This window comes from Bactrocera neohumeralis, chromosome 5 (assembly GCF_024586455.1).
Source record: "Bactrocera neohumeralis isolate Rockhampton chromosome 5, APGP_CSIRO_Bneo_wtdbg2-racon-allhic-juicebox.fasta_v2, whole genome shotgun sequence".
NCBI lineage: Eukaryota > Metazoa > Arthropoda > Insecta > Diptera > Tephritidae > Bactrocera > Bactrocera neohumeralis.
Genome location: NC_065922.1, coordinates 56,886,776 through 57,144,737, shown reverse-complemented (window position 1 = coordinate 57,144,737; position 257,962 = coordinate 56,886,776). Strand labels below are relative to the sequence as shown.

Below are 257,962 nucleotides of genomic sequence, written 5' to 3'. Positions count from 1 at the left end.
TTTGGTTTTGCTCAACGTCAGCTTACACAGCCGTATCAGTTTTGCGGGGATACCAAATTCAGACATCGCGGCATAAAGGCAGCTCCTTTTCGTGCTGTCGAAGCAGCTTTGAAATCGACGAAGAGGTGGCGTGTGTTGGTCTTTTCCAAGATTTGGCGCATATTGAATATCTGGTCGGTTGTTGATTTTCCAGGTCTGAAGCCACACTGATAAGGTCCAATCAGTTTGTTGACGGTGGACTTTAATCTTTCATACAATACGCTCGATAAAACCTTATATGCGATGTTGAGGAGACTAATCTCACGGTAGTTCGCGCAGATTGTGGGGTCACCTTTCTTATGGATTGGGCATAGCACACTTAAATTCCAATCGTTGGGCATGCTTTCGTCCGACCATATTTTACAAAGAAGCTGATGCATGCTCCTTATCAGTTCTTCGCCGCCGTGTTTGAATAACTCGGCCGGCAATCCGTCGGCCCCTGCCGCTTTGTTGTTCTTCAGGCGGGCAATTGCTATTCGAACTTCTTCATGGTCGGGTAATGGAACGTCTTTTCCATCGTCATCGATTGGGGAATCGGTTTCTCCTTCTCCTGGTGTTGTGCGTTCACTGCCATTCAGCAGGCTGGAGAAGTGTTCCCTCCATAATTTAAGTATGCTCTGGGCATCAGTGACTAGATTACCTTTTGGAGTTCTACAAGTGTATGCTCCGATCTTGAAACCTTCTGGAAACCGCCACATTTTTTCGTAGAATTTTCGAGCATTACCCCTGTCGGCCAGCTTATCAAGCTCTTCGTACTCACGCATTTCGGCCTCTTTCTTCTTCTGTCTACAAATGCGTCTTGCTTCCCTCTTCAACTCTCGGTATCTATCCCATCCCGCACGTGTAGTGGTCAATTGTAACGTTGCGAGGTAGGCAGCCTGTTTTCTCTCCGCTGCGACACGGCACTCCTCGTCGTACCAGCTGTTCTTTTGCACTTTCCGAAAACCAATGGTTTCGGTTGCAGCTGTACGTAAGGAGTTTGAAATGCCGTCCCAAAGTTCCCTTATAGCGAGTTGCATGCAGATTATTAAGATGATTTCTAAAATTTTCATTTTGACGAAGGAAGAACGAATGAAGTAACACGTCTTAGATATAGCACGATTTCAAGCAGTTCATGTGCAGTCTTATATACCAAATTATCCCTTAGCAATGATTCGCTAAGGGTGCCTCTACTCCATGTTAAACCGCAAGTTAAAATCTGTTGGAAATTTTAACAGAAAACTTTTTCGCAAATAAATTTCCCAACCATTGTGATTGGATTATGACGCAAATCTTCAACAATGTAAAAAAAAAACAAAACGATTGAAGTTTGAGTGGTTTACTGCTTAATTGTGAATGAAATATATAAACAAACAATATCTGTTATAGGGCGACAGTTTCTACTGATCCAAATTTGTAAAATCAAGTATTTTAGTGATCAATGAAAATACGTCAAGCAATTTCAGTTAAGCATTTAGCATATTAGAAAAGATATATCGAACATATGGTAGATATGATTTTGAAGAGTTTATCATTATTGTACAGATCACAGTTACAGATCGACCTCACGGTGTGTATATGAAGAATCTCACAATGTCGGCATAACAATACAACATACATTGATAACCGTTTTATCAGTTTCCAAATCCAAAGATGCAGAGCAATATAAAAAGAGCACACTAACAACATGGGGAGGTGAACTTCTTAATCAAGAACAATTAATTTATAAGCATTGTTCGCAATTGGAACGTTCCTGCTATATTAGCTGATATACATATACATTTTTGAATAAAGTTAATTTTATTTAATAATGCGTATATTAGATGAACGACTTCCAAAATTGTATTCAAAATGTTTCGGTCATTATATTGACTTTGCTGTTCGAACTAAAATGTTTTTCAAACACTTCAAATCTCTGTGGCGTATTGGATTGGCCACATTCTCCAACTCTAACAACAAACTGGAGTCCAATTGATTCTAATCTGGACTTAAAGACGACCAATCATATGCCGCTATGAAACCAGGTACATTACTTTTATTTTTTTTGTCTTGTGTGTATAGTATATGCAACTGAAATTGTGGAGGGAATACTTTTGCAATCTGCTGAATACAGTGAAATCATAATACCAGTAGATGGTGAACCCTATTACCCAATCGATGACGATAGAGCAGTCGCCCCATTGCCCGACCAAAATTTCGAAAAGCAATTATCGTCTGTAGAACAACAACGCGGCGGGGGCCTATGAATTGCCGCCGAACTATTGAAATACGGCAGCTAAGAACTGATAAGGAGCATGCATCAGCTTCTTTGTAGAATATGGTTAGACGAAAGCATGCCCGACGATTGGAATTTAAGGGCAAAACGAAATATCTCCTGTCATCAAACAAATAGTCGTCGCACTCGCGACTAGGGTCTTACGTCAATTGAATATATTTTTGACAGTCATAACTTCAAAGTCGTAGATAATTTCGTCTTTCTTGGAGTTAGTATTAACACCGACAAAAATCTCAGCTTCGAAATCCAACGCAGAATAACTCTTGCCAGCAGGTGCTACTTCGAACTGAGTAGGTAATTGAGAAGCAAAGTCCTCTCTCCACGAACAAAAACCAAACTCTATAAGTCACTCATAATTCCTGTCCTGCTATAAAGTCCAGAGGTCTGGACGATGACAACATCTGATGAGTTGACATTACGAGTTTTCTAGAGAAAAGTTCTGCGAAAGATTTATGGTTCTTTCCTCTCTTAAGCATTGTAAACTTTGTAACAGGCCTGACCTTATGGCCAGACTATGTTTATTCTAAAATGTTCATGATTGTTTACAAGTCGTTTCAAAAGAGCATTTGTGCATTTTACTAAGAGTTAGCAACCCTCAGTTTTGTTCGGTTTTACTAAAATTGATTTAAAAATTGTGATTTTTTGCTTAACATAGTCTAATTTCTTTTCAATGGACCAACCAACTTCATTAGTACAACTAGGCCGTGGAGATGTAATAGATAATTAATAGGAAAATTGTGGCCTTGCACTATGACCTATGGTCTATTGTACCCTCCCCTATTCCATATATGATCACAAAGGTCCAGCATCTTGAACAATTCCAGGAGCTTGCTTGGCGCGACTGAAGTGATGTGATCCCTATCCAAGTAGATGAAACCTAGGGCCTTGAGCCTGGTTCTACAAATTGCTGGGCAATCCAGGGGTTCTTGAGTTTCCTGCTCCATGTCGGCATATAGGGGAGGTTTATCATTTCACTAAACTTTGGAAGGTTGTACCCTCTCTGCTGCCTACTGCCAATGCTGTTCTCTCCCCACTCTCTCCTCCGTGCAGAGCAGCTCCTTTATAGTGTTGGACCCCACTGCAATACATGGTTCTGGCGCCATCATCTTGGACGCTGCCGCAGAGCGAGCAAGTTCGTCGGCCAGCTTATTGCCGACTACCCCTTTATTCTCCGGTACCCAGATTAGGTGTACCCGGTTGCACACTTCTCCACTAAAAGCGATTTAACTTCATACGCTGAGATCGCATTTTGTGCCTCTTTACTATCGCTTAGTATAGCGATACGTTGGTTGCGATAGTTGCGGTGGAGATTGATTTCTGCACACTGACTTATAGCAAAGACTTCTGTTTGAAAGATGCTCGGAAAACGTCCCTTTGGTATGGAGGCATGAAACCGGTGCATTGCCATAGTGAAGGGACAAATTTTCCTTTCTTAAATGGGTCATTTTGTCTGCAATTCGGCGTCAAATCCTCCGAATAATTCGGCCTAATAGTGTTGTGACTGTTTTGCTCTTCTCCAGGTAGCCGATGTGGTCTTGTGAATTTCACAAAAGGTTATGTTATCCTCTATGATAACTAACTATTTTGGGGCTACTTGGACGTGCCTCATCATCACCAAAAAATCGACGTGAGAGCACTTTGAAGTTCGTCAGACCAATTCTTGACGGTCACTATCGAAGTAGAAGTATATACTTATATGTATACTGTAGAGCAGTGGTTCCCAAACTTATTTTGTCTACCGCCCACTTTGAGAATAAATATTTTTTTAGCGCCCCCATTTTTCACATATTTAAAAGCCACTATAACTTCAAATTAATTATTGTGACCTATATATGTATATTAACGGAGAATTCTAAACGAAACTTTTACTATAACCAGCAACTTGAAACCTAATCGCAGTAGGTAACATACAACGGCGCTTAGGTCTCAAGTCCACCTGCCAATAAGAATGATTATTGAAATGCAACTTTATTAAAACAGAGAATATTTTATTAAAAATAAAACTAAAATAATCGATCCATATATAAAAACTAATGTGAAGAATTAATCTGATGCTGTTTAATAATTTTGTTAATATCAGGTTCCAATTTACTCAAGAACAGTCGCAAGTCGCCACGTTCGGTAACAAGCAAAAGATTTCTAGTTTTAGTAAGCAGTGTTGTCACAGCACTAAATCCACGTTCACACAAATATGACGTAGGGAATGCTATCCAGAATCGTTGAACGATTGACCACAATCCAGAGTACAATTGCGTGATCGGTTTTTGTAGCCAGAATTCTTGGTAACCATTTTTGAACTTGATTTTTATTTCCTCGTTTGTTGTGAATTCTATAAGTTCTCCTTCCAGCTGAGGTGACATTGCTTGTTGACATTTGAAAACGGATCCAACACCCAGTCTGGTATTTCCAAGTTCAAAATGTCCTGGTATCGTTCGGTGAAATCAATGTGGAGGTTTTCCAAATGTTGGCGGTAGGCAAACAATTCGTCGTTACTGCATGATATTGATAAATTCGGAAAATTGTGAAACTCACGTCTGCCCAGATTCTTTTTGGGTAGAAGCAGTTTGGCTGCCATCTTTTAGTGTACAGCTGCTGGCGTACGCCGACGATATTGATATCATCGGCCTTAACATCCGCGCCGTTAGTTCTGCTTTCTCCAGGCTGGACAAGGAAGCACAGAAAATGGGTCTGGTAGTGAACGAGGGCAAGACGAAATATCTCCTGTCATCAAACAAACAGTCGTCGCACTTGGCGCGACTTCAAATATGACTTGGCTCACGTCACTGTTGACAGTCATAACTTTGAAGTCGTAGATAATTTCGTCTATCTTGGAACCAGCGTGAACACCACCAACAATGTCAGCCTAGAAATCCAACGCAGGATAACTCTTGCCAACAGGTGCTACTTCAGACTGAGTAGGCAATTGAAAAGTAAAGTCCTCTCTCGACGAACAAAAACCAAACTCTATAAGTCGCTCATAATTCCCGTCCTGCTATATGGTGCAGAGGCTTGGACGTTGTCAACAACTGATGAGTCGACGTTGCGAGTTTTCGAGAGAAAAGTTCTGCGAAAGATTTATGGTCCTTTGCGCGTTGGCCACGGCGAATATCGCATTCGATGGAACGATGAGCTGTACGAGATATACGACGACATTGACATAGTTCAGCGAATTAAAAGACAGCGGCTACGCTGGCTAGGTCATGTTGTCCGAATGGACGAAAACACGCCAGCTCTGAAAGTATTCGACGCTGTACCCGCCGGGGGAAGCAGAGGAAGAGGAAGACCTCCACTCCGTTGGAAGGACCAAGTGGAGAAGGACCTGGCTACGCTTGGAATATCCAATTGGCGCCACGTAGCGAAAAGGAGAAACGACTGGCGCGCTGTTGTTAGCTCGGCTATAATCGCGTAAGCGGTGTCTACGCCAATTAAGAAGAAGAAGAAGTTTGGCTGCGAAAGCAGCAACGACGTTTTTGTTTTAATTAAATTTAGTTTATTGCCTTGCAGTTGGAGATTCATGTTGTTGAACAATTTATACAGGTCTGTCATGTAAGCTATATCATTCTTTGATGTTATGAGCTTGTCTTGAAATTCCCTATTTTTAGTTTCCAAGAACTCTATAACAGAGTCAAACAGGTCGTAGAATCGAGTCAGACAATTGCCTCTTGATAGCCAACGAACTTCAGTATGAAACAATAAACGATTGAAATCCTCGTCAATAGTTATACAAAGCTGATGAAATAATCTATCATTCAAAGAGCTCTTGCGGATTTCATTGACTGCTTTGATGACATATTGCAGTGATTGAAATAGTTTTTCACTTAAGTTTCTAGCAACTTAATGTTGTCTATGAATAACGCAATGTACACCGAGGACATCTGGAATTTTATTTTTGAAGCACGCTATGAAGCCTTTATGGCACCCTGTCATAGCCGGAGCGCCATCCGTAGCAACTGAAATAATATTTTTCAAAGGAATTTTTTCTCATCGCAAAACTTTTCCAATATATTGAATATGGTTTCGCCTTTTGTATCGGTCTCTAAATTTCTATCAAATAATAGTTCTTCACATATTTTCTCATCTTTAATAAAGCTCACGTAAGACAACAACAATGCTTCATTAGTTGGTAAAGTGGACTTATCCAGCTGAATTGAAAATTGACTTGACCTCAGGTGATCGTACAATGATTCTTCAATGTTTTTAGCCATTTCATTAATTCGTCTTTGCACAGAATTATTACTCAAAGGAATTATTACTCAAAGGATAATATCCGCGGCCGGTTTATGAAGCACGGTAGTTATTACTTCATTTATTGCTGGCAATATTAACTCTTCTCCGATGTTATGTGGTTTGCCTTTTTGAGCAATTAACAAAGAGATATTGTACGAAGCTCGAAGTCCGTCGTCATCTTGCTTGATGTTCACAAATTGTTGTTGAGAGTCGAGAGCTCATGTAGTCGTTGTCTAAGAGGCCTCCTAGCTAAACAAAATTTCAAATAACCCCCTCAGGCCTCTACACAATGCCCCCATTTTCTTTCTGGGTCTCTTACCGCCCCCCCTTAATACCTGCAGCGCCCGCGCCAACTTTGGGAAACACTGCTGTAGAGCTACGTGATTTGCCTCCCTTAAACAATAACCGAGCCACCCATTTACAATATGTGACCTAGTCTACGAAAAGGGAAAAGGGAGCTAACGTGCGAAAACTAGTCTTCTGGGAAACAGCTGTTAAAAATCTCATCTTCCATCCGAATCAACGAAAAAGTGAAAATTGATTTTTTGACACCTAAGCCCCCTTTCCGTAGACCAGGTCACATACCTTGTCTTTTTCCGAAACTGAGCAACTCGTCAGTAATTTTTTTGCGGTGTGGCACAATCTGTGTGAGGCTAAGTTTTTCCGACCATAATATTAGTGATCTTTATACACAACACTTTAGCAGATGATATGTAAGACTATTAATAGATATTGGAAATTCCATTTTTTTTAGTTATTTCTTGTTAAGTATATTATAACGGCTTTGCTGCATAATTAGTCTTCCGGAAGTGAGTGGTATCATGTGAGTCAAACCGCATTACGAAAACATTCGTCAAATATCATTGCAACTGCGCTTTACATAGCTTGCAGAAAATTGGTTCTGTGGTAAAACAATGTTGTTGGGGCAATAAAAAAAATTGGCGGATAAATATTTACCTAAAAGGATACAACCTCCTGTGATTTTATATGCAAAAGAGTAGAATTTCCATTAAGGTTTCTTTCGAAACGCACACAAAATCGACTGCATTATATACAGTCAAGCTCCCAAAATGCATACTGTCCATTATAAACTCTTTAAGAAAAAAAGTATGGAGATTTAAAAATGACTAAGACACGGTTTTCAGCTGAGAAGTGGCCAGTGTTTACGATTTACGTCATGCCATGCAAAAGCTATATTTTATTGTACTTAAGTTATATATAATTCTATTATAATTTTGCGGAACCGCAAAGGCATAATAACTTAACTCATGTTATAAATACGGGCACATTTATGCCAACATTTTAATAACGAACGAAAAACGATTAAACGAACAACCTTAAAATTAAATACGAATTTATTCAAATCAAAAATGAAGTTTTTAAACAAATCGAATATCAAGCTTCTGACGATAATCCTTCTCATAACAGTAGCTCAAGTCCAGAGCTTCACTGCGGCAAGAAAACACCTAATGAAACGAGTAGTGGCAGATCCCCTTGAAGGGTCCTTAAGAGCAGCAGTCCAGGGATTGAGACAAAACCCGCAAAAACTTCCTGCTATAATAGAGGAGATATTTAATAACGCTAATTTTTTCATGAAAAATTGAAAAGAATCTAAACGAAAATAAACGAAAGTATTGTGTATTTGTTATGTGAATGTGATAAATAAAATATTTGTAAAAAAATCAGAATTCGTTTTAAATTACATATGTTAACGTTCTTGATTGAAAGATTTTTTTAGTGATCTCGGTGAGTTTATTTCGGTACAAGCCTGACATTGAGGCGCCAAATATTGGTGATTGAGTCAAAACAGGTATGTAACATCTTCAACAATGCCGTGGACCAACAAAGAATGCATTGTCATAAAATTTTGCTAAGTTCCTCAAAGGTTTGCCTTCTCATGACTAAAAAATGTCAAAATCTGACTATAAATGTTTAAACCCTCATACACCGAATATGTCGGTGCAGAGTGTGCGGCTAACTTTTTATCGAAAATATCGGTAAATCTATGAAATATATAACTGAAACTCGAAAACAAGAAAAAACGTTAACTTCGGTTGCACCGAAGCTAAATACCCTTCATAGGTGCATTTCTGTTAGTAACTATGTGTTCAGGTTGTATAGAAGCTATATGCTATAGTCAACCGATCTGAACATTTTCTTCGGAGATTACATTGTTGCTTTAGAAAATAATATATACCAAATTTCGTGAATATATCTTGTCAAATGTGAAAGTTGTCCATACAAGAACTTGATACTGATCGTTGCTTTAGGAAATAATATATACCAAAATTTCACAACAATGTCTTAAAAACTGAGGGACTAGTTCGTATATATACAGACAGACGGACGGACAGACAGACGGACATGGCTAAATCGACTCAGCTCGACATACTGATCATTTATATATATACTTTATAGGGTCTCCGCCGATTCCTTCTGGGTGTTACAAACTTCGTGACAAACTTAATATACCCTGTTCAGGGTATAATAATAGTTTTTGATAACTAGTATGCCTGTTTCTCCAAATTGAGTACTACAAGGTCAATAATCCGAAGAACATTTCCGTTTTCCGATTTTTCGGCATTTTGGTCGACTCGCTTTAATGTATAGTAGTATATACACATTTATTTGACTAAACTTAATAGTCAAACTGGAAAAATTGAATAATGTAATGGAGAAAAAGAAGCTTGTTAGCATTTTTTCCAGAGAAATTAAAAAACCAAAGAACAGAATCAGGGAAAGGCACTCGCAAAAAGTACAAAGAAGAAGGCTAAGGTTCGGCCAAAAATGGTCAATGCCGATTTCTATTTTCTTAATTCGTCGAACCCTAGCATCAACATCAGAAATATTTTCCCGTCTCTGATCACAATAATGCTAAAGTGTGTCACGTCTTATCTTAAAGTTGTGAAAATCCACTAATATCTTTCCAAACACTCAGATATCGAATATGAATCTTTGAAAATGGATGGTTTCGGTTTCGACGGCAATCAGAGAAGATAGGTAAGATGCTACGAGCCTCAGTATATTAATAAGATGCAAAAACTTATTATTGAGTTGACAATCTTCTAAATTGAGAGATTATAAACTGTTTTGCGGCACCGAGTTTAGAATTTCCTTACGAGATTTATAATTTTTTCTCACCAAAAGACGCCTATCTTTGTACCAGCTTTTGATGGGAATAAAGAAGTTTTATTATTATATACATTTTTATTTATTTGTATTTGTACTCATATTATTAAATTTTATGATAAAAATCGCAAATTACAAACAATCAAATATTTTTACAAAAGTCACTTAATAACAGCAAATGACACCGGATATTTCCAGCTCTCAAACCCAGATATTATTTCTGAACCTAATTAGGTCTTTCAGTGCTCGAACGGCAGTTACATTCGGTCTTCTATACATGTCTGATTTAAAGGAGTCTCTCAGTGATGCCTCTTAGAACGAAAATCCCATTTCAACATTGAAGCATTAAAGGAACACCAGCAACGCTATCACAACAAGCTGTATTTCGGAAATTTTTAAGTATTTCATTTTAATGTGCTTCGAGACCACAATATAATCGGGATAGAAATACGCAAGAGTAGTGAGCTCAGTTGCTTTTCGATGTTAACTGAACATTTGCCGTTTTAAACCGCGTTTAAATACCCATGGGTTTCTTATCTCGACCGGCAAAAAATTGTTCTCTTGTTTGGATGGCGGGCATATAAGTTTATTTTCGCAAATATGGAGAGCATTCTAAAATTCTTGTTCTCAATGTTTTTTTTTGTGTTTTCAGCGATATGACTTGAACTATTATATGTCAGATATAATTAGTGTCATTACCATATTATAAATTATTGTCATTACACCAACTTCTACATTGTAAGTATATCCTGTCCAAAGTTGAAAATCCTAACATTTTCGTGCAGTGGGTTGATTCTGACGGATTTTTTTATATTGAGGTATTATTAAATAGGCAATTGCGTTTTTTGAATGCACTTATTGAACTTTATATTAATAACATCCATTTAAAACATCGTTTCTATAAGAACTTCTTTTAGTCTCCCAGTAACGATTCTAAATTGAATAAGCCCAGCCCGCAGCTAAATATAAAGGCATGCATAAGATTCTGGTAAAAATTGCAATTTTAAGAATACGCAACTGAGTCAGTAAGAGAAAATATGTATACGAGTGAGTAAACGTTTTTACTGCTAATTTGGTCCGCAGTTTGTATAATCGACAGAGAACCTTTATATATCCTTTATATTCCCATAAGACTTTGTAGTGCAAAACAGTTGGTCAAAATTGTAAAGTATTTCTTTTCAGAATATATCTGTTTTTTTGTAACCGATTGATAAAATAACGTTTCTATGAAAAAATAATAATTGGGTCTTTTCAATAGGGATGCTATAAAAGTAGACCGATAGGAACAGCAAACGACACCATATTTTTCCCCGACCTTTAAACATTAGAAACATTTGAATCCACAGGCACAGTAAAATATGTTTCTATGGCAGTGAGACAAAAAAATTCCCGTAATGTCGAGAGCATTGCTGCTGCTAGCGCATCAATTGAGGAAGACACAAGTCAGTCTCTCACACGTCGGTCACCAGCGTTGGGCATCTCTGTGATGTCATTGTGGTGAATTTTGCGAAAAGATTATGTCTTACAAAACTTACAAGATCGAATTGGCGTAAGAACTGATCTGATCTGGATTTTCATCGAAAATCATCTTAAGCGATGAGGCTCATTTCTGGCTGAAGGGCTTCGTCAATAAGCAAAATATGCGTTATTGAGCAGGCAGCAATCCACACGTGCTCCCTAAGTCACCATTGCATCCTGGAAAAAAATTTCGGTTTGGTACGGTTTATGGGCCGGCGGCGTCGTTGGACCGTACTTCTTCCGTGATGATCAGGACCGGCACGTGAATGCGAATCGCTTCCGCTCAATGGTAATCGAATTTTTTTTTAACCGAATTGGATGATATGGACTTGGACAAAATGTGATTCCAGCAGGACGGCGCCACAAGCCACACAGCGAATGTCACAATCTATTTATCGAAAACATGAAATGTTATCTCACGAGGTCTATTGGCCGCCTCGGTCGTGCCAGCCACGATTGATGTAATTCGGCCGATTTATGCTTGAAAACCTTCAAAAATTGAGTTCAATGTCTAAACTTCTGCAAGCGTGCCCGTAGTGGCCATGCTCCACGAGTTCTATACATAATGGCATGAAATGTACTTTCACAGGAATAAAGAATTTCATTGATATCTATAACAAATGACACAAGAACCTACTCGTCTCCGTTCTTGTCCCGTCCATCGCATTTCTTGGACGGCGGACATCAATGAGCTAGGTTTCGGCACCTTTCCAATTTAGAAATCAGACATTCCAGGTACATCTCTTTATAACGTTGCTGCGGTGGTCATCAAATGTGCAGTATTTCATTCGTAGCTGCTGATTCTTTTTCAACTGGGAACCCGTAAACCGAATATATCACAGTGGCTTCGCTGAAGCTTTCTCTCATTTAGCCGTGATCGCAGGCTCCACACGGCTACCGCATTCTACACAATGGTTGCTTACGTTTCCTGTGTGTGCGGCGAGAACGCAAGAGTATGAATTGCGTATAACTCTACGACTGTAACTGCTTACTTACTTGCTTTCGATTATTGCAGACAATCGCCAATATACTTGAAATATCAATGAAAGAATTTTTCTTCGTTCGTAATTTATTGGACAATTACTGTATATGCAACATGATTTATTAATATAAGTATCTCAATTTCGTTTTCACTGGCAGATATACATTCGTAATTTAACTCCTCTTATAATTTTAATCAATACGATATGTATTATACAAGCTACATACATATATTTTGTACGCTTTTAATTTAATCTCTCGAGTTGCGCTAAGTCGTTTCATACGTCAATCCGAGTTGCTGCGTACGGCGCCGAATCGTCTTTCCATGTTGAAATGTCAAACAATACTGAACAAAAATAGCGTGACAGCTTGACACTACTCACGCATGATATGTCTAAACAGTCTAGTTCATCTACTTGGATCACCCGTTATAACCACATATACAAATATACTTCGGAGAGTAGCGCACAAGTATAGTGAGCAGAGAAATGGAATCCGAATGTGATAGCTCTCTCATGCTCTCTTATCCACATGCGCAATTGCAAATCCATTTTGCGTTCGTTCTTCACACAGTTAACAGGAATATTGGGATGCCCAACTCTCCTGTCACTGGAAATGTGAGAGCCGCTCACCTACCGAACTTTGACAGTTGACTGGATTGGGTAGGTTTTGACGTTTTGCAATTGGAATGACTGGAACGGCCAGATTGAAATTATACCAAAAATATATGTGAACGGAGAAATTTGTTGCCGCCGTTCAAGATCGTTAATAAAAATTTAAAACAATGAAAATCAAAGAAAATGCGAAATTTAAACATATTTCATGAAACGTTTTGTAATTTGATGCATAATAGAAATCATTTTCTATTACAAATGATTAAAAACATTCATTAATTGACATCTAACAGGCTTAATTCACCTTATTAAGTATTGAAAGATCGAAAGTCAGTTGTTTTAATATATAATAAAATCATAAAAAAGGATTTAAGTGGTTTCGCCATATATTAAAAGTCCAATATATAATAATTTGCAATCGTAATAAACGTTGGGCGTTTTAATTTAAATGCCCAAAAATTCTTATTTCGTTCGATGTGGCCACAATGGAAAATGTTATAAAAAACGCTTATTTTGAAGCGCTCTCACACTGGAATAAGTTGGGCATCCCATTATTCCTGCAGTTAATATGTGCGACAGGCAAGCGGAACATTTCTTAGAAGTTATTTCTAATGCAATTTTATCTATTTTTCTTTGAATTTCGTTAATAAATTATTCCAACTATTGTTTTTCTCAATTTTATTTTTACATTTATCACCTTTCGTTTGACAAATGGCCAATTCATTTTTTATAAGATCAATAACTTCTGATTCGAAATTTTTAGAAGCTTTAAACAACCGATTTTTTTTGTTTGCTTAAATGTCTTTAAAAATTTTCTAAGAATATATCCCCAAAGTTATAGATGTTAGTTCGAAATATTATCGAAGCTAGAAGGGAAATAGTGACCGAGCGTCTAGCAGATATGTATGAGCGCTTGGGCGAAAAGCGAAAACTTTGAAACGCGATTTCTCGGTTTTTCATTTTTACGATTAATTGGCGGGCAGGATAGAAAAAAAAAACAAATTTTATTAACTTTGGCAGTAAATTATCTTCTATTTAAACTAAAACAAACTAAGAAAAGTCAAGTTTGAACATATTTTTAAACAACATAAAGTAAATTTTTTTTGGTCAAAAACCACTTTTTTCAATTTTAAAAAAATTTGTAAAATTTTACCCTTTTTTGGAATTTTCTTAGTTTAACTGAAGATAAATTATTAAAAAATATGAATAGCTTTGAATTTTTTGTTTCCGATAGAAATTGCGACCTGCATACTGCCCGCCGTCCGACACATGCGAGATGCATCGGGCAATTGCTTCCCAAAGGCAGAATATCGAAGATGTCGTATCCAAAAAATTTGTGAAAGGTATTCAAATATATAACTATAAAGCCTAGAAATTTCGCTTGAATCAACTATTTCTTTCCCTCCCAAAAAAATCCTCAAAAAATTGATTTTTTGAAGCCTCTAAAGCAGGCTCCCCCTTAACACTTGCCATTGTTCTTCCGCGATCTTCACTGTTCGGTGACACGAGAGAAATGAGATTTAATGCGCACACAACGCCATACACGACACACATGCGCGCACACCGATCGTAAAAAATTAAACATTGTCGTGTATGCCCACTTTAAATGAGATTCTGAGATATGTTGGTAGACTATGTGATGGTTTACTCTTCACTTACAAGTGAAATGGGGTACACCCGTAGTAACACATAACACACAGGGCTAGCTTGGGCTACTGTGGGGTCAGCAGGAGGCGGATAGTTGAACGGCCTCCAGATATGAAGGTTAGCTGCGAATATTCAATAAGCAGTCCCCGACCAAAGCAGCAGAGGTGGAGGGTGTAGCCTAAAAAGCTACGTCTGCCCGACGAAGTCTCTGTGATGGGGCGAATCGACACCGCCCATAAATAAGTGCCAAACCAACAAAAATCCCGGAAGCGTCTGGCTCAGAGTGAGCGGCTTACTGGGCAGCGTCTGTCTCCAGGTTAGGAGCGGCTGAGCAAATCACCTCCCAGTAGGTATAAATTGGTACGGGTAGAATCCCGGAACAACAAAGCATGTCTGCGCGTACTAAATTGAGTAAAGTTACGGTGCAGGGTGTAAAAAGCCCAGTGCCGGCGATTGTAGGGGTGAGCAAGCAGGCTCCCGGCCGTCAATATCCAACGACTGCAATGATACGGTGATGGCCCACTTGGCCAGCGTATCAGATAATGCTACAAGTATGGTTGATAGCGCAATAATAGACCCCTTTAAGCGAGGATCAAAGTTAGCCCGAACGCCAGAAAAGATTCTTTCCATGGAAAGGCCTATACGGGCACGATCGTCGCCGCCCTCGCTACAAATAGGTAGTACGCCTCCAGTAAAAACAGTGCAAGCGGGTAGGGACTATATGGCAGAGCTAGGGGACAGCATCAATAAACTCATAAGTTTGATGCGTCCACCTCAACGTTCCATAAATAATGGCATGCGGGAGCTTATAAGTGCCATTTCGAGGCTACTTCACGTGCACAAGAGCAAAATGCAAGCTCTAGAAAAGCAGATCGAGCAGCTAACCTTGCTAAAAGCGTGACAGAAGCAACACCCAAAAGATTGCGGGAAGAAAATAATGCCAATCGAAGAATGCCACCAAAAAAGAGCAAGACATCCGATCAATTGGAGACGGTGAAAAACGGAATGGAAGGCAAAATAGAGGTTGGCCCCTCCGTTGAAAAGAGAAAAGAAACGCCAAAGGATGGAAGCTGGATGACAGTAAAAAAAAGGGAGGAAAGTCATCAAAGAGCAGAAAAGAAAGAAGAAAAAGAAAGAAAGTTTATCGCAGGCCCCTTCCCAAACCGGATGCGCTGGTGATCACGAAAACTGGGGACATGTCTTATAGCGAGATATTACAAGCGGTTAAAAAAGAAGAAACTCTCCAAAATTTGGGCGAAAACGTGTCGCGTATCCAAATAACAACCAAAGGAGAGATCTTCTTGCTCAAAGAGGAAACAGCAATGATACAAGGAAGAAATTTGCAAAGTTCTAGGCAACAAGGTGAAATTAGACTTTTAACGCACGAGAAACTGATAGAAATTCGGGGCAATTCGGCCACAGCTAAAAGAACTCAATGTGGAGAAGAGTTCTATAAGAAATATTAGAAAAGCGTATGCAGGAACACAAACAGCAGTCTTAAGCCTCCCAGAGAAAGAGGCAAGGCGTCTACTGGACGCAGGAAAAATCAAGATTGGCTGGGTCGTGTGCGGAATACGGGAAACTGCGAAACTTAAAAAATGCTACAGATGCCTCGAATATGGCCACATAGCAGGCAAGTGCACAAACCCAGAAGACAGAAGCAAATGCTGCATGAAGTGTGGAGAAAAGGGACATTTTGCTAAAGCATGTGTGAAGGAACCATTTTGTGTATCCTGCAAAATCAATGGAAGGCCGAATACCAACCATCAAATCGGTAGTAAAAAATGCCCAGTTTACCTAGCAGCAAGCAGCAATAGGAAATGAGAATCCTCCAAGTAAATTTAAACCATTGCGAAGCAGCGCAGGAACTGCTAAAACAAACAGTGTACGAAAAGAAATTAGATGTTGCAATAATATGTGAGCAATACAAAAGTCTAAAGGCAGGAACATGGGTCTCAGATTGAACAGGTAAAGTGGCAATATGGGTCTGCGGCGATTAGGCGGTGCAAGAAAGAACACTGACAAGCCGATCGTGGTTGTGAACCGATTTCACCCATATTTCGTACATGTCATCAGGGTGTTAAGAAAATATTATATACCGAATTTCATTGAAATCGTTTTAGTAGTTCCTGAGATATGGTTTTTGGTCCATAAGTGGGCGAGGCCACGCCCATTTTCAATTTTCAAAAAAGCCTTTTCAAAAAAATGCAGCTTCCCTCTGCTATTTCTTCCGTAAAATTTAGTGTTTTTTTAGTGTTGACGTTTTTTGTTAGTCGGTTAACGCACTTTTGGTGATTTTCAACATAACCTTTGTATGGGAGGTGGGCGTGGTTACTATCCAGTTTCTTCCATTTTTGAATTGTATATGGAAACGCCTGAAGGAAACGACTCTGTAGAGTGTGGTTGACGTAGCTATAGTTTTTTTTTTTTTTTTTTTTTTTTTTTTTTTTTTTTTTTTTTTTGTGCCGGAGGGGGAATCTTACATAGATACTGCTACTTTGCAGTAGCAGTATGCACGATTCGTACTGCCCGCTATAGGTGCACCTCATTCGGGACCACGCCCAGTCAGTATTACCTACTGTTCTGGACTTGCGAAACGGTACGCCTACGTACTAAACCCTAACTCCGTCTGCTGTAGCTTTACTGAGGCCCTGTGGGACCGCCGTTAGGCATTTCATCGCAGGGCAAGCTTAGCCTATGGGCTCACGTCATTACAGCGATATTCTTCTCCACTAAATTCCACACATTCCTCGAGTGCAGCATATACGTCACTATATTCTCTGGTGTTATTCGGTTGGATACTTCCTTTTCCAAAGATAGTCGCTCATTTGTATATTTCCGACAGTGGAAAAATATGTGTTCTGCGTTCTCGTTATTGTTACCACAGAAAGAGCAAGCTACTCCTTCCTCGTGGCCGTACTTATGTAGGTACTCCCTGAAGCATCCATGCCCTGTTAGGAACTGCGTCATGTAATGATCTACTTCCCCGTGTTTTCGTTCCATCCATGCTTGTATGTTACCGATTAAGCGGTATGTCCATCTCCCCTTGTTTGATGTATCCCAGCGTGTTTGCCATTCGTTTAAGCTGGCTTGTCTTTCTACTCTCCGCTCTGCCACCGTTAGTTTCCGGCCTGCGCTTTTACTTTTATCATAGATTCGCTTAAGTTCGAGAGCCATTATGTCTGGAGGCATAATTCCTGCTAGAACCCCGACAGCTTCCTTAGAAACCGTGCGAAACGCACTGACTATTCTGATAGCGCTCAACCGGAACACTGATTGTACCACTCCAGCATATGTCTTATGTATTAATGTCGGTCCCCATACAGGCGCCGCATACATTACAATTGATTGGCTGACCTTGGCCAGAAGAGCTCTCCTGCTCTGTTTCGGACCTCCAATGTTTGCCATTATCCTTGATAAGGCCATGTTTACTCGCGCCGCTTTTTCACACGCTTTTTCAATATGCATTTTATAGTTGAGCATCAATCGTTACACCAAGGTATTTCACCGAGGATTGTGTTGTAACGTTGTGCCCGTCTATATTAAGCGAAATGGTTTCCAGTTTTTTTCTGCTAGTTATAAGAACTACTTCCGTTTTGTGGCCGGCAAGTTCGAGTTTTGCACCCGTTAACCATTGCTTTATCTTCATTACCGTATCACTACAAATACTTTGTATTTGATGGAGCTCCTTAGCTACTATTGTCACAGCAATATCATCTGCGTATCCAATTATTTGCACTTCTTTCGGTAGAGGGAGGCGCAATATTCCATCGTATAGTGCATGCCACAGAAGTGGGCCTAGCACAGATCCTTGTGGCACACCACCCGTTACCCTATACTTTTTTGGTCCTTCGTCAGTGTCATAGAGCAGGATCCTATCGGCCAAATAACTTTGTATGACGTACAACAAATAGCTCGGTGTTTTTTTGAGCACTAATGCACGCATTATATGGGGCCAATGGGCCGAGTTAAACGCGTTTCTAACATCAAATGTGACGACCGCACAATATTCTTTGCTCCCGTACATCCACCTGTCTCCTTCAATAGCCTTTTCTGCTATACCTGCAACTTTCTTGATTGCATCAAGAGTTGAACGCTTTCTACGAAAACCATATTGGTTATCAGAGAGACCTCCATCTCCTTCTAAATGATTTTCTAGACGGGTACAGATTATCCGCTCCAGAATTTTGCCCATCGTATCGATCATACAGAGCGGTCGATAGGAACTTGGTTCTCCTGCCGGTTTGTTTGGCTTCTGTAGTAGTACCAGCCGTTGTACTTTCCAGACCTTTGGAAATACTCCTTCACGAAGGCAGCGTGTGTATAAATCCGAAAATGGCTGAGGATGATAGCTGATCGCCATTTTAAAAGCCCTATTCGGGATACCATCTAATCCTGGTGCTTTGCTATTTTCAAAGCGCTCAGCAGCTTGAACAACTTCCTGCTCCGTGATTTCTGGCGCATCTGAGACTTCTTCGCGATAATAATTTCCTTCTTCTTCTTGATTTTGTTGTGGGAATAGAGTTTCTACAACATTTTTGAGTAATGAAGGGCATGTAGGCGCTTGATATTTGCCACCTTTAATCTTTGACATTACAATTCTATACGCTGCTCCCCACGGATTTTCGTCCACTTTTTCGCATAATTCTTTGAAACATGTCATTTTGCTCTTTTTAATCGCCTTTTTTAGGTCGTTTCGTTTCTTTTTGAATGCTTCTCGCAGGCTGTCACAATCTAAGCTGCCTATGTTTCGTTGAAAACGGCGCCTCGCTTTGTGACTTTCACTTCTCAGAGATTCAATTTCTCGATTCCACCAATAAGCAGGCTTTCTCTGTGCGGCTGACCTCTTTTTATTCATAGCGGCATCACAGGCTTTGCTAATGTGTTGTACCAACAATTTAGCCTGTTGGTCTATGTCATCAATTCCGTTTACGTTTTCATCCAGCATTAACTTATAAAGCTCCTCATCTAGGGTTTCAATTCTCCACCCCTTGGACTGCACCTTTTGGTGCCAAGCATTTCGCTGTTGAATCTTCTTGCTGATACTTAACATTATGGCTAAATGGTCACTTTGGGTATATATGTCGCATATCCGCCAGTCTATATATCGATATAGCACCCTGCTGGCAAATGATATATCTATAATAGAGCCACGCCCATTCTTCTCGAAGGTGTTTTGTCTTCCTGTGTTAAGCAGTACTACGTCTAGAACACCAAATGCTTTAAGTAATGCGCTACCTCTCAGATTTGTATTTTTGCTGCCCCATTCTAGCGCCCAGGCATTAAAGTCACCTGCAATTATATTAGGTGTAGTTGTCATCGCATCCTTTACCAAGTCGTCAAGTATTTTTTCATATTCAGCACGTGGTATACTTGGCGGTATATAGCAGCTGTAGAAATAAATCCCCCATATTTTGGCTCTTGTATAATATGCCTTGTCAATTAGTGGTTTGTCTTGCATCGTCTTATCTCCGCATGCCCATATTGCAGCCTTCTTTGTGGTGTCGGAAATCCACTTGTCGGAGTCTTTATTTTTATACTGTTCACAGATTAATGCAACGTCTATTTTATTTTCGTATATGTTTTGCGTCAAGAGATCTTGGGCCGCTTCGCAGTGGTTCAGGTTTATTTGTAATATTTTCATCTTTTAGGTTTTTTGAGCGCTGCTGTATATATGGGACATTTCCGGCTTCCTATCTGATGGTCGATGTTTGTGCTTCCACTGTGTTTACATGCCTTGCAGGAAGGATTGTTAACACAATCTTTGGCGAAATGACCCTCCTCACCGCATTTAATACAGCACTTGCTCCTGTCTTCTGGGTTGCTGCATGCTTTCGCCACATGTCCATACTCTAAACATCTGAAGCATTTCTTCAGCTGCGCTTTTTCCCTGATTCTGCAGATTGACCAGCCTATTTTTATCTTTTGTGCTGTCAGTAGGTGCTTTGCTTCCTGTGCATGAAGGCTTATGATAGCTTTTTGCGTGCCTGCATATGCATGTCTGATGCTTTTAATGCATTCTACACTAAATAGACGCAGCTCTTCAAATTCTGAACGAATTGCCTGTGCTATATCCTCTTTCGTCGTTATATCGTCCAAGTCTCGCACTTCCACTGTAATTTCTTGTGTTAGAGATCTTATTTGTGCCTGATCTCCTAGTATCTTCACTATCTCCTCTCTATATTCCTTAGTACTTCCTGTCTGCGCTTTCTTTAGCTCCAAAAGTATCTCACCTTTAGCTGTCTTTTTAATTCGTGAGACATTTTCCCCAAGCACTTGCAGGTTTTCATTCTGCTTAACCGCCCGAAGCATGTCTGCGTAAGACATGTCACCGGTTTTTGCGATAACTATTGCTTCTGGTCGAAGGCGTGGTACGGCGTTTTCCTTCTTCTTGTTTTTATTTTTTTGGGCTTTACTTGGTATCGTGATCCAGGTTTCTTCCCTTGCCGCGTCCTTTTCTCCTCCCCCGAGATTTCTGCTTTCTCCTGCTTTCACACTTGGTTCGTCATGCGTTGTTTTAGTCCTTTTTGGAGGGGTTCGTCGCTTTATCTGCTTGTAACGTGGTCTTTTCGGTGTGACTTCAGCAGTCGTCTGTTCCATAGCTACTCTTCTTCCTAAGTTAGCTTCCCTTTGTCGAACATGGTCGTCTTGTGCACGGGTGTAGAGCTTCGATATTTCGGTAAGCAGTTCCCTCATGGGATTGTTGATAGTGCGCTGTGGCGGATGCATCATATCCGTTAGCTTTTGTATCATATCTCCAAGTTTAACGTAGCTATAGTAGTTTCCGAGATATGTACAAAAAACTTAGTAGGGGGCGGGGCCACGCCCACTTTTCCCTAATGCAATCCTTTGTGCCAAATTTCACTATAATATCTTTATTTATGGCTAAGTTATGACACTTTGTAAGTTTTCGGTTTTCGCCATTTTGTGGGCGTGGCAGTTGGCTGATTTTGGCCATCTTCGAACTTAATGGAGCCAAGAAATACGTGTATCAAGTTTCATCATGATATCTCAATTTTTACTCAAGTTACAGCTTGCACGGACGGACGGACGGACAAACAGACATCCGGATTTCAACTCTACTAGTCATCCTGATCACTTTGGTATATATAACCCTATATCTGACTCTTTTAGTTTTAGGACTTACAAACAACCGTTATGTGAACAAAACTATTATACTCTCCTTGGCAACTTTGTTGCGAGAGTATAAAAAAAAAACACCCGTAGTGAAAATTAAACACTGATTTTATAAAACTAAACCTATGAATGTCGGAAGGTGCTTGGCTGCGATATTGTTTATTGTAATATGGCATTATGGGATAAAATTCAATCCTCTCGCCAATCAAAAAAAAGTTAGTTTTGATCGAATAACATTTTAGCCGCCTTCGTTTGGCCATTTCTCTGATCGCTCTCTTGCGCACTGCGCTCTTGTCAAACAAATTATTTACTCACCATATTATAAGTAAACATAATGGTTCATTTTCATTTTGTTAAAGAATTAAAAAAAATGCTGTATTTTTGTTGATTTTGTTTTTGAGTTTCTTTGAACTGATTAAATAAATTGCATTTAAATTTAATATTGCGAAATAATATTTTTCGACATTAGAAATAAGGCATGTTGAGCCTGTGTGCGTTGAATGCGCAGCTTCTAGTCGAAGGTGTGTGGCTTATAATCTCGGTCAAAGCAATAGTTCTTAACATTTGAAAATAAATAAGTACATTAATTATAAGAAAGCATTTCGAAACACATTAAAAAGCTGTTCAGTATTCTTTTAGATCACGAGGCTTTTCATAAAAGCAGACCGAAGATGGGAAAATTCCTTTAGGCCCCGAGAGCAGATCGGCCAATCCTCTAGCAAAGAAGAATTTTATTAATATGTATATATGTAAGATATATGTACATACATACTTATATGACAGAAAAGTTGAATGATTTCTACATGTGTTACGTATGTAAACAAAATGAACAGATTAACTAAAATAAATGAAAAAAAAAAAAATAAAACCAAATTTTCGTATTTACATATGTATATAAAGTTAGCACGCTTATCAGCGCCGGCTTTGAGAGTGGTATGAAGTACCATATACATGTGTGTATGTGTGCATATTGTACTATATATAATATTTAATTTAAGTGCCGCGATTGCTAAGCAAATAATTATTTACAGATGTTTGCAAGTAAGCGTGTATAGAACACTTTAAATCGACGAGAGTTCAAGCGCTTTGCACTGATAAGGTTGGCGAGTAGTCAGTTTGAAGAAGGTAAGATCCACACTTTAGTCATTGTTAATATACTAAAGAATAAACAACACAAAAGCACGCGAATATTTAGAATATAAATAAAAGTGTAATAAAAAATTAGACGGAAGAAAAATGAAATTGCTTCATTACATCCTCGTGTTGCTACTGATTGGTATTGGCGGCGTAGTGCAATTTCAATCAAATCTCGTTGCCAGCAAAGTGATTTTCTACACAAGCAAAAATAAGACTGAGGAAAGCAGCATATTTGCAATACATCGACGCAAATGTCGATACGCAATGGATCATCTTGGACGTTGTCGCAACGTAAGCTAATGCTCCAACACTGTTAGTATACGGTTTACAGTTGAGTTTAACTAGTTGCTATTTACAGTTTGCATAAGCGGCGCTGTAGACGAAATCGGAAGTTGTCAGCGGAAAGCTTCAAATGCTGCCATACAAACACACAACTACTAAAGTGGCAAATTACAGTGTTTTAATCAGATTGGAAATGTATTTTGTAACTATTTTTGAATGTGTGTGGCACTAATCGCTTTGGTGCCACTGATGAAATAGTAAACTAATGAAATAAATATATTGAATAATGCATGTAGTGTTTTGTGAAATTCCTCATTTTCTAAATAAACGTCACAACCAAACAAACTGATAAGCTCGTGAAGACAATTAGCATGTGCTCGCCGTAGTGCAAACAAAACAAATTGTATACAACCTTTGGACAGTTGCAAAGCGGCGACGAAAATCGCGTACAATGAATGACTCAATTCTCTAGACAGAATTTCACCGCAGTGCGAAATATGTAGTAATGCCTGAGAATAAAAATAGCCTACTTCTACGTAAAAAGAATTTATGTTTGCATTGCAAATACTATGTGGCGTCGAACGGCTGCTCAACGCTAACACGGTGTGCTTAATGATGTTAATTGAGAGTTATACAAAGTAACCCAACTCATGATTATGCTTGTCTTCGAAGTAACAATTTATTTAGAAATTGTTCACATTAGATTGGAGGGAACAAAGTGGTGATTCCATCATATTTAATCATGCAAGAGGTTCTGACAAATCAGTGCCGACGTATTTCATTTATTTATAGGTTCATTATTAAAGCAGAATATTGAAAATTTTAACATGAATAAGGGTTTAATCGGCCAAAGTGATCTGTTATGAATAGTGATCTGTTATGATTTTATAGCCGAATATGAAAGAAAAGTACTTGGTTAGATTGTTTTAATTACTATAACATAATTCCGACAAAATAGTACCGTACCGGGAAAGTGTATATATAAAGCAAAATATTTAATTATTCATCAATATTTATTTTGTTGTCTTCAAAGTAATCCCCAACAGATGAAATACACTTATGCTAACGATTTTTCAGTCCTCGAAACATTTTTCGTAAGCACTTTTGGGATGGCCTTCAGCTTCTTCAGCGAATTTTATTTTATCTTTTCGATCAACTGAAAAGGTATTTCACGGAGTAGCAATTTCAGTTTGGAGAATAAAAAAAATTACACAGACCCAAATCTGGTGAACACAATGGTTGATCGATGGTATTCATGGCTTTTTTGGCTTTAAATTCGGTCCCAATCGTGGCACGATGTCATGGTGCAAAATCATCGTGTAAAATCCATGAATTTTTCTTTCACAATTCTGACAGTTTTCGACGGATTTTCTCACGCAAACGCCTCAATAAGGCCAAATAAAACACCTTATTGACCCAACGGAATAAATTCATGATACACCAAACCACGAATATCGAAAAAAACAATGAACATAACCTTAATCTTTTAGCGGCTTTGACGTAGTTTTTTGGTTTCGGCTCGCTTTTTTCCCTCCATTCCGATGATTCTTGACTTGTTTGCATGCGTAAATCATAAACCCATGTCTCATCGGCAGTTATATTGCTTTCCATGAATGTGCGATCAGAAATCGCACTATCAAACATGTCCAAAGAGACCTGTTTAAGGCACTCTTTTTGAAAAAAATGGAGATTAATCGGGACGAGTCGAGCAAGAGAGCATTTCATACCCAAAATATTCACCAAAATCATTGGACCGGACTCGCGAGAGATGTAGAGTCCTTGTTATCTCCTTAAGACTCTTTAATAATTTGTGAGCACCATAATTTAAATTACAATTTCGTGGTACTTTTTGGTCACAATGTATATAGAATATATACATGAGTAAAATTATAACTGGATTAAGAAACGTGAAAAAAAAATTCATTGTTGTAATGCTTACTGGGTTCACCTGGCTTTAGATATTAAATGCTATTTCATGCTGACATCACGATGAAATTACAAAAATGACGAAATTTAAGTCATTTTATTATTCTCCAAAAAATGATACTGAATTTTTGTGTTTTTATAGCAAATTATTGTAATGTGTTAACCCAAGTACATCATACATATCAGACACCAAATTTATACAAACAAGTTACTATCTAAGGGTACCACCAGTTCTAACAACACAAAATAATGCTCTGAGAGACGAATAATTATTGAAAAAGTCATTAATCAATTTGTTTAAATTTGGGTTTTCCATATTGATCATACAAATAATATTTTCCTACCACTGTGCGTTAATGCCGCCGATTTTTAATGGTCTGTGATTGATCATCAATACTTAGCAATAATATAGGCTATAGAGGGGATGAAGAGAGTTGCAGAAACGTTCACCAGTGGCCACCAAATTGTGACATGAATATATAGCAAAGGAAATTGTAGTATATTGCCACTTTCCTGGGGTCCTCAGGGCGGGTGCAGAGCAATCTCGTGTAGTCGCCAAAGTGTGAAAACCATTGAAAAGGCTTTCCCAAATCAATCATAACAATAATATTCATCTAAGTGTGAGTTAATCTAGCGTGTTAATTCCCTTTCTTTTTTATGGTCTGTGATTCATCATCAATATTTAGTAATATTAAAATCATGTGCTACGTAGCATGACCGATGGTTTTTTCGATTATTGTGCGTCCATATGTATCAGTATATAAGAATAAGTGTGCTATTGGCCTGAGGTTCAACCTCACCACCCTCAGAGTGTGCTCGCTATCGAGAAATCGTTATCTATAAAGTGAGTGCTGTTTTGAGAACATACTATTACGATATACTATATAGTATAAATTTTTTATGTTCTTCATTCTTATTTTGTTGCAATTGAAGGTGGATATACTGTATGCCCTTACTAAAAGCAAACACTAATTAAAAAAGTAAGGAAGGGATAAGTTCTTGTGTAACCGAATAATTCACACGCTTGCAACTTGCAAGGATCAAATGGTTTGGAATAAATTTACATTTGACCATTTAGAAATTTAAAATTGTTGGTCCACATTTGCCTCTCACTACTGTAATTCCCTGTACCAAACTATAATTTTGTATCATATTTTAAGATTTCGTTTAACAGCGTTTTGTGGGCGTAATAGTGCCCGTTTATACCCATCTTCGAACTTGTACTCACTGTTTTGTCAAGGAACATGAGTTCCAAGTTCCATTACGATATCTCAATTATGAATGAAATGCACAGACATACAGACAGATGGATAGACGGACGTCCCGATTTCAACTCGTCTCGTCATGCTGTGCATTTATACATATATACATATACAGCCCTATATCTATTTCGATTAGTTTTAAGTGATACAAACAACCGTTAGTTGAACAAAACAATTATACTCTATAGCAACATGTTACAATAGTATAAAAACAATTTGCATCTTCTGACACTACAAACGACTGATACTAAGAGATAGATATACACCCTTTTGGATAGCAGGAAACTGTCTTGCATAGGGTATTTAAATAAAGTATTCTAAGTTACACTTTTTTCAACCTAAAGTCCACGAAACGTTGAATATGAGTCATTTTGGTTTTGTGTGTATAAAAGATCATAGAAATGTTTTGTCTTAGTTAGAGGGCGATGTTAATGACCAGCTTTGGTGTGACTTCTGGCCTATAGTGGAAATGGCCTGGGTGGAACGCTGAAGATTGAATGCTTACCTTAGCTGGGCTAAAACTCTTTTCGGACACAATTATGAAAGTTGTATGGGCGAAGGTGAGGTCGAAACTTCCAGGCACATCTCAATAACATAGATACTTTCGGCCTACTAGCTAGGATAGCTGAAATTGATATTAGCCGCTTCAAAAAAGATTGTAAAAGGCTCAAAGCGCTTGGTCGATTTATGATGATATTTATTGTCAATACATAGAAGTTTTAGTATTCATAGCGCAGCGGAGAGAGATTCTTGTTGGCGTCTTCTCCTAACCGAACGACTAACTAACAGACGGTCTAAGTTCAAAACTTTTCGCACGCGAGTCACATTGACTGTGTTTGACGAAGTCGTTGGGTCTCCCAGCACGGTATTCATCAGCGACCTCTTCCCGGCACCCAAAAAGGCCTAGTGCCGCAGAAACACACCACTTCTTGCTAAAGCAACATCTGGGTAAGCCTGCTTGTTCTTATCAAACGTCTCTGTCGCAGATTTACTGAGTTTACACGCGCATCTTTGCTCCAACGACCGCTGCATTTTCGGTTTGCACCACTCACAGAAACACGTTGCCCGAAAATGTTTGTCCTGACTCTCCAGGTCCACGGAGACAACTGATCAGCCACTCGTTCATTTGCTAGGAACGCCCTCTACCGACTCCAGCCATTGCGCACACGCTCCGAAGTATAATTATGGCGAAAGAAAATTAGTTCTATTACTTTCCGGACAAACCCTGTATATGGAAAGCTATTTTGATTACATAATCTTTATGTACTCCTCCCTGGATAAGCAGAACTATTAGCCCTTGCTCAGAGTTGAAAGAAAAATATTTAAGAAGTTTTTACAAGGAGGATCCGGCGTTGGTGAAATAATGTCATCGCTATGTATTCATATTATTTAGAAGCAGTTAACAAACTTCAGGCGAAACATTAGGGCAAACACTACGAGTATATCGCGCTTGAAATAATTAAGACAAGTTTGGCCAAATGTTTAGCACAGCGAGTTGCTTACTATAATATATTTGTTTACTATAATAATTACGTTTATTATCATTTTTAAAAGTAATATTCACATAGTGCTTTCAGTCTCAAAATATCAATCGAACGAATGAAATAAAATTATAATTCAAATTTGAGACTCTCCCTGCTAAAGTTCACTTTTGAGCATTTAAAAAAAAATAAAAAAAAAAAAATAACAATGAGATAAAGTGATAATAATTCTTATCAATATATGTCGATACGCAAAGTCTCAGTGAGCACAGCTGCCATATAGCGTTCTCTAATTACCCACTACTGTAATGAGTGTGCCCGTCGCTAGGCGAGCAAGTCGTACGTGTGTGAGTAGGCGTATGTGTGGCGACCACACCGTATTGCAATCACCTTCGTTTTGATATCACTGCCGTTCACTCCCACAAGGGCTTCTTAAGTAGTGGCACGAGGGATCGTTTGTAATCAGTTTAAAACCGGCATTTGCAGCGAAGCATTTTGTAGAAATTACTACGGACAATCGTGAAAATCTAAACAAATATTTATTTTAATTCGAATTGTTGGCTGTTTGCGCTTATATGTAGAAACATATTTAATTAAAAAAAAACGTGAAATAAAGACTTTAAATTAAATTTACACAATTAGAAATAATTGCAATGGTTTCCAAGAAAATTACGTTATGGACATTGTTGGTGGTCGCATTGTTGGTATTAAGTAAGCCCAACGAAACGGAGTGCCGCCGGGTGATATTCTACGCACCGCAGACCATAAAGATTTATACATCACAGATTTTGTCGTCGCGTGCGAAGGAAAAGCCGTGCATAAAGTGTCATATGCGAGATCATCGTGGCGTATGCCGACGTATTCTATCATTTAACGCCAGTGAGTATCAATTTGTTGTTACAACTATTATGCAAAATCATCGCGGGTGTATAGACTTGTGCATGGTGTAGTCAACAATCTATAAATATTACTGAAGTATACACCTGGTACCTAGAAACTTACGCACTGATATACTGCATATTTGTCGTGCTGCAAAATCAAAAATATTGACCCTGTCAAAACCTATCTAATCTAGTCCCAATAACAATAAAAAACATATTAAATACTTAGTTAATAATTTTTTCCGTTTCAGATGGTATTAAATGTTGAAATATTACTGCGGCAAAATCTCTGCATGACCGGAATCTCCACTTGTTGAACAGCATTACCTTTATGCTAATGCAACTGTCTGCGTATATATGTTTAAGTGAATTAAGTTTGTTAATTTATTTTAGTTGTAGTTCAAATGCTTATGAAGTGTTTTCTGAATTATTATTTATTCAATAATAATTTATTAGTATAATATTCGAATAAAAAAAAACTGTATAAGTATAAAGTGAATTCATTCTAGATATTTAGATAGATCTATAATAATATCATTAAACAATTAACAACCTAAAACGAAAGTGGTTTTATTAATACACGCTCTTTGATCAAGTAAGGTAAACAACTTATCACAATTCACCCTTCTTTTTGAAGATCCGTCATGGTTGTTATGAACTGTGAATCAACCAGGAACGCATAGAATATCAGGTCAAACAAAAACACCTTTCTTCACCTTTACCTCCAAGAGACTTGGGAACTTTTACACTAAGTATTTGAAGCAGCTTCAATCTCTTGGAAGTGAAATTGATTCAAATTGATTCATAAATCCCTGCCTTATGTGAGGCGCTGATAGAAGAACCTTTTGAGGAGGCACCAAACCAGGTACCACTTTAATTACTATCAACTATCCAATAAACATAAAAAATAGGGTAATTTGGTAAACCCAAATTCTGAAGTACAACTGACTTAAGGTTTCTTTTTGAAGAATCAATGAAACTCCGCCACTGCACTAGGTCGTATGAAATCTTGAATGTGTCTATTAAATCTTCAATATTGTTACAATAAACCAACTCGTCCTCTTGGGCAAAACAGGAAGATAACTGCTTGTCACGATATCTAAACCAGGAGAAAGACACTCCAGATTAAAGTAAATTCTTGCTTTTTAGCCTTGATCAAAGTAACTCATCTGCTTTTTCGGAAAGATTCAAGTCTTTCATCAAATCATTTACAAATTATTTTAAAATTTTGAAATTTGTTTCGTAAGAACTTGGACCGTAGCATTGGCCTTGGACACTATAATTCGATTTATACAATTTTTTCGAAGAATGAACCGTAGACTTGGGTAATAATCTTTGCAGAACTTCGTTAGGGTACGTTGATAAATAAAAATAAATAAAATTCCATACAGGAATTTTGGACGTTCATTTTGTGTGGCAGCTTTATCCCAAAGTGGTCCTATACCAGCGGTTCAGCGGTTTCGACAATGAGCAGCTTATTGGAAGGGGTGTGTGCAAAATTTCCGATAAATATCTTAGGAGAGAGCTTGAATGTAAAAAAGAGATTTTTTACGAATTTATTTTTTATATACGGATTGAGCAATTTTAATCGGACCTTTTGTACATTATTGGGCCCACTTTTGACAACATAGGGTAATTTTTTTTTTGGCCATTTTTTGTTTATAAATTTTAGACGCGTTTTTCTCAAAACTACTTTTTCAATGTCCGTGTTCACTGTCATTTCAAAACTACTACTTTATTACAAACTTGTGCACATTGTTTGAAAAATACTGCCAACAACGTTTAGTATTTTTTATACCCTGAACAGGGTATATTAAGTTTGTCACGAAGTTTGTAACACCCAGAAGGAATCGTCGGAGACCCTATAAAGTTTAAGTATATAATATATAAATGATCAGTCCATTTAGCCAGTCCGTTTAGTCCGTCTGTCCGTCTGTCTGTATATATACGAACTAGTCTCTCAGTTTTTAAGATATCTTTCATTTCCTCTTCAAGAAGCTGCTCATTTGTCGGAACGGCCGATATCGGGCCACTATAACATATAGCTGCCATACAAACTGAACGATCGGAATCAAATGCTTGTATGGACAACTTTCACATTTGACAAGATATATTCACGAAATTTGGTATATGTTATTTTCTAAGGCAACAATATAATCTCCGAAGAAATTTTTCTCATCGGTTAACTATAGCATATAGCTGCCATACAAACTGAACGATCGGAAACAAGTTCTTGTATGGACAACTTTCACATTTGACAAGATATAATCACGAAACTTGATATGTGTTATTTTCTAAGGCAACAATGTAATCTCCGAAGAAATTGTTCAGATCGGTTAACTATAGCATATAGCTGCCATACAAACTGAACGATCGGAATCAAGTTCTTGTATGGACAACTTTCACATTTGACAAGATATATTCACGAAACTTGATATGTGTTATTTTCTAAGGCAACAATGTAATCTCAGAAGAAATTGTTCAGATCGGTTGACTATAGCATATAGCTGCCATACAAACTGAACGATCGGAAACAAGTTCTTGTATGGAAAACTTTCACGTTTGACAAGATATATTCACGAAATTTGGCATATATTATTTTCTAAAGCAACAATGTAATCTCCGAAGAAAATGTTCAGATCGGTTGACTATAGCATATAGCTTCCATACAAACTGAACACATAGTTACTAACAGAAATGCACCTGTGAAGGGTATTTAGCTTCGGTGCAACCGAAGTTAACGTATTTTCTTTTTTTTTTTACATTAAGGGCATTTTCCACCCACAAAAAGCCGAATTTTTAGTGAATTCTTTTATTTTCGGATAATTTCCAGCCAAGTTAGGGTGAATACCGCGACATTCCACGACATTGTGGGGGAAGCTCTGTTACCGGCTTATGCTTCAATATTTCTGCATGAAAAAGTTACCCAATTTATGAAAGAAAATCGCAAAAAATTCTTTTTTTTTTTTACCTCGAAACCCTAATCACTCTCTTAAAGCTATGATTGGGTAGTATTGCGATAATATAGTGATGTAAGTCATTATTTGCATGGCACCCACTTTGATCAGTCCAATGACGTTTAGGGATATAAAAACTCTTAGTAAAAATGATGAGTAAAAGTCAATTGCCTAAAATCCTGAGTTTGTGCTCTAAATTTTACAGATATGACTTCGAAGATAAGGTTTGGCTAAGGTAGCTGAATAAATAAGCTCAAAGATTTGATTTAAATTAAGATATGACGGTTGAAAATGGCATGAAACGGAATCGATACCCTGATTCATCAAAATTATCAGTATGTCTCCGATTCAAAGTTTAAACTATAACTTAAGATAAAATTGACTTGGTAGCGGTACTAATGTGCAATTGTCACGCCCACAAAATGCCGTTAATTGAAAATATATAAACGATGTATCCTACTCACAAATTACGTGTTTAACATCAGTCGATATTGCAAGAAAGTGTCTAAAATCGGACAATAACCATATCCATATTCTATACTTGGGTTCAGGTAGTTATAGATTAGTAAGCCATACATACAAGTATATCTCAATAAAATGAAGAGGTTTTTTCCAAAAATATCTTATGTTTATAATTTAATTATAGTCAAATTTGACAGCTATCGTTGACGCGACCGCTTCCTGAGCATATTTTCAGGCGTAGTTTTTATGTCCGGTAACTATGGTCTTTGTCGAACACGGCAATTTTCATATTTAATTGCGACAAGGTGCCTAGTGACACTTTGAGATAAAGATTTGATCGCAAATTTTATATACACTCTGTGCCAAAAAAGTGTAAGTGGCAATTTACATATATAGGAATTGTAAATTAACGTCAACCATGCAAAAAGGACAAAAGTCAAGATAATTAACTACTTGTTACTGAAATAAATTTCTATTGTTACATATTTAGTAATTTAATTCTTTATTTATATTTTTCTTCGTAAAAAGTCCTTGAGTTTCTATGTTCATTTATTTGTGAATTTAGTCAAGAACAGGCTCGAAGGATTGTTTTCTGTGTTGCAATATATATTTTGCCGTGTAAAGCTTGGCGACTCGTTAATTTTGAGGAATGACCCAGTCAAATGGCTGCAAAAAACTTGCGATTTAACGCCTCCAAATCTTAAACAAAAGGTTCACGCCAATCATCCAACAACGTTTAAGGAGTTCGAAGACAACAGTCAGCGTACTATAGCCAAAGTTCCAGCCGAAACGCTGTAACGGGTCATCGAAAATTGACGTAGACGGGTAAATATCTGTAAATAGAGTCGTCGTGGCCATTTGGCCGATTTTTCTCACTTCATAAATGACGCAAAATTGCATTAAGTTAGTGGCTGTTTTTTTTACTAATTATAGGTTTCTGAAACCGAAGTTGATAAGCAAAACTTTCTAACACTTATGATTTTTAGGATAACTCAGATACTTCAAAGACCTCTTAACATAAAAGGCAACCACCACAACTGTGTGAAAAAATTTAATCCACCACCTCTTAATATACTTGTAGTTGTCAAGCTCTATTTTTAGAAGGTCGGTGCAGCGTATTTATGCGGAAATGACGTTTTCCTTTATGCCTCACTACGTATATGCTACATTAGTAATCACGTAATCGACAGCTATGTCATCGATTCCACGAAATTCGTGTGGACTTTTGTCGCACTTCTCAGCAAATTATACACGGAAGTATTGCACTGTTGTGTCTACGAGGCCGTGACATTTAGAGTTTTGCGGAATGTGTGACAAGGTGTTTGGCGCCACAGTTTATCAAGCAACCGCTACCACAGTTTTCAAAATACATTGCGCTGAAGGCAAATTTATTTTTAATAATTGTTAACTAGATTTCTGTTCAGATGTTTGTAAACCAATCAATTCCTACATGTTGGTGTTCGTAAGTATGCAAACGACAGCTTTTACAATACCTTATCTAAAGAATTCGTTAGTAGTGTGGATACTGCACAGTAGCACGGTTGATTAGTATATGAGGGGATTTTTAAGGGGTTATAAACAGTTATAAATTTCAAAAAATATTTTTTTATATTTTATTTTCTTAACTTACATATGTATATTTAAAAATATTTGCTGAAAATTTCATATCGTTTCGGTAAATATTTTCGAAGTTACACGCAGATTCGGAAAGGCTTGGAAGTACAAGGCCAAATTTTAAACGGATTTTTCTCAATATGGTGTCTTCAAAGTCGGTGCACAGCATTACTCGAAAACGGCTAAGATGATTAGTCTCAAATTTTAACGCGAGTTTCTTAAATATATTTTTTAGTAACTGAACCAACTGATTTTTCTCACCGGCACATATTTATTTTTTATTACAAATTTAAGGCCGAAATTTTGTTCAAAAATTTGAGAAACGGTTATTTTCTCAAAAAAAAAATTTTTTCGGTTATTCCTTCGATCCATTACTAGATTTGACATTACTTAAACGAAATCTGTTTAATTTTTTAATTTGATGGGTTCCAGTTTAGAGATATAGTGGTCATCACAAAACATCTTTTATGAAAGGAGCTCCCGGAGATCAGATTTAGTTCCTTTCGAAATAAATGTTTTTTCTATTACTTAAAATGGAGCTAAAAGATAACACAATATGTGTACAAATTTTTGGATAAAAAATTTAAAAAAATTCTCAGTAAAAATTCTGGAAAGTTCGCTCCTTTTCGGCCTTCTAACTGTATATAAATATTTAAAGAAAGATACAAAATTCGTGAAGTGATGAGTGTAAGAGCAGGTTTTGGCTATAATGCTATGTATTTTCGACAGTTTCTGTACAAATGTTATCTAAAGTGGATCAAAATAAAGATAGCACAAAGACCTATCAATTGAGTTCTAATTTAAGGTGTTATATGGGAGGATGGGTTTCAATATTGTCCTAAATTTTCAAGTTGATCCGAGTAATTGTTTCGGAGATACATCCTTGAGAACTGTGCTTATGAAGTCGATTGGCAAGATTTCTCGAGATCTACTCAACCGATCTTCATGAAATTTTACACAGGTCCTTGAGATGCAATTCGTAAAGATTTAGACGAAAGATTCTTCTTTCGATTACAACTATTTAAAATGAAAAAAATTTCGCAAAATTTTCACTGAAATTTTCATTTCTTTGTAAAAATGTCTGCAATCCAATTTTAATTTTTTTTACAACGTCCGAGACGTGCAAACCGAATCCCCGTCTTCGGTCGATCATTTGCACTTTTATTAAGAGATAAATTCATAAATTTTATTAGCATTCCGTCACTGCCTGTTAATTTAATCTTATCTACAAATTATTTTCAGTGATAAGCCGAATAACACCCCTCCAGCCATAAGATATCCGTCGCACGACAACAATCGCTTACAAATAGTAGTAAAAATATTTCATGTCAGCAATCAATATAAGACGACGCGTGAACGATACCTGCAAGTCGCTAGAACTCAGCGCTAGCCACAAGCTATAGTAACGTTTTATCTTTTCACACCTTCGCATGTGGAAATTTTAGAACGGACGCGAAGTATACAGGACGAACGCGAAACTTACAAAAATACGGATATTAAATTGTGTAAAATTGATTTATGATATCAAATTTAACGCTTCACATAAGTTTGAGGATTAATAATTTTCAAAAATGCATATACGAGTGATTGTATCCATACTTTTTGCATTTGTGCTGATTGTTGCCAATTTTTGTGCAACTACTGAGGCGAGAAAAGTGATCTTCTATAATCAACAGCCCTCGGTAAAGAAAAGTCAGTTGCTTTCGACGCAGATAATGTCACAACCATGTCCAAGGGGCAAAATGCGAGATCATCGCAATCGGTGTAGACGTGCCGTTATATTTAGTAGAAGTGAGTATGAGTTTACAAAGAGAAAAAAATTGTGAAATAAAATGATATACTATCTTAGTTACATAAAAAAGTTGAACGAAATTGAAATTGTGTGTAAATCCTCAGTTAAAGAAGGTTTCAGACATCAAATTTATATTAAAATTCAGTGGTCATGTTTTGTGGATGTGATACAAATAATATTGCTGCGTATGCTATCGGAAGAAAAACATGTCGGAGGTCTTAAATCGTCGCGATCGTTGCATTAATAGTCGATTTAGAGTATACTCGTGCTAGTGGTTCAAAAACTAGTTATGATAAAACGATACTGATATGCCATTGAGTGAGAATTGCCTTGCTAACATTTTATTTTGATAAATTTCAACTAAACATAATACATAATACATAATATTAAAGTTTTGGCGCGAAGTTCTTTGCCTAACAAACTATCTTATTTAAACCTTTTGTTTTCTGCTGAAAAACTAATATTAAAACCTCATATTCGAGACATTTAACAAAGATATCAAGATATCAGTGGGCAACAAGCGCACCTATCGTAATTAGATTTAATTTGTGTCATATAAATATGGGATAGAGTTAGCTAGAAAACGGAAATTAATTTTATTGGTTTAGGCGTGGTTATATGCCGACTATTTTCAACATCAGTTTATTATAAATTAGAGCAACCATTTGAAATGTTTCTATTGAAATAGGATGTTGTCGCCATCGCTTGTGTGCCTAAAAGGCATTATAAAATATACATATCGTTACGTAAAATGCAAAGCAACGTATCATTAAAAAAATTAAAAATTGTTGTCAGATATAATAACCAATTCATAACCATTTTTTAACGAAAACTGTAATTTTGTTTCAATATGAGTGTATGATAATCAATTTGTAACTATTTTATAACCAAACCTCAAATTCATCATGCATTCGTTTTTCTTCACCTGAAAACTTATGAAAAGTGATGTTACGTTGTTTTGCATTTTAGGTGACTGAATGATTTTCGTTTTTTTGTGCACAGAAAATTTTTACTTTTTTGAGCATATAGCGAAAGTGTAGCTACAGAGCTTAAAGTTAGAATAATTTATCAGCTCCCGGGATAATTGGTGTGGTGTTCAACAAATATTTGCAAGAAACAGGTTTCAGAAAAAGTTAGCTATTGCTATTTCCCTTTTTATATGCAAAGCCTTAAACATATATAAATTACAACAAAGGAATCAAGAAAGATTTAGGAATGGAGAAAACTGATTCAAAAGTTAAAAGACTCTGAAATTGTCATTTGATTATTTCAGCCATTCGGGAATAAAAAACAGCGTAGCCAGATGAGTTTGAATAAAAACAATTGCGGTTGCAATTTCGTAATATAAAATACTCGCAGAATGTCTGAACTACAGCTCGCAAAGACGTGAAAATTTGCAAAGTTATTTAATTTTTCCTACATAAGGTCCTAGCAGAGGACTTTTTTGCAAAATCTCCGTAGATGTTGCAATTCTATTCGAAGAATGTTGAACAAAACATTACCATGTGATCAGACATAGCGTATGTGAGGCGCCCTCTTCTGCTATCTTCCTACGCTGTTATATCCTATAACTGTCGATAAGTTATAGATGAGGTAAGGTGCCGATTAATTTCATATTTCATAAATCACATTACAAACGATTCTCTTGTGGCAAGTCTTTGAACTTTTAAAGAAGCAAATCTGGTGAATGTTAAATATTTTTTACCATCTTTGATAGAATTCTATTATAATAGTAACATAAATAATAAACCCACATGCTACTTAAGGATATCTAAAAATCTACGCTCCTTCCAGGGTTGAAGAGGTGGACTAAAAACCATCTGAGCGGTTGACATTCATCCATAATATTTCAAGGTGAAAATTCTAAATTGAGAACAATTAAGCAGTGGGTTCCGAGGATGGTGTCATCTCCCCATTGCTGTTTAATTTCTATATTTCGAAACTCCCTCAACCACCAGAGGGAATTTCTATCACCTCGTACGCTGACGATTGCAATATGTATAATAGAACAATGGAATCGATGACATGTGTACAAAAGTAAACGGCTATCTCTCCGACCTTTCTCGCTTCCTCGCTACACGATCATATTCACAAATTGAACGAAAGAGTGTACAGACTTGACCTTAATATTGCAGTCGTTGGCGTTGAAATTCCGACTAACAATAACCCTAAGATTTTAGGTGGGACATTAGACAAAAGAGCCGCAACAAAATCCTTAAGTCGCTAGCTGGCAGTACATAGATATCTGCACGATATTTTGATTACTTCTTAAAGCAACTGTTACCTGAAATTTTATAGATTGGATCACTATAGGACATACCTGCAATACAAACTGAACGATCAGAAACATTTCTAATATGGAAATATTTCCTATTTAAATTGTCTTGTTAATTAAACTAGGCAAGAGTTAGAGAGCCAAAGAAGGGGTTTAATAACGTACATATTGATAAATTTATACATTTTAATTAAAACTTTAAAGACATTCTCTACAATTAACTGAACAAACTTGTATTTTAAACATGTTCATTAGCAGTTTTCGATTCGAAACCTGGTAGCATTCAAGATAGCGGCTATAACACCTTAATGCTGGCATCACGTACTTTATTGTAAAAACTCAATTCGTAAACTTTTTGTTGCTTTTAAATGTAATTGATAAGTGGCGAATCGAAGACAGCTTATGTTTACTTAGTTAACTTTTTTACCTACTTCATCTTTTCTTTTGAATACTAAGCGACTTAAAGCTTTAAACAATTAATCCACCATGTAAAAAATTTCCGCTTATCGTGTTATCGTTCAAATACACAAATTGCACGCATATCCCTTTTTTTGGATAATTCCTGTTGAATGACTGTAACGTTATATTTTTAGAAATTTAAAACGTAAATTTTTATCTTTATTTCTTTTATACTTCACAGAACCAAAATAAAAGGCACACGGTATACACTAATTGTCGAATAGTATGCTTGATATCATTACCAGTGGGTGTTATCATATCGAATTCATCGAATGGAACTTTTATCGCTCAAGATCCCATGCCACTCCGTTGCCTTCGGCGAAGACATAAGCCAGTGGAAGACTTTAATTTATAAGTTTATGTTTATATTTTATGTAGATGAAAATTATTAATATTAACAAAAATACTTTTTTTAAAGTCAATAAGTGTGCGTGCGTGTGTGTTAATAATTGCTGCTTGTATTTATGGTTGTGAAAGTTAATAAGTAAGAATTGTAAACAAAAATATAGAAGAAGAATTGTAACCAAACTTTGTTTGTATTTGTCAAGTAAATCCACTACAAACTTACATATGTACTTATATATAATTCGATACATATACATTTCTGTTAAAGTACAATTATTCGTTTGTTTAATTTTTGATTATTTTGTAATACGTAATAATAGAATAAGCAAGACATATGAACGATTACTTAGAACTATTTATAGTGTAATAAATTTACTACACAAGCTGGAAAGCACGTTTTATTAAGTAGTGAGAATATTTTGAAATACACTCTATACACTATATACATAATACATACATATATACTATTCACAGCTAAACTTTGCAAAAGCTTAACCCATTCGCATGATTAATATCTCTAGTCGGTTCATTTGAAACGTTAGAAAATTTATGAACCATTCATACATTTTTTTGAAGATACACTCTATACACTATATACATAATACATACATATATACTATTCACAGCTAAACTTTTCAAAAGCTTAACCCATTCGCATGTATATTATATACAATAAGATATTAATATCACTAGTTAACCAGAGTTAGAGACTTTATTCATAATAAGGTCAGTAAAATTTATGAACCATTACCCTACATATTCGAAAGATTTTTATCGAATCGGCAACGTAACCAATATACATATATAAGTTTGGATTGACCATAATCCATGAGATCGTCGTGCTTGGTATACGATCGTACAAGTTGTACAGATCAGCGATATTTTTGTATAAATAATAGCTTTTACCTTCTTGAGATTATCATCCAAATTCACCTATTCACCAATAAGACAAGGAACCGCTCGAAGTAATGAAAAAATGGCTGTCGTTCAGTCAAGTGTGACTGTAGACCGCAATTTGTCGATTCCAGAAGAAGGATTTGAGCTTGAAGCGATATAAAATTGTTCTCACTCAAGAACTAAAGTCATTAGATCACCGTAAATGTCGTGAATTTGCTCATTTTGCCTTCGAACAACTTGAAAGATAACGACTTTTTTAAGAAAATCATCTTATCCGATGAGGCTAACTTTTATCTGAGTGGTGTGGTAAGTAAACAACACTGTTGATTCTGGTTCGAAGAAAGTCCACAAATCACCTAAAAGGATAGCTTGGTGTGGTGGAATCATCGCTACGTACTTCTTTCGATCAAATTAATGCGAAATCTTTTACAATCCTAATATGGAGTTGCAATCTCAGAATTCACAATCTTAATAAAAATGTTTGGGAACTGGAAAAAGAGCTAAGTTTATTAATTTTTATTGAAATTTTTCCATTATTCATGTTATGAATTCTGAAACTGCAACTCCATATAAGCATTTTTAAGAATATTGGGCTTGGCATTCAAGTCAAAAGCATCGGATTCAAGAGTACTTCTAAATTTTACCAATTGTTTTATACATTCGTAGATAATTTCGTCTAACTTTGAACCAGTATTAGCACCAACAACAGCCTCAAAATCCAACGCAGAATAACTCTTTCCAAGAGATGCTAATGCGGACTGAGTAGGCAATTGAGAAATAAATTCCTCTCTCGACGAACAGAGACTAAACTCTACAAGTCACTCACTATTCCCGTCCTGCTATATGGTGCAGAGTCTTGGACGATGTCAACAACGGATGAGTCGACGTTGCGAGTTTTCGAGAGAAAAGTTCTGCGAAAGATTTATGGTCCTTGCGCGTTGGCCACGGCGAATACCGCATTCGATGGAACGATGAGCTGTACGAGATATCCGATGACATTGGCATAGTTCACCGAATAAAGAAACAGCGGATACGCTGGCTAGGTCATGTCATCCGATTAGATGAAAACGCTGCAGCTCTGAGAGTATTCGACGCAGTACTCGCCAGGAGAACCAGAGGAAGAGGAAGAATTCCACTCCGTTGGAGAGAGCAAGTGGAGAAGGACCTGGCTGCACATGGTATTTCGAGTTAGCGCCAAATTGCGAAAAGGAGAAACGACCAGTGCGATGTTATAAACTCGGCTATAATCGCGTAAGCGGTCCCTAGCCCAATAAAGATTAAGAAGATCAACAATACCAAACTTCTCTGAGCATCAATAATCAAGCGAACCTAGTTCAATCCCGAAATCTATATTTTGTTATTGCTTGCACCGATACCGATGGAATAACAGAAAAATATTCGAGATGAAACTTGTTTTGTCATCCTGTTTGATATACCTATATGTTCATATAGATCCCATATATGGTAAAGCTCTGAGCGACTTGTTACGAAAGCATAAAAATGGATACATACATATGAAAATATTGATTAACTCATACCCAGCAAATCAAGTTCCCATTAAGTATCGTTACGTCATTAGTTTGCAGAAAAGCGTCTCTCTACGTCGACTCTCATTATACCCTGAACAGGGTATATTAAGTTTGTCACGAAGTTTGTAGCACCCAGAAGGAATCGTCAGAGACCCAATAAAGTATATATATAAATGATCAGTATGTCGAGCTGAGTCGATTTAGCCATGTCCGTCTGTCTGTCTGTCTGTATAAATGCGAACTAGTCTCTCAGTTTTTAAGATATCTTTTTGAAATTTTGCAAACGTCATTTTCTCTTCAAGAAGCTGCTCATTTGTCGGAACGGCCGAAATCGGGCCACTATAACATATAGCTGCCATACAAACTGAACGATCGGAATCAAATGCTTGTATGGAAAACTTTCACATTTGATAAGATATATTCACGAAATTTGGTATATGTTATTTTCTAAGGCAACAATGTAATCTCCGAAGAAATTGTTCAGATCGATTAACTATAGCACATAGCTGCCATACAAACTGAACGATCGGAATCAAGTTCTTGTATGGACAACTTTCACATTTGACAAGATATATTCACGAAATTTGGTATATGTTATTTTTTAAGGCAACAATGTAATCTCTAAAATACTTGTTTAGAACGGATTACTATAGCATATAGCTTCCATACAAACTGAACACATAGTTACTAACAGAAATGCACCTGTGAAGGGTATTTAGCTTCGGTGCAACCGAAGTTAACTTTTTTTCTTGTTTATATCTAAGTATGTAATATTCAATAGTTGATATATAAATATTTTTTAGGTCTGCGATTATTTGAAGCGTGCGGTTTTAATCATAATTACGTCAACAAGGTCTTGAAACCCATTCATCTTTACTAAGACAGACAAATTAATGAAATTGTGAATGGAACGTGCTTACTTATGTGGTTTATGTAGAATATGACTAACACACACAACCACAAAAGGGAAATAATATGGTGAATGAGTAATAAAGAGTTTTCTTTTTACGACCTCAAAAGCAGTTCTTGGAGAATTGGTAATAATAATTTGGAAAATCCGTTTGAAAAACTAAAAAGAGATATATTATAGTTCCATATATGTATGTACATATATGGGTTTATTGTTCATACATGTGATGCTACGAAATTTTTGAAAACCTTTGGCTGAGTCAATATGCGAATAAGGCACGTAAATTTCAGAAATACATTTTTCTAACCGTAGCCAAATATGGTATATATTTTTATACTCAACCCAGTTTTGTTTGTGGAGTTCCATATGACGGCATTTTTTAATTAAATTATCTGCTAATACTTTAGGTAGTAACCTGACTTATCAATGAGGTTATCGAAATTACACTTTGAAGCACTGATCTATCGCCTATATTTTCCCATACGTATTTATAACTATATTGACTGTATCTTTCTTTATGCCGAAAATATTTGTAAATTTATCATATTCTTTTATGACATTAAGCGGAAACCTTAGTCGACAAATAGTCCAAATAGTCGACAAATATCCAAGAGAGTAGCCTCATATACATACGTAATAAACGTAATTAATATTATAAATGTAAATCCTTTAGTCAACGCCCAATGAAAAACAAGGAAAAAACGTTAATTTGGGTTAATGGTACCTTGAAGTAGTCTTGGACAGCAAATTGATGTAGAGGCAGAATGGAGCTGACAGATCGAGAAGGCCGCAAGAAATATCTAAATTAATTAAAATTCGGGTAAAGCGCAGTCATCCTAAAGAATGACTACTCCTCATGCACCTAGAAACTGAACTTCATCTTCATCGCAAAGGACTAAAACTGATCTATGCGTGGCTTATTGGCCTAGCAGATTAACCTAAGCTAACCTAACCTAATTATCTGATATTGACTGTAACGACAAATGGTCCGGAAAGGAAAGGACGGAATCATGGACAGTCGTCATAACTGAATTCTTTCATCAAAAACTCTTTGTGTTCACCTGATCTATCATCATGTGACTATTTTCAATTTCCAAAACCAAAAAACCAATATGAAAGGAGCATTTTATAATTATATTCCAAGCATTCAAACAGCCTTAAGGGGTTACATGGTTTTACGGGTTTCAAAAAATTTATTTTTTATTTTTTTATTAAATTCTACAACACCTCTGGAATATTGTCCTAAATTCCCGAGTAACAGTTTTGGAGATACAGCCTTGAGAACCTGTGGCTGTGCGCTGTCTTTAAAGCCGTTTTTCTCGAAACTGTGTTTTTGTAGTCGGTTGGCAAGATTTTTCGAGAACTACTCAAGCAATTTTCATGAAATTTGACACAGGTCTTTGAGATACAATTCTTAAAGACTTGGACAGATGATTTTTTTCGATTACAACTATTTGAAAAAACATTCGCGAAATTTTTACTGAAATTTTAATTTTTTTGTAAAAATGTCTGGAAAAAATTCAATTCTCAGTATGTATTTATTTTTCATTTCATTTTTTATATGAGAAAAAAACCTATTTTGAATAAATCGTTATTTTGAAGGATAACATAAAGTTGGGTTATTTTTGGACACACTTTGTATATGCATAATATATATGTACGTATACATACACATATATAACTTATCTCCAAATCTATTGGCTGATCCCTCTTCGACTTCTCACAAAAGTTGGTAATGAAAAACTTGTATATATGCTCTAATTTTTTAAGAATAAACCAGATACTTGCTATGAAATGATAATAATAACGTAACACATATCTCACTTGCGAACTGTACGAATTTCTATGCTGCACAGTCATAGCTTTATAGTAATGGGATTTACCCGCACATTAGACTTGTCTCCGAAGTAAAGCTGCACACAGCTATTTAGAGCTTGGGTTGAGCTTTAGTCTCAATGAGATGTGTTGCTCAACACCTGGCGGAGTTAATCTTTCCGCCTAAACGCACAACGCACAGGCACAACGGCGTAAATCATGCAGATAAGCCATATAAAGCGCTTCGATTCACAAGTACACACGCACACACACAGATACCTGCGTACAATTAAGTTGCAGCCAGCTCTTCACAGCTAATCACGGCGGAAAAGGAAATGCGATTACTTCGCGCTTTACCTTTGCTACCAGTCAATGCGCTTACACACCTTCAGCGAAGTAGAAGTTGTATGGATGCGAGAAGACACTCTACGTTTACGCAAACGCAAACATGCACATACACACGCAGGTGTATAAATATTTATATTATAAGCGAAAACGTTCACAGCCATAAAGCTCCCAAGATACATTTAATGTCTGCTCTGCGTGAATATCAAATCTCAAATTGATTTTATTTTGACACGCACCTACCACATACGTAAGTACCTATGTATGTACTTCTTCAGAGCGATGTGAATATGTATGAGTATGTGCACTGAACGGGGTGTTTTTGTGTCTAGCAACAATTTTACAATATTTTCTATAGAAATTGCCATACTACATTTTTTTCCACAGAAAAAACCGCACTTTTGTTCGTGAGCTGAAACTCTCGCTTTGGGTGTTACTCAGAGCGTTGCAAGTTCTATTGAAAATAAGTGCGGTGCACTTTTCCTTTCCGTATCCAATTGTTTTGTGGATGTGTGTTCATGTTATGTCATTTTTCATTTGCGAAACACTATTTAACTGGGTTTGCTCCTTATCTCAGCTTCAGTCATTAGCAACAAAGCCATCGAACAGGTTCAAATATCAATTTAAACTCGCATGAAGCGCTGTAAACAATTCTATATACAATAATAATACGTTTCGTACTTTTTACTGACTCCGAAAATGAAGTGTGGGGTAATGCTGCTGTTGTTCGCGTTATTTGCCTTTTTTGCTTGCAGTGCGTTTCCCGAGCCCGAGATCGTGATAAAAGCTGCACAAAATCAGCAACCTACATGGAGACAGCGTAAAGGTGGTGCAGCCGGAAAAACTGGCAGAGAAAAATATTGTGATCTTATGAAACAGCAGTCGAAGAAGTCGGTACTATGTGGTCTCGCGTGATTCGAAGCTGAAACAAAATGTGTCATGCGTGCAGCTCAAGAAAATTGCCAAAATCACAATTAGCATAAGATATCAAATTATTTAAGTGTATTAGTTATAATTGTGCTATTTAAAATCTATTTATATATACAAAATTTTCATAAGAACTAAAATTAATAATATAAAATACTTAATTTATTAAATTAAATACGTTGTGTGTTTTAAAGAATCATAAGGGTTTCCTTGGGTAAAAATCAGCTTTTTTCAACCCTTTTTTCTCATATAAAAAAATGAAATATTATATTGGAAACTTTTGAAAAGATATATTTTAAACTCGGCTATTGCGACACCATTTTCGGTGACCTCTCGGAAAAAAGATGCGCCCGCGTTGGAAAGAGAACTCCTTACAGGATAAAGTGAAAAAATATTTAACTTAGAACTTAGTCAAACGAAAAAAACACTGAAAATTTAATTTTTGGCAGACGTTTTTAGAAAAAAAAATAAAATTTCAGTAAATTTCTTTTTTCAAATGGTTGTAATCGAAAAAAAATCCTTCATCCAAGCCTTTAAGAATTTTATCTCAGAAGCACGTGTATAATTTCATAAAGATCGGTTGAGTAGTTCTAATCCTGCCAACCGACTTCAAAAACATAGTTTAGTGAAAAACGCGTTTAAAGACGGCGTAATTAGCCTAGCTAGTCTCGAGCGCACAAGTTCTCAAGGCTGTATCTCCGAACCTATTACTTGGATCAACTTGAAAATTTGGGAAAATATTCTAGAGAAGTTGTAGGATTTAATATGGCAATAAAAAATCGATGTTTTGAAACACGTAAACCCATGTAGCCCCTTAACAACTATTATTTTGTGTACAGCCCACTGAAAATTTTATGATGCAGCTAATTTAATGACAGATATGACAATACAAAAGCTGGTATTAATCCGTTTCAAATAACTTAAGCGAACAGAGACTCAAATAAACCGCACTAAAGCCATTCAAAATGGTTCTTTTACTCCGAAAAATATAGTAAGAAATTGATTGATAAATTTGAGGTTTTAGGTATGATTACCAATTACTTATTCGTCAATGGATCTTCTGCTCGATCTTTATTCAAATTCTAAGTACACAATTTGCGAAAACATGATGATCAAGTACAAAATAACTAAGTAATCGAACCACAGGATCTGTAGCAGTTAAACATAACTATAAAAAATTACTTCGTGGCAATTTTATAAATAATAAAAATGATTGAACTTTGCAACTTACCTAAAACTAGAGATTTTGCGGTTCAACTTAAATATTGCATAAGTTCTTTATATAGATCATATAGCACAATAGACCTTAGATCGCGGTGCAATCCTCATTTATTTATCATATAAAGACCTTTCAAGCCACAAGCTGGGAGATTTCTAAATTAGTACAAATAAAGTTTATAAAGTTAATTAATGACAAAACAGAAATTCTGGATATGAGAAAAAATCAAACCGAAATCTAACTATAAAGATATGTGAACATAGTTAAAAATTAGACGAAATTCTAGTAAACTAATGATTAATTAAAGAAAAGACAGAAAACGCTAGTGAATTAAGCAACATCTTCACAAATAACACTGTTGGTTAAAAAATACAGAAATCAATTTAAATCTTTTTATATTGAGTGGGTAATGGTTAAAATGTGATTTTTGTTCAAATAATCGGTCACAAGCGTCGAGACTGATTCTGAGTAATTTTTGGTCGTCAGTCAATTTGTTCGGTTAAAATGCGATAAATCGATGTTTTGAAGGTGTTCTATTCCATTTTCATGAATGTCAATGATGATTTCGGCTGATTTTTTATGAATTCATCTACAGTTTCGATGGAATTTCCGGTGATCACGAATTTTGTTTGGCCCACATGTGGTCGTCACTTTGAAAACGTTGAAACCACTCGTGTACTCTGCTACGGGATAGGCAATTGAAACGTTTTGGTAAAAGTTTTACCAATTTTAAAACAAAATTTAATGTTGGCTCTTTGCTCGAAGCTCAATTTCGCACCGATAACACTAACAGACTGACACTTGAAACGCAATAACTTCACTTACAATCCATGAAATGTCATGAAATTCTCACTGGACAATCAATAAAAATAGCAGATTCTAACGCACCAGTCTACATATAGATGGCCCTACCAGGGGGCGCTAGATTCAAAAAGTTCTGTTTACTTTGGAAGGCACCTAGTAGAAGAGTTAAAAACCCACACCTTTAATTAATTTCATTTATTCACTATATGTTTCCTTGTGACTACCAACTAACGAAACCAGTGGAATTAAACATTCATTGTTTGCCGAAACCGTTAAAGGACTACAATCAAATTTGTATTTTATTAAATTATAGGTATTCGAATTGTATTAAAGTTGTTCGACTAAATTAATATTATAACTGATATTAAATTTCCGTCAGCAAAAATTTTGCTCAAATAAGACATTATGACAGAAACTCAGTCAAAGAAGCTAAATTTAATATATTGCGGTTATGTGTTCAACCAGAGGTTCGGAACTTGTCATATTAAGGATATGACGTTTCATTCAGCTCTCAACCCTCAACCACACAACTTTACTTTTAAGGAAATCTTGTGCTTTTTTGGATATATGATAACTATCATCAGGATTTTCAAACATCCAGTGGGCTATACTCCTTATAGATTGGTGATGGTATGTGGAGAACCTTTTTCTGTTAATAATATGTCATCTTCTACTTTATTAGTGCAGGAACCGCTTACGCGGTCATAGCTGTTACAAAAGCGAAAGGCTTTTTTCTTCTTTTCATTGGGGGTGTTTTTTACGTGGAAGATCCCACAACCCTGGGGTTAATAATATGTACGAATATAGATAAAATCGGGTCAATACTACACCTATCTCCCATATACTTAATATAAAATTATCACACTTGTGATTGGCCTTATACCGTATATGTCAGTCAATATTACTGAACATATAATATTGGATACACATAGGTGATAATATGTGAAATTGATCCACGAATTCCGAACTTCTTATTCTTGTACTACAACAATGATACACTGACGACATAAAGGTTTGTTAGAATATCGTAACTAACAAACCTTTATGTCGTCAGTGTATTAACTACATTTTTATAAAATTACTTGAAAATATGTTCTTGAGTATGCCTGAGTAATGTCCAAAATGTTTGCAATCAACCAAAACCTTTTCTACCCTCCCATTAAAGATTAATTGAAAAGTCCCCGGTCTACCATAGCAAAGAAACATTTTTTTGCAAAATTCGTTTTTTAATTCAACATAGTTCTCTTCAAGGGTAATACAGGTACAGTGATTGTACCAACCCTCCAACCAATTTTGAAACCTATCGATTCCATTTTTCTAGTACGATTTGCCCTTTGCTCTAAAATATGCTTAGGTTTTAGCGATCATCTCTTCATTCGACGAAAATTTCTTATTAGTGAGAATTATTTTGAAATCTGATTACAGAAAATCTTCTCTTGCTGCCAGCTATGTAGAATCCGGTGGATGCGGAAGCAGTTTGAAGCCCTTTTTTTCAAATGCGGCCTTTTTTCGGCGATTTCGGCCAGTAACACTATGTAAAAGTCAATGTTAATAACATTTCCTTTTTAAGGTAGTCAATAAAAAATTTTCCAATCACATCTCTAAATACAGACTGCCATAGCCTACCCAACCGACTATAGCGTTTTTCACGCTTCATCGGGTGCAGTAAATCATACTACTGTGAGCAAAAAATACATAGAAAGACTTTTTAATTTAAATTTCGTGAGTAGACCTATTCGTCGATATAAGTTTTACTCTATTTGCTCACAGTATCATATGGGGACAATTGCCGATCCCATTCAACTCGTTTCGGCGTACAGGTATAATACTATCAGAAAATCAAATCCTATAATATTCTTCTTTCTCACAGATTGACTGATATTTTCGATAATATGTTCGCAGAACTCCCTCCGGAGCAATTTTTTGTATTCCGATTTTGACAATCTTCGGCCATCAAGTGGCAAATATTCGCGTAAAGTTTCGTTCCGATACTTTCATTGATGCTTGGAGATGATGGAATCTAAAATTTTGTTTTACTATGTAAAGTAGGGTGATTGTTATATGGCTTAGAATATTTCACAATTGATGCCAAAATTGGTTAGGAAGTATTTGCATTTAACTTATTAAAGGACGGGAACGCGATAACTTACAAAAAAAAAAATTCGAACTAAAAATAAATTGAAAATTTTAAAAATACAGCCTTGTATCTTATTGTAGAGTTTAATTATGCCACTCTATAGGTTTTCTATTAATTGGCGTGGCAATGGTCCGATTCCGTCAATCTGCAAAACCAACCCTCCTTGGATGCCAAGCAACATGTGAACCAAATCAAAGAGCATTTGAAGTATTGCATATGATTGGATACAAGCTATAATGGTGAGTAGACAGAATGCCAGTAATTTTGAGAGATTATTTTAAGACTAAAAAAATTATAGTTCTTTCAGAGTTGGCGCAAGACTTACTATTAGTATTAGTATATAATAATTTTTCTTTAACTTTTCATACAATTTTTATAGCGAAGTATAATTGGTGGCTGAAACTGTATTATACTCTTATTTTATTATAATAATAAGTTCTGAACTTCGACTTCAAAACGCTGTAAGGCGAGGTGCAAGATGAATCTTACAACCGACATTGAAAGGTATTTTGAAAACTGAAGTTTCCAATAAACAACTATTCCAAAAACACTGCAGCATTAACGTTCATATGATTTATGTACATATATGCACATCTATGCAGTGGTTGTTGTTTGCTTTTAGTAAATTCTCTATGCACCTAAAAAGTAGAGGAGAATGCATTGAAAGCAAAGCAAATACCATTTTCCTGCGCTTCAGGTGCTGTACTAATAGCGTAAAGCTAAAGCCAAGTGAAAACAGAAGAGGAAACAAACAAACAAAAAATGAAAACTGAAATAGGAAAATCGAAAATCGAAAATGCACACTGAAAATCCTGCATGCAACGCACCCCTTGAGCTAGTTGCCCACAAACCGCTTAACCGCTTTGCCCTTGCATCTGTGTGTGCGCAACTGGATACGACGGAAACGGAAGTAAATGCCCATTTTCGGGGGGATGTTTTCAGAACGTGTGCGGGTGGACGTTCTCAATGTGATTTTGTTGTGCCACATAGCTTGTTTTAGTTGCTCACGAAGTTTTGTATTTGTTTTTCTGTAACTCTGGTAACTTTACCATTTACTGTATTCGATTTTTTCATAGCCATTTAGAAATTTCGATTATGTTGTTGCTATCGTGCTTGTTGCTGGCTGTCGCTCGATACGCTGTTGGCGAGCATGCGAGGTGCGCCGCTTTGTTAACGTTACCGCAATCTTTGCTCGCCCCACTCTGACTTGTCGAACAAAAGGAAATTAAAATATTCCAGCGCGCAATCGTGCGTTTAGGATATCGAACTGGCGGGTACCGCAAACTGCATCGTAAACGGTAATGCCCTAACATTTGTACACCCACTTTTCACCAGCAATCACTAAATATATTCCCTCCCCATCTAACGGTTTGTTTGTTCTATGGAAGGCAATCGAATTTAGCCTGCGCGCGACTATATCTATACATATGTATATGTGAATATATAAATGGAAAAAAAATTATTTCTTTTCTTTGGTTTTCATGGAAATTAGGTAAACAGATAGCTACCTCCAAATTTTTAGTAATTTTTATTTAATTTATTTTTTATTTTAATTTATTTATTTTTTTTATTTAAAAGAAACAAATTAGTTTTATCAGCGTCACAACATTTAAAGTTGAATTACGGGCTTAAATGGGTTTCCTCTAGCAATAAATGGTCTATTTCCAATACACACAAATTTTTTCATATAAAAAATTTAAGATTTTACTCAAACTTTTTATTATTCGAAAGATAAAAGATAAAGATTTTACAAAAAATTGTGAAATTTTCAAAGTAAAATATTCAAAACTCAGTAACACGTCAGTTCTAGCAGTCCATCGGAAAAAGTTGCCTCCGCGGTGAAAGCAGAACTTTTTACAGAATCATATGAAGTAACAAGTAAGGGAGGGCTAAGATTCGGGTGTCACCGAACATTTTATACTCTATGATAAAGTGATAATCGAGATTTCATTATACGTCATTTACATATTTTTCAAATACCGTATTTTTGTAAAGTTATTCCGCTATCATCATTGGTTCCTAATGTATATATTATACAGAGAAGGCATCAGATGGAATTCAAAATATTGTTATATTGGAAGAAGGCGTGGTTGTGAACCGATTTCACCTATATTTTGTACATGTCATCAGGGTGTTAAGAAAATATTATATACCGAATTTCATTGAAATCGGTGAAGTAGTTCCTGAGATATGGTTTTTGGTCCATAAGTGGGCGAGGCCACGCCCATTTTCAATTTTTAAAAAAAGCCTGGGTGCAGCTTCCTTCTGCAATTTCTTCCGTAAAATTTTGTGTTTCTGACGTTTTTTGTTAGTCCGTTAACGCACTTTTAGTGATTTTCAACATAACCTTTGTATGGGAGGTGGGCGTGGTTATTATCCGATTTCTTCCATTTTTGAACTGTATATGGAAATGCCTGAAGAAAACGACTCTGTAGAGTTTGGTTAACATAGCTGTAGTAGTTTCCGAGATATGTACAAAAAACTTAGTTGGGGGCGGGGCCACGCCCACTTTTCCAAAAAAACTACGTCCAAATATGCCCCTCCCTAATGCGATCCTCTGTGCCAAATTTCACTTTAATATCTTTAGTTATGGCTTAGTTATGACACTTTATAGGTTTTCGGTTTCCGCCATTTTGTGGGCGTGGCAGTTGGCCGATTTTGCCCATCTTCGAACTTAACCTTCTTATGGAGCCAAGAAATACGTGTACCAAGTTTCATCAAGATATCTCAATTTTTACTCGAGTTACAGCTTGCACGGACGGACGGACAGACGGACGGACGGACAGACAGACATCCGGATTTCAACTCTACTCGTCACCCTGATCACTTTGGTATATATAACCCTATATCTGACTCTTTTAGTTTTAGGACTTACAAACAACCGTTATGTGAACAAAACTATAATACTCTCCTTAGCAACTTTGTTGCGAGAGTATAAAAAGGAAGCATGTAAGAAAGAGCAAAGTCAAGAAATACCTTAAGATGTAAAACGTCGAAAAGAGAATCGGAATCTAAGTACTTTTATCATATACATACTTGTACTTTATATAAATCATACATTGACCGACAAATTCGTCAAAAGAAATGGTAGCCCATTCTCACACTGTGATATAGTAGTATGACAAAAAAGCTAAGTACTTAATTTAGTCGAAATCGGTGGATCAGGTCCCCAAATATGTGATTTCTCCAAAAAATGGGCGATTCCATGCCCATCGTACAATTTTCACATAGGCTTCCGTAAAGCCCTCTCATACCATATCAGACGAAAAATTTAATGTCTTCTTCCGTAAAAGAAAATTATCATTCTTTCGTGAAAAAAATTTTTTTTTGAAAAGTTGAAAACAAAAAACCAAAAACTTTGTGTATTATTTGTTATAATAAACAAACAGATTTTATAAATATTTTTTCATAATACATAGTTCTGATATGTCTTTGGTAATCCGGATTTCCTTATATTCCGGATAGGGGCCGGTTTTAATTGATCCGGATTAACGGGCCTTTACTGTACATAGCATACAATGTAAAGACTCCATGTTAATTACAGAATAAAGTGTATGTTGGTAAACGGCAAAGAGCAGCAGAAGTAATGTGACTGCGCAGCTGATATCCCCATTTCTGAATTTACGCTCAGACAGAGAATGTTTGGCTGAGGCAGAGAACATAAAATTATGTTCTCTGGCTGAGAGCGCTTACACACTTTTAAAGCTGCGCAGTCACATTATTGCTGTTACTTTCACTGTTGATTAACATTTTATGTTACACTTTCGTGCTTAGCGTTAACATTTCTGGCAATAAAATTACTTGCCTACACGATTTAACAGTAGTGACTACGATATTAGGAAACGAAAATAAAAAGAGTAAAAATTAAAATTAAAATATGAATAAAACAAGGTGAAAAATATCAGTCTATTGTTCAAAATTCTGATATTAGTTATATAGGGGCTAGGTCAAGTTTCCGCTGAAATTTATATTTTTTAGACACAAAGATCCAGAGTTATTAGTAAAACACGCTCTATCATTGAACGATGTATGCGGTACAAAGTCACCCGCAATTTTGAAAATCTTTATATTGGCTATATGGGGGTTAAGGGAAATATTAGCCCAATTGCACCCATTTTGGACATCCAGACATACTATTGACATAGGAATATGAGAAAAAGCTGCGTACTCAATTTTGTCGAAATTGGGGAGTCGGGTCCCTAGATATGGGATTTCATCAACAAGTGTGGCCATTGTCCAATGATCTCCCAAAGCTCTCTCATATCATCTCGGAGGTAAAATTTAATGTCTCTGGCATATTTAGTTATTAATAGATTGCGCTTCTAGTAGTTTTTAACAGTACCGTTATTTGGGAAGTGAGCGGGATTAGCATCCGATATCATTCATTTTCACACTGTCAGTAGCAGTTCTTATAATATTTGTTCTGGGCGAGTTAAGTTATTCTAGCTTTATTGGTTTAGGAGATATGTAGCTATAGCATTCTTCGGTTCTGTCTGATCAATGGTCGATGGAAAGAAATCTGAAGGATAATTTGAATGGGAAGAGAATGGTAAAATGAAAAAAGGATCGATAAGTAAGAAAAGGGCTATAATTTGTATTAACTTTATATTATAGCCAAACACATTCATTGTGGTTATTCAAAATTGGAGTTAGCCATAGTCGCGATTTTATTGAAGAATATTGGTACTGGTTTTGGTATTGGTGTCTAGTGTAGCCGGAAGCAAAGTGCTCAATCATTTTCTTACTGGGAAATTAGCAATAGATTTGCTTTCCTTATTTGTGGGTTTAACTAACCATAAGCATGAGAAACCGTTAACGTCGGTTCCATCAAATCTACAATATCCTTCACAAATTTCGTTAAAACACTTTTTTATTTAAAAAAGTTTTCCACACAATAAGCTACTTGTGATCATTCAGTTTGTATGACAGCTATATGCTATAGTGGTCCGATATTGGCTGTTCCGGAAAGTAAAAGATTCTTGAGAAGAAAAGGACATGTGCAAAATTTCAGAGCAATATCTCAGAAACTGAAGAACTAGTTCACATGTATATAGACGGCGAGATAGACAAACGGACATGGCTAAGTCGATCCAGCTCGTTTATATTTATATTTTATAGGGTCACCGAAAATCAGGGTATAAAAATCGATGAACATGTTAAGAACAGTCGCCTGTATTCCCGTAATATCCACTATGTTATTTTCCGTTGGTGTTTACTTATACAAATATATATTGTACAATTATATGTTAGATATGTATGTATATGGGTAAACGTACTTGTTTATGGTTTATTTGTTCAGTTAACCAGTTATAGCTTTTACCTGGCGGAAGCATGTGCGTACAAATACATATATGGCAAATTGTTGTTATTGTAATCCCCTTGTTACACACACACGCACATAAATTTTGCCTTATTTACTTTTGTTTCGCTGCCGTGCCCGTTGTGCAAAGCGCAAAAAACGTTAAATAACACTAACCCATGCTGTGCCATGCAACAGTAGGACGATGTAAAGCGAAACATTGCTCTCTTATCTCATATTGCTGACACTTGGCGCGCACAAGCTGGCAAATGAAGGTGACTGCTGAAGTCAGTGGTGCGCTATCAGGTAGTCAGAGCGCCATCCAACTACGCCCGCCAACATAAAAATTCGTTATTCCCTATTCAATAGCTAGCCAGGTGGGCGTTTGTGGCGCCGCAAATATCCGCACGCTGTGCAGTGTCGACGTGCAGGTGAAATACGCAGATGTTTGGTGCCAACGGTGTTTCCATGATTTATGGCGCTGAAATATTAGTTTCTGCTTATTTCAAACAACCGCTTGCCAGCATACATGCTCACATACAGCTACATATGCATCTATAAGGGATTTTCAATTGACGCAGGTACATGCATATAGTTGGCCTGTGGCGCTGTTGCAATTTGGCGGCTTCTTTCTAATCTACCACTTATTATTCAGTTACCTTATAAGTATGGCGTTTCGACTGCGCGCTCTAATGATAACATATTATTTTGGGATTGAATTATTCAATTTGTTATATTTGAGTCCAATATGTAGTCCTTCTTTTTGCAAACAGTAAGTATATCTAAATTTGTAATCTTTCGTTGGAGAATGAACTAATGAACAATAAAATTAGAAAAGGCTATGTATAATACAGAGGCTTATGTGTTTATTATTTATAGTGTCGTTGGTTTCCAAATAGGTCTCGAACTCAGGCTGGGATATTATGTAATCGGCAGAAGAATTGGTAACCACTGAAAATATTTTTACTTAGAATTACAGAATTGAACTATATTATAGATTATTGTTACAACCTAAAATATTACTTTTTGAAGGGAAAAAATACAGTTGAAGCAAAAACTTAACCATCAAGGATATGTATGCTAACTTTAGACGCGGCGAAATGAGCAACGAAGACGGTTAATGCAGTGGACGTCCAAAAGAGGTGTTTATCGACGAAAACATCAAAAAAGTTCACAGTATAATTTTGGGTGACCATGAAATGAAGTTGTTCGAGAAAGCAGGGACTATGAAGAAATCTAGTGAATGTGTACATTACATCATTCACGTTTATTTGGGTATGAGAAAGCTCTGCGAAAAGTGGGTGCCGCGCGAACTCACTTTTGGCCAAAAACAACGAGTTTATGATATGGACCAGTGATATGTGATAAAAGATGAAATATGGCTGCAGCAATCCACTCCGTAGTTTAATCGACAGTCATCCGAGTGTACTGCATACGATGAATCCGCTGCAAAACGTAGAAAAACGCAACAATCGGCTCGCAAGGTTATGACGTCTGTTTTTGCGATGCTCATCGAATAATTTTTATCGACTACCTTGAAAACGGAAGGACCGTCAACAGCGACTATTATACATATAGGCTACTAGAACTGTTTGAAGGACGAATTTGCTGAAAAACGAACGCATTTGAAGAAAAAAAGTGCTTTTTACCAAGCCTTTGCACAATGTAAAAAGTCAGAGAACACGAAGATAAAAAACCATGCAATGGGCTTCGAATTTCTTCCGCATCCACAGCACCGTTTAGATGTGGCCTCCAGTGATTATTGCATGTTGTCAGATCTCAAACGTTGTAGTTGTAGAGTTGATCGCGGAAATTGAGGCCTATTGTGAAGCAAAGGGCAAATCGTCTTACTACAAGTAAAAAGGTCTACATTCGGGTAAAACCGAACATTTTGTACGCATGCAACTTACAAGGATCACAGCTGGCTAAATACTTTTAGGTATGGGCAATATTGGAAAATGCAGCGAAAGCGTTTAATTTAATTTCTCAGCGAAATCGTCCATGTATTACAGTCAAAGCGGAAATTATACCAAATTATCCTCAATCGATTTTTCTATTTTAGCCAATACTGTATACTATTAACATGCCACATTCTAATTAAAAGCTCTCTGGGTTTCATTAACTTACCATCACCAATCTATACGGAGTAAAGTCACCCGAATGTTTGAAAATTTTGGTATTAATTTCATTGTGATATTGGCTGATATACGCGGTAAAACTACTCAACCATAGGCATAGGGGATCACGTACGTATTCGATACCTAGAGTAGTTTCGGTACGGTTTGGAAAATTTTTTGTCAAAAAATGCAAACTTCATTATTCATGCATTTGGGTGGTATAGCTTTATTGGTATGGAATATATACATTATAAATGTGAGGAGGCGGGGCCAGGCCCACACTTTATAGATTTTCAAACCCCAGGTACCCCTCCTTATTGTGATTCGTTGCGCCAAATTTCAGATTTTAGCTATTAGTTATGGCACTTTACACGTTGCAGATGAATGATGTTTTGTGGGCGTGACAGTGGTTTGTTTATGCTCATCTACAATGCCAAACTTTTAATGATGCCAGGAAACATGTCTATAAAAAGATCTATTGAAAAGCCAGGATGACAAGACGAGTTGAATTTCGAGTAAACTCTATATGTCTTACAACCACGTCTGCATTTTATAGAACAATAACTGTTCAAACCCTTATATGCGGAGTAAAAACTTTAGTATCAATATCTATATGTAACTTAATGATTCTTTACTCATCTATAGTATTAATATTTTTCTTGGTTCTTAGATTTGAGATAATTCAAAGTAGAAAGAGCTTTTCAACGTCACATAATTTTCGTCGGGAACCAAAAAGCTTTCAAAACTAATTGACAATTATGAAAGCGCATTAAATTCAGAAAAGATACAACAATACATTTTTTTATTAATTGAATATGAGATTGTTTTAAATTTATCATAAATTTTAAAAAAGAAAACGTTCTTTTCTGACACGAAATTGTATAAACCCCTAACAACTCATTTCTACTTTGTTACAATTATTTGACGCGTACGATTTATCTATGATTTTCCCGATATATTTTCAGTGGTATGACTAAATTATAGCTGACAAAATGAGTCGAGTGGTTGCAGTGAATTCTACGATGACGCGCACAACATGCTTAGTCATAACTTCACTTTGTAATGTCGTAGTTTTTAGTGGGGTTTTCCCTAAACGTCATTTAATTTCATTGACCCCAGTTGCACGATTTTATATGTCGCGCGAGCACGCGTTTCATGTTAATTATTATCATCTTGTAAACAATTTTACTCAACCGATTGATGGAATGGAAATAATGTGTAATGCAAATATATATATTTTACATTCATAATATTAAATAAATAATTAAATAAATACTTGCACAGCTTTATGACACATACAAGTGTTGCAAGTCAGAACATACGTATGGTATGATGAAGTCATTGTGACATGAGCTTTCTTACTATGTATGGGAAAATGTTGACCAGATTATAAGAGTTTTGTTCATATAATATTTAATCAACTGCCGCTACGTCCATCAATTGGTATGTTAGGGTCAATTTTGGATTGGTAGGAGTTTAACAAGCTACTGTAATTGTTGCGCAAGGGTCACTTAGAATTTTCGGCACAATTAAAGTTTTTCGTCTGCAATGGATAGCAGAGGCCCAGCGAAAAAGAGCAACTGAGAGAGCAGAAGTGGCTGCTATTAAGGTGGCGGTAGAAGTGCTGCTACGCAGTGAAGTTTCTTTTACGGAGGTGAGCATTCACTCCGACGGCAGAGCGGAAACACCAGCGCTAAGCTCTTTAACTGTGCGCTCAAAGCGAGTCGAGGAGTCTCTTCGTTAAAAATATTATCAAGCTGCTTCATCATCAGCCTCGTTTTGGCGCCTGGTCATAGCGGAATCGCTGGCAACTGCGAAGCCGGCGAGGTAGCTAGATTGGTCACCCTTGCCCTGCTCACATTGGAATGGGACCGAATTGGATCTCCATTGACTATTGCGTTCTAACACTGGATCAATGGACTTCGCGAGTCTTTAACTAGGCTGGTTGAGGACCCGCCCGGGGCGACTGCAGGATCCTTTTTACTGAACTTTTATTTACAAACCGTTACCGAATAGGCCAGCTAGGCTAAAAAAGTTGACGGACGGAAGTTGTCAAACTAGTATGGAGGGTGATGAGTTGGAAACATTCAATCACTTTTTTCGCCATTTTCAAATATTTGCAAGACTGACGGTGAAATATCTTGGCAGTCTTACTTTCGGCGAACGGGGAATCATAGCCGAACCTGACATTAGCAGTCTGAATAGATTTGTGATAGCGCTTTATAGATTCGTGAAATCGCTAACCTGATCTATTTGTTTAATTTTTTAACACAACGGACCGGATTCTAGATGTTTGTAGATCCCTGTTGGAAGAGAGCCATTTGGTAAAAATATAAAACTTTAAATATGTTTTTTCGCAATCATAGAGATTTAGTCTGGTTGCCCGTTTGCAGCCGTTCCCAACAGGTCGTTTGTTTAATTTTTTTTATCCGACCAAGTCTGTCAACTCAGAACATGTTTCGTAGATTTTTTTGTAAAAGTTTTCTGCCGAACAACAACAACAATATTAGATTCGTTGATTTATAGACGATAGTTTCATATATACTTATCTTACCCAAAAATTTCACCAAAATTAAAAACAAAGTCTTCAAACTATTTGTATATATGTATATATGTATTATTATTTTATGCCATAATTTTGCTTGCTATTCATTTTGTAGTACTAGCGTTTGCCAATAGCTTCAGAAAACAGTTTACAAAGCATTTTCAGAAATGTATTATTATTATTTTTTTTAATTTTCTGCGCTATATTCATAATTTTTTCAATAATTCATTTTTGCTAAAAATAATACAATCTGCACTAATTGTCTACATTTTCATTCTTAGAGCATATTTTTTGGTTTTTAAAATACGCCAGTGCAACATGTTGCAGTCACAAGTTGTATATACAATTTCTGTCTTATATAAACTTCTGCACCTAACATTTTATTTTATACATAATGCTTACTAAAGCTTACATTCTTATTTACATTAACTTATTTTATAACATTTTTTTCTGCTTGATTACAATTGTTCACAATATTTGTATACGATTAGTGTTTCATATAAATATATACAGTATGTCAGGCTCACACTATTATTACTACCGATACGCTTATTGCAATGATTTATTATGCGCATTCTCAACCCAGCACCAACAATTTTGAAATACCACATAAATAAGTACGTACATATTATATATGTATATGCTTAAAGTCTATAGCAATATTAAGTTTTTTGCTTAATTTTTGATTGTTATACTTACATATACGAGTATTTACAGTGTACTTCAAACTGCTTTAATACGCACAATTGTCCTAAAATACAACTGTATACATATTTGTGGTTTTTGGTAAAAAAAATACTTCAATAGCATTATTTTGAAAAACTTTAAGTAACCAAATCAGTCGTCATAAGATTTAAGAGCAAAAATTAGGTCTTGTATTGGTGGTTCTATGCCGAAGCATTTAGTTCAAAGTGAAAGGTCAAATTATAGTTTGCTGAGAGCTTATCTCCAATAAAACATATTTTTACTGCAGCAAAGTAGCATGAAATCAAACTAAATTGCCTACATTTTTAGATTCAGCATCAGCTATTCCATGTGAATAAATAAAATTGAAGGAAAATCCTTAGAAAGCAAGAAAAAACGCTAACATTGGTTGCAACTTTTTACTAACACATAAACAAATAATTCCTTACAGCAACCTGATACGATATCAAGCGAGGCTACTGAAGTTCTAGCTAGTATGTCCACAATTGACATCCAGGGAGACGAATTCGAGCGATTGGGCCAGCTATAAGAGCCGTCAGTAGGCGTAAAAAAAGAAAAGAACCAAAAGCATCACAATGTGGCAGTAACGGTGGCCAACCTCAACCAAAGGACGATGGACCCACAGGCTAATCTCGGACATACATTCGGAGATAGTTCATAGATAGATAGATAACATGGGACGTGGATTTCCACCTGATCCAAATACTGACTGGACATGGATGCTTTAGAAGCTATCTATTACGATTACATCACGACCTTGGTCTGTACTGTCAGACGTATATAGAGTGTATAAATATTTCCGAGTATGTGTGCACAATTTCAGATCGTTATCTTATAAACTAAAGGACAAATATCAAGTGTGAGTGGATATCATTACACAATGTTTTTTTTAGCATTAACCAAGAGCACATTTAGTCAACAAATCGATAATTACATAAATTAATCAAAAACGTAGAAGTCAGTTGCGTCTACAAGCAGGGAGCAATAATTATAATAGCATAGTGCAAACCAAAATATACACACGCCCATATATGTACAAAATATAAAACATGCTCGGCTCTATGTCATATTAGTGACATGTTAGTGTAAGTGATTTTAAACAATTCTCGCCTACACACAACAAATATCAGGCACACATGCGATTAAATATGCTACGCCTAGCGAACGATAAGCCAACAGTTTACATTTGCGTTTACAAGCGTTAATGTGACGCCTAACCAACGTGGTCAATACGGTTGTACGAGCATTTAAGCGCTTTATGCTGTCACAGCGCAGCAGAAGTGGAAGCAGCATGCTAAGTGGTGTCGGGAAAATGTATAAGCTACGGCATTACCAAGGTGAAGGTAATGTGGCCTATGGCACGGCTAACAAATTGAATATTTATTAGCTGTGTTGTGAGGCATGCACACGACTGTTGCTAACATTGTTGTGCTGCAACATATACGCACGTATGTGGCATGTTATTGTTTTCATTCTCAGCGCTGTGGTCGTTGCTGTTATTATTGGTTTGGTATATATAGCATTGCGTTAAATATTGCATTTAAACATCAAAGCGCCATTCACTGGCTGTCAATGTTGCCAATTTCGCGTTGCAACATCCATACATGTATATACATACTTATGTGTGGGTATATTTGCGTTTTCGCAAATTAACCTCCGCATTAACCGGTGTATGTCAAAGTTGCAAGTTAATTTCGATTGTGTGCAAGTGTCGTAGCATTAATTATATTTACCGAACACATGCTACATATGCACATCCCTGGTGCAATGTAATGTACACATGCAGCGTAAATGTTTGACGCGGCTAGGTGTTACAATAATTGATTGCATTCCTTGTCATCAGTCAACCACAAATAATTTGCAACGTACATCGATTACAGCCTTAAGTTAAATCAAAATATGGAATCATTCTCAAAAGTGGTTCCCATATACATATTCATATGCTTAATTATCAGCTAGTTATAAGATTACTTAAAGGAAAGTAACAGCGAAAACTCTCAAGCAATACAATAGTTAATGATCATTTATGCAATTCAAATTAATTCTTTCTCTTAATCCAATTCAACTACGAGAAAATGTGTATGAGGAATGAATGGTTACTTTTAATCAAACTACTGATGAAACGACTGCCGGAGGACCGATGAGAGTTTAGAGTCAGCCATTTCAGGATGAGATTAATGAAGAAATGTGTCGCTTGCTTATGGCTTTAGTAATAACACTTTTAGCTGAAGTCAACTTTTTTGATTATTGTTTCAAACAACATTTTTTTCGAGCAATTAAATCATAAGTAAACCGGCTACACCGAATCCATAACACCCTTCGTAAAAAAAGTATTAAAAATGTTTGTCAATGTCAGCACAGATAGTGATCCAATCTGAACAATTAGATCGGGTATTGTAACGTTTATTGGATAACAATTTGTGACAAATTTCAAGAAGATAACTTCTCAAATAAAACAGTTTTCTATACAAAAACTGGAATTTTTTTTTGACAAAAGACGCTTGAGTTGTGTCAAGCTTTTATGTTATTTTTGTTCAGTAGTTCAGTATTGCTTGGCATTTTATCATGGAAAGAATTACGCCAGAATAACGCTTACAAACCGGTCACATTTATTAGATAAGATCACGTTCTGTAAAGAATATGTTTCGCGCGCTTCGCTTAACTTATGGTCTAAATAATTGACCTACTGAGCGTACTATTCGCAACACCATCTCCCATTTAGAGACCCTGTATTCATTATTGGATAATATTGGATCGAATAGACCACATCCAGTATGCAGTGAAGAAAATATAGCTGCCGTAGTTGAGAGCGTACAAGAAGACCGTGGAGAGTCGTTTCGGCGTCGTTCGCAGCAACTCGGACTAACGTATGGAACGACTTGGCGCATTTTACGACGAGATCTTAAATGGAAAACATATAAAATACAGCATGTGCAAGACCTGAAGCCGGTCGACCTTCCCAAGCGAAGTCGCATTGCTCTATGAACTCTTGAAATGTTCCAAGAAAATCCGACGTTTTCGAGCCAAATTATATTCAGCGGTGAGGAACTTTTCTGGCCCTTTATTGGGTATGTAAACAATCAAACGAGCCGCACTTGGAATGAAGAGCAACCTGAAGAGATTCAAGAGCTGCCATTTCATCCAAGAAAAACAACGGTTTGGTGTGGTTTTTGGACCGCTGAAAATCGATTCATATTGCTTCAAAAATGATGCAGATGAGAACGTAACCGTGAATGGCGACCGTTCTCGCGTTATGATAACCGACTATTTGATGCTTGAAATTGAAGCACGGGCCGGTGGATTAGCCAGGAAGATCTATCATGCCGTTAGACTTTTTCCTATGGAAATATGTAAAGCTTAAAGTCAATGCGAAGAATACCGCTTCAATTCAGGTCTTGGAGCAAAACATTACGCGTGCATTCGCCAGTTTACAGTGGGAGTGCTCGAACGAGTCATCGGCAAAGAATGTTCTTTCAAATGTAAATAAATATTTTTCATGAAATTCGGAATTTCTGTGTTTTTTCTTTAAAAAAAAGTTGGGAAAATCGAAATAGATCACACTTTATTTTCATTCACACTAATTTTCTTGCTTTTGGTTCTGTTTTTGTCCCACACACATGCTTGAAACTTCATGGCAAACTTAATATACAGTGTTCAGGGCATAAAAAGCCACTATAGAACTTAAACTACAAAACTATGATTTTAAGGGGTCATATAAAGTAAAAGTCCGAAAAAAGAAAATATACAGGTAAAATGAATGATAATTCTGACGTGAAAAATTATTCGGCGATAATTTTCGAGCACAGTTATAAACGATAAAAAAAGCATATTCGTTCTATTAGCTGAAGTAATATTTAAACTTTTGTTTATAAAAATATTTACTTTTAGTAGGCTAAGTCAAAATGAAATTATATTTATATATATGTATATTTCAATTATCATATACTAAATGCGATTTATACCATAAACTCAGATCATTTAATAATTTCAGGCAAATTCTGAAACTCCTCACTCATATCTGCACATAATTGGCTATCAGTATGAAAGAAGTGTGCAAAAAAACAAAAAAAAAAGATTTCAATAAATGCTTTTATTCACTATTTGCGCTGCATTGCATTTACTAATGTTAGAACATAATTAAGTCATTTATTTACTTGCTGCAATATGGCAGCTTGCTCTTTTAAATTGGTTGGTTTATTATAAAAACTGCAAAAAAGTGAAATAAATAAATTGCAAATAAAACGCGCAATCGTGTTGTGGTTTTGCTCGCTCAGTGTGCGGTTATCACTTTAATTCGTGTTTTATTGCCGAACATATTTTTCGAACAATTATTCACTCATAATAAACACTCAAATGCGCTTAATTGTGCAAACAATAACAAATCACCTCATTTTAAACAAAAAAGTGCAGCCAAAAGATGTTAAAAAAATGTTGGTAATTTTGTGAAAAAAAACATGTCAGAAAATATGTCAGAATTATGTTGCAACTACGGCGCTTAATTATTTGATGTAATTTATATCAACTTCATAACAAATATTTGTGAGCAGATTTTGTTCAATAAATTCAAATGTGAATATATTGCAACAAATTCCGTTTATGTCAGCAGTGTTAAGTAGTGTTGCAATTAAATTGTTGTGTGTCTATCATTTTTATCAGCGAAATTTTTGTTTCGTAGACATTTACATTTTTTTGTAAAGAGTTTCAAGTTTTTAGCATTAAGTATTGTTTTTAACCGTAAATAATAAAATAGGTCTAATTGAGTTTAAAGTAGAATTTCCATAATTTGCAATTCTGTTGCAGTCAAAAAAGAACCGATAAAATCAATATTCGAATTTAAGTATAGAAATTAATTTGATATTTTAATTAACTTTTGCTAATTGATTAACTTTTAAATTAATAAATTGAAAGCGTTTGAAATTTTTGGTATATGTTGGCATGGAAAAGACATCTTTAACATAGAAACATTTTTTAATTGAAGAAGTATGCTAGTTGTATAAAGTAAAGGTTAAAATAGGTGCACAAAAATAAGAATTTTTTTCTTAAAAAGATAGCCATCATCGATTCATATCCATATCTCTGCTCGCTGTCACTAAGCGCTGATCTCTTTTAAAAAGAAATTCATTTTGAAAGTTCAATAAGGTATCATAATATTGTCTCTATCATTGTTGGTATAATTCCGTTATTTAGTGCTTCTAAGTATGGTTTGTAAAGAAGGAAGATAGGAGGAAAATATTCTTTAAGTAGTTCTCCGGCAAGCTTAGCTTTAGGCTGCCGCACTACTGTGGCTGTTATTGGTGTAATAGTGCAGCGTATTGCAGGAAGGTGAACATTCACTCCGACAGCAAAACGGCCATTCTTGCTTGCAAGCTGTGTCAAATAGTCTTATTCTCACTTTATAAATGGTATATCATCAAGATATTCCATTATTAGAATCGAGTGAGAGACTGGTCACAGCGAAAGCTTGGAAACTGCAAAGACAGTGAGAAAGAGTTGGTGCCAATACCCGGCTCATATTGTAATGGGAATGAGTGGGATCTCCGTTGTCATCCTGGCTCCAGTACTGGACTACGTTCTTAGCAGGCGATGACCTAGGTAGATTGTAGGAGGACTACTGGACTACTTGCCCTTAGCAAAGTTCCTGTTGCCGCAATTGCAGGAGTTATGACTGGATATTACCTATCCCTCAGCGGGCAGGGGGTAGAATTTGCCCGCGGTAAGGTATGCCTGTCGTAAGAGGCGACTAAAATCCAATATGCACTATGTCTGTATTTTTTGGCTTCCGCAGCCATTGAGTTGGATGGGTGCTCAACTGGTAGTAGCAAAAGCTACAAGCTTTGAACGGAGACTTAAATCTGGGACCACGGGGAGCGGTTAGCACTTGAAGTTCGCTCCAATTTGTCCATTGAGTTTGGTCCCTTGGGCAGATTCGTGAAGGCCGTGGTTTAAACCTTAAAGAAGGCAGGATTGAAGAATTCAATTCAGTGTGAAGTCGCACTGTGGCTGGGGGCTGGACTCACAGCATAGCAGCGGTTTTAGGTCGACCTCAAGCCCGACCAAGATGAAAAAGGTATCCCTTCCACCAAACCAATCAGAGCTAAATAATATTTGCAAAAGGCATGGTGAAGTTCGGTTTCAACAAAACGGCACCACTTCCCACACATCGCATCAATCGATGGATTTATTGAGAGAACACTTCGGTGAGCAGATAATTTCACGTTTTGGGCCAGTCAGTTGGCTACTAAGATTGTGTGATATCACATCGTTACGCATAATAAAGTATTCTTTTGAATTGTCCAAAGCTAGACTAATAAAATGTAAAATTTTATTTGAAGAACGCAGATTACTGAAAGCAGCGAAGTGTTTGTGTTGTATGTGGCAATATTCATATGCTTCGGTGTTTATTTTGGTTTATGCGAATTGTTAATATTTGCATATATGTTTTATATAAATATATCATTATATTATACTAGTGTTTATTACTTTATTATATCATGTAGTTTTTACTAATTACTTATTCGTATTATCAGTGGGCCTGGTTACAAAAATATTTTTTATAGCAGTTGATTATTTACAAGATTATTTATAAGTATATAGGTATCTGTGCCTCTGCAGGCCATTCGCTATTTTTTGCCTATTTTTCTTCACACCAATTCTGTTCACTTCTTTTAAATGCACAGCTACTAGCTGTGGCAAATATTCTTAGTCTAATTTATTTGCTATTCTACAACTACATATGTATATATAAGTAGATTATATTTACGTAATTTTTATATGCTGCTACAACTGTATAGTTTATATGTATTTCATTGTAACTCAGCTATGCACATGCAATACTATGATTTTGTTACAATTACAATGCTAATATAAATATTTATTTGTTTATTTAAATTTATGGAAGCTCCTGTTGCACGCCGATTTACGTGTACTTACGTACATATGTCTGTATAAGTGTGTGCAAATATATGCTTATATTTAAATATTATGTAAGTTGAAGTGGCAACTGCGCTTGGCTTTGATTGCTGTTGCTAATGCTGTTATTTATTGCCGAGATACGCCTCAATGCTGTCTCCAACTTGTAGCTAAAGGAAATGAAAATGAAGCGAAAGACAAGTGTTTATTTATATACAAAATTGTATGAGATATATGCATAAAATAGATTAAAAGTAAATCTGAAACGATTATGGCTTTTTATTGTTAAACTTTTGTAAATAAATTATTCAATTATGGCAATAGATTTACGAATAACAGCAATAAAAACAAAGTATTTGCAAGCACGCGCCATAAATCTGCAATTTCGACATTATTTTCGTTGTAATTATCTTTGCTTTACTTTGTAAAGATACACATGTATTTAGTATAGGTATTTAAGCCATAGTTTTGTAGTATTTTCAAGGCATGGGGATGCAACGGGAATATTTACATTAAAAAATAAAATTTTAGAAAACACAGCAAAGTTCATTGACTGTTCCCTCAGAAATTTGTGTCAAAAATTTCTTTACGGGGTACTACCTTGGTAACTGGTTGGAAGTTGAAAATATCAGTAAAATGATTCAAAACAAATATAAAGTTCATTAAAACTATAATATCTCTTACAGGTGCATTTCTAATAGCATTAAATGTATAAAAAGATCTTCAACCTATTTTAATTGGTTATTTTGTCCGGTCGTTTTCGACGGATTTTCCCACGCAAACGCCTCAATGCGGCCAAAAAGTATCTCCTTATTGGTTTTCGGCTCATATTTTCCCCTTCATTCCGAAGACTGTTGGCTTGCTCGCATACCAAACTCATAAACCCATGTCTCATTGGCAATTATAAACCTCTCCATGACTGTGGGATCGGAATTCGCTCGATCATGCATGTCCAAAGAGACCTGTTTATGGTATACTTTTTGAAAAAGATTCATTTTTATCGGGACGAGTTGCGTAAGAACGTGTTTCATACCCAAAATATCCACCAAAATCAATCGAACGGAGCTACGATAGATGTCGTGCTCTCTTGCCATCTCTGTAACACTTGCCTGATGATTTTTAAGCACCATATCCTGCACTTTTTTTTAATATTTTCATTAGTTGAAGAGGTCGAAGGTCGTCTAGAGTGAGGCATGTCCTCAAAGATCCCTCGACCGTCTTTGAAGGCTTTTACCAGTTGTAGGCTTGCGAGTGTGATAAAGCTAAATCACAGTTGCTATAAACAGCAGGTTGACAGATCGCGCTCATATGATTTCAAATATAATTTATCCGGGGAATTTAATCCGGGTACAAATTTTGGGAAGATACTATGTTATATAGAAAAGTACAAACAAAGTCTTTGATTTCGATCAATCGGTTTATATGGCAGCTACATGCTGCTTGAGGGTAAAGATCTCAAATACTGAGAAATTAGTACCCATATATATAGACAGACGCTCAGATTGACGGAAATGACTAAATCGACTCAGCTCATCGTGCTGATCATTTGTATATAATTTTTATGAGGTCTACGATGACTATAAATATCTAGTAACTAATAACAAAAAATAAATATAAAATCAATTGGCTATATATGTATGCTGATGCGATTTTAAATAAGAATGTAATAATTAGTTGAATTTAAATGGAAAAAGGTCTCTTTTCTGTGGTCTACTTTTTTCATATTTATTGCTATTGTTCAAACTTAATGCGCTTACCTTTATAATACACTTCTCGATACATGGTGGGACACGCAGCCTTGCCATTCGCTTTTGATGTTTTGAAATCGATATTGGTTCGAATAGGCCGATGCAGTAGCGGCTGTGGTGGTCTATAATTATTGCCTAGCGGTGCTTTGGGGTGATCGGGGCTACCTTGCATTAAGCGTCTTAGGGCGTGCAACTGAAAAAAAGAGTTTTTTAAGGATGATATAAGGCCTTAGTTTGTCTATCACTCTTGTCCATATAAATGTTAAGCTGATCAACTTCCGTATAATAAAATGGAACCATTTTATTTTATTTAAGTTCATTTGTAAAAAAAAATTTTAGAGAAATGGTAACATCAATATAATCAAAAAGAAGTTTAAAGATGTTCAGGTACTTATCAATACCCCGGTTAAAACATGTTACGTATGTCATTCGCGAAAATTTTTGATTATATTTTCAATGTCAATATAAATTCGTACACAATTTACAAATTTTAGTTTTAGGTTGGCAATATTCTAGTCTGTTGCACCGCAATCCACGACAAAGTTTAATAAGTTGCTAATTGCCAGACATTAATTATCAGCCCAATCTATCGAGTTAGCACACTCAGTACCCATATGCTGTGCATGTACATACTTTACCGCTAAAGTTTTATATTGTGGTTGAAGTTTTTGCACTTCACTCAAACGCCAGACACTTGCTGATGAAACAACGTCACGTTGTCAATACGTAAAGACGGCAAACACACTCAATGCCATGTTGCAAAATAAACAAAAATCTGTAATAACTAGTAGTGTAGTTAGCTAACTTTGAGACATCCCTCCACAACGAGGGGTACTATACATAAGCATGAAAAAATACTTCACAGGGACCACAAGCTTGTACAAAATTAATCGCTTATAAGCACAAATTAACAATGCCATTTTCCTGGTCAGAGTCACATATGAGTACTCCCAAGAGTACCTTGGGAAACCCTCATTTTCTTGTGGCACTTAAAGGAAGAGAATGTTTGCTGGATGCTGAGCAGGCAAGCCACTCCCAGTCGCTCACTTTCCGAGCACTCATTCTCTTGGGTTGGTACCTCTCGGAGTTCCTGGAACGGACTGTGTTCATTCAGAAGTCTGGTAAGAGGTCAAATGTGTCAGCAAAAGATTTTAGACCAATCAGTCTTTCATTTTCTTATCGAAGAAGTTAGATCGACTGGTTTATCTGCATTTAAGGGGTAGTATTCCAAGAAAGCGGCTTTCCAGGGCACAGTATGCCTATTGTCAGTGGACTCTGCCTTGCTTCATGGCTCGAGAGAACCTTAAGGTCCCCTGAATTTATCCGAACTAGTTCCTCAGCTTTTGAGATGTCGGTTTGAAATAAAGCACACGTTCTTTTCTCCCCAAGAAGCTACCTTTTTGTGGGAATCGCCGATAACGATCCACTATAGGGTATATCTGCCATATAAATTGACCGATCAAAATCAAGCCGCTATATGGAAGAATATTTTAATTAGGCTTAAAATTTTAAGATGATAGTATAATGGAAAACCGGAAAATATAATAATTGTGAACATTTCAGGCCTTTGGTACCGCTTTCGTCAGAATGAGCTGATTTTACAGCACGAAGAGGAACTGCCTTTATGCAGCCATGACTGAATTTGGTATCTCCGCCAAACTAGTATGGCTGTGTAAACTGATTTTGAGCAATACCAAAAGCTCCATCAGGATCGGGAAGGATCTCTCTGACCCGTTCGATATCAAACGAGGTTTCAGAGAAGGCGTGTGTACAGATGCTGGCGTACGCTGACAATATTGATATTATTGGACTCAACATTTGCGCCGTTAGTTCTGCTTTCTCCAGACTGTATAAAGAAGCGAGGCAAATGGGTCTGGTAGTAGCAGTCGTCGCAATCGTCGTCGCAATAACTTGGCTCCCACGTAACTTTTGACATTTCGTCTATCTTGGAACCTGAAAAAACGTTAACAACGACGTCAACCGTTGTGCAGTCCATTGCACAATAACTCTTGTAACTCTTGGCAGGTGATACTTCGGACTGACTAGACAGTTTATAAATAAATTCCTCTCTCGATGAACAAAAACCAAACTCTACAAGTCACTCATTATTCCCGTCCTGCTATTTGGTGCAGAGTCATGGACGATGACAACATCTGATGAGTCTGACTTACAAGTTTTCGAAAGAAAAATTCTGCGGAAAATTTATGGTCCTTTGCGCATTAGCAATGGCGAGTAGCGCAATCGATGTAACGATGAGCTGTACAAGATATACGGCGATTTAAAAAAGAGCAGCTACGTTGCCTAGGTCATGACGTCCGAATGAATGAAAACATGCCAGCTTTGATAGTACTCGTCGCGGTATCCGACAGGGGAAGCAGTGGAAGAGTAAAACCTGCACTCCGTTGGATAGACTAGGCGCAAAACAGCTAAAAAGAAGAATGACCAGCGCGCTGTTTAAAACTCTGCCAAAACCGCGTAAATGGTGTCTACGCCAATAAGGAATAAGTAAGGAAGGGCTAAGTTGGGGTGTCACCGAACATTTTATACTCTCGCATGATAAAGTGATAATCGAGATTTTATTATCCGTCATTTACTTATTTTTTTATTTTGCTGTAAAATTAATTAGATTAGATCAATTTGTGTACTTTGAGTATTGAATTGTATTTTCATTTCCTAATGTACTATATATCTATGTATTATACAGAGAAGGCATCAGATGGAATTCACAATAGCGTTATAGCGATTTCACCCATATTTCGTACATGTCATCAGGTTGTTAAGAAAATATTATATACCGAATTTCATTGAAATCGGTAGAGTAGTTCCTGAGATATGGTTTTTGGTCCATAAGTGGGCGACGCCACGCCCATTTTCAATTTAAAAAAAAAAGCCTGGATGCAGCTTCCTTCTACCATTTCTTCCGGAAAATTTAGTGTTTCTGACGTTTTTTGTTAGTCGGTTAACGCACTTTTAGTGATTTTTAACATAACCTTTGTACGGGAGGTGGGCGTGATTATTATCCGATTTCTAGGTTACGCTTAGTTATGGCTTAGTTATGACATTTTATAGGTTTTCAGTTCTCGCCATTTTGTGGGCGTGGCAGTGGGCCGATTTTGCCCATCTTCGAACTTAACCTTCTCTTGGAGCCAAGAAATACGTGTACCAAGTTTCATCATGATATCTCAATTTTTACTCAAGTTACAGCTTGCACAGACGGACGGACGGACAGACGGATGGACGGACAGACAGACATCCGGATTTCAACTCTACTCGTCACCCTGATCACTTTGGTATACATAACCCTATATCTGACTCTTTTAGTTTTAGGACTTACAAACAACCGTTAAGTGAACAAAACTATAATACTCTCCTTAGCAACTTTGTTGCCAGAGTATAAAAAAAAATCAGGTACAAACGGATGAATTTAGATAGATACAAGTAGCGTGTCAAAATCCTTTGCCTTGATTAGTCTATATGACTACGGTAACTTGATGATTCAAGATTTGTACCAATAACTCAAACTCCAGTAAATGTGGAATAAGTAATATTTAAGCTTAAAATTCGACAGTAATATCCAAAATAACTTTTTAAAATCAAAGTAACAACAAGGAAAAGGAAAATACAATGTTGTCGTCTTGTAAATTAAATTCCCGACACTTTGGATTTAAGTCCAAAGGAATGCTTTAACAGTGCTTTAATGAGTGGCATATTGACTTATAGCTTTAAAAACTTTTAACTGCCTTTTTAGCTACTAGTGACATGATAACACATACGGCCTGCGCGTTATTATGCACACCGACGCGCACAAGGGCTCCGGCAAGTGCTTGAGCAAATATCTGCATACGCGCCCATGTACTCGTTTGCATATACCCATGTACATATGTAGGTATGTGTAAGTAAAGCCTCGCAGGTGTTCTGGCCGCTGTAGTGAACCTTAAATAAATGAACTACAAAACTGTAACGCAAATGTTAATTAAGCGAATGGCAGCGTGTGGTGGATACCGAAAAAACGTGAAAAATAAAACAAGAAAGCCGCGATAAAGCAAAGAATGGAGCGGGCGAGAGACGGAGAAAGCCAAACGAGGCAGGTTGTGGTCTACTGCGTTTCAATGGTGCCCCTGAGACTTGATTATGTGGCGCGTCGGGGTACCAACAACACAGCGGCGTGCGAAATGACACGAGTAAAACACACGTCCCCACACAAACTATTTAAAAGCATACTAATCTATTTATGCATGTGTGCATGTGTGTCGCCGTTTGCGCGCTCATATGCCGGTGTAAAGCGTTGTGCACACGCGCACATACATATGCAAAGCAGACAAAATGTAGACGGAAGTTAAGGCACGCGAGCGCATGCCACGTATCTGCTGCACGCGAAAGGATAATAAAGAATGCCTATATGCATATACTATATATACATATATACATATGTGTGTGGGCGATTGCAGTGATGCTGCCTGCGCATGTGTGTGTGCGTGTGTCACTGCAAATGCGGAAATATTATCTGTTGTCTTCGTTGCATTGCGCTGCTGTGCGGCATATATTTAATGCAGCAAATTAAAACGCGCCGCAGAAGCACAGAGCCCACTGCTAACGGGAAATTACTAGTAAAACAAAGAACGAAAGCATAAAATGTGTAAAATAAGTAAACGGCAAGGTGGCACGGTGGCGCGGTAAAAGTGTGTAATGTATTTGCAAATATCTGTAATGGACAAATTTTAAAGTGCTGATGGCTTGGAAGAAGAAGAGAGAAGAAGGGAGAGTAAAAAATTATGAAAAATGACAATGACATTAACAGTCAACGTATGCCGCCGCCCACGAGCAACGGAAATTGCAGTTAAATCATGTGCTTTCCTGTGTTGGAATGCGCGAGTGAAAAGCTACAAAGAAACCAAAAGCTTTATAAATCATTAAATTTTTATTATAAGCCATCAAATAAATATTTGAATATTTGAACGGCTGAAGGCCTCGTAGCCAGTGCTGCGTTTATGTATTTATATAATAAAACTCTTTTTGTTATATGAATTATTATAAATAAAATAAATAAATAAATAAATATTTGAAATTATTTGCAGTTCGTGGATTTATTGGAAAACTTTCTTTTAAGGATGTAAATGCAATTAGGGTTAACCGTTCGCCGTGAGTTCAAGATAGGTACGATTTAAGTAAGTAACTACAGTTATTTCGAGGTAATATCGGAGCAGGTATTGATAGGAAAGAAATTCCTAGCTATGTAGCTAGCGTAACTAAAAATAATTTTAAGCTCAAATCAAAGCCGTTAAACGAGAAATTTTACAATGCGCACCCGAGATGTTTATCTTCCATTTATATATACATATTTCTATCTGAAAACTGTACTCGCGTCTGTCACACCGGAAACGGAAGAGGTTACAAGCAATGCCGACTAACGGAAATGACACCGGCAATTTGCTACATATATAAATGCATAAATGCTGCGTGCAGCGCAGAGCTAAGTATGAAAAACATTTAACAGAAAGTAAGAATGCACAAGAAAAGCAGGAAAGAATTCATAAAAAGGAGAGAAAGCATTCGGGGTTGCTAGCAGGCAGGACATTACTGTCAATTACTGCAATGGTCGAACTTCAGCGAAAAGCAAAAATCCCTCCGACTTCGATGTGAAAGCCACTCGAAAAATAAGGAAACAGTGAAAAGCAAAAAGCGGGTTATAGCGAGGGCTAAAGAGTGAGTGAATGCTTACAAAAATATTCAACTTATTTAATACATATGTATGTATGTGTATACAAGGACAATAAATAAATAAATAAATATATAAAAAATAAGTAAATGAACATTGTTCGATTATTCAGGTGCGTTGTCGTGTAAGTGAGCAATAACTATGGTATGATCATATGCTATTTTTCTACTTTTTTATAACCGGGTATATGAGTTGCCTCGGTGTATTATTGCCTTATTCACTGATTTAGTTTTTACTTTCATTTTGTCATTACAATTTTTCATTCATACATGAAACTGAAAGCAAATAACTTTGGGTCTTGGGCCCTGTTTTGCTGCAGCAGTGACGTAGCAACTATACTTGGTAAAAAAAACAGTTTGTTTATTCTTTTCTATCAAGTAGCAAAATTAAATAGCAATACATGGTAATATTATCTCAAATTATACCTATCTTGAACTCACGACGAACAGCTAATCCCAATTGCATTAATAACTTTAAAAGAAAGCCCGCTGTTATTTACAGTGGTACCACCATTACATCCAAGAACTCACTTTCCTCGAATGACATCTTGCGAGTCCAAATTTCTTCTTCTTCAATGGTGTAGAAACGGCTTAAGTGGTTGTAGCCAAACTTCACTTACCAAAAAACACGTTTTCCTTAAACTTCTGATAAATTTTTATATTACGGGTGGTCCAAGAAAAAATGTTTTCTTCAACAGCCTTTTTTTGACAGATCCACACCATTAGAACTCACGTTCTGAGTTACTTGCTTAATTTATGATGAATATAATCGGTCTATTGAGCGTACTATTGCAACACCATAACCCATCTTGAGACCCAGCATTCATTATTGGATAATAATCGACCGCATGCAGCCGTAGCTGAGAGTGTGTACGAAGACAGTGGAAAATCGCGCCCTTCGCAGCAACTCAGACCTTTAAGGTAGGTTGGTATATAACAACTTGGCGAATTTTACTTCGATATCTTAAATTCAAAGCGTAAAAAATACAGCTTGTGCAAAAACTGAAACCGTTCGATCCGCCATTTTCGAGCCAAATATTGTTCAGGGATAAGGCCCATTTCTGGCTCAATGGGTATATAAACAAGCAAATATGCCACATTTGAGGCAACGTGAAGGATTCAAGAGCTGAAAGTTCATTCAAAAAAAAATCGGTTTGGTGTGGTTTGTGTGCCGGGGGAATCATCAGTCTATATTTCCTGAAAAATTATGCCGATGGGAACGTAACCGTCAATGACGACCGTTATAGCGCCATGATAACTCGTGAGCTCGGTGATATTTTAATTATCTAATATCTCTCACTCTCTCTTTGGTCCGACCCGGTTGTAGATCTTGTTTGCATAGTTTTGTTACAATTTTGTTACATATTGACCAACAGATGCGGCATAAAGTTCGAAAAATTTTGTATTATGTATATGGACGCTAAGGCAAGTATTGTCTTGAGGTTGCACATTTAGGTACAAGGAATACTGTTATCACAAAAATATCTTTCCTCATTTTCAATACCAGACCTCTCAGGTTAACCCTTTGTATTGGAGTGCACATATTTGGTGTCTGAGTCCGTAAAAAGTTAGTTAGTTCCTCTCTAGTATTCCACTTTAGTAAAGGGTATAATAACTAAATAAATATTAATATGGTATTAGAATTTCACTGAAATAACAAAAACCGTAACGTAACATAGATATCTCAGACACCAAATAATAAGATAATTTAAAAAAATCTAGACTTTTATGCTTAAAATTTGGTTGTACTCGAATTTAACCCTACGTAAAAGTGCATCTTCCCTCTTTCCACTGGCTAATGCTTTCTTTATATTTCCATCTTTCTGTTCAATCGATAATTGTACATGTAATATTCAGTCATGGTCGTTGCCGTTCATTGCAGCATTGTAGAGTATATATGTATATATACATATATATATATATAAATTTCATATATTTTAACATGCATAACTACATTTTACTGATAAGAAAGTTATTTCTCTAACACAAAGTTGTGATATGGGAGCTTTAAGGTAGCTTGGTATATATACTAATTACATATATATAAATATTTAAAGTATTTTGCGACGATATTTTTAAAGCTACCGCGTGAATCAAAATAGAACCCCTTTTTTTTGTTTTTTAAGCACTTCGAGAAATTTTTGTCACATGTGTAAATAATGTTTGCTGGAGCTTATGAAACAAAATTATTCTTTATATTTATAACTGTCATTATAAAGCACTGATTATGAGCTAAGAAAAATGTATCTCCCTTTATCCCAAGACTCCATTTTTGTATTCAATTTTAAAAATTTTCATTAAATTTTATATTTCCTATCTTAGAAGTTACGCCAAATTTTCCAACACACCCCGAGAAATACGTGTCTATGCATGTATGGCCCTTTCTTCCGGAAATACTGCAATCTACAAGCAACTAAATTAAACAATTTATATGTATTGGAAGTTTGCATGTCAACATTTAAAATAATTAGAAGTCATATTGCGACGACCGTGAAAAAAGCTGTAAATAATTAATTAAATGACATAATGAATTTGTCTAAAATTGTCTGCTACAGCAAGCAAACTCCCTTCCTTAAGCAACTAAGCCAAGAAAGAAACAGTTTCTCATGCCAAAAAGTGAGAAAAGAAGATAACAGTGAAAGAGGAATGAATGAAACACGTAAAGAAGCCTACTTATGCGCTCGAGGGCACATAAGGAGACAGCAACAAGTGCAGCAACACGCAAGTACGTACTTGCTACCAACGTGATAAGTATACAACCGATAGTCACAACAAGTGAAAAATGGAAGAAAGGGAAAATATTGTAAGAGCCTGACTCACGCTAAGGGCGGCATATCATATATGAGTACAGCGCAAGTAACCAGCAACCTAGACCGACTGCTGCGAAGCATGCTGCGTGCTACGTATGAGATGTTTGTATATAATACACGTATTTATAAGCATGTAGTCATACAAGAGTGTATATTTGCCTTGAGCATACACAAACACTCAACCGGAAACATACTTCTTCGAAACGCCAACAATTCCAGTGGCTGAATAATAAAGAGCTGTAGAAAGGTAGTAAGACAAAATGTGTCAAGCGGCTCATCAATGTCACACTGTCAGTGGTGTCAACATCAGCTTTCGTAGGTGATGTCGTTTTGGCACAGTATACCGGCAGCGATAAAATTCAAACCAAAAATATTTCTCAAAGTAATTTGCAGAAAAAGGTTTTGCCAAATTAATCAGCTTTAAATTTCGAAATAATAATGGAACTTGCCGTCTTAACAGGCTGCAAGTATAAATATTAATATGAAATTATAAATTAATGTTTAAAATTTTTTAAAGAAGTAAAATTTCATATTAAATTTATGTCGAGTTCGGAGTTCACTACTTTTATTCCAATTATTATCATTCGCTACTTTTGTCATTGCTCACGCGTACAAATGTTACTCATACGCACCACCGTCCTCTGCCTTGTGGGGATCCCAATACGATTGTTTAAATCATTTGTGGATACACAGCATTAAGGCACATCTTAAGCTTATGTATTTTTCATATATTTCTGTTGACATTCGCTCTGCAGTGCTCTTGACAGCATATAAAACATATAATTTTAGGAGAAGCACTCGAACGAAAATTGCACGAACCAACAAAAGAATAAACGAATTTAAGGATGACAAAACTCGCTTTTAGTATAATTAATATATTGAAAATGTGCCTTAAAGGTAATTTGACGCAGGGCAATCTCATGGGTGCATACTAGCGTGAGACGTGATTTCAATTTTAGTAGTTTCATACACATACATAGCAGTATAAGGGTGGAAATGTTAGTAAAGTAAATGTTAGTAAAGACCGGTATAACGATAAAAATGTTAAGAAAGCTATGCTTACCTGTTGTTTGGTTATGTAAATGGGTTTGTTTAGGACAACCCACGTCACAGTTTCATGACAGGCGGGTGCTGTTGTCGAGCCATCATAGGTCATATATTGATCCGTTTCCGATAGCAGACCGCGTATGGACAGACGTTTGACAAACGCTTCATCGCCACCGAAACGTATGCGTTCCAATTGATCGGTAAGCATACGCAATTCCGGATTGGACAGATCACCGAGCTGAAAGAGTGTTGTTTAGAAATAAAGTATAATTAGCATATATTGGCCAACATGTGAGTTATCTCTATGAAAATGAGAAAGCCTTTGTGAATTAAATGTATAACATTGGGCGAAAATTTGACCTAGCCCCCAAATAACAAAAATATAGCATCCGGCTAGAGTAACCATATGATTGGTGATGTGATGGTAAACGTATGTGAGGTACCTTAAGGGGATACATGGGTTTGCGGATTTCAAAAAATTGAATAGTTTTATTGTTTTATTAAATTCTAAAACACCTCTAGAATATTGTCCTAAATCCGACTAATAATTTCAGAGATACAGCCTTGAGAGCTTCTGCCAGGTTAAGTGCGCCGTATTTAAACGCGTTTGTCATGGAACTGTGTGTTTGTGGTCGGTTGGCAAAATTTCTCGAGAATTGCTCTATCAGTCTTCATGAAATTTCATACAGGTCTTTGAGATACAATTCTTAAAAACTTGGCCCAAATATAATTTTTTGATTGCAGCTATTTGAAAAAACAAAATGTCGCGAACGTTTCACAGAAATTTTCATTTTTTTGGTAAAAATATCTGTCAAAAATCCAATTTTAAGTGTTTTTTCCTCGACTCGATTATTGCGGTCAGTATATAGGTTGTATATTTATTATAACTGCTTGGCTTCCGAACCTCTGGTTGACGACTTGAACCTTAAGGTATTTCCTTAGATTTGATTCTGGCAAGTTGCAAGAGTATAAAATGTTGGTTGCACCCGGACTTAGCCCTTATTTTCTTGTGATTTTTTATTTATATTTTTAAGAATTCCTTGTATAGAAAGTTATATCTTACAATTTCATAGGTATAGTAACCGTTGCCAAAAATTGACTATATTTCGTCTAAGCACTTAATTCCGATCGCTCAGTTTGTATAGCTGCTAAATGCTATAGTGGACTGATATAAGCAGCCTTTTTCAAACAAAAGAAGATCTGCAAAATTTCAGCGCGATATCTCATACACTGAAGATAGATAAATAAACTGACTTTGCTAAATCGAATCAGCTAGTCATGGTGATCATTTATATATATTTTTTTGGGCCCTCCGACATTTCCTTCTGGGTGGTAGTCTGAATTAAGACTGTTGAAATGAATTGGTTAGCGCTATAAGTTAGTCGTTTGTAAATGCTGTTTAGAACTTTAAACAAGTTAAATCCTATAATAATTCTATTTATTTATTCTTCATCTTTACTGTCGTAGACACCGCTTATGTAGTTATAGTCGAGTAATGCTGTTGTTTTTTTTTTCAGCCATACTAATCGAAATCTTTTGGCACACTAAAATAACCTCCACTACGACAAAAATGTAACTTACCTGCAGTAAAATCGAGACACCAACAATGCCTTGCGCTCGGTTCAAAGCGTCCGAGAAATTTGCATAGAGTTGTGAATTGTAGCCGAATATTTGGATCTGCAAGTACACAGCGGAAAACAACAAAGAATTATGAACAAACGTACAAAGAATCAAATTGTAGGAGTGTCTGAGTTTACCAATAACTAAAGTTATATATAAAGTATACACACACGGTTATATATTTATTATTCTATACCTATAGTATAGTTGCGCAAACTCTTAACAAATCTACCACAAATATACTTATATTTGCTTTCATATAAACATTTATTTGTGCGTTTTGTAAATGCACACATGCAGTTATCCGTTTATAAGCGCACTTTATCTGAATTGCAAAGATATTGCTTTTTGTGGCGCTTGGTAGTCTCGGTTAGTGGTATCTAAGTAAATTCCTAGAATGCATGTGAGATAGTTCAAATGTTGGCTTAATTTGCTTTAACACCAATTGCTAAATACTCATACGAATAACGTTTGGGCTTAACTCCCAGTGGTGAGATATATTGATTTAATATTCTTTTACGCAAAAAATTACAGTAAACATAATTTGGTGTGAAACTTTTATAACTTGGTTATTAAAAATATTTTAAGTTTTCTTTTATATTTTCATTTTATTCGATAAAATCCGTAATATATGCTTTATAGTCTGATTATTAAATAAATAGAATATACATCTTATTACTGTTGTGGAGAGTATCTTTCGCTCCTCCACCGATATATTCTTGATTAAGCCAACCACAGGAGTGTATATAGAAGGTGAAGACCGAGTGCATCATTACTTTCAAACAAATCACATTATGTTAGGGAAAAAATTCCAGGGCTAATGAAAATCAAGCACTGATGTTTAATATTTTGGGATCACAACTACTAAAATCCACGAATATAATTTTATAACTGATATTCAATAAAAAATAATAATTTTTGGAATAAAAGGGTGGAAAAAATCTTTATTCTGATCGTGAAGGCAGCTACAGCTATAGTATTCGATATAAACACTATTATCAAAAATTTTATTTTCAATAATATTTACTTTGACATTCCAACGTTTCAGAATGAAAAATATTGAAAATGGACTGCAACCACGCATATTTCCCATATAACCCAAATTTAAATTCCATCTGATTCTTGCACTTTTCAGCATGCAAATCAAGTACCAATGAATGTATCGAGATAGAATTTCGCCCGAATAATGCGCTTAAAGTAGGCCCCCTTATCTTTTATCGAAAACATGGGTCAATCTGTGAGATATATAATAAAGGGTAACCCATTTGGGGTCGCCGTCGTCTAGTTGAAAATATTTGAAAACAAATGTCGCCAAGATCACGAGCTCCAATTTCAGGCATCAAATAGTCGGTTATCATGGGGCTATAACGGTCACTATTGACGGTTACGTTCTCACTGGCATCATTCTTGAAGAAATATGGACTGATTATCCATCGGCTCACAAACTACACCAAACTGTTGTTTTTTCTGGATGAAATGGCAGCTCTTCAATCTCTTCACGTTGCTCTTCTTCTCAAATGCGGCAATTTTGCTTGTTTACATACCCTTTGAACCAGAAATGGGTATCATCGCTGAACAAAATTTGGCTCGAAAATCTCAGATCTTTTTGGAACTTTTCAAAAGCTCGTATAGCGAAGCGATGTCGCTTTGGAAAGTCGAGCGGCTTCAGTTTTTTCAAAAGTTGTAGTTTGTACGCTTTCATACGTTAGTCCGAGTTGCTGCGAACGGCGCCGAATCGAGTCTCAACGATCTTAGTGTACACTCACAGCTACGGCTGCTATATTTTCTTCACTGCGTGTTGGACTTGGTCTATTCGGTCGAATATAACCCAATGATGAATGCTGGGTCCCAATATGGGTGATAATGTTGCAAATAGTACGCTCAGGAGGCCGATTATGTTGACCATGAGTTAAGCGAAGCGCGCGAATCACATTCTTTATAGAACGTGAATTTTTGTAGTAAAGTTGAACGATATAAAAATGTTGTACAGGTTTTCCAAGATGAAATTCCAAACAATACTGAACAAAATAACATGCCAGCTTGACACGTAATCTGTCAAAAAAGTCTATTGAAAAATATATCTCTACTTGGATCACCCGTTAGAATTTCGGAAGGATTTTTTCTCTAATAAAAATAACGATTCAATGTGGCCAATAACTTTATTTAGCTCCCATGTACCTAATAAAAAAAGTTTCGAACTTCCTGTTGACTTTATACCGAATATATCGGCAAATGTCTGATTTATTTTAATCAAATTGACGGACAAAATGGATAAAATCGAGTGAAAGCTTGCCCTAAACCCCCCACTTACAAACCTTATGAAGATGTTTCTTTGGCTTTGATCCTAGCAAGTTGCAAGAGTATGAAATGTTCTGTTACATTCGAACTTATTGATCCTTATTTATTAGAAGGAATGTCAAGCATATCTTATATCCTACTTTTTCCAGTAAGATAAAATTAAGATTAAAATTCGTATAATTATTTCGTATAATTATTTTATGGCATCAATAAATACAGGAATTGAGAAAATGGTGCCAGTACTGAACCAAAACTTTTCTCCACTTCTTCATCTTTTTCCTGCAGGTACCATTGTTTGCACTTTTCTGAGGATGGACGCAAACAAGCTGCGCATACACACACACGTTGAACAGTAGTAGTTGGTTTTCGGTTAAGTATACAAACAGTTTTATCTTCACATACCCTTGTAAGTGTTAAGTGTGATATGTTTTTACAGAAGCGCAGACCGAAATGGAATCGCTTTCCACTCATGCCCACAGACACACACACATGTACGCATTCATTTCAGTAACGCTTGAGCCATGCTTCCCTTTTGCGTTCCTTATTGTTGCTATAATGTTTCTGCAACTTGTTACTCTTGTTGCTTTCGCCTTTCGTTTTGTTATTGTTTTATGGCACCTTGTCCATTTATTCATGGGTTTGTAGCGCCATACTACAGCATACAAATACACATTGCCGAACCGAACGCTGGCGTCCTTTTACGAAGTTATAGCTGCCGCATATAAATTCCCACAAAATAATCCCAACCATCAACGGGATGCAGATAAATATACGGAGGTGGAGATCAACAAACATATTCTGCAGCAGAAGCAAGAAGAAACCAACGTAATTGTAGCAGCATACGTATGAGAGAGGTATGAGACAGGACAATACAGCAGTTACTGCAGCTCCTTGAAAAATTGCAACAGGCAATATTAACAGCAGCACTTTGAGTTGAGCACCAATAATAACGTCGAAAAATTGAATGGGTACAGCAGCGTTGGGAAAGGAAGCATTATTATAGATATATCATCGGTTTGTATGTACTTGTATATTGTATAAAATTTGTACACAATATGTCCTCATATTTGAATCATTATTGCTTGATATCTTCATCACTCTTCAAAGTGAGAAATTATACAAGCTTAACGAAACTTGAAATTGGATCGCTTGGAATATTTTCAGAAAGCTTTAGGCAGTATAAAAATGTTTAAGCATCTTACGTAGTACTATTTTTCGCTTTTCTTTGCTGTTGTTTTACTTAGCTCTACTATTTTGTTTGTCATCTTATAGTATACCTTCTTACACTCAAGTAAAGTCAAAGAAAGGTCTGCAATATTTGCCTAATAGTGGCGGCGCTGAACTACTCCGCATAAATTTATTGATCTCTCTGTGCATTATTTTCTACAAAATTACATTCGAGAGTTCAACTTTCTGGAACCAAATCCAATTTATATTTTATTTTTCATAATGTAAGAAATCTGTTTAATACTCTCAGAGCATGTTGCTACAGAGTTTTGCTCAACTATCGGTCGTTTGTATTTCCTAAAATTAATCGACATAATTATAGAGTTATATACATAAACGATCAGATACGAGACGAAATGTTTGTGCATTCTTTCGTCCAATTGTCCAAAATGTAGCTACAGTAACAACTAAGATGTCTTAAAGCAACTTGGATCGGGAGTAAGCTTTGCGCAAATGACGGCTCTATGGCATACCATCTCAAGCTTAAAATTACACTATGAGCAAAAAATAGTTAGACTTTGTTCATTGCTTTAAAATTATTAACCTATTCTCCAAAATCTATGTCGTCTCCCTCAAAGTGATCCCCTTTGGACCCCAATACCCTTGTGCCTACCTTTTTTGGAATCCTCGAACCAGTTGTTAAAGTAAAACTGCGGAAAAGCCAACAATGCGCGTAGCGATTCAAGTTTAACGTCTTCATTTAAATTTCGTTTGAATTTACTGAACAGCCAGAAGTCCCACAGAGTTAAACCTGGCGAATATGGTGGTTGCGGCACGATATTGGTTGAAAATTAGGCGTAAAACTTAAGAAGGATCAATGCAGTTTGCGATGGTATATTATTATGATGATAAAAGCAAGAGTTGTGTGAACATAATTCTGGGCTGATTTTACGAATAGCTTGCGTGAACGACGCATAACACTGAAATAGTATTCTTTGTTGCCACTTTATCCGGTCGAAAAAAATTTGGAGTACACCACACCTCGATAATCGAAGAAAACTGTGAATATAACCTTGACTTTCAACTGCCCTAACGTGGTTTTTTCTGCTTCTGATCACCATTCCAACGATATTCGGTCGACTGTTCGTCTGTTTCCGGATTTTAAGCATAGATTCTATACTCATCATTCGGAAATCATTGTTTCACAGACGTTAATGCGACGCTGATTTTCTAAAAACAAACATGGTCTCACTTTTCTTGATCCCAAATAATCTTTAAAAATGGTTTTCACTAAACCTTCTTATATTCCAAAGATGACAGTAAAATCTTTTACTGTTAATCGTCGATTCTCTAGCATCAATTCTTTTATTTTATTTAGCGGGAAAAATTCTGCCGAGTTGACAGTCCTTGGTCAAATAAAAAAACCCGGTCACGTTTCGGTTTCGTAGACCCGACGGTCGTTGGGAACGTGGTTCGTCGTCAACGTGACAAACAATTATCACCGAAGGTTGTTTTCAACGTTCTGAGTGTTTCGGCACCAGAAATCGGATTCCGCACACAAAATTTAATGAAACTTCTTTGTTGAATAAATTCATTCATAGCAAAAATCGCCGAATGCACTTTGTGTAAATCAGAAAGACAAGCGTTTACTAAACAGTACTCATTATTTTTATATGATATTTGGCGAAGAAGTCACTGGCGGTCATGCCAATCTATAAAAAAAAAAAATGTTTCAACGAATGGATTTTCACTCCGAAATTTATATTAAAAAGTCTTACTATTTTTTGCCCACAGCTGTATTTGCACCTATGTGCTATATTTTTGAAATTCAGACTTTATGCTTCATACGGAGGTTAGGGTATGTGTTATCATCATAAAATTTCGTGAAAACACGTTCCTGAATAAACTTGAGTTAGGTTAGGATAGGTTAATGTGGTAGGCTAATAAGCTACGCGTAGACTAGATTGATCCTTTGCTCTGCTTCCCAAGACACTTCTGTCCGATATCCGATAAGAGGTTACTGCCTTGATTCGTACTTGGCTGTCTACGTAGGTTTTGGCTATGGAATTGCTTGCAGGTGTATTAGAGGCCAACTGCGAGGCTTTCGCAATGGCTAAGGCCTCAGCTGGAAATATGCGGCAACTTAAAAGGTAGGCTTATGTCTAACTCTGGACCATCGTCCATTTTCGAGGCATAAACTTGAGTAATACCACATGTTAAAGCAATCAATCTAGATATTCTCCTGGCCCTTATACACATGATATAATTATTTTCGATTATCTAGCTGATTTTAAGCCGTTTATATTGACCAGTAAGAGGGAGACGAAAAGTTAGGGGTGATCTCATTGTAACTAAACTAGCCATGCTTCAAGAGATTCTTATTGACGTATCCGTATAAGCAACATGATTCCTTTCATGATCTGATAGCTATTTTGAAATTTTTTGCTAAATTCAGTGTTCAGTACAGTATTACACAACGATTTGCCTTCCATCCACAAAAATAGCATTCCTTAACACTGCGCTTAATGTCTATTTCATCTTCATTATGCAGAAACTGCTGTTAACAAGTAACATTTGCTTATACATACTTACATATATTTAATACGCTTTTAATAGTTGTACAATTTGATTTCACACTTTAAGACATTTGCTTAGCATTGTATGCTCTTTCCCTTTCATTAGCTGCGGCTCCATGCTTGCTCTAGAGTCTTGTGAAGAGGCTGACTGACCCTGACTCGCTCAAATCAATCGAATTAAGATGCAATAGTAAGTTTGCATACATACATATATTAAATGAAATCAAGCATAGTAATGTTGTTGCAGTGCACAAAGTGCAATTACTAGCCTAGTTGCCACTAACCCTGCATGCCACTACACAGCAACTAGCACGCTTTTACTTACAAACATGGACTCCAGCAAGATATTTAATACAGTAGTAGGCACATACTTACTACTGGTTGTAGTTACGTTCATGCATTTATCTAGCTTGAATAGTTTCCATTTGCGTTGAAAGCACAAGCAAGCTAATCAAATCAACTGCATGCGCTTCAATATCTGCATATAAGGCTGTCTAACAATCTGCTACACGAGTGGCAAGGGAGCAAACACATAAAGCAACAGTGGGGAATAAACTAAGTGTGGTGCAAGTATTGCAAGCCGGTCAGCCAGTTACATAAAGTGGGCACTAAAGCTTAGTAAAAACAACATCAGTGGCAACAGCTATGCTCCATTGACCCGAACAGAAGCATTGCACTTAAAACAAGCACTTATGTACAAATGCAATGTGCGTGCTCGTGTGTGTGTGTGTACACGTCTGTATTAAGCAATTACAGTAGTGTGTGCATAAGCTTACTTTCTTACATTCTAAGCTACATATATATATATACACACTAGTATCTATTTGTAAATCTATTGTCTATGTTCGTATAACCGGCAGCGACATATGCAGCCTTGTATAAGTACAGTTATTGTTTCACTACAAAAGATTACACACAACATTACCAAATACAATCACTGCTGGCATAGTAATTTGTAAATATCAAGTACATATATTATATATAGTAAATATACTAGTACGCATATCTGATCCAGTGCATTTAAGAGTAGCTCAATCTATATTTCAATCACAAAATTAAACTAATTTTAGCAACCATAGGGATCAAATAATTATTTAAATATTCCTCGAGGGATTTAATATTTTATACAAAAGTCGTTAGATATGTATAACTATTCATAATGTTCGATTTAGGTTATACTACACCCACGAAACTGAGTTAAAAACCAGGACTGTGTAATATATAGAATTGGTTATGTAAATGCTTCTAAATTTTTATGACATATGTCCATCTGGCACAGCTTTATTCTAACTACACTTAGTTATGCTACACCTAAATCGAAATAGCTCAAGCCCCAAAGCACAGCCAAACATATTTATATCCTCGAAAGAGATGGATATACTATAAAAAATACGGCTACAGAAGAGAACTCATATTTGAGAAAAATTGTAAAATACGTGTTATGTAAGTTGGGTAAATGCGGGAATAACTTAATAAAAAAAACCAAATTTAAAGGTTTGGTAGAAAACTTCTTACGGCACGGAAATAAAATTTACCAACTATATGATAATTTAACAGTTACACTATATTTTGGTGCACTAGTAAAAAGTTTTTTCATAGAGACGCTACACGAACGAACACAGACGAAATTATGAAAACTTACTATCGAAATTCGGAGTCAGTGGTCTCAACTTTAAGAGCGCTACGTTCAATTTATGTTCGTCACAATCGTCCTGTCAGATCAACAATTGAGCGTCTAGTGGAAAAATTTGAAGCCACAGGCACTGTACAATTTGTTCCCGTGTCAGTGGGCAAAGAATTGCCCGTAGTGTCGATAATATTTTGGCCGCTAGCACATCAATTGAGGAAGACCCAAATCAATCTCTCACACGTCGCTCTCAAGAGTTGGGCATCTCTGCGACGTTGTGGCGAATTTTGCGAAAAGATCTTGGCATACATCCTTACAAGATCAAATTGACACAAGAAGTGAAGCCGTTTGACCACCAGAACCGTCATATTCTCGTAAATTGAGCTGAGCAACAATTCGAAAATGATCCGGATATTCATTGAAAAATCATCTTCAGCGATGAGGCTCATTTCTGGCTGAATGGCTTCATCAATAAGCAAAATATGCACGTTACTATGAATAGGAATTACTACCGCTCAATAGTAACCGAATAGTTTTGGCCCGAATTGGATGATATGGACTTGAACAATATGTGGTTACGACAGGACGGTACCACAGCCCCACAGCGAATGTCACAAACGATTTATTGAAAACCAAGTTTGATGAACGTGTTATCTCACGAAATGACCAGTCAATTGGCCGCTTCGGTCATGCAATTTGAGGCCGTTAGACTATTTCCTGTGGAGTTACGTCGAGTCTATGGTCTAGACCAAGAAACCAGAGACGATTGATATACTTCGTGTGAATATTGAAAGTGAAATTGCGGCAGTATCGGCCGATTTATGCTTGAAAATTGTCGAAAAGTGTTTAGCGTCTGGACTTCTGCAAGCGTGCCGGTGGTAGTAATTCAATAAAATCGAGTTGCATACGTAATAAAATCGAATGTACTTTCACAGGAAAAAATAATTTTATTAATATCTCAAATTTTTGTAGCGCTCTTATTGTAAAACCCGTTATGAAGATTGAATCTAAAAGATTTCAGTAATTTTATTGTATAGTACTTGATGTAAAGCCATAAAGACTGCTCGCTATCGGAAAATTTTTTATAAAAAATTATGATAAGAAGAATAAAAATTGTAGTACGGAGGTTAAGGCGGGGAAGGTGAAAAAGTTGTAGAGTTGAACATTTTTTATAGTAAAGCTGCCACCTAATAAAAAACCTTCAACAAAAAATTTGTCAGCTTTCCACAACAAAATATAAACAGATATTTCGAAAGCTTTTTAGAAGGCTTAGGGAAGAACATATTCTTCAACAATTTTGTTAAATAAGTTGAAATATATATATATTTTTTTGTAAATAAAGACAAAGGTTGTCACCTATTTCTGTTTCAAAAATTTTATTAATTTTTGCCTGAACAGAATTTATTAAGTTTGTCAACAAGTTTGTAACATCCAGAAAGAAACGAGAAAGATACGTCGGAGACCCTATAAAATATACATATATATATAGATATATAAAGTCATGTCCGTCGGTCCGCTCGTTCTAGTCTCTTAGTCTATATGCAAACATGTCCCTCAGTTTTCGAAATATCGATATAAAATTGTATAGCCTATAGTTGTCATACAAACTAAACGATCGCAATCAAGTGGTTGTCAAACTTTTTAATGTGATGAGATATCTTCAATTCAAAATAAGACCCACCGCAAATTACAACGTCTTTTGTATGTATAGTTTAGCTACATATATATACATATATAAGTAACAACGACCACTTGGTGTCTCCTGCTGTAGGTAGGCCGAGTCGACAAATGAAGCGAATTAGCTCAACTGCACAATGGGGAGGCTTGTAAGCGTACTCAAATGACTAGTGTAAGCAATTTTGCTTGACTCTAATGGCAACATGCAAGCCTGCCCAACACAAACATATGCACACCAGTCTTAATATTACTATGTATATGCAGGAAACCGACCATTGCAGCTAAGCTTGCTGGCTTAGTTGGCTGTTTGTACATATTTACATACAGGGGAATGTACATATATTAAGCGGCATTTAGCACTATGCAGTCTATCATTTTGTGGGAAACAAATTGCTCTCTTGATTTTGTTTCTGTGCATAAATGTGTGAGTATAACCGTAGATGTGTGGAGTACATAGCTATGCACATAAATGAATGAGTAGCACTCTGTCTCCTTTGTGGCGCATTTATAGCAATTTTAACTAATTGGTGCGCAAACAGTGTGTATATACACGCTTTCACATATATAATATTTATGTACTAGCAACATACATATGTATATATGCCATACAGATATAGAAATTTATGTAACAATCTTTTTTATGAAATAGGCTACGGATTATATTTACATGTACATTAAGGTGTCCGGTATTTTTTATTATTATTTTGCTGAGGTCTTATGAAAAAAGAAAATAAATTAAATTCCTTTAAAAGTTATACGTTCTTAAAGAAATGCATCAGGTGGTGAGCCTTCATACAAGCTCCTTACCAATTCTGAGTTGCTCATACGCCATGGTACACTAAGCTCTTTATGGTACATTTGTTGTATAACTGGAACTCATATAACTTTTAAGGGAAAGTTTTTGAGAAAAAAGTCAATAGAACCTATTTTACAATAGAATAAACTTTTTTCAATGTTGTGGATTTATTTGCATTGAAAAAAAACAAAAAATAATAATACAAAATTTCATGTCAAAATCTTGCGAAAAGTAAAGCTTGTTTACATTATACAATTTTTTAGGATAAAAAAAATAAAACCGCCATAGGGCCATCTATCAAAAACCAAGAAAAACCTTAAGTTCGATTGTGCTGAAGCTATAATACCCTATCAAATACAAAAAAGTCATATATTTGATTTTGATTTAAGAGGTTGCAACATCTGTACCGAATTTCTAGAAGATATCTTTTCAATTGGAAAAGTTGTCTATGCAATCACTTGCTTCCGACCGTTCAGTTTGTATGGCTGCTATATGCCATAGTGGTTCGATATCGGCGGTTCCGACAAATGAGCATTATCTTATGGAGGGGAGAACGTGTGTAAAATTTCAGGTCAATATCTCAAAAAAATTAGAAACTAGTTCGCATAAATACAGACAGATAGATGACTCAGCTTGTCATGCTGATCATTTTTATATATATATCGATATATAGGTATCGATAGTGAGGCCGCAGAGTCTGTTAAAATTCGCGGCAAGCGCAGGCATCCTAAAGGATGACTACTCCCTTGGAGCTAGCAACTGAACTCCATCTGGTGTCTGATAGAACTAAACTGGGCTACGTGTGGATTTTTGGCCTACCAGATTAACCTAACCTAACCTTATAAGGATTCTGAAGTTTCCCTCAAGGTCGGGAATGAGCTATCTGAAGAGCTCCGCAACATCCACTAACGTCATAGGACATGAACCCTTCGTTGCGGTGGAGATACTCCGCATAAATGAACGAGTAGGCAAAGGGAGGTGTTGGCAACAACTCCAAGGCATGGGCCATGCCAATTTGCTAATGGAGGGTTATAACTTTAGGAAGTTTAAATATGTAATCAACCTCCCTCGGGACAAATTCAGGCCACTTGTCGCATTCTGCACTAGCCACTGCACGCTGAAGAAGCACTAATACAACATCGGCTTTTAGTGCAGGAAGCCTGAAACTCTAGAATACTTCCTAATTAACTACATAGCAGTCTGCAAATGCAAGACAAGGACCCTTCCATCCATGTTTCCACATCGCCTCACTAGTACTTGACAGTATATTGGACTTTATGACTATGCGGGGGCTAGCAGAATCTTTGTGATTGAGGAGAGGGCACAATATACCTATGGTATGGTCATATCTATTTTTTTCTAAAGTCAGCTTGATCCTCTCTGTCCAAAGTATAAAAATCAAATTGGTAAGCAAACATACTTACTATATGCACGCCCTCTATACTCTATATAAGTGTATTATTTTGCGCTCATATTTAAATATATAGTATACACTAAACACTTATATAATAAACATTTCTAAATCTTTCTGATCTAGGAAAATTTGCGAATTAACTTGAACCAATCTTCATTATTCACTAGACAAAAAATTCCTATGGCTTTCTTGCATAATGAAGCATACACCTATTTTGGAGGTTGTATGTCGTAGTATACGATGATTAATAATGCTAAATTTGATTTAATTTACTGCATAAACAGTTGAAACTCGATAATATGCAGTCATTTCTTTAATATAAAACTTCTCATACATATTTACAAGTCTATGTGTGATAATAATATTCAGTTTTTCAATTTCGTAAGTATTGTGCCGCATCAAAACCATATCCGTCAGTACAATATGTGTATTGGAATTAGACATTAGTCAGAACGTGTCTTCATAGCGAGAAGATTTGATTTTGATATAATATTTCGGAGAAAGCGCCTGATTACCATGTCTGCCTGTTTATCATCAATATCAAATTGCATTTAAATACGCTGTTCGTACACACATACATACACACGCATGCATTATTAATTTGATTTCATGTGTATATTGTTATTGTTGTTATCGCAATGTGATAACACAAGCGCATCGTCTAACTATAGATACGCACGTCTACTTAATATATTGATATTTGCTGCCATTAGTTGCGTGCACTACAACGCCCCCAATGACACAGCTGAAACTATTTGAACACGAATTCAATGCGAACGCTAGTATGCCCACGCACACACACACAAACTTAACTGCACATACATATATTATAAGCTGGCGTACACATGATATCTAAACGCTAATTTTCCAGTTAATTTCGCATGCATTTCACATTCAACACATAAGACATAATGTTGAGCAAATGTTAGCCATTTGCTATAACCGATTGGCCGGCCCCCAATTCTGTTATTACCCAAAACCCATCGACGCCACCACCCAGGCTATAATCCTTAGGTAACACTTCAACACTTTGAGTGCGCACACACACATACGCAATCCACATGCATACCTACACGCACACGATCACACATGCGAGCGAAGAAAGTTCTTATTGTTTGCAGGGGCCATTACAGTACTGTGTAGCTTTATGCGAGCTCTATCCCTTTCCATTTGCTTTCTGCTCGCTGTGTTCACACACGCCTATTAGTCCGTATTGCTTTGTCTTTTGATGTCTTTTTTGTACCGATTACTCATACTAATGCTGCGTGTAACTTCGTGTTTGTGTTTAATGATCTCTGACAGGATTGACCATTGATTTTATTGCCTCATTTGCTTCACTCGTTCACACAAAAGGTTGCCAGTGTCCAGTGAGTGTGCGATTATATAATTGTATGTAAATATATGTGTAGATATACATGTGTAAGTGAAAGGATGACAAGTGCAAGTATTATTTGCAAGCAAGTTAGGTACAATGACAAACAAGCTATTACTTATATACTTGTATAAAGCGAAATATACTCTCATATATATATATACTTGTAGAATTTGAATAAGAACTTGCGGTGTACAAATTTTGAAAATGGGTAAGCAATTGTGATCAAAAAAAAAGCATAGGGTGCTTGAGTACAGAAATAATTTAAGCGACGCGTCGCGACGCTTACAATTCGGTCCATAATAAGTCATTATTGGATAGTTGAAAGTAAACTCTTAAAAGAATTTGCTCGATTGGAATAGCTACCGAAAATGAAGAAGTATGGTATATACGGTTATGTAAGTTATTCGATTTAATATCGTGATACCGTTTGATTAAGTACTGTACTAATGAAGGCTGATCCCACGGCCTGGTTACGTGAGTTAGTAGACCAATGGATTTGTCGTTCTGATCATATCACCGAAAGTTCGTCCCCATATGGTAAATGTTTATTTTAAGCAATTCTTTTTGTATAACTTTTCCGCCTTTGATGATTAGTGGAAGAACATTGAGACATCAAGAGAAATTTGTTCATGAGCCGCTTATGCTGTATCATTTCAGACAGTAAATATTAGATGGGATGTAACCTAGATGTACTATCTGTAGACATAGCTGGTAGGTACTTGGGGGCGAAAGCTGCTATCAGACTTAGGGAAATTGATTCTTCTTCGATTGTGTTTCTTACAATCCAGATCATTGAATCGGAACTTTCAACTGGTGGTTTATGCTCGGCTCGTACACCTCCGAAGGTTTTTTGGGAGGGGTGAAGCAGCTGGGGAAAAGGTGCAATGAGATTTTTCCCGGATGGATCAAATTAAGAGGGAGAATAAGAGGTGGAATCTTCCGTCGTGAGATCTCCATCCACTCCTCTCCATCAGGCTACAAGACCACTGCAGCATCTTTCAATCTACTGCTTCGAAGTGCGGCTTCCTTTAGAGAGCCGTGTATTCACCTTGATAGCCATCTCAAAAATAATAAAAGAGTGCATAACCTCATGATTTTTTTGAGGTTAGTTAGGACAGAGGGGATTTCACTCAAAGAGAAAGATTACTACGTTCTAACGAGCAACGCTTGCAGATGTAAATGTGTTTCGCGCTTTAATTTATGGTCTACTCCTGAGCAAACAATTAATGCGATGATCTCAGTTTACTTTATTGAAAGAGCGTGGTGCGTACAGAACCAGAGCTTGTGTCTTCGTCGCCGTTCGCAGCAATTGGGTTTGTGTTATTCTCTAACAAACTTTTTGTTGCCAAGATTGAACCGCAAAACGTTTTCCGAACTACTAGCACTTAAAAAAGTTAATTTCTCCGAAATTCTTCTGGTCCAGAGTGAGTGAGTGAACCGCAAAACGTTTTCCGAACTACTAGCACTTAAAAAAGTTAATTTCTCCGAAATTCTTCTGGTCCAGAGTGAGTGAGTGAACCGCAATAGGTTTAGCGAAGTTTCACCGCGATTGCAAGTGTTCTGACTGGATACTGTCAAATTGGTTCACATGCGGTGCAGGTAAATATTTTGTTCGAGGCGAGATGGAATAATTTATTAACTTTCTCCTCTATCGTTCGGCATTTGCTAGACTAAGATTGAAATTTATCGGTAAACACAGCTTTGGCGAACCCAGCAAAGTATTTGGGACTGATATTAAGTAAAGTTAATCTAGTAGGCCAATAAGAAACGCATAGACCAGTTTTGGTCCTTTGCCATACCAGATGGAGTCCAGCTCCTAGGTCCATGAGGAGTAGTCATCCTTTAGGATGCTGGCGCTTGACGCGAATTTCGACATATTCTGTGGCCCCACTATCGATACCTCTTCCAGTGTTTCTACAGCTTGTTCTATCGAGTGCCAATTGAAATTTTGCGTACTTCCGATTTACCGTTTTGCACATGACTTTTGCAGTTTTGCATGTTTTGGTGGCTCGATCCATCGGGTTTTGATTTTCTTAACCATGCTTCAGTCGAGATCTTCGTATAGACATTACATGGGTTTCCCAATGTTCATCACGTTTTTGATGTTAGCCGTACACCATTTTTGGCAATCTCGTCCGCTTTTTCATTGTCTTCGATGCCTTTGTGGCCTGGCATACAGTATAACTAAAATTGCTTGCTCCTGACAACACTCTCTACTCCTGCCTTTCTTCCCAAGAGACTTTTGGCCGATATGCGATACGAGGTTACTGGCTTGATTGCTTCTGGGCTGTCTACGTAGATTTTTACTCTGGAATTGTCTTTCGCAGTTTTCGCAATAGCAAAGACCTCAGCTTGAAATATACTGCAGTGGTCCGGCAATTTAAAACAGATTTTAAATATATATAATATATAAATTTTTTGAATAAAAATATGTTATTTCTTCAAAGTCCTGTACAAATCAATTCATACTGCTCACATTTCGAACACAGCTGTACACACTGATGCTGGTATTTGGTGCAATGTTTATGGCAGCGGTTTCCTTCACTACTGACATGTCAATTAATGACAGGCTATTTCTTCTCGTGTTGCAAGTGTAAGTTGCCACAAATTAAGTAAATCTATGTCATAGAGGAGGGTATCTATAAATGTGTGCGCTTTGGAAATTACTATGATCTGTGTATACAACCAGAGTTGGTCTGCAAGTTTGACTTAACTAGAGCACTTAAATAATCGTATACCTCATACGTATCCACGTAAATATGCATACGTATTTGTGTATATTTACATATATGTATTTTGAATTATAACTGCCTTATTGTGAAATTCACTGCATTGCGAATACTTAAGAGTGTCTTATGTGCGCTTATGCTGTTTCGAATGTCACTCACTGCAGATTGATTACTATGGAATTATTTCTGGGCCGGTACCTCAATTACATAGAATGCCAAATAGGTTCTTAAACGCCATTTGGGTATAAGCTCTAAGGTATTACATAACGTATAGTAGTAACGGGTAGATCTGAATAAATTAATTTTCCTGGGAGATTCACCACTACCTTTAACATGGTGTCCACTTTCGTGCTCTGAAAAGTGCAGAGAGGGTTCAAAAAGTTTTAATAGCCTCTGAATGGTTGGGAATTTCTATGTTCATATTAGTGAAGTCAAAAATTCGGCCAGGGATTTGACCCTTTCTCTCGACTTCCGGTCCTAGACCAAGTATCCTCTGGGTAGCCAAAATACATCCACTTGAAGGCGAGCTAAAATGAGAATATCATCCCTCCCCAGGGTTGTGCGCTAGGATTGAGACCCACCACGAAAAAAACACAACCAGTGGAAAGCACACAGCAGCCTCGGAAGAATTACCAGCGCTTTTGTAAACTCGGCTATAACCACGTAAGTAGTGTCTACGCCAACTAAGAAGAAGAAGAAGATACATCTATGCTCACTTAGCGCCTATTTTATATAGAGAACTCATCCAATACATCTCTTTGATTTCTTTAAAATGTCATCTTACTCTCTCAGCTTCAGTTTACGATTCAAAGCCTTTGGGAGGTTATATCTATTTACAAAAGGACCTCACATATGAACTTTTCATCCTATCTGATGGTCCGGTTAGTCCAGTATCTATTAATTTATATCGTACAGCTCATCGTTCCATCGAATGCGATATTCGCCGTGGCCAATGCGTAAAGGACCATAAATCTTTCGCAGAATTTTTCTCTCGAAAACTCGTAACGTCGACTCATCGGTTGCTGTCATCGCCCAAGCCTCTGCACCATATAGCAGGACGGGAATATTGAGTGACTTATAGAGTTTAGCTTTTGTTCGTCGAGAGGACTTTACTTTTCAATTGCCTACTCAGTCCGAAGTAGCACCTGTTGGCAAGAGCAATCCTGCGTTGGATTTCCAAGCTGACATTGTTGGTGGTGTTAATACTGGTTCCTAAATAGACGAAATTATCTACAACTTCAAAGTTATGACTGTCAACAGTGACGTGAGAGCCAAGTCGTGAGTGCGACGACTGTTTGTTTGATAACAGGAGATATTTCGTCTTGCCCTCGTTCACTGCCAGACCCATTTTCTGTGCTTCCTTGTCTAGCCTGGAGAAAGCAGAACTAACGCCGCGAGTGTTGAGGCCGATGACATCAGTATCATAGTATGCAAACAAATGGTTGAATAAATTTAGAATTTTCGATATCCACATATGCTTACCTCCTTTAATAGTGTCTTCAATTCAACAAAGGAAATATCAAGTGAAAGCACTCATCATTGCGGGTATGAAAAAGCTCAGTAGCCAGATCTATCTAAGTGTTATAATTTTGGTGGATGCCACAGTACTTTGTATATAAGCACTGTGCTTTTTTGCTTACTTCGCCGACATTGGCAAATTGTTAGCAAATTGTTCAAGCACAATTACCCCACTATCATCCCGCACATACCCATATTTATCAGGAGTCGAACGCACACAAACGCGCTAGACTTCCTTGGCCATTGCGTACACGACCCGATTTTCGAAAACTTGACACTTCGTAGAATCCCGCTCTATGTATGTGTGTGCTCGTATGTATGTTAGTGGCACACAACAATGTTGCCACAAAACCGCAATGCAAATGTATTTGCATACACATACATACATGTATATGTATAGCTGCTGCTGCTTTTGTCTTAGCTAGTTCATGTGTGGCCATAACTTCGTGTGTGTGTGTTGCGAATGGTTTGAAGGAAGAATGCCGCAATGAATTTGCTTGCAATGACAGTGTCGTTGGCAGTATTGTTGAATGAAATGCAATCTGATAGCACAGCAAGTTGCAAACCGTGACAATTGCACCAATAACGCTGTTGTTGTTGTTGTTGTCAGTGTCGTTGTTCATGGGTGTGGATGTTGGTGGGTCGCAGTTAAAGCGGTAACAGCAAAACAACACAAAGCCGTTGGCGGTTGAAGGATTTGTCATTTTGTAAACCACAATACGAGTAGACTAACGACTTTGACACGCAAGTTGCAACAGACAATCGAGATGGCTTTTAGAAAGACTGACAAAGAACTCCTGGTAGGCATGTACGACTACATACATGGGAAAAGTATTAGCGCAGGCGGAAGCTAAGCGTTGCGTTGACAGGAAGTGGGACACAATATTATTTTGAGTAATCAGTACGGAATGTGAAACAAAAAGCGAAAAGCAAACGGAATAATAGAGATGAATATCGGAAGCAAGATGTAAGTGAAAAACACATTGACAACAAAGAAACTTTCTATAAACATACGTATACTCACATGTTTGTATAGGTACAACTTTCGGTAAATAAAAGCAGATCTCCAAAAAAGGAAAATAATTGTAGAGCTGACACCAATTAATATCTTATATTTTGCATTTTCATTGAAAATAGTTAATTGGCATACCTAGTGCGCAAGTTTTATATTTAAATCTTTTTTCAACAGACTACATTTAAAAAAACATAATAAACAGTTTTCAGTTACCGCCATATAAAGTGAAGTCGGTTCATTTTAAATTGCAAAACAAAATTTTTAAAATTTACTGGAAGGATAACTCGGAGTCAAATAATCCAATCACTATCAAATTTCTCCATTTAGTTCTTTATACAATAACTTACAAGTTTTGGGTAAAATTCAACTTTTTAGACAACACGATTTAGTTCCTTTTTCTTATTTTAAATTTGAGGCATTTGTAAGAACAATATATTTTAGTCGACAACTTATGTTTTTAGCGTCGTCGTAGATCGTGCCTAACTTCTAATTATTTAATTTTTTTTTTTGGAAACTTTACTGTGTAGCCTTAAGCTTTTCGAAAAATCAATATATTCCGCATTTGGATTGCTTGCACCTTTAAAAATAACATACTAAAATTTGAAATCTATTATTGAAATAGTATTTGAGTTACAGCCATTTAAAAGGCAGCCGCCCAGTGCAATCAGCTCCATTAGTTTATCCTAAAGCGCGTTTTTCACGAAAACAGCATTTTTTGAATTTGCTGAAGTGACAACATAAACCTTTGGACTTTTTTTCGCACCATCGAAAATCTCGTATAATTCGTAAAGTATTTAAGTTTTTCAAAAATTTAAAGTTTTTGAAACATGAATACATATTCCCCAAAAATTTCAAAAAAAATTCAAAAATTTTCAAAACATTCGGTACTGTAGTTTTTGTTTAAATTCGCAAAATTCGACTTTTTTGGGCTATCACACTAGATAAAACCATCAGAAACTCTTATGGAAGCAATTCCTTAATTCTTAAAAGCGTCCGATTATAATATCTTTCGTGGATAACTATTGGCTAAATGACTATCATACCACGATCTTTATCTACACGTCACACTAGCACACTACATCGACTCAGAGTCAAAACACTGATACGCAACCTACACTGCACTCACCATATCACCTCTTACAGTCCCCATTACACACTACTCATGAGATTACCACACATCGACATCCACACAGAAGTACACCACAACACCTGATTCCGATGCAGGGTATAACTTTAACTACTGTTTTTACATAGAGCCAAACGAGCATTATTTGAAAACACATTGCTACAGTGGGGAGAAAGCTTTCGAGAAGTTTTGATATATCTGTGTAGTACGACCACCTAATATTAAATTAAAAATTGCCTTTCATATATATGAGAGGTCTGATTTCAAAATATTAAACCATATTTAACTAATCGCTCGGCAAAACTACTCTTAGCTGTATCCTTCGCGCGGGTGTCGACTGGGGAATGGGAGTCGCTGCTTACAATATTATGATCTCAAGCTGGCTTCTGTCAGAGTCATTACATTGCAGGCTGGCGGTTCCTAGCGAAGATTAACGAATTTTCCCAGTTATCCTCTTATGTTGGACTGCTTTATAGGCATCCTCAGGAGTAGGTCCGAATCAAAAACTCAAAATGGAGATCAATAAAGTAACAAAGCGTACCGGGATATTAGTACAATCGTCGGTGGGAGACGAGGCTGCTATCACCAGCAGGCACAGAGATCGTATGAGTTGTGTCAACGTTGTTTCACTGCAACGTTGTTACGGTGGTTAGAGTACTACTACCAAACCAGCTTTACAGCGCATGGGTGCTACAGTCACAAAGACTCGGTCCAAAAAAGCGCTGTAAGCATAACGAAAGAAGAGCTTCTTGGCTCTCCAGTGCAGGCGAACAAGGTTTTCAACTCTGGCAACAAGAGAGGGCCCCGGGAGGAGCCAAGCAAGAATGCGCTGAAGGTAAAAGCCTAAGGAAGAGGTGAAACAGCTGGCTTGGGCTAGAAAGGAGGTGAAGAATGGCCAGGCACGCTTCTTTACTCGAAATTGGTGTAATACCTCAGATCCAGCGTATGCTAATTGCAATGAGCAGTATATCGCTGGGAAGAGGCAACGTTTGACGGAGAGCGCATCGAAAGTGCCATCGAAAAAGAGAAAATGCAAAGACGGTGAGCTGTGCATAACATGAGCGTTAAGAACAACTTTAACGGCCGCCGTTGAACTGGTACTAAACCTGTCACCAATAGACCTCTGCGCTGAAAACTGCGCAGCAAAATCGGCGGAACGACTACAGGCTGCAGGAGAATTCGAAAATGCAAATACCGACTACATAAACTCACTTTACAGTTGGGAAAGAAGGTTCAAAGTAAACATCGAAAAAGAAGGCTAGCGTAAATGTATGTTAACTACGTACAACTCTGCAAACATCTACACGGATGGCTCAAAAATAGACGATAGAGATGGTGCGGGTATATTCTGTCCAGAGACAAAGGCAGTCTTTTATGTTGCCTTACCACTGTAGTATATTTCAAGCACTTACAGGTAATTCCAGAGTCAACATCTACGTAGGTGGTCAAACAACAATCAAGGCTGTAACCTCGTATCGCATGTCGGACAGAAGGGTCTTGCGAAGCAGAGCAGAAATGGAAAATGTTGTCATAAGCAATTATCTTCACTTCTACTGGACGTCGGACCATAAAGGCATTAAGGTCAATGAAATAGTGGACAAAATTGCCAATAATGGTGTACGGCTAATATCCGAAAAGAAACCCATGCATTGTCTATATGACGATCTCCACAGAAGCATAGTAAAAAAAATCAAAACCCTATAGAACAAGCAAAATGGTAGATCGGAAGTACACAAAATTCCTATTGGCACTTGATAGAAGATACTGTAGGAACAAGATGGGATTACTAAGTGGTCACTGTTTTGTGGCGACTCATGCCCGTAATATGGGGCTGACAGATCGAGAAGACTGCAGGAAATGTCTAGAACAGGGCACCAGGGAAACAGTGGAGTATCTTTCAGATTAACGTCACCTAACCTAACTAATCGCTATATATCGACTTTTGGAATTTCTGACCTTCTACAAGTAGTTATAATGCGAGTTACTTTAATAAAAATAAAGTAAATTTAAGCCATTTGTAACGAATAACTTATTTCAGCACCTCCGTTCAAACAGGCGGTATAAGCACATAGCTATTTCGATTTATAGCACAATTAGAATAATTTTCACTGACATAAAATAATTATACAAAAAAATAATTTTTATTATAATCATATAGATACTTGATGAGCAATAAGCAAATTGTGTTATTGTTTTTCAAAAAGCTCTTTCTATTTTAGTGCTCATACGTATAATTATATTTGTAGCCATGGTAATTGAAACTATTATGTCACTAACTGTGCTGACTGTGTGCATGAATTGTTTGCCAAAAGCACGGGCAAATCGGCTTAATTATTAGATCTAAATACATAAATTAATATCTAAATAAATGTGGCACAGACGTGCGCAATGCCACAGGTGTGTCATTAATTGAAATCATAGTTACCGCCACTGCTTTGTGCAATGACTCGTAGGTGAGAGAGGCTAAAATAAATTTAGCAATTCGAAAACCGAAAATGTTCGAGATAAAATACGTGTTATTAGTGGAAAAGCTGGCATGTGTCAAATAAAATGCTAATCTACCGCCAGACGGGGGAATTTCAACCCAAACAGTATACATATATAGCTACATGAAATAATGATAACAAAAAACAAAAAAAAATGTAGGCCCAACTATTGGTTTTCGGCGGTATTATATGTGTCTGTTGCATGTAATTTGGTACGCATTAATGAATTCTTAATTGGTAATTTTAATTAATCCTCATGAAATCCTTATAAGATTATTAAACATTGGCTGCGGACGACGGCAAGCACGAGAATGCGAATGTGCGGCTTGGCTTTAGCTGCAGCCTCAGTAAATGCTGTTTGTAGCGGTGGCATGAGCCTCTGTGTTTACTTTTGCGCTGGCTTTGAGCCACGAATCAATTTGTTACGCTTTTTAGTTGGCTTTGCTTTGTTGCCTTAGCAGCGGCTTGCCTTTGCCTAACGCTTTACCATTTATGTTGGGATTTCCTTTGCCTTTGCGCTTCCCCTAGCTGTGGGTGTTGTGTTGGTGGTCGATTCGGTTTCAGGTTTGGCTGGCGGCCGCTTTGCTTTTAGTCAGTACGGTTGGTATGTTAGCTGTGTTAGTGCTTTAGCTATGATCCCAGTTGTGTGTGCGTGTTTGGTTGTACGCTTAGCTTGTTTGTTGCGTGTAAATTTAATCACCGGCAAACATGCAGGTGGTATTTTCGTTGTAAGTCTAATTGAGACCCTAAATCCAACTGGTTAGTTACTATGTGCGTGCGATGATACCTTTTGCGGCTAAATTAGTGGTTGCATTTGCATACTTACCAGCTTATGCAAAGCTTTGTGTTTAACTGCCTTATAATCAATGCGAAATTTTCCTCTGAGCGTCTGTCTTTCAGAGCGATTTAATTATGCTATATCGATTACAAGTTGGGTAAGAATATATGTTTAGTACTGTCCTGTTTACTCTTATCCTCCTTTTAGTAAATTTTTGCGGGCACTGATTCAAATCAAACTAGATATTGTATTGATCTTTCTCAGTTATTTTGAGAAATGTTGTCATCTCTTATATTGTTTGCAAAATTTAAAACTAGCTGCAGCGAGATGCGAAAGTTAAGATTTGCAAGATTATGGGATCGGCAATTCTTTCTGCTCGTATAACCAACCGCACTGTGGGTAACTTCCTCTCTTACGATTAAATATGTTAATGGTGCAAATGGTGAATTGATTGGATTCTTAGTGCGCAAAACAGTTGTTTTCAAATATATATATATACATACATACTTATATATCATATATATAACCACATAATATGTATACAAAGTATATAACAAAGGTTTAACTGTGAATTGAGTATATTTCAAAAGTCAGCATGGTGTCTTTCCCTAATCGGTTTATTGTATATATCTCAGTAATTTCTATTGCTTTAGCAACTAACTTTGCTGAGAATGATTTCCTTTAGCGCTTCTTGAAGCAGTTAAAAAGTGGGGGAATTCGGACAGTAATCATGATGGGTTATTTGGTTAGTAACGCCCACTCTCTATATAATAGTAATGCTGAAAGCTACCGAATACCCGATAACTCATAGAGTAAATACACCAAGAGCATTCCTTCCCTACACAGAAGGTCCTCAGATGTATATATGACAAAAATTTTCAATAGGCGTCCTGCCGCCCACCTTTAAGTGAAATTCCATATGCCAAGATCTACTCGACCAATTTTAACAAAATTCGTAATTCATAACAAAATTTATTTGATATGGTATGAACACAAACAAACCAAGCCTAATTCTCATTTATCACAATTATGAATTTCACCTGATTCCCTCACTTTCCAGTAAACAAATAAAGATACGTTTACTATGCCGGAATAAAAATTGTAAAAATCGGACTATACCTGCTAAAGGTCTCAAATATGTGGGCTCCAAAGTGTATGACTAACATTTCACTGAAAATATCAGATAATATGAGAATTTTGTTACTTGAAAGTTAGGAGAGATATTTTTCTGAATATAGCGTGTTTTGGGTCCAAATTACGTAAAAACTGGTCAATACTTTACCTAGCCCTCATAAACCGAAGACAAATATTTTCAAACAGCTGGTTTAGATTTTACCGCATATCGATCTATATATGAGTTATCTAAATAAAATCTATTTTCGATAAAGTGTCTCTTTTAGTCTCAAAGAGATAGAATAGTGTGAAAATTTGCTCTAGCACTGAGGTAACAAAGTTAAGGATTGTCAAACGTCCGGTTGACCTTACACCTTATACATTTTGACAAGAAAGTAACCGAGAATTGTAAATAGAACGCAAATTATTTAATTATTCATCAATATACCTCATACAAATAATTAAATGTGCATAACTAGGTTTCCTGTTTTTTCGCCATATATGAAAAACTATCCTGTTTCTGAAATTGAGCAATTCTTTGGTGATATGTTGTTGTTGTGAAATGACCAAAATTTTTGCTTTCTCTTTTCATTCGTTGTACCGTTGCTTTCAAAATGTGCGTGAGCTTTAATTATATGTACACAACAGTGCGAAATGATCGCAACTGCTGATAATAACGTTTTCGGAAGTTAAGTTGCAAAAATTTGTTTGAGATATTTATTATAAGTATGTAATTGTTCAAATAAGTGGAATTAATTTAAATATTTCGACATTGATTAGTTAAAATGCCTCATGAAACCAGTTTGACAGACCCTGAGCAAGGCATCATTAAAGGAATGCATGATAGCGGTGCGAATATAACCAATATCGCAAAAAAAATAAACTGACACCGGAACTGCATCTCTAATTACCTAAAAAATTTAAGCTAATATGGTACAATTCGACGAAGTTGGCGAAAAAGCAACATTGATTTGCGTTGCAAACGGCAAATACAAGGACTTGCTGTGGTTGATTTAATGAGTAGCGAAAAAATTTAAGGTCATATGGGTCTCCAAATAACTGACAGTCGAATAGTGCAAAGAACTCATAAAAATCCATTACTGAAACATACCCCCATGGTGCCTAAACCCAAGCCTTCACAGCGACACTTGAAGGCTCGCATGGAGTTTGCAAATAAGTACCGTTTTTGATGCTAAGAATGGCATAACGTAATTTTTAGTAATGAAAAGAAGTTCAATCTAGATGGCCCTGATAGTTGCAAAAGATATTGGAGAGATATGCGCCAGGATCGGCGATCCTGTTTTAAGCGAGGGTTTGGCGGTGGCAGTGGGATGGTATGGGCTGCGTTCTGCCATAGGGGAAAGCCATATAAGTGCTACATCTCTACCTTAATGAATATTCAAATGTATGTGGGTTTCCTGTAGAGTGAGTTAATAGAATTTGGTGGCAATTTATAAAGCGACGACAGGACTTTTCAGTAGCACAATGCTTCAACACACACAGTTTAGGTCACCAAATCCATTTTTACGGGGCGAAAAATGCCTGTATTGGACTGGTCCGCCTTAAGTCCGGGCCTAAAACCGATTGAGATCCTCTGGGGTATCGTCTCTGACAAAGTGTTCAAGAACGGTACACAGTTTGAGACAGCAAGGACCTTAAAAAGGCAATAAACAAAGAATAGGCCAATATTGATCCAGCCCACCTTAAGTCCTTGGTGGATTAGATGCCATCCCGACTTAATTCCGTAATACAGAATAATGGTAATAATATTGGCTATTAATATCACATATATCGGGTGATTTTTTAAGAGCTTGTTCATGACATGACATTTACTTTTTGAAGATAATTTCATTTAAATGTTGACCGCGGCTGCGTCTTAGGTGGTCCATTCGGAAAGTCCAATTTTGGGCAACTTTTTCGAGCATTTCGGCCGGAATAGCCCGAATTTCTTCGGAAATGTTGTCTTCCAAAGCTGGAATAGTTGCTGGCTTATTTCTGTAGACTTTAGACTTGACGTAGCCCCACAAAAAATAGTCTAAAGGCGTTAAATCGCATGATCTTGGTGGCCAACTTACGGGTCCATTTCTTGAGATGAATTGTTCTCCGAAGTTTTCCCTCAAAATGCCCATAGAATCGCGAGCTGTGTGGCATGTAGCGCCATCTTGTTGAAACCACATGTCAACCAAGTTCAGTTCTTCCATTTTTGGCAACAAAAAGTTTGTTAGCATCGAACGATAGCGATCGCCATTCACCGTAACGTTGCGTCCAACAGCATCTTTGAAAAAAAAAATACGGTCCAATGATTCCACCAGCGTACAAACCACACCAAACAGTGCATTTTTCGGGATGCATGGGCAGTTGGCCACCAAGATCATGTTTAACGCCTTTAGACTATTTTTTGTGGGGCTACGTCAAGTCTAAAGTCTACAGAAATAAGCCAGCAACTATTCCAGCTTTGGAAGACAACATTTCGGGCTATTCCGGCCGAAATGCTCGAAAAAGTTGCCCAAAATTGGACTTTCCGAATGGACCACCTAAGACGCAGCCGCGGTCAACATTTAAATGAAATTATCTTCAAAAAGTAAATGTCATGAACCAATCTAACGTTTCAAATAAAGAACCGATGAGATTTGCAAATTTTATGCGTTTTTTTTAAAAAAGTTATCAAGCTCTTAAAAAATCATACAAAATCACTAAAAATATTAAAAAAACAAGTAAGGAAGGGCTAAGTTCGGGTGTCACCGAACATTTTATACTCTCGCATGGTAAAGTGATAATCGAGATTTCATAATACGTCATTTACATATTTTTTAAATACCGTATTTTTGTAAAGTTTTATTCCGCTATCATCATTGGTTCCTAATGTTTATACTCGTATTATACAGAAAAGGCATCAGATGGAATTCAAAATAGCGTTATATTGGAAGAAGGCGTGGTTGTGAACCGATTTCTCCCATATTTCGTACATGTCATCAGGGTGTTAAGAAAAAATTATATACCGAATTTCATTGAAATCGGTCTAGTAGCTCCTGAGATATGGTTCTTGGTCCATAAGTGGGCGGCGCCACGCCCATTTTCAATTTTTAAAAAAAGCCTGGATGCAGCTTCCTTCTGCCACTTCTTCCGTGAAATTTAGGTGTTCTGACGTTTTTTGTTAGTCGGTTAACGCACTTTTAGTGATTTTCAACATAACCTTTGTATGGGAGGTGGGCGTGGTTATTATCCGATTTCTTCCATTTTTGAACTGTATATGGAAATGCCTGAAGAAAACGACTCCGTAGACATTGGTTGACATAGCTATAGTAGTTTCCGAGATATGTACAAAAAACTTAGTAGGGGCGGGGCCACGCCCACTTTTCCAAAAAAAATTGCGTCCAAATATGCCCCTCCCTAATGCGATCCTTTGTGCCAAATTTCACTTTAATAACTTTATTTATGGCTTAGTTATGACACTTTATAGGTTTTCGGTTTCCGCCATTTTGTGGGCGTGGCAGTTAGCCGATTTTGCCCATCTTCGAACTTAACCTTCTTATGGAGCCAAGGAATACGTGTACCAAGTTTCATCATGATATCTCAATTTTTACTCAAGTTACAGCTTGCACGGACGGACGGACAGACGGACGGACGGACAGACAGACATCCGGATTTCGACTCTACTCGTCGCCCTGATCACTTTGGTATATATAACCCTATATCTGACTCTTTTAGTTTTAGGACTTACAAACAACCGTTATGTGAACAAAACTATAATACTCTCGTTAGCAACATTGTTGCGAGAGTATAATAAAATACCAAAAAACTTTAGTACTAAGACTATTTTTATACTCTCGCAACAATGTTGCTAACGAGAGTATTATAGTTTTGTTCACATAACGGTTGTTTGTAAGTCCTAAAACTAAAAGAGTCAGATATAGGGTTATATATACCAAAGTGATCAGGGCGACGAGTAGAGTCGAAATCCGGATGTCCGTCCGTCCGTCTGTCCGTCTGTCCGTCCGTCTGTCCGTCCGTCCGTGCAAGCTGTAACTTGAGTAAAAATTGAGATATCATGATGAAACTTGGTACACGTATTCCTTGGCTCCATAAGAAGGTTAAGTTCGAAGATGGGCAAAATTGGCCCACTGCCACGCCCACAAAATGGCGGAAACCGAAAACCTATAAAGTGTCATAACTAAGCCATAAATAAAGATATTAAAGTGAAATTTGGCACAAAGGATCGCATTAGGGAGGGACATATTTGGAAGTAATTTTTTTGGAAAAGTGGGCGTGGCCCCGCCCCCTACTAAGTTTTTTGTACATATCTCGGAAACTATTATAGCTATGTCAACCAAACTCTACAGAGTCGTTTTCTTCAGGTATTTCCATATACAGTTCAAAAATGGAAGAAATCGGATAATAACCACGCCCACCTCCCATACAAAGGTTATGTTCAAAATCACTAAAAGTGCGTTAACCGACTAACAAAAAACGTCAGAAACACTAAATTTTACGGAAGAAGTGGCAGAAGGAAGCTGCCCCCAGGCTTTTTTTAAAAATTGAAAATGGGCGTGGCGCCGCCCACTTATGGACCAAGAAGCATATCTCAGGAGCTACTAGACCGATTTCAATGAAATTCGGTATATAATATTTTCTTAACACCCTGATGACATGTACGAAATATGGCTGAAATCGGTTCACAACCACGCCTTCTTCCAATATAAAGCTATTTTGAATTCCATCTGATGCCTTCTTTGTATAATACGAGTATAAACATTAGGAACCAATGATGATAGCGGAATAAAACTTTACACAAATACGGTATTTGAAAAATATGTAAATGACGGATAATGAAATCTCGATTATCACTTTACCATGCGAGAGTATAAAATGTTCGGTGACACCCGAACTTAGCCCTTCCTTACTTGTTTTGATTTAACTTCCTTATTACATATATTTGAAATTTGTTACCACTTTATGTTTTTATTTTGTAAACTTTATCTGTAAATAAAACCACATTCCCAAAATTTCGATATCAGCTTTTGTACTTTTTTAATTAAGAAAATACATGATGCACATATAATTATTTGTTTGAGGTATATTTTGTTGCCTTCAAAGTAATCTCCACCAGATGTAACATAATTATGCCAACGAATTTTCAAGTTCTCGAAACACTTTTCGTAATGAAAACGGGTTCCTGGGAGCATATCAATTTGGGGAACAATAAAAATTTCACTGAGCCAAATCTGATGAATACGGGGGTATTGATTGGGTGTTTGGATTCAAATTCTGTCACAATCGTGGCCGTTTTCGACAGATGTTCTTACGTAAACGCCTCAAAACGGCCAAATAATAATGATTGACCGTCTGTCCCTCCAAAATAAATTCATGTTGCACTAAACCACGCAACCACTACCACGCAAACAACAATCAGCATCACCTTGATTTTTGAGCGGCTTTGGCATGGTTTTTTGGTTTCGACTCCTCTCCAATCAGATGATTGTTGACCTGTTTGTATGTTAAACTCATTAGCCCATATCCCGTCGGCAGTTAAAATGCTCTCCATGAATGTAGTATCGGAAATCGCGCGATCAAGCATGTCCAAAGAGATCGTTTTAAGGTACTCTTTTTGAAAAAAAAATCAGCTTTATCGAGACGAGTCGACAAGAACGCGTTTCAAACCGAAAATATCCACCAAAATTGTTCAAGCGAATTCGGGAGTGATGCCGAGCTTTCTTGCCATCTCACTAATAAGAGGTCGAAGTTCGAACAGAATATCATTTACCCGGGGAATTTAATAACAATTTATTTTTGATTCATTATTTCTTTCAATGTTTAATGAAAATCAGAGAGCATTTTCTTCTACTAACTATACGTCATAATGGCAAAAATACATCTCGCTAGAGTTAATGAGCTTGATCTTAATATAATATAAATACTTCAGACAAAAAATGCAGTATTAAAACTGAGTGAGTCTGCAATTTACAATATTTATTTAAAATATTATATGTATCTTTACAAAATGTCAAGTATCGTAGTTTTGCTTGGTAATTTCTCAAAAGAATTTTATAAAAATATATGAATCTTACATATTTGTGTTGTCCGTTTTTCAATTCTATATAATTTTATGTGTGAATCTTGACTACAACCAAGGCAATCTTGGCAATTGCTTTCAAATTTAATAAAGTCTATGTTTAAAGTTAAAAATCTGAGTTAAATATCAGATTAGTGTAAATGTAAGTGTATGCAAAAGGATTACTTTCTTAATTTATTAAAACGCATCGGACCATAGAATTTCAGTACTTGTCTTAATCTAAAAAAAGGCTCCAAATATTGTAGGCCACAGTGAAATAATCAATAATGAAAACATTACCACGAATATGAGTAAAATCAAAATGACAACCACCAGATTTAAACTGCCATCAAATCCGCATTTGAGTCTCTTTAAAGCTGATCAAATATTTCAAACAATTTCACAACAATAACTAGAACATGAGCAAACATCCGCTCGTTTATCTAAGTAAATATGCGAAAAATAAGCAAAGAGTGTGGAGAAATCAAGGCGGCAGCAAGCAAACGAAGCAGAAGAGTTAAGACATATCAGCCGGAAAGTAAGCATGCCTATTTAGTAGTATTTATATAACAAAAAATAGCAGGAGTTACACAAAACCCAGCGACAATCGGTATTTGCAGTGAGTAGCTATCGTCAACAACTGTCGTTGTCACCGTCCCACCTTCCTCGCCGCGCGTTGGAAGCACGAGAGTGTAAAAATATTTTGTTAGTCAGAGGAAAAGAGATTTATAAAAACAGAAATAAACATGCGACATGACAGCGGATATGTGTGAACGTATTTACATTACTAAGCTGGCACATACACACCCACACGTACTTAGCCAAGCACACAAGCGCAAACACGTGGATAAGTGCACTTGTGCGGCAAATGTCAAAAAATGATTTTCGTAAAGGCAAGTGTCGACAAAGGACCAATTCAAGTTTGAATTGGCATTGAATGCGTGCAGACATCTATGCATATAAGCATTTAGATATTTGGATTTGAAGAAAGTCCCCTCGTTCCATACGCGCAATGCGTGTCTAAGATTTGGTTCTTCAACACACACTCATACATTTCTATATATGCATTTAGAGAGCATAGCAAAATGTATGAACTGTGTAAATACGAGACACATGTTCTTACGTACATTTGCCAGTATTTGTATGTCACTTAGCAAACAAATGTCGTTTATAAAATGAACAATTGAATTTGGCGAAATGACACAACCTTTGTAATGTTTACATTTTTTCATATCGCTGCACTCGTCTAAGCGAGTATTCAAGTTTTTAGACATGTGTGTACTTGAAAAGTGTGAGTGTGTTTGATGTCTTATTTGTTCCAGCTTCTTGTCGCATATTTTTGCTTTAGATTGAGTGACACATATTTCAACTTAACTTTTTATTTTTGTTCAGTTTTTAGTCACTTCTTGGAGAACACATGGAAGGAGACATGAAAGTAGAATGTAGGTAGAAATAACGTGAATGTATACATAAAAGACTAAAAGTCTTTTTCATCATAAGAGCAATTAAAGGGTCTGTCGAGTTAGTTTATTAAACTTATAATTGTCTTTTAAGAAATCTGTAGATATTAATATAAGGTTAAAGTCAGAGTCAAGTGATATCCCAACTGGAATTAATATACCTTGAGCAATACAGTTTTCAAGTGGGGATAGTGAATTATCATAAGTTTGAGAGAATGCGGCGTACGTAGTTTGTATTGAAATAATTGGCAATAAAAGCCCATAGTTTTACTGAGAAAAAGTGCTGAGAATAGACCAAATACTATAGATGAAACGTTAAAATAGTTGTAAAATGACAGAAAAATGTATAAAATTTAGCATAATTTATAGCTTAACCTATCATAAAGATGAAAATGACACAAATACGAAATTAATAATATATATAACAATAATCCATACACACCTCCGCTGGGAATGTATAGCCATCCACACTATGCTCTGAGCCAAACTGATCATGTAATCCGTAGTGTATATGAATCTCATGAAATCGATATCTATATGATAATGGCCCACCGGATATGTTAACTGGCGTTTGCATGCCATCATAGTTCGCAACCGTCTCGTTGCCAGCGGTGAAAATAACACTATGACCGGTATTGCTGATTAGACCACTTATCTGTAAAGCAGAAATTGAAACAAAAGAAAAAAGCGGTATCAGTATCTTGCATTATAAAATTTTTTTCAAAATATATAAGCTTTTTGGCTTCATACTTACTCTATGTTTATCGATATGCAGAGGTCTCAGATTGGGATCGAATAATAAGCGTTGTGGTTCTAGGTTCACCGGTGATTGTCGACGCCCTTTATTACAGAGCGACCACTCTGGGTTGATAAGACCCCAAAAAGCAGGACCTGAAATTACACAGATCGAAAAAAGTAAAGCATAGTAGTAAACATACTAAGCAAAATATAGTTTTTTTCCATTTCAGTTTAACTGAGGTATAATTTTTTTTTACTTATAAAAAATTTCAGGTTTTTATTGTAGTTCTATTGAAATACAAAGTCTGTCGCAAAAGAAACATATAAACATTTATTCAAAGTAGTTTCCTTGTGCTTCGATATAGCGTTTAGCCGGGTCAATTAGCATTTCAAATGAGTGTTTAAGGTCATTTTTATACTCTCGCAACAATGTTGCTAACGAGAGTATTATAGTTTTGTTCACATAACGGTTGTTTGTAAGTCCTAAAACTAAAAGAGTCAGATATAGGGTTATATATACCAAAGTGATCAGGGCGACGAGTAGAGTCGAAATCCGGATGTCTGTCTGTCCGTCCGTCCAACTGTCCGTCCGTCTGTCCGTCCGTCCGTGCAAGCTGTAACTTGAGTAAAAATTGAGATATCATGATGAAACTTGGTACACGTATTCCTTGGCTCCATAAGAAGGTTAAGTTCGAAGATGGGCAAAATCGGCCCACTGCCACGCCCACAAAATGGCGGAAACCGAAAACCTATAAAGTGTCATAACTAAGCCATAAATAAAGATATTAAAGTGAAATTTGGCACAAAGGATCGCATTAGGGAGGGACATATTTGGAAGTAATTTTTTTGGAAAAGTGGGCGTGGCCCCGCCCCCTACTAAGTTTTTTGTACATATCTCGGAAACTATTATAGCTATGTCAACCAAACTCTACAGAGTCGTTTTCTTCAGGTATTTCCATATACAGTTCAAAAATGGAAGAAATCGGATAATAACCACGCCCACCTCCCATACAAAGGTTATGTTCAAAATCACTAAAAGTGCGTTAACCGACTAACAAAAAACGTCAGAAACACTAAATTTTACGGAAGAAGTGGCAGAAGGAAGCTGCCCCCAGGCTTTTTTTAAAAATTGAAAATGGGCGTGGCGCCGCCCACTTATGGACCAAGAAGCATATCTCAGGAGCTACTAGACCGATTTCAATGAAATTCGGTATATAATCTTTTCTTAACACCCTGATGACATGTACGAAATATGGCTGAAATCGGTTCACAACCACGCCTTCTTCCAATATAAAGCTATTTTGAATTCCATCTGATGCCTTCTTTGTATAATACGAGTATAAAATGTTCGGTGACACCCGAGAGTATAAAATGTTCGAACTTAGCCCTTCCTTACTTGTTCGGAATGCTCTTGAGAATATCGGTCGTCGCCTTTTGGATAGGTGAAATGTCCTGAAACCAGTGTCTTTTCATGGGCAAATGAAGTTTTCCAAATACGTAAAAATCACAGGGTGCCAGATCAGGTGAGTAGGGTGAGTGATTAATGGTTAATATGGAGTTTTTTTGTCAAAAAATCAGTGACAAGCGTCGACCGATGACACGGCGCATAATCGTGCAACAGGCGCCAGGACCCTGCCTCACGGTATTGTGGTCGAGCACGACGAATGCGTGACAAAAGACGTTTCATAACACCAAGATAAAACACACCATTAATCGTTTGGCCAGGTGGGACGAACTCTCGGTGTACAATACCCTCGGAATAGTAAAAACAAATCAGCATTGTTTTTATTTTTGACTTCTAAATATGACCGACTTCTGATCGTCACAGAGGTCCTCACGACCTTCTTGGAATCGCTTAAACCACTCATGCACATTACTACGGGATAGGCACTGATCACCATAAACTTTTTTCATCATTTGAAATGTTTCAGTAAACGTTTTCCCAAGTTTAAAACCAAATTTAATATTTGCTCTTTGTTCAAAATGCATTTTACGACCGATGACCAAAAGCTGCTGCCACTTTTTGATCGATAACATCGATTGTAGTTATCCAATTGTCTTAAATTTTTACGAAATATCAACAAGAGATCAAACTTTTTATTTCATATACCCACCAATAGGTGCCGCCACCAGAAACAGTTATATTTAAAAAAATCTGTTTCTTTTGCGACAGACCTTGTATTTTAATCCGTATAAAATTTGAATATCTAAAAAATATATTATATTCTAATTGTGATTAGGTCCTTCCTTTTAATAAAACGTGGCCTCACAATTTTTTTTTTTTGGATTGGTATAAATTGTAATTCGAACTCAAGGTTCAAAAATGTAGAATTTAGTAAAACTTTTAAGAAATATTTCACAAAATAATTTTAGTTGATAATTTTGCTTAATTATATAGACATTATGGACAATAAACTAATGCCAACCTCGGTTTGAAGGGGCTCAGTGCAATATCACAAATATTTTAATTTTGTCGATATTAATTATAAAATTAATGAAATATACTGTCCGTTCAACAATATATTAAAAATGATAATTACTCATTCGCCGCTTATAACCCCTTTATTATATTATTATTACTCATACGCCATGTACGATTCTCAATTTTATATTATAACTAGCTGACCACGCAACCGTTGTCCTGCAAGAAATTAAGTGTTTTGAAATGAAAAGAAAGTTGAATTTATATTGTGTTGAAAATGATTTATTTGCGGTTTTTTTACATTTTTTTAATGTAGCGCAGCTTGAAACAAAATTTTTGGTTTCTTTTCTGGTGCGTAAATGTACAAAGAAGATGAGTTTCCAACTCGTGAACACGCCACGTATATCTGGCCGTGTGAAAAATATAGCATTTCCAGATTTATGCCACACTCTTCTAGCGACTATCTTTGTGACCTGTTCATTGTCATCGCAAATACAATTTTCCCTCGAAACTGAAACGTTTGAACTGAAATGGCTGTCCCCTAGTATTTGATAACTGCGTCACAATCACTCGGGTTCCATTACACAGTTTCGGCGCATGAAGATTGTGAAACATAATAATGAGAGATCCAACTTTGCGACGCAAATGATACTGCGGCATACCAAGCCTCTCGAAAGAATTTTGAAATTCCACTGCATAATTCACGGCTTCGTCTTCATTGTCTAGACGAGAGTTATATGCCTAAAATTTTTTCAACTTATAACTAAAATTAGCAATAATTCGAATTTTTCTCGCCGTAAAAACCATCTTTGAACTTAAACGACCATTTAAAAAAAGAATTGGCCAAATTGGTCCAGGCGTTGTTGAGTTATGCGCTTAGCAACACATTTTGCGATTCATTTTTATACTCTCGCAACAAAGTTGCTAAGGAGAGTATTATAGTTTTGTTCACATAACGGTTGTTTGTATGTCCTAAAACTAAAAGAGTCAGATATAGGGTTATATATACCAAAGTGATCAGGGTGACGAGTAGAGTTGAAATCCGGATGTCTGTCTGTCCGTCCGTCCGTCTGTCCGTCCGCCCGTGCAAGCTATAACTTGAGTAAAAATTGAGATATCATGATGAAACTTGGTACACGTATTTCTTGTCTCCATAAGAAGGTTAAGTTCGAAGATGGGCAAAATCGGCCTACTGCCACGCCCACAAAATGGCGAAAACCGAAAACCTATAGTGTCATAACTAAGCCGTAAATAAAGATATTAAAGTGAAATTTGGCACAAAGGATCGCATTAGGGAGAGGCATATTTGGACGTAATTTTTTGGAAAAGTGGGAGTGGCCACGCCCCCTCCTAAGTTTTTTGTACATATCTCGGAAACTACTATAGCTATGTCAACCAAACTCTACAGAGTCGTTTCTTCAGGCATTTCCACATACAGTTCAAAAATGGAGGAAATCGGATTATAACCACGCCCACCTCCCATACAAAGGTTATGTTGAAAATCACTAAAAGTGCGTTAACCGACTAACAAAAAACGTCAGAAACACCAAATTTTACGGAAGAAATGGTAAAAGGAAGCTGCACCCAGGCTTTTTTAAAAATTGAAAACGGGAGTGGCGTCGCCCACTTATGGACCAAAAACCATATCTCAGGAACTACTTTACCGATTTCAATGAAATTCAGTATATAATATTTTCTTAACACCCTGATGACATGCACGAAATATTGGGGAAATCGGTTAACAACCACGCTTTCTTCCAATATAACGCTATTTTGAATTCCATCTGATGCCTTCTCTGTATAATATATACATTAGGAACCAATGATGATAGCGGAATAAAACTTTACACAAATACGGTATTTGAAAAATATGTAAATGACGGATAATGAAATCTCGATTATCACTTTATCGTGCGAGAGTATAAAATGTTCGGTGACACCCGAACTTAGCCCTTCCTTTCTTGTTATATATAAGATTACTCATGCGCCTCATACATCCAATGTATAAAGATATAATGTATAAAGATATAGTTACTCATACGCCATGTAATTACTTATCAAGTTATAATTACTCATACGCCCCGTACTTCATCTAAATGTAGAAAATTTTATTAAAACCAATAACTCATTTATTACAAATGCATAAAGTTCAGAAGAGCAGTATTTTATTACGTAGTCTCTTGAAAAATAAAACATAACAACTTGCAATAAAATAGTTAACAGAAAAGTGTAAATAATGACTTTGTAGTAAAGAAATGATAGAGTAAGTAACTGCAACTTTTGAATGTTTCGGGCAAATATAAAACTAAGTTGTGTTTGTAAATAAAGGTAACAATGAAGAATAACAAAAAACAAATAAAGCTGCAGTAAATGGAAACCACGCATTCAAAAGGAAGCAACCGGTTTGCTTGTGCAAACTGAAAGTAAAAAAAACTAAGTAAATAAATAAAAAATAAAACACAAAATAAGTAAATAAAAAAATCTTTTGCTAAACTAAAAAATCTTGGAAAGTAAAAGTTTTGGTGAAGAAAAGTAAATAAGTAGAATTGGTTGGTGTAAAGGGAGCAGCTGATGAAATTCAAGTTGATATGAAAATGAATTTATATAATATATTTTGAAATGCATACATAACAGATTTCTAGACATATAAAAATGTATTATGAAAGTACAATGCGGGGAAATATTTTATTTAGTGGAAGATTGATTTGTCTAATCAAAATTCAAAATTTATATAGATATTTCAAACAAGTTGGTACGTTAATATGTGACATAATTCGTTGATGTGTATAGGATTTGACGAAACCTATTCCAATTTTGATTCAAGTTGTGAGTTGCTGCTAGAGATGTCGATTTAACCCTGTCCAAAGCCATCAAGGCACTCATGATATGCTGACGCCTAGCCGGCACATCATGGGGCTACAAGCCAGGTATCATAAGATAGCTGCATACCATGATCGTAAGGTCTAAGGCAACGCAGTATTCGGTAAGCCTTTAACTATCGAAGCTGCAAAGGATCGCCTATATATGCGCTTCAGGGGCAATGTGCACTTTCCCAACCACAGCATAAGTTGAAGTGCAAAGCCTCTACATTACTATCTATCTATCTATCTAGAGATATCTCAGATATGATTGTTATTGCTAAACATGGAAAAAATGGAATTTCTAACCGAAATTAGAACGAATTCTACCCATTACGATCAAGTTTGTAAATAATTGACGTGTTAGTGGAAAACATTAAACGACAAATTAAGAAATTTAAAAATAAATCTTTCATTGTATGGCTAAAATAACTCAATATTCCACATAAGAGATATACATTCAGCAGACATAAATATTTTCGATCACAAAAATAGAAAAAGTGAATCCTGGAAGGAGGTTATTCACCTTCATATATCTTCTAAGGATAAACTGGAAATATATACGTTTTTTGTTAAAAATACAATTTATTAGTCAATAAAATTACCACAGCAGGACTCTTTAACCAATCTGCATAGTGGGCCTCCGGGGTTGCGAGACCTCCTCATTCGATACAATACCGGCCAATTTCGATTCGACGACTGCTTTTTCGAATTTGAAAACAAAGATGAGTGGCAGTGTGCCAAATCTGGACAATATGGTCGATGAAACGAAAGTTCGTAACCCTATTTGATCAATTTGGTCGTGGCGATGATCATAATGTGAGCTGGTGGGTTATATGGAGTGGATGTGTTTGCGCAATTTGTTGTTAAATTGGTTTAATAAAACATCATACTACAGCCCTGTGAAAGTTGCGTCCTTCTCGAAGTAGGTAGAAGAACCACCTTATAAAGCATTGAAGTGTTCCTTGATTTCAGTACAAGATTCCGCGTGCACCCATGATCAAAGTAAATCTACCGGTTCTAATCAACTGTTATTGGGGCAGTATTCGTATTCGAGAATGAATAACATACATAATATTAAATTTCAGTTGCAATACTGGCGTCATTAATTGATGAGGTTGAGTTGTAATTGGGCCGCTCTCGTATTGATTTTACAACTAAATAATCAATTTTTATTATAATAAAATTCAATATTAGTGCATATTTCATTTGCATGCACATTCATGCATTATTTAGTGATGCACAAGAGTAAATACACAAGCTAGCACCAACTAATCGCGCACAAATTCCCGTAAATTTATTACAGTTCAACTTGCAACTGTTGCAAAGGATTGAGCCGTAGGCACCACCCACACACACTCACGCATGTCGGAGTCTGACAGTTTTATCAGCTTAACTCCACAACCACACACACGCGCACAATTTCACATACATTCCAAGCAAATCCAAAGCATAATTATTGCTTTATTTTGCACATTACCAAATACAAGCGCGAAGATTTATGAACCAAATTTGTTGCCACCTCCAATCAGAAGACCAGAAGTGAGTGAAGGGAAAAAGAGAGAATATTTCATGTACACCCCTTTCGCAGAGCTTATTGCGACTGAAGTGCCTGCAGTTATGACAAATAAACTACAAAATCGCTGCAGGACACCCTACCGAGTAAATATGGAGTATGCATAGATACCTAATGTTCCTGTGGCCTTTTCCCGCACTTATATACATTTTGTGTGCAGCCAGTGTATCTGCTTGTTAGGGAGTAACGGTTTTAGCTGATATACATATGTAAGTAAACGCAAAATGCCTCAAAGATGAAGCAATTGCGGACGCGGTAAAATTTATGAGTTCAACCGTTCAACACAAGACTTAAAAAAATTAAGCTGTACAAATACACTCTCTAACATTTGCATGTATCAATATGTGTGTTCAGAATTTACAAATAGGTATGCATGTAACATGTGAGTACCACCGTTACTAAGATAACGCAATTGTTGGGGTGGCTACCAAGCTGTAGTTTCTCGCCTCTTGCCAACAAAATACATAAACAAATGTGGAAAGAACATAAAGGTACATATAGTACACATATATAAGCCTAGTTGGTTGCATCAACGCCTACTAACTGAGAATCAGCGAAAACCACACATTTAATATCCAAAGGCCAACCAGTTCATTTCCGTTGCAAAATGAAGCGATGGTGGTCAGTAAATTGGGAAATATGAAAAATAAACAAGACCTACATCAACAATAACAACAAAACACACAAAAATACATGCATACACAGTACAAAATGAAAAATAGTGAAGCAAGGAATACGCTCAACCAACTTGTGGCAATGCGGCTGTGCAGTGTACACATGTTGGAATGGCATCGGCAAAAGGCCACAGGGACATAAACAAGGTGAACGAGACGAGCATACGGACTGCACCAGCACCAGCAGAGCACCAGCGGTCAGTGGTTGCTGAATAAGTCAAACCGAGCGCGCGAAGTTTTGCGGTCTATGAAGTGTTGGCAATTTTTTCTCTTGCCTTCTGCTCTCGCTCCGTTCCCATATTTTTTTTGTTTCATGCAAAGAAATGTTTGGTCGCTTACAGAATGGTGGAAACTTGCTCTAAACTTAAATGCATTATCTAGATGTTTATTTCGCTTCGCAAACACGTGTTACATTCAGGAACTACTTCTATATTGTATATTTACGTTCAATATCATGTATGTTCTCGTTGTATGTTTTTTTTTTTTTTGTTTTTTTTTTGAAGCATCGAAAGCCGAAGTGCGGAACTTTAATCCGCTAAACCTAACCTACTCCCAACTCAGGACTCTCCCACGGAACCACCGGCTAGGTATTACTTCGTGGGAGGGACAAGACAGTCTTCTATTGCGCGGACTGACGGACGCCTAGTCTGTTGAGAAGATCTCAGTTTAGTCATTGTGAACGCTGACGCTTCGCTGACAGCTTTCCATTTATCAGTCGACACATGATTGTCGTCAAGTTATCGACCGTAAAATACCACCGAGTGTGGTTTTTAGCTGTTCCCTTGTATTCGAAAATCGAGGGCAATGAAATAATGCATGTTCAGGGTCTTCTATATGCTCTGTACATGTCGGACAGTTTGGACTAATGTCATTGTGGAATCTGAAAAGGTAGCTTCTAAAGTATCCATGTCCACTAAGTATTTGGGTCAGATAGAAATCTAAGTCCCCATGTCGTCTGTCCACCGCTGCTGCCACATTTTAGTACTCTTGTTTCTCTCCTCTGTCCTTACCGATATTGTTTCAGGCGTTGATAATTGATATAGACGCTCGAGTTCATCTCCCTGGATGTCAATGGGCGGCATGCTGGCTAATACTTCAGCAGCGTCGGTTGATATAGTCCGGAAAGCACTTATTATCCGAATTGCAGAAAGCCTATGCACTGCAATTACTTGTTTTGCATACGCTTTTATATCCATTGCCTGTATCCATACTGGTGCTTTAGCTATTAAGAATCGCCGACTGGAACGCACACAGCCTTATTGGTCATCATTCTCGATAGTGCATTATAAATTCTGTTTGCCTTGGCGGAAGTATACTCCAAGTGTTCTTTAAATTTTAATTTGGAATCTAATATTACCCCCAGATACTTCAATTGCGGCCGCGCGGTAATCTTGCATTCCCCTATGGTGAGCTCTATTCGTTCTTCTAACTTCCTAGTGCTTATCAGTAAAACTTCTGTTTTTTCCTCCGCCAGTTTCAGACTCATAGATGAGAACCATTGGCGTAGACTATTTAAGCACTCATTACATTTATTTCTCAGGTCGGCTAATTGGTTGGCGACTGCTACCACCATGAGGTCTTCCGCATAAGCTATTAGTTTCACGTCTGTTGGTTGCTGTCTTCTTAGCACCCCGTCATACATAAGGTTCTATAATAGTGGGCCTAACACTTAGCCTTGTGGTACTCCACTTGAGATAGAGTAGCTCTTGGTGCCTGCGTCCGTCTCAAAAATCAGCTTTCTATTTTTAAAATTGCTCGTCATTATATTTATGAGGTACTCAGGGGCCGGTATTTCATCCAGGGCTTTAATTATGTCTGCCCATTTTGCTGAGTTGAACGCATTTTTGACATCCAGGGTAATCAGCGCACAATACTTTTTTGTGCCACCTTTCCATCTTTTGCCACTTACTGCACATTTCGCAATATCGACGACTTCTCGTAGTGCGTCAATAGTGGATCTCTTTTTTATGAAGCCGTATTGTCTCTCTGATAATCCGCCGGCGTTTTGGATAGCTAGTACCAAGCGGTTTCTTACAATGCTTTCGTACATTTTCTCAATCGTGTCGAGCATGCAAAGGGGTCGATATGATGAAGGTTCTTTTGGTGGCTTTTCTGGCTTTGGGAGTAAAACCAGGCGCTGAATCTTCCACGGATCGGGAAACACCTCTTCTAATATACACGCATTGTACATGCTAATAAATAAACTGGGTCTAAGAGTTATGGCTTCTTTAAGGGCTCTATTTGGTATACCATCTACTCCAGGCGCTTTAGAGTTTTTGATTTTTTTCGCAATAGCCAATAGTTTGTTTTCTGTGACTAATAGAGGTGGCTCCGTAGCTTCGTTTCTTTTAATGTAGGAAATTGATGCATGTGTGGGGAATAACGCTTCGACAACATTTTTCATAAATGATGCGTTCTTAGGTTGCTGCGACTTATTTTTGAATTTCGACATTCAAATTTTGTATGCCGATCCCCAGGGGTCTATCGAAACAGGATCTCTTACTACGGATAATGGCTGACTTCAGGAGCTTTCTTTGGCATTTAAATGCTTCTCTGAGGCGGATTTCGTTTTCCCCTCCCTGGTTTCGTTGTGCGCGACGTCTAGCTGAGTGACAGAGCTTCCTCAGCTTGGCAATTTCGTCGCTCCACCAGTATACCGGCTTTCGATTGTTATTGTATCTCGTCCTGCGCATAGTTGCGTCGCATGCTGCAACTAGTTCCTTCTGTACACCGGATACTAAGTGGGTGGCGTCTTCGCCTGGCGACGACAGATATACCACCCTATCTTCACTTTGCCCAATTTTAGTGCAACTTTAGCGTCTTGAGCGCGCAGACAATTAAGAGATATTTGTGTGCCACTTCGGGATTTCCTCATATTTTTCACGGTTGATTTCTCCAAGTTTTGGAACCCACACTCTTTTTTTAGTGCCTCGCAGATTTCTTCTGGTGTTGTAATTTCGTCTAAGTCCTTACACACTATTGTAACGTTATGGGTTTTTGGCTGTATCAGCGCCATTTCACCCACCGCTCTCTCTAAGACGGTTGGAAATGATTCGGCTCCCTTGTCTGCCTGATTTTCTCGTTGTAGTTACTTTAAACGAATTTGTGTAGAATCATAGCGTAAACCTCAGACCTAAGACCACAAGTTATATGGGCACTTTGTCCTCTAGTTCGAGTTTTGAATTTATCCTTCGATTTGTGTTTCAAACTTATTACTGCGAGAGAAATACAGTACAAATTATGAAACAAAAATTATCAATTCCAATTTTAACGTAAACAAAGTGGTTATAACCGAAAATTCCACCATATGCATGCATTACATAGTGGCTCATTTTATTAAAAATTCAAACAGAACAAGTAAGGAAGAGCTAAGTTCGGGTGTCACCGAACATTTTATACTCTCGCATGATAAAGTGATAATCGAGATTTCATTATCCGTCATTTACATATTTTTTATTTTGCTGTAAAATTAATTAGATTAGATCAATTTGTGTACTTTGAGTATTGAATTGTATTTTCATTTCCTAATGTATATATTATACAGAGAAGGCATCAGATGAAGAAGGCGTGGTTGTGAACCGATTTCACCCATATTTCGTACATGTCATCAGGGTGTTAAGAAAATATTATATACCAAATTTCATTGAAATCGGTCTAGTAGCTCCTGAGATATGGTTTTTGGTCCATAGGTGGGCGAGGCCACGCCCATTTTCAATTTTTAAAATAAGCCTGGGTGCAGCTTCCTTCTGCCATTTTTTTCGTAAAATTTAGTGTTTCTGACGTTTTTTATTAGTCGGTTAACGCACTTTTAGTGATTTTCAACATAACCTTTGTATGGGAGGTGGGCGTGGTTATTATCCGATTTCTTCCATTTTTGAACTGTCTATGGAAATGCCTGAAGGAAATAACTGTATAGAGTTTGGTTGACGTAGCTATAGTAGTTTCTGAGATATGTACAAAAAACTTAGTAGGGGGCGGGGCCACGCCCACTTTTCCAAAAAAATTACGTCCAAATATGCCCCTCCCTAATGCGAAGCTTTGTGCCAAATTTCACTTTAATATCTTTATTAATGGCTTAGTTATGACACTTTATAGGTTTTCTGTTTCCGCCATTTTGTGGGCGTGGCAGTAGGCCGATTTTGCCCATCTTCGAACTTAACCTTCTTATGGAGCCAGGAAATACGTGTACCAAGTTTCATCACGATATCTCAATTTTTACTCGAGTTACAGCTTGCACGAACGGACGGACAGACAGACACAGACAGACATCCGGATTTCAACTCTACTCGTCATCCTGATCACTTTGGTATATATAACCCTATATCTGACTTTTTTAGTTTTAGGACTTACAAACAACCGTTATGTGAACAAAACTATAATACTCTCCTTAGCATCTTTGTTGCGAGAGTATAAAAATCCTTTTACATTGCGTGTTTCATAACGCAAAACGATGACTGCCAAGTTTTGCGAATCTTTCGATGACTTCTGCGGCGGTGATTTCGATGTCATGATGCATATGAAGCAACGCTAATCCAACTAGTCTTTCTTGGAGCATGGTCGTCCTAAGCCATGTTTTGATGCGGCGAAGATAAGAGAAAGAACGTTCAGAGCTCGCGTTTATTACGAGAAGTGTACAGAATACTCGGAGATAGGTGTGGATTGTTGGGAATATGTCGACATCACATTTTCTTAATGTTTCCAGTGCTGAAGTTGGAATTTCGCTGCCTTCAATTTTTTGTTGCTGCTGGCAGTGACATTGCCAGTAGCTTAATTCACCTTTGAATTTAAATTTTTGTACGCTTTTTTCATCATCCAGAAGATTCCCGAATCTTTCTATCAAGCATGCGATTAGATCATCGATTTCGTTTTCTTTTAAAAGACTTGCTTTTTCTGGGAGCAACACACTCAATTGGTAACCATCCAAAACTTCTTGTGAAAAACGAGCTTCCAAATCTTCTTTGATGGTATCCAGCAGAGTTATGTAGACAGAGACCCTGTAGTAATCTTCGCAAGTTTCACGTCGTAATTTTCGCTTTTCGTTTGTCGACCACATGTTCTCGGTATCGCTTCGTCAATATCGAGTTTTTCCGCCATTTTCTTGGCTTCTGTACAAATCAATCGGAATATTTCATCAACTTTTTCCCTATTTTTTTCCAACGTGGCAAGCAACTTCCCAATCATTTTTGATGCCTTCGCCAAATCAATTGCTTTCTTTTGAAGAACTACGCTGAGCGAATGGGTGAGCGATAGAATGTCGCGGGGTCGGAAGAGCCCGACGATAAATTCGAACTTGCACAAAGCCGATATGAGAATTGTTGTTTTGCCTGCTGTTTCTCTGTTCTTCCACTCACTGATTTTTGACAGAGCTTCGATGATCAACGGTAACTTCGCAACAAATTGAAGGAGAGCATTATGCCTCTCTACCCATCTTGTTTCACACAACTGGACAATTTTTTCACCAAGTATCTTTGCTAATACAGTCACACGTTTTGGAAATGAGTTCTTGAAGAATTTGTCGACTTCTCGTATGGCACTGGCAACGTTTTCGATTAATCGAACTTTCACTGACTTTGAAATACTGTTGTTGAGTTTGTGCGAGAAACACGGAGTCATGACTACATTTTTTGCTTCTCTTCGAATTTCGTTGACTGCTCCGATATCTGACAGCATGACCGCACATCCATCAGTCCCTATCGTAGTGCATTCCTCCATTCGGAGATTAATTTTCTTCATTGTCTGTCAAACCGGTTTAACAGCTTAGCGAAGGTCTATCATATTTGAGATCTACATTTCAAAGTCGCCCGTGGCGTAGTGGTTAAGCTGGCAGGTCACTTGCGCAGCCTAGGGTTCGAACCCGGCCGGATATTTTTTTTCTAAAAAATGTGAATAAAAATCGGGAACATTTCCCGACAGAGCCGGGAAAATTTCCGTGCCTGATTTCCAGACGTTTCCGGACCAGCTGTTATCGTCGGGAATCGCCGGGTTCCGAGGACGAGGGTAAGTTAAAACTCGGGTTTTATATGCAAAATTGGCTACTACTATTGTTGAATAAACAAACTTAACCTCAATTTTTATGTAAACACTCGTTCGAATGTCAGTGAAATTTCACCACGCACAAAAATGAATATTAAAATCGAAACAACATCGATACTTACTATTTTAGATATTCAAAATTGGCACTTTATTTTCCAGAATAAGGTATAACTTCACAGAAATTGACGAAAATGAAATGGGTAACTTGGGCAACTTATAGTTACTATATAGATGATTCCGCTCAGCTGGGCATAGCGTGATTCTATTGGACAGTCAAGTTGAGGCATTTTTGGCGAGATAAACGGATTTAAATGAAACGTCACCATGCGTCGAATGTTTTTATACTCAATAGTACCAATTGTACAGTATAAAACAATACTCGTATTCCCGCAAAGATATCGAACCTATGGGACATCTTAGTTTACGATAAACCTGCAATTGGTTCCAGAACAGAGCGATGTTCCTAGTAACTGTGAAGCAGATGAACCATCTAGAGAAGGCACCATCCTACAACTAGTTTCCGGAAAATATATATAGTACGTACTTATATATATATTTAATCAACAAAGATGTTACAAATATTGCTCAAGAAGCGCGCTAATGCATGAATGGAATAAGCGCCGCACTATCTGACTATTAAAATTCAAAAGGGATGACATAAAAACAACTAAGACTAACAGGTCACTGTCTGATTACCAGAAATGCTAGCAGCCTGTGAAACCATATAATGACTATTGTAGAAGCTCTCAGGAGATGGAAGAAGAGGTGAATTAAAATATCTTCAATGCGAGTGCAAAGCTTGTTTCTTGACGACGTCTCGGATGTCGATAAAGAGAACTTTTTGTCATCAAAAGTCGCGGTGAAGAAAAAAGAGGAAGAGAGGCGACAATAGAATGAGTCGCTTTTAGTCATGATCGTTTCAGAATGGATCTTCAAATGCTTAGGTGCGTCATCAGACAGCCACTTTACCTACCTAACTAAGTAACATTATGTTTTAGGGAACTCTTCATCATCGATTTTAAAATTAACTAGATAAATTATTTTACATTTTGACTTCATAACACTACATGTGAAGCTCAAGAACGAACAGTTTGGTTCAATGTCAGAAACACACAAGATGCCGTAGAACCCAATAGCGAATTGTTTTGAGTTTCTTTTATTGTACCATCTGTGCTTATATCCTTTACATATCTTAGAAACTAAAAAAATTTTTACGTTAAACTAATACATATTGTTCACGAATATAACAAATAACCGAAAATATACAGAACACACGGAGTAATTCACAACCGACAACTTTCAACTTGTTGTTATTGCGCTGGATTATATTGCTGCCAACAAACTCGCAGTAAGCATTGATCAACAAACTTGCAAAGCAGCAAAACTCTGGCATACAGCAACAAAATGAATACCTTCACATGATGAAAATGCAGACTTTCGCAGCTTTGTTTCGCATATGAGAGTGCTGAAGATGTGGGTGCACGACTATTTGAGAATTTGCATGTGTGATTTGCTTCACGTGAGCGTCCCACATATCGGTAATCTCATTAGGGTCCTCCACACATTTATAAGCGATTCCAAGCATAGTACAATACAACACAATGTACAGTTATAAATGAGTATACACGAAAGCTGAGAGAAATCAGGTGAGAATAAATTATGTGGCTTGCAGCGGAATCCAACGAGGGTTGTCAACTCTTTTATTTATTAAAACAAAAGTTTTCGATTTAAAATTTTAATTTAATTTTTATTTTTAAGTTTATATACTATTGGTTTTGATTTTAAATTTTTAAAATACTCTATTGCAAATTGAAAGTTACGTTTTTTCAGTTTTCAGCTTGGAATGCTGGCAACTCTGTTGCTTTGCATTTCTTTTCTCCGAAAGAGAGACCGTTTATGTTTGTGATCCGACGCTTGATATACCAACATACAAAGTAATCAGCATGTACCTGTATGTGTATGTAAAACAAAATATATAACTGTAAGTAGCGGCGGGTTGAGGAATGTTCTTCTTATCTCTGTCTGCAGCTGCATTTGCGGTTTTTGGTGCTGTGGCCGTTTTGCTTCCGCATAGTTGACGCCTGGCAGCGTGTTGTTCTTGCCAACTTCAAAGTTATTTCACCACAAATTTCTGTATATTGCAACTGTATGTATGTCTGTCCTAGGTACTTTTACACAATTTCTCTTTTATCAATGCATAAAAATCTACGATGCTTTGAATTTTAAATTGGAATTTGTATATTGCAAAACAAAAAGTTTATTTTGCATTTTTTCCACTATTAATTTTTTTTTTATTTGACCTGTAGAAAACATAATTAAATTGGAATTTGTATATTGCAAAAGAAAAAGTTTATTTTGCATTTTTTCCACTATTAATTTTTTTTTATTTGACCTGTAGAAAACAGTAAAATTTTTATGGTTTGAATTGCGTTCTACTATTTTCGGTTAGATCGTTTTTGTTATATTCTGAACAGGGTATATTAAATTTGTCACAATATTTTCAACCCTAAAACGAATACATCGGGAACCCCTTTAAAGTATATGTGAATATAATCCAAGCTAATTTTTACAATTCTTGGACATATTGTTCTGATTGGATCACCTGCCATCCTTACTGAACTGCTGAAAATCAGAACAAAGATCTTTTTAAGTCCAGCATGTGTAAAGGATGTAATGGCTTCAGTGCAGCGAAATTTACTTTTTTCCTCTTTCGTATTAAGGGGCTATACCAGGGTGACACTTTCAAAAAAAAATTTTTTTTTTGCTTTTTCGATAGTTTATATATTCAAAAATATCCTGTGAAATCGGTGAGGCCGTATCTTAAATAGTTTTTGAATGGCAGCGTTCTAAATAGCGACCGCTCAGAGGTGCAAACATATATAAGTGAAACTTTAAACGCATTTTTCTCGAAGCGACATTTTTCAAAATTACTGACATTATAACTCAACGAGAAATTGACCGATCGACTTCAAACTATATAGTTAGATATAGTTGAATACATTTGCTATACAATATACTACGATCTTTTTGCTTGGTTGAAAATTGTCAATTTGGCATTAAAAAAACGACCATTTTTTCGTAAAAAACGATTTTTTTTTCCAAAATTACGCCATTTTCTTAATTTTTGATATTTTTCAAGGATCGTAGTTCATTGTATAGAAAATATATTTAAGTTTAATAAACATTTTGAATTTTTTTGTTTTAGCTGCTCAATCGACCGGAGTCATGCCAGCAGTTGAGTCACTTTTTTTTTCGGCACTTCCGCAGATAGCACATAATTCCGTTATTATACTCTCGCAACAAAGTTGCCAAAGAGAGTATTATAGTTTTGTTCACATAACGGTTGTTTGTAAGTCCTAAAACTAAAAGAGTCAGATATATGGTTATGTATACCAAAGTGATCAGGGCGACGAGTAGAGTCGAAATCCGGATGTCTGTCTGTCCGTCCGTCCGTCTGTCCGTCCGTCCGTGCAAGCTGTAACTTGAGTAAAAATTGAGATATCATGATGAAACTTGGTACACGTATTCCTTGGCTCCATAAGAAGGTTAAGTTCGAAGATGGGCAAAATCGGCCTACTGCCACGCCCACAAAATGGCGGAAACCGAAAACCTATAAAGTGTCATAACTAAGCCATAACTAAAGATATTAAAGTGAAATTTGGCACAGAGGATCGCATTAGCCCCCTACTAAGTTTTTTGTACATATCTCGGAAACTACTATAGCTATGTCTACCAAACTCTACAGAGTCGTTTTCTTCAGGCATTTCCATATACAGTTCAAAAATGGAAGAAATCGGATAATAACCACGCCCACCTCCCATACAAAGGTTATGTTGAAAATCACTAAAACTGCGTTAACCGACTAACAAAAAACGTCAGAAACACTAAATTTTACGGAAAAAATGGCAGAAGGAAGCTGCACCCAGGCTTATTTTAAAAATTGAAAATGGGCGTGGCCTCGCCCACCTATGGACCAAAAACCATATCTCAGGAGCTACTAGACCGATTTCAATGAAATTCGGTATATAATATTTTCTTAACACCCTGATGACATGTCCGAAATATGGGTGAAATCGGTTCACAACCACGCCCTCTTCCAATATAACGCTATTTTGAATTCCATCTGATGCTTTTTCTGTATAATACGAGTACATATGTACTTTAGGAACCAATGATGATCGCGGCATAAAACTTTACAAAAATACGGTATTTGAAAAATATGTAAATGACGTATAATGAAATCTCGATTATCACTTTATCATGCGAGAGTATAAAATGTTCGGTGACACCCGAACTTAGCCCTTCCTTACTTGTTTTTCAATATTTTTGTAAAAAATAATTTTTTAATATAGCTAAAATTATACTTTATTACGTTCATAGAATGTCGAAACATTCAATCTAGTACTTTCTTTTAAAAAAATTCACGAATATCGCCTAATTTTTCATGCGTCACACTGGTAAAGCCCCTTAAGGGCGGTCACTGATATATACACATACTTGTTTGTAATCATACAAATATATATGTAAAAATAAAAAATAATTCATTAATTTTAATTTATTTATATAATATCTAATTACCCCAGATGTGGAGATGCGTTCAACTCTCCAAAGTGGGCAGATATAATCAAAGCTCTTTACGAAATACGCACCTTTCAGTATCTCGTAAATGTTATATTAAGTTAAAATTTAAGGAACACTTGGCGTATACTGGCTAAGCACACAAAATTTATGTATATAACGATATCAAGGGTTTCTGCTGAAATACTAGCCGGCATGACGCCTATTGATATCCAAGGGGACTTAACACGACTATACTCATTATCAGAGCCGTCCACAAGGCGGATAGAAGCAGATAGAGCCTTACAGTGTGGTAACAGCGGCGGTAAACCTCATCCAAAGGACGATAGACCCACGTCATTCATTCGTGGATAGACAGACGACATGGAGACCTTAATTTCCACCCAACCCAAATACTGAGTGGTCCCGGATGCTTTAGAAAGTATCTGTTCCAAATTAATCACGACGTTTGTTCGTTTTGTCCAACGTGTACAGAGGGAGCAGAGAACACGTATTTCTTCAGTGGCAGTCAGTCCGTGCCATAGAGGAGACTTAAATGCCTTATAAGTCCCACGAAGGAGTACTTAATCAGGTGATTCCATGGAAAAGACATGAATAGGGAGTAAACTAGGTTACTATAAAAAAAATATTTATATATATTTATGTATATCAGAGACTCATTTCTCACTATTTTCTTGATTTGTTGGGATTGTGTTTTACAACCTCATTAGTGAATAGTTGGAGAACTGTTGAATGATTTTGGACGACCCTAAAATTACGTTAGCTGTGTTAGTTGACACATTAGAATTACTGTTAAACATATCATTTGAGAAATTTGGGCGAAAGTATGTATATGTGAGATGAAGTTTTTTATGGAAGTATCAAAGCCGAGAGAGATGTTTGGCAGAAACATATTGTTCGGAGTTAACCAGTACTCAAGTTTCAGGGATTCGGACCATTGCAGTATTTTCCAAGTGCAGTCATTAAAGTATGTTAGTAAAGCATAGTACCTAGCATCAATCTAGTTTATCATAATTAACCCACTTTGGGTGGTGATGAGCTTACAAAGTTATAATTCAGTCTAAGTAGCTGCAGAATGGACAGGTATAGGTCTCAAGCGAGCATAACAACCTCTGGTTAATTGCAAACGCTTCTGCATTCGCCAGATTTTTCTGGTTTAAGGTAAACCACAAGAAACCCAGTGAACTCTTCACTCAAATAAAAGTTTACCTTTCCACAGTCGTAGATGTTCTAATCGGCTATTTTATAGGATGTCAGTTCTATAAGTCGCTTGGAAGAAACCGAGCTAGAATCATCGCACTATTTTTCTTAATTATTCTGATTTTGCCAAAACAAGGTTAAAATCCATTAAATAACATGGCTGTAGACTTCCAGGTTATTTAGGGGAAATAGGGATAAAATTTGGTGAATCGGTTCAAGTGTTACTCCACCTCTTGGTGATCAGTCAGTGAAACTTACATAGCCTAACTGTAGTTGCGTCAAAAGTGGGTGCCATGAGGTTTCAGAATTTCTGATGATGCTATTTTCGCAGTTTATTTGTTGTTGTATATTACCACTTATAGTTCTGTGAATAACATGTTCTGCTTTGATAATTTTGGTTAAGTAACTACACGGTTTTCCGGATATAAAATGTTGTCAATTTTGTGAACGCACGAAACTACCAGCAATAAATAATTTTGATTAATAAATTTTTGGAATACATATTTTTCACTTGGATAGTAATAAGTACTGTAAACTTATAACTGTATCTAATTTGGCGCCACAACTACAATCTAGCATTAAGTTGCAACATTCCGTCTGAGTATTACAACTATGCGTCGAGTTATCCCCTATCTTGCCATCCATCTTTCCACAACTCATCGCAACCTACAGCAGGCTACGTCATTGTCTGAATTTCCGTTATTATATTTTTGAGCATTGTGTTGTGATTTTTAAAGCTATAATTTGTTTTGCTCTTCAAAAATCTCATCAACCCACTTCTTACTGTAAACTCAGTGTGTTTTTCGATGGGTTTACTCACTCAAGTAGTGCCCAACCCGCCGTCGCTACGCTCGGGATCATGTTTTTCTTCAATAGCTGGTAGTAGCCCAGTACGCAGAAATCGTGTCGCACCGATTATATCGATGTGACAGCATCAGTCACCTAATTTTTGCCACGACTCAAAAGATGTTAGATTGCTATGGTTGTTTGTTGTCGTCGTCAACATCAACCATTAAGCTGATACCATCAATGTTACATACTTATGAGTGGATTTCACTGATTTTTGCACATTTTCTTAACGTGAGCACTTTCCTTTTGTTTGCTGCTAACGGAAGCAACGTGCAGTACTATGTATTCATGTTCCTGGGGGTCAATAAACGTTTGAATGGTTTTCAAATTCGCCTCAATCTATTTGCTATGATGCGTGACATATCTTTATCTTGCGTACTTGCGAATATTTGTTGTACAAAGGACTTGAAAAGCAAATGTGTGTCTATTGACACAGTGCGGAAGCAAAAACATGAAGTACATTAATCGGTTAATGGTATTGCCACGCAATTATGAATGACAAAAAGAAGAAGTACTATATGCGAAAACAAGTAGGAAGGCTTAAGTGAAGGCATTGCCAAGAACTAGTGATCTCGCAATTTGAAAGAGTTCAATACGTGAATATTTCTAAATGTCTACAGATTATGGTTCAAGTAAGCTCAATATTCGTAACTGGATGTCTAACCCATGTATTCTTGTTTCTGGTATACTTCTGACTTCTATTATAGTACACTTAATCACTCATATTCACTAATATAAATTACTAATTATTCGATATTTATCATCATACTAATACTAAGTTCATTTCGATGTTCCGTACTTTTTTAAAAGAAAAATCACAGAAACTTCAAATTTAATGGAGAATGTTTTTTATCATTCGAAAGAACATTGTTTGGCATTTACTTTTCGAAGATTACCTATTTCATATGTTGGCCGTGGCTACGTCTCAGATGGTCCACTCTTTAAATTTTCGATGACTCTTTCGAACATTTCGATTTGTAACTGGTGAATGACAAAAGTGAAGGGCGACTGTCCGCATAGACCTTAGACATTACATATCCCTACAGAAAAAGTCTAACGGTGTCATATCACACGATCTTATGGGCCAATCAACCAGCACAAAATGTGAAATTATCTGCTCACCGAAATGTTCTCTCAATCAATCCATTGATTGATACGAAATGGCGCCATATTGTTGAAATCAAATGTCGCCAAGATTACGTGCTTTAATTTCAGGTATCAAAAAATCTGTTATCATGGTTCGATAACGGTCGGCATTGATGGCTACGTTCTACCAACATCATTTTTTAAGACATATGGACCAAAGATTCCACCAGCCCACAAATCACACCAAACCCTTATTTTTCTAGATAATATGGTAGCTTTTGAATCTCTTCAGATTGCTCTCCTTCCCAGATGGGGTAGTTTCGATTGCTTACCTATCAATTTAGTCATAAATGGCCCCATCCTTGAACAAAGTTTGGCTCGAAAACGGCAGACCTTCTTGGAACTTTTCAAAAGCTCATAGAGCAAATCAATGTCGCTTGGGAAGGTCAAGCGGCTTCAGTTGTATTTTTTACGCTTTCAATTTAAGATCTCGAAGTAAAATGTGCCGAGTCGCTCTATACGTAAGTCTCAGCAACTCAGACGGCGTCGAATCGACTCCTCTCAGCCACGGCTGCTATACATATATTTTTCACTGCGTGCTAGACGGGGTCTATTTGGTCAAATATTACTATTACCATTTTACAAGTATATAAGTTGTTTTTGACTTTGTGGGCACAGGAGTAGTAGGTTGTATAGTTTTGCATAAACAGATGAACTTTAAGAAATGAAATCGACTCGCCATTCTGATTGATTTGGTGTTCAAAAGATAAATACACATTTACTTTATTACTAACTTAGGCATGTCTTACGATTTTTCTTGCCCGGGGTAAACACATTTAGAAATTTTGTGGAAGGGTGTCTCCTCTTAATCGAATCTCTCATGAAATACATATTAAGCTGCTTAGGAATATAAGAGTTTTGAAATATTTTTTCTATTCTTGTGAGTATTTATCAGCATTTCCAAAAACAAGATGATAAATACTGTATTATCATGAAGAGCTTGCAACTTATTGTATAATAGATCTCAACTGGCAAGAAGAATTCACTATATAATAGTCTTTCAACATAATTCAAGTTCTCACCATTGAAGAGGAAAATCTTAAGATCTGTTTGCAACAGCAACACCAATACGCTTACATACTCCGTTCTCGAGGGAGAAACATTGAAAAAGAAGCAAGCAATAGAGATGCTATTGTCTGAATCGATGATACGAGATGTTCAAACACAACGCAGGTGCCATGGTGCAAGCGATGGTGATAACAGTAAATGCCAGCACAGCAGAAAATTGCAAAAGATGCTTTCAGAAAAAGAAAATGCGAAGCAGCAAACGCAGAAATGTGGTGAAAACAGGTATAAAAAGAGTAATGCCAGTGAGAGTATCACTCACACGTACTGCCACACGCGACTGTACATACTGCTCAGGTGTAGCAAATCGAAACATAGGAATTTAGCACTAAGAACTTTGCTACTAGACGCAGCAAGCAACATCAAGCGAAGGCGACAAGTCACGGAGCGGTGCAGCGGGTGTAAGTAGGTGCGATGTGCAATATCAAAAGTAGTTATGTCTCTTGAATGTCCGCAAAGCTGCGACCGAATCGTTATGGCGTTTGGTGTCTTCTTAAAAAGTTTGTGCGAGAGTATCGCAATTCCACTGGGTGAAAAGAAAATCCGAAAACCAAAACGACTGTATTGCGTTGCTGAAATGCCTCTAAAGGCGGTTTTTATAATTCTATATATATGTATGTATATATGTATATGTTTGGTGGTGGTGTATATCTGGTCAGCTGGTGATTGTCCAAGCCTAAAGTCATACTGCTAAGATCCAATCAGTTCGTTGACGGTGGGGTTTAATTTTTAACACAATGCGCTCTATGTGTTGTTGTTCTTCAGCCGGGTAATTGCTATTTGAATCTATTTATGGTCGGCCAATGGAACATCCGCTCCATTGTCATCGATTAGGGAATCGGGTTCACCTTCTTCTGGCGTTATATTTTCACTGCCATTCAGCAGGCTGGAGAAGTGTTCTCTCCATAATTTTGGTATGCTCTGGGCATCAGTCACTAAATCAATTCTGGGGCTTATACAAGAGTATGAAACCTTCTGTTAGTCGCCGTATCTTTTAGTAGAATTTTCGAGCCTTACCCCTGTCGGCCAGCTTGTCAAACTCTTCGCACTGACACATTTCTGTCTCTTTCTTTTCTCATCTCTCGGTATCTGTCCCATCGATTGCAACATTGCGCGGTAGGCAGTCTGATTTCTCTACACGGTGACACGGCACTTCTCAACGCACCACCTCTTCTTTTGACTTTTCCGAAAACGAATAGTTTCGTTTGCAGCTGTACGAAAGGAGCTAGAAATACCGCCCCACAGTTCCCTTATATCGAGTTGCTGAGAAGTGCTCTCAGAGAGCAGGAGTGCCAGTCGAATAGAAAATCCTTATGCTATCTGTTGTAATTGTAGCGTCGAACCTTCCGGGTGTTTGTTGACGTGCGTTTTTTGCTACACAGAAGCGGTTGCGTATCTTGGCTGCAACACGATAGTGGTCCGCGTCGATGTTAGGACCTCGGAGCGTACGCATATCTAGAATACTGGAGACGTGTCTTCCGTCTATCACAACATGATCTATCTGGTTGGTGGCTTTACGTTCTGGAGACAGCCAGGTAGCTTGATGTATTTTCTTATGCTGAAATCTAGTACTACGGATAACCACACTTTGGGCCCCGGTGAAGTTGATCAGCCTCAACCCATTTGGGGATGTTGTTAAATTCGCCAAGCATGATGTTGACATCGTGGCGGGTGCAACTGTCACAGAAGACATTTTTGGTCACATCGGCTTTCTCTTCCGTTGGGTAACAAATCAGGAATATGTTGAAGAACTTCGCTTTGATGCGAGTTCTGAATAGACGTTCAAACACCGGTTTGAATTTCAGTACTCGGCGACGGAGTCTCTCTCTCCCTACGAATCACACACCAAATTTGCGCTCCATCATGGGGTCACTGCAGTAATCGCATTTCTTGAAGGACGGTGAGGTCAGCGACTTCTGAGTATTAGACTTAAATAAGATATCTTGAACATTTCTGTAAGCATGAGCGTCTAACAGCGTAGAAGCACAACCAACCAAGAAGAGTTCCTGCAGAATGATGTAACAAATCATACAGCGTGTGAAGCTAACACTTTTTTGAAACGATTATTATTAAAAAATCAGCTGTGAATGACTAGTTTTGAGCTGAAATTCGCTGGAAAAAATTGTTTAAAATTTGGCACACTGTAGTACGTACCTTAAAAATTATAATTTTTTTACTAATTTTGATTCTAACTTTTATTGATGTATTTTAAGGTAGGAATGTAGTGAATAATATGAGCAATTAAACACTTTCTAATATCAAATTATTTGGCAGCTAAGATCAATATAAACTATTAACCAGCTGAGTCATAAGTGGAATGTGGTATGCCTGATAAAGCTTATCCTGTAAGTCGTGAGCACAGATCAAAGAGATATGTGATGACGTTTAGCTGACAGGCAACACGATTTGCCGCTACCAAAAAAGATGAACGAGTTGACGGAAACACTTACAAACATATGTGTTTGTTTTCTGGCTTGAATAAATTCAATTTGTGTTTATAGTGCACAACAAAAATCGAGAAGGTGCAGCATTGGTGGAAGTACAATATTTGATAAATGGTTGTACGTAAGAGTGGGACATATTGTATGTTAGAGTAAATAAGGTCTGTAGCATAGCTGATATTTATGTTTTATTTCACGAAATCAGGAAACTAAAGTTAAAAACTTGAAAACAATCATAGTTCGTGTTAATTTTTAATGTGTATGTTCAAAATTGAATGGTTAAATTCCCCCCACCAGTGGCACAGTTGACAAAGTCTTTGATGAGTTTTAAATAGTATAAGAAATAAAAAATAATAATTTCAGTAAGGAGTAGTTAAGAATAACTTCATATATCTGGTCCTTCATAGAATAATACAGGGAATTTATGTTAGTCAAGGAAATTTAGCTCCAAGCACGTTCAATGACTGCAGCTAATATTTCTTTATCTTAGTATACCTTCCGTGTTGACCAGCCCCAAACATTTTCAATTACGTTAAGATCAGATCATGAAATTAACGTTTTGATTCGAAATAAACTCCTTTACTACTCGAGCGATATGAATAGGAGCATTGTCATGTTGAAAAATCCAAGGAATTGGTCCAAAGAGATTCCTTTATTTTGGAAATACGGACAATGTTTTCAAGCAAACGCTGTTCATTTTCTGATCGATAAAAATCAAGTCAATTGTTCCATAAAATGGCACTCCACACTACCCCCCCAACATTTCGGCTCAACTCTTCGCAAATCGTGAGGATGTTATTAAAAGCCATCAGAGCCACCTAAATTAAAACGTGTTTCATCAGTAAAGACAACTGAACGTCAATCATTAAGTCGAGCGTCAGTTTCACTCCAGCTCATGTATTCTTTCCCGAATCGAAGCCGTTTTTCTTTGCGTAGTTTATTCAGAAGGGTCTTATTTTTGGATTTTCAGATGTCTTCTGTTTGTACGCTAAACAGCTGAAAGATTTGCCTTTGCTCCGGCTAATTCCTTAACCTTATTTGCATACTTAGTCGAATTTGTAGCAATTATAACAATTTTGCCTACTGATTGTCCAGATAATGTGATCTCGTTAAGATGTAGGCCAAGTTTTTTCGCAAAATTCGCCACAACGAGATGCCCAACGCTTGAGAACGATGTGTGAATGATTGACAATCTTCCTCAATTGAAACTCTATCGGCAGTAATATTTCGATACTACGGGCACTTCTTTGTCTCACTGGTTTGCTGCCCCTTTTGGTCTACTTTTGCGGCGTCCCTATTGAAACCTTTTATAATTAATGTCCTTGTAGTTGTTATTTAGATCTTTTTATATAAGGTTGTGAGTTCTACCGGTTTTGAATTTATTTCATTGTTAGTTTTGAAAAAAAAAATAACCACCCTAATATAAATAGTGCACACAGATTTAACGTATTAAGACACAGTTAGCAGCTTGAGCGTGACGGTGCAATATGCAATGCAAACGGAACGCGTTTTTGTGAGTGTCATATTTATCACTTCAGAACCGGAAGTCACAGGAAATCTTTCACGTTCTCACACAAACATAACTACAGACACGTACGCCGAAATGCAAATGCCACGACACTCCTATAAATATTGAACAAGCCAATATAAATTGCGTTGTATGCAAGTGTGCTTGTAAGTGCATGGGTTTCGCGCTGTCTGGATTCATAGAAGGGATTTGGTTGCAGTGAAGGAAAAGTTTTAATATCGTTCATTCAATTGCTATTAGTAATCGCTTTCAAGGAGGTTTTGGTAAATGGTTGTGACTTCAACTTCTTTTGTGTCAATTAATAAAACCAAATAAAATGCGCTCAGTTGCTGAGTCAACCGCTAGTGTGTAAATAATGAATAGATAGTCACTCTTTCATATTCATACATAAACAAATTTCTTTCAATGTTTTTTTTTATATATGTATAATGAGATAACTCAAAAAAGTTCAGTTTATACATGGAATCTATTGGTGGAAAATTTTCTATAAAACGGGTTATTCGTTTCTCTTCACAGCCACCCACGTGCTGACAGTTCACATCTGTTCTTTCATACTAGTCTACCACACACATACATAAATGCTCACGCTCATAGATCATGCAGCCGAAACGCGCACACTTCTGTTATGCGTTTTTTTTCATTTCGTTTCCTGCATAAATTTCGGTTATAATTTGTTAGGAATTGCATGATTGCTTTTATATGTTATTCGTGCACAAAATGCGCCAAATTTCCCATACTTTTTAATTTTTCTGACCATCTTCATACGTTTCGTGGCTGGAGAAACTTATAAATATTATTTGACAAATTAAATTTGAATGTCTTGGCTTTCTTCTCTTTCAAAATGAGTTAGGAAGAAAAGGGAGCACTTCAGCGGTTGTCAGAAGTTCAGAAAAAGCTTTAAACTAAATTTTTCTGATTTTAAATGGATATAAGAGTTATTTCTCTATAGAAATATAAGTGTAACTGTGCTTAGTTACCCAAATTATGCATTTAAAATTCATGGCATGAGCTACTAAAATAGGTAGAATTATATTTAACTTTTTTATAAATTAGCTTTTAATGTAAATGAACAAATGAGGATTATTCCAAGAAAATTCCGTATTTCTTATCGATTTAGAAAATGTATAAAGCTATGTAATATCAAAAACTCTCCTAGCATAGAAATAGAATAGAAAGACTTTGTGGGTAGATAGTTCAAGATAGTTCAAGATAGCTCAAACACTACCAGTTATAGAAATGTTAACAGTAAGAAATCCTATATATATATTAAAAATGTTGGGAATTTACCGATTAAATTGCAAAGCAATAAAAGAGATTTCTCGTGTTGAAATATTGTTGATGAGTTGACAGCAAATGTAAGTGATTCATTAAGTGATATTTTGTTATAATTGAATTGTGTTTATAAAAAGAGAAACATGGGTGAAAATTATAAGCAGTTGATTCGTGATAAAAAACGTGCAATTAACAAAAGGATTGATGGCATAATATAAATGATAAGTATTAAGGATCGATTCAAAAGTGCTGTTTCTATACGGGCAGAGTAGGTAACGGTTGCGAGAAGCCGGTTTGTTTGGAAGACCTTCCAAAAAATGGAAAAATTCTGTCTAGAATAGGCAAGCAAGTATAAGAACTGGATACTTGAGCAATATCGAAACGTTCGACCTACAGTGCGCCGAAAACTTGTCCTTTGTGTGCCACTTTGCTACAGAACGATATGAAGAAAAATGTATTGTAAAACCGTTAAGTTCTCTCAAAGTCAAAAGACACAATGAATGCTCAAATGTATGGCCGATTTATGAAGAATTGTACAGTTCCTGCTCTCGAAGAGCATTTTTCTTATACTTCGGAGGGAATTTTTCAAGACGATTCTGCGCCATGTTTTTTTTCCTTTCATATAAATTTTAGTCAAAAAACTTAGATATGCATGATTAAAGACCTAGTGTCTTCCTCCTCTGCCTTTATATTAAATAAAATGTTCCAAATATTTAATACATAATAGTCTTTTGTTTAAATGTAAGCAATTACAATCTTAATAATAATAATATTTCGATGTAGGGCGGTTTTCATGACCGTCCGTGTCCATCTTCTATCACTCTCTCTCTCTCTATATTTATAAATTTTAGCAAAATTAGAATTTCATTATATAACACCATATCTTTTATCATATTATACTATAAGTAGCAAAAATGTGTTTATAAATTCAATATGGTACTCATATGCCATGACAACTGCTGCCTTGTGAATTAAATGCCGGTTATTTGACCAAAGCAGAATTCAAGTATTTGAAATAACTAAACAATTTTATAAGTTATTCATAGTTATTCATAGTTATTACATATTTCAAGGTTTTGACAAGCGTAATTAATAACGTAGCTTACTGTATTTCTATGAAATTTAATTACGGCAAAAACGTATTTTATGTAAATTTGTAATGAACATTGGAAACAATAAAATAAGCTATTACGAAATCTATAAAATCATAAATACTACTGAATAACCAAATATGTGCAGTTTACAGTCATATTTACTCACCTGATATGCCGTCATAGGTCCACCATTCTTCCCAACTAACTGCCAATATCACTGTAAATTAGAAAACAAATAAATTTATAAAATAACTTTTTTGTATATTTATCAGTTTAACTCAATATTTATATTTTAGACGCGATTTGAAAATATGTAATAAACTGAAGCGGTGTTTAGTTTTTTTTGTCCTCCAGTCTATGCAGCTAAAAATATCTGCGTAATGATGAGTTTATTAAACAAGAAGAAGAAAATACAAAAGATTGCTTAGAAGCCCTTGATTCCCATCGTTCAGTTTGCATTGTTTGCAATTTCTTCAGTGGTTGAACTATTGCTTTAGACAAAATTTCGTGAAAATGAAAAAGTTGTACATTCAAGCACTTCATTCCGATCATTCATTAAAGAAAAGGACGTGTGAATAATTTAAGATCGATGCAAACAGACGGACATACCTAAATGCAAATTTCTTGACAAATTTAATATACCCTGCTAAGGCTACAAAAATATTTTCATTGAAACCTATTAGTATTAAAGTATTTGGGTAAATTTTCAATATACATATATTTCAACTTTGTGGGAAATGGTTAATAAAATTCCACCAAGCATTTACAAATATTCAATTTTAAAAACAAATATAGACAACTTATGGAATAAAACAAACAAAATTCCTGAAATATTAATGAACAATTTGCCGTTCCTCGAATCAACACGCTTTAAAAATATTTTACTTGTAAAAAAGTACTTAAACGGAGTTGAGATTTTGCTGAGTCTGATCTTACAAAATAATTAAATAAACCTTAAGTCTTTAAACCAAAAGCTTCACAAACAATGCAATGAAATTTAACTCCTTTTAATTTAGTTTGTATATTTTTGTTTTATAAATAATTTATGACTAACTCCCTGAAATTGGAAGCTTCAAATTATAATCAAGTGCAGCCGAAAGACATACTGAGGTTTTCTATTACAAATCAATCAATCTAATTTAGCTCATGTCACCTTACGCTATTTTAGATAACTGTTAAATTGAATATATTACATACATTGTGACAACAAAGTACGCGGAAATTGTAAATAAAACGGAAAATATTTAATTATGATCAAAATTTATTTTGCCGCCTTCAAAGTAATCCATACCAGATGTAATGCACTCTGCTAACGAAGCCAAGTACACAAAGATCTATGTCCAAATTCAACCAAGCAAAATTTTCTCTGGAAAACCCAAAAGACCATAAAAGGTATTAATCCAAAAAAGTCAGTAGGACATGATACTGCCGTAGATGTGCTCTCTTTGCTCTTCAACGCAATTCTGAGTTTCGGATACTAACCAATTACATTGGAAAAGTCGCAGATTATTCTGATAGATGACTTAACGCAGCCGTCTTCATACAGACCAATCAGTTTTCAACCTTGTCTTTCTAATATATTTGAAAAAGTGTTACTATCAAAGATGTCTACCTCCCAATAACTATATATTAATATAATACCGACGCATCAATTCGGGTTTCGTGCAAAACATAGCACGATTGGCCAATTAAATAGAACTACCAACGAAATGAGAAAAGCATTTGAGCACAAAAAATACTGTTCAGCAATATTTCTAGACGTAGTACAGTCGTTTGATAAGGATTGGTATAAAGAACTTTTATATAATATTACAAATATTCTACTTTTCGAATTGTATAAAACATTGGAGGCTTATTTAAATAATAGACAATTCGTGGTTAAAGTAGAATATTTCATACATTAAGAACGACAGGCAAAATTGGCTTTGAAATAAAAATTTTAAACTTTCCTAAGCAACAAAGGGATTTTATACAATGCGGTCTCAAAGCCGATTTCGACATATAGTATTCAACTGTAGGATACAACCTGTGCAACCAATATTGATATGATACAAATGTTCCAAACGTAAGCGCTTAAAAAAATCACGTATCCGCCATGGTACATGCGTAATGAAAATATCCAGGTCATTATGGTATTCCTATAGTAAAGAATGAAGTAGAGAACAGCAGAATGACACATATATCTAAACTCCGAGATCACCCAAACACAGTAGCTAATGCTTTAGTACATTCCTGCGATCAAACACGCCCAAAAAGGAGAGATATGCCGGCGTACTAAAGAGCAACGTATCACCAAAACAGCTCAATCACTTGCTTAAGCTTGTCCAGTTTTTAAATAGATTTAAGATTTTATAACTTATTGTTAGACTTTTGAAAGAAAGCAGATTCAATAAATAAAAAAAATTTGAAAAAACTACTCCTGTGTATCGACTTAAGTAGCTGCTTCAAATGACAGGTTGCGTTTAATTAATAATATTAATTAAAAACAGTCCCACCAACTTGCCAAATTACATTTTTTTGAATTATGATTCCCTCCGAGAATTAAATTATAATTTCGGGTCGCTGTTTGTCATAACGTATATGAAATCATACAAAGTACGATATTGATATTGCCCGCAAAATTTAGTCAAACATGAAATATTCGGCTATCTGCACGACATTTCTCAATATAACAGTACATATTTATCGTTAGACAATTTACAATTTAATAATTTATTCGATTTGTATGTAAGCTACAATTACAACTACATTAAAATTCCGCTGTTTTGAGAATTTTTAAGGTGACAAAACTGTATATTTTCAATTCAAATGAAGCTTTTATTAGCATATTGTTTTTACATTTACATTGTCGCTTATGCAGCAGCTGGATTTGATGTGTGTACAAAAGTTGCAACCTATCAATGTATTTACAACACTTTTATCCACATTGAGTGAACTAAATTGTATTAAATTTTAATTGAAATTTATGTGCTGCTTTAGTAATTACATTAATTGAGCTCGTAGCCAAGCGATGGAAGTTGTTCACCGGCACTTGTATGCTATTTTTTTGGCTATATTAAATAATTACGCTCACTCACTGTTCGAAAGGGATGTGCAAAATATATCAAATTTACGAAATTGCTTTAATAACATAAGCCAACGCTATAAACAAACATACATTTGTACATAGATAAGTATATATGTATATAAATGTATACGTGTGAGCGTTGTTAAAAGTGGTTCAGTTTTCACTACCATTAATTTCATTTTAAGTATTTAGTAAACTAAATGCATTATTTACCACTCACGAGATAACATTAACTTCGCACAACACTAACAACAACAATAACAGTAACAACAGCGCTGCCAATAACTACCGTCGTAACAAATAACTATAAGAGCATAACACCATTTACCAAGACTATCGACCAACTGAAAATGCAATAACTATTAGAGAGAGTGTGGGGGGATGGGCGCCCGCACCACACTCTCTCTGGCTCTCAATTCCAAAAGCTGACAAAAATAAAAACTGCGCAAGCGAACTCGAACGATCGTAAATGGTCTGTGCCAGTGTAGCACGCCCATACATGAATGGATTTCTACAATAACATTAAAAGGAAATTTAATACTGAAATCATCGCACTATGCAGTTATGCAACGAAGCCAACAACCACTCGCATACACTACTCACATAAATATATAATTGCGCGTTCGGCGGTTTGTGCCGAAACGGACGGACATACATACGAATATTCACGAAAAACTACTAAGCTGCTGAAACTGCTGAGGAGGAGTGATGAAAGTCATGTCGCTATAGGGGGGGTGAGCGGAATTTGTAGGAGAAGGAAGATTGCAGTTGGAAGGTGTTTTGCAAGAGTGTGAATAAGCGTAAAACTAGTGAAAACTATGAACGAGCGAGAAATGGAAAAGTGTAAAGTTCAATGCTGCGGCTGTGGTAATATACCCGACCGAAGGCAGTAACTGTGTGAGCAACAACAAAACATTACTCGGAACGAGCAGTTGTATTGGCAGCCAAAAATGTAGCGCGAAGGGTTAGTTGAAACATTTAGAAATCCATTAATTTCAATCATTGCCCATGACTTTGCAATATTATTGTGCAATTTTCACTCGCTTTAATATAATAAAATGGATGGTGGCGGAAGTAGAGCCAACACTAATGTTGCTGTTTTCTCGCGCCCAAACCATGAGCGGCTGCCCAGAACCGCATTGCCCGTTGGCCGCCAAGGGTTTAACACTTGCGTCTGGCAAACACACACACCACAAATGGCGAGTGGAGGTAAGACTGGGCAGTAGCGAAATTGGAAATGGCCTGTTTGCAGTTTGCTCGGAATTCATACATATGCACTCTAGCGAATTGCACAAAGCATTTTTGTTTATGGTGATGTAATTTGGGTCATTAAAAGGCGTTTTGCAAGGTTTGCTCATACAGTTAAAATTTTGACTTCATTTAATTAGAAGCTGAGGTTGTGTAGAGATAAAGATAGTGCCGTTATTATTCAATTTTATAAACCCATTCAAAAAAAATGTTGCTGCTTTGGAAACTTTGAAATCGTAGCTCCATAATGAAAGGAATATATATATTAACTTCGGCTGCACTGAATCTATAGTACCCTTCACAAGTGCATTTCTTAGAGGAAATATAGGTATAATTAAATCTGCATTCTTCAGAATATGGAGTTGAGGGCAGTATTGATCCGATTTTATCCATTTTTGCAGGTAACACATACCAATAATATGTCAAACAAAATGCAACGGGAACAGGTTGCAGTACTACTGCCAAACCAGCTCTACAGCGCTCGGGTGCCACAGTCCACGAAGACTCGGGCCCAGAAAAAGAAGAAGAACTTCTTCTCTTTCCTGAGCAGGTGACCGAGGGTTCCAACTGTGACAACAAGAGAGGACTCCGGAATAAGCCAAGTCAAGGAGTTGAAGGAAAAAACTAATCTGCAACCGCCTCGAAGGAGAATCTATCCTGAAGGAATTGGAGTTGAAACGGCTGGCTTGGGCCTGAGAGGAAGTGCAGGGTGGCCAGGCACACTCGCATGGTGCAATGCTTTGGATCCATCGTATGCTAATCACACTGAGGAGCATATCGCTGGAAAGAGGCAGCGTTCGACGGAAATCGAACCTAAGGCACTTTTGGAAAAGAGGAACTGCAGGGACGTAGCCGAGAATTTAGACGTCAAGCTCGCGGACGATAAACCGACACGTCTAAAGCAGCGGCGGAAGCCAATGAAAATTCGAAACGGCATTTAACCGTCGCGCTCGTAGAGCGCAGTACCCCGATGGGACTAACGGCACAGAAGCGGTGAAAGATTGTATCAATGAAGATACTGGGAGTCCTCTTTTCGAGAATAGACACCGAAGCAAGCGCACCTATGCCGTCCTTTGTTGGAACGAGATGACCAAAATTTTCACCTGACTAACGAGAAATTAAATCTTATTGCAAGAAGTTAATCTGTTTATTTGAGAATTGAAGTATTTTTCGTTTATGTAGTATGTGTTATGAGCACAGAAAATGGGTCTGGCAGTGAACGAGGGCAAGACGAAGTATCTCCTGTCATCAAACAAACAGTCGTCGCATTCGCGACTTGGCACTCACGTCACTGTTGACAGTCATAACTTTGAAGTCGTAGATAATTTCGTCTATCTTGGAACCAGCGTAAACACCACCAACAATGTCAGCCTAGAAATCCAACGCAGGATAACTCTTGCCAACAGGTGCTACTTCGGACTGAGTAGGCAATTGAGAAGCAAAGTCCTCTCTCGACAAACAAAAACAAAACTCTATAAGTCACTCATAATTCCCGTCCTGCTGTATGGTGCAGAGTCTTGGACGATGTCAACAACGGATGAGTCGACGTTGCGAGTTTTCGAGAGAAAAGTTCTGCGAAAGATTTATGGTCCTTTGCGTGTTAGCCACGGCGAATACCGCATTCGATGGAACGATGAGCTGTACGAGATATACGACGACATCGACATAGTTCAGCGAATTAAAAGACAGCGGCTACGCTGGCTAGGTCATGTTGTCCGGATGGACGAAAACACTCTAGCTCTGAAAATATTCGACGCAGTACCCGCCGGGGGAAGCAGAGGAAGAGGAAGACCTCCACTCCGTTGGAAGGACCAAGTGGAGAAGGACCTGGCTTCGCTTGGAATATTCAATTGGCGCCACGTAGCGAGAAGAAGAAACGACTGGCGCGCTGTTGTTAACTCGGCTATAATCGCTTAAGCGGTTTCTTCGCCAATTAAGAAGAAGAAGAAGTATGTGTTATGTGTGTTATACCATACTAACAAGAAGTCAATTTTGCAAAATATCCCTTCCTTACCCTTTCACAGAGTCTTTGTAGATTATACCTTTTGAGTTCCAGAAAATTGTGACTTCCTGGGCGATAGAACGGTCCCCGCTTTCTTTAGACACTCAGATGAAGTCCATTATTTCAACAGCTTTTTTTGTTTCTGCTGTATAGCAATGAATCTATGTTTTCTGGAATGTGACGCAGAATCTACTTCGAATTACCTTCAAAACACTGCTAAGAAGTGGTCTTACGGTTGTGATTGTTAACCGGATTAAATATCGTTCATTGTCTCTAAAATTTCATCCATGTTCTAACCAACACGATTTTAATAGAAATCGGTGATATACCGATAGTAAGTCATGTACTTTGTCAAGTTCTCCTCTGTGGCCTGGCTCATTAAACCGACTTGAAACCAAGTTAAAATTCGTTTAACCAAATTTTGACTTTCGCCATCAAAGTCACCAACCGATATTGTTCTTGCTCTATTTTTCTAAAATCCTCGCGTAAGCCCGAACTACATGAAACTGTGACAGTAGCCATCTACGAGAATCCACTAGACGGTACTAAATTTCTTCTACTAAAGTGGCGAAAGCAGTTTGTTGCTAAATCTTTATTAGGCCACCCTGATAATTATTTTGAGTTAAGTAGATTTTCTGGAGAATTAGAAATTCGTAATGTTATTACATTATCTTCATAACTTCAAAAATATGTTGTATAAGGGAAGAGGTGTTCCCCGACTCATGGTTTTTTTCCCAAGCCCAAAGAAAGCACCTGAAGGACCTTTATCGTACCGACCTCTGCTCAACCTACTGGGTAAAATGTACGAAAATATAACACGAAACCGCTTGGAGTTTGCAATTCAGGAAGCCTGAGGATTGTCAAAAAGACAATAGGGCTTTATAAAATAATATCCACAATTGACACAGTACGACATGTAGTCGATACTGCAAAACGTGCTGAAAGTGGCAAAAGGTGGAAAGGTGGCACAAAAAAGTGCTGCGCGCTGATTACGCTGGATTTCAAGAATGCGACCAACACGCCAAAATGTGCACTCATATGCAAACCCTGTTATTCAAAATTAGTTATTTTAAAAGTATAAAGCAGATTTATGATATGGACAAAGGCACCAAGAGCTACTCTATCTTGAGTGGAGTACCCCAAGTGCCAGTATTAGGCCCGCTATTATGGAACCTCATGTATGACGGGGTGCTAAGAAGACAGCTACCAAAAGACATGAAACTAATAACATATGCAGACGATCTCATAGTGATAGCAGTGGCTAAACAATTAGTCGACCTAAGAAATAAATGCAGTGAGCGCAGTGGTCTACTCCAATGGTTCTCTTCTGTGGGTCTGGAACTGTCTAAACCCTAAACAGAAGTTTTACTTATAAACACCAGGAAGGTAAAAGATCGAATAGAGCGCATCATAGGGGAGTGAGAGATTGCCTTACACCCGTAGCTGAAGTATTTGGGAGAAATATTGAACTCCAAATTATAATTCAAGGAACACCTAGCGTATTCTGCTTTATCGAGAATGATGACCAATAGGGGACGCATGGGATCCAGCCGTCGTTTTTTGATAGCAAAAGCAATGAGTTCCGTAAAAATGCATGCAGCCCAATATGGATGCAAGCACTGGATATAAAAGCGAATGCTAAAAATATAATTGCAATGCAATTTGAATAATAAGTGGTTTCCGGACTATATCAACCGACGCTGCTGATAGTATCGGCAAAGATCCTCATCCAAAAGGGGCTGGACTCACAGACTTATTCTGGACGTCCACTCGTGGATAGACAGACGGCATGGGGACCTGGATTTCCATTTGACCGGAATAGAATATATACTGTTAGCGAAATGTTTGCTTTCATAATGACAAAACTGAGACTTTTTTAATAGATTAGGCGTACGTCAATCTTCACAATAGAAGAGACTGAAATGTCCTGTTCCTCCCACGAAGTAATGCTTAATCGGTAGTTCCGTGGGAGAGTCTTGAGTTGGGAGTAGGTTAGGTTTAGCGCATTAAAATTCCGCTCTGTGGCTTTCAATGCTTCCCAATACTACGAAAAAAAGTTTATCGAGTATTTTAAAGGTAAAGCGTACGTTAAATTTGGTTTGTTTCACAGCGTGGAAGAAGCTTTTTAAATATAAAAACAATAATGAAGTATTTAAAAATGTCATCTCTAAATTCAATGTTTATTTCTTTGCAAATTAATTTTGAAAAATCGCTTTGGCAAATAACTAAAATACATTGAATAACAAAAATTAACTTTTTTCTACAAATATCTACGATATGAAAAAAAAATATTTGAGTTGTATTATATTATTTTCATAAAAAGATTTCACGCAAGCAATAAATATTGAATTTTATTGCGTGCGTGGGCTGACTTAGAAGTGTTGACAAGTAAGATCATCGCAAAGTTTTTGGTGCAATTGTTGTAAACTATAATGAGTGCGTAAACAAGTGACAAATACAAAAGCAATATATGCATTGAAGAGATATTTGAAAACAACAAGGGAGGTGAATGGAAATTCAGCTACAACGAACTCAATAGTATTGCTTCTTGTATTTGTATTAATACACGCCACATTTCCACGCTCATTTCTCAAGCCACGCCAATCGTTTCGTAATTTGTTAACTTCCACTTAAAAACAAAAAACAGTTTCCAGGTGAATGCTTTGCTTTTTTGGGCTTGCGTGCCAGCAATTTAGCTGCGCTGCAAATTGAAAGCGCCAGTCTTGGTTCGTTTTCAAAGCTGCGCATTGTTGGTGCAGCAATATGCCAACAAGTTGAAAGGGAAGTAATAACATTAGCGCAAAGTTTTTAGACTCCGATTTTTTCTGTATTCGTGTATACACGCGGAGAGTTATATGCAGCGCCAGTTGCTGCTTACTTTCGTTTTCTAGTGAAGTGCATAAAATTTTGTTCAATGACTCAGCGCATTTCCACGTGACGCCGGCCTGCAAGCAGACATGACGAGTGGGGCGGTGAAGTGGTTCCACCATAAATGCCAGTGTCGCAAAGAAATTTCTTGCTTTCACCGCTTCTCTTTCGTTTTCTTCAAATTTCATTGCTGCTTTTCATGCGGTGCTCGCGAGTAGATAATCCTTTTATGCCTTTATGCCAATCGTGCGCCTGTCAGAAGGTGTCGAAATGCATGTCGGCGCCTGTCAAAGCGCATGAAATGCGATGAAATTTTGCTGAACCGTGTTCCGTCCTGCGCATTGCTGCGGCGCATATTTATTTGGCCAAAGTTGCTTTTAGAAATTGCAAACTAAAATTTAATTGCAACTCTCCGTCCGGGACCAAAGTAAAGTAAGTTCTAACGTTGCTTATTTGCAGTCAGACAACTTGCCGCATCATTAAGTTGGTTACTTCACGGCAGATGAAATGCAAATAGAGTGATTTAATGAACAAGTTTAAAGAACGGGAAATGGCGAAGGTAGAAAAAATCTACCAAAATCTAAACCAGGTGAAAAAATTGGTTCGGCAAAAAAATTTGGTCAATAAAACACACTCATTCCACTCGCTGCGCACCGGCATTTGTGCCGAATATGCTGCTTTGACAGAGTGCAGCCATTCGTATTCGCAGTTAAATGCAAAGTTAAGCTGCGAGAATTCGAAAAAAAAAATGAAAAAATGGGGGAAAACAAATAGTAGCAACTGCCCACATCAACACAAGCGCAAACATTAGCACACTTGCACAGCACAGCGGCAAATACTTTGAAAAACACATTAATGTCGGCATATCAACACCAACAGCACCGCATTCACCGCTCGGCAAACAGCCGAGCTCAGGCTTTTGCAGTCAAAAGCGCAGCTCATTCATATTAAGCACTCGCAATGTTGTTGTAGCGCCTTGGCGGCTGCCACTTCACCAAAGCAGCACTTAATTAAGTTAATTTACTGCGTCTGCTCTCAAGCTCCACCTCAAAGCGTCCGTAACACCGCGCACGCCTCTACCGCAAAAGCACGGGCCTTCAAGCGCTTGCATATTTATACGCATACATTACACACACACACCAACGCTATTATGTCGGCAAATGCAGACAGTGCTTTAGTTGTGGGCATTTGCAGCTTAAGTGCGTTCTGCCAAGTGGCATTTCGGACATTCAACATTTCGTTACACATCTTCGTAACTTCTCTTATTCACTATCTTTGCTTCGTACTTTTTCTACCTATCGCTTGCTCATCTATATAAATTTCTACTCTGCTTAATGTCAACACTTTTTCAGGCTCAATTGCATGTGCAGGTGTATTGTAGTTGCCACTTGGTGGTAGAAGAGGGAAGAGGGAGAGAGTGCTGCAAGTTGCTGACGACTTTGTTTTTGGTTCCTCACTGTTATCTTTTCACAGTTTCCAGCTTAATTATTCTTTCTCTTTTTTTCGTCTTTAAATTATTTGATTTTTTAGCGTTGGTATGCTCCAGCTCAAAAGTACCGGTTTTTTTTTATTTGCAACAAGTTATCATGTGGTTGCACAACATTGTCGAGTTGAGGGCGACGCCAACGCTAACTAAGGCGCTTCGCGGGGACTCGTGTTTGATGAACTATATGTTCGGTTTGCAGAGACAACTTCCTTAAAAGATTAAGTGGCGACGGTGAATGGAAAAAAATTCAACACTCATAATATCTTTTTCGAGATTGATCACTATACATTCTATATAATACTCAACCAAAGGGACGAACTATGAGGTATAAAGTCAGCCGGAAGATTGAAAATCTTTATATTAGTTATTTCGGGGCTAAGGAAAGTACCGACCCGATTTTACGCATTTTAAAGGCTCGAGCCCTTGGCTCGACGGGAGTAAGCTACTTCACCAAGGTCCTCAACCTGTCAGTAACCCTAAGGTTTTAGGTGTGACTTTCAACAGCCTGTGCTTCTTCACCTCTCACATTACCGCGATTTTTGCCAAAGTACAGAACTGCAGCAAAATCCTCAAGTCGCTAATCGACAAAGAAAGACAAAGAAACGTTGTTGGCAACATAAAAGGCAATTGGTCGGCCGGTCCTTAATTACCCCACATCAATTTGTGAAACGCAGGCTAGGAAGCTACAAACATGTCAGAAAACTGCAATCCGGACTACGACAGGATGCCTCTTGATGTCTCGCATCGAACAATAGTGAGATCCGCATGCTCCCAGTTAAGGAGCATAATGAACTCCTCTCCAAGCAGTTCTTGCTAGGGTGCTCTCGCAGAAATCATCCCAGGAGTCACCTGCTTGTAGCGAAACCACCTTCTAGGAGAACCAGGATGTCATTCCTGAACAACGTCCACGACAGCAAACAATATGCCGACCACACTTCGGACGCAACTAACTTCCGACAAGCGCTGACTGACATTCACAGTGGAGCCACTAACATCTTCACCAACTCCCTCTCAGTGAATGGCGTACTTGGAGTCTCATTATAAACGAATAGCTCGAGTTGCCGCGAGATTCGAAAGTGAACCTTGCGCAGCTTTGTTCTGGATACTGCAGCAGGTTAAACTTCTACTTATCCAAAATAGACCCTGACTATCAAATACATGTCCAATGAGTCTTTGCATGACACCAGCCACCTCTTTGCATGCTCTATAAACCCTACAGATCTCGTACCCTTCTCCGTATAAACATTTCCTGGGCCTACCTTTGGATGACGTCGATGACAACTTATCTAATTCTTACCATCCTAAGGGGGATTAGGTACCCGTTGCAACAACAACAGCAACCCAGTTTTGATAGAAAGGAATATTATTATGAGGAAAACAATCTCTCCGAATTTCAATAAAAAATTTCACAAATTGACCGATAACCTCACTAAAAAGTCAGTCAATGGCTTTGAGGTCCACTTATTCAATGACCCGATTATAACCAATTTTTGACCTGAGATAGCTTATCATAAAGGCACTATTTCTGCAAAATTATATACCAATATATTCTTTGGTGAGTGATTTTTATTCGGTAAAGTAGAAAAATCAAATGAAATTTGAAATTGAGTTAAATTTTCACATCGTTACATAGGATTGACAGGATAATGTTAAGTACCAAATTTGGTTGCAATTACCCAAACAGGTCCTGAGATATGGTATTTTACATTATGGTGGAGGCTGCTAAGCCCATTGTCCAATAACGATATCAGTCATACGGGGATGTGCGTGTTTTAGTCAGCTTTCACCCCCTTTCCAGACTATCGGAGCAAATACTGAAAATAGTTGTATTGAGCGTTGGTCGATGCAACTTTAGCGGCTTGGGAAATGTATGTACATATTAAAGGAGGGCCACGTCCACCTTTCAAAAATTTTCAAACCACATAGACCCCGACTATATGCCGTTCCTTTTGAACTTAACAACCTTGTAACAAGGCTCATCTTCAATATCAACTTTTCTGGGGTACAAAGGCACATGCTTAAAACTATTCCATATATAACTCAGTGAGTCTTAGATAAAACCACTTTTAGGGGCCCAAAGAGAAGCCTTGCTGGCATTTTGTAGCACACTGTGATAATACATAATAATAACCATGCCCACCATACATAGAACAGTTTATCGATAAGTCAAGTTTAACCGGTTTATTCAGGTCAATACAAGCGATATTTTAATGAAATTAAGTTATTTTTTATCCACAAGCTAAATATGAATTAAATTGGTGTAATCCCCTAACCCTTAAATAATATTAGTATAGTGATATTTTCTAACCTATAATTTTAGTTATATGCGAAATTTGAATGCGATTCATTCAGAATATCGTTGCGCAATTAACAATGAATTCTTTGACAATACGAATATGTTTCATTCTCGTACACCAGTTTCCACTGTTTCCCTTACTTTAATGGCGCCAGCAATCAATGACGCAACATAATTGCGCCCATAAAACTGCACCCAACAAACATAAACACTTTTAAATTTGAATTGCCACAATTATCAGTATCTCCTTTTCCAAATAACTGTCAATAGCTTTTGGCGATGGCGAGGCGTAAACCACCCGGCAGCGTCGCAATTGAAAAAAGCCATAAACTATAAAAGTTTCATTGTAGCGAAGTGTCATTTTAATTTCCTGCAATATGCGAAATGACAAATGCTGACAGCAACAACATTGCCTAAACACACCCACATACACGCCCATAAACACCCATCAAGGCAAAAGTGACAACAATATCCATAACACATACCCAAACATATATTATAATTGAAGGTATAGCGGCAATTTGCAATAAGTGACAAAATATCAGTGAAAGAGAAAAGTCGCAGTGAAAAGGAAGTCCGCTACGGCTTGTCATTACACTTGACAAACAAACAGAGCAACATACTAAATAAACCAGCGCTTTGAGTCGGTTAATATGCAAACAAACAGCAACAAATATACAGATAAATAAACAATTGGCACACCCACATTGACATTTCGTATGACGGCTACAACAGGCGAGGACACCGGCGACAAAATATCACTGCAGACTGCCACAACATGCAAACACACTTGCATACATACAAAGAAGAAAATAAAGTAAATAACGAATTTGATTATCTTCCTGCGGTGAGCAGGCGATGAACGAACGGGTGAACTAAACCAAGCAAAGTGATGGCGAAATTTAATAGGGAAATGTAGTGAAAGGCAGCGCAGTAAAGGTGTGGCGCCGCTGTCGAAGGTGAATAAAAAAGTAAACGTTTAACTTGAAAAATTAAAGCGCTAAAAGGAATGGTTGATGGACAAAACCTGGCGCAGCAATAGCTTGCTTTTAGGCGTGAAATGTAATAGCCATCATAAAGTTGTTAACAATTTGCGAAAAATGGTTCCAGCTGTATATGTATATGGGTACGTTTAAATATATGTAAAAAAGAAATACTTTAGTGAACCAAATGTCCCTCTCCAGGGTTGTGCGCTGAGTTTGGGAACCACCACGTAAAAACAACCCTAGTGAAAAAAAAGAACAGCCTCGGAAAAGAATCCCCCCTTCGCATTTACTACAGTGGACAAAAAAAAAGCAGAGCAAATTCGATGTGGCATTCGTGTTGGGAGAGAGACTCCGTCGCCAAGTACTCGCGTGCGCCTTTTACGTCAGGGTGAGCAAAGGGGTATCTTCACAGGGGCCCGAAATATAGTTATTTATAGTACTAGTTGACAGCATAGAAAAACTTATCAAGCTACCTGCCATCTCCGGATGGAAAAACCACCAACCAAATCGATCATGTTGTGATAGACGGAAGACGTGCGTTCGCTCCGAGATTCTATTTGTCATAAATAAGTAACACGACACTTACGACCCATATGGTCCGTATTGAAACATTGTACTTTGCTAATACGGTCCGCCTTAAGTGGTCCCAAGAAGTAATTCATAGATTGTCAAACTTGTAACATATGGTCTATCTTAAGTGGATTGTAGATATACTTCTTAGATTGGAAGATTAATATTTGTATCTAGGCTTAAGAAAAATATTGTATTTAACAAGTAAGGAAGGGCTAAGTTCGGGTCTCACCGAACATTTTATACTCTCGCATGGTAAAGTGATAATCGAGATTTCATAATACGTCATTTACATATTTTTCAAATACCGTATTTTTGTAAAGTTTTATTCCGCTATCATCATTGGTTCCTAATGTATATACTCGTATTATACGGAGAAGGCATCAGATGGAATTCAAAATAGCGTTATATTGGAAGAAGGCGTGGTTGTGAACCGATTTCACCCATATTTCGTACATGTCATCAGGGTGTTAAGAAAATATTATATACCGAATTTCATTGAAATCGGTCTAGTAGCTCCTGAGATATGGTTCTTGGTCCATAAGTGGGCGGCGCCACGCCCATTTTCAATTTAAAAAAAAAGCCTCGGTGCAGCTTCCTTCTGCCATTTCTTCCGTAAAATTTAGTGTTTCTGACGTTTTTTGTTAGTCGGTTAACGCACTTTTGGTGATTTTGAACATAACCTTTGTATGGGAGGTGGGCGTGGTTATTATCCGATTTCTTCCATTTTTGAAATGTATATGGAAATACCTGAAGAAAACGACTCTGTAGACTTTGGTTGACATAGCTATAGTAGTTTCCGAGATACGTACAAAAAACTTAGTAGGAGGCGGGGCCACGCCCACTTTTCCAAAAAAATTACGTCCAAATATGCCCCTCCCTAATGCGATCTCTTGTGCCAAATTTCACTTTAATATCTTTATTTATGGCTTAGTTATGACACTTTATAGGTTTTCGGTTTCCGCCATTTTGTGGGCGTGGCAGTGGGCCGATTTTGCCCATCTTCGAACTTAACCTTCTTATGGAGCCAAGGAATACGTGTACCAAGTTTCATCATGATATCTCAATTTTTACTCAAGTTACAGCTTGCATGGGCGGACGGACGGACAGACGGACACGACAGACGGACAGACGGACGGACGGACAGACAGACATCCGGATTTCGACTCTACTCGTCGCCTTGATCACTTTGGTATATATAACCCTATATCTGACTCTTTTAGTTTTAGGACTTACAAACAACCGTTATGTGAACAAAACTATAATACTCTCGTTAGCAACATTGTTGCGAGAGTATAAAAAGAGAAAACAAAGAAAAGGAGGTCAGCTGCCCACGTAAACTTAACGTAATTATTAATTGGCGATCCTGCCAGAAGTGGCGTAATAATTAATTTGCACGGCAACGAACACAAGTAAGGTTCGATGTCGCGAAGCTGCAATCACAAGAGACAGCCGAACGATTTTCTACTAGACTTGCACTCCTACTCTCCGAGAGCACTCATAGACAACTCGGTATAAGGCAACTGTGAGACGACAACTCAAGCTCCTTACATGCAGCTGCAAATGAAATTATTGGTTCTCAGAAAATTAAAAGAGCAGCTGGTACGATAAGGTGTGCTATGTCGCAGTAGAGAGAAAACAGACCGCCAACCTCGCAAGGGTACAATCGACCAGAACACATACGGAATGGAATAGATACCGCCGGGGGAAGCAGAGGAAAAGGAAGTCCAACACTCCGTTGGAAATACCAGGTCGAGAAGGGCATTGGCTAGACGTGGTAATCCGATATCAGCAGTTCCAACAAATGAGCAGCTTGGGGTGAAAAGAATGTAGGCATAATTTCAGAACTACATATACTTGCAATATTGTGGGACCCGAGTAAACCGACTGACATCGTCATGCTGATAATTTAAATATAATTCAAGTCATGCTGATAATTTAATTATAATTTTTATTGGGTCACTATTGTTTTCTGCTGGGTGTTACCAACTTCGAAGCAAACTTAATAAACCCTGTTCAAGGTATGCCAAAAACAATTTGCTAAAAATAAAACGGCTACGAGTGCTATGCTAACCTGTCAAATTGCTGTGGCAATAATAAAGAACCGATTTAAGATAAACCTTCTTCGAAATGCGTTTCTACTAATGCTTTAAAATGCTTAAAATATGCCTTGTATGAGGCATCTATTTTTGGCATAACCAAAAATAGTTAATGTTGTTTTCTTACATGCGTGCAGTGCGCTTCAAAATCAATATCATAAGCCAAACCCTTGCTTAGGGTCAGGATAGGTCGTCATTAAAAAGTAATTTTACTCATGCACGCATTGATATGTCTAAAGCTGGATTCGCAAATGCGTATGTATAGATTTATTTGTGTGTGTGCATTGTACGTTTTGTTGACAATTTACATTGTTTAAAATCTTGTTGATGCCTCAACTCTACACATGTTAGCAGCATTAGCATATGTGTAAGTTGAAGAGGAAATGACAGCTGATGACAGAAAAAGCGAGAAGCGTTAGAAAAACAATGTAGGAATGGAGGAAGTAAACACAACGGTGGCATGAAACCTTCAATCAGTGTCAGCAACATGCTTGTTCTGCGATTTGCCACACACGTCTACATTTTAATTTTACTTGCAACACGTTGCGTGATCTTACGACGCCACACCTTGTCTACAGCATTGAACCATATAAGTTATTTGAACGTGTGTGTGTTTGTTTGTATATAACCCTTATTTAAAGTTTACTGAACACGCCTTCGCTAAGTGCTCACTTCTTGGAACATAATGGGCTTCTGTAAATTGTATCGGGTGATTTTTTAAGAGCTTGATAAATTTTTTTTAAAAAAAATCGCATAATATTTGCAAAATCTCATCGGTTCTTTATTTGAAACGTTAGATTGGTTCATGACATTTACTTTTTGAAGATAATTTCATTTAAATGTTGACCGCGGCTGCGTTGGTCCATTCGGAAAGTCCAATTTTGGGCAACTTTTCGAGCATTTCGGCCGGAATAGCCCGAATTTCTTCGGAAATGTTGTCTTCCAAAGCTGGAATAGTTGCTGGCTTATTTCTGTAGACTTTAGACTTGACGTAGCTCCACAAAAAATAGTCTAAAGGCGTTTAATTGCATGATCTTGGTGGCCAACTTACGGGTCCATTTCTTGAGATGAATTGTTCTCCGAAGTTTTCCCTCAAAATGGCCATAGAATCGCGATGCCACACAGCTCGCATGGCGCCATCTTGTTGAAACCACATGTCAACCAAGTTCAGTTCTTCCATTTTTGGCAACAAAAAGTTTGTTAGCATCGAACGATAGCTTCACCGTAACGTTGCGTCCAACAGCATCTTTGAAAAATACGGTTGATTCCACCAGCGTACAAACCACACCAAACAGTGCATTTTTCGGGATGCATGGGCAGTTTACCAAGATCATGCGATTTAACGCCTTTAGACTATTTTTTGTGGGGCTACAAAAGTCTACAGAAATAAGCCAGCAACTTTCCAAAGTTTCCGAAGCTTTAGGAAAAGTTGCCCAAAATGGACTTTCCGAATGGACCACCTAAGACGCAGCCGCGGTCAACATTTAAATGAAATTATCTTCAAAAAGTAAATGTCATGAACCCATCTAACGTTTCAAATAAAGAACCGATGAGATTTTGCAAATTTTATGCGTTTTTTTAAAAAGTTATCATATATATAAGCCACCCCTTAATGTTGGGTTGTTCGCATTCTTGGTTATTATTGAATTTCATTTATTGTAATGTTCATTTTTCATGTTAAAGTTTACTGCACACACACGATGTCTTGTTTGTTGAAATAATGGCATTTCAATTACTCAAAATGCAAAGTGCTTTAGCAGAAAAACTTGAGCTCGCCATATGCAGCAAGCAGCCGAAACGAAATGAAACGGAAGTGTCGCACGAAAAAAGAGTGCAACAAGCAGAAATCGAAAAGTATCCATATCAACAAGCACTCCCCCTCCCACCACGTCACAAAAGTGTGGTGGCATGTCCAAAGGCAACAACAACAACAATTTCACCTGCAGCCGCCTTTACCGTTTCCTATTACTTTATGACAGCGCAACAGCCCAGCAACATGCACACTGAGCCGCTTAAATAGCAACAGTTATAGCAGCCATAAAGGAATTATGTTCGTCTTTATGTTGCGACGAATAAAACTGCGCCAACCAAATTCAAGTCCAAGCTCGTTGTATTCACTTTTATCGCATTTCTGAGTGAGCGGCAACAAAAGGAAAAAGAAAAATGCAAATGTTTGTTGCCCTGTCGTTTTTCCGTGCAGTTGTTAAAATACGATTTGATATTTCCGGTTATGTGCTGGTTTTTTGCATCTACAATTTTTGCCCCTACTTCTCGCTCTCCCTGCGGTATATCATTTTTTGCCTTCTTGCTTCAGTGCTTCACTGCTTCAGCACACAAGTTGTATTTGCCAACCTTTTACCCCGGACAACAACTCACTGGGTTTGTTTGCCTGCTGCCTCACCCTGTTTTTATGTGCCTGCAGTTGTAAAGTGACAGCTTTAGTGGCAGCATTGGAAAAGAAAGTTTTCTGCAAAGCGTATAAATAAATTGGATTTATTTCACGCGATTTATTTATGAATTTGTAATGTGATATTTTAAGCATTGGCGCTGGTGCAATTCTAAAAGTGCCGCACAATGTATATGCAGAAAACTAACTAAACGTAACTTTTTCAAAATGGTTCATCAAAGATATATACATCATACTGTGGGTTCATAAAAATATGTTAAAAAGTTACAAATGAGGTGTTGAAAAATTTACAAAACAGCTAATTATCTATTTACTTAATATATATTAGTCTGGAGCGATAGATTTTTATACAAGTTTGCCATGAAGTTTGTAACACCCAGAAGGAAGCGTCGGAGACCCTATAAAGTTTATATATAAATGATCAGTATGTTCAGCTGAGTCGATTTAGTCATGTCCGCCTGTCTGTATATATACGAACTAGTTCCTCACTTTTTAAGATATCGTTTTGAAACTGTCGGTTTCGGACCACTATAACATGTAGCTGCCATACAAACCGAACGATAGGGATCAAGTTCTTGTATGGAAAACTTTCACATATGAATTACTGCTTAAGGTAATAATATAATCTCCGAAAAAAAATGTTCAGATCGGATTATTATAGCATATATCTTCCATACAACAGAACACATAGTTACTAAAAGAAATGCACTTGTGAATATTAGCTTTGGTGCAGCCGAAGTTAACGTTTTTTTTTTGTTCTTTATTAACTATAGATATGTATGTACCTGGCACTAAATACTTTGTACTCTCAATGTGATTTTTCAATTAAATAGCCTCGATAGGCAAAGAATTTCCAGGTTGATTTACAAGGAACCAAAAAACCGGAAAATTCGCGAATGCGAGAAACGTTCTATGGATCATCCCAAAAAACTTTGCTTAAAAGACTATGAATCTCCAATCGCTGCCGAGCCAAGAATGTTTAATGAAAATTTTTAAAGGGATCATACAAATTTTTTCATCAGTTTTCGAGACATAAAAATGATATTTAATAACGGGTGGTCTAAATTGATCTATCGCCTTATTTTGATAGATCACGCCTGAGTAATTTCAAGCTGACATGTAATTTCTGTTCAGAGTTGTTTGGCATTTCATCATGGAAATATTTACGTCCCAACAACTTCTCTAGCAAATCGATAAAGTGCTTCGAGCATATCACAATTTTTTGAGACGTTATTGTATGTTTCGGCTATGCCTTCTGGTTCACCGCAGATAAGACTGTCAAGATGTTTCAACCACAGTCTTCCCAATACTGGACAATTGAGGACAAAGCTCTTGCATGTTTCTGCCGCATCCTGCTTCATACAATTTTGATAACTAACGTCCGACAAAATTTTTAGCCTTACCGCATTAATGCCTATTGGACAGTGTCCGGTATGAAACTCCACAATTGCAGGCAAGATGAACTTTGCCAAGGTGAATTATTTCAAGAGGATCTTTTGCGTTGTACCTCAGGCGAAAAGGATATTACAGTCGCACAAAAGAGTGTCGTCAACCAGCCCATTGGTTCAGTGCTAGGACGCAAGATGCCAATGGAAATCCAACTCCGTCTCATTCCTATGAGAGCGCTTCAAGAGTGCGCTTCTGGCTTGCTGATCGATTTTGTGGTTGCCAGCGAATTTGCTATGACCAGGCACCCAATGTCTGAAGAGGAAATATCTTGATGATATTTTTAGTGAGGACATATACTCCATGATAAGCTTTGCGCGCACAATTAGCCAGCTCGGCGCTACATAGTATTGCCGCTTTTCATTTGGAGTGAGTGCTCACCTCCTCTCTCTAAGGCATAATTTAGTGACCCAACTCTCTCCCCAAGCTTCGATCCAGTTGTGAAAATTCTCTATTCGCCTCTTCTCCAGCGTATCGTCTTCATCCGTCGGAGTATGAGCAGAGAAGAAGCCAGCACAAGTAGAGTCTGACACGCAGTGATTCAAGTTTTCAGGAATGCAGTTGAAGGAGAAGATTATTTCAGCGTGTTCGGACTCCTTCATGTACCCTGCTTCCCTTTGTACATTAGAGCACATTTCGTGGAAATACAGCGCTGTTATGTGTGAAATGGCATCGTTGATATAGTCCCCAGTGCGCCGCAGATGTCGATGAAAGCCGCCCTTTGGACAAGTTCAAGCTTCTTAACAAGTATAGCCGATTCAAGCTCAAGATTTCGCAGAGCCAAAACACCAACTTTAGCGAGAGTATCCACCTTTTCTCTAGAGCTTCTCTACAGCAGTATAAAGGCAACCGGTGTCTCTCTTACCCTCTCCTCAATATTTGGCCCCCATTCTACATCTCTTCTTTATAAATCAGTAATCCCTTAAAGAGTTAAACAAATTGCATCTGAACTTTTGATGCTAACTTGTATACTATATATTTTTTTTATAGCACTGGTTTTTTTTAATACTCATTACAACACATTTCATCTTCATTACTGTTAACTTTGACAGGAGTACAAACGATTTTACCTTTTCCGCTGTCATTAGTTGTCAACGAAAATACCCACTTGACAAATGCCAACTCCTTCAACGAAAAATGTTCAGTCCGATTTCGAGCATGAAAGTGCTCCAACAATCAAAAGTACAATAATTTGCTGCAACAACTAACCCACTTCTGCTAATTAACTGCCGTCATTTCTTATTATCCCATTGGATTATTGCAACTCGTGCATTGTAGCTCCCGGTGCGGTCATCTCCTACAACAATACAAATTTAAGTGAGCAGAAAAATACAGCAAAGGAATACTGCGAATTTCGTTGTAGCGGCGCAAAAGTGAGCTATTTACGGAAAACCCTTTCTGGTAAATTTCGGTAACCATAAGTTTTTGTGAATGGATAGTGCAATTTTGAGGTAAAAGCATTTATGAGATAACTTGATCTTTTGAGATCTGATAGTCTAATTATGCAGCTTTTGAGTTATAGTTCTGGGCGTTCGTGAAGACCGAATGCACTGAGTTCAGGAACAATAACGTTTAGCCAGTTTACGATTCTCGAAAACTTTGTGAAACGTGAAACAACACACCGAGACTGCTTTGAACTTGTGCCATAAAAAGAAATCTTGAATTTTTTGATTAAAGAAGAAAAAAATAGTTTTATTTCATGAAAGCTCCCATTGATATTATTGAAAGCAGCTTTCTGATTAATCAGTCAACATTAGAAAAGGTGAAAAGGTAAATCATTATAGGGATCTCTCTTGGACAGCTTAGAGCTTGTTGTGATTCCTAAAAACCCCTACATATTGAACCGTAAAACCCTCACAAATCGACAAAGGGCTTTGATCTTATCGAAAATTTGTTGAGACGACTTATGTCAGTTTCGGCCATGCCTACTGGGTCGTCGAAGTTAAGACTCCTTCTTTCATTTTTATTGGCGTAGACACCACTTATGCGGTTGTAGCCGAGTTTGGCGCCAATTGGAGATTCCAAGTGTAACTATATCCTTCTCCACTTGGTCTTTCTAACGAAGCGGAGAGCTTCCTCTTCCTCTGTCTCCCCTGGCGGTTACTGCGTCAAATACTTTCAGTGCTGCTGAATTTTTACACATTCGGACGGCATGACCTAGCCAGGGTAGAAACTGTCTCTTAATTCTTTAAGTCTCTTATGTTAAAGTCGTCGTATATCTCATACAGCTTAACGTTCCACTGAATGAGTTATTCGCCGTTGCCAATGTGCAAAGGACCACAAATTTTCCGCAGAATCTTTCTCTCGAAAACTCGTTGCGCCGACTCATCAGATGTTGTCATCGTCCATGCCTCTATACCATATAACGCCCATATATAGCAGGACGGGGATGATATGCAACTTGTGCAGTTTGATCCTTGTTCGTCGTGAGAGGACTTAACTTCTCAATTGCCTACTCAGTCTGAAGTACCTCATGTTGGCAAGAGTTATTTTGCGTTGGATGTCAGCGTCGAAATGTTGTTATTGAAGATAAGACTACAGAGATGCTAAAGCCTCAATCTTTCATAAACTGCAAAATGGAGAGACCTTATGCACAGTAATCTTAGTATATTTAAAATTAATATCCTAATTTATTTATTAAAAATATGTCAGTAATTGTTAATCTCCTTACAATATGATTTCACAATTGCAGACATTTTCAACCGCCATCCTCTTGCTCTACGCCTCCTTTTGCGACCTGTGAAGTCTTTTCCTAGTTTCGTGCAAGTTTTTGTGCAAAACCCGTGTACAGCATAGGAATACTACCGTTATGTATGCGCAGCTAAAGCGTATATTTGTCGCCAGTCTTTCATAGCGACTTCGGGTTTAGTTCAATTTATCCGCCGTTGGAGGTTTCATTCAACTTCGTGCATTCATTACATTTTCACCTGCATTGTTAACCAGTGTTTGTTGTTTTATTTCCAACAGTTACAGGTATTATTGTCTCTGTTATTGCCAGCATTGTTGCCAGCATTGTTGCCGCTATTTTCTGAGTTCGCGTTGCTACAACAACGCGGCGATTATTGTTGCATGTCTCCTAGTTTCCCAGAAATTTTTGACCTGTATCGCTTCTCGTAATTCTTCGGCCATTGTCTTCTACTGCTGAAATGACACCGGCGCGACAATAGCAACAATAACAGCGACACTAACAGCACGACTACAAGCAACAGCGGCGTTAGTTGTTGATCGCCTTTCACAACAGCGAATGCATTCAAAGCAAGCTTATTACTGCGTTGTCGAAGGCGCGGACCGACAGCAGGGAGTAAGTGGAAACAGCTTACAAACTACGGCAGCAACAACAACAGCGTTCTCGTAAACATGACAACGAACGTGCAGGCACACAGCTGTACAATTAAATATACACGCGCACAAAAACAACAACAACAGCACGCAACACAAACAAATCAATGTCAGTGGAAATTTTCGCTTAATCCTGACATTCTTCTCCTGCGGCATGCTGTGGCGCCCTAGAAGAGCGTTGCTGCACTTTTTCACCCCTCTGGCTTCATATTGTTTAACGCAAGTTTTATTTGTTGTTGTTTGTATGGCTTCAGTACTCATCGGTACATTGTTATTGTGAATTCCCCGGCTTTTGACAAATTAGGGGAAGTGCAATTTGATGCAATCTCATCCTGTACTCGACTCGACTCGACTTGGCTACACTCGACTTGAACCCATTCCGGTCCATGCAGCTCTGAGCTCAGTTAACTCGAGTGCACCGAACACTCACTATTCTACATTTATATATGTACTTATGTAATATCTGGCCGTCGCACAAACGTGCAACTTATATAACTATAATCTTGGCGTATGTGTGTAATGACAAAAGCAACAGTAATAATAAGCGATTCCAATAACATTCGCAAAGATTAAATGGCGAAATGACAAAAGGGAAAACAGATTAATGTAATGAAGGGGGGATAAGTACGCAGGCGTCTCAGAAGGAAAGTGAAATTAGCCAAGTACTTGAATATTTTATGGCATTCCTGTGCGGGTGCAGGAAATATGAAATAATTAATGTGAGAATTCTAACGATAATGGAAATTGTTTTGCCGAAATTTTGTTTGCATGGAAGGAGATTAGAGTATGCACATTTCAAATATTTTCAGTGGTAAATAATAACATGTTTTTCATATAAATCATTTTGTGGTTAAGAAAAATAATATTTCGAGAGTGCTCTTATAATTTTCCTTATTTCGGCATAGATTGAAAATGATTTCACCGAAGGAAGAGATACTCGAACTCTGAAGAGCTTATATTGGGTAGTCGAAAAAGTAGTTTCGTATTTTGTCGACAGATCTCGGTGCAGTGATATATCTCCAGTGCTACCAATCACATTGTATCATACCATATGGTGTTGGAAAGAATCTAATGTAGTTTAACGTGGGTATCTGCCTAAGGAGGCTCAAATCCACGGTGTTTTCTATTACTAGAAACACACAGATCAAAACAATGCGTTGATCAGCGCCCCAAAGCGTAAGTGTGTGCACCCACACTACACTCTGGAAGAACCAAGGCATGAGTGTCGCCACACACACATACACTTTGGTTCCAAATTGAAAGGGTGGGACTCCCTTTCCACCTTGGTCGGGTGCGAGGCCCATCTAAAACCTCTGCCGTACTCTGGGTCCGGCACCGGGCCGCAGTGCGACTCCACATTGGACTAATGTCCTTCCTGCATTTAGGTTTAAACCACAGCCACCACGAATCTCCCCAAAGCGCCAAACCCAATGAGCAGACTGGAGCGAACTCCAGGGGCGGCTGCTCCCCGTGGTACCATGTTTTAGTCTTTGGTGTGACCTGTAGCCCAAGCTTGCGCTTAAGCTACTGCTAGTCGAGCCTCCAAGAATTCCAAGGAATTCCTAAGAACCCGACTGTATGATTTTTGTTGTCGCTTAAAACTCCAGAATTTGTTATATAATTGCAAACCCATTTGAAGAATATAATAACATTTCGAGCTATTTTTATAGCACTTTTCTGACATCTCTGACCATGCCGACATTCAATAAACCAGACATGTGAATGTCAGGCATAGTGCATTTGGATTTTAGTCGCCTCATACGACAGGCATGCCTTACCGCGGGAATATTCTTATCTCCCTCCCCGCAGGGAGGGTGTTGGAAAGGTGAGATTTTACGTGATTTACAATATAATTTTTTATCCTAGAGTGAACGATTCATTCTAATTTGTTTTGACTAAAAGTATCTCAAGCCATATATTTTTATTTCATATCTGATCTCTTATTTATAAATATACATTGCTTTTCAATTGCGCTTAGTACAATTTAAGAAATTGAATATTGCTTGTGTACACCATGTCGTATGAGCAACACTGCATTTGTTAGGCACATGTGTGACTGAACCGCGTATAATGGTTAAATGAATGTATTTATGGAAAAAAATAACACGATTTTGTACAATTTTGTGTTAGAATAAGAACTTTTTAAAAGTTTTACGGTAATTTGCTGTGAAGATAAAAATGTCATACAAAATTCACAAAGCGAAAAGTAACCGTTTAATTTAAAAATAAAGAGATTGGTTACTTTAAATTATAAAACCAGCTTGGTCTCCGTTGTTCATCAACAGATTCCTATAGAAAACCTCCATTCTACTATAACCAGAAACACTTAAGGGGGCAGCCTGATTTAGAGGCTTCAAAAAATCGATTTTTTTTTTTGCTTAAATCTCTTTAAAAATAATATAAGAATATGTCCCCAAAGCTTTGAATGGGAATTTGAAATATTTTCGAAGCTAGACGGAAAATAGTGACCGAACAACCTTTTTTGCATTATGAGCGATTGGGCAGAAAGCGAAAACTTTGACGCGCGATTTCTCGGTTTTTCATTTTTACGATTTTTCTTAATTGGCGGGCAGGATAGAAAAAAAACTAAACGTCGTATGGAATTGGGGCAAAATTTATTATCTTTGGCTTTAAATTATCTTCTATTTAAACTAAAAAAAAATAAGAAAAGTCAAATTTGAACATATTGTTGAACAACACAAAGTATATTTTTTTGGTCAAAAACCACTTTTTTTTCAATTGTTAAAAAATTTTACACTTGTTTTTGGAATTTTTTTAGTTTAACTAGAAGACAAATTATTAGAAAATATGAATATTTTTTAATTTTTTGTTTCCGATAGAAACTGCTACCTGCATTCTGCCCGCCGTCCGGCAAATGCACATGCGAGATGCATCGGGCAATTGCTTCCCAAAGGCACAATATCAAAGATTTTGTATTCAAAAAATTTGTGAATGATGTTTAACTTTATAGCTATAAACCCTAGAAATTTTTGCTTAAATCACTTATTTCTTTCTCGCCCAAAATTCTGAAAAAATCGATTTTTTGAAGCCTCTAAAGCAGGCTCCCCTCTTAAGAACAATGGTACCTACATATTTACAACAACATATATAGGTTCTTTAAGGTCATCATAGATACTCGAGAACTGAAAATTCTCATTAGACTGTAACAAAACTTGTGTAGCTTCTTTACAGTGAGCTTATTCTGCTTTCATTTAATAACTTGTGACCTCAATAGGGAAGTAGTAATTTTGCAAAACTAATGCTCTCAATGCTTGTATAACATGCCATGTCTAAAATGCTCAAAATCGGAGTATAACTTTTCATGCTCCTAGTTGTTAAGAATATGTGCACTTCAGTGTTCAAGATTGATTTTACGGAAGACTTTAATCAATCTTTGAGACATAGGCTTGCAGTTCGGAGGAGAATATTTTCCTAGTAAGCCTAGCACTTTATATTGTTAAGTCCGCTCAAACTCTAATTAGGTATCGGCATCTATTAAGTCTATTCATAGGACAGGTTTTTTTTTCATGGAAAAGAACAACATAGCACTCAATAGTGCGCCAGTAATCGATTTAAACTCCGTACATAGAAAAACCAAAGCTCAAATACTCCTCTCTGCATGCACATATAAATAAATGTCTACGAAATACACTGGAACACATGCTGCACAGTGGTCTAATTATTATGAAATCATGAATTTCTTCATGCTTAATGTCTGATGCTCGTGATTCCGGTCATATTTGGTTTCAACAGCACGGCGCTATTTCCCACACACCGCATCACTCAATGGATTTATTAAGGGCACATTTCGTGACCAGATAATTTTACGTTTTGGCCCGTTCGATTGGCCACTAAGATCGTATGATATCACTTCGTTAGTATTTTTCTTGGGGATATGTAAAATCTAAAGTTTATGCGGACATGCATACCGCACGATTCAGGCCTTGGAGCAAGACATCACGCGTGCCATTCGTTACTTACCAGTCGAAATGCTCGAACGAGTCATCGAAAATTTGACTCAACGGATGAACCATCTGAGACGTAGCCGCGGGCACCGTTTGTAAGAGATAATCTTCAAAAAATAGATGCCAAAGAATTTTCCTTTGAATGATAAAACAACGAAGAAAATAGGATTATATAAATGCAATTTTGGTTTTGTAGTTTCCATCTTAGTTTACAGGATCTTATCACTTTCTTGTTTACATTTTTAGTCACCGTCTCAAAAACTTTTCCGATTTTTCATAAAAATAAATCCATTTCGCCCCACTGTACGTTGGCAGTTGGAATGCGGTATTAATCGAGTGCGTTCGAGCAATTTTGTTGTGTGCGTGCCCAGTAAGTCAAATCTGGATGGTTTTTCGGTACATCACACGCAGTCGAAACCGACATCGTCGCACATAAACACACAAACACATATGGACTTTCAACGAAATGAAGCAAGTGTAGAATGGTTTAAGTTCTATAGCCACATTTCGTATGCTAAAGGAGCGAAGTAAATCGTTACCTTGTTTGCTATCTAAACACTTTTTTCTCGTAATCGATATTGGCAATCACTCACACACTATTAACCTTCAATACATGTTCGTGTATGTGCTACATTGAGTATATTGTCTGCGTGGATATAAACATACAACCCGATTTATGTAAATTCAACAAACAAGAACTTCCTGCTTGTTTGTTTGCATATTTGCCACCAATCCTTTTCATTTCAACGGTATTTTTCTAGCTCTTCAAACGTAAACTGTAAACTACGAGTTTGGGAAAAGGAGAATATGAGAAAAATTTAACATAAAGTTGATGAATAAAAAACTGAACGTTTGCTTGCTCAAGCTGCTGGCTATGGCTTACTAATTGCTTTTGAATTATGATTGATTTTCTCAATTGCGATCGATGGAAATCAACTTAATGGATGGGCAAATGCAAAGAATTGCATGCCCTGTTGAAGTGTTTTTCATAGCATTGCATTTTTTCTTTCAGATTTCTTTTTCCAATTTCATCTAATTCGATTTGCAAGCAAATGCAAATATGTTTGGGTGTGATGGAGTAAGAGAAAATCAATGCAAACGCAAAATAACCGATTTAAAAATATACAGAACATTTTTGTGCTTTTTGTTTTAACGTTACAAACTAAAAACTAATACACAAATTGAACACAAAAGAAATTTATTGCTAAAGCTGTAAAAATTTAATGAAATATATTTAAAAATATAGCCGTGCACCTTTACCACTGGCGGTTAAAGCCCTTAAAGCAATTTAGGAAACCTATAAATTTCTACACTGTGTTGCATTTCTATTAACAGCGAAAAGAATTTAATAAATCTTTTATAACGTGCCTTTATTAAATGAGTGGAAGTGATGATAAGACCTTAAAAATACAAATTTCCACTGTGTATATTATTTTGGCAACGGATCTGGATGTCAAAATTAGTTAGCCAAAGTATAACCAGAGATATGACACAATTATTTTGAAGGCGTAAAATTTCTTTGAAAACATCACACTCATGATTGGCGAGAAAAAGATAGTTCAGAGATAAATCAAAGGCAAAAGTATAAATTGTCATAAGGAAGCTGTAACATTTCAAGCTTTTAACGTACAGCTGCAAACGAAACCATTGAATTTCGGAAAATGCAATAAAACAACTGGTACTTGACATGCAGGCCGATAAGGGTAATGCCCGACAATTCATAGATGCGGCGACTAACTGAATGTTTCAAGATCGGAGTATACTCTTGTAGTACCCTCAGAAGTTATCTAGTGGTTTATTGCCAGGACATGCTGAAATTGTGGAGGGTACATTTTTCTTGCCTGCTGATTGACAGTGAAAGCATAACGCCTGGAGATGATCAACATGATTCTCCAATTGATGTTTATGAAGAAGTTCAAGTAGCTCCAGAATGCATATGGAACCGAAGCAAATGGGTTTGGCGGTGAAAGAGGGCAAGACAAAACATTTCCTGACATCAAACAAACAGTCGTCGCACTGTTGATAGCCACAACTTCGAAGTTGTAGATAATTTGATTTATCTTGGAACCAATATTAACACCAACAACAATGCCAGCCTCGAATTCCAAAGCAGTTTATCTCTTGCCAACATATGCCACTTCGGACTGAGTAGGCAATTGAGAAGTAAAGTCATCTCACAACAAACAAAAACCAAACTCTATAAGTCACTCATTATTCCCGTCCTGCTAAATGGTGCAGAGGCATTGACGATGACAACATCTGATGAGTCGACGTTACGAGTTTTCGAGAGAAAGGTTCTGCGGAAGATTTATAGTCCCTTGTGCATGCACGACATATACGACGCCATTGATGTAGTTCAGCGAATTAAAAGACAGGGACAGCGACAATCCAGCTCTGAAATTTTTCGATGCAGTACCCGCCGCGGGAAGCAGAGGAAGGGGAAGACCTCCACTCCGTTGGAAAAACCAGGTGAAGAAGGAGCTGGTTTTGCTTGGAATCTCCAATTGCCGCCCCATTGCAAGGCTGGCGCGCTCTTGTTGACTCGGCCATAACCGCTTAAGCGGTGTCTCCGCCAAGAAAGAAGATGAAGAAGAAATGATTATTCAAATCACCTTAAGCTTTCGAAACTTAAGTCTTGATATAAATTATTGTTATTTGTATCAAGTGCTCGAACTAGCAGGTTAAGATGTTTAGTTTAGTTTATTTGAAACGAACTATTCGGCTTACAAGATAGTTCGAGTTCTAGAAAAAGTGGACAAAGGCATAGCAGCTCTCTCTCATGAATACTGCACTTTCTGCATATGTCATTGTTACTTATGCCCATCCAGTTCGCATATGATGCCGGTAAATTGTGATCAGTCATTAAGCCAGGAACCGTCTTATAGTCGTTTCGAGATAGTTTAAGTAAAAAGCATATCTTTAAGTCATTTCATCTCGCCCATGATGTTATTAAACGATTTTTTTATCGCAGCAAGGATAATACCTCCATCAAAGGTAAAAGCGCAACCCACTTATGCATGCTTTTATGGAGATAATATCACAGGGTTGCAATGCAAGTACTGTTGCCCTGTTTGAACAGCAGGTATAGTTTTCTCGATTTAGTACTCTCCAACCCATGGTGAATCGAAGGCAGTTATTATTATTTTAGCCTTATAAGCTTATATGGCAATGGTTATTATACGACTTAACCTTACTTTTTAGCTTAAATCCAATTAAATCAGTTTCCAGTTGACTAAAAGTTACAAACCGCTTAACCTGCTATACTCTTATTTCTAAGAAAGAAAATGTGCCATTGTAATAAATTCAATACTAATTATCCTCAATTTTGATTGCAGCAAGTAGTCAGCGCAAATTATGCCACCTCTTCTCTCAATAAAAAATAACTGAAACTTTAGAAAGCCATTTGTGTTAACCGGAGTCTGTACCACGATATCAAAATAATATTCAAAAATTAAAATTCTATGAAAAATCAATTCACATAAAAGGCAGCGTGCGCGCCAAGTCCCCAGAGGTTAGCGCATCACTATTATATCAATACGCGTTACTTTGCCAACGCAAGCGCTGTATGTATATTGTCTGTATAGTAGGTATTGAAGGATAAGTACGGCAGGTTAGCGCTGAGCTCAATAATCTTGGCCCACAGACACATCAAACAATGGCTGCGCATAACATAATTTCCAGTACTTCAAATTGGCCTCGGATCATTGGTGTCCGGAAAATTTATATCTATATCTACATCCTTCCTTGCATTGATATTTGTGTGTGTGTTTGACTGACTGTAAAACGACTGACGGGTTGAGTGTTTTTGCAGTAATTTTACTGTTGAACAGTTACGGTCAGCGACAAGGCGCTCAATAGCAGCGCCATCGTCACCGAAAACGACAAAGCCAACGTGGCTTCAAACGCTTTAATAGCCGCCACCCGCTCAATCCCACTTTTCAATGTTCTATTCACGCTTAAGCAGCTGCATTTTTTCCGCAGTCAACTGGTTGTGCTTTTGTCTTTTTCGATGGCCCAACACCACCCTTTCACCGTAAAGTGAATCCTTTTCGGTTCGTTTGTTAACTTTCTCTATAGTTGAAGGATTCCACATAGTAAAAATGCAGTTTTACGCTTGAATTGATTTGAGACAGATTTCAATCTGTTTTTCCTGTTTTAAACCATTTTTTACAGCTTTTGTTCTCGCTAAACCACCCACAGTTTCGAAACGTGGGCGCTATTTGCTCACCAACTGAAATTTCGACAGGCAAATTCGCTGTATAGCGAATATTCTTGTTTGGTTTTGTTTTTGCTATTGTACATTTAGTTCCAGCTAGTTCGAAGTAAATCATCACTTTCAGTAGTTGCCTCTCAATTTTTTGCTAATCTCGATGCAGTAAACAGTGTTGAGAATGTTAAACTTAAAGTTTTCGAGAACTAGAAATTTATTTGCTCAGAAAAATGGTATTGTTTTTAAGATCCAATAATACTTAGACGAAGTTGGTATAAATTAATATACAAGAAGCTTTCATAAGTAAACATGAGTTTTTGAATCTAGCGCCCCTGATGACGCCATCTATATGTCGACAGCTGCGTTAGAAACTGTTATCTTTATCGATTGTTAAGTAAGAATTGCATGACATTTCATATATTGGAAGTGAAGTTATTGCGTTTGAAGAGTCAATATGTTTGTGTTATCGGTGCGAAAATGAGCTTCGAGTAAAGAGCCAACATTAAATTTTGTTTGGTAATTGGTAAAACTTTTACCGAAACGTTTCAATTGATGAAACAAGTTTATGGCGATTGCCTATCCCAATCAATTGAAACGTTAGCAGAGTGCATGAATGGTTTCACGGTTTTCAAAGTGGTCGTGTGGACATAAATGACGATCAACATGTTGGCCAATCAAAATCCGTGATCACCGGAAATTCCATCGAAACTGTACGTGAATTGAAAGTAAATTGATTTTCCGAAAAAAACATTTGTCGTTTGTTTTTTGTCCTTTCCTGTTTACTTTGGAACGCACCTTGTATCGGTGGATTATAAAGAGCTTTTATTTATTCATTAATATACGAGGTCTTTTAGGACTATAGGAGGATGGAGCCGTGTGTAGAAGTTCACGCAAGTGAGGGAAGTTCTCTGAGCGCCATTCACTTTAGAGTGGCCACAAACGATTATTTTACATATGGCTCAAGGAGCTCATGACTTCCGGTTTTAGACAAAATATCCTCTGGGTGTTCAGAAAACATCCGTTTGAAAGCAAGCTAAAGTGGTTGTGCGCTGGGCTTGGGACTCGCCACGTAAACCAATGAAAAGTAGAAAACAACCTCGGATGAGACACCCCTGCAAACGAATTAAAAATTAATTGGAAAGGTTTCGCTGCTCAGCTAGTTGATGTCCTCATAAGAGTAAAGGTTGACATCCCGACAGAAGAGAAAGACAATGTGACCTATGAGAGCTGCTTCGCCACGATGTCAACATCGTGATTGGCAACTTTAACGCCAGGGAGGGCAAAGAAGGTATCTTTGGCACAATGGTCGGTAAATTCAGCCTGAATAATGAAACACCCGTCGTCGCACTGGCGATTTGGCTCCCACGTCACTGTTAACAGCCATAACATCGAAGTCGCAGATAATTTCGTCTATCTTGGAAACAGTATTAAGTAAAATTCTCTCTCGACGAAGAAAGATCGATCCTGCTACATGGACGATGACAGCATCTGATGAGTCGACGTTACTAGTTTTTTACAGAAAGGTTCTGTGGAAGATTTATGGTTCTTCGCGCAATGGTAACGGCGAGTACCGCAGACGATGGAATGATGTGCTTTCGAGATATGCGGCGACATTGACAGAGTTCAGCGAATTAAAAGACAGCGGCAACAGCTCCGTCTCTGAAAGTGTTCCGTTAGAAAGACCAGGTGGAGAAGAACCCGGCAGCACTGGGAATCTCCAATTGGCGCAAACAGCAAAAAGAAAGAACAACTGAAAAGCCAACTCTAGTTTCAAAATAGTAAATTACATTTCGGTTCAGATTTGTTGATCAATATCTTCGCTATCTAGTATACTAAGATAACTTTAAAATAAATATTTTGCTTACTGCCTAAATGAATCGGTTGACATTTCTATAAATGATCTTTAAAACTCCTTGAGTTTCTTATTACTTTATGAGTAAATAAATTATCTCCGTACACCTGCAAACAGAAGAAATTTGATTGAGACGGGTTAAAGCAATGTGGTAGAAATGACTATTAATCCACTAAACAAATTTCCAATGTCTTATTTATTGGTCAAAATATATTCAAATATAGAACGCTTAATATTAAGAAATATCGATCAGTTTTAATGTACACTTATTAAATTACTATCCACTTTAAGTATTAAGATTTGCACGAGTATCGCTTTCTCTTAATTTTGTTGATTAAATTCCAAAAGCTGCATATAATTTCGCTATATTTTGACCCAGTTTATACTTTCTTGCGTTGAACTGCTGCCCTTATTCAAAGCGTAAACTACTAATGTAACGGCATACAAACTCTAACAAAGCGAACTTAAGTAGATAGTGTGCGAGTCTCTACTTAAACTACGCGGCAAAGGAGTAAACATTGTTGGAACACAATTTGCGTAATGAATGAATCGATTAATTATCATTGAAAATGGTACAAATGAAGCATTTAGAGAAGGAAAGATAGCAGCTAAAATCGAACAGAATATCGTGCAGCGACAACTAACTGCACAACCCGAGTGGTGGTAGTAAATGCAAAACGAATAAAATTGCAACAACTTTGCCGAGATTTGTAGCACCAACGAGAGTAATTGTGAAGTTTGTAAACCCAATACCCGCAATATCTCAGCGATTTGCACTAAGTGGAATAATGGAAGAGAGGAAGCAACAGATGGTGAGAAAAATGTGTAATTATGGAAAAAAATGCAAAACCACAGCGCAAGCTAAAAGAAAATATTTTACCACTTTCTACCACGAAACGCAAACCGCAAGTAACGGGCCAATTCTATTTTTACCAGCCATGAAATTTGCTAATAAAACAGATTCGCTTTATTATATTTATTCACAATTGGCGTGCAAATTATCAAAGCAAGCTAGGAAAGCGCTAGAAAGGAATAGTTGACGTTCCTCAGCCTGGTACGGAGTAAGTATTTAATAAAACAAAACCCAAACTGAAGAACTAGTGCACATGTAGACCGACGGAAGGTTAGGCGGAGAGGGCTAAATCAACTCATCTCGTCAAACTAGTAATCTACATACATGTATATATTTTTTTTGGGTTACTTCGGAGACCCTTCTGGGTATTAAAAGAAAAGGAAACATTTGAGTAAAAATGATCCTTTTTAGAATTTATACCATAATACAAACAGTAAGGAAGAGATAAGTTTGGGTGCAATCGAACATTGTTACTCTCGCAACTTGTAAGTATACAATCTGGTGGAATGCCTTCAGATCTTGGCCAAACTTTCTATTAAACATATGAGAAAGAGCTAAATTCGTGTATAACCGAACGTTTTATACTCTATACCAGGGAAGTATATTCAGGTACGTAAGGCGTCTTAGTTATGTGGGATCTAAGCCAAATTTTAACTTGATTTTATACATTCTTAGAAAAACAGGTTCTCTCAAATTGCTTAAGTTAACTCACACAATGGCCGATAGATGAAGTATAAAGTCAACTGGCATGCCCAAAATCATTATATTAGGTATATGGGGGCTAAGGGAAGTATTGGCGCGATTCAACCCATTTTGAACACACAGACATACTATTATCAGTTAAGGATTATCTGCAAATTTCAATTATATGTCTCACACATTGACCGATATTTTCGATAAGAAGTCAGCCAAAAGCACAGAGGCCCACATATTCGGTACTTAGGGGCTCGAACAGTTTTGGTTCGACTTGGACAATTTTTGGTCATAAGGTGGCACACTTCAAAAGTACTATTCGTTAGTAGTATTATCCGATACATTAATTAGTGCTTTATTTATATACTAAAATATGAAAAGATCAGATGGAATTTAAAACTGCGTTATATCGGAAGTACGCGTGGTTGTAATACCTTATTCCTCTATTTTCACACTGTAATATTGGAATTTCAGAAGAATGTCGAGCAGGTCTTGTGGTAATTTTTAACAAACCCGATATTTGAGGAATGGATGGGCTTATCATCTGATATCACGCATTTTTGCTTGAAGTAAAGAAGTTTTGTATCATACAACATATTATTTTAATGAAGAAAATGATAGATTCTGGTACCCGCGAATGAATAAATTTTGATAGGAAATTACTGTTATAAGACAACTAACTGATATTTTGCCATTACATACCCATTAAATTAAACAGCTTCAGGTTAATACGAATTTAGTTTCTTCTAGATCTCAGCATAAATATTCGAAAAGAACGTGCTGCAAATTGAGTTAGGCCCTGTTCTCTTTCCACGAAGCCCTTGGCGAAGCAGGAAAAGCATTTATTTGAATATGATGTACATATGATGCACCCGCTCTGAAAGTTTTTTATCGGTTAAATTACCAGCTAATTACCCAATAGTGCTCTTGAGATTTGTGTTAAAATAACTGTGAGTTTTTTGAAGCCCAATTTACAATTCTAACCTGAAGTCATGTCTACGTGTGAACACTCCTCCTTTGTGTTAGTTTCTGCGCTGATTCTTTTAAGGGATTACATGGGTTTATGGATTTCAAAAAATCCATTTTTTATTGTCATATTAAATTCTACAACACCTCTAGAATATTGTGTTAAATTTTCAAGTTGATCCGAGTAATCAAGTTTCAGAGAGACAGCCTTGAGGACCTGTGCGCTCGCCAAATGCGTTTTTCTCTAAAAGTTTTTCTCGAAACGGTTGGTCGAAGTCGGTTGGCAATAATTCTCGAGAACTACTCAACCGACCTCATGAAATTTTACACAGGTCTTTGAAATAAAAATCTGAAAACTTGGACGTAAGATTTTTTTTCGATTACAACTATTTGAAAAAAAAGAATGCTGCGAAACTTTCACTGAAATTTTTTTTTTTAATGTCTGCCAAAAATCCAGTTTTCAGTTTTTTTCTTCGTCCAAGTTATGGTTTTAACTTAAAAACGTATTTTATCACTTTAGATGATCCTGTAAGGAGTTATTGGAATAAGACATTAGAAGCTGAATGAAACTTGGTACATGAAGAGTAGGTACCAGATTTTTAGAAATATATATGAAGGAGGCTTGGAAAAAAATCGAAATGTTCAGCTGAACGGAATGGGAACTTAGAACTGAAATAGTTGTATATTTGTTCTTGGCTTATTGCCGCGTAAAAAAACTGTTAACTATGTAATGCTAATTTCTTAAAAGAAACCAAATTTTGTTATGCTATATTTGACGCATACATTGCCAGCATTTATTGCCACCAAAATACTCAAAATATGTGGCTGCTAAATTATTTCCAGCGATTTTGGACAGTTTTATACAGAATTATGCAAATCAACCATTGAAAACGCAACAGCTGCACACTTGAAGAAAGCACATAAACAAAACTCATTTTAATTACAATTCCACACCTCGTAACGGTGGCACGTCATAAAGCCAAATACTTCATCATTTAGCATGCCAAAACTACGCGCTCACAACTACAGAGAGTGTAATGCCATGTGTGTATATATGCTTACAAACACTAAATTTCGTATGATTTCGTTCACTACTCTAAATGAATGTCGGTTAGGTGTCGCCGTTCTCATAATAGTCTCACATCTATGAGTAGTCGAGTCGCGTGTTTATATCACCAATAAATCGTGCTGAAATGAAAGCACTCGTAAAACGTGTAAATGTTGGTATTATTTACATGTTTGTGGCACGTTTGGCTGGCGTGTGGACGCTGTTTTATGTGCAGGTGACAAAATACAAGAATATATGGTATTTAACGCGACAAAAACTTAAACCACAATATGCGCACACAATCACAGTGGCAGTGGAGCACCGCAACAGTACGCAAGTACTCATATCACGAATATTCAACTTAAATAGTAGCATGTGGCAAAGCGGGAAGTAACAAATTGCGACACTTTAAACATAGCATAACGGTAACAAAATACTTGTCACGTCATCAATGACACCAAGCCACAATTTTTTATTAATAACTGTTTTTGCTGTCCATAGGTACTCATATTATAAAAAACATGTTATTTTAACTCTTAAAAAAATATAGTTTTTCAAATACATAATCCATACATGACAAGCATGTTTGCCAGTGTCAGTTTTGAGCGAAATTAAATTGAAACGAGACATAACGCAATTGAATGTGTGAAAAACACGTGAAACAGATAGGAGCTTTTATGTGTGTGGTATATGCGTTTGGTTTTGTTTTAACAGGTGATCTAAGTAGAGGTACTTTTTCAGTAGCCTTTTATAACAGATCACGCGTGGGTCGTGTCAAGCTGATATGTTATTTTTGTTTAATATTAATTGGCAAAAATATAACATTTTTACATTATTCAATATTATTACGAAAGTTCACGTTCTGTAACGAATGTGTTTCGCGTGCTTCGCTTGACTTATGGTCAACATAACGGCCTACTGACCGTACTATTCGCAACAACATCGCCCATCTGGAGACTCAACATTCATTACTCGACCGTAGTAATCGACCGAATAGACCATGTACAGCACGCAGTGAAGAAAATATAGCAGCGGCAGCTGAAAATGAGCACGAAACCATGGAGAGTCGATTCAGCGCCGTTCGCAGCAACTCGGACTGACGTATGGATGACTTGGCGCATTTTACGTCAAGATCTCAAATTGAAAGCGTGCTAAATACAGCTTAAGCAAGGACTAAGTCGCACGGATCTTACCAAGCAACATAGCTTTGCTCTTAAAAAGTTCAAAGGAAGTTCAAATTTTATTCAGCAATGAGGCCCATTAGTGGCTCAAAGGTTATGTAAACAAGCAAAATTGCCGAATTCGGGACGAAAAGCAACCTGAAAAGATTCAAGAGCTGTCAATTCAACCGGAAAATAAACCCGTTTGGTGTGGTTCGTGGGACGGTGGAATCATCAGTCCATATTTCTTCAAAAATGATGCCGGTGAGAACATAACCGTCAATGGCGACTGTTCTCGCGCCCTGATAACCGACTATTTTATGTCTGAAACTGAAACTCGCGATCTCGTCGCCATTTGGTTTCAACATGACGGCGCCACTTCCCACACATCGCATCAATCAATAGATTTATTGACAGAACATTTCGGTGAGCAGATAATGGCCATCAAGATCGTGTGATATCACAGCGTTAAACTTTTTCCTGTGGGGATATGACAAATCTAAAGTCTATGCGGACAATCCCACTTCAATTCATGGCTTGGAGCAAAACATCGCGGGCGTCATTCGCCAGTTACCAGTCGAAATGCTCGAATGAGTCATCCAAAGTTGGAATCAGCGAATGGACCGTCTGAGACGTATCCGCGAGCAACATATGAAAGAGCCATTACCGGTTCAATCTGATTATTGTGAAGCAAATTTTTTTCCTTATGAATTCTATGACTCTATGAAATCAATACAAATTGGAAAAGTCATAGCTTTGTAAGAAATTTACTGCTCTACAAAAATAGATCCTTTGCTGGGAACGCTTTTCGTACCGTCTTGAATTTTTATGATTATTGTGGTGAAAAATCCAAGTTGGATTGTTTATTTGGTTGTAAGCACATCAGCCATACATTTAAATGCTTTAGTTTGGGGGATGGCAAAACTATCCAAACATGACTTTAGATTAGCCTTCAAATAAATTAGTGATTTTATTTTAAAGAGACTTGGTTTATTATGAAACATACATATGTAGTTTAAAATTATATACATGAAATAGGTAAAAAAAATATTCAGTATTCGATTGAAATGCTCGGTTTCAGTTAAACAGTTCTAGTTCTAGCCTAATATTTTTCCTGCGTAGTTTACCGTTACCGTTAACTAAGTGTTTACACTAATTATCAATACACCTTGGTGCAATTATTTATTTATCTGAACGATTGAAAGTTCAGGCATGCAATAGAATCTTATTTAGTATCGCATTATAAATATCAATAACAAACAAAAGTTGAGCTGCTGATGGTGTATTATAGGTAAACATTCCAACAATGGGTGTTCGCTTTAGAGAAAAGGTTCCATAGTGTAGTTTAGTTTTTTGTATGCAGATCTTCCTATAGGTTTACAAATAACATAACTTTTAAAAACCGCAATCTTTGGCATATATAACCAGCTTAGTGATTATACACAATACAATGGATATATGCACTGTACTCGCAACACAAATCGAACAATTGGGTGTCGCTCAACATAACAACTCACTATAACTTTATTGGGAAAACACGTGAGTGACACGTAATACGAAGTGGATCGTGGACTTGCTAATTAAGTCGAAGTTAGACTTCATTAGTTACTTTCAAAGGTATCAAGGTCTGGTTATTGCTGATATATCAAGCAGTTACAACTGATCAATAGAAAAAAACCAAAGGAAAATGGAAGCCCTTTATTTTCGAAATAATATCGAATATATGAGAAAAGTGCTGCACATTTAGTCTACCTTACTAGTCATTTGATTAAGCACCCTTTATATGCACATTGGTAGGCGATTGCCAACCCTGTGCACATTGTCAGCGATTTAATGATACACAGTAAACAGCCAGAAGCAAATATCAATATAAATACAAAGACAACAAAAGCTATATCGAGGCGACGGTGGCTCCTCAACTTACACGTCACAAGCCGAGGGTCAGCAATTGCAAGGTCAACATGGCGGTTGCATTAAAGCTAGTTGTGATTTCGCAGCTTTGATGGACGCAATAATACGACTACGACTTTGCTATAACATTAACAGCAACAACAATAACAATAACAGCAACAATAACAACACCAACCACTATCACACCTATTTTCGTGTGTGTGTTTTGTGTGAGCAGACAAATGCAGTAAAACCTCTGTGCAATAGTAGTCTAGGACACGACACAGGCGGTCCACACAGCTGCGTGGAATTAAAGAAAAGGCAAATGGCCAATTGACATTCCATTGTTGTCAGTTAATAGCAATACAAATAGTGCTATACGTTGCTCTACAAACGAGCATACGCACATATATTGCATAACAAATGCGCTGCAAGCGTAATTACAAAGCGCACAGTGTTTAAATATGCAGCAAATTATATTGAAATGCAAAGTTCAGGAGTTACATGGGTTTACGGGTTTCCAAAAATCAACCAATCTTTATGAAATTTTGCACAGGTCTTTGAGACACAATTCTTAAAGGGCTGGACAAAGGATCTTTTTTCAATTACAACTATTTGAAAAAAAAAACTTCGCGAAATTTTCATTGAAATTTTAAATTTTGTGTAAAAATGTCTGCCAAAAATCCAATTTTCAGTTCTTTTTCTTCATCCAAGTTATAAGCTAAGGTTTCAAATAAAACACGTGTTTTTCACTATAGATGATCCTGGAAAGAGTTATCCTGCCATTGCGGGCGCTTGTTTTCAAGGAGTCACCGGAAATAGCGTCACAGTGGTCGAGTTTAAAATATTTTTTCCAAAAATTTCAGATTTTCATTGTTAACAGTGTATGTTTGTAACAATAAAATATTGTAATAAAATATTTAATTTTTATATGAGAAAAATTGTTGAAATAAAGTTGTTTTTTACCCGAGGAAACCCATGTAATCCCTTAATGGCAGTTGCCTTGGTCTTGCGAGACCCTTACAATATTACTAAGTTTTACCGAGAATTAGAAGTTGTTCACCTTCAACATACTCCAAAATAACTTTGTGTTATGCCTTGAGTTGCTTGTGTTCCAAGACCTGAGGTGTTGCTCTAAGGTCCCTTGCTTCAAACAACACTTCAAGCAGCAGAATGCCCTGGGGCTGTTTAGAGGAATTGTACTCCCAACCGCCTCCTCGTCTGTCTTTTCGTTTCTTTCCATCCCTATCGTAGTTATCTACCATCATATATTGCCTAGATATTAACCGAGTAACCTACTCTCTCGTCAACCTACAACCGATGATGATGTAGAGAGGGAGATATCTCTAGGGAGCAGGAGGCTTCTAGATAATAGGGCCAGATATAGGGGGCAAGACCGCTGAGACAATAGTCCTAACGGTCAAGTGACTTATGAGTACATTCGGTACGTTGGGTTTGTTGAGGGTAACCCTGACTTCAGATTTCGTCTAAGTCTGAATTTCTGCTTGCGGGGCATGGGTCTCTGAATGCATTTTTGCATCAGTGCCATCTTTCTTATAGGTCGGGTTGTTTTTGTGGGGCGGTGGTAGAGGACTGGGTGCATGTATTGCAGAATGGCCTATGTACGCGGACAATAGTGATCTGGGTGGTGTGGGATTAGCTGAACTGATGGTCGTTTAAATGTTAGTGGTGTGTTCTCCACTAGTCGGAATGCCGAAAAGTTAGGGTCATTTGCAAGTGAATTTTTTACACGGCGAAGGGGTTTAACTGATAATTAGGATTAGCTTCTTGTCTGAATGTTGTGTGGAAGTACTTAATGTGCGTAAGGGGATTCAAACCCTGCCACCAATACAGATCAGTATGGAAGCTCAACAGGTAGTAGTTTCGGCTACAAGGTCTGACCGGAGACTTAATTCTGGTACCACGGAGAACAGGAGCCCTTGGAACTCTCTTCAACCTGCTCATGCGGACTGGACCCTCAGGTAGTATTGTGGTGGTTGTGGTTAAAACTCTATTGCGGGAAGAACTGACACTTTGTCAGTTGAATGTGGAGATGCATTGCATTCGGATGCCGCACCCAAAGTACTGCAGAGGTTTACGAAGGACCTCGAACCCTACCAAGGTGGTTAGTGTGGCCATAAAACATTGGAAATTGGTACTGAAAATGGCAACTTAAGTTAAAGAAGGAAGATTATAGGGTATGTACTAGAGTGATTCAAAAAAAAAATTTTTTTTTCGTTTGGTACTCGGAGAAATAGGTTCCTAGACACCTCTAAGAAAGCCTCTCCAAACCTGAGTTTTTAATTGTAACGGGAAAGTCCTCCTACATACAGTTTTCTATTTTTTCTTATTATCAGAAAATTTATATCTCGCTTCCAACTATTTGAAAAAATATCTTGTTCCTTAGATTTTGTAGGAAATTGAATGCTCTGCAAAAAAGGTCGATTATGATTTTTTCGTAAACCCAAACGTTTAAAAGATATTAACAGTTAAAGTTTGAAACGAAAAAAAAATTTTTTTGGTCCACCTTAATATGCATTGATGTTTGACGATGAATATCTCGTAAACGCTTAACTTAATCGAAAAATCATATGAGACCATTTTTATAGAGCAGTAAATTTCCTACAAAACTATGAGTTTGCTCATTCATAATAATTAGTTTTCATTGAGTTTAGTATTTTTTTTTTTTTTTTTTTTGAATCTCTCTGGTAGTATGTACTCGAATTTATCATTATCGGAGATCAGATACTAGCAATATTCTTCGAAAACGCTTCCTACGTTAAATACATACTATCAAAAATTAGCTTACTTCACTTAATTCGCCAAAGAAATACGGAAAAATCTAAACTAAGCCACCTACTGAGACTAATGGATTTTATGGTATTTTTTAGAGGACAGTGTTGAATATTTTGTATAATTTTTGTTAAAACATGTTCACAGTTAGTTTATATATACTATCTAATATATAAATGTACTTACATTATACATATGCATGTGCTAATTTGGCCAGCGGTATCTAATTTCGAAAAGTCCCCGCTGTTGCTGGAACTCAATGTCAATTACGGTCGATTTTTAGGGATTTGCTTTGTTACAAATTTTATTAGCTCTCAGACAAGCTCAATATGACGGCCAGGCAAAAGCAAAAAATATTACACCAAGCAGACTGCCGGTGTAAATATCCAATACATATGTATATGTGAGTAGCTGACAAACACTTCTATCTAAGTGTGCATTAGTTTGCTACAGACACGTGAATATGACGCAACTACGTGTGCCGTGTGTCTGGCGCATGAAACTATATATATGTGAGCGTAGAGTCCTAATTTGTATGGACAAAGCGACCCTTTAGTGACATTTATTAGCTCCTTGCCCGTAAGTTGACTGTTCAATTGGCAGCGCTCCAAGCATGCCACTGTCTGTCCAAATACCTACACATGTATAGTATGCTATGTATGTGAGGAAACAGTCCGTGAAGAACCTGCACATAGGCACATGCACGTGATTTGACCCATGTGTGTCGCCGTTATATATGTAGTCATGTCCAAAGTTCACAAAGTCAAATGAGTTTAATGGTAATTGCCGACAAAACGAGTGATTAAACGACAAAGCGAATATTCGCCTCGATTGCGGGGCATAGCAACAAACACAAACACAGGGGTGTGTAAATAAATGCTTGGAGTTCAGTGTAAATACACATTGTAGCTTTGGCGGAACATTGCGTGCCCTCGTAGGACATATGTATGTATGTACATACACCACAGCCGCCAAATTTCTCCACCAACATGTGCAGCTAACAATGCTTTCTTGCACAGCTACATTCGTGAATATGTTTATATGTATGTATGTAAGTGTCTAAAGCTGTGTGCACATATCTATTGCCTGCAGCTCAGTTTGGTGGACCTCACACTGCCACGCAAATGTGTCACCTGCTGTTGGCCACATCAACGTCAGCCTTCGGTTTTCCAATATAGTCAAGTAAATGTCTTCATTCAAAAACTCTTTTATATATTTTTTTTGCTCTAATAGTTTTTTCGTCTCTGCTAGTTTGGTTTTTCTGCTTTTGTGCAATAAATTTTTAGAACGCTTGTAATGATGATTTTCGATTGTTTTCCATTTTCGGTTATGACCAATAAAACTTTAGTATTAATTTTGACAGTTATGCTGTGGCATGTTTGGCGCGTCATAGCAATTTCATGGGCAATTGTCAGAATGCATCACTTAATGGCTGCATACACTCAATGTGGAATACAAACCATAAAACGATAGTTTCGAGAAAAATTTAAGTGGATTTCTTTAAAGTATACTTAAATATTTAAATATTTAAAAATTTACAAAGTTTCATAGTGCTTTTATCTTCATAAAAAAATGATAAAGATAAAGCCATAAAAAAGCTTCGTAAAATTTTAAAAAGTTTTTGAAAATTGTTTTGGTGACAAATTTAATTATTTTATAAGTCCAACATGTACTTTATCAAAAATCCTAATGAAAATCCTTCTCTTTAGTTTACCTAAGGAAGCATGAGTTCCTCTACCTTGTCAAGGAAGGAGGTGAAGTTCACTGAACTGAAGCCCACCGTCAAAAAACTGATTGTACCTTAGCAGTGTAGCCTTAGACCTGGAAAATGAGCAGATATTCACAATGCGCCAAATCTTGGAAAAGACCCGTGAAAAGAAAGCCGACACGCACCACGTGTTTGTCGATTTCTAAGCTGCTTTTGACAGCACGAAAAGGAGCTGCCCTTTTGCGTTAATGTCTAAATATGTCTAAATTTGGTATCCCCGCGAAACTAATACGTTTGTGTAAACTGACGTTGAGCAATACCAAAGTCTCCATCAGGATTGGGAAGGAATTCACCGAGCCGTTCGAGACCAATCGAGGTTTTAGACAAGGAGACTCCCTATCAAGTGACTTTTTCAACCTACTGCTGGAAAAAATGTTTTTTTCTCCCCAAAAGGCTGTTAGAACCGCCGATATCGGACCACAATTGCATATATCTGTCATACTAACTGAACGATCGAGGTAACGTGCTTGTAAAATAAGCGGAGCTATACGTTTTTATCATAAGACTATTTTGACAGAAGATAAAGTGATGTCGTTTTTAAGAAGTTGACTCAAATGAATCGTAATAGAGTATGAGTTAATTTTCAAAATCTTAAGGATGAAAAAAATACCTTTAAACATTTGCGTATACGAAGAAAAGTATTGGATTATAAATTTGGCTAGTCACCTTAACTTTTGTGATTTTTTTCAGATTCTCAATTAAATATACGATTAATTTATTTCACCAATTTTTCATATACAGAAAGTTCATTTTTATAGACAAATTATTCTTTTGAAACTTGGATGCTTTGTTACTTGATTACAAGTTTTGTATTGATGTCTACTTTAACCTCATCATAATTTTCTAAAAATATACTTTTTCTATATTCTCGCCAAGAAAAAATATTTTTGTGTATATTTTAATAATTTCAACTAGATTGTATCGGATGCTATTTGAGTCATCACAATATTGAAAAAAATTTTACGTGACAAAAATTTTGTTAGTCATATTGTATCGGATTCTTCGTGTGTATATTTCATTAAAATTGTCATACATTCACTACCGGGTGCATTTAAAATATTTTACCAACAGTCAACACCAACACTAACACATACGTGCTAACATGCCGCTTTAATATAACGTATGCATAGCGAACAAGTGTTGGGCTACGTGTCGTATACGTAACTACAAGTAGTTTAGCCTTTAGCTTTCATAACAATAGTGATAATGGTCTAACTCGATTTGACACAGCATCAATGCATGGGTAAATATACACAATACAAGTGCGAATATTTGTGTTAAATTTGCATACAGTTATGTATACCCGAATGTTTGTATAAACACGAACCCAAGCGCATGCATCTATATGCCCACAATAAAGGCTTAGTTGTGTAGCTTTATATAGATATTTCCACAAGTATTTGTTTATTAGCACAGCTTCAATGTTTGCCACATAATAAACACATATGCTAAACATATTTATGGTTAGTATCTAAATTGAAGCTTTGCATTGACGCTTTGTTTTGTTTTGCTACAATTTCCGAATATCTCATTCAGGCATGCATACTTTATGTAATTTTCGCATTAGAACGCATGCGGCAAGTGCCGCTATTTACGACGTGTATGTACAAATATTTGCTTATGTATACACATAATCTGCTTATTTGCTGCAGCTAACATCCTGGCTTTGAGTATTTAAAACTTGTTTCGATAATTTGCAGTAAATGTTGCAGAGGCAACGTCCAAGCCATGGCACAACCTTGCCGCCTCCCCTGCATCGTAGCTGCTGTAAAGTTTCTTCTATTCAGCAATTCTGTTTCACTCTTCTAATTCTTTTATGCTGCTTGGCTGCTGCATGAATGCAACTTTTCTTTCACTGCGTTTCCTCCACTTTTTCTCCTTGCCTTCTCCTTTTTCTGCAATCTTACTGCAAAGTTAACAAGTCGAAATTAAAACGAATTGCAATGAGCTTTGCTTATTTGTGCTGTTTCATTCAAGAAAACTGTTTTGAAATTTGCCAAAGTTTCCAAGAAAAGGCAATACATATTTAATAGTACGACTGCTGGCAGCTGAAAATCTGTGGAAATATGCAAGTGCAAATAAAAACTAATTCACATTTGGTTTTGTGGTCTTGCAGCTATTGCAAGCAATATTGAGAGCATTTCGCAATTTATCCAAATAAATGTAAATTATGCTGCAAATGAAACAGATAAAGTTTCGTTTAATTTTTTATTAATTTGGTGCATATTGCAAACTTACAATTTCCCTTAGCATTTTCCAATTTATTTATTTATTTAACCAACACTAAAAACATATTACAGTTGGCACACACTAACTTTTCTTTTCGTGCTTAAGTAAGTAAGTCGATAGAAAAACGGAGAAAAGAAACAATTTGATACTCATCATTAAGAAAAAATCATAAGCTGCAGTTAGTTACTTAGATGGGTCATTAAAAGTTAGTTTAGGATTAAAAAATGTTAATTATTCTTTCTCATTGGAAAAAATTTTTCTTTGTCGGGACGAAAATAGCAATAACACGTTTCATATGCACAATATCCACCAAAATCATTCGAGCAGACTTGCGAGAGATGTCGGGTTCTCTTGCCATCTCTCTAATACTTCCCTGAAGATTACCAAGCACCATATCCTTCACGTTCTAAATATTTTCATCAGTTGAAGAAGACGAACGTCGTTCAGAACGAAACATGCCTTCAACGATCTCTCGAACGTTTTTTAAGGCTTTGTCCCACTCATAGGCTTGTTTTTTGATAAAACCGAATCACTGAATTCTTTGTTCGATATTTTTATCCATTGTAAAGATCAAAACTTCTAAGGTGTACCGACTTAAGCAGCTGCTGTAAAAAACAGGTTGGCAGATCGCGCTCATATTTGGCATAGTAATTAAGGACAATCCTACCAACTTAGCAAAATACATTTTTTAAATATAATTTACGCGGGTAATTTATATTATAATTTCCGGATGGTTTTTTGTCACAATGTATATATACATATATGATCAGGATGAAGCCACGAGTTCAATTCCAAGTGGCTATCTGTTCGTGTCTCTGTGGAAGCAATCATTGGAGTAAAAGTTGAAGCTTCGTACACGCGTTCCTTGAGGACGAGTTGGTAGATGAGTACAATTGGACTACTGTCACGCAGACAAAACGCCATTAATCGAAAACATATAAAGTGACAGAACTAAGCACTAAATAAGGATACCATGTACTACCAAGAGACACCTGTGGGCTAGAAATTTTTGGAAAAAATGTAATGCCTATAAACTAAGGTCAGATAAAATTATTACACTTTTTCAAAAAGAGTTCTTATTCTCCACAGACGATAACCTGGACGGGTTAATAAAATACGAAGTCTGTTTTACTTGGCGTCTCCAACGCGATGGTTCTTCATACCATAATAAAGCTGCTCCGCGAGGGAGAAGTAGTAGGCAGGAAGAGGTATTGGCCACAATTGCAAGACATGTGCCATGCCTGCTGCTGCATAGCAGTTTGCAGATGCAGCATAAAGGCAATTGGATCCATGTTTCCAAGTAGAGATTACATCGCTTCATTAGCACGCAGCAGTATTGGAACTTATCAATATGCTGGGGCTAAGTGGGTCACTATGAGTTAGGAGCGGGGACCTTAGGTCGCGGTACAATCATTGTCTATTTGTCATATCTTGTCTTATCTTTATTTGACGTCACCGTGAGAGATATCGGACATATCATAGAAATGAATGACCGAAAAATCAGGACCGCTAATTGAGAAAAGGAGAGAAGAAAAATGTCCTTGCAATAAAGTCCAAACGAAGGTGCAAAAAAGTACGAGAGCGCTTATTAGTAAGTTTGACAATACTATTTGCCAATAGTGATTAGAAAATAAAATGTTGAAAGGTGGTCACATACAATCCCAAATACAGAGAGGAAAACATCAGTAAACGAAGAAATATGCAAATGAAATGGAGTTGAATTGTTTGAGGTTTCATACAAATCCATTTGCTATGGCTTCGGCATAAATGAAGTTTTGCTTAATCTACCAACCACAAAAAATACAAAACTTTTCCACTGCATAGTGTTTATGCAAACGGTAAGGATGCATTGCTCATTGAAGCTTATGTTTCTTTCTAATTTTATGAGTGCAGAAAAGCGTTTATTCGGAATTGTGCAAACAACGTACTTATAATATGTATCTCAAATGGATATACTAAAATCGACATTTTAAATACCAATACTAGAAATTCTAATCTAACTTTGTGGTTTACTCACCTGACCTTAAGCTTTAAAAAATATGCAACCGAAACGCTCTAATGAATCTAAAGTTGGTTTCACAACTAAGAAATATATTGAACTGCACACAATCCCATGAAAATGTGCAATATTTCAGCGAAAACATTCAGACCGAAAATGAATGCCTATCACATACATCATTCTATAAATCAACTAGTTCAACGTATAAATTTGAAAACAACAAATATGTGGCTAGTAGAGGCAGGTAATTCAAATACAAACTGGACAAAGATATATAATATCGGATGAAGTAAAATCATGAATTCTGAAGCCACTTGAATAGTACTTCCTATACAAATTTAGTAGAAAATTTTCACAACAATCATATACCAATTTTACACAAACTGTTTGCGTTTATAAAATAATGTTAAATTACTACCGTTATGCACATTAGGCACTTTTGGTGATACATTGCGTATACGCAACACAGTAAGCCTTGCAGGTTAAACGCATTATTTCAACTTATTTTGGAAAGCAATTGCATCAGCGCCATTGCGCATGGCTTTGTGAATTTTTTATAGTGTGTGTGTAGTGTGAAACTTTAATAAATCGATTTTCAAATCTTTCAATCAAAGCTAAAGTAATTTTAAGTTTGGCACCTCGACCAAAGCCACGTAGCACACTACGGCAATGCCACGTACCGCTGTCAGCTTGAATTCGATAATTCGACCAAAAATAGTGCCGTTATATATTAGGTTACGTAAACACGGTCAAAAGGCTTCCACTGCAAGCATTCGTGTTACCTAACCAAGTTCGTCGCTATGTAGGTGTGCTTATAAATTATACCGTTTGTTAGCGCAAAGCTTCACCTTTCGCTTGAGCCGTTTTGTGTCGGTTTGCAGGTGTTAGAAGCGTGAAATTTAGTTTAAATTAACTTTCAACGTCAACTTTGCTTTCAACCTTCCTCATTTATTCTGCTTGCATGTGTGCGTACTTTCTTCGGTGTTCTTGCTTTCGTGTTATTTAAAGTTTCTTTTAGTGTTTCAGGCAATTTCTAGAGTAATTTTTCTTGTCGACATACTAACCGCAGTAGTCTCAAGGTCTTTGTAACTATACGACTATCCTTTGATGTAACGAAGAATTTGCATGCACATGCTTTAATTTTTTATGCAAAGAACTTAAAGTGCATACATGTGTGTGTGTTTGTGTGTGAAGGTATGTGGTTATATGTATAGCTGAGAAAACGCTTTTGAGTTTAGTTTCATATGCAGTTGGTGTGCCTCACCATAGTTGGTTTTTTTGTAACTGCCACGTGCCATTTTATGCACACGAGAAATTCTAAACAGCATCATAACTTCAATTCTGCATTTATTTTGCACATTTCTTCTTACTGAGGCAACAGCTGTCGTTGAAATTTCTTTTAACTGCATTTGCATGACTTTTATGGCGCCGCTTACATGTGTGTGTACTTTGTTATATACATTTGTTTACTGAAATAAAATGTTGTTTTAATTTTATTTTATAAAGCACTGGTACAGACGAACAGGACGGGAATCCTTTTTGCAAATGTTTTGTTTATAACTTCCGACATATTTTGGGCCACTGTGAGCGCTGTTATTCATCAATGTATTAACGTAGCCTCCATAATATAATTTTGTTTTTAATTGAGAATTCCAAAAAAAAACCGTTAGCTTTATAAAAATTTCAACACAAGAACTTGGTTCTGACCGTTCTATATGCTCGATCTAACTAATTTATTTAAATATATTATATTTTTAAGAGCTAATAACTTAACTTTTAAGTCAAAATCCATTGGTTCTGCTGGAATCTACATGCTTATGCTAAAGCATCTAGGCTCGACTGGAGGAAGCTACCTGGCTAAGGTCCTCAACCTGTCGCTGACCACTCTTCAATTACCCGATCAATGTGGTCGCCAGGATACAGTGAAATGCAGACGAGAAAGCTCCAAACTTGTCATAACACTGCACTCCGGACTACGACAGGATGCCTCTTGATTTCTTCCATCGAACAACTGCAGTGTGAGTCCCGTCTGCTCCCAGTTAAGGAACATAATGAACTCCTGTCCAAGCAGTTTCTGCTAGGGTACTTTCGTAGAAATCATCGTCGTTGCTCAATTACGTCGACGACATCCTCTCAGTGAAACTCCTACTTATACAGAATAGACTTCAACAAAGCTAATATATGTCCGGCGTGAAATGAGTCCCGGCGTGACATTTTGAATGCCCAGTTAACCATAGTCATCTGATACCCTTCTCCCTTTTGTCCGAACTCGCCGAAAGTGCACGTTTCCTGGGCCTACCGTTGGATGATGTCGACGACAACTTCTCTAATCCTTACCATCCTAACTAGGATTACGTACTCGTTACAACAATAACAACAACAACTCATTTATTTTAACATTGTGCCGTTGCTTTGGAGAATAATTTATACCAAATTTTGTGAAGATATTTCGACAACTAAAGAAGTTTCTCATTGAAATTTTGATAGATCAGTTTATATGGCAGCTATATATAATTGTGGTCCAATATCGACAATTCGAACAAACGAGCACTTTTTTGATGAAAAATGCAAAATTTGAAATACCTCGGAAACTGACGAAAAAGTTTGCATATATACAGACAGTTAGATGGCCACATGTTAGCTAACTCAACTCAGCTCGTCATCCTGATCATTTATATAGCTATTTTGGAGGGTCTCCAACATTTCTTTCCGGGTATTTCAATATAATCTTCAAATAGCTTACAAAAAAAATTAAAGGTTCAATTTTTCATGATCCAAAAATGGAGGATCATGTTTTATTTAGCCATAACAATAATATTTCATAAAGATATTTTTTTTTAGTCAGTATATTAAAAAAAAAAATCAGTATATTTAAAACAAAAAAAAGAGCTAGCTTGAGTTAATGAGGAAGCCTCCAGACTCATCGAAACTGCTGGGCGAAAAATCCTGTTGAAACGCAAGAAGCCTTTCGACCAAGTAAAACAACAGTAGCAGCAAATGTATTTCTTGACATAAAAACATGATTGACTGATGACGAAAAGTCTTGACTAAAATTTGCCTGAGAACTTCATAAGAGGGACTTCAAAAGAGTTGGATTGCAAGGAAATTTCATATTAAAGTGCCTTATTGAATTTTTTCACATCACTAATTTACATACATATTTACGAGTCAAAGTTCCTCGATTACCCTTATAGTTGCTGGTAAAATAAATACATATGTATGTACATATGTTGTATGTGGATTTCATACAAACTTCTAGTTATAAAGAGAAATTTTCGTTTCTATTAAATTTGGTCAACGATGCGCGTCCGCCAAGGCAACACACAAAACGAAAACCGAAATACACCGAGATATCGCTCGCATGAATTGCAGTACTTGGACACTTCACTGACATCGAGTTGGACGTGCAGTCAGACTATATGGACGGAGGACGGCACGGCTTGACGATATGCATATATAGCGGATACAGCAACATGTTTTGCATGCAAAGTGCACAGCGTAGGTCGCGTATGTTGAAACATACGCCGTAACTGCCACTTGTTACGGTACGAGTAGACTTTTGACAACAAATTTTATTCTTTCAATGCATGGTAAATTTTTGTTTTGCTTTTCACTATTGCCTTATGCCAGTGCTTTTTGCTTTGCCAAAGAATTCTTGCAATGTGTCTGCTTTTGTTTTGAGTTGCCACAGTTGAAGTGCAGATATGTCAGCTGGTAGACTGGTATGCCGGTGCTTTTATGGACAAGCGTATGCACACATCTCACACACATACTTATATATATATTTTTATATACATATATACATATGCATTCATATAAGTACAGCTGTCGCTTGAAAGAAATTTGCATTTCATATCGCCGCCTGCTGTTTGTTGACTTTTTCCTGCCACTTATACTTCTTATCATATGTTTTCGTTGCGCCAGTTCGTTATGATTGTTGCAGACTTAGGTAGTGGTGGTAATGTGTAATGGCAGGATGCATTTAAGGAAAATGCTGTCACATGGTCGGTTGCCATTCTTGAGGCCAATGTCTACATGCATTTCGGAAATTAGCTACAATTGACGCTCGTAGTAAGTTGTAACAATAAATGTGAATTTATTTAATATTTTTTACTTGTTGATACTGAAGGCTTTGTGCAACTGAACTTTGACAACACTTGTATTACTAACCCATTGACATATGAAGAAACAACATTTGCTTAGAGCTGATGATATAATATTTTTTGTTGGAGCAAGGACAGATAATATTAGAAGGAGTAAGGTTTTTTAACCTAATTTAATAATATTTTCGGCTAAAATTCAGCAGGCAATTTCCACCATAGTCATATGCTAACTTTACACGAACTGTAACTGCTGTAATAAATTAATACGAAATTCCCATTTCTTATGAACTTTGACCACCCCTTTAGTCTTATTAGGCACATTTGGTGATACATGGCGTATACGCAACGAACATCACTAAAATTTATTTTACGTACGAATACACTGTCGGTAGAAGTTATTGTAAGATATGTATTCAGCAAATTTAGTTTTTGTAGCTTAAACGGTTTAGGAGATATGTACATTAAATTTTTTAGAGGCCGGGGGGGGGCGGTGTGTTGGACAGGTGCGCCCACTTTTTCAATAAATTTTGCCCGTAGGTGCCCCTTGCTGCTGCGATCCTCTGTACCAAATTACTGTTTTATTTCTTAATTTAGTGTTTCGTTATGGCACTTTATATGTTTTCGGTTCATGCCGATTTGTGAACGTGGCAGTGGTCCGATTACGCCCATCTACGAATTCGAAATTTTCTTTGTACTAAGGAACCCACATACCAAGTGTAATCGAGATGTTAAAATTATTATTACAATATCTTAAAATCATACTATTCGGACCGTTTGTTTCGAATTAAACATGGCGATATGTACTTCAATTTAGAGGAAATAAAAGCTGGTATTCCTCCGGCTAGTGTTTTAGAACCCATCCTTTACTTACGCTGTACATGCGATCTACTACACGATGACAATTTTATTATAACGACATTTGCAGATAACACTGCGATTTTGTCTGTCGGCAAAACAAAAACTACATCAATTGCAAGAACACTTAATGAAAATATTTGAATGGACAACTAAATGGTGAATAAAAAAATAAAAAGTACGTATTGATTTCACATACAACAATACTAGATATACGCATCTGTACTTTAATGGTGTGCAAATATTATATCACAATATTGCGAAATACCTAGTCACCCTGGATACAAAACTTAGACGGACTGCACTCGTCAAAAAGAAAAAATAATAAATAAAATTCAGAAACATGTATTGGCTATTGGGTAGAAACTCTGCTCTATCCACATATAACAAAATTCTAGTCTACAAGCAGGTATTCAGACCAGTTTATACTTAAGGGATACAACTTTATGGCTGCTCAAGCCCTAGCATTGTTGCACAAATACAGCGATTCCAAAATAAAATTTTAAGATGCGCCGTCAATGCGCCTTGTTATGTTCGCAGTCACGATCTTAAACTCGATCTCAGAATTGACTCAGTTCCCGCTTCAAAAATCTCTTATAGAAAGACTTTCTGACCATGTGAACACTGAAACTAGAGTTCTTGTCGCTCAAAGTAAATGGAAAGAAAGGCTTAAGCACAAAAACCCGTTCACCTTATACAGAAGCCAGACTCTCAACAATTTTATTCGCAGAGCACCATTAATTATTATACTCTGAACAGGGTATATTGTGTTTGTCATGAAGTTTGTAACACCTAGAAGGAAGCGTCGGAGGCCGTATAAGGTATGTATATAAATGATCAGTATGTTGAGCTGAGTCGATTTAGCCATGTCCGTCTATCTGTCTGTCCGTCTGTATATATATGAACTAGTTCCTCAGTTTTTAAGATATCGTTTTGAAATTATGCAAACGTCATTTTCTCTTCAAGCAGCTGCTCATTTGTCGGAACTGCCGATATCGGACCACTATAACATATAGCTGCCATATAAACCGAACGATCGGAATCAAGTTCTTGTATGGAAAACTTTCACATTTGACAATGTATCTTCACGAAATTTGGTATAGATAATTTTTTAGGGCAACAATGTAATCTCCGAAGTAACTGTTCAGATCGGCTCACTATAGCATATAGCTGTCATATAAACCGAACGATCGGAATCAAGGGCTTGTATAGATTACTGCTTAAGGTAATAATATAATCTCCGAAAAAATTGTTCAGATCGAATTACTATAGCGTATAGCTTCCGTACAAACTGTACACATAGTTACTAAAAGAAATGCACCTGTGAAGGGTATATCAGCTTCGGTGCAGACGAAGTTAGCGTTTTTTCTTGTTTTTTATTATATAATAAACAAAACAAATTGTTCATTAGTTTATTTTATGTTAACTAGTTACAGTGGCAATGAAATAAAAAATACAAAAGATCTGTACATGTCGGCGCTCAGTTCAGTCATAGTGTAAAATAAATTTTATGCTTTTAAGATTTGTACAAAATTGCTAATTTAAACTCTAGAGTACCAAGAAATTTAGTAGTCGTGATTCTCTCATTTCGGCGATTGCTAATTGCTTTCTTTGTATTCAGTTCAAGAAGAACTAGTAAAAAATCTCGAAAAAATGTTAGGAAGTCAGTATCAAAATCGATAAAGTTAATGAAGCAATCGATAATTAAAAAAAAAAAATATGAGTGCGATTTTCTGCGAATACAGTCGAAAAGATTGAAAAGCTTATACTGAGCTGTTGTATTAAGAGGTTGCATGGATTTCATCAGGTTAAATACAGCCTTTTTCAATACATTCTTTCTTATATCGAAAATTAATAATTTATTAGAATTTTTTGACCATCGCAAACTTACACCAAATAACAAAGGTACTCTGAAATTTAAAAAAAAAATATATTTTAAACTAGGCCATTGCGACGCCATTTCCGATGACCCCACGCAAAAAAGCTGCGGTTGCGTTGGCAGGATAACTTCTTACTGGATCATTTAAAGTGAAACCCTTGTGGAAAAATTGTCGTGATCGGACTATAACTTTTCAAGGTCCCTGATATCGAACACGAAGAACTCAGTGCCTAACCTAACATAACCTAATTTTTCACCGAAAATATCGGTAAATCTCTCAGACATTTTCATGTAATTTATAGGGCGTCATTTTTATACTCTCGCAAAAAAGTTGCTAATAACAGTATCTCGATTATCACTTTATCATGCGAGAGTATAAAATGTTCGGTGACACCCGAACTTAGCCATTCCTTACTTGTTTTTTTTTTTCAAATAGCTATAATCGAAAAAAAAATCTTCTTCCAAGTATTTAAGAATTTTATCTAAAGGACCTGTGTACAATTTCATAATGATGAATAGTTCTCGAGAAATCTTACCAACCGACTTCAAAAACACTAAGAAACGAGAAAAACGGGTTTAAAGACGGCCCACTCAGCCAAGTTAGCCTCGAGCGCACAAGTTCTCAAGGCTGTATCTCCGAAACTTTTACTCGGATCAACTTGAAATTTAGGACAATATTCGAGAGGTGTTGTGGAATTTAATAAGGCAATGGACTCGTGTAACTCCTTGGCAGTGTGTTCCCTAACCTTGAGAAGCAGTTATAAGTTTTCTAATTCAGTGAATCTGAACTAGCAAAGTCTGTTAATGCCTTCCGCTTCAGGTTCAGAAGACTGGACTATTAGTACAAATAGCAAATAGAACGATTTACTATAGGCATGCAATCGTAATGAAGTAAAACCATACCTTGCTGAAGAACAATCGTTAATTACTGAAGGAGTAAATTTTCCCAAAACTTTCCATATAAATTTAAATGACACTGCTGACTTGCACTATCGACCGTTGAAAATACTTATTTCAAGCGACGCTGCTGTCGGTAGACCTAATCGCCTCCGTCTGTGCATAAGGAACGCTAGCAGTGCTGGCTACACTGGGCAACGCTGAGCAACGAAAGGCTGCATTTTTCGTTAAAAACTTCAGAGGCAGCCAAAGTTTTAAATAAACCCTTCGTTGTTCCCCAGAGCTACGTATATTTTTTGGCTGCTTAACTTTGACTTGAAAGCAAATAAAAATAGACTTTTCGCCAGGCATTTTATTTGCGCAAAATCCATTTTAGGTTTTTTGTCAAAATTCCCGTAACCCAAATACACTTTCAGCTGCACTTCCTGGCGCTATTTAGGGTATAGTTTCCTGCGCGCATTGCAATTCTCAAAATATACACAAATGTACGTATGTAGCATATATACAATTAAGCATAAAAGTGCATATGTATTCAAGATTATATACATATGTATGTATGTACTTTTGTACACATATAAATAAACTCAGTGGGAATGCATGCTGCTCTAAAATAACTAACAACAGCAGCAATAACAGCAAAATATCCCGGTAATATGGATAAAAAGAGGATACAATAGCATTAAGGTGAAAGCAGGATAAGCTGTTCACAGCAACAACAATACGCAGCGCCAAGCAGTAATAGCGAAATCGGCCAGAACAGATGCCAGGATCTTAGTGCTAGACACCAGGACGCCAGGACATTTAAGTTCCACCATTTATTGTGCATGGCAAGCAGATCCCGCCACCATCAGTGTGTGTTGGAGTATTTCAAATTGCATGCTCCAGTTGTGCAGTCTGTAACGTGGGTCGCCGCCCACGCGTCTCCCAAATTCTTCGTTGAGCACCCCATGCATAAGCACAACTATTTGCTCGTCTGTTGTCTGTCCGTGAGCTGCTTGGAAAAAATGCTGTTGCATGGTACAAGCAGCAAAACGCTTGGATTAAAGTTACCATAAATTTTATGGACAATAAATCAGCTGCAAGGTTGCTTAGAACTCCGGTAGGTATATGTTAAACGCATACGTGCATGTGTGAGTGGGGATTCAAATTACTGTACCGTGGCTGTAGGTTGCAAGCGTATAAAGTGCGAAGAAAGCAAATTTCCTGAAATGAGCTTTTAAGAAATTAAAGCTTCACCCGTGAAGTGCTAATAAATAACTTAAATGATAACGCAGTTAAGTGCGGGAATAGTTGGGGAATTTAACAGCATGTCAGTATGCAAGCATGTACCGTTGTACACTGAAAATCGCAAATAATCGGAAGTTTTTGTTAATGTGTCTCTAGTAAAAAGTGCAGAACTTATGTGTGGCAAGTAAACGCATTTTTGGCTGGATGCGTATCTATAACTAATGCTGATAGAATAATTTGTCAAATTAAATAAATTGTATTCTTATTATTCTCAGCAAGCTTCGTAGCGTAGTAATTTGAGAGTAAAAATAAAAAGAAAAAAACAAAAGTTGTTATATCTCATTCTATCCAAAGGCATTTATTGTTTTGTTAACCAAGCGGTGGGCAGTAGGTACAGAAGTATGTATATATTGAAGAGAACTCTCCGATCTTTTTATTGAAATAATTTTATCTTTTTACTGTCTGTCTGGATGCTATTAAACAATTTGTAGTAGTATATTATACTAGCCACAACTCGAATAGTTTTGAAAGAGCGCCAGCAGCCCTTGAGAGTTCTATAGACTTGTTGTTTTAGTGTTATCTTTCTATTATAATTTTTTAAATATTCAGTCAGTATTTACTTAGATTTTCATTTATTCGAAATTGACGAGTATGATAAATAACATAATGTCACCCCAAAGGGCTAATTGGCTTATTAATAATTTTACTACTCTGAAAAAATATAAAGTAACAAGAAAAGCAACGTATTCATCGCAACGCATGATAATTTGAATTTATAATTGTGATTTTTGGCTATGTGATATTCTATCTCTAACTCATTCACTCAGTGTGATTCTTCAGAAAGAATCGATTGATCTGATTGTAGCGTTCCGAAATCGAAGACAAAAAGCTGAGGAATATTTTCGATCTATTTATTCAGACACGAAAAAAATGGCGGCAAGGTGAAAGCTGACAAAGGAAAACCAGCAATCTGCGACCGACAAACTAAACGCGAAAAATTCAAAGGCCTTTTGAATAATGACAACGACGTGCGACGATTGAAACTTAAAGGTGAACTTGATCACTGGCATTGGGGGCAGAAGCAAAACTCAAAAGACAACAAGCTACCGACTAATGCATTGGAAACGTTTTAGATCTGCGATGTAGACCTACACATACCGAATAATTCATAGTTTTCTTCCCATATTCTGCACACTTTCTGTGACGAATGCGAGCTCTGAACGCTCTTTTTCGACACTTCACCGCATAAAAACGTGGCTGAGGTAGAACATGTTTCAAGATAGATTGAACGGCCTGGCATTGCTTTACACGCATCATGACATTGATGCCAATGCAGAGGAAGTTATCGAAAGATTCTCAAAACATGGCCCACATCGTTTTGTTTTGTGAAATTTTTCTATTCAATACACGAACTGACTACAGTATAATACATTGCAATAAAGTAGCTCACCCGCACCTCTACGATTTATAATGTGCTTAAATAACATAGGTATTTTTACAGACGAAATTTCTTTCGGGAAATATTTTTGATACTATAAAACAATGGTTTTTTATGAAAGTTAAGTGCTTAAAAACTATGGAATATTCTATATGGTTTATGAAGAAATGAATAGTTGAAACACCGACTTTTGGACGCCCATATATCGACAAAGGACTTTGAGCCTATCACAAATTGGTTGAGGCGACAAATACGAGTATCCATTCTCGCCAATTTACTCACTCCGCTCAAGGAATGAATACTCAAAAGTTGTAACCGTAATCATGCCAAAGCTGATCAATGAAGCCAAAATCAGGTAATTTGCTTCAACCATTTCTTAGTCCACAACTCTGGCTATTTGCGTTCGTCAATATGTTTAACCGCACCCATTCTGTTGCAAATGCACTATTGTGAATATTTTCAGTGATTTTTGTGAATAGTTTTTGTTACTGAAAATCATCTACGTATTTATTGGATATTTATCGTTCGCAAAGATAATTTTGCCCATCATCATTTTATATATAGTATTTATTGGTATTGGGAGCCCAAAACCCCTCATCCAATTTTGGTTCTAAAGTTGTTTTTTTTTTCTTAACTAGATATTTGTATGAAATATCAAGCTTCCAGTACGTTAATATATCTATTTTTTGACCCAAACTAGTTTGCTAATACCAATTTACAGTCATTATGCGACTGTGATATTAGAGGCTAATCTAAGGGTCCATCTCAGTGTGAAATTTTTGAAAAATCGATTTTTTTTGTTGCATTATCGGAAGGCATACACGGCGATAAATATTCTGTCAATTGAAATCGAAATTCAAATTATTACGGTCGCTACAGTGTTTCTTGTAGAAAATAAACAGAGTGGGGAAAATAGCGACTCCAACTTTTAAATGCGTTTTTCTCAGAATGGTGTTTTTCAAAACGGTTTCCACTCTCAAAAAAAGTTTTGAAGATATCTAGTTCCAATTTAGAGAGAACATTTTTAACATCATTCGCTTTCGCGCAATAGAAGCTGTTATTTTTTTTGAAAGCTTCCTATTTTTTCTACGAAAAATTGTCACAAAAAAGGGCGAAATTCGATAAAACCTCCGCCATTTTGTCAAATTTCAAAAAAACAAAAAAAAAGCTTCCATAGTGCGATTGTGCGACTTTCATACAACTTAATAATTTTTATTTAAGACCATCATGGGCATCGTACTGGACCTTTTTTCGTATGTGTCATTTCAACAATTTATTTAACTATTACACACCCAATTAATAAACATAAAAATCACTTTGTATTTGTAATGAATGTATTTATTTCTTCTTCTTAATTGGCGTAGACACCGCTTACGCGATTATAGCCGAGTTAACAACAGCGCGCCAGTCGTTTCTTCTTTTCGCTACGTGGCGCCAGTTGGATATTCCAAGCGAAGCCAGGTCCTTCTCCACTTGGTCCTTCCAACGGAGTGGACATCTTCCTCTTCCTCTGCCTCCCCCGGCGGGTACTGCGTCGAATACTTTCAGAGCTGGAGTGTTTTCATCCATCCGGACAACATGGCCTAGCCAGCGTAGCCGCTGCCTTTTAGTTCGCTGAACTATGTCAATGTCGTCGTATATCTCGTACAGCTCATCGTTCCATCGAATGCGATATTCGCCGTGGCCAATATGCAAAGGACCATAAATCTTTCGCAGAATTTTTCTCTCGAAAAATCGAAATAATTCGCACACCCTCTTAGCACATCAGTCGGAAAATTTTCCTTCAGATTTGTTGAGTAGTGTAATTACACACTGAGCAGAGGAAAAACCCTTCGGAGATCTTATAAAATATATATATAACTGATCAGCGTTACCTGCTGAATTTATTTAGATATACCCGTTAGTCCGTCTGTATATAAGCGAACTAGTCTCTCCGTTTTTGAGTTATCGATCTAAAATTATTCACAAGTCCTTTTCTCTCCAAGGACGATCGGAATTGCAATTATAAAAAACTGCTTCATCTTTACGAAAATTGGCATAGGCAATTGTCTAAAGCTATTGCGCATCCTCCAAAGAAATTGTTCAGATCGACTTACTGTAGCAGATAGTTGACAGCGTGAAGGCCTGAGTCAATTTAGCTTTGTCCGCATGTCTTGTTTGGCCGTCTGTACGCCTACTTGTCAGTATATAAGCGAACTAGTCCCCCACCTTTTTAGCTATCGATCTGAAATTTTACGAATGTGCGTTTTTCTCCAAGAAGCTGCTCAATTGACGGAACCGCTGCTATCGAACCACTTGCGCTATAGCATATACATAGCTTCCATTCAAACTGAACAATCGGAATAATGTATTGTGTGGAAATGTTTTTTGTTTAACGAGATATCTTCGAGATATTTGAAATATGTTATTGTCTAAAGTAATAATGTGATCTCGAAAGAAATTGTTCAGATCGGATCACTATGGCATATAACTGTCATACAATCGACCGATTAAAATCTGGTGAGTTCTGGTGCTACCATAATTAGCATTTTTCTTGTTCTTTTTAATTTGTTTTCACTTCTTTCTAATTTTAACATAAACATTTTTTAGTTTCCTACATTGCGCTAAGATGATAGATATTTCTGCTGGCACAAAAATACCAAACACAATTAATATATAAAGTTCAAGTGACACCTGAAAATAGAGTGAAATAACCTTCTATTTACTCTTACAAGACTATTGCTATAACAACATATCAGTGAGCAAGTGACTCAATTAAAATCGAAAAATAAGATTGCTGCACGAAACAGCGAAATTCATTTGCTTTAAATTCTGAAATCTTGAAAATCTGAAATTAAGCCTTATCTAGATAATGGATTGTAAAAATCTAGTGAATCTAAACACACACATATGCGTTTTGGCACTCACCTTGTGTCCTGGCGCATAGCAAGAGGCAAAAGTAGGACAGCAACTCCGTCAGCTTCATTTTTCATTCGTATGTGGTGTATTGCGCTGCAACGTATACACGAATGTGTGTGTGTGTGTGTGTGTTTATGTGAAAATTGTTAAATACTCAAGTGCGATTGTGCAGCTGCTTGATTGTTCTCAATGTTTTGCTATTTTGCTCCGGCCGCTTGCTGTGCTGTGGTTATTGTTCTTGTGATTACTGTTGCTGTTGCTGCTATTATTTTCAAGCGACTGCTCTAAGCCGCAACTACTGCTGGCTTGTCAAGTGTTGCATTCCACGAAAAGTCCCATTTGCACAAACTATTTTTAAGCTTTTTACTTTCACACAGCTTTTCATGGTCGTGGTTGCAATTTTTGCCTATCTCTACACCGACTGAAATTTATTTGATTTTATTTTTGTTTACCGTCGGCACTTCATGCATACATACATTATGTAGGTATGTGTGTAAAACCATATTTCGAAAGTTTTCCTTTATTGCGCACACAAAGTTGTTTCAATGCCACTGCAAATAATTGAAATTTTATATTTTAATTACATATCTATACATACTGATACATATATATATATATGAATATGATACTCGTATGTGCATGTGTATGTGTTGGCAAAAAATTCGTAAAATTTAATAAATGAAGCAGACAATAGTCTGCGTTTCCTAGAAGTTCGTTAGTTCAATGCATGAAACATTTTGAATTCTTACCGCAATTTAAATAAATATCAATGGAAAATCAAATAAAACCAGTAAGAAATTAGGTTAAGGAATTATTAAGTCAATCTTTTCTCCATTTATTTCTTTTAATGGAAGCCACTTTTGCTTCGAAAATATTTTAAAGTGTTGCCAGCTTATGGCAATTTTTTTTTGTCAGATTTGATATCACCTTCATTGCACATGGTCGAGTATATAAAATACGATATTGAGTCACGTTTTATTAATATTTTATTTTTTCTGTGCAATCCAACCGCAATACTTCTACACGAATTTCGCAATATGCCAGTGTAGTTGTGTAAAATATAGAACAATTTAAAAAATATTTTACTTTGAACTTCTGTTTTCAAACCAATAATAGCACATACATAAGTTATAAGTGTGTATTAGTTATTGTGTAGAAGTATTTACTTATAGACTTACTTTAAAAGCACTTTAAGCTTATTTAATAAAATATTGTAAAGAAAAGTAGCGAATGTAGAAAAATTCAAGAGTATAAAGGAGAATTATTCATCATCGGCGTATAGTAGGTGGTACTCTATAAGATGCTCTTGATCACAATATTTATTTTTGTGTCTTCAAAGTAATCCCCACCAGAAGTAATCCATATACTTATGCTGACGCTTTTTCCAGTCCTTGAAAGCACTTTTTGGGATGGTCTTCAGCTCCTTCAGCGAAATTTGTTTTATCTATTCGATAGACTACAAATAGGTTTCACGGAGTGGCAATATCAGTTTCGGGAACAAGAAAAAATCACACGGAGCCAAATCTGGTGAATATGGTGGTAGATCGATGGTATTCATTGCATTTTTGCTTTTATATTTGGTCTCTATTTGAAAAGAAACTGTGTTCTACCAGTGTGTCAGCATCCTATTGTGCATTGTGTAGGTCGTTACAATTACCAGAAAAAAGCCAAGTTTACTACTATGATCGAAAAACAAGACTTTGTTCGAAATTTTTAAATTTTTAATTTATTCACCAATATCCATGTCGTACTCTTCAAAGTAAATTACCTTGTCCCCAATATATTTGTGCCTACATTTTTTCCAATCTTCAAAACAGCTGTTAAAGTCAATTTCCGGAATAGCCTTCAATACTCGCAGTGATTCACGTTTAATATCTTCACTTGACTTAAAAAGTTTTCCACGGAGCAGTCGTTTGTATTTGCTGAATAGTCACACGGAGCTAAATCGGGCGAATACGATGATTGAAGCGAAAAATCACGAAAAATTAATGTAATATGCAACTGTGCATTGTCGTGGTGCAAAAACCAAGAGTTATCGTCCCAAAATTCCGGCCTCTTTTTATAAATAGCTTCGAGCAAACGTCGCATAACACTCAAATGATAGTCCTCGTTGACAGTTTAGTCGGTCGGAAGGAATTCGTAGTGGACCACACCTCGATAATCGAAGAAAATTTGACCTGATTTTGGCTCCAGCTTACCTTCGCTATTCGGCCGATTGATCGTGTGTTTCCGGATCCTAAGCACAGACCCAAGACTTATCACCAATAATAATATGTTTCATGAAATCTTGGGTCGCTAACGCGGCGCTGTTTTTAAAAGATTGAGTGATGTTGGAAATAATCGTGCGTTCACTTTCCTAAGGTCTAAATTATCTTTCAAAATGGTTATAACTGATCCTTCCGATATTTAAAAGATGCCAGTAAGATCTCTGATTTATTTTGTTGGCGTGTTGATCATCAGTTGATGTTGACGGCCGTCCTGAACCCTCCCACATTCTGAACGTTTCAGCACTAGAAGTTTCATTTCGTACGTAATATTTGATGGAATTTCTTTGTTGAATAATTTCACTCATCGCAAAAATCGCCGAATGCACTTAATGAACTTCAGAAAAACAAGCGTATACTAAACAGTAATGATTATTTCGATGTGACATTGGGCACAGATATCACTGACAGTCAAAGCAACCTAGAAAAAATATTTCGACGAATATGTTTTCGCGCAAAATTTAAGTTAAAGAGTCTTACTATTTTATGCCCACTGCAGAACACCACAAATATCGATAAATAAGTGAGTCATTTGAATGAAATTGAGAAATCATGTGTTTCTACAGTGTATCCTTGTGCCTTAAATGGCTGAATTTCGATGAAATCTTGGCTAGCCCCATATACCTAATATTAAGATATTCAAATATACAACTGCATTTACTATTTACGTAATGATGATTGTATGTGAGGCACGTTATTGAAACTCATTTAGCAAATTTCACTGTTAACATTATGTGATAATGCTAAAAACAGATAATATCTGGTCAGTACTACCCCTATCTCCGATATTCCTAACATAAGATTTTCAAACTTCCGCTTCGCTTTATACCTAAATATAAGTGAATATGTAAGATTTAGCAAAATGTAATTTCTAGACTAGAATACCCGCCTTTCCTCGTAATCTGAAAATAAGTCGTTTGTTCAAAATATTTAATCAGTTTTTTCCTATGACCTTTGTTGATTTGCATTTAAATAATTGCTGCTATTCCTGATTAAAATTTACCTTGAAACGAAGGGTCAAGCGTGGGTCTTTAATGTAATGAGAATTCAAAGGTCATATGTATATGAGAGACGAAAATAAAACAAACTGCAATTTCTGCAACGCATTAGTTGAGGAGAAGTTGGCCGCCAGCAAATGTTACGACATTACTGTTGCATTAATCAATGACGAAGGTCAACTGCCACCTACAAGGAATCTAAGTGCTTGAATAACTAAAACCGTTAGTCAGCACGGCAAAACAGTGTAGCAATTTGTCTTGCATTTGGCGGCATTCTTAATGGCTGACGCAGCGCAAGGTGTTGCACGAATACATTTGCATATCTATACGGGGGCAAATGGTGCACACAATAAATTTACTGTTATGCTAAGTAAGGTGCAATAAAGCGGTTGCAAGAAAATGGCAAAATGGCATACCGCGAAAAATGTCACCCATTACTTGACATTTCAAGTAGAATTATATAAAAAAAGAAGAAAAGTAGCAAACAATAAAAATTAGTTCTGGCTAAAATTGGCTACAAAGTGCAGTGGCAATTTATACAAATACACATACAACTGTACATATTTACCTTAGTCTAATTTTATATATGTGTATACTCTGTGTGTGGTAGCACGCAACCCACATGCCACAACGCGGTCACAGTGCTTGCGAGTATGGTGTGTCCGCTCAAATCAAGCGCTGCCATGCTCTAGCCGACGACTTTCAGACATATTCACCTTACTAATTTACATTTTATGTCATGTCATGAACGTAATTGAAATTTCCTACCGCTAAAAAGGCAACAATGGGGAGTGAAGTGCTATACCACCGGCGACGGTGAGTGGAAATGCGCTGCTGGCGTGTTGACTCAGCGCATACATGCACAGCGGCGTATGTATGTTTATGTGCCATAGTTTATGCATATGTAAGTGTGTTTGTGTAGAAAACTCCTGCCTGCATTTGGTTGCATTTGCCTTTTTGCAGTCTGTCTCCCCCTCGCGTTGCACTGTGGCTAATTACAAACAGCGAAAACAATTCATTTTCATGTTCCCTTTCGCCACTCTGCGGCTCCACCAGCATTTTACTCGCCTCGCTGCATTCTATTTGCTGCACTTTTCTTTCTTTCTTTCTTATATTCATACCTTTTTTGTTTGCTGACGTTCATATTCTATTTCTGTTGCAATGGCGTCATTATTATTTAGCCTCTCTGCTTCTCCCCCTGCCTGTAAGTATAATTTTTGCTTTTTGCATAGAACGTCTGTGGCGCTGTTGGCGTAAAAGGTGGAGCAGCAAGGCAGAAAGAACAAAAAGTCAGAAATGGAAGTTGCAACTTTATTGTTATTACTAAGTGTTCGTTTATGTTGATTGTACGCATACATATATGAATATACTTAAGTCAAGTGTGTAGAAGAAAGGAAAACTTTTTGTTGGCGCTCCCACAAAACTAATTTTTACTACAATTTCAAATGCTGAACTAAAATATAAATTCATCTGACATATTTGATGAAATGCGTACCCATGCACATATAAGATTATAAAAAAAAATAATATAAAGTAGATTTTAATAAAAATTTGAAGAAAAACTTCAATATTATTAGATATTTTTAAAGATTTTAAAACATCGTGAGCATTTTAGATAGTGTATGTTATTAAATGATATTTTTTTTTTTTGCTGTTGAGGGGGTGGAAAATTGCTTCCGCAACATCATAGCTGTCGTCCCATTTAAGGAACCGCGTTTGCATTACTTCAGGGTATCGTTCCATTTTTCTCATTGAAAGATTTACATACGCATCCAGGTCCCGTTCCTTTCGGCGTAGCGAAATTGCTGCGTATTTCTGGATTATCCGCCAATTCTTTTCGCTCTCCAGCATGACAACTATTAAATTGTCCACATTTATTGGGCAAACCAGGTCTTCTACGGTGGTGCGTTCCGCCATTTTGTGTCGTTTTCTGTCGCGTCGTTATATAGGCATGATGACTCTTCGACTTTACCCATTCCATGAAGGTAAGTTCTGAAATTTCCATATCGGGATAGCAGCTCTATTTTGTAGAAGTCGACTTCTCAAATTTGCGACTTGTCCATAAGTTTAAATCTCTTATGAGTCTGCCCATCCATTTGGCACGACTCTCATTCCCTCATCTTCGTTTCTGTACGGTTATCGTGTATTTCTTTATTTGGTCAATTGCTTTTATTTTTTTCATCAGCTTTCTTTAACAACCACAGTATTTTTCTTTCGTTAGCTAGAAGGTCAATAGAACATTACCACTAAAGACTATTCTTTTTTTCTTAAAAATTTTATAATGCAATAAAAAAACATTATAAATTGGAAAACTCATTTGCAGGAATATTACTGCCCTACAAATTTGGTCTTTTAATATGTTTTTTTTTTTGCCACACCCCAATATATCGGGTGATTTTTTAAGAGCTTGATAACTTTTTTTTAAAAAAAAACGCATAAAATTTGCAAAATCTCATCGGTTCTTTATTTGAAACGTTAGATTGATTCATGACATTTACTTTTTGAAGATAATTTCATTTAAAACCGCGGCTGCGTCTTATGGTCCATTATCCAATTTTGGGCAACTTTTTAGCATTTCGGCCGGAAAGCCCGAATTTTTCGGAAATTTGTCTTCCAAAGCTGGAATAGTTGCTGGCTTATTTCTGTAGACTTTAGACTTGACGTAGCCCCACAAAAAATAGTCTAAAGGCGTTAAATCGCATGATCTTGGTGGCCAACTTACGGGTCCATTTCTTGAGATGAATTGTTCTCCGAAGTTTTCCCTCAAAATGGCCATAGAATCGCGAGCTGTGTGGCATGTAGCGCCATCTTGTTGAAACCACATGTCAACCAAGTTCAGTTCTTCCATTTTTGGCAACAAAAAGTTTGTTAGCATCGAACGATAGCGATCGCCATTCACCGTAACGTTGCGTCCAACAGCATCTTTGAAAAATACGGTCCAATGATTCCACCAGCGTACAAACCACACCAAACAGTGCATTTTTCGGGATGCATGGGCAGTTGGCCACAAGATCATGCGATTTAACGCCTTTAGACTATTTTTTGTGGGTCTACGTCAAGTCTAAAGTCTACAGAAATAAGCCAGCAACTATTCCAGCTTTGGAAGACAACATTTCCGAAGAAATTCGGGCTATTCCGGCCGAAATGCTCGAAAAAGTTGCCCAAAATTGGACTTTCCGAATGGACCACCTAAGACGCAGCCGCGGTCAACATTTAAATGAAATTATCTTCAAAAAGTAAATGTCATGAACCAATCTAACGTTTCAAATAAAGAACCGATGAGATTTTGCAAATTTTATGCGTTTTTTTTTAAAAAAAGTTATCAAGCTCTTAAAAAATCACCCGATATAAACTTACAAACATGCAGCAGGTTTAATAATTTTCGAAAAAAATGTGATAAATATGTAAAGTAGAAAGATTTGCGCGATTAAGTTAATATATGTATAGTCTTATTATAGTACTCCCACCACCAACAATATACACTTCTCTCTTCATTCTTTCTTTTCCTGTCTTACTTATATATATCTTTTTCTCATTCATAATTTCCATACTTGCTAATTGATCTTTCCTTACATTACATTCTCTCTCTTTCTCTTAAATAATAATAACAACAACAATAAACATTTGCACTCATTAGTTTTAAGCTCGCATATATTATGTTAACTTCCTTGCTGTAAGGATTGGAAATTGAATTTAATTAAAAAAGTTACACGCGAAAAGAACGGAGTTGTCAATATATTTAAAATTTTTCCGATATTTTTTATAATGTCGTCTCCTCCATATTGTATAATATTAAAAACGAAATATGATGATCATTGAATAATTTTATCTACCACTGTATGCTAATGTGATACTGAGTTACGTAAACATTTATTTTCAGTCATGACGTTAACCCCAGTTGTATCGACAAATATTTTGTTAAAACAGCTGCATTTCTATATACCTGTCAAGCATATTAAGCGTATAAAAAATATTAACTGTGTTAAAATATCATTTTGTTTTGAAGGCTATATTTGTTATGCCAATTATTATACTTCAAGTCGGTTAGTTGAATTTTTGAAGTCATGGCGTGTAGACCTAACACTTTTCAAAGAAGCTGATGACTTAAAACAAATACGGTATTCTAGTTTACAATGCAGTTGATGCAAATAATATCAGCAATGATGTTATTCGTAATATTTGTTTTACAAATAGCGCACTCTACTGGCTCGATATTTCAAACTCGACCAAGAAACCGCACATCATCGGGGAATTTAAGCGGAATAGCAATACCAATCTTGGCAACTAAAACATTGAAATGATCAAGCATCCATTTTTTTACTAAGTATATGTGATCTTTAAAATGAAGCAAATCTTGTTTTAAAATATAATGTACATATCTTCTTATGAAGAACCCTTATAGCTAATATTTAATAAAACATATAGACATACTTATATAATTTATGAAAATAATAAAGTTCAGCAAAATTCACGTAAATTGTGATCAGTATAAAAAAGAGAATTTAAAATATATGAAAATGCTTTAACATTTGAATAGACGTGGGCAAAAAATGGTAACACTTTTTAACTTAAATTTTGCGCGAAAACCTAAATGGGGTCGAAATATATTTTTTCTTGGTTAGTATGACTATCAGTGACATCTGTGCCAAATGTCACATCAAAATAATAATTGGTATTTAGTATACGCTTGATTTTCGGAAGTATATAAACTTCGATTTTTACGCTAAGTGAAATTATTCAACAAAGAAGTTCCACTAAATTTTGTGTGCGGAATCAAATTTTTGTTCAGAATATTGTAAAAGGCCTTCGACTATAATTGTTTGTTGCTATCAAGTGCTTTTGATTGGTACAAATTATTCAAAGAGGATCGAGAACGCGTTGATGACGATCCACGTCCAGGAAGGCCATCAACATAAACTGATAATTAACACGTCAATAACATATAAGAAATTGAGCTTGAGAATCAAGGATGAATAGTCAGAGATCTTACTGACATCGTTGGAATATAAAAAGTATCATTGAAAATCAAGTTGAAAGATCATTTGGGCCTAAGAAAAGTTAAAGTACATTGGTTCCAAACTCACTACATTTTTTCGAAAAACAACATCGCGCTAACGCCAGTGAAACAACGCTTTGCGACTACCAGGATGTCATTAAACGTATGGGTCTTGGATCTTTGTTTAAGACCCGGAAACAGGTCGATCTATCGGCCAAATGTGAGCCGAAGGCGGTTATCGAGGTTTGGTGCACTCCGACTACCTTTCGACCGACCAAACTGTCAATAAGGAATACTATTTGAGCTATTCATAAAAGAGGCCGAAATTATTAGCCGCCAGCTTTTGGTTTTTGCACCGTCGCATACGGCATTGATTCTTCAAGAGTTTTTCGTCAACCACCGTATTAGCTTATTTTAGCTCAGACAGTTTTACAAAAATACGAAAGACACTTCAATTGAATGTAAATATAAATTATTAAAGACATACAAAATTATCATTAATATACCTGAATTTTGTCTCATAATTTTTACAATTTTCACTCCTCAATTTTATTTAATTTAACTTTCTTTAATGATGCATAAGACTATTATTCCCACAGAATGCACAAATATATCAGACCGCAGACGGCAGCGTAAATAACAATCGCATGATAAAGTGATAATCGAGATTTCATTATCAGTCATTTACATATTTTTCAAAAATCGTATTTGTGTAAAGTTTTATTCCGCTATCATCATTGGTTCCTAATGTGTATATTATAAAGAGAAGGCATCAGATGGAATTCAAAATAGCGTTATATTGGAAAAAGGCGTGGTTATTAACCGATTTCACCCATATTTCGTACCTGTCATCAGGGTGTTAAGAAAATATTATATGCCGAATTTCATTGAAATCGGTCTAGTAGTTCCCGAGATATGGTTTTTGGTCCATAAGTGGGCGACGCCACTCCCATTTTCAATTTTTATAAAAAGTTTGGATGCAGCTTCCTTCTGCCATTTCTTCCGTAAAATTTAGTGTTTCTGACGTTTTTTGTTTGTCGGTTAACGCACTTTTAGTGATTTTCAACATAACCTTTGTATGGGAGGTGGGCGTGGTTATAATCCAATTTCTTCCATTTTTGAACTGTATATGGAGATGCCTGAAGAAAACGACTTTGTAGAGTTTGGTTGACATAGCTATAGTAGTTTTCGAGATATGTACAAAAAACTTAGTTGGGGGCGGGGCCACGCCCACTTTTCCAAAAACATTATGTCCGAATATGCCCCTCCCTAATGCGATCCTTTGTGTCAAATTTCACTTTAATATCTTTATTTATGGCTTAGTTATGACACTTTATAGGTTTTCGGTTTCCGCCATTTTGTGGGCGTGGCAGTGGGCCGATTTTGCCCATCTTCGAACTTAACCTTCTTATGGAACCAAGGAATACGTGTATCAAGTTTCATCATGATATCTCAATTTTTACTCAAGTTACAGCGGACGGGCAGACGGACGGACAGACGGAAGGACAGACGGACGGACGGACAGACAGACATCCGGATTTCAACTCTACTCGTCACCCTGATCACTTTGGTATATATAACACTATATCTGACTCTTTTAGTTTTAGGACTTACAAACAACCGTTATGTGAACAAAACTAGATATAATACTCTCCTTAGCAACTTTGTTGCGAGAGTATAAAAACGAGATAAATAAAATAGCTTTCGACTGAGCAACTAGTAAGTGCTTGTTAAGTGCCTTATTATATTTAGTGTGAATAAACTACAGAAATTTTAAGAGTTTTCATGTACACACTTGCCACAAATATTTTCCGATAACTTAAGTGTTATAAATTGCCAAAAATTGTGAGATTACCCAAAAGTGGCTTTGGAAAACAGCGGATGAAAGTTTTGCCACCCGCCTTATGGCCTAGACCTTGCCCTTTTTGATCTTGCTCTATTTTAGTTGTTGAACGCCCTCATAGGAATACGGTACACATCAGAACTCGATACAGCTTGATTCATTCTTGCCACCAAGTCAATTAAACCCTTTTAATGGAAATTACAAATTGCCAGCATCTGCTTCAAGTAGGCAATAGTTAGAATAATACTATAGTAAATATTAAAAATAAATATAAAATACATCACGAGTACAGTCATAGACCCAATTTTTTTTTTATATTTTTGCATTATATTAATGCTTTTATCTAACATAGTTAAAATAATCCGATTAAGGTGAAGTATACTGCTGTTCCTATTGGTGAAAAATTGAGAGTCGACTTTTTACAAGACTTTCTTAAGCCGAATTCGTCACCAAAAGAATCATTCGTCATAGTCAAGAATAGACAAAAACCACTTGATGTAAGGCCCAAACTATAAGCTCGATGCGTAAATACCGCCCAACAAAGCTGTCGTAGTAGTGTAGTAGTCACTATCTTTGTGTGGCCTGGCGCTTAATAGAAACATTGCTCTCCTATTGCCCAAAGCAGATCGCTTCTGAGCGATTTCTTATTTCAGACGGTTCAGTTTTTGAAAGTTCAGATCCGAACTAAACATTTGCCTTTAGAGGAGCAACTCATAGTACATGAGTTCTGACCGCCAAACTACAATTAGATCGTTACCGTTTTCTCAAATTTGTTCGAAATGGGCTCATATCGGCCAAGTGGCCATCTTTTACGCCAATTTCCGATGACCCGGTGCAGCTTTGCGCCTTGCTGATTGATTAGAATAGTCAAATGGTGTTAAATCGTATGACCTTGATACGCATTTGATTAGGTCATTTCTGGAAATTAACTAGTTTTCAAGTGAAACTTGAGGCCGCGCACCATCTTGTTGGAAATATAAATTGTTGGCGTGGATTTCATCAGATTTCGGGGAAAAAGTTGGTCAACATCGTGTTCTGAAGCTCGCTATTGATGGTAGCGGCAATTTTTGCCTCTGCTCGAAAGAAATAATTGATTGATTGATGCCGCCATACTGCACTCCGCGTGTTTACCCCCCCACACGAGGATTTGACTAACCCCAATAGCGACAGTTTTGTTTGTTTACTAAGCCATAAAGTCAAAAATGGGTCTTATCTGAGAGCATGATTTTTCGATGAAAACACAGAATACTCGTTAGGGTGGGTCGATTCCGGACTTTTTTCGATTCGGGATTTCTAATAGTGCGGAAAGGTTGCCTTAGTACTTCCTAATTCCAATGCAACTTTTTGTTTTGAGATCGGATTGCATCTTCAACCCCAACTCCGGCCTTGAAATTTCGGAAATTCGCCTAAAATCGTGAAATTGTCTACCTAGCGCCTGAAATACGCATCTCAGGGCAAAATGTATAAAACAAAAGTTATTTGTCACGTCATTTGCTACCGAAATGTGATCATGGCCGTAGGACGAACCGTTCCCGAGATACGAGCGAAAAGGCGGCGCGCCACAGCGCAAGGTGAAAATTGTTGCAGCTCTCAGCTAACCTGTATTGGTCACCCAGAACCCACCGCGTGGAAGTGGCTGCTCTTCAGGTTCCTCCCAAGCCCAACCCAACCAACCAACCATATGTCAGGCTTGTTTTAGTCTGAATCTGTGTCAAATTTCTTGATAAAATCAGATTTTGTACTAAACTTTGGCACTTGTTGCCTAGATTTCAGTGTAGAGCGTATAAAGCGATAACGAGATTGGGGGCCAATAACTTTAGAAGATGCCTCAGTCACCAGTTTGACGGTTCTCTCGACTGCCACGGTGTGAGAAGGGAATTCACTAAATTTCCATACCTCTGCAGTGTCTCCCGACAGCCCTTTTATGAGTTCTTCGTTAGAAACTGAACAAAGAACTGGTGGAACAGTCAAGGTAATAGTCTTCCAGTTAATCATATCGTAATAATTATTAGCTTAGAAATTCAGCTTTGGCACTTTATTACATCTATCTCTTCCATTTACAGTGTCAGACTCTGCTTCTCTGGCTGCCAGAAGATGGTCAAGGGCCAACTTTCTGACTTCTATCCGTTCGTCAGTCATCGTACTAAGGAGAATGTTTTCTGGAAGAGCAAAGAAAGCATTCTGTTGAATGAATGAATCGACAACCTTGCGCAATTTAGCAGGTAAGTATCTTCACCTTTGAATTCCAGCATAGAGATGGCGCGAGCCATCTTTGATTGAACTGTCGAATCTTATTGAGAACCACAAAGGTGAGTAAACTGTAAGTATGTACTTGACCAAAATCTTTATTTCCTTTGTTGGTTTGTCAGTAGAAATGTATAATCTCAGAATTCTATTTGCACAGTTGAGCCAGCGAGATTTGCACATGTTACCTGAATGCATCGACGCTAAATCTGAGGAACATTGACCGGAAATAACAGCTTCTGATATTTTATAGAGATAAGCTTGGTCTGTGCTAAGTTGGGTCGGATTAATAACCTCAGAAGGTAATTGGCAGGATGGAAAATTTGACAACAGCCAACTTCTCACAATCAGGGAGCAGTTTACCTATGTCGCCAGAGAATATATTTGGACTCTTTGAGACACCATCTAAGTGTTCGAAAAGAGCACGAAATGGAAGTTCGTTGAAATGTAGAAGTCAAACAACCCACTGTAATGGCCTTCCTTTTCTTTCTTCTAGTTTCCGAATGATTCCACCTTTCCAACCTGTGTTTGTGTTGGTGCCATCAGCACCGACAACTTCTAGATGTTCCACATCAACTGAATTGTCTTGTAAATGTTGCCATATAGCTTGCGTCTCATCCTCAGCTGACCCGTAAGGAGAGGTGACGTGGCCAAAGTAATGACAACCAGGTTCCGCTATAAGAGAAATATGTTTCTCTTTGACTGTGTCGCGGTAGTACTTTTCACCTTCGCTGACTTGTGTAAGTGTATTGTCTTTGCGGCCGTCAAAATACAGCCCATATACAGAGTCAACACTTTCGGTGTTTCGGAGCTTAACTCCAACACGTTTTTTTGCCCGACTAATCTTGCATTTGTCAGTGACAAAGCTAGCCTGATCCTCTGTTATCAAACCTGCTTTTTTGGCATCCAGAAAAGCAGATGAAACAATCAAGGCCGCTGCTCTATCACTTACTCCAAATCTTTGGGCAGCTAAAGCAGTGTGCTCTAATACTAGTGTGTTTTGTTTGGTTTTAGAGGATGGAAGAGAAAATTCATCATCAGCATCGTTTTTGGAAGAATTCATGAGCGACGCACCTACATTGTTGTCGTCTGTATGAGAGTCTGGCTGATCTGAATGGTCACGTGTTCTAGCTGATACTTTTATGGTAAGTGTTGATGTTGAATGACGTCTTGAAAGCTTTTCTTTACGTTCATTTTTCTTTGTAATCTTTTTTGTTTCAGGTAGATCAACACTTCCAATGCGACCAATTCTTCTGGTTCTCTAGTCCAAGAGAAATGGTTGTTCATTGATAGGAACTTTCCCTTCCTTTGGACAAGTGCAAGAAGAAAAATAAATGCATTTACAAGCAGCGATGTCAAATAATTTTCCGGCAGAAGAGACAAAGTTGTCTCTTTTAGAGCTCAAACCTGTTGGGTTCCTTAAAAACATTTGTTTAAGAGTCAGAAAATTGCTTATGGTATGTGGTGAGCATTTGTACAACTCTGGTTTGTGAAACGGAATAGATGACTTTTTGAAAGTATTTTCAACCTTTTTTGCAACTATTTCTGTAACCTCTTTACTCCTAGGTTCATAGTTCTCGCCTCGGGGTCGCCCTATACGAAATCTTTCAAACTGATAATACAAAAGAACATCCTGGTTAGTAGGTAACTAGGACTCAGAGAGATTGTACGGATATATGCCAAACACAGGACATTTCTGTCTAAATTTAAATTTAGATACAGACATTTTGAGTTCTGTGTTCTGTTGAGTGAATATATGTAAGTGATAGCACTCGGCGAAATCAACGACAAGAGTGAAGGAACTCGATGAAAAAATATTTATGTGGAGACCAGTCCGAACGTGTCGTATGGCGCAGGGAAATGAATGTAAGTGATAGAACTCGGCGAAATCACCGACAAGACGTCGGTAGCAAATGACGTGACAAATAACTTTTGTTTTATACATTTTGCCCTGAGATGCGTATTTCAGGCGCTAGGTAGATAATTTCACGATTTTAGGCGAATTTCCGAAATTTCAAGGCCGGAGTTGGGGTTGAAGATGCAATCCGCTCTCAAAACATTGGAAATCAGGAAGTACTAAGGCAACTTTTCCGCACTATTAGAAATGCCGAATCGAAAAAGTCCGTAATCGACCCACCCTAATACTCGTACAGTAGCCACCAGAGTTCGAGAATACACTGTACTGACAAAAATAAACCTTGATTAGATTGGAGTATCAGGATCATGAACACTGTTGAAAATTTCAGCCGCGAAAATTGTCAGAGAAATTTTGTTAGTAGAAAATCTTATATTTAAAAGGTGATCCAAGTAGAGGTATTTTTCCGAATAGCCTTTTTTGACAGATCACGCGTGAGACATGTCAAGCTGTCATGGTATTTTTGTTCAGTCCGAAAAAGTCCGTAGAAAGTCGATTCGGCGCCAATCGCAGCAATTTTTCCCAACGATTAGGTTCATTTCTGGCTCAGTGGGTATGTAAATAAGCAAAACTGCCGGATTTAGGGCAAAAAGCAACCTGAAGAGATTTGGTGTTGCTTGTAAGCCAGTGGAATGATCGGTTCATATTTCTTCAAAAATTATACCATCGCGCTATTCCCCTTTAAATTTGAAGTTTCTGTATTTTTTCTTTAAGAAAGTGGTGAATTTCGAAATAGATCACCCTTCATAACACTATCTAGTGTAACCCGATGGCTAAAGCCATCTATGAAAAAATATTGTTTTATTTTTACTAGACCTTATATACATTTTATATATGCATGTTAATAAGTAACATATTTATTGTTAACGGTAAAATTGTTCCTGCTGTCATATGAGTAACACTAAATTGCGGCCTCAAAGGGGCATATAAAGGTCTAAACGTGAAATTATTTGGCAACAATTGCAGCTGCCTTGCCATTAAATTGATTTCTTTATGTTTTTCATGTATTTTAGTGTTACTTTTATTGCGGGCTTTCTTTGCCTACCACATTTTATGATGACATTTTAATATCCGCTCCGTAGACACATACTTACGCACACACACATACCACAATATGCACACTAAAATAAAGTTGTATACATATGGTAACGACATTTTAAATAAATACCGAACCAATGTGTTTCATGAACTGTTCTTCAGCGCAATATAGCGGTACGAAAAAGTAATGTGCTGCAAATATTTGTGCTGTATCTGAGGCGTGGTTGACTAGAATTAATAGACTCAAAAGCTAAAACTCTAACTCGTATTTTTTTCGTTGCCCAGTGCGCACTCGCTCACTTTACCGTTGCGGCCGCGTAAGCAAATAGAGAGCACGAGTGCTATGCGCGAAAAACACAGCAACATAGACGACAAAAATGTGGCATGTAAAATATATTTGTATGTGGCAATGCGTAATGAAAGAAATGTGTGTGTTTGTGTTTGTCGTACACTGGACTTTCCGTTGTTTATTTGGCAGGCCAGCGGCCGTCGTTTCAATATTTTACCCTCCTGCATTTCCACCGGCACATAGCTGTCACTTTTTTCACCCTTCGAGGCTGAGCAGATATATCTGTGTGTACTCCATTATACACTCGCTGTCACATGGGATTGAGTAAGCGTAAATGTAGGTGGCCCATTCATATTTCCACGCTCTTGCACAAAAATGATGAATTCGTTATAACCACAAGCAACTTTTTCTGTCGGCAACCACACCATGCAGATTTACTGTCTAACTATCCGACTGTCTGTCTATGCGCCCCCATCGTCTACACGTATAGCATTATAGGTATGTGGGTGTGTACAATGGGTCACGCGCCTTTGCCCTGAAATGAATATTAAATTGTCCTCCCATTTTTCTCACCATTCAGTTTACCATTCATCCGTTTGCTTTTCAGCCGTTTCTGTCGATCAGTGATTAATTGCTTTTTTCCGCTTCGCATTATTTGAATGAAGTTGTGTATATATGTACATATTTATATGTACCTCCATATAGGCAAATAAGCGCAATAACACGAATACCTGCGTAAAAATCCACACTTGCCATGGTGTTTACAAAACAATGGCACTTGTCAGTATTATTTTTGTAATTATTCAATCTTTTCATTGAATTTATTTACCTTTCGCATTGTGTTGTTGTTGTTGCTGGATAATATGGCATTTTTTATGCTGACTAAAGTGCAAATTATGTTGTTATTTTTAGCACTCAACAATAAATGTTTTTATATCACTAGCATCAGTTATTTTGAATGCCATTTCCTTTTTTAAACCCATCAGCTTTAGTTGTTGCATAATGGTATATATATGTAGTGGAATTTATGCATGTGCAATAAATTGCAATTTTTCCAAATATCAAATATTTAAAAAATAAAAATAACTTAAGAGAAAATACTGTATATATAAATGCATATTCATTTCAATAGAATCAGCCGACAAACTTTAGTAACCATGGAATAAATGTTGAATGTTTCAGAATAAATGTTTTAATAAATGCTAGTGCAAGCATAACATCCATAATCTACGCCAACTACCGTGGGATAAGCCTCTTCAACAAAGCATATAAGGTTTTATCGAACGTTTTGTATGAAAGATTAAAGCCCACCGTCAACAAACTGATTGGACATTATCAGTGTGGCTTTAGGCCGTGAAAATTAGCAAATTACCAGATATTCACCATGCGCCAAATCAAGGAAAATACTCTTGAAAAGAGGACCGACGCACAGTGGCATTTCGGCGGAAAAAATAGGATTTTTCCACTTTCCAATTTCAAAACTTTAATGATTTTGTTTTGTAAAGAAATATTTGGATAAGAAAAATTCAACAAGGTTTTTTATAAAAAGTAAAATTTTATAGTTAAAAAAACTAACAGAAGTCGACGGAAAGTTATTCAATAAAATCAGATTAAAATTATTGTCCAAATAAAGAATTTTTTTGTGTGTAAGTTTATAGCTATGGCTTTTCTTTTATTTTTTAGTGAAAATATAGCACCTACTTGTTTATAAAAAAAAAAATTTATTGAAATTGGCAAAGTAAGCTATGTTTTATAATTTTTAAAAAATTATACTAAAAATATCAACTTTTCATTTTTTGATGGAAAAAAACTTTATGTGCTTTGCCTTGCTTAGCCCTCTTACTATAAAAAAATGAAAGTTCCGAGTCTGTACTTTCAATTAAAAAACAAAAAACAACCGCCAATTATCGTCCCTTTTAGTAACATCGATTTTAATTTCAAAAGTCACTTCCAATATTTCATACAAATGGTCAATAAGACAAAATATGTAGTATACTTTCAGGCTCTCGGGTAATTCCACACCTTCTTCAACTACATTTTGTCGACCAATTTCATTTGAATTTGCAAGGGAAACAAAAGAGAAAGTAATGGAAGTTAACGAAAAAATTAAGTTAGATATTGTTGCATTGAATAGTACAAAAGTTGTTGTAAAGGGCAAGGAAATTAATGTATTACACAAGCTCCTTTTTACAATGCTGGATGGTTAAACCGCTCAGATAGTGACACATACTACTGCAGCAGCAGTATGCTACATTTGTGGAGCGAAACCTACTGAAATGAACAACTTAGAGTTAGTTTCCATGAAAACAATTAAACCTGAGGCATGTGAATTGGGAATTTCATCCTTACATGCTAGAATCAAGTTTATGGAATGCATTCTTATAATTTACCATTTAAATGGGCTTATAATTTTAAAATACAAAATTTAAAAATACAAGAAAGATGGGTTGCGAGTTGATTTTGTTCAACAAGGTACAAGGGCTTCAACCTTCCAAAACAAAGAAATTAAAATACAAAATAAATTAAAAATACAAGCGGCCTTTAAAGATAAAATGCGGTTGCGAGTTGATTTTGTTCAACAAGGTACAGGAACTTCTAGCGACGGGAACACGTCAAGGCTTTTTTTTAAACCCACAAATGGTTGCGGATATTACTGACGTCAATGAAGAACTTATCGATCGATTCAGGATAATTCTTCAAATAATTACATGTGGCGAAAAAATTGATAGTGACAAATTTAAATTATATACGTCGGACACTGCGAAACCGTTCGTACAAAATTATAGTTGGTTTTATATGCCTGTTACTGTGCACAAAGTACTAATGCATGGTAAGGATATAATGGATGTTGCCGTATTACCAATAGGAATGCTTTCAGAGGAAGCCGAGGAAGCCAGAAACAAAGACTACAGGAAGTATCGATTGATGTTTTCGAGAAAGTGTGATCGAATTTCCACAAATACTGATGTCTTCAACAGACTTCTTATAACTTCGGATCCTTACATAAGTAGTTTCAGGCGTCATTCGAACAAAATTTCCATAGAACTAGATCCCATTATTAAAGATATGGTGCTTGCATAATATTACAAATAAAAACTAACACAATTTTTCGCCTGTTACATATTCAATTAAAACATTGCATATTATATTGGATTTTTATCAAGGAAAAGGTATAAATAACGTCACTTTGCGTTTAAGTTTAATTTTTTTTTATCAGGAGAACTCAATTAAGAAGTGTCCCGAATTTCAAGTCCCTAGGTCCAAAAATAAAAATGTTGGCAATTGCAGTTATATGGGAGGTGGGTGTGGCAGTGGGCGGTTTTCCAAGATTTTTTCAAAATTTCTTAATTTAGTCCAGAGAAGTGTTTCTGCAAAGTTTCATTGTTGTACGACCACTCCTTCTATTTTTTTCCAAGAAATGTATGGAGCGGTGCCACTGTGCGACGTACAGCACCTCTTCATCGATTTCAAAATAGCTTTTGACAGCACGAAAAGCAGCTGCCCTTATGCCGCTATGTCTGAATATGGTATCCCATAAAAACTAATACGGCTGTGTAAACTGACGTAGAGCAATATCGAAAGCTCCGTCAGGATCGAAAAGAACCTCTCCGACTAGTTCAATACCAAACAAGGTTTCAGACAAGGTGAATCCTTACGCGACTTCTTTAATCTGCTACTGGAGAAAATAATTCGAGCTGCAGAACTTAATCGAGCAATTACCATCTTCTACAAGAGTGAACAGCTGCTGGCATACGCCGATAATATTGATATTATTAGCCTTAATAACCGCGCCATTAGTTCTGCTTTCGCCAGACTGGATAAGAAAGCGAAGCAAATGGGTCTGGCAGTGAACGAGGGAAAGACGAAATATCTCCTGTCATAAAACAAACAATCATCGCACTCGCGACTTGTCTCCCGCGTTAAGTTTGACAGTTATAACTTCGAAGCCGTAGATAATTTCGACTATCTTGGAACCCGCAGTAACATCAACAACAACGTCAGCCTAGAAATCTAACGCAGAATTATTCTTGCAAATAGGAGCTACTTCAGATTGAGTAGACAATTAAGAAGTAGAATCCTCTCTCGACGAATAAAGAACAAACTCTACAAATCACTCATCATCCCGTCCTGCTATATGATGAGATGTCTGATGAGTCGGATTTACGAGCTTTCGAGGGAAAGGTATGCGGATGATTTATGTTCCTTTGCGCATTGGCAATAACAAGTACCGCAGTCGAAGGTGCGATGAGCTGTACGAGTTATACGAGTACGACATCATTGACATAGTTCAGTGAATTAAAAGACAGCGGCTACGCAGGCTAGGTCACGTCATCCGAACGGCTTAAAAGTAGAACGAGTATTCGATGCAGTACCCGCCGGGGGAAGCAGAGGAGAGGAAGACCTCCACTGCGTTGGAAAGACCAGGTGGAGAAGGAACTGGCTTTGCTAGCAGTCTCCACTTGGCGCACATCGCGAAAAGAAGAAACGAATGGCGCGCTGTTGTTAACTCGGCTAAAACCGGTATAAGCGGTGTCAACGCCAATAAAGACAAAGAATGACTCTGCTAACTCCAAGTTACTCCGATAAGATGCGAGTGGAAACTCTTAGATTTGACCGAATTGACGATGCAGCTGACGCGATTGAACACGAACATACGGATACGGAACATACTCGATGGTACGATCTTCTTACGATACTTTGAGATTCCACAAACATATTTACCAATCTGATAATGATCCGAATACTCGGGGGAGTACCGCCAAAGTCCCGTCTGAATGCTCTTTGAACGGAAATGACGAACTGAAAAGCATGAAAACCCTCTTATCGGTATTTGTAGCAGGATTCGTATGCCTCTCTGTATATAGGAAACTATTTGGAAGTAGGGGTATTATTGACCCGATTTTATTGATTTTTGGCATTACTATATATTTTTAACAGAAAACAGTTAAAAAGGCTAAGTTCGGGTGTAACCAAACATTTTGTACCCTTGAAAGTGGACAGTATCAAAGCCAGTGAAATAGCTTCAGAGGCAAAACTTTGTAAATTATATGAAGTCTAAGGCAGGTTGTCGCCGGATTTTTGCGAATTTAGTCAAAGTATAAGATTGCTTTTGAAAGGACATGAACTCTTCAGCCTACTTTTAAGTAATATAACTACTCAAATTTTGCTAGTTATACAGTTTGACTAGTTTGACATACTAAAATTAAGAGCATAAATTGTTTTCGTGTTGTGTGTTCGCAACTAGTTATACTAACGTTAGTTTAAACAAAGTTATATTTCATTGTAGAGATTTTCGATGTGGAAAGTCTAACATTAATACATATCTATTTCTTGGCACAACGGCTGTTAAGAAGTTATAAGACCGTAGGCAACAAACGTATTTTAAACGGGAATAATGTTATTAAAGTTCATTGCTTTTCATGGCGTTAACACATTGCAAACCTCTTCAACGAAGCTGCGTCTACACTTTTAATTGTATTGAGGCGCTGAGTTGTGGGTTACCTTTGAGGACGTTAAACTTGGTGAGCGGAAAGGTGTGCATTCATTGTAACGGGAAACTTTCATCTACCGGTATTTTGCACAGTGTGCAGAGTCTATAAAAATGTTCATCATAAAACATATTTGTTTTTTTCCCCACCTAACGTTTACTTATAACCCTTTTATATAATCGAAGTAAATATGTGGTAGTTTTTTTACGATTACAAAGCTGGTTAAGAAATTCGAGATATATATATATTGAAATCAGACAAAAAAATTATGAAATAAAACTCATAAATTTTTAACTTTATATTACTCAAACTCGCTGAAAGCGTTAGAAATCAAAATTGATTCAGAAATTGGTCAAGTGGACTGCACCATTTTTACGTGAAATGTCCTAGTCCCTAATTTAAGTAAAATTCGTTGCATAACATTCATCTTTTGTCTTTTAATAAAAAATCTTTATAAAACTGAGTCGATTCAAAAGTATATTAAAACCAAAGTCCTGACAGTTGGCAACTTTCTTTCAAAACTGCGTGAAACAGTTTCTGCATTCCATATACTATAGGTACCTATAACGTATCTACGTACACTATATTTACATAGCGTAACACAACATAATGTTACTTAACATAAAATCAAGTAGTACAACATACTTTAATATATTACAACTAAGGAAGGGCTAAGTTCGGGTGTCACCGAACATTTTATACTCTCGCATGATAAAGTGATAATCGAGCTTTCATTATACGTCATTTACATATTTTTCAAATACCGTATTTGTGTAAAGTTTTATTCCGCTATCATCATTGGTTCCTAATGTATATACTCGTATTATACAGAAAAGGCATCAGATGGAATTCAAAATAGCGTTATATTGGAAGAAGGCGTGGTTGTTAACCGATTTCACCCATATTTCGTACATGTCATCAGGGTGTTAAGAAAATATTATGTACCGAATTTCATTGAAATCGCTCTAGTAGTTCCTGAGATATGGTTTTTGGTCCATAAGTGGGCGAGCCCACGCCCATTTTCAATTTTTATAAAAAAAGCCTCGGTGCAGCTTCCTTCTGCAATTTCTTCCGTAAAATTTTGTGTTTCTGACGTTTTTTGTTAGTCCGTTAACGCACTTTTAGTGATTTTCAACATAACCTTTGCATGGGAGGTGGGCGTGGTTATTATCCGATTTCTTCCATTTTTGAACTGTATATGGAAATGCCTGAAGAAAACGACTCTGCAGAGTTTGGTTGACATAGCTACAGTACTTTTTTCCAAAAAAATTACGTCCAAATATGCCCCTCCCTAATGCGATCCTTTCTGCCAAATTTCACTTTAATATCTTTATTTATGGCTTAGTTATGACACTTTATAGGTTTTTTCGGTTTTCGCCATTTTGTGGGCGTGGCAGTGGGCCGATTTTGCCCATCTTCGAACTTAACCTTCTTATGGAGCCAAGGAATACGTGTACCAAGTTTCATCATGATATGATATTAAACACGTTTTATTTATTACTACTTAATATGCAAACTTATACATTTTAAAAGTTTCAACGCTCGAATAAAACACCATTAAACATACATACATATTGTAGCATATACGAAGGAAAGTATTTCAGTGTAAAAGTAATTACTCGGGCTAATATGAACGATTTTCTAGCTTTGCAGTGGGATAAACCACGAACTAATTTGACTTTTTTTAAGAAAAGGATAATCTTTATAAACAACTAATTTTTTGTTGAATTTGGGCTTCGGAGACTCATTTCGAACTTTGTCTCTAGTTTTTGCTCCTAGCGTGCGGCATCAAATTAATGAGAAGTTTTCAATGGTCCATTGTCAAAACTGAATAGAGATTGTTCCAAATTGAAAAAAAAAATTAATTTCTGAAAATATACCTTCTGTTTCTAAAAAAAAAAACGAAAAATTCAACATATTCCTACCACATCGGAAAACTGAGAAAACACATAGCTAACATTAGGCCGCCAAGTTATATTTATAATGAAATAATTTTCTTTGTATACGCAAATGTTGAAAAGTATTTTTTCAAAAATCAAAATTTATAATATTCATATAAAATACGTGCAACTTTTCCTGGATAAACTCCATAATTGACCCTAATTAAATATCATATTGCCAGTGTTTATCCCGAAACCACAGGAAAATTGAATTCGTGCTTCAATTAATTCTAATTTGCTTACATTTATTAATAATTATAATTATTATATATTGTGACAAAAAGCCGGCAATTGTAAGGAAAACGCAAAACATTTAATTATTCACCGGTATTTATTCTGTTGTCTTTTAAGTGCCAACGAAGTACCTTCCTTCATGCTAACGATTTTTCCAGTCCTCAAAACACTTTTTGGGATGGCCTTCAGCTCCTTGAGCGAGTTTTGTTTTGTTTTCGATCCAAAGAGCGGCAATTTCAGTTTGGAGAACATGCTACACTGGTTGATCGATGGTATTCATTGCGTTTTCGGCTTTAAATTCGGTCAGAATCTAGGCTCGATGCAAAAAAAAATTAGCTTTATCGGGACGGGTCGAGCAATAACGCGTTTCATATCCAAAATACCCACCATCTTTTTAAGCTTTGCCTTTCGATTTTCAAACACCGTTTCCTTCTCTTTATTAATATTTTCATCAGTTGAAGAGGTAGAAGGTCGTCCCGATCGAGGCATATGTGCAACGATTTCTCCGACCGTTTTTGAAAGCTTTGTACCACTCTTACGCTCATAAGACTTTTCCAACTCTCACAATGATTCCACACATTAAATTTGGTTATAAATACAAAATTTGAGACAAATTTATTGTTCGATATTTTTATTCATTGTAAAAAACTTAAGGCACTACTAAGGTTTACCGACTTAAGCAACTGCTGCAAACAACCTGGGTAACAGATCGCGCTCATATTTGGCATAGTAATTAAGGATAGTCCTGCCAACTTAGCATAATATATATTTCTTTTTAAATATCACTTCCCCGGTGAATTTAATTACAATTTCCTTGTCCTTTTTTCCCAAGTAATTTGAATTACAATGACTAATAATTCTCAATATAAAATTACAGATAGATAAATTTCTGACAATGACGGTAAAATTAATTAGCAATATGCGCTCGAAAACCCTTAAAGAAAATATTTATAATTGGGTAAAAATTGCAAGTTCTGCATTAATTTTTATACCATGAACAGAGTACATATACTAAGTTTGCTTCACAGCTAGTAACATTTAAAAGAAACCGCCCGAGACCCTATTAAAAGTACATATAAATTATCTCTATGACCAGCAGAGTCGATTTAGCCATATCCGTTTGTCTGTCTGTATATACACCTTTAGCCCCTTAGCTTTCGAGATAACGCTTAAAATTTTCTAAATGTTCTTTGCTCCACAATAAACTGCTCATTTGTGGAAATCAATGATATCGGACGACAACATTTTATATCTGCCATAGAAACTGAACGATCAAAATTAATTTTTGATATGAAAACTTTTTTATTTGAAGAAATATCTTGTATAATACAGCTGCCATACATATCGAACGATTAAAATCAAGTTCTTATATGGAAACTTTTAATTCGTGAAGGATATTATAGCTTCGGGGCAACCGCAGTTAACAATTTTTCAACTTTAGTTGGATATTCGCTCTACATGAGCTGTGCATTTTCAATTGATTTTAGGATCATACAACTTTTGAACTGAGTGATTAGGGAATGACATGAAACATTGGAAGTTTTTAATTTTTACCGACCTTCACTGGAATGAAACTTTATACTTGGAATTGGAAACCAAAGCGAATTCGATCTTAAGTCCTGCAGTACTTGATGTGGGACTACAAATCACTAATCACTAAGCCCGTTAGTCGCAATAGATAAAACATGTCACCTGAACACATATATTTCTAGTGCCAAACAAAAACAAAACAAAAGCATTATTGAACAATGTATTTGATTATCATATAATAGTCCTCGTTAAGAGCGTTACTCTTTGAATTGGAGATGTAAAAAATAAGCAAAACAAGCAGAAACCCCATACATTTCTGGAGATGCATAAAAAAACTTTGAAAAAAATTAAAAATTGTAAAAAATATTAATGCATTTATAACAAAAATAAAATGTTAAGTCCAAATTTTAATAAATTTAACCTAATTGGCTAATTAAGGGATGGTTTTACGGGTTTCAAAAAATCATTTCTTTTTTTATTGTTTTATTAAATTCTAAAACAGTTGTAGAATACTCTCCTAAATTTTTAAGTTGATCCGAGTAATTGTTTCGGAGAAACAGCCTTGAGAACTTGTACGCTCGAGGCTAGCCAGGCTAGGTACACCGTCTTTAAACGCGTTTTTCTCGAAACTATATTTTTGAAGTCGGTTTGCAAGATTTCTTGAGAACTATTTAACCGATCTTCATGAAATTGTACACAGGTCTTTGAGATACAGTTCTTAAAGACTTGGACGAAGGATTTGTTTTACAACTATTTGAAAAAAAGTTGTTAAATTTTCACTGAAATTTTAATTCTTTTTTTAAATGCCTGTCAAAAATCCAATTTTCAGTTTTTCTCCTTTGCTCAAGCTCTAAGTAAAGTTTTAACTAAAACACGCATTTTATATGATCTTGTAAGCAGTTATCTTATCAACGCGGGCGCATATTTTTTCCGGGAAGTCACCTGAAATGGCCTCGCAATGACCGATTTTAAGATATTTTTTTCCAAAGCTTCTTTACTAATAGTTTATGTTTGTAGCAATATTCTAATAAAATATTTAATCTTTTATATGAGAAAAAAATGTTTGAAAAAGAGTTTTTTTACCCGAGGAAACCCATGTAACCCTTTGATAGCGTTATTTTTCGAAATGGAACTTTGATAAGATAAGAAAAACTGGCCGGTGGAGAAAAAACTTTCTGCATATGCATAAGAATAACTTTTAAAATTAGAAAAAATCATGTAAAAATGCTTTTATAAGATAAACTAAAATCGAAAACTTAATAAACTTTACCTAGTTTGCTAATTAATTTTTTTCCACTTCTAGGCACTCACAATTTTCACCAAACATGTGTCGAGCATTAGCACACTGTGCGTCGGTATCGCAGCAGTCGTCGCGCTTAATAAACTTTATTGCTGTTTCACTTTTTATGAGTGTTTACTGCACACTTCGTCGCCTTGCCGTGATTTTCACTATTTATTTATTTCCTTTACTTTCTACACACACACTGTCAGCGCACTTTGTTGTTATTGTTTGCACCGCCGTATTGTTTTCGCGTTTATTATTACTTTTATTTATTTTTTGTTGCCTTGCAACGGTGGCGCCTTCACTTTGTTTATGTGTGAGTATATGTGTGTGTGATTTACATGCACTTCCGTTGCCGGTTTTTTAACTGCTTGCCATTTAATGCACAAACAACAAATACCGTAAGCCGATGCTCATAAAAGCTAGACAAGCGCGCACGAAAGGCAAGCACTCCAAATGTCAGGGCTAATTGCTAGCTAACAGTCGTTGCGTGGCACGTCGCACAGGTGCTAACTTCAATGCGCATGTAAAAGTGTATGTCTCACTGCTTTTATGGAAGGAAATCAACGATATCCAAGCGCCCAAGTTTATGCTATAACCAATGATGTTGTTGTTGTTATTGTCACAATATTATTTGTTAGCACTTCTTGTTATAATTGTGGTTTGCTTAAACGTTACCTAACGCGTGTAATTTTTTTTTTTTTTTTTTTTCTAGTTCCTTTTTGGAAACACAGTGCCTGTGCAATTGCGCTAAATTATATCTGGCAGTCTGAATTTCGTTTAGGCAGCCGCCAGGCAATTTGAAAAGCCAGCACACGATTGATTGCCGCGTCGCCGTGCAAAGGTCAGCAACGCCAGCAATTACCGTTTATTAATTTTGAGTAGTATGTCATTTGAGGTCGTTACCATTAAGGCTGGAAATCCATTTACCGGCCGCTCAAATATTATGACTGCCGGCAGCTTTGTATTAAATGCTTTATTCACTCATTTTATTTACGCCGTCTCTCCATGGTCTATGTGCTATGCCACGTGTTAATTGTTTTTGTTGTTGTTATTGCTTGAACGGTCGGTGTAATAAATTTTGATGTGCTGTCACCAAATTTAATTCAATGAAAAATGACACACTGCGTTGGGTGCGCGCCGAAATCGCGTGATTTGTTTCCGTCTGCCAACGAAAAATTCGTCAAGTTAATGAGTTCCTATATCCCGCGGTATTTAGCAAATCGACTGCCATAACACCAGGTTATGTGCGCTTGTTTGATTAATCGAAGAATAGCGTACTTCTTGACGAGCTACGAAATTTAGTAAATTATTTTTTTTTTTTCACTTGCGTCAGTAGTTTCAAATTAAATAATATATTTTCACACTATATCCTTAAAAACAAATCGTTTTTCATTTACACTAAACTCACACAGCATGCGAGCTTAGAAAATATGCTTTGCCGCCGAAAGCGTCCGCACACGTTCGCTTTTCAAACGTAACTGCCACTTGTTATCCTTTCGTGTCGGCTCGTCTGCCATGCTACGCACTGATTCGTTTGACAACGCCAGCGCTTATCCCCAACTACAATCGCATTGCTGTCGTTGCTGTCATTGCCGTGCTGAGGGACGAACACTAGCACACAGCTCCTGCTGCTCTGTTGGTGCTGTTGCTGCGATAGCTTTTGCTGCTGCTGCTGCTTCTCCTGTGCCTTTACTGTTGCTTTAACGTTTATCACCGTCAGTATTGTTCATTGTCGGCGTGCCCGTCGTGGTAATCATCGTCTTTGTGTGTTTTTAAGCATATTATTATTTACTTGTTGTTATTCCAGACGTTGTCTTTGGTTGGCTGTTAGCGTTAGTGCAGGTTTCGTATCTTCGGCTATTACCTTCGGCTGAGTAAATTCACCACACTTACACTCTTCGCTTTTAGTTTCAATTTCTCTCACGCTCAGTGGAAGTCACTATCAATTGTGCGTGATTCGTGGAATACTCTTGCTGAGATTCATTAGAAACACGTGCTCGCCATAAAAACTATAAAAACTCGGTGTGTGGGAGTTTATTGATACCCATTTATATACATTTATGTATGACCCCTGGTAGAATCATGTTGCATATGATAACTTTGTTAGCATAACGCTTGTCTGTTGCATCATATATATAAACCTATGGAGACAATATTTATGTGAAGCTTTATTCCGACTTAAATACTTATATTTACAGTATGAAAATAAACCTCACAAGACACCATTTGCTTACTGGCTACAGCATTTGTCACAAGGCTCCGTACTAGGTGCATTCTTATGAAAAGTGATGTAGGATGCGGTGTTACGACATTGCCGTAACGATCGTAGCTAAAGCACTTTTTCAAATGCAGAATACTTATATGCAATGAGCCCGTAAGGAAAATTAAAGACTGGCTTATGAAAACTAAGCTGCAGCTTGCCGGTGAAAAAACAGAGGCAGTGCAGGCACGAGCAGAAAAAGGCTAGAAACGGTCACCCTGAACAGTGATGGCCATAACGTTGTAACTCAACATTCATTGAGCTACCTTGGCATTATGATCCAGACGAGGCTCAATTTCAAAGCACACATTGAAAAAGCCTGTGGTAAGGGGGCTTCAGTGACTGTCGAGAATCATGGCAAATATTGGTGACCAAAATCAAAGTTGGAGAGCTCTGCTAGCTAAAGTTAGCCAGTCAATGCTTATGTACGCAGCTTTGATATGGGGGACATCCCTGCCTCAAATACATTTGTCAATAAGACAAAGGCCTTATCCAGCTTATGTGCCCTTAGAGTTGCTTGTAAGTTTAGAACCTTTCGCACGAATCGATTGCTATCATATCTGGTCTTATGCCACCGCATATAATGGCTTCTGAGTTAAGTAGAATATATTGTAAATCAAAAGCAATGAATTGGCGCTTGTCGACGAACGCAAACAGGAGAGAAAGACAAGTCTCGATGAGTGGCAAAAGAAATGAGATGCGGTCGATAAAGGAAATGTAACTGCCCGGACAGACAACACGGTGAGACAGACTTCTATTTTACGCAATGCATTAATTGGTTTTGCGTGAAAATCAAGTACTTTTTCTCAGTCGGTATAAAATTTGATAATGTATTAGAATACATGATATGGCCGAAATCATATATTACTTAAAGAGTTAGACTCCTTCAGAGCCATAAATATTAGATATTGATCATAATTATCTAGTCTAGAGATGTCTATCAAACTTATTGAATCCCTCAAAACATCTTTATATTTGAACCACCAAGGTGATTCTACCAAATTTTTTTTACTATAAACTATTAATCGAAAATAGAGATGCTATTTGGGCTGGTTGTTATAGAATCACATATAAAACTTTGGCAAACAAATTTTCCGATACTAAGTGTTTCAGACTAGAATAGGGAAAAGCCATTTGAAGCTAATTCTAAAATGGACCCTGATACCTTCAAATTCGCGAAAGTCTTCGAAATCCAATATAAGATGAGATCAGCTCAAGGGTCATACTTCTTTTGATTACCAAGAAGGTTTGGGGTTAGCTAATGAAATAAAGTCACACATATCGTTTATTGACCTAATCTCACGAGGAGAGTCCAATTCACATAATAATCTCTTACTTTATAATACTTAGTTGCCCGAGACAATGAAGTCAGTTTTACGACAAACTCCGCCCGAACCCAATTTCCGCAGTCAAAGAAACTTGAACATAGCAAAACTCCACGTTTATTGATCTCCTTACGAATAGAGTCCAAAATCACACAAAACTGCTTTTCCTTCACAGTATAATATGTAAGTGGCGTGAAGTCATTTCGATGACAAGCTGCGCCGAAAGCTAAGTAGAAATTATCGCAGCCAAAGATTATAAAGCGACTAAAACCACACAAAACTCAAACTGCTGTTCACGCTTTAAACTCTTGTCATGCCCTATAGGAACTACAACGCCAGGTCTGCATGAAATCTATCAATTTGGTGGACTTTTATGTATTCATCATGTTTTGGATCACAGTCTTCTTTGCAGTACCATCACTTTATTTGGCCAAATCTAGGGATTTATTGAAATTTAGTCAGTAATTTCTTCAATTATGACATCTAACCAGATTAGTCTTAGATCTGCTAGTTCACTTGAGTGATTGAAAGTAATGAGTCCAAGATGTTTCAACTTTAATTTTGTGTAAACCGCATAACCCAATAAAAATTGCCAACATGACTCAACCTCAGACAACTTCGACAAATGGTCTTATATACAGTTTTATAAAGACATTAATATGTGCTCACCACTCTTCTAAAAAATTCACTATAAATTAACAGCTAAGTACACAACTTTACACATATTATTTGAACGTCTGTCCACCGGCGCAAAGCAAGAAGCTGCGAAAAGACGTGCTGCAATTGAAACTCATTTGGTTAGACAAATGAAAGCAAAAGAGCAAACGTTTGTTTATTTTTGTCTTGGCGTCTATTACACATATCCTTTCATAGTCTCACTCACTCACTGGCCATTCAATTTTAAAGCAAACAAACACTTATGTTAATTTTTGCTCTATATTTTTAAGTTTGTAAGCATACATTTGCATTATTTTGAGAAATGACTTCGTGTGCTGACCATTTTATTTCCAACACCTACGTATACGTGAGCGTGTGTGTGTGTGCTCTTGAAGCATGCAAACACATTTTATAAGCATATTTGCCCAGCAGAAAATATTTTTCAAGTTCTCCGCAAATACACTCACGAGCAGGCAGCTATCTAAATTTTTCTATTCCCGTCATTCATCCAACGAAATTCATATGTGTCCGCACATATCCAAATAACAGCGTGTGTAATGCCTGAATCTGACCACTCAACGTCAATTGCAGAAAGAAGAAGTTTGCTAGGAAATGCAGAATACTAATATTTCTGTTTGGTAAAGCGTATTGTGTGGAAGTAACGAACAGAGAAGCCGGCAATATTACTGATGTCTTTTAGTGTTCTTAGCACGTTTTAAAAATGTGCACAGATGGGTGGAAAAGAGCTGCAGACGAAAGATCAGGCAGTTTTAGAGGTTACGTATAAAAAAAATATATTATATAAAACGTGTGAAAATCGTTTTTTTTGCAACGTTGGAATATAAAAATATAAATATGAAAATTTATGTAAATAAGAAGCAAAATATAACCTGACCTGTTTTAATTGCATATAATTATTATGAGTTATTTTGAAAAAAGGCGACTTCTATTCGATACTGATGAAGGCACAAGATCTACTCTATTTCGAGTAGAGCACCACAAGGTTCTCTTCTAAGCCCCCTTCTATGGAACCTAATGCATGATTAGGTGCTAAGGAGACACCCACCGAAAGCCGACTTTATTGTGATGAACGGTATGCGCCAATGGTTCTCCTCAATGAGTTTAGAACTGGCTGAGCAAAAGACGGAAATCTTGCTCATAAGTACTAGAAAAGTAGAGGAAAATATATCTCTCAACATAGGGTAGTGTGAGATTCATGCACAGCCACAACTAAAGTATCTAGGAGTAATAATAGACTCAAGGCTCAAGTCTAAGGAGCACCTGAATAACACTGCCGGAAGAGTGAAGAAAAAGTAATAGCTCTTATGATGCCCATTGACATCCAGGGGATGAATGCAAGATTCGTAAGTTATCAGAGCTGTCTATAGGAGCCTAAAGAGAAGAGAGAGTCAAAAACAGTAACAGTAACAGCATTGCAGCAGCGAAGGCAAACCTCACTTAAAGGACGGTGGAACTACAGACTGATACCGGACATCCACTCGTGGATCGCTAGACGACATGGGGACTTAGACTTCCACTTGACCCAAATACTAAATGGTCAAGCATGCTTTAGAAGCTACCTGTACAGATTCCAGCACGACATTAGTCTAAATTGTCCGACGTGTTCAGAGTGCTTTCAGGACTCTGAGCATAACATGTTTATTGCATTCGCTTTCTAAATACAAGGGAACAACTTAAAACTACACTCGGTGATAGTTTTACGGTGGAAAATTTGAGGATACTTATGTATCAGTCTACTGAGAATTGGAAAGCTGTCAGCACAGCGGCAGCCTGAAGCATGAAAAAACTGAAACATATATAGCTGAGTAGGCGTCCGTCAGTCTGTGCCATAGAGAGGCCTTAAATGCCTTATCCCACGAAGTAATACTTACTTACCACGAAGTAATACTTAATCAGGTGGTTTCATGAAAGAGTTTGGAGTTGGGAATAGGTTAGGTTTGGGGGATTAGAGTGCCGCACTCCGGCTTTTGGTTAAAACAAACATTAAAAAAAAAATTAAATAAAAAAAAAATAATTAAAAAAAAAATTATAAATAAAAACAAATAAAATAAAAAAGGTAAAAAAAAATTAAAAAAAAGTTAAAAAAAATATATATATATAAGTGGAAATCAAACTTGCAACAAATAAATGTGCGTCACTGTAAGTCTCCGCTGCCACAAAGTATTTGCATTTGATTTTGGAACTTTTCATTTTCATTCCATTTCGTATTATAAATGTATTTTTGATTCGGTTGCCAAAGTGTCCAGCAGTCGGCAGTCATCAGTGCGATACACACACACAGAACGACAACAACAACAATAACAACTGACCATATATGGATATTGCAACATACCACTGTGGCATTTGAGCACAACTATTTTATGCGGTCAACTCGGCTAACCAGCTAACGGCCTGCCAACGTTGGCGACCGCAACTGCAACATTGCAACTTCGCCAGTGCACGCTAACTCAATTTTTGTGATTTTCTGATTTGTGATTTTGCGTGCATATGCACCTTCATACACACACATATACATATGTATATATGCACTATATATGTATGTGCTGGTGGGTAAAATGTACACCAGTGCTACGTATGGCCTTTTTGTGCACCATTCTACACACACGCCCGTCTCGCTGTCAATTGCCAACTGTTTTCCGCATAGTCGTACAGTTATTCGGTCATTTGTTATGTGCAATATGATGCATGCCACATGCACCTACTAGCTTTAGTCCGGTACCATATTAGCCTGCATGTTACGCTTCTATGCCCGCCCTCGGGTCGCCTTTACGACTCTCACGCGCGGTTGTGTGTTCAATGTGCCACGCACATGGCCAGCGCGATTCGTTTGCGGTCTCCGATGTCCGAATGAGCCGTCCACCCGGACTTGATGACTTTTGAAGTGTGTTTGATTTGTTGCAAAATGTGCTGTGAACGTTTCTGTGCTGTTGTTTTTGTTTTTGTTGTTTTTTCTGTTTGTGTGTTGCGCGTGTAAAGGCATTCGGCGGGCCAAGCAGTCAGTTGGATTGCTTTGCACGCTGACCACTATTTTGCTCTCCATATCCGGTCAGCCGTGTAACCGCTGCAATTCCGCTCGCCCCAATTCCCCCGCTCTCTGTGCGTTGCCTCAACCGTGTGAGCGGTCCGGTCTCTATAACGTAATTTAGTGGCCATTTTGTTAAATTAAATTTCAATTCCTGCACACAATTGCCAATTTTTTGATTGAGTTTGTGTTAAACGATTTTTGAAGGACGCGCACGAGCACTAAAATAAACACAAATACATATGTACATGTAAGAGCATGCCGTAGAGCGGTTTTATTTAGTTGGGCGCACGCTAAAATCAATCAAAACGGGAAACCCAATACCTTCCCAACATGTGAGCGTGTGCCACCGCGCACAGTCAAATGAAATTTCGTACTAATATGTTTACATACATACATACATATTTGCACATATGTGTGCTGCATGGCAAATCAATTGCACTCAAATGCAACGAAGCACAGAAATTTGTATGTTTTAATTTTCGTTGATTTAATTAAAATTTTTAGTATATTTTTGTCTGCTAAATTGTTGTTGGTGTAGCGGCGGAATTTGCATCTGGCACATTTCACACATTCGGATGACCGCTGTTTTGGATACAAACCGAGTGCGTTCATGTGTGCTGGCACCTTTAACCTCTCCTGCATAGCATTTGATATGTCGTGGCAGCTTTTAAATTAATATCTTTAGTCGGTGGCACCATTTGGCTCCTAGGCAAATGGGCTTTGATAATGAGTTTTCTTTGTGGTTTCATTGAGCAAAAACAATAATAATTGCCACCAAAAAATTTTTGGTCGAACAGTTGCATTTGCATTTGTGGCAGTTGCAAAATTAAATTTAAATCAAATTATTTTTTAATGTATATTTAACGGTTGATCCAAAAGAAATACTTTTTTCAATAGCCTGTTTTGACAGATCACGTGAGTCGTGTCAAGCTGTCATGTTATTTTGTTCTGTGTTTTTTGGCATTGCATCAAGGAAAAACTTACGCTTGAACAACTTTACATTACGGTCAATTTTATTAGGAAAATTCACGTTCTGTAAAAAATGTGTTTCGCGCCCTTCGCTCAACTTATGGTTGACATAATCGGCCTACTGAGTGTACTATTCGCAACACCATCACCCATCTTGAGATTCAGCATTCACTACTGGATAATATTCGACTGAATAAACCACGCCCAGCTCGCAGTGAAGAAAATATAGCAGCCTTAGCTGAGAGTGTACACGAAGACCGTGCAGGGTCGATTCGGTGCCGCCTGCAGCAACCTGGACGGATGTATGGAACGATTTAGAGCATTTTTCGTCGAGATATTAATTTGAAAGCGTACAAAATTCAGCTTGTGCAAGAACTGAAGCCGCTCGACCTACCCAAACGGCATAACTTCGCTCTATCGGCTTTTGAAACGTTGTAAGATGATCCGAGGTTTTCGAGCCAAATTTTGTTCTCTAATGAGGCTCATTTCGGGCTCAATGGGTATGCAAAGAACCTAACTTCCCGCATTTGGGACAAAGAGCAACTTTAAAATATTCAAAAGGTGCCATTTCATTCCTAAAAACAACGATTTGGTAAGGTTTGTGCGATGGTAGAATCATCAATCCATATTTCTTAAAAAATGACGAGAATGAACCGTCACCAGGATCACGTGACATCACAACATTCGATTTTTTCCAGTGGAGATATATACATAAAGTCTAAAGTCTATGAAGATAATCGCTCTTCGATGCAGGCTTTTGAGCAAAATATCATGCCTGTTATTCGACAGTTACCAGTCGAAATACTGGAACGAGTCTTCGAAAATTGGACTCAACAGACGGAACATCTGAGACGTGGCCACGACGAACATTTGAAAAAGATAGTCTTCAAAAAATAAATCGAATGATAATAAACATTCCGTATTAAATGTCTGTGTTTTTTATTTAAAACAGTAGGGAACCTCAAAATGTATCACCTTTTATAATACGTACAAAGTAGATAATATAAGATAAAAAGAAAGAAAAAATAAGTTCGATTGCATCGAAACTATAAAATCTATCACAAATATAAAGGATTCCATTAAAACCTTGATTTTTGATCATATAGTTTTTATTTTTGTCTGATGAACAGTTTTCCAAACAAGGACAAAAAAACAAGAAGGATTTTTATTGATTAGATATTGGTATCATAGTCAAACAAAAGCCGGACAATAGGGAAGAAAGCGACTAGTTGATTCCACCTCGATTCCCGCTAAATATTTTGGAAAGAGCGTACAACAAAATATTTGATCGCACCGCGTGCATACCGATTGAATAAGAATTCCTACAATAGGGGCGAGATTGACTTTGCTAAGTGCAAGTCGTTCAGAGGATGTCTTACGGTTTACTTTGGACCAGAAGGATCTCGCAGTCAGCCAAGTTGAAGATCGGACAACCGACTTGCAACCAACTTGATTAAATTGCAATCCATAGCAAGTTGATCAACTTTGCAGTTTCCAGGGGTTTTGTTTAATTGGGACGGGAGTTATGAGCGACTTATAGAGTTTAGCTTTTGTTCGTCGAGAAAGGACTTTACTTTTCAATTGCCTACTCAGTCCGAAGTAGCACCTGTTGGCAAGAGCAATCTTGCGTTGGATTTCCAGGCTGACATTGTTGGTGGTGTTTACGCTGGTTCCAAGATAGACGAAATTATCTACAACTACAAAGTTATGACTGTCAACAGTGACGTGAGTGCCAAGTCGCGAGTGCGACGACTGTTTGTTTGATGACAGGAGATATTTCGTTTTGCCCTCGTTCACTGCCAGACCCATTTTCTGTGCTTCCTTGTCCAGCCTGGAGAAAGCAGAACTAACGGCGCGGGTGTTGAGGCCGATGATATCAATATCTTCGGCATACGCCAGCAGCTGTACACTCTTATAGAAGATGGTACCTTCTCTATTTAGTTCTGCAGCTCGAACTATTTTCTCCAGAAGCAGGTTGAAGAAGTCGCACGATAGGGAGTCGCCTTGTCTGAAACCTCGTTTGGTATCGAACGGCTCGGAGAGGTTCTTCCCGATCCTGACGGAGCTTTTCGTGTTGCTCAACGTCAGTTTACACAGCCGTATTAGTTTTGCGGGGATACCAAATTCAGACATCGCGGCATAAAGGCAGCTCCTTTTCGTGCTGTCGAAAGCAGCTTTGAAATCGACGAAGAGGTGGTGTGTGTCGATTTTTCTTTCACGGGTCTTTTCCAAGATTTGGCGCATGGTGAATATCTGGTCGGTTGTTGATTTTCCAGGTCTGAAGCCACACTGATAAGGTCCAATCACTTTGTTGATGGTGGGCTTTAATCTTTCACACAATACGCTCGATAGAACCTTATATGCGATGTTGAGGAGGCTAATCCCACGGTAGTTGGCGCAGATTGTGGGGTCTACCTTTTTATGGATTGGGCATGGCACACTTAAATTCCAATCGTTGGGCATGCATTCGTCCGACCATATTTTACAAAGAAGCTGATGCATGCTCCTTATCAGTTTTTCGCCGCCGTATTTGAATAGCTCGGCCGGCAATCCATGGGCCCCCGCCGCTTTGTTGTTCTTCAGGCGGGTAATTGCTATTCGAACTTCTTCATGGTCGGGCAATGGAACGTCTACTCCATCGTCATCGATTGGGGAATCGGGTTCGCCTTCTCCTGGCGTTGTGCATTCACTGCCATTCAGCAGGCTGGAGAAGTGTTCCCTCCATAATTTAAGTATGCTCTGGGCATCGGTCACTAGATCACCTTTGGAGGGTCTACAAGAGGGTTACGATTAATCGGCTTAATAACTTATATAATGATTATATATCTTCACGAAAACAGCTTTGCCGGCTACGTTGATATATCTTAATGAAATTAATTGTTTTAAGCACAATTTGGTTTTGTCTCGAAATGTTTAAAATCAGTTTTCTAAAGTATCTAGCCTATTGATGGATCTTTACTAATATTTACAGCCCACAAATACCCTAATTCTTTCAATTCTTGTGATTTCCTTTGACTGAATTTTCTCCTACACTATAAGTATTCATTTAAGGTATCCTCAGATCTAGGCCCATACTGATGGTATTATACAAGTTTGTTAGACAGGAACCTTTAATAAACTTATGGGATACTATCAGCATGGTTTTGGACCTGAGGGGTGCACAATTGACCAAATTTTCACCGGGAACGTAAAATATGGAAAAGTACGTGAAACCCGAAAAAAATATTGAAACAGTCTTGCAAAATGCGCATATGCAATAGCACCAAAGAAAGGAGATTGCTTGCCAAATATTTCTTGCGCCAAAGAAACTTAGTTATTACATTTCTCTCCATGATCACTACTATATACATTCCAAATCTAGGCCTATTTGAGTATAATAAGAGAACACCATCATCGTCTGTTCAAAATTGAAATTATGTATAATAATTTCAATGTCAACTACTAATATATGCATACATCATTTGATTTTTTCATAGTAGGCTCAACGACAAATCTTATTTTGTGTCTGGCGACGGTGCGTATGAGTAAATACTTGTAGTTTTTGCAAACAAATTATAACAACAAGAAATTCTAATAGAAAACAAGACATAGCTGGCTATACGAGACTTTAAGTATAACTACTTAATTTGTATATTCATTTGTATATATGCCAACAACAACAACAAAATGTATCAGCAGCTAACTTCGGTGTTAATGTCAATTTTGCAACTTTTTGCTTATTTTCTGCACCGTTACACTTTCCCCGTTACCCGTTCTCCATTACTCCTTCCTGGTTAACAATTCCTATCGCTTGCAGCACGGTCATCATAACTGTATTTTGGTGGTTACTGCTTACTCGTAACTACAGACAACAGCTGTTAAATGCTGCCTTCTGCTTAGCTATGTCCGTGTCGCATTTAGCAGCCGTTATGCCGAAATGACAAAATATAACTTTTTCAACGTAATTTCAGTTTGTTTCATTTTCATATTGCGGCACATTTTGTTGTTGGCAAACGGCGCGCAACAAGCGAAATCCCGAAATCAAAGCAACAGTTAACAGGGAGACGCAGTTTTTGTTGATTGCAATAGTTTTGGATAGCATTTGTTAACGACGACGGCAACATAATTTTGGGGCTAAACATTTTTTGGTTACTTTTTCATAGCCGTCCGCCTTTTGGTCACTGATGACTTGCCACCGCAATATAACAAAAGTTTTTTGATTGTTCTGTGTTAGCCGCAGCTGTGCGCTCGCGCCACCCGCCAGACGTTCATACAGTGGTATTAATAATACATACAGACTTTTTTCATTACAATATTTTTTCTGTCTGCAATCCATTACAAAAGCACAGTGCGCGTTAAAAAAATGACATGAATGTAATTAAAGCGAAGCCGAGATGATGCCATTAAATGGTGCAACATTTGGCTTTGTACACAAAAAAAAGAAAAGCCCGCAATGGCAGAGCTGGTGGCTTTAACTCATATGTAAGCACATACGTATATATAATCGCGCTGCACGCAAATTATTTTTCCCCTGAAGCACCACCGACTATTAAAGTTTGTGGTTTTACTGTGCAAAAATAAAAAAAAAAATATATTTTAATCTCACAGTTATCTTTCTCGTTTTAAACCTCAACCAGAACTTTTTTTACAAACGCACGCAACCGCATTTCTTATATGTATATGAAAGTGTACAAGGTCTGTCGCAAAAGAAACAGGACTGTTAAAAAAAACATCAAAAAATTAATATTTTTCAAAAGTTATATTTTTCATTCAAACTAGTTTCCTTTTGCTTCGATACAGCATTTAGCCTGGTCAATTAGCATTTCAAATGAGTGCTTAAGGTAATTTTTCGGAATGCTCTTGAGAATATCGGTCGTCGCCTTTTGGATAGCTGAAATGTAATGAAACTAGTGTCCTTTCATGGGCAAATGAAGTTTTCCAAATAGATAAAAATAACAGGGTGCCAGATCAGGTGAGTAGGCTGAGTGATTAATGGTTAATATGGAGTTTTTTGTCAAAAAATCAGTGACAAGCGTCGACCGATGACACGGCGCATTGTCGTACAACAGGCGCCAGGACCCTGCCTCACGGTATTGTGGTCGAGCACCACGAATGCGTGACAAAAGACGCTTCAAAACACCAAGATAAAACACAGCATTAATCGATTGGCCAGGTGGGACGAACTCTCGGTGTACAATACCCTCGGAATCGTAAAAACAAATCAGCATTGTCTTTATTTTTGACTTCTGAAGACGACCGACTTCTGATCGTCACAGAGGTCTTCACGACCTTCTTGGAATCGCTTAAACCACTCATGCATATTACTACGGGATAGGCACTGATCACCATAAACTTTTTTCATCATTTGAAATGTTTCAGGAAATATTTTCCCAAGTTTAAAACAAAATTTAATATTTACTCTTTGCATTTTACGACCGATGACCAAAAGCTGCTGTCACCTTTTGATCGATAACATCGACTGTAGTTATCCAATTGTCTTAAAATATTTACGAAATGTCAACAACAGATCAAACTTTTTATTTCATATACCCACCAATAGGTGGCCCCACCAGAAACAATTATATTTAAAACTTTCTGTTTCTTTTGCGACAGACCTTGTATATTTAAACTGAAGACTACATGCCATTCTAGCGACTCATTCTAGTTCCAACGAAGATTCGACATAAAATAAAATGCAAAAAAACTATTTTCAAAAAAAAGTTGCCAAACAAACTTTTACTAATTTGCTGCCACACTTGATTGGTTCCTGCCACAAATTTCGTGCTTGTCTCTGGATATATTTTCGCATATTTCCTTACCATGCCTTGTAATGAGTATATGAAAGTAAGCAGCACATCACCAAGTGTAAACAAAAATATTATCCAATATACTAGAGATATTACAGAGTTAATCTTCGACTAAACGACTTCAAAGTTTCATATAACGACGGCCTTAGCTTTTTTCTAACATCAAAAATTATATTTTCAGTTAGGATGTTAGTTCAGTCTGAAAAAATAAAAATGGCATGTTTTTGCAGTCGAAAACGGAATTGTGGACGAACAATTCATGAATTTTACACGCCAATAATGCACCATCAATATAAATATTGATTAATAATTAAATATTTGGCATTTTATTTAAAATTACCGGGTACATTTTGTCAATGTAATCAATTCTTGATGTAAAAGGGTGGCCACTGGTCATACTTCTGCTAGATAAAACGGAATCTAGATCTATCTCAGTGTTTACTAGTAAGTGTGTAAATCAGTAAAATGAAAAAAAAAATTATACAAAAAACATGAAATGATCATAAAGAGTTTATCGTAGCTAGCTGAAATATTACCCGAAAAAAAGTTTCAAAAAAAATGGAATTAAGTGTTTCACTTTTTATACCCTGAACAGGATATATTAAATTTGTCACGAAGTTTGTAACACCCAGAAGGAAGCGTCGGAGACCCTATAAAGAATATATATAAATGATCAGTATGTTGAGCTGAGTCGATTTAGCCATGTCCGTCTGTCTGTCTGTATATATATGAACTAGTCCCTCTGTTTTTAAGATATCGTTTTGAAATTTTGCAAACGTCATTTTCTCTTCAAGAAGCTGCTCATTTGTCGGAACTGCTGATATCGGAACACTATAACATATAGCTGCCATATAAACCGAACTATCGGATTCAAGGGCTTGTATGGAAAACTCTTGCATTTGACATGGCATATTCACGAAATTTTACAGGGATTACTGCTTAAGGGAATAAAATAAACTCCGAAAAAATTGTTCAGATCGGATTACTATAGCGTATAGCTTTCATACAAACTGAACACATAGTTACTAAAAGAAATGCATCTGTAAAGGGTATATTAGCTTCTGTGCAGCCGAAGTTAACTTTTTTTCTTGTTTCTGTATTCTATTAATTGAATGAAGTGTTTAGTTTAAGCCCATAAAAGTGTTAGACTTTTTAAAAATATTACACCGGCTCCGAAATATCTAATAAACACAACTAACGATTTTTTTATCGTGGAGTTATGAGTTTACCTCTGAAGTTCAGTTTAGCTCTATACCCCCATCGAAAGTTTTTGACAGATTTCCATAATATTCTTCAAATTTTAAACTTAGCTATCAATAACTCGTAGTTTAAAACCGCCTGTACTGGCACCCTTAGTTATTTATTTCAATATGTACTCCGAACCTGCTCTTCATGATCAGCGGCATATTGCAATGACTCAGCATGAACCGTTGAAATATACAACTACCAAAAAGCAAAAAAGAATGGTTAAATTTATCCCTCTACATACCAATAAGTACTTTCATATGGCAGCATTTATCTCTATTTGCTAGTATTGTAATCCTACACGCTCAACTGCCCAATACTTGACTTGACATGCTAAACAACCGGTTCGCATTTATTCCAAACTCACAACCCTCCCGCAAGTGAAAACTCACATGTACAATACGCAGAAGGCAGGCTTAAAAACTTTTTCTGCTGCATTTCGGTTTCGATGGTTTTTGCGGTTGAAAAACGAGAAACTCATTAAAGTTTATTTTCCGAAACAGCAACTCACACATATGCACACACGCAATGGCATACGCCCAATATTCAAGCAAATCATTGAGTAATCGAACTCTGGGCATATGGAAGGAATTGTGAGCAGCTGTGTGTGAAAGTTTACGCGACCTCTTAGGCGTATACGTAACCCTAAATGAAGTCCAGCCACGTTGCGGTTGGTTGCCCGGTTTGTTGTAAAAGTACTTAATTGAAAGTAGCGGATGGATGCGTAAGCGTTTTGAGTGCAGAGAGTTTAAAATATTACGCCCGAGTGCTGACGTCAATTTTAAGTAGTCAAAACTGAAAGCAAAAAAAGTCAAGTGACCACTTGAACAAGATGAATAACACTTAACTTTTTTGTGTTGCGCTTCTAAAATGCTGTCCCTTAGCATAGCAGGGAAATAACAGTAAAATGCTATTAAATTTAAATTTCTACTAATTGATTTAAAATAGTTTTAAATATCACATTAGACTTCGCAGTGAAAAATCTAGCGCTACTCAGAAAACAATTTTAACAAGTAAGGAAATGTTAAAATCGCATGGGACTGAAAATTTTATACTTTGTTGTTGTTGTTAGCAAAACTTTACATTATGCAATGTTAATTAACTCAGCCAATTACCATTTTGGGAAACCCTTTTTGCCATTTTTCCGCTAGAGACATTATTCCATCAGTGCAAAACTTTCATTAGTGTAAATCGAAATTTCGAAATGTCCAGAACGCAAGCGAGCGAACCAATGTTGTGCTTTTTTCAGCTTCCCGAATTTAATTTTCATACCCTGAACAGGATATATTAAGTTTGTCACGAAATTTGTAATGCCCAGAAGGAAGCGTCGGAGATCCTATAAAGTATATATGTATATAAATGATCAGTATGTTGAACTGAGTCGATTTAGCCATGTTCGTCTGTCTGTCTGTATGTCTGTTCGACCGTCTGTCTCAGTTTTTAAGATATATGTAGTTTTGAAATTTTGTAAACGTCATTTTCTCTTCAAGAAGCTGCTCATTTGTCGGTAATGCCGATATCGGAATACTATAACATATAGCTGCAATACAAACTGAACGATCGGAATCAAGTTATTGTATGGAAAACTTTCACATTTGACAATGGATCTTCCCAAAAGTCGGCACAGGTTATTTTCTAAGGCAACAATGTAATCTCCGAAGAAATTGTTCAGATCGGTTAACTATAGCATATAGCTGCCATACAAACTGAATGATCGGAATTAAGGGCTTGTATGGGAAACTTCCTCATTTGACAATATATCTTTACGAAATTTGGTACGGATTACTGCTTCAGATAATAACACAATCTCCGAAAAAATTGTTCAGATCAGATTACTATAGCATATAGCTTCCATACAAACTGAACACATAGTTACTAACACAAATGCACCTGTGAAGGGAATTTAGCTTCGGTGCAACCGAAGTCAACATTTTTTCTCGTTTTTTGTTATATGCAGCTTAAAATCTTACATTTCCAACACTATATGGTATAACACAATGTGATTGGCAGCACTGGAGATATACGATTGCAACGACATCTATTGACAAAATACCAAAGACTTTTTCGACTACCCAGTATATTGGATATATGAATGAAGAAAAAATCTACCAGTGAAACGGGAATTATTATATAGAAGAGGCTTAGCATGTCCGATTTCATTTACATGCAGTGCTAAGCCACATTATGTTTATTAAAACATTGAAGCTAGAAATGGAAAATCATTAAATCTGATGAAGAAGGTGGTGCTTAGGACAAAGCGAGAATCATGGAAAAACTTTTGTAGTGGATTTGGAAACACCAACGAGGTGGCGAAACTTACGAAACCATTATTCAAATCCCCACCTCTCCCGGTCTAATTCACAAAAGTAGCGGAGGACTCATTTGAAGACCTATTCAGTGTGCACTTTCCAGACAGTAAGGACACGATAAGGGAGTAGTGCAGAGAGAGGATAAGGTAGTTTTCATACCGAATGCAGGTTGAAACAACCCAACCTATTTAAAAGAGCTTAGGTCGATAAGCTTAACTTCATTTTCTAGACAGATAAGAGCAGAATGGATCGACGCTAAAATGACCAAGGCAGTCTGTAGAGGTACTCCCCAAAGTTGGGATAAGATAGTGGCATATGCGTACGACCGATCGTTAGCAGTCTTATGACCACCACTCTCAATACAGTCCAGAACCAAAGAATGTTCAAAGTAGACATAGAACAAGAAAAAATGTTAATTTCGGCTGCACCGAAGCTAATATACCCTTCACATGTGCATTTCTTTTAGTAACTAGTAACGGTTTGTATGGCAGCCGATCTGAAAAATTTCTTCAGAGATTACATTGTTGCCTTAGCAAATAATCTATACCAAATTTCGTGAATTGTCAAATGCAAAAGTTTCCTGTTTTTGGTAACACTGGACATGTCTCAACCCTACCTCCAGAACGTTGAAGAACAGTGAGTTCCATTTATTTACTAGCTGTTTTTCAAGAAATTAGGAAACCAACCGACGAAGACATATCATTCTTTACCACGATAATGCAAGCTCTCACATATCACCTGAAAAAGCTGCATTTTTGAGCACACAAAACATCGATTTGGTGAGTCATCCACCGTATAGTGCTGACTTGGCACCAAATTACTTCTTTTTATTCTCTTACGCAAAAATTAAACTAAGAGGTCGACCTTTTTCGCTCCTGAAGAGGCGTATGATGCTTTCAGAACGAATGTTTCAGATATACATACCTCAATCAGAGTAGCAAAAGTGCATATATATTAATAAAGAATATTTTGAAAATTAATAAAGAGATTTTTGATGATTATTATTTGTTTTACTTCCTAATTCAGAAACATAAAAGACAAGATTTAATAACCCATACATAATAAATTAGTTTCTTTTCCAGCATCAAAATCTTATATCAAGTTAGAAGAAAGTACACCTCATAGAAATTAATTAATGTTCATGTATATCTTTCAATGAACTATCAATGGTTTAAATATCACTATCAGCTGCATATTTACGCACCACTTCGTGCTAGCAGGCAAATGTGGGGCATACTAATGTTGCCACATCAGCTGTAAGCAGCTCATGCGCACCCAACCAAACACATTTCAGTTCACTGGCGTGCGGCTCCTGGATTTAATATCTGATCACCACTGATACTTAAGTATAATTGATTCAGTAAGTAATTTAAAACAGTTACTTTCCCACGCACCAAATAACATACTTGGACTTAACAATTCTTATTGGTGTACTGCATTTTCCAGTTGCCTTAACGTACAAATCACCAGCAGTTACGCTTGGTTTGCACCCAATTTAATTACTTATACACCGTTGTTGCTGCCTACTTGTTTATTTGCCAACTACTAATAGTTAATGCCCTTTTACGATAGTAAGATGAAAATGTGTACTTAACTGCAGCTTATATATCTACAACAATTACACTAATTGCTGAGACAATAACCAAGTGGCGACACGAAATCGTTGGCAGTCATCAGCATCACTGACAGAAAATTATATGATTTACGCAGACAAATTACGAGTTAACATGTCTTCGTTTCTGAGCTCTAGTACGTATACAAATGCATATGTGTTGCGTACAGTGCGTATACGTAACATAAAATGCATTGTGGACATTTGCACAAAGCTCGAATGGTAAGTGGCTTGACAATTGAAATGAAGTGCTGCTAATATCCTCATTTAGGAATGACACTCAAATATGTAGTATATATTTGAATAAATATCTGTTGTTGTCAACAAGTATGTGAACATTTCACAAACAACAGTGGATGTAGTTCCTCAAATTACTACATTTAGTTGTTATATAAAATCTTAACTTCTTTATGCTATATTTAATAATGTATAACATATATTGCCAATACTATTAACAATTCGAGTTTTATTTATGTTTCAAAAATTGTACCTTTTTCAAAATCGCCAAAGAGCCAAAAAAGCAAATCTGAAGGCGTACATTTTTGGAGCATAATTTAAAAAGCAAATACAGCGCTCGCTCGAAAACGTAAATTCATCCATTGAGTACAAGAACTCAAAATCCGCCTGGATGACATCTTATATTCTTTAGGGATGGTCTCATAAATCATTCGTTCCGAAGGTACAAGTTTCTTTTGAATTTTGTCAAAAATTTTTCTACATTCTACTGTTTTTAAGGCGACACCATTTTTAAAGGCAAAAATCTCATCGACAATGCTCTTTCTCAACCAAATGAAGCTGAACTGATAGCGAAAGATGAAAATATTTTCACAATGTTTATGCCACCAAACGGAACTCCCCTTATTTAACCGCTGGATGAGAATACAATAAAAATCACCAAGCTGCACCACAGAAACAGCCTTCTTCAAGGGGTTACATCCCCTTGTAATTTTGAAAAAGTCGAAATCGAATTTTGTTTTGCATAGTTTTCATATATATTTCGTTGTCAAAAAAGTCTTGCGGTATTTTTATTGAACTCTTTTTTTTTTTTATTGAAATTGAAATGAATTTTTCATGACTCATACCCAGCTCTTGACCGATGCTACGGCTGCTACTATGCCGTTCTCTTTCGACCAATTCAGCGATTTTATCGCAATTTTCGACGACAGGCCTTCCGGAGCGTGGCGCATCTTCGACCACCTCTACACCAGAACGAAAACGTTGAAACCATCGTTGTGCGATGGAAATGGAAACTGTATCGGGCCCATAAACTGCACAAATTTTATTGGCGGTTTGAGATGCATTTTTACCTATATCGTAGTAGTACTGTAAAATATGCCGTAGTTTCTCTTTATTTTGCTCTATGTTTGCGACGCTATAACTTACGAAAGACTTAAAAGAAAGGACAATAAATCAAACACGTGTTAGCGCGTGAAATGAGCTTTCCAAAAAGGTATAGCATGACCCGATGCGACAAATAAAACTAGAATTACGCGCTTTCAGCGCCAACTAGCGAAAATACCGCAAGACTTTTTTGACAACCTATTATATTGTCTGTAAATTTGAAAGTAATCCGATTATCTGAAATAAAAAAACCAAAAGGATTACTTTTAGGATAGATAAATACAGGTAATGATCGAAAAAATAGTCAAAATTTTGATTTCAAACAAAACGGCGGCTACCCAACAAAAAAATCTTTTTTTGCTCGAAATTTGAAAATATCTTTTCGAGAAAAAGCGCAGTTGCTACTCCGGGTTACGGTTCCGCCTACTTTCAAACGCTCGGAGACGTCTTTACAGATACGCTCATTGCTCCGAAACTTTTTTTGATTATTATCTGTATTTATATATCCTAAAAGTAATCCTTTTGGTTTTTTTTATTTCACCGCCAAACACTTTTTGTGGAGGGCTTTTAAGAGATCTTCAACAGGAACGACGGAACCCAATATTTTTATTGATAAAATATTAATTCTTAGAATACGTTAAATTCGCTAAATGTTCATATATTTTATTTATACTTATATTAAATAAAAAGCCTCTCCAGAAAAAATTAAAAAAAAAAAAATTTTTTTTGAACTTACAAGTGGATATAACCGCTTCAATAGCAGCGACGAAATCTGATTTCCTCCAGTCAATGAAGAAGCTAACATTAAAAACTGCAATAAGTCTTTTGGAAGGTGTTTGAAGTTGTTTCAGTGAAGAAACCTTACCTTTTTCTGGAAGAATATTTTAAATTTTACGAAAAACGATGATGATTCTGAAAATAGTATGCCGTTTGCGGGTTTAAAAGAAAAATGGGAAGCTGAACTTCGGTCTACGATGAACCACACAATCGATCTTCTTCACAGTTTAAGTTCTGAGGTTCGTTTTAGTCCGCAAATATTTAAGTTATTGCGAATTAGTCTCTTATTAAAAATTTTAGAGTGTTTTTACGTTACCAACTATTCGTGAGTGGACCGAAGATATTGAGGTAGATAATACGGACAACACTGCGTCTCAGAAACAACAGAGAAAGTCAAACCAAATGAAAGTTTTCAATTGAAATTTTCAAATTAATTTAAATGTTTAAACATACATATCGTCACCTAAAATGCTAGTCATCAAAGAATCGAAATAGAGTGTCGATCAAAACGATTTAATTTTCGTGTCAAATATAACCAATGAGAATGGTTTCATTATAATGATTTTCCTTCGCCAATAAACTTATGATAAATGATGTTACGTTATTTTGCATTTTAGGTGACTATATATGGGTATCAAAAACGGAACATTTCGCAACCTGTGAACTGTCTTGGTTTTAATTAGTTCACGTTTTCGAGCGTGCGCTGTATGCCTTACCCTTTTTAGATTTTATATGTCATAAGAACTAATATTTTAACAATAACAATAATTTGTAAAAATATTTTTATTAGTCGAATTCGGTGCAAAATCTCAACTTGCAGACATAAAACTCCATTTCAATTTTCAGCTGCAATTTTTAGGTTGTATTTGTTATATCTAAAAATAAACAAACTTTGTACCATTGTATCATTTTAAGATTCACCATAACCTCATAATTTCATTACGCTTGAAGATAGTTTTTCTAAGACAAATATGTTTTAGTACATATATACTAATATAATTAATTATTTACTTACTTGAAATGCATAGGCCAACAAAATGTCTGAAATATCTGAAATAAAACAAATTATTTGATAAATATGGCAAGTATGTTTTGTTAATATATTCAATTTTATATTTCTCACTAATATTCATTTGCTAAATTTATTTTCCTGCACTCACTTCACTATCGAACTACTACTAAACCGACTGTGACAAATGCCAGTGCTGACAAATTACAATACAAATTAGTAAAATAGATATGTACAAATGCGAGTTGCCGACAATGCTCACCAATATTTCAAATTAAGTTCTTATCAACTAATTATAGCACCACAGTTATAACAGTAGTTTAGTAATAAATTAATCATAATTTTTGGTGTTCAAATATGAAAGATTTGCTTGCCAAAATTGTCACTCAAGTCGGTTCAAAGTGCAAATAAATATCTGGAATTGAAATGACAACATTTGATGAATGTGCTGCTGTTGATGTAAGCTCCAGAGCTACTAATGCAGATGCACATTTATGCTTACAATATATATGAATATTTATATATATGTTATTGTTTGTATGAAAATAATTGAGGTCAACAAGCGGTCAAGCTGAACAATTTCATTTACTTTCATTCAGTCGTTAATTAAAACTTTTGCTCGGAGTAAGCTATAAATAACTGAAAACTTAAATAAATATAAGTAAAGCAACAAGGTGACAGATTCATAGGATATCAGTCAATTATGTCGTAATTTAGCATTTGGGAACTTTCAGGTGAAATATTTTGAGCTTAATTTAGTGATAGGTGCAATAAGCTTATTAGTTACTATTTACTTAAGCGTTTACTTAAATAAATCGATGAAATATAAGGTGTTTGTTGCCTACTTGTCCTCAGAGTGCTTTATCAGATCACAGTATTTTAGGAGCAAGAGGTTTGTATACCCTGAACAGTATATATTTAATTTGACACGAAGTTCGCAACACCAAGAAGGAAACGTCGGAGACCCTCTACTGTATATATAGCATACATACTATATATTACATAGGCTTGCTTTCATATCTCGGGACTTGGCAACTATAGTATTGACATCTGGCAGCTCACAACTTTATCGTATAACTTGATATTTGCGATATTAAACATTTTGATCAACTTTGACAGACCCGCGCTATTTACGTTGTTTATAGTAACTTAAAAGACTGCTCCCGGCCAAAAAATGTAAGGGGTCAGTAGAGTAATCTTTATTTAAATTATTTTTTTTTGTATTTTCTGATCCCTTATACCCTTAGAATTAATGTAGAAACCCACTTCACCATTGGAAGGTTTCGAAAAATGCCCAAAAATAATAATATAAAAATGGCTGAACTGTCGAACTACTAACCGATTTGCTTAATTTTTTTTTAATGGTCACAAAACGCCTGGCTATCGTCCCTACTAGATTGATAATTTTTTATAATTTATTGACAATGTTATTACACAATTTATGTAAAAAAACATTCGGAAATATTAAAAAAAAAGTTAAATACTTTTTTATTTTTCAGCAGTTTTTCATGATTCTATTAGGGACGATAACCATCCACAAACATGAGAAATCGTGTCCGCCAGTGAAAAACCGCATTTCATTCACCCAGCCATTTCTCGGACTGATGTCATCAAAAAATTCCGAAAAAATTTGTTTATACACTCCACGATATACCTCATGATATGTGAAAAAAGTTTTATTGTACAATAAAAATTTCTATGAAAAAAAATGTCAAAAAACAGGCCAGATTACCCTACTGATCCCTTAGTTAAATTACGAAAATTTTCGGATAATTATTTTTTAGAATTTTCGACGTGATTGATGAACTATTTCAATATTTTGCGATGAAGCTCTACCGAGGTCGTAGACAACGAATTTCGTGAAGGTCGGTCCAAAATCAGTTCTTCGGCATGACGAACTGAGTCGCTTAAGCCCTGTTCGTCTGCCTGTCCGTCACTTCATCCGTCTGCGCAAGCTGTAACTTGCGTAAAAATTGAAAAAAAAACTTCAAACACATATTTCTCGGCATCGTAAGACGATTGATATTGAAGATGGTCATAATCGGACAACCGTCACGCCCAAAAAATGTCATTAAACGAAAACAAAGTGCCAAAACTAAAAACCAAAATAAGATTTTAACTTTTCACATCCTCCTGATCATTTATGTATATATATTTAACCCTGTATCTATCTCGATTAGTTTCAGGTGATACGTACGACCGTTAGGTGAATAAAACTAGTATACTCTGTTGCAACATGTTGCAGAGTATACAAATGTTTTCATTTTCCTTGAGCTTTAAGTACATACAATTGAAAGAATTTTGGAATTCTGTTGTGGATTTAATGAACATTAAATTATAAAAATGGTATTTTTCTTTAATTTTCTATTCTAGAAAAAAATGTTGAAATTGCAAATTAAGACTTAATTATAAAGCTACCTTGGGGTGTTCAGGCCCTGCTGTTCCATTAAGCTGAGGTTATCGTATATATATAATTGAAAGATATTAAAAATTATTATACTCTTTGCCACAAGTTTCATTACCGTGAATTATCCTTCAAGAAATGCAATTGAAACAACATATAATATGTACAATAATAATGTATGTGAGATTTGCACATTTTCGGAGTCTCCAAACATTCCATACGAAACACTAGTCTTAAATAATACCGAAAAGAATCACTAGAAGAATATGGAGTACAGATCGCACAAGAAATGTTATTCAATGAAAATCCAAATTCCTTATTTCTTGGCCAAAATGAAAATGGGTTTGGCAGTGAACGAGGGCAAGACAAAATATCTCCTGTCATCAAAGAAACAGTCGTCGCACTCGCGACTTGGCTCTCACTTCACTGTTGACAGTCATAACTTTGAAGTCGTAGATAATTTCGTCTATCGTGGAACCAGCGTAAACACCACCAACAATGTCAGCCTGGAAATCCAACGCAGGATAACTGTTGCCAACAGGTGTTACTTCGGACTGAGTACGCAATTGAGAAGCAAAGTCCTCTCTCGACGAACAAAAACCAAACTCTATAAATCACTCATAATTCCCGTCCTGCTATATGGTGCAGAGGCTTGGACGATGACAACAACTGATGAGTCGACGTTGCGAGAAAAGTTCTGCGAAAGATTTTTGGTCCTTTGCGCGTTGGCCACGGCGGATATCGCATTTGATGGAATGATGAGCAGTATGAGATATATGACGACATTGACATAGTGCAGCGAATTAAAAGACAGCGGCTACGCTGGCTAGGTTATGTTGTCCAAATGAAGAGGAAGCAGAGGAAGAGGAAGACCTCCACTCAGTTGGAAGAACCAAGTGCCACGTAGCGAAAAGAAGAAATATAGCAGAAAATTTTGAAAAATTATATTTTTAATAATCTATATCTATTTATACGTATCTTAAATATTTGCAGGAATATTTTTTTTTAATAAAAAATTTTAAATTTACGAACCCAGAACACATAATATAGGCAATTTAAAAAGACCTTTTATCTAAAAAAATACTCTGGTCTGGAAATTCAAAAAATCGGAACCTTTTTATTTTATATAACTTATTTCACATTTACTAATATAGCTCCCTAAACGCATTTTTTAAACTGGCTGTTTAAAATTCTTTTTAAGCCTCTGAAACCCACCTAACCCCTTAAAAGGATTAATCTCAAGTTATCTCTACGATATCATTTTCATATGAATGAACATAAACTGATGACTAATTCGTAGTATTTTTTAAAATTTCGTGAAACAACTTACCTTTCATTTTTGAGAAGCCGCCACTTTCTGTTTTTTTGTGTGCTCTAGAAATTAAAATACAAATGATTATACGTAAATTGATAGTAAACAAATTATTTACCATATTGGCTCCCATACTGTCAAAATAAATCATTCTCAACTCACATTTAAAAATAATTATTAAACAATTTTGAAGCATAAGTACTTGCAAGCGCACAGGTGATAGCAACAGTTTGAGCACCGTCGCAAATTGAATTTGAATCCAACAATGGTATGGATTAGAAGTGATTCCTCATCAATTTTGATATGAGACTCCTTTCAGGTGTGTATCCATAAATTTGTAACCTGCGCAGGCAACGCTGCTGCTTCTCCTTGATTTGCTTTGGTCAGCTTTTTCGCTGTTATCAAATTGCGAAGAGCTTTTATCGAAAGTATCCTGTTTGTAGATCTTTTTATACTTTCCAAATTCTACAATCCACACCATTCTTGGATTTAAGTTCCATTTGCGGTGGAGCTCAAACTGTTGCTATTATGTATGTGGTTGAAAATACTTATGCTTCAAAACTGTTCAGTAATCTTCAATTGAGAGTTGAGAATGATTTATTTTGACAGTTGGGGAACCAATATAGTGAATAGTGTTTATTAGTGCTGTTATACCTTAGTAACCAAATTAAATATGATACATATATTTATTTTTTTTAAGGTGAATTCTAGTCTAGAAGCCCGAATTGCGAGCGGTCTTTGGTAATTGATGCGTATAATCATTTTTATTTCTATTTCAAGAGCACACAAAAAAAAAACGGAAAGTGGAGGCTACTCAGAAATGAAAGGTAAGTTGTTTCACCAAATTTTTAAAAATATGTACTACTAATTAGTCATCAGTTTATGTTCATTCATATGACAGAGAGGTACTTAAGGAATATTTAATTCGATGTTCAAGTAGAGAAAAACCCATTTAAGGGGTTAGGTGGGTTTAAGAATCTCAAAAAGAAGAAGTATTTTTACTATGTTTTTAAGATATGCAATCACATATTTTATTTAAACAATTCAAAATATCAAAGTTACATATTTAAACAATATTTTGTGAAATTGTATTTAAAAGTACCGAAAATTCATTGTAACCTCATCTTCCATCGCGATCAACATTGTCGTGGACAACATTACTTACTATTGGTTCGTCTAAAACCAAAAATATTTTGTTAGTACATGGATAAGTATCGTTATTGGATGAAGGAAGAATTTTTGACGGACTATTTTTGTTAAAATTTTAAACATTTGTGGAACCAAAAAATTTCGTTATAATCAAAAAGAAAAAACATCCTTACATCTCCTACATCCTACAAATCTTCTATATAAATAAAAATGAATTGTTGTTCGTTAGTCTGGATTAAAACTCGAGAACGGCTGGGCCGATTGAGCTGATTTTGGTTTTAAAATGTTTGTCGTAGTCCAGGGTAGGTCTAAACGGTGAGCAAATAAGGAAAAATTGCGAGTAAGATAGAGTAAGACGACAATTCCATTTTCCCATATAAAAGTTGACTCTAATATATAAAAATAAGCCGGGTTTTCCTTCCCGACGCTATAACTCCAGAACGCATGAACCGATTTTGCATTCGTTAGAAAGGTCTCGGGCTCCGTGAGATTTATAGGAAAGAAAATTCAGGAAAAATTTCAACGGAAAAGCGGGAAAATAGAAAAACAAAAAAAAAATGTGTTGGTAAGCGCATAACTCAACAACGCCCGGACCAATTTGGCCAATTCTTTTTTCTAAATGTTCGTGGAAGTTCAAGGATGGTTTTTACGGCAAGAAAATTTCGAATAATTGCCTGAAAACCCCTAAAAACAGCCCATTTCTTTTTCCCATACAAACGAATGAATGTTTGTTTGTTAGTAACGCTAAGAGAACGGCTGTAGCAATCTTGATGAAATTTGCAGAGGTTGTTCGTTGCGGATCGGGGAAGGTTTGGAAATAAAAATACCTTATGCTTTTCATGAGGAAAAGTCTGAAAATTGGAAAATTCCAAAAAGTAACATTTTTCCATACAATTTTTTTTTCAATTTTTGTTTGTTTTGTTTTTCAATATTTTGATTTGTCAAATATTTGAATCATTCAATTTCGGTCGCATGCGTTTTTATTCCGGCTATTCAAAAGAAAAATTATTGAAAATTATTCAGTGAAAACTTTATGTTTCACATAATGTGATCAATTACAGATTGAAATTTCTTACGAAGCCACGAAGAGGTCGCGCTAATATCGGTCGGCGTTCTTTTTGCTATCAACATATGGCAGACCAAGACACATAAACGACTACTCCCAGGATGCGATGACATACATATGGAATTATGGAACGCGGTCAATCAGCAAGCGATCGTCACGATATCACAGCACGACTTTTCAAACAACAGCAGCGATGTTTGATGGACTTTATCTTGAAGCAACATATGGTACATATATATGGTGCTGTTTGATGCTGGATGTATTCTGTTGAGTTAGCCGCACGCACACATTCTTCTTTGGATGGTGGATGGTGGTTACACCAGATCAAACTGATGAACTCATTTCTGCGGAAATTCCTGATGCAGAGAAAGATAAAGTATTATACCAAGTGGTGAAAACCAATATGGTTCATGGACCTTGCGGACACCACAATCCCACTTCGGGTTGTATGTCTGACAATATATGCACGAAACACTATCCAAGTGCTTTTCTTTCGGAAACTCAAACTAGAAATGATTGATATCCACTGTATAGGCGTCGCTCACCAGACGACAATGGCAGAACATTCAGCATTCAATTTAGAAGAATGAATATTGAAGTTGACAACACATGGATCGTATCATATTCGCCATTATTGTGTAATTCACATTCAAAACTCATATCAATGTTGAGTATTGCAGTTTGGTGTAATCGATAAAATACGTTTGTAATTACGTCACCAAAGGAAGCAACATGGCGGTTATTGGTCTTGAACGATACGTGTGCGGTAATTTGCAGGTAATTTGGAGAGTGTATTTCAACCCAGAGAATACAGTACAGCCAGTAGAAACACCGCCAGCAACAAAATTAACATTAACGAGCTTTTCTCAACTTTCGTCAGTGATCCGTTTGCGAGAAC

The 257,962-nt window shown here is 36.8% G+C and overlaps 1 protein-coding gene and 1 long non-coding RNA gene across 2 annotated transcripts; one reads left to right on the top strand and one right to left on the bottom strand.

The window, feature by feature from the left end:
- Window positions 1-22,612: 22,612 nt before the first annotated feature.
- On the top strand, window positions 22,613-23,256 carry LOC126758807 (uncharacterized). Its single transcript, XR_007666892.1, has 2 exons — window positions 22,613-22,974; window positions 23,042-23,256. It is a non-coding gene; the product is annotated as an uncharacterized LOC126758807 (long non-coding RNA).
- Window positions 23,257-59,011: 35,755 nt separating this feature from the next.
- On the bottom strand, window positions 59,012-230,257 carry LOC126758794 (carbonic anhydrase-related protein 10). The gene is made up of 9 exons (XM_050473176.1): window positions 228,783-230,257; window positions 202,742-203,283; window positions 140,362-140,412; window positions 111,476-111,612; window positions 111,164-111,376; window positions 79,479-79,574; window positions 77,914-78,135; window positions 68,335-68,518; window positions 59,012-66,747 (listed from the first exon to the last, which is right to left on the bottom strand). The coding sequence occupies exons 2-9, from the start codon at window positions 202,797-202,799 to the stop codon at window positions 66,725-66,727; spliced, it is 984 nt and encodes a 327-aa protein (XP_050329133.1). The 5' UTR covers window positions 202,800-203,283; window positions 228,783-230,257; the 3' UTR covers window positions 59,012-66,724.
- Window positions 230,258-257,962: the final 27,705 nt, after the last annotated feature.

What these genes read in the sequence shown, in the direction of transcription:
- LOC126758794 (XM_050473176.1), bottom strand. Translation starts at nt 202,799, where the DNA reads ATGAAGCTGACGGAGTTGCTGTCCTACTTTTGCCTCTTGCTATGCGCC. An exon ending in TGCATATCGATAAACATAGA is followed by an intron (nt 111,377 to 111,475) that starts GTAAGTATGAAG and finishes TCTGCTTTACAG; the next exon opens with ATAAGTGGTCTAATCAGCAA. An exon ending in TTTACATAACCAAACAACAG is followed by an intron (nt 68,519 to 77,913) that starts GTAAGCATAGCT and finishes TCTTTTTTTCAG; the next exon opens with TTGCACGCCCTAAGACGCTT.